The sequence below is a fragment of the Cricetulus griseus genome, chromosome 2 (genome assembly GCF_003668045.3).
Source record: "Cricetulus griseus strain 17A/GY chromosome 2, alternate assembly CriGri-PICRH-1.0, whole genome shotgun sequence".
In the NCBI taxonomy this organism is placed as follows: Eukaryota; Metazoa; Chordata; class Mammalia; order Rodentia; family Cricetidae; genus Cricetulus; species Cricetulus griseus.
The window spans coordinates 181,208,417-181,496,774 of NC_048595.1; the positions used below are offsets into that span (position 1 = coordinate 181,208,417).

At 40.2% G+C, this 288,358-nt stretch overlaps 2 protein-coding genes and 1 non-coding gene across 3 annotated transcripts; 1 reads left to right on the top strand and 2 right to left on the bottom strand.

The window, feature by feature from the left end:
- Positions 1–30,712: 30,712 nt before the first annotated feature.
- Ccdc192 (coiled-coil domain containing 192) lies at positions 30,713–208,345 on the bottom strand. Its single transcript, XM_035438725.1, has 6 exons — positions 208,322–208,345; positions 197,313–197,423; positions 167,617–167,748; positions 164,927–164,983; positions 96,910–97,042; positions 30,713–30,999 (listed from the first exon to the last, which is right to left on the bottom strand). Exons 1-6 carry the CDS (start codon positions 208,343–208,345, stop codon positions 30,713–30,715), a joined length of 744 nt encoding a protein of 247 aa, XP_035294616.1.
- LOC113831103 lies at positions 94,696–94,800 on the top strand. Its single transcript, XR_003482345.1, has one exon. It is a non-coding gene; the product is annotated as a U6 spliceosomal RNA (small nuclear RNA).
- Positions 208,346–273,862: 65,517 nt separating the features above from the next.
- On the bottom strand, positions 273,863–274,105 carry Ctxn3 (cortexin 3). The gene has a single exon (XM_035439035.1). The coding sequence runs from the start codon at positions 274,103–274,105 to the stop codon at positions 273,863–273,865; it is 243 nt and encodes an 80-aa protein (XP_035294926.1).
- Positions 274,106–288,358: the final 14,253 nt, after the last annotated feature.

Genomic DNA, 288,358 nt, shown 5'->3' on the forward strand with positions numbered 1-288,358 from the left:
TAACTCAATTATATGTAACTCATTCTTGGTACTGGAGGTTTCTCTAGATTCTCTAGATATCCTTGGTGTCTGTTGTGATGTTCCTGTTTTGTTTCTAATTTTATTAATTTGTATCTTTCTCATTTTTGAGTTAATTTGGCTAAGAATTTATAAATTGTATTGATTTTCTTAAAGAACAAACTATTTGTTTTATCATTTTTTGTATTTTTGTTTGTTTCTATTTTATTGATTTTTATCTCTGAGTTTAATTAGTTATGGCTATCTATTCCTTCTCGGTGTTAGTTTTTCTTTTTGTTTTAGATCTTTCAGGTATGCTGTTAATTTGTTAATATGAGATCTCTCCATTTTCTTAAAATGTAGGCACTTTGTTCTATGATCTTGCCTCTTAGAAGCACACTCATTATGTTCCATAGGTTTGGGTATGTTGTATTTTCGTTTTCACTCAATTCAAAAAAGTCTTTAATACTCTTCTTGACCCATTTTTCATTCAATAGCATGAGTTTTCCAGTTTCCTTGAGTTTGTAAACTTTCTGTTGTTGATATCCAGCTTTAATCCATGGGGGTCAGATAGATGCATGGTGTTATTTCGGTTTTCTTGTATCTGTTGAGACTTGGTTTGTAACCAAGTATGTTGTCAATTTTAGAGAAAGTTCCATGAGCTGCTAGGAAGAAGGTATATTCTGTTCTGTTTGAGTGAAATGTTCTGTAAATATCTGCTAGATACATTTGACTTATGGCATTATTTTTGAGGGGAAGTGGGTTAAAGCTAAGATTAGAGAAGCAAAGCGACTAGCCACTAGAGAGTTTTTACCTCTTTCGATGCTCAGACCAAAGGGGCGATCCTGTCCTCAGTCTGCATCTGTCTCCACCAAACCTCAGACTGCAGTGAGCTCCTGTCTCCTCCTGCCTTATATTCCTTTCTAGTGCTGGGATTACAGGCATGGGATCCCAAATGCTGAGATCACCTTTGTGTGAGCTTTGTTTCTCTTTTAGATTGGATCAATTTTGTATAGCTCAGGGTGTCCTTGAACTAACAGAAATTTATGACATTATTTAACTCCATTATCTCTGTGTTAAGTTTTTGTCTGGATTACCTGTATTGGTGAGAGTGGTACTGAAGTCACCCACTATCATGATGTAAGGGTCAATATGTGATTTTAGCTGTAGTAGTGTCTCTTTTATGAACTTGACTGCTCTTGTGTTTGGTGTATAAATAATTAGGATTGTGATATCCTCTTGGTGAATTTTTTCCTTTGATGTGTATGTAGTGTTCTTCCTTATCTCTTCTGATAAATCCATTCTAAAACTATGTATTTATACAAAGCAGCATTTTCAACATTAATGTAATGAAATCAAAATATCTATCTGTAGGAGACAGTAAGCCATGCTTGTTAGAGGCTGGCTACAGGTGTGCCTGACCACACCTGTTAGGGCGTGGTCAGGATGACACGTGATAGGTTCTTAAGCAGCAGCAAGCACATGGGAGGCCCCTTCTCTCTGCCCTCGCTGCTCGGCTGCCCTGGGCAGCCTTGGCTGCCTTGTGTTTGGCTGGTATTTATCTGAATAAAGATATCTTGACCTACAGATGGACTACAGACCATCTTTGTTCTCGTTATATGTATCAGTTATGAAAAATATTTAAGAATCCTTATAAGGTAAAGTATCAAATTAAATTCTTTATGTGGGAATAAATTCACATTCATTTCATCAATATGAAAATTTGCTTTTATTTTTATCAAATTATTAAATTATTATTTTAACATGAACTCTTCTCTACTTAAGCCTCTCTACTCCTTTTCACCTTGTTGGGGGTGGGCTGGAGCAACTGACACTAAGGATGTTTGAAAAAGCAATATAAAAACCTACTATTTTATGAGTTTCATATATACAGTCATATACAAGAGCTTAATTGGAATTAGCTTACACAGATTCCCCCCCAAATGCCATAGGTTGTTAAATAAAATGTTCAGTGCTAGGTAAAGATCATCTTTCCTTGAATTATAGGCCATGGGTGTTCTGGAGATCTCCCAGACAATATAGACTGTATTGCCATTGCTCTTGGCTTGTCATCATAACTTGTTGGTAAGACCCTATTGTGGCAAACACTACCCACTTAGTTACAGGATATGAAGAAATGTAGTTAATAGTGATCAGGAAGCCTACTTCCTGTGGACTATCTCTTATAGTGCTAGAAAGTGATACTAGACTCCTTGGGGGTAAATGTCACCAATAGTCTTGCCCATTTTTGAACCTGTAAACTACAATACAAGATATGACCATGTGTGCAATAGTGGCATGGAAGCCATTGGGGTAACTAGTCATTTTCTGATTAGATTTAAGGCCTGCTCCACAAAAGGAAATTCATGCCTAGTACTATAGATGGCCATAAATATATGAGGAGATGACAGACCCCAGAGGGTGAACCTACTATTATTATTCTGGTAAATGGACCTAATATCAAACTGCCCTCTAAATTCATATCTTTATAGCCATGGATCATTGCAGCTTTTAGTCCTTATCAGAAAAGCTTCTTTGTCCAGCAGACAGCATTTACCATAGCAGAAATTCAACTGATCAAAATGCAGAAAATAATTATCAATGGAATCCTGAGCCACAAATGGAACACCTACATCACCTCTGAGCAAATGCTCAGGGGCCAATTTTGGAAGAAGTTGCAGAAAGATTATAGGATCCAGAGGTTTGAGAGGACTGGAGAAAAACAATGTCCTTCATATATGACAGGAGCCCTGTGTACGTGAACTCACAGCAGTTGTGATTGCCTGCACAAGGCATGCATATGATAAAGCTAGTTAATATTCTAACATGTAGAGGGGAGGGACTTACTGTACCCACCCCTAATTGAGGACCTACTGACAGTTGATGGCCTCTAGAGGAGGGAGAGTCAATTTATTTATATATATGAAACTGGTAGATTAACCACAGTCCAGTGGATGGCCTCATACCTAGGAGTCTCTAGGGTCAGCACAAATTGGACTTTGAGAGTTATTAAAAGAAAGGGTAAGGTGGAGCTTGAGTTTTTGTGGTTTCTTTTGTTTGTCTTACCATCTAATTTTATAAATATTTTGGAAGTAAAATTTTGTATGTGTTCAGATGTACATAATCTATTGCTTAGGATTTATTCTACATCATTTTGGAAGAATTAAAATAAAAGTTTGAGTGGAAAAAATGTGAGTGGGACAATAAGTTGGGAAGGGGTGGGGAAATAGAGGTTGAATCTGGGAGGTGCCAGGAGAAGGAGTGCATATAATCATCGTATGTTGTATGAAATTCTCAAATAATTAAAAATAATTCATTATGGTATCTGTGTTACTTATTATGATATACAATAAATATGTTATTTATTATTTATTTGATTCATACACCGTTTTATAGATCTATATACCTTGTGTCATATACAATTGCTTGGACAAACATGAGTTGTGAGTGGTCACTTAAGGACCCCTATTCTAGACTGGAAAGGGACACTTCCCCAGTCTTACTACTTTCTTGAGTCTGGGTCACACAACTGCTGAGCCCCATTGACTCATTTCTGTAAAATGGAAGATTTTGACAATGAATGATGACCTTGAGTGGAATGTTTTCTCCTTGAAATAAAAGACAGTACAGACAGAATTAGGAATGAGAGTTAAAGATAAAACAAACATGAAGTCTCATTTTTCTACTCTTCCTGTCTCCCACAGGGCTGCATTAAGAAACAATCTGAAAAGGAATGAGGCTATGTTTGGATCTCATTTCTATGACAGCTTCTTTTTGCTTGTTTTCCTCTCATGTTCTTGTCTTTATCTTTTTTTCCTATTCCTGTTATTTTAATTCTTGTTCTGTTGAATTGTCTTCTCTCCTAAGTTTCTTTCCTAAACATTTCTGTAAGACTTTCTGAGACTAACAGGCTCGATGACAAGCATCTCTGGGTCTTCTTCAAGCATCAAATACAAGGCATTTTTGACACCTAATTGCTATTTCCAGGACAACTTTTCTTAAAAACTGGAATGCTGTGGCAAAAAAAATGATATGTATTATTTGGGTATAGCAAAATGAGAGTTGTGCATGTCAGCCCTGGAGATCTAGATCTCAGGAAAGATAAGATAAATTTATCTTTTGTAAGAGCCAGAATACTTCCACAGAAAAGAGTTGTGTAATGAGTAGGTGATTCAATGTGTTTTCTGTGATGACAGGTGAACCATATTATACCACCATTTTCAAGCTAAATAGAAATCCTAGGGCTTGGTGGTAGATCACATGTTAAGACCTTGGATTTACTCCACAGAGTGACCAAAAGTAAACAATTGAAAACAAACAAACAAACAACGAACAGACAAACATGTAAAGATCTCACTGAATCCCTGAACCAACTTCAAGTCACTCCTGTACTCCAGTTAAACAAAAGCATTAGCACACTCGTCCAGTGTTCTAGGTCTCTTCCTCGAATGGTTTCAGGGAGGAGCAGTGATGGAAAATACACAATTATTTATAATATTAATTAATTTAATAGCTAAGTATTTTGAATATTATAGCATTTTTACTTTTCTATAATTCACAGTTAGCTCTTTGCTGGGCATTAGAAACACAGTGGGCGGGACCACATAGACATCATTATTGAATTTAATTCTACTCCTTTTTTTGTTCCTTCTGTTCCCCTGTCTCCTACTCCCACCTGCTTTTTCATAGTCTTCTTATGGGTCCTAGACTGTGTGGGAACTTGTTATCCTTTTGTCTTTGCCTGTGCCTTCTGAGTGCTAGGATTCCAGTTGTGTGCTATTGCATGCTACTATCAAGCTCTACTTGTATTTTTCTTCCTTTTTTTTCTTTTTAAGTGCTTTGTTTTTACTAGTCTCTTAGTGAATGTAAAGGAGAAAGTCTCATTCCTAGACTTAAATATGATGATTTCAAACATAGAAATGCTAGGATCTTGAATATAATGAATCCTACTTGAATCATTTGGCCTAATAAAAGTATTCCTTGAAATCAGTAATTATCAGTCTTGTAAAGTACCTACAGGGTATTAAATCAACAGCTACAAGATATTCTGTAGTGGCTAGAGAGATGGCTCAGGGGCTCAGGGGTTTAGTGGTTTGCATGCTGGCTGATCTTGCAAAAGACTGGAGGTTGGTTCCCAATACTCATGTTGTGTGGCTCACAATTGTCTATAACTCCAGCCTCAGAAGGATCCATGCCTTCTTCTGGACTCTGAGCACACCTACACACACACACACACACACACACACACACACACACACACACACCACAAAACCAAAGTGACAATAACAACAACAATTCCCTCAAACATACCAGTATTCTACAAGTAACATCCAGATATAATCTTTGTGGAGTATTCATATGAAACACACATTTTTGCATTTTTAAGACTATTTTTGAGGTTGCCTTTAAGATTGTTTTTAAGTAAATATTGTAATTTTTATGTAACAAAATGGACAGATGAACTGTTTGGTTTCTGTCATTATGTATACCAATAATTTATTCCTTTTGAATTCTGAGTAGCATCCATTGTATCGTTGGCATATTATCATTGCCATAATACCATATGGCAAATATCATTGCCATAATGTTTTTCTTTGCAATTGAAAGCCATGCTTTACCGTATATCACAGGTTGGTTTTAAACTTGTGAGCCTCTGGCCTTGGCCTCCTGAGAGCTGTGATACCTTGTGCTGCTGTTCAATTGTTAATGAATATTCATGTTGTTTCTATTTGTAGCTATTTTAATAAAGTTCCTATGCCTTACTGTAGAATTCCTGCCTCTTCTCATTTCTTTTGCGTAAAGACCAAGAACAGCATTTCTGGATTATAAAATAGAGTCTTGGTTATTTTTCTGTCAATTAGATAAAACAACTGAACAACTTAAGGGAGAAGGGTTCATTTAGCTCCCAGTTCCTGGGAACAGTCTTTCTTGGAGGTCATGGCAACAGGAGGTTTCGGGAAGCAAAGGATGATGGATGCTTTTCTCAGCTCACTTTCTCATTTTTATATAGTCTAGGATCCAAGCTCAAGAAACAGTGCCACCCACAGCGGGTAGATCATCTCACCTCAGTTAACCCAATAAGGACAATCCCTCACAGGCATGCCCAGAGGCCTACTGTTGGGCGATTCCAGACCACATCAAATTGATAATTAGACTAGTCATCAAAGAAGATAAATTTCTGTTTAACTTTATAGGAAACTGTCAAATAATTTTCCAAAAGCAGTTTTATCATTTTATATTCCCACCAGCAACAGATGAGAATTCTAGTAGAGCCACATTCCTGCCTGAATTTCAAACCCAGTTTCAGTTTGCATCTCCTGATGATTGTTTTAAATACCTTTTATGTTATTATTAGTTATTTCTGTATTTTTCTTATGTGTAGTGTTCACCTTTGCACTTAAAATGTATTTTCCTAGCTTTCATTTTATGCACACTTTATAGCCCTTCTGAGAGTCTCTTGAGAGTGAGAAAAGGGGAATCTATTGAAGGGAGTTCCTGGGGACAAAGGAGCAGAAAAAAAAAAAAAAAAAGACAACACACTCCATTGGAGTTGCTCTCTTTCCAAGGGACTCAATCTGGGGAGACAGAGATAAGTGACCTCTTGGTATCAGCTGGAGAAAGCTTCCTTTTATTTTGACTAGTCCTATTCAAAGCAGGCCAGTGTATGCTGCATTCAAGCTTTCACAAAGCTCTGCTTCCATTCTCACTGTAGGCTGGTCTCTATTCATGATCTTTGTTGTTGATGACCACTGAATAAAAGGAGTGGGATCTCCTGTTGGCTGGGCCAGGATGGGCAGGGCTGTGAAGGGAAGTCTCTCATTTTCAAAACTGGCTGCTATACCAGACTGCACAGTTGCTGCCTCTTGCTTCCCTGGCCTCCAGTTTCTTCTTGCTTAAGGTCCATGGCAAACATTAGTCTCTGAGTTATTGAAAATGTGATCCATTTGTGTAATTTTGTGGGATCGAATCTTGAGGATTTAAAATACTGTCCTATATAGCAATCCAATACTCCTATGCCTAAGGTACTAAATTGTGTGTGTTCTTTTCTTTGTGAAAAACTAGTGCGTGCATGCGTGCGTGCGTGCGTGCGTGCGTGCGTGCGTGCGTGCGTGCGTGCGTGCGTGCGTGCGTGCGTGTGTGTGTGTGTGTGTGTGTGTATAAATGAGGCTGGAGAGGTGGCTTAGTGATTAAGAACCCCCACATGGGGGCTCAAGAGAACACCTAAAACTCCCATTATAGGGGATCCAACTCTTCTTTTGGCTTCCATGTGATGCACATTGATACAGGGAAAATACCCACCCACATAAAATAATAAAAAGTAAATAAATACACATCATATTATAAAAACAAAGCTAGTATATTATATCAAAGTATCATACACACAGTCATATTGTTTTCACATATATTGGATCTGTCTCTGAGATCTCTGAGTGTCTGGAATTTCACAGATAATCTAGTCTAGCTGTTTTACAGAAAAGGAAGTTAAATTAAGGTTCAGAGATAACAGCCAATATGTTGACCAACCAACTGGTCCAGAAGATATCCTAGGATGTAGTTTAGCACTGAAGATTGTAAAATGGAGGGATTTCTAAGCCCCATCCCCAGGAGTCTATGGGCAGCACAAACTGGAGTCAAAATGTTTTTAAAGAGGAGGTGATGGTGGGTGTGGGAGGAGTTAGGGAAAGAGTGGGAGTGAATATGATAAAAATATTGCATAAAATTCTCAAAGAATGAATATATATCCATTTAGTAATATATCTATATATTAGTTAAAATATATATATATATATATATATATATAATATATATTTACTAAAAGTAGGAATTTACCTACCAATGAGGATAAGTTGTCCACCCCAACAAGTAGTTAGTTAATTTAGGGTTTCACAGCAGTTGTTGACACACTGTATGCTGAAAACCCATGTGGTATCCTAGAACAATGCCTTTCTCATACTGTCATAACACAGCTTTCTAGATGTTTGCTTCCAGCTCTTATTCAGGCCATTTTCACTCTACAAACTCAGCATTAGCAGTACATTTTAAATGTAATTTAAATTTAATAAAGGTAGGCTATTTCTGTCTATTGGATGGGGGGAAATCAATAATGTACACTGAGGATAGTAAAGTGTTTGTTCTGGAAACTAGATCAGGGCCATAGTGGTTGGCTCAGATTAAAGGTACAGGGCAGTGGACAAGAATTTATATTAAATGAAAATCAGGGCTGGTGCTGTAGCACATTGGAAGTGTTTGCTCAGCATGCATCAGACATTGGGTTCCGTTTCTGGCACCAAAACAAGTTGAGACATTAATCCCAAGTACTTTATTAATACTTCTTCCACTTTGATTTCCTGTGGGGGTAGCTATAACAGCAAAGTGAACTGGTATTTGCAGCTTTCCAGCTACCTTTTACTTTACATTGGGTGACTGGTGATAACAGTAACATGCTTAAAACCCAAGTTAGTAAAACTTGGACCCACATTCAGACAGGCTGTCCTGGTTAGTCTGATTCCCAGCAAAGTCCAGAGCCATCTGAGACGAGAAGTCTCAGTTTAGGAACTGCCTTGCTCAGGATGGTCTGTGGGGATGTCTGAGGGTGGTCTTGATGATATAGGAAGATATATATATATATATATATATATATATATATATATATATATATATAATGCAACAGAGAGTGAGCAAGAGAGCAAATCAGCAAGCAATGTTACTCCATAAAACAAATATCTACAACACTCCCAAGTTGCTTTAGGTTGAAGTGTTTAATCACAGCATCAAAAAGCAAACAGGAATGTTGGTGTCCCCCCTTCTTAAATATTGATTTGATGGTTCCATTTAGTTGCTGTTTTTCTTCTTATACCACATGATGTTGGGAACAAACCTCATTTCATCCATGATTTAAATTTTGCCTGTAGCAGGGTCAACCAGTGTACTGCATGCCTGACACTCTGCTTTTACCCATGCCCATGATGGACACTGCTGGTTTGTCTCTGTCTTCTTGCCTGTTAGACCTTGACTTGTCCTCATAGACTTCAAGGTAATGCTGCTAAGGGATCTTCATCGGTACCAAGACAAAAGTCTACTTTGGAACCAATAATTATTTGGGTTACCCAAATTAATCCTAAATTCATGTATTCAACCTAGACTTCCTCCACGATGCCCATGTGAAGGTCCAAAATAGCTCGTGCGCTTGCAGATGATTTAGTGGTGTCTCTAACATCTCTGATCATGAATCCTCACCTAGAGCAGTTGGCCGGCTCCTCCCCAGCTGTTACCTTTACTGTCCAGGTGGCCACTAAAGCCTGTGCTTGGCTATTTCTAAAAATCTCTGGAATTCTCCCATCTTCTCTAAGTCTCTGCTGTCACTTCTTTATTTGGGCTCTTGCAAAGCCTGTTCGCTGGGATCTCCAGCAACGTTTCCCTGTTGGTCTCCTACATCATGCAAGGGTAGTTTTCAGAGCCGTATATGGAAACATGCCATTCTTCACACAGGTTTTGAAATGCATAGGTTTCAGCATAGAATTTAAGCCTTATAGTACAGTTCATCACAGTTTGTCGTTAACCTGTGTCTGTCTTTCTACAGATGACTTCTTCCCCATTTTTATATTCGATGAGTCTTCTGATTATTTGTCTTTCAAAAAGACCACATTCGTTTCTCAGATTGTTCAAATCTTTCCTTGCCATTCTGTATCTTAGCATTATCTTCTTTGGTTCCCAATTTCTTTGATTTCACTTTCATTTATTAAGCTTCCTAATCCCAGTACTTAGTTAACTCAATTTACACTTTGATTTTCTCTTACAAGTGTTCTTTATTCTGGATTTCCTTGCACCATATTATCTGACCACATTCTGCAGGTCTTATTCTAACTTTAAACACATTCATTTTTAATTGGATTGTATTTCAGACTTGCTTTTGATTTCATAAGGATATATTATAGAGATAATACTTAATATAAATAATATAGTTATTTATATAACTAGAGTATAAATACTTATTTATATTATTATTTGAGTTATTTTGCCAGTGACTGGAATAACACCTTGTTCTTTTTTGTGTCATCAATGTATTATGCATTAGTCAGAAAAATATAGTTGTAATAATTTCCACATTCTGAAATGTATTTAGAATGTATATTGCTATAACATATGGTCAGTTTTTATAACTATTCCATGGAACTTAAGAACTTATACTCAGTTACTACTAAGTTAAATGAAGCACATTAACTGGGGTTTCTATATTTTTAGTGAAAAATTTTAATGGTACATTTTCTGAGTAAGGATGTACATTTGATGTAATGCATACAATTTACCAAGGATGGATGCATGTTCTTATGTGGTAGTGAGGTCTTACTTGGGCTTGTAAGTCTAGATCCCAAGTGCCTGATCCTCAGAGCTGTGGTGATGCTGTGTCTTTGCTGTCTAGCAACAATTTTTGCAGCTAAGAAGTCAACATTAATCTGATGGGTTTCTAATGGAACACTCTTGGTCTCCCTCAAGTGTTTTTGGATAGTTCAATATTTGGGTCCTGACATTCATCAAGATGAAGCTAAGGGACTTCGTCTTTGTTGTTAATGTGAGATTTTTTATCTGAAAATCTGATAAGAGCATTTTAATCTCTTACTGTGTTTATTATTTCTTCTATAACTTCTCCTCTCTTCTGCTTTTTTTGGAACTCTCACTAAGTTAATATTTATCCTCCAGGCTCTTCCTCATACTCTTGAGGTTTTCCGTCACATCTTCCATCTGTGTTCTTCTGGGCTTTATGGTAGGGAAGCACCCTCTTCTCTTATTGACTCTTCAGCTCTTCATACTTTGCTGTTTTGTTCCAGGGCCATCAATAGACCAAACTTTTCACTGCAGAGATCTCTACTGGTGTGTTCATTACTGAGCTTGCATCACAGACTCCTTTCAAAGCAATCTGAAGAAGCCTTCTACTTTGGAGGTTTTATTTTAACTGCTTTTATTGTTCTGCACTTTTATTTGCTATGATTCTGTCTTTTCCCAATTCTATTAAGTTGAGAACTTAACTGTAGCTATTATTTGGTTACTTCTTTATAGTTGGTTTTCCTCAGTATTACAATTCTGTTTGTCTGTTCCTAGTTACAGATGCAGATCCTAGCCCAAACGAACATTGGTGTTCTCATAATGTCATAGCAGGTTCTCATTACAGAATTCACCACAGCATGTGTGGGGAATATGCAAGGGAACACAGTGCCAAGAATCCTGGTCCTCCTTAGCGTCCACAAGCTTCTCCCAGCATGCTCTGCTTTTTCCAGCCCTCAGCTATTCATTTTCCTGTACTCCAACTCTCAATTAGAAAGCTGTCCTCATGCCTTCAATCTGGATTCTGACCAGGAGTCTGTAGCTATAAGAACTAACCGCTCCCTTCATGACAACAGAGCCGTGGGTGGGCACTGATGTAAATGTTTTGATTGACATCCTCCAATTCATCACCTCACCACCGGCTTCATCCTGCTCCTTCCTCCTGGTTCCCACTGCTTCCGCTGTTTGGATTATTCTTGGGTCATTGACAAAGCAAGGCCTGTTTGACCTTCTATTGCTTGGGTATCAATTGTGACTTCCTCAGTTCTCATAGATTTTACTCCAAATTGTATCTGAACTCCTATGTAACCTCTGGAATCTGGACATTTGACTGGTGATATCAGTTTCAAATTGACCACTTTGCTATGATTTATCCACTTACATTATATAAGATTTTCTGATATTTCAAAGTTAGCTCTTCCTTCCCCAGAACATAGATTCAACTTGCCAGTGTGACCCAGAAATCCCTCCAATTGCTTAGGACTTAACAAGTTACCAGGTCTTTTTCTTCTTCTTATGTTTTTGGTTGAAGAATGTAGAACCAATATCAAGTTACACCTGAGATGTGCCACACCTGCTGTTTCTTGCCTCATGATTAGTTAGACTCTGAGTCTAATACCCAGGTTAGATGCCCATGTTAGTTCTCTTACTTTAGGAATAAGAACTCGGGAGCCACCTTTATCTTACCTCTTAGAAAACCTGATCACAGCCTTCAAATTTGAATATGTTTCTTAAAACCCATTCAGATTTAACTAGGAAAGCTGGGAACTTTAGACAAGGACTCCTGTTTCTCAGACTAGGTCCTGTAGAGTCACTCAAGTTTGTGTAACTTGTTTTGCTTCCTTTTCCCTTAACTCAGCCCTACCTTCTGACTTTCACTTAAGCTCCTTGGTAGTTTCCTTTGTGGCTTAAAATATAATCTTTGTTGGGCACATGAGGAACACGATTCAGGCAGGTTATTTGCCAAGTCATACAAATTAAAAGCTAGGGAAGAGCTGTTCTTAAACCCTAAATTTTTCCCTATTTTTGTGGGCTCTCTTTATTAGACAGCTTCATGATCTATTCCCTTTAACAAGCATTGTTCTATTCTAAGCTTAGTGCCTCTTGCTTCCAGCTCTACAAATCAGACAACCCAGGAGGCCATGGAAGCTCCTAAGGCCTCTTTAACTCTGAGATTGGAATTGTTATTTCCTGTGTATTTTGTTGGTCAAATAGTTCATAAAGCTGGTCAGACACAAAGGATGGAGAAAGAGTTTGTAAAGTCATTGAAAGAGTGACAGATACAAAGAAAGTCCTGGATATCACCATCACAGCAATCTACCACACTTGGCATCTGGCCTTGTGCCTCAGTGGCTGTGAGTTTTGGGGGGTTATTGCTGCAGCTCATGGGAGACTGTCTGACCCTAGAGGTTATGACTCTGTAGTTCATGCACAAGGAGGGGGTGCAGTCTGTAGCAAATTAGTATGGCTATGGGAGGACAAAAGGCTAAGTCAAAAGTCAACAACTACTTGCTACTATTTAAGCTCAAGTCTTCCTCTAGATCTAGACAAGGGAGTGGGATTTAGTAGATTTGTCTGAGATCAAAACCCCTGTTCTCTCCCAGTCTTCCTCCACTCTACCTTTTGCAGGCTTTTGCTGAAGGATACGACCTTGACAACTCACAGGCATCCTGTCTCTGAGTCATCCCTTGCTTCTAGCATCCCTACCAAGGTGGTCGTTACAGAATGACACTTGCCACGGGTACATATTTGTAAGCATAGATGCATATTTTCAGCTGACTTATAGAATTGTGTAATTCTAAAAATTTGGCTTTACACTCTGGTAAAAAATAGCAATGATGAATGTTTTTTTAAGTGCTGGCTAAATGCTATGCCAAGTGTGTAGCATATATACGATCTAATTTAATCCCCATTGTGACCATTTGAGATGGTTACTGTTACGTGGGATTTTAACTTGGAGTGTTTTCCAAATCGCTCCCTATCTGGGATTTTGATCTATGGTTCTTTGCTCTAGCAACAAAAGACTTCTGGGCCAGGATTAAAATAGCCTTCGACACATGGCATTCAGGAAACACCTGATAAGTGTCCCAGACAAGACAACATAACCTTGCTTCAACTTGGAAGGTCAGATCTCTGTGGGTTCATTACTGGACAATAATGATAGGGGAATGTAATGTTCAAGAAACCAGTCTACTTGAGACAGGCATCTCTCACTCTGTGTTACAATGTGCTTTGCTGAATAATAACATTTTTGGCCAAGCACACTTGTCATATTTTTTTTAAATCCATTTTCTCATGTTGTCATCCAGTAGGGCTCACTCATTTGTACAACAGGCATTCGTGCTTTCATCACCACTTGTTGAGTATTTCTATGTGTGCTGTGAGCAGTTCGTAGTGGCTCAACAACAGCTGTCCCACTCAGTGCATCCCTGGCTTCATCAGCTGGGGCAGGAAATAGGAAATCTTACAGAGGGAGGGAGGGTCCAGAAGCAGCATCATTTCTTTGTTAGTTGCTTGAAAAGGCTTTGTCTTTTTCAGTTTAGGTGGAAATGACCTCTGACTCCAAGGGGAAACCCAGGAAGACCAGTTAAAGCTGTGTTTGTTTGGCAGTGAGCCTGAAAGCAAGGCTTAGAAAGGTAAGAGCAGGGCCTGGAGGTCACACAGCTAGGAGGAGTACACACTACAGTTGAGTATGGGTTCTTCGAAGTCTGGTGAGACAGCAGGAAATGAGGGAGAATCACTGTGGTGTGCAGAGTACTTCCCAGACAGTGACTTATGTGCTGCAGTTTCTTCTGAAGGCAAATAAAACCCCAACAGGTGGCTTCCATGTACCTTGTACCTTGTACCTTGCAGGATCCCATTCCCAAGCTGACCTCCAACAAGTTTATAGTCAGGAGAGTCTAACTGGGTTTATTTCTTCTTCTTTTTTTAATTTAAATTAGAAACACGCTTTTTTACATGTCAATCCCAGTTCCCTCTTCCTCCCCTCCTCCCCTGCCTCACACCACCCCCCATCCTATGCCCTTTCTGCTCCCCAGGGAAGGTAAGTCCTTCTATAGGTGATCTTCAAAATCTGTCATATCATTTGGAGCATGGCCTAGGCCCTCCCCCTTGTGTCTAGGCTGAGAGAGTATCCTCTATGTAGAATGGGTTCCCAAAGTCCATTCATATACTAGGGATAAATACTGATCCACTATTAGAGGCCCTGTAGATTGCCCAGGCCTCCTAACTGACACCCACGATCAGGGGGTCTGGGTTGGTCCTATGCTGGTTTTCCAGCTACCAGTCTGGGGTCCATGAGCAACCCCTTGTTCAGGTCAACTGTTTATGTGGGTTTCTCCAGCCTGGTCTTGACCCCTTTGGTCATCACTCCTCCCTCTCTGTAACTGGATTCCAGGAGTCCGGCTCAGTGTTTAGCTGTGGGTGTCTGCTTCTGTTTCCATCAGCTACTGGATGGCATATAAGGTAGTCATCAATTTCATTATCAGGGAAGGATATTTAAGGTAGCCTCTCCACTATTACTTTGATTATTAGTTGAGGTTATCCTTGTAGATCTCTGGACATTTCCCTAGTGCCAGATTTTTCTTTAAACCTATAATGGCTCCCTCTATTGTGGTATCTCTTTTCTTGCTTGCCTCTCTTCTTCCTCTGACTCAATCTTCCTGCTCCCTCTAACTGGGCTTATAAAACCAATTTGTTAGGTACCCAGAATCAGGGGAAACTTATGAGGAGGATAGGGCAGGGGAGGTAGTTGTGAGAAACAGACAGAATAATGAATAAATGTGTTTCTGAGTTTGGCTGACTTGAAATCTGTGTTAAAATTGATGAGAAACTGCAGAGAGGTTTGAATAGTGGGGCTTTTAGAAACACAGTTTTTTTTTGTTTTGTTTTGTTTTTGGAAAGTTAATAACTAAGACATAATTATTTCATCGAAATAAACATAGCCCAATCCACTAGAGTGATTACCTTGTTTATTAGTGACTGGAAATTGGAGGATGCCCCTGGCACTCTATGAGCACCTATGGGGGCGGAAGCTCACTGGCAAGGAGCCCACAATTAGCCCAACTGTTTGCACATGAAGGATTCACAGATACAGAACAAGTTCCCAAAGACTTTTTTTTTTTTAAATCAAACAAAAGCACCAAACCAGATGTAGTGGCCTCAAATTTGCAATACTAACATCTGGGAGGCTGAGAAAGAATAATTATTTGTAGTTTAAAGGCAACTTGGGCTACACAGTACATCATGGAATAGCCTGGGAGAGAGGCAGAGGGACAGGGAGAGAGAGAGGGAGGGGGAGGGAGGGAAAGAAAGAAGGAGAGCAAGGAAGAAAGGGAGGGAGGGGAGGAAGGGAGAGAGAGAGAGAGAAAGGAAGATAGATAGATAGATAGATAGAGAGAGAGAGAGAGAGAGAGAGAGAGAGAGAGAGAGAGAGAGAATAGACTCTGGGGTCCCCAAATGCACAGTCTAGTCTGATTTTGTGCATTTCCATCAAATTCTATGCCTTAAAGTTAACACAAGACTTCTATCTTGGCCAGAGCTGATTTTCTGTTTTAAGCAGGAGGCCAAGGCACACAGGTTGCCTCTAGCTTACCATGCAGGGAGGTGTATTACAGAAAGAGATGAGAGAAGGACAGAAAGCCTAATAGAAGGGGATTGGACTAGATAAAAACCAAAGAACGGAGGCCTGGTGAACCAGCCTTGGCAGTATGCCCAGAGCAGCTTCAGGAGAGGGTCGGAACCCAGTCAGAGCATTTCCTGCTTTGGGTTAAAAAAATAAATCCAACCACCTTCCAAGAGGTGGTCTATTCTTCCTGTGCATCATTAGGTCATTAATTTGCAAATTGCAGGTAGTAATAAAAACAGCTGTCATTCTCTTAACATGGAGCTAAACAGGCATCTCCCAGCTACACCCACCACACACCTGGGTTATACTAATGTTACTTGTATGGGGCCATGTTCCAGATAATTTCAGTCTGGGCAAAGGCTGGAAGCCTGTTGTTGGCACTCCTGGATTTCCTATCTACTTCTGTCTATTTCATCTCAAAATCTTTGAAAGAATATAAAGGGTAATTAACCTCTAGGTTAGGGAGTGGTGGTGGTGGTGGTGGTGGTGGGGTGTGTGTGTGTGTGTGTGTGTGTGTGTGTGTGTGTGCATTTGTGTGTGCATTTGTGTGTATGTATTCATTATTGCTGAATTAGAAAAGTTCTGTCACTCTTCATGTTTTCTTTGCTTTTGGGAGATCATCTGTTCCCTTCCCCCACAGCACGTTAGCAGTTTCCAGAGCTTCTGCAGTCTAACTGGACTTCCTCTAGGCAGCAGACAAGCACAAATTTCCGTCTTATTTTGAGAACTCAAACCACCTTGGCCTGGGGGTGGGGGCTTTCTTTGCCTTCGAGTTCCAGGCTTGTGACCATGTAAAATTTTCTTGCTGCTTGCACAACCTGTAATAGAGCCACTCTGCTTTGAACTCCAGCAGGTGTATGGTTTTACAGCACAATATTTTCAGATAGAATTTGTCTTAATCTTCCAGTTAAGCCTCTTTATATGAACAGAGCTGCCAAGATGACAAATGCAATTCACTTACGAGTTGTTTGTCTAGTTAACAGTAAGTACGCAAATCAGTTTCCTGTTCACACAAAGGATTTTCTTGTGTTGGTAATCTTTGACCAAGGGTACCTTGGCTTGCATTTTTATAGGGAATTCACAGTGTTAATTATCTATAGTACCCTGTGCACCAGGATGTGAGGTGACTTAGTAGGCAGCTGGCTAGAGCCAAACACCTGTATGACCTGTGTTGCTGAAAAGGACCTTTGTGTTTATCCTAGGGGACATTACAAAGGAGCCACAAGGAATCAGATCCTGGGCTATGAGTGATATTAGGAAGTTGGATGACAGCACAGTTGAGGGGGAACGGAAAGATTTGCTGTGCAGATAAAAGTGAGATAAAGGGTTAGAGACGGTTCATGCCCTCGAGGTTTCTGTTTGAAATGTACTATTCTGCTACTTTCTTTCTTGAATGTGTTTCCTTCTTTTTTTTCTTAAGAAACATGAAAACACGAGTATTTCGTTTTACAGATTATCTTTTATTTCTACTTATATACGATGTATTTTGACCTTATCCAGCCTGCTCCCACCTTCATGTCCTATTATTTTTGTTGTTGTTGGTAGCACACAGAGTCCAGTTAGTACTGCTTGTTGGAATATTCCCGGGTCTTGTTGGCTTGATCTTGTGCAGGTAAACATAGCTGCAGTGAGATCCCCAGTGTGGTGGCCATGCCACGCTCAGCAGATAGCATTTCACAGTGTTCCTCTCCATCCCCCAGCTCTTACCTTCTTTCTCTTCTCTTTTCTATGTTGTTCTCTGAGCTCTTCTGGTGGGGGAGGGACTATGATACACAAGTCTCATTTAGGACTGTGTAGCAATCAGTCCTTTCATGAGTTATGAGTCTCTGCATTAATTGCTGTCCGAGGCAGAAATCAGGTTCTCTGCCTAAGACTGAGAATAGCACCAGTCTACCGGGCATAAACGTAAATGCTTAGAAAGTAGTTTGACAGCATGTCCATTTAGCAAAAAACAAAACAAAAACAGATAAGCAAAAAAACTCCAGTAGGTACCCCTTCCCCAACCCCGGCCTGTGACTTCTAGAACTGTGTGCTTTTGACTAGGTTCCCAATTAGAAGAGGGGTCAGTTACCAGCATTCTAGTCATTCCATTATGGCACCAGCAGGCACAAATAGGCATCTTGCCTGGCAAGCCGGTGTTGTAGCATTCAGAGTTCAGTACTAGCACATCACTGTAAAATACAAACCCTTAAAGATAATTGTTCTGTGGTGGTGGCCACTCTGGGTATCAAGACAGGAATCCCTATCTACAGCCCCTGCACATGCCAGGCAAGCAGTCTGTGGGTGGACTATACTCTCAGGCCTTGGTATTTTTAAGTGCACTGAACTGTGGGCTTGGGCTTGGGGAACAACTTGGTAGAGTGCTTGCCTGCAAAACTTGGGCACCTGGGTCAAAGGTTACTGCCATCGCACAACAAAACAAATCTAGAAACCATAGACAATGGTATCATACCTGGTGATTGTCCGTTTGCCCCATAAGTTACATTGTGACTATTATTTGAAAGAGTATTTTCTTTCTCCCTCTTTATTATTTGTTTGTTTGGATGTCTGGGTGATAGCAGGGTCTCCTGTCCTGTACCTTACTTTATGGTCAGACTGATTAACATCACTGGTAGTGGGTTACAGTATAGGCTGCCACATCAGGCTTCAAAGGATTCTCGAATCTTAGGGACAAGCAGGCTTGTGGAATTGAAGCTGTAGGCAGCATGGTCAGGGGAAGCCCTGCATCGTCACAACACTGTGTGTTGGGGGAGGAGGGAAGTCACTAAAGTATCTCCCTGTGCATCCTTCCTAAGACATAGGAAGCTTCATAGAAGGCTTAGCCCATCCCCTATGTACTAATGTCAGCAGTGGGTCCTTTAGCTCCTCACTTGCTCATCCCAAAAGATGCCCTGTTACCAGGATAATTTAGGTGTAAGAGCTGTGCATTGCCGAGTGGACAGTGGTTGCTAGGGAACCAGAATCACAAGATAGTGGAAACAGGGTCTGAAGTTGAAAACTTGCAGTTCAGCTGGGAATATCCCTGCAGAAGCCACTCTCAAGGGAGGGTTGGGGCACAGGACAGAAATCTTCAGGGGAGTGGATGACGTCTGTCCTGAACTATCCTGATGTGGAAGCCTGCACATACAGAGGAGAACCAGAGGCCCAGTGGAGCAAAACAGCAGAAGCCAGAGAGTGTCCTCAGCTTCACAAGCACTCTAGTTTGTATGCAAAGGCATGCAGGTTCTCTAAGCCTCTGGAACAAGCCGATGATGTGAGCTGAGGCAAGTCACTGAGATACACAGGGACAGACAAAGCAAGAGGGAGGGGTTATATCCTAGATAGAGTGTTAGGCCTACCTATTAACAAATGGATGCTGGAATGCTATGTGATAGTAGGACCAAGATTTGGATTCTCTACTAGAACCATGGAAAAAAGGAAAGCAGTGTATTTGGTCTCTGTTCAGTATCAGACTGGATAACACATACCTGGAGGAGTAGGCTGATGTAAACCTGACATGGGAATGGGTACCTGCTGTCCATTGCTATCTGCTTACATTTTGTCAGACTCATTAGCATCATCAACTTCAGGATAAGGATACAAAGAAACAGTTGCTTGTGGTTGGAAGGTGGTGGGGTGGGGACTAGGCAATGAGGAGGAGGAAATAAGGAGGAGGAGGAAAAATAGCAGAGAATGAGAAGAAAAGGAAGGGGAGGAGGAAGAGGGAGGAAGAGGATGATGATGAAAGAAGTTGAATTCTTTATTTGTTGAACTTAGTAATTTAGATAGTTGTAGATGCACATTCAGCTCCAAGAGACACCTTAGCATTTCAATATTGCAGTTGAGAGAGAGCCTATGTGCTCTTTACTAAGTTTTCTCCAGTGGTAACAGATTAGAAAAGTATAGTCTGATGCTTGCAACCATGATGCAGTCAGGGTGCAGAATGCTCCTATCACAAGGAATTTGATGCTGTTTATAGCCACACATTAGTGCTATATTATCTTCTGTAGGTCTTACATTCCACAGTCTCTAATGTGTCCTATTTCTGTAGTTCTACTTTTCTGGAAAAGAAGCATTTCTTTCTTTTTCTTGAGACGGGTTTTCATATAGCCAAGGCTGACTTTGGAGTCACTATGTAGCCAAGGTTGGCCTTGAACTCTTCACCATCCTGTCTGCGCCATACTGTTCTGGCATTACAGGCAATAGCTACCATGTGACACTGCTCAGCTTGTTAGTCCTCATTTGCTTGAAAACTGATTTTGCTGATAGAGAATTCTAGGTCGGCAGCTCCTTTTAATTCAACAATGTAAGAATTTCCATTACTCATTTCTTTGAGTTGTTTCTGATGAAAGTACAATGTAATTTGTGTGGTTGTTCCTCTATAGATAACAGTGTTTTATCTTTTGTCTTCACTCAAGAATTTCCTTTTGTATCTATTTCTTTTCAAATTGAATACAATATGAATAACTATGTGATTGTTATTTTGCATTCATTTTGGTCTTATTCTTTGCAAATCTGTAACTTGGTCCTCACCACTTATTCTGAAAATTTCTTGACTATTTTTAATTCAAATATTTCTCAGTTACAGTGTATTCTAGTTAATATTCCTTTACACATCAATTTGGGATGGTGATTTAAATGTATCATAATCATTTTGTTATAATTTGATCAGAATAATATTGAGTCTGTGCATTAGTTTGGGAGAATTAATAACTGCTTCACATTGAAGTTTCTTACCCACAAACACAGTATGTCCCTCCCTTTGTTAACTATTCCCTTTTTTATTTGTACTCTTGGGTTTTCAGGATTAAGACTGTACACATGTTTTGTTAGATTAACATCCAAAAATATTTCATTAAAAACATGAATTTAATGATACTATGCCTTTTCTTCATCACAGGTTCATTGCTACTATGTGCAATTCAGTTTTGTCTTGTTTTTATCTTAAATTCTGAGATCTTGCTGAATTCACTCAGAACTCCTAGGGAGCTTTTTGGCAAACGGTCAGATAGGGAGAGTTTTGTTTCTGCCTCTCTAATCTTTATGCTTTACTTCCTCTGGTTGCCTCATTGCACTAGCTTCGACTTCCAGCACTTCATTGAAGAAGATTGTTGAAACTGAACAGCCTCACTTTGTTCCCTGTTGCAGTGAGAAAACACCTGCCATCATGGAGGGTGTTACAAGTAAGTCCCATTAAATAAGTTCTTGTTTCTTCTTCGGAAGCTCCAGGTTTCAAGCAGAGTTTCTGTGAAGGACAGACAAGGGCTCCATTACAGAGCTACAACTCCAGCCTGAGAATAAGTTCTTAATAAGAAAGTAAGTTAGATTTGACTCAACCAGCTTTTAATTGTGGAAGGATTTGGAGTTTTGCCACATTTATTTTTCTCTGCATCACCTGATAAGGCTATTTGAATTTTCTTCTTTAGTTTGTTAGGATGATGTATTGAATTGATTGAATTTTTCCAGCTGGGAGGGTAGGGAAAGAGCTTACTCTGAAGCTCAGGTTGGCCTTCAACCTGCTATATAGTGCAGCCTGGCCTACAACTCCAGATCTTCTGTCACAGCCTCTAAAGTGCCTTGATTATATGTATGCACCACCATGCCCTGCTTAGTTATCTGTTTTAGATGCTGAGGCAACATTAGAACTATAAAATGAATTTAAATAATGCTATTTTGTGATAATTAAGTTTATGTTAAGTCATGTCAACATGACTAGACCATGATACCTAAATATTTGCCCAAATATTATTTTGAATGTTTCTTTGAAAGTATTTTCTACATGAGAATAAGAAAGCAAGAACTTAAGATTTTAGGGTAGTCCCATAAATAATTTGAATCAAATGTGAGTTTTTCACCCTCTCTCAGTTATGCCCAAGCATTTGATAAAATTTTGTTAATATAATCAACTCAGTTGGCTATTCTTAGGTAAGTTAAAAAGGAAGATTGTGGTATGGTGTGACTCCACAGAGATGGACAGGAAGGTGTGTAGTTCATAGCATGGCAAGAAGTGATGGCTGTTCTCTAAGCTGCAGGGTTCAAAATGAGAATGGTGGGTTAAGGTCTTGATTCCAATATGATGGATTTGTGAAATAAAACATACAGATGTCTCCCTGGGTTTCCAGAAACCTATGGTGAAGCAGAGCTCAATAGAAGGATGGAGTCTACAAAAAACATTTAGGTAAAGGCACAGTGTCCTTTTGAGTTGCATTTTGAATGGGTGGGTGTTAATAGTATGGCTCATGTGGATTTCAGTGAGAAAAAGTCAAATCTGTATGGATTCCTTTTGTTTTTACCTTTGGTCTTTAAAGTTTCTGAGTATTGATACTGAGCTTAGTCCTGCAACTAGCCATCCAGGGTCTTCTGCTGCCTGGCCTAATACTAGGGTTCTTGGTACTGAACACCTTCTCTGTCATGTGATGATTGATATTCAGTCCCCATCCTCCCAGGCATTGTGATCCTACAAGATCTGCTGCTGGACACATCCAAGCCATACTAGGGTATGGGATTTTAGCAGGGGCTATGTCCAGTCCAGGGCCTCAGAATCTACCCTGTATGGTATCCTATGGAGCTGGTCCCTCTCAGCTCCTTCCACATCCTATAGACATGACAAGATGCAAGAATGGCTAGAGGAAGCACACCTCTGTCTTCTTATGTTCCTCTCAGAGGCATGTTCTCAATCCTCCTTCTCCCCAGTTGACTTGGGCTTTGGAATAAGGACCTGGAGTGGGGTCTCTGGATTAGTTTCTCATTTCTCTCTGCCACGGAGAGCTGAGCATCAGAGGCCAAGGCAAGCCACCTCCTAATGGGGAGATAGGATGGACCACATATGGAGAGGAGGATGTGCCAATAATTTGGAAGGAGAGGTTTTTGATACAGAATAGTAAAAATGGCTAAGCTTATTTACTAATATTTACTTATTTTAACCAAAGTTCAGTGAGATTTGGGACTCCTAGTTAATGCGTATTTTTCTTTAATGTTTGTTGAGAATAAATATGCATAAAAGGTTTCTATTCTGAATATTAAGGTATACCCATCCTGTAATAAGACAGTAATCCTCAGGCCTGCTTCTGAACTACCCATCCTGTAATAAGACAGTAAACCTCAGGCCTGCTTTTGAACACACTGTCCACTTAACTGAGCAATTCATCTCATTGCTGTAGGCCAGGGGTCAGCAAGTTTCTTCTGCCAAATAGCAAGTAATTTAGATTTGCTTCTTATCTAATCAAATGAAAATGGCTGTATTCCAATAATATGATTCATAGACAGTAAGTGTTGGATTTCATGTAACTTTTGTCCCAAACATTGTTCTCTTTAGAGTAAGATCATTTAAAACATACAGAACGTTCAAAACCCTCAGGCCTTGTACAATCCAGTAGCACCCATATTTGGCCCATAGCTGGTTTGTCAGATTTCCTGTCTGTGTTGGGAAATACTTTAACTCACAGTCATCAGAACAAGTGGAGGCAAAACGTATTCTTTTGCTTTCTGATATACTGCATGCATACGCTGTATGCCTTGGTCCTTGAATTTTCTAGTAGTAAGTTTGGGATTTGTTTCTAACTGAAACGGTTTTTGAAAGAATAAAACAAGACAATTCATTTTGAAAATGTTTCCATTAATTATAAAGTACTATGAAATATCAACTACTTTTTTTTTAAATAGTCAGTTCATCCCTCTCAATGCAGGTCCCTAACAAGGTCATGAACTTCTGCTGTTACTTGTTTTTGTTGTTGTTTTTTCAGCAGGAACTGGGCATCCAGGTATCCCCTTTATAGAGCATACCATTACAAGGCTAAAGAAGCATCAGCATTTGGTTTGGAGCTGTAATTTGCTAGCCCAGCCCACACAAGGCAAATAACCAGTGGTGGACCATTCTTTTCCTCATTTGGCTGCCATTATTGTTGGGATAACTTCATTCTACAGAGAAAACGGGCACCAGATACAAATCTGTAATTCATCAGTGGGGAGGCTGAGACAAGAGAACCATAAACTGGAGTCCAGCCTGTGCTACATAGCAACTCTCTATAAAAAAATGCTATCAGAGCACATTATGTGGTTTTCCATTCAAGATCAGGACTCAGAATTGTTGGGCCTGGATGCTAAGGGTCTTTGCCAAACAAACAAACAAACTAACAGCAACCAAACAGCAACCACATGTAAACATTCTTTTTTTCTTTTTTAATTTAAATTAGAAACAAGCTTCATTTACATGTCAGTCTCAGTTCCCTCTCCCTCCCCACCTCCCTTGCCCCCCACTGACCACCATCCCCTCCCCATTCTGCTCCCCAGGGAGGGTGAAGCCTTCCATGGAGGATCTTCAAAGTCTGTCATATCATTTGGAGCAGGGCCTAGATCCTCCCCCATGTGTGTCTAGGCTGAGAGAGTATCCTTTTATGTAGAATGGGTTCTCAAAGTCCATTCTTGTACTAGGGATAAATACTGGTCCACTATTAGAGGACCCATAGATTAACCAGACCTCCAAACTGACATCCTCATTTGGAGGCCTATCAGTCCGGGGTTCATGAGAAGCCCCTTGTTCAGGTCAGCTGTTTCTGTGGGTGTCTCCAGCCTGGTCTTGACCCCTTTGCTCATCACTCCTCCCTCTCTGCAACTGGATTCCAGACTTCAGCTCAGTGTTCAGCTGTGGATGTCAGCTTCTGCTTCCATCAGCTACTGGATGAAAGCTCTAGGATAGTATATAAAGTAGTCATCAATCTCATTATCGGAGAAGGGCTTTTAAGGTAGCCTCTCAACTATTGCTTAGATTGTTAGTTGGGGGTCAACTTGTAGATCTTTGGACATTTCCCTAGTGCCAGATTTTTCTTTAAACCTAAAATGGCTCCCTCTATTATGGTATCTCTTTTCTTGCTCTCCTCTATTCTTCCCGACTCAATCTTCTTGCTTTCTCTTGTCCTTCTCTCCCCTCCTCTTCTCCCCTTCTCTTTTTTCTAACTCCCTCTCCCCTCCCCACATGTTCCCAATTAGTTCAGGAGATCTTGTCCCTTTCCTCTTCTCTGGGGGGACCGTGTACGTCTCTATTAGCATCCTCCTTGTTTCCTAGCATCTCTGGTGGTGTGGATTGTAGGCTGGTAATCCTTTGCTATATGTCTAAAATCCACATATGAGTGAGTACATACCGTGTTTGTCTTTTTGTGACTGGGTTACCTCACTCAGGATGGTTTCTTCTAGTTCTGTCCATTTGCCTGTGAATTTCAAGATTCCATTTTTTTTTCTGAGTAGTACCCCATTGTGTAAATGTACCACATTTTCTCCATCCATTCTTCAGTTGAGGGGGGCATCTAGGTTGCTTCCAGGTTCTGGCTATTACAAATAATGCTGCTATGAACATGGTTGAGCAGATGTCCTTATTGTATGAATGTGCATCTTTTGGGTATATGACTAAGAGAGGAATTGCTGGATCTTGTGGTAGACTGATTCCCATTTTCCTGAGGAACCACCATACGGATTTCCATAGTGGCTGTACGAGTTGGCACTCCTACCAGCAGTGGAGGAGTGTTTCCCTTTCTCCACATCCTCTCCAACATAAACTGTCATTGGTGTTTTTGATTTTAGCCATTCTGATAGGAGTAAGATGGTATCTCAGAGTTGTTTTGATTTGGGTTTCCCTGATGGCTAAGGATGTTGAATACGTTTTCATGTGTCTTTCAGCCATTTTAGATTCCTCTATTGAGAATTCTCTAATTAGTTCTGTACCTCACTTTTTAATTAGATTAGTTGGTGTTTTGGTGACTAACTTCCTGAGTTCTTTGTAAATTTTGGAGATCAGCCTTCTGTCAGATGTGGGGTTGGTGAATATCTTTTCCCATTCTGTGGGCTGCCGTTTTGTCTTATTGACCGTGTCCTTACATGTAAACATTCTAAATGGCGATGGTCAGAAAACTCAGGCCCTCTCACCAAAGGCTCAGGCCACTAAATGTGTATTGAGTGTCCAGCTATGCATTCCCTGGGAATCCGAAAACAAGCACAGTTTTTGTTTTGTTCTGTTTTGTTTGACCATAAAAACCATAATTTCATTAGGTGTGGGAAACTGTGACTAGGCCTGTTTTCTGTTGTGAACTTTGCCCCAGCACACACATCCTTTTATTTTAGAAAGATCATTTCCTACTTGAACTGGATTTTCCTCTATTAACGGGAATGCTCTCCCATGTCTGGGAAATCTTAACAAAAATTTTTGTTGTAAGAATTATTTACTCTTTATAGTTTTGACCAGCTTTCCCTACTTCCCTACATACCTGCCTCCCTCCCTCCCTGCTTCCCTCCCTGCCTGCTTGCCTCCCCCCACCCCCATCCCTTCTTCCTTGTCTCCCTCCCTCCTAAGAGTTTGAACTTGAGGACTCACACCTGCTAAGCATATGCTCTTATCACTGAGCTTTGCCCGAGTTCTTTTTTCAAATTCCAAGTCAGTATGATCTCAAACATTGGTTTTCCAAGTCTTCGAAAAAAACCATTTAAGGACCAGAGAGGTGGTTTAGTGTTTAAGAACACACACTGCTCTTCTAGAGGACCCCAGCTCTGTTCCTAGCTCCCACATCAGGCGTTTTACAGTCTTCTGTAACTCCAGTTCCAGGGGAGCCGATGCCCTCTTCTGGCCTTTGTGGGCAGTAGGCACACATGTGGTACAAAGACATATATGTAGACAAATCATTTGTATGCATGGAATAAAAATAAAATAAAATAAAATTGCTAGGACTTGCATGGCTTTGCAAATGACCTTTCTGGGATGACAGGGAATGAAGAAAACGACAGGTGCAGGGGTTGGGTGGGCCATGTACTGTGATGAATATGCACCAGCAGCCAGAGTTGAATCTCTCAGGACACAATTCAGAGTGGAGGTAGGAGGCAGGCTAGCTCATCTCAATACAGGGTTCTCTGTTGGGGAGCAGTCTCAGGCTACAGTCAAGCTGGAGGACAAGGTTTGGTTGATATTTCCCAGGAGGGCTTTGACCAGGGACCAGGGTAAGGCTTTGCTATTCTTCTAAGTCTGGCCTGGGGAAGGCCTTGCCATTCCCATGGATCCGAGGCGCTGCGGTCCTTAGTGTGGTTGTGATTGTATCAACAACATACATTTACTCGGGACTTCATCTGCTCCCTGCATAAACATAAACAAGGTGAAATATTTTGGAAACAGTTTCATCCTTGCAGTCCGTATAGTTGGTTGTTCTTTTTGTTTATTTGTTTCTTCAAGACAGGGTTTCACTCTCTTGATGCTCTGACTGTGATGGAACTTGCTTTATAAACCAGGCTGGCCTTGAACTCACATAGATCCCCCTTCCTCTGTCTCCTAAGTACTTGGATTAAAGGCGTGCTCCACCCACTGCCCAGTTGTCCTTACACTTGTTAATTGTCAAGTAAATATTATTTTGACTTAGGCTCACAGAGTTTGACAGCATTTCTTTATTCATTTTGCTAAAGGAAAAATTCTTTACATTATCATAATGTAGAAGAAAATAATTGGATTTGGGAAAATAGCACAGTGTAGCAAATAATTAAAATTTGGTTGAATTCATTCTTTCTCAGAAATGCATTTAGACAGACTGTTTTAAATAGTCATTTCTTTGCAGTTATAGAAATGAATTCCCATTTGTATTTTTGGGCCAATGACTTGATTTCTGTTCATTTTTAAAGTTTATTACTTTAAAGCAATTTCATCTTGCTATGGATGTATTTGGGAGCATTTGACTATAATAAGGAAATGAAATAATTGCTAATTCCAACATTTACTTAAATTGACTATCTCCTTATCCAAGTTAACTGTCTGGGAACAAAAAAGCTCATGATTAGTGGAAAGGTATAATTAATTGATACTGCATTTTCCTATAAATGTTTTTAGAGTATTAGAAAAAGGCTTCAATTATTCAGTAAATATTTTACTCCATGAATTGTGTTATTTTGATGGCTAATTTGTATGTGCATATGTATATATAAAGTATGTATGATGTGTTTATAATCCTCCGTGTGATTGTGGGCGTAAGTGTGCCATAGCATGAATGAGATGGGTCAGAGGACCCCTTGGGTATTGGTCTCAGGCATCTACATTTTTGTGGCAACATTTCCTTGTTGTTTTTGCTTATTTTTCCCACTGCTTTACAAACCAGGATAGCTAACCAGGGAAACTCTGAGGATTCAGCCGGGGATATGATTTTTTTTCTTAGAAACTGCTAGGGGCCAATGTCTTCCCTGTTCCATTAAGTCCTGGGTATTGAAAGAATTCTTGTTACCAAAGTGTCACCAGCACAGATTAGCCTATTTATGTTTAGATCAAATCCTCTCCCACCTTTCTATTTGAAGGTGACCCAGGCCTGAATCATGGTCAACTTCTTATAAAGATGGCTTTTCAGACTAACATGACCCTTGATGCTAAACTCCAAGGGCTGGCATTTGGATACGTAGAGGTGACAGGCTCAATTAATCATTAATTGCAGGTCTGCACCTCCTGTTACTTATCTCCACTGTGCGGCTGCTTTCATGTTGAGGGCTAGTCTAAGCATTAACCAGAAAGTTGATGTAGAAGTTAACATGGGCCCATGTGGGATATGGTGGGATTTCTTTCTGTTTCGTTCTCCCTTTCTTCTTTATCCTCTTCAGTATCCCAAGGGCTCAAGGCAATCTTTTGTAAAATAAAGAACAAGAACCTTGGTTAGCATATTAGTATATCAAAATGAGAAGATGATGGCTTGTTTTGAGGAATGTTCCACACTTTACAGAAGATAGAGATGTAAAGCTTTGTCTCATAAACACACAGTGAGGAGATGCCAAACCTCAGCACCACTGTTGTATCAGGGCTGATGGACAGAACCTTATGGTCACAGCTGGCATAGCTAGTTGGAGTTAAAGACCATGAACTCAAAACAAGGATATCATACTGCACAGGGTGATGAGAAGGTACCAGACAGAAGGGGTGTCTGAAGGTGATTCTGTAGGGCTGACATAGACACCTCAGAAAAGGTAAAGAAGGGCCTTGAGCTGCTTTTTGGGGTCTGTACTCCTGCACAGTAAGTTTTTAGTTGTTCTCATTTCTGAGGTTAAACAACACAGGTGCAGATACACAGACACAGACACACACAGACACACAGACTCTCTCTCTCTCTCTCTCACACACACACACACACACACACACACACACACACACACACACCCATTATATATGAAGCTGAGGTTGGGATCAAATACAGGAAGATCATAACTCAACATGATAACTAAAATAGTAGTGGGGCATTTAAAAAAATATTTTGTATTTTTCTTTTGATGAATATCTAGAATCTCCAAGCTGTCATACATCTATAAAAAGCTCCATTAGCTCCTTCAAAGACAAAGGAAAAGAGAAAGAAAGGGAAAGAGGAGAGAGGAGAGGAAAGGAAAGGGGTGAGGGAAAGGAAGAGGGAAAGGCAGGGAGGTACTGGTTTAGAAACTGTCTTGTAGGTAGTCAGGACATACAACCACTCTTTTAATTGCACTTGTCCCATCCCAGCATGCAAGGAGCAACTGTCCATGAATCAGGGAGTAAATATATAAACTCTGCGCATGAAGTCTGCCTAAAGTTGTCTTCTTGGATTATATTCACCAGGAAATCTGTGGCTTATTAAAATGTGTATTTCAGGTCCAACACCAGAAGCCAAGGGCTATGCATTCACACCAACCACTGTAACTGTGAGGCCCTCCTTTACAGCAAGCAGGCAGGCTCCCTGTCCCCAGACACACCCAGGTGCTTTCTGCCCTCTATCTTCTGTGTCTATGAACGCCTTGCCTATAAAAACTGATTCTTAGGCTTGCTCTGTTTCTGCCTTCTAATGCTGTGCTTGGAGGATAGAATACTGATGCTGTTGGTTAAACTGAACAAATTGTTTGATGTGTAGCAATGCAGCCACACTCAGAAGCCTGCCAATACTGCTTGTCATAAGGTTGACTATGAGAGTTAAGTTCTGCAATCTTCTCATTAGTCCCTTCCTGTAGGACATGGGTTATTTGAGTGGGGAGAGTGGGAGAGGGGCATGTCAGAATTCCTTGCAGTACATTGATTACATGTTGCTCCCCTTTGCCAATGCTGATGTTTTTTTCTCTGCCATTATTTTACAGAGCACACAGCCATGTGATCATCTTAACAGAAGTGTATATTTTTCATCTTAAGTCTTTCTCCTAAGGGAAAAAATATTGGTGTTGTGTCTTTTCCCAGAGATATGTTGTCCAGAACCTTTTCCCAAAGGACCACAGCTCTGATTCATTTTTAAAAAGTGCTTCAGCATTATTTTGTATCTACCCTTGCTAATGCTCTTAAAAATTCATGCCATAAAGAAATATACTTGAGATGACACGAAAGGACAGACCTTGTGGCTATTTACTCTCAGGGCAATGATTTTGCTCCTCTGGGCTCTAACTTTCCCCAACTTGAAGCTGACCCTCCAACATAGCTTTCATTTCCCAACAGTGCTAAGCTAAGGGCTACTTCGCACCCTTCCTTCAAAGTGTGGCAAACTTCTAGTCAGAGAATAGTACCAAGTCATTTCGCCAGCTGCATGGTTTTGTGTTCTTCCCTCACCCACTGTTAACCAGGAGTGTCGAAAGACACAGCATTTTACTGCTGTGTAACTACGTGGCCACTGTTGAGTGGCAGACACTTTCAGGGTCTGCTTCTGAATGTTCCCCTTCTTATGGTTTCTTTTAGCACAAACTCTGTAGGTGATACTCAAACTGTAAACCTGAACTTAACTGGTTATTTAGGCCTTCAACTCCACCTTGATGATACTAAACTTTAATTATTGCCATATGGGAAATCTACAACTCCTCATCAGAGGCCACAGAAATGATCCTATTATCACATTCAACCGGGACTTCTTGTAAGTCTGCTCCAACGTTTGATCCCTCTTGGGACAGCTGGTAACTGCGATTAGCAACCAGCTCCTCAATCTTGCGTTCCTTTTCTGCTAAAACTTCTTCGAGCTGAGTGATCTTCTCAGTTTGCAGGGAAAGCTGGGTGGACAGCTCCATAATCAGGCTAATCTTTCTGTCACATTCTTCCACAGGTGGGAGACCGCCATAGAGCACTTCCACTGAGTTGGACTCTAAAGCAAACAAAGAACAAACAAAAGAGGAAATAACTTGAGAGGACATGAAAGGACAGACCTCATCATTTTCACTGAGTTCCCAGAACTCGGAGCGGGAGGATGAAAGCGCTTCATTTTGCACGTTCTCCAGAGGCAGCCCAGATGTTACGTCATCCGGTTAGACACACTGAGAACAGAATCTAGATCCTGTGAGGGCAAAGACTCAGGGGCTCATGAAAGAAGAACTTAGAAGTCTCTGGAGAGGGACCAGAGTCAAACCTTGCCAACTCTTAATTTTATTTTTTATATGCATTTATCTTTCAATTAACTGTGGGAATGAGCTGACCTTGAAAAACAAATCCCAACAAAAGCCATGCCAGGCTTCATCTTTTCCTTTTCATGAAGAATCATTCATAAGAGGAATGATTGCAATAAAGGAAAATATGCTTGAAATTAGATGTTTATTTGTCTGAAAAACAACAAATCTTGCCATTGCTCCTTTGGGGGAGACAGTAATATAGGAAGACTAACTTCCCAGTCCAAGCTTCAGGGTTCCCAGGAGTATCAATTTGAGCCCAGGCATGGAATTGCTTCCATGGGATCCATCAGAGGTTTAGTTCTTTTATGTTGAAGACTGGTCAGCATTTTAAAATAAAATTGAGCATCCTCTAGGACATCAAAGTTTATACAGACCTTGGTGAATCACTGAACTAAGGATGAAGAACTGAAGGAGGAAAAGGAGGGTCCAACCATAAGATGAAGGATGAATCAGTAGGCCCAAGAGTCCTAAAAAATGAATCTCATTACCCATCCAAAACTGTGGCTTCTGTAAGTAAACTCTTACTAAACCTCAGAAGTGCCATCCTCTTTACTACTCTTTACTTGAAATTTTCATCATCAAATTTCTTTGAGCTATGGAAAAATGCAGACATAGATATTAATTAGTAAGATATTTCAAGGGCTTAGACATCAGTTTAGGGGTAAGGGAGCTAATAACATCTTGGTCCACAGCTTCAGTGGTTGATATAATATAGCTGAAAGCCTATAGATCTCTCCATCCCCAGTGAAGACAAATCCTGATATACTATTGCCACTTATGGATAAACAGACTTCCTATATAAGCCAGATGTGATGGCTCATGCCTATATTTCTAGCACTCAGGGTGATAAAGTAGGAGCATTGCCATGAGTTCTAGGCAAGTTGGGCATGTAGAGATGTAGAGTGAGATTCTTAACCACACACACATACACACACACACACACACACACACACACACACACACACACACACCTACTATTACTCTTTTCACCCCCTTTCTCTCTCTCTCTCTCTCTCTCTCTCTCTCTCTCTCTCTCTCTCTCTCTCTCTCTCTCTGTGTGTGTGTGTGTGTGTGTGTGTTCAGGCAAAGAATCACCCAAATTCATTAATGAGTGAAACATAGTGGCTATTAGCTCTTTTCTGAAGGATCTCTGGTGGAAGCTTGAACACCTAAGGCACAATGAACAGCACCCTTGGCAGGGGTGGGGAGGGGGGTGTCACAAAACTGACAAGGAGACACCAAGCCATGCTCTAATCTTATAAATAATAATAACTGGCAAATTACTAAATTTTTAGGAATGTCTGGGAAACTTTAGTTTTCATTATTTGAAACCCTAATACTAGTATCGAAGGGAGAGATGATTTGTTCATCTCTTTTAAGTTAAAGAGCAACAAAAGGAGCTGGAGAGACACTCAGTGGTCCCAAGCACATACTACTCATCTGCATCTGTGTCTAGAGGCCAAAAACCTCCTGCAACTCCAGGTCCTAGGGGATTTAATACCCTCTTCTGGCCTTCATGGGCACTGGCACACATATGACATAGATTCACACAGACAGACAGATACATACACACACAGATACATACAAAAATTAAAAAATTAAAAATAATGTATATTTTTTTAAAAACTAGTGAAAAGGCATTACAGTTTAAAGAATTATTTGGTTCATTGTCTTTGTAGAACTCATATACTCCCCAGCCCAGGAGAAGCTGGCCATACAGCAGAGGGCTTTTCTTAGTTGCTGACATACCAGGGCCTACCTTTTGTATCTGGCCAGATATGTGCTGGCAGCTACAGTAACTACACATCAACAATAAGCAACTGGATGTGGCTATTCTGAGTTGAGATATGTTATCAATGTGAAATGCGCATTAATTTGGGAACACTTGACTTAGAAAAATGTGAACTATCTCATTAGTTTTTGTTGATTAAAGTTAAAGTAGTAATATTTTAGCTATCTTGCATCAGAGAAAGCATAATTCAATCTGTGGCTTAGGATGTTGATAATTAGAAAAGAAGTAGACAGGGACTAGAAAGCTGAGAAAAGGAGATCTGGCTAGACACCTCAAGATCTGCAGTGTATTGTTTCTCTTAATGAACTATAGATGATGATGATAAGGAGACAAGCTAACGGGTACATATGCCAAAAGGGAAATTTCTTATACAAGTGATTTTATTGTTAAGCAATTTCTTTAGACATATAACACATTTCTTGGGTGGGGGTATGCATGTGCATGTGAAGGTCAGAGGACACCTCAGCTGTTGTTGATTGTTCTCTACTGTGTTCCAGACAGGGTGTCCTTGTTTGCTACTATGCTGTGTAGTCTACACTCTCTAGCCTGTGGGCTTCCAGAGACTCTCATGTCTTTGTCCCTGTCTCATTGAAGGAGTGCTGGGATTACAGATGTCTACTCTCCATGGATTCTAGGAATCATTCTATCCACTAAGCCATCCTCCCAGCCCCTTACTTGTCCAAAATGGCAAACAAACAAGCAAACAAACAAAAAACAAAGAAACTTTTAAAACATGTCATCAAAGCCAGGGAATGTATATCCTAGCTGTCTTGAAAACTGTCTCAGGCTACTCTGGGTTGTTTTTTGAACTCAACTAATAATCATTACTCCTCCTTTCTCTGAACAGTAATCTCTCCTTTGTAACAGGAAGGGACAATGTTCTTTAAGCTCCTGACAGCTTACATGTTCCAAATCTCAAATTCTTGTCACCTTCCCCAGACTTCTGCCAGCAGATAGGTAACCCCACCTACAAAGCCGTGGCTTCTTGGACATGGAGGGTCTGCCATCTGACCAGGTAACTAAAGTTTCATTCCATACCAAGAGTAAAGACAGAGACAGCCACAGGCCAGGAAGGGCACGTGTACCTGTGAGGAAGCACTGGTCTAACTAGCCTAAATAGCCGCAGCTGGAGTATGAGCTTGCCCCCCTTGCAGGAGTTTCTGTCAGCATACAACAGCTTTCATTATTCCCTCTGTTTCTGCCTGCATTTAAAATAGAGATGAATGGGCTGGGACTATAGCTCAGTGGCAGAGAGTATGCTTCCCTGCATGCACAAGGCCACAGGCTCAACTCTCAGTCCTGAAGGGACAAAAAGACATAAAAGAGGAATAAAGCTGAGAGCTAAAGATAGCAGCAAAGTTGAGACAGTTTATCACTTGAGTGTGAAGTATCTCCCACAGGTTCCAGTGTTGCATGCTTGACCTGGGGCTTTTCTTCTGGAAGGTTCGGGAAACATTAGGAAATAGGACATATTTGTAGAAAGTAGGTCTTTGAGGGCATGCTGTACAAGGCTATATTTGGTCTCCATTTCCTTCTTTGCTCCCCACTTCTTGAATGCTATGACACATATGGCCTCTTCCTCCATATGCTCTTATGCCACAGTACTCTGCCCAAGTGCACGTCCAAGTCTATGGCTTACGTAATGACCTGAAATCCCAAGTCAATACAAATCCTTTCTCCTTTAAGTTGTTCTCATCATGCATTTTTGTCACAACCATGAGAAAAGGGGGCAATGAGTAGCTGGAAGGCAGGCATGTTTAGCAAGGCTAAGAGTGAGAAGTACAAGAATGTTTTTGCATCTGGCCTGAGCTGCTCACTTTTCTATGTCAGCCTGGAAGGACCAAAGGCTAGCAGCACTGTGACACTGGCCTTTGGGCCTTTACAATTTCTCATGCATAACCTCATCGTCACCACACTCTTAGAATGTGGCCCATAAGAATTATACAGAAGTACACAATAATAACTCAGTAGATTGTAACAGTGAGGGAACTACATTTAGAGGAATGTCTTAAGCCTGAGAGTTGGAGAGGGTAATCTGATGATTTTTTTTTTTTTGGAGCCACTATAGGAATTGTGAAAAGCTCTACAATGATCCTCTGGTGTCCCTCAGTTTTCATGTGTTAGCCACTGAACCGTAACCAATGGATAAAGTCTGCATTGTGTCGTCACTGCAACCCACAAACTTATAGGGATAATGGACAGGTACAAAGCTGTCTCAGGCTGGAATGGGGACAGGGCAAACCCACTGCTGTACAGTGTGACATTAGATCAGAAGACCTAGAGTGTGGAAATATGAGTTTGTGAGTACAGGAGTTCATATATTGAATGGTGGCCCAGTGAACGGTGGGAAGAACTTGGTTGTTGTTTGTAACACCTCTGCTCAGCTCCTGCAAGTGGGGCAGGTTCATACCTCCCTTTAAGTCCTTTAACTGTTGTCACCATTAAGTACTTACTGAGCTGAGAATCACTGTCTGGTTTGTGAATCAAATACCTCCAACAATGTGGCACTTTGTTTTCTTCTGGGACATGAGTGTCTTCTACAGTCATATTTAGCTCATTCACTTTTTTCTAGCAATTGATGATGGGATCCCTGTACATGGAACATGAATGTGATGTGATGTTGGCTGCTGTAGCCATGCTATGGGGCAGCAAATAGGCAGCACTATGAAGCCCAAAAGGACAGTCAGGGTTAGCATGAACAAACACCCCCACTAGGTCCTCACTACTGCAGTTTACTTTTCTCTTTGTTTTTCAAACGGATGTTGAGGCTGCCAAGTATTTACTCAATAAGAAAGACTCAGCGTCGAGGTGATTAAATACCTCATCCTAGAGCCACCCAGGATTACTGTTTCAGCCTCCAAGACTGTGCCAGCATCCTCCTCTGAACAAATGCCCATCACTCTGAGTCACTTACGGCTGATTTTGAAAGCTGTGTATGCTTGTCAACAACCGCCGGGAAGTCCAGGTTCACCCCTTGTCATTCTTGGGCTTCACAATTGCCACACCCACAGGCATATACCTCTCCCACTTAAATAAAAACAAAATGAAGAAACAAAAACCTTCCTAGTTTTCTATCTTTCTTAATAATCATTTGTGAATGGAAATTCTCTGAAAGAAATGTTCCTCCACCCCTGCCACCTCCTTCTGTAACCTTGTATTTTACCAGCAAACACACAGATTGCTATTGTCTTGAAGTTCACTCCATCCTACCACTTCCGTGTTTTCATTTGCTCACAAAGACTAGTCTCTATGATGCCAGACATATGACTTCAGAGGCTTTTCAATTTCCTTCTTCCAAGCTGTGTACACTTAGAAAACTAAAGTCGGCACTTGTTAACTGACTTGTCAAAAATTAGAAACACTGTGCAAATAGACATGATAAATATAGTGCAATATTTGTTATCAGTTTTTGATATATTGTAATGATGATCAGCCATACACTAGGATTGCATTTTAGAATATAAATATTAGGCAAAGTTGCAGACTAAAGATGAAGGAACCAGCTTCCCTTTCGGCAGCCATAATGGTCGAACATGTGCTTCTATGACCTTGTTCTAGACACTAGAAAGTCAGATGCATGTCTTGTGACAAGGAACCAATCAGAAGTTAGCTGGTTGGCGCTATGCTTTACGACCCTGGGTGTGCTTTACGGACAAGCGCACAGTAATGACGTAGAGAGCATAGCAACCACCCTGGGAGGGCCTATGGGCCATAACAACCAGTTGACCAATCAACACAGGGCAAGCCCTCCAAGGCTGGAGTCACACCAATCGTAAGCCTGTGCATGCCCCTAGACACTCCCCTTACGCTGCCCTATAAGATCTTTTGGGAGCCCCTAGGAGCCATCTTTTTTGGCCATCCGCCATGGCGGGTGGGTGAAAGACCCGAGCTAACATGGGGTTAGCTCGTTAAATTACAATAAAGCCTCGTGCAGTTTGCAGCAAGCTCTCGAATCCGCCTGGTGATTGGGGTGACCGAGAACGTGGCCTGGGACCCCAGATACTTGAGTTTTCAGGGGTCTAACAAAGAGAATAGAGAGCTTAAAAATATCTTCCTGTTTTCCTAAGTTCCTTAATACAAGGAGTACTTAGCTGAAAGCACAACAGGACCATGTAGCCCTGAGGATGTGGTTATTTCACCTCCTGAAGCATTAGGAGAGTCTGAGAGTGCTGCAGGGATAGAAGGCAGGAAAACCAGGGTGAGAGACTGAGTTGGATGGAGGTCATTGTTTTAGTGTGCAAGAGTCCCAGGTGGATGAGAGGCCCATGTGACCCAGGTGTCCCCAACAAGACTGCAGGCTGTCTAATTTGAATACAACAGAAACTCACTTGGAATATGTCCCGAGCATGAGAACTCCAGGATTAAGACTGCAAGCCCAGATCAGTGTCTGGGAATGGCTCTCTCCTCAGAAACAGCACCTTCTTTCTAGCTGACCTCCCAGGGTGGGCAGGACAACACTGCAGGGATTAGTCTTCAGGAGTGATCTGCTTCCTTTTGCCTCGCTTTCTAAGAGCGCAATAGGATTGAGTTTTCGGCAGAAGCATTTTGGAAGGGTATAGACATCCTGATCACAGCACTGCAACATCACCAGAGGACTGTAGACCAAGAGGTCTACTTGGTATGGACACTTTGAGGACGTAGTTAGTAGTTAGGGATCACGGAGGCTGAAAAGCACTCTTGACTGCTAGCTATCTGCATACATGTGGTGCTTAGATGCTCTCTGCATGATACCAGCAGCTAAGGGGACCAAGGGAACAAAAGACTCCCATCTTCCTTCTCACACTCTATCCAAGGCGTGGAATGGCTACCCATCATGCTCATTATTTATGTAAATTCTAGCACACAGTGTATAGAGTTGAAGCATTCCATTACCTTCCCATCTATCCACACTGTTTCTGCTATCAGGTCTGTTTTCAACCTAGACAGCTTCCATTCAAACACAAGCATGAGCTATACCAATAGGCCTTGGTACTCTTACCTAAAATTCTTCAACGATTTTGCACCTCAGAAAAATTAAATAACCCAAATGCTTACAGAGACCCCATGTAATCTGGGTTCACTTTCCTCCTCAGACACATCTCTATTCTTCATAATCTCCTCTTTATAGTGTAAACACAACACTTACTCTCCTACAGTCCCACAATTCTTATTGCTACTCCTAAGAGATAGATAAGGCATATTCCTACCACAGGACCTTTGTATGTGCTATTACCTCTGGACTATTGTATCCCTGATATGTACATGGTTCGTCACCTTAATTCCTTTAAGTCTTTTTTGTTTTTTTTTTTTTGGGGGGGGGTGTTTCGAGACAGGGTTTCTCTGTGTAGCTTTGCAGCCTATCCTGGCACTTGCTCTGGAGACCAGGCTGGCCTCGAACTCACAGAGATCAGCCTGCCTCTGCCTCCCGAGTGCTGGGATTAAAGGTGTGTGCCACCAACGCCCGGCCCTTTAAGTCTTTATTCTACAAAGTTGCCTTCATTCAGCAAGGCCTTTCCTGGACATCTTTCTTATAATTACAATTCCCATTACTGAATATTTCAAATCTCTGTTTACTGTATTGATGTAAATGACACACAGCACGTGACCATTTTTATCGTGTTGTATTCTCTTGCCTCCCAGAGTAGAAGCTCCACAGGGACAAACTTTCTCCACTGTCTTGTTCCCTACTGTGTCTCCTGTGCATGGAATATGGTAATGGTAGGTCCTTATTACCAGGTAAAAAGTGCACATGTAATGCGAAATCACCATAGAAAGGACCAGCCCAAAGATTTCAATTGTTGTATCATTTAGATGGTATGGGCGAGGGGAATAGCTGAATACAAGTGATTTAAAGGAGGGAATGGAAAAAATGGGGCAGACATGGCTTTTATTATGGAGGAAGGGCAATACAGAAAGAGAAGGAGGAAGCTAAAATAATGTAAGGATGTCTGAAAAAGTCATAAGGAATATTTTTTATTTATTTACCTTAAATTACAATATATATATATGTATATATATATATATATATATAATATATATATTATATATATGAGAGAGAGAGAATCTATGTGCATGTATATACACATATAGTTTGAATGAAAATTTTCTAACTAGGTTGACAATGCTTCCCCCAAGAGATAATCTAGCAAAAATCCCCAATGTAGACATAGGAAGTCCCCTTTGAGTTGTTGGTCAGGGCTATCCAAAAGACTCCCCAAACATTATAGGCTATTGCTGTTACCTTGGTTGCCTCCTAGAGGTTGAAGATAATTCCCCATTGCTGAAACAAACATACACTTCAGACAGAGACTGAAGGATTTGAGCTAGATCTTACCTGAAAACCTCCTCCCTGAGGATTGGAATTCATGAAGCTATCAGAAGGCACCATGCAAACTCCAGTGGAGGAAAGCAACTAACAAGCCCTCCTCAGTTATATGGTGCCTATGAACTTCAACAATGGCCATCATGACACAATAACTCTTAGTGTGCAATAGTGGCACACATATCTTGATGGTAACTAACAGCTCTGGGAGACTTAAAGCCTGCTCAATAAGAGGGAAATCATTCCTGGTACTGGAAACCTAGCCAACTATCCAGAGCCAGTGGGGTTGTGGGTCTTTGTGGAGATCCTACAACTTCCAGTTTACTAAGCCAGCATAATTCTTACCTGTACCCTAAATGTGTATTCTTATACCCACCAAAAAGTGTAATTCTTACTCCTCATCAAAGAAAATTCTTTTTGAAAGAGATGGAGACTGTTTCAGAAAACTACAGCAATTCAAAATGCAGAGAACAAGTAATTGTGAGTACTAGCCCCCAATGGTAGTTCTACAACACAAATCCTGTAGGTGAGGCTCAGGAAACACATGGAAGAGGGGGCAGAAAGATTGTGAGAATCTGAGAAACAGGAAATCTGCTGTGAGATTGTGTCTCCTAGAATGTCAGGGAAATTACATTCATGAAATCTCAACAACATGGCTGCCCACATATGGCTTGAATAAGGACATCATCAATATACATGGTAACATGAAAGGGAGAAAATCTGTGGGGGCCCAGCCCTAGACAAAGAACTACAGGCAACTGAGGAATATTGAGAGTAGGGATGGGGAATAGTCTTCTTCAGGGAAGAGTACATTGATGGTTTTCCAGCACAGCATAGTTATCAAATGCCAGGTGGTTACCACAGAAACCATAATACATGTAACAGTGCATGGACAGATTAGCTTACACATAGGTATTTAGGAATACACACACACACACACACACACACACACACACACACACACACACACACCTTAACAATTAAAGAAAAAGTTGCCATGAATTTGAGAAAGAACAAGGGGTCACATCACGATGGAGGAATTGGAGGGAAGAAGAAAAGGAAAGGGGAGAACAATGTAATTGTAGTTTAATTTCAAAAAATAAAGTTAAAATTTAAAAGATTGTACTTAGATTTCTTCCTGGACACATTTTCCTTCTAGCAAATCTTTTAACTGCTGCATTAAAATAGTAATGATAATGTAGAAGAATCTTGGAGTAATAATTTTATGTTATAAAGGATCTACTAAATTTGCTTAGGAAACCAAGTTCCATAAAGTAGAATTCAGCAGAAGGGGCACTCAGGGATGTGTAGTATACTAACCAGACTTGGTAGAAACTATAGGAAAAAATATTGGACATCTAACATAATCAAGTTTAGTTTGCTGAGAATATGTTTCTGATATATTCGTTCACTAAGATGCCAGCAATGAAGTCCTATTCCCATAACAAAAGGAGACAGTCCTAGTCACAGTTTGCCCTTAGGTCCATCCTCCCCCAGTACTCCCTGCCCCAAGGAACAAATGCTTCTACAGGACAGCACTGGGACAGAGCCACCATTATGTCCTGGTCTGTCATTAAGTCTGGGTTCTCTTATCATGAAGAACACAATTCTATCTGAAGGCTGGATGATTCTGGTTAACAGTTGCTTGTCAAAACAGCCCCATCTGTCTACGGTTTGCCATGACAATGTTTTGCATTGTAAATCTAATTGGTTTCAAGAATCATCTTGGTATTTTTGTCTCTGGGAAATGGGTTTAATTGCTCAAAGTGTAACTTGGAGTTCTGACACTAAATAACTTGGTGGGGCTTTCTGGCCAGGGCTGGTTTGTTTCCCCTTAGGTGCATTAGCCAGAAGGAGTCACTCGACACTATTCAAGAGTTTTTTCTTTGTTAATCTCTAAGTGGTGGAGTGATTTCTCACTGAGAAATCATATTAATTGTTTTCATTTGTTTCATATTTTGAGTCAGGGTCTTTCTATGTAGGCCTGCATGATCTGGAACTGTCTATGTAGATCAGGATGGCCTTGAACTCAGAGAGATCCATGTACCTCTGACTCCTGAGTGCTCGGACTGTACATTAATTCTACAACAATGAAAATATATCGTCATGATCTTATAACATTGAATGTAACATCTCCGAGTTTATTCTCCTTAAAAATAAGCATGTAATGGCTAGTACTTGAGATCTGTGGGTTAGATTCTGGTTTAGATTGAGAAAATGATTCCCAAACCTGACACCTGGTTTCATCAAACCAGGCTTCATCACCTGAAGCATGGTAGGCTGGGCTTCTGGCTCAGTCCTTTAAAGGTGGCTGACAGGCATCCAGGCAAGCCTCTTATTGATAAGACTACAGATCTCCAAGCTGGAGAAGGGAGGGATATCACATCTGTTCTATTCTTTGTGCATCTCCCTGGCTATGCCACAGGGCTCTGCCTGAAAATGCTACTGGCTAACTAAATGTATTCATGTCCTCACAGCCTTGGCCCTCCTTTAATTATATTATAGCCCAGAAACACCTCAACAGTTTATACTTGGCAGAATCATCTCCAGGGCACCCAGAGAGAGTAGAGAGTGTTAGGGGGTTTGCTTTGTTTTGCTTTTGTTTCTGTTTTTGCTTCTGTGTTTGAAAGGTTCATTTCCAAGTCTCTTTCCATGAGGAATGGATATAAAAGAGAGGCTTCCCCAGGCAGAGGAAGGAAGGGTCATACCTGAGATAGAAACTTAAGACATCCTGGATTCTATCAGTGAGTCCCCTTCATCCCTAAGGCTTCCTGGAGTCAGGTGATATGCCTCAACATTTAAGGGCATTGTCCCGGAAAGATAGAATGATACCTTGGTGTCAGCTTGGGAAGGGTGGTTGTTGGGTGGAAAAGAATATATAACAGCTGTTGCTGCAAGACTAACATAGGTTGGTATGGAAGCCTAACTATGGTGCCCTTAAGTGTAAATCTTTGACACATTTCATGATGGCTACTCAAACTACTAACAGAAACAGTTCTTCATTTTGTAAATGAAATTCATGTCTAAAAGGAAATTTATATTGATGAAGTAAAAAGTCAATGTGCATAAATAAACTTTCCCATTTGGTATTTGCCTTTCTGCTTAGAAAGGATCATTTCTGAGGGAGACAAGATTGGGAGGGATAAGATTGGGGATCTGTGGTTTGAATAGTAATGGCCCTCATAGACTCATGTGTTTGATTGCTTGGCCCATAGGGAGTGGCACTATTAGGAGGTGTGGCCTTGTTGGAGTAGGTGTGGCTTTGTTGGAGGAAGTGTGCCATGGTGAGGGTGGGCTTTGAGGTCTCATATACTCAAGCTAGGCCTAGTGTGTCAGATCCTTCTACTGCCTCCCAATCAAGATGTACAACTCTCAGCTCCTTCTCCAGCACCATGTATGTTTGTATACAGCTATGCTTCTCATCATATTGATAATGGACTAAACCCCTGTAAGCCAGTGTCCATTAAATGTTTTCCTTTATAAGAGTTGCTGTGGTCATGGTGTCTCTCCACAGCAATATAGAACCTGTGGAGGGAGATCTGACATTGGGTCCAGTCAGAGATCAACAGAGGTAGGTTTCATTGGGACAATTCTTCTGTCCAACAATTGCGTTCTTCTCTGGAAACTTGCTCCCTCAGCATTGGAGAGCCTGCTCCAACTCCCATCTCTTCTAAAGCCTGAGCCCTACTGCCTTTGCTTAGCTCTGTATTTATCTAGGCCTCTCTAGAGTCTTGTGCTTCGTATGTGTCTCCATGTTCCTTTATGTGTCTCCATGTTCTCCTGTGTGTCTCCATGTTCTTCCATGTGTCTCCATGTTGACTTTTGTTTTCAATTACAATATGCCTCTTGTCAGTTGAGCACATAGACTAAAATTACCAAAACTTCAGGGGGAGGGAGTGTGTTTAAAACCTTTCTAAGCTGGCCAATGATAGGAAGCTGGGGGAAAAGTTCAAGTAGCTAGACATTGCCTGTTCAGCAGAGGTCAATACATATTCCATTCTGTAAGTTACTTTTTATCACTATGATCAAACTCATCACAGTGGGGAAGGCAGGACAGAGTAGATCAGTTCTGGAGTAGCAGAAGTTTGTGGCAGCTGCCCTTTACATGGTGACAGACCAAAACCCAGGGAGCTCTGGACTGGGATAAGGGCAGGTATAGCTTTCAGAGAGGCCAGGACTTGGAGGAGGGCAGGCACATCCTTTGAAGGCACAACTCTGGTGACTGACTTCTGCTAGTCAGGCTCCATTCGCTAAAGGCTCCATGGCCCATTAAAATAACTCCTCAGAAGAGCCCAGAACACCAGCCTGTAGGGACATTTCAGCTTCAGTCCACAGTGTCCATCTCTATTGGCTTTCCAATAATACAGGTGTTTTGCTGAGGAAAGGTAAGAGCCCCTGGGTGCATTTGCCCTTCACCCCCTTTCTGGGACTTTGGGTTCTCAAATCATTTTTGGATATTTATAGAAAGGGCTCTGGAACAAAGTTGAGAAGACATAAACACTGTCAGCATTTGAACTGCTCCAAGAAAGAGTCAATCTGAGCAAAACAAGAGGGACTTTAGCAATGTCTTATTTCTTCCACTGATCAGGTTCCGGGGCACCCTTCAGAAAGGCTGACTAGTTGTTTGAAGGAAATAATGAAATGTAATGACCAGCATGCTGGCCAGAAGCCAGAGGTGAAAATGAACCCTAGTGGGAGGGTCAGGAAATTCAAGGCTGGGAGAGACCCAGGGGATTGTCTGAAGGGACAAAAGAGTGGAGGTTTGTTTCTGTCCTTGTGGGAAAAGGACTCAAAGTCAATTAAGATGAGTTTTCATCCTCCAGATTCTGTGTTCCATAAGGACATCCCTTGCCCCACAAAGCCAGTGGTACACAAGGAAGGACTATTTAGTTTGTGTGTGCTTATTTTCAAATGATTTATAGTTTCTAGTGTAATGCAGTATTGAGAAATTAAAAAAATATTCTGGTAATGATGGCATTGACATAGTTATTCTTTGATAATAACAAAGAAAGTTAGTAGGGTTTTTTTTCCTCCCCCCCTCCTGAGAATGATAGGTTAAAGGACATCATTTTTGTTTATTCAGATTTTATTTACATAGTAAGAGGAAAAATCCATTTTTATTTAATGGCGGACTTGACATTACTAACATCCCTGGTCCGGGGATACAGTCATGTGTTGTGCACATGTTTGAGGGATATACACCATTTTACCCCACACCATAACGTTCTTCTCTTCCTCACCTATTAATCCTCATCTATTCCTCTCTGTCTCTGGATAAGCCCTGAGGTGACAGTGTTACTATGAACTTTACTAGCCCCCTATATGTGGTGTATGGTGTAGAATCAACACATCTTGCTGGAATTTTTGTTTTAATTAGGCATAAGACATGACAAACTGCAATAACTACTATAGCAGTTGAAGGGGCACAGAGAATTTACTTGGGTGGTTCAGGGGTTCTTTTTTTTTTTTTTTTTTGTCCTGAATGCTAAATCCACTGTAACTTGTACTAGTCAAATAACATTGTCACATAACTCTCAGAGAAAATTCTCCAGGTTGTGAGCACTCTGTCACTTTGGAGTGACATTAATGGAATTTTGTTACTGAGACTTTATTTATATAAAACACTGAGCAGAGGAAAATGTGAAGGCTCCATCCATAATTCCCAGAGTTGCAGAGTACTTTGGAAATAGAGGTTTGGGGGTTTGCAGAATAATACCTCTCTCAGAAATGTCCACAAAGATGTTGAAAATAATACTCCTACATGATATTCCCATTCCAGGAAGTCGGTGACTTTATGTGGCAAAAGCCCCTTTGCAAAAATAACTGGGGATCCTGAGATGGATAGTCCTGCATTACCGAGGGAGATTTAATGTGATCACTAGAGGGAGGGATATGGTTAGCCTGAAGGAATTTTGTGAAGATGCTGCATGCTGTGATTTGTCTGGAAAATGTCCCCACAGGGAGCTCCTGTGGAGGGCCCTACCCTCCATGGGGAGCGGAGGAGGGGAAAGGGGTGGGTGGGAGGATGGGAGGAGGGGGAGAGGGAGAAGGGATTGAGTGTGAAATTATAACTTTGTAAAAATTAAATAAAAAAGCAGAAAAAATGAAAAACAAAGAAATAAAAATAAAAAAAAAATGCCCCACAGGCTCAGGTGTCTGAACACTTGGTCCCCAGCTGATGGTGAAGCTGTGAACCTTTATGGAATCCTTAAAGGTGAGGCCTGGCGGGCAGACATGCTCACTCAGTGCAAGCTTGTGAGTTATGAGGTATAGCTTGGTTCTTGTTCTAGACTCAGTTTCGTCTCCCCTCCGGTCTCCTTCCCTCTCCTTCTCCCCTACCCCTCCTTCATACTTTCTTTGCCCCCACCTCATGATTTGTGAAAATATAACAAGCTTTGGTGCAGGCTCCTGTGACACCCGCTGAAACTTAAGTCGCCATGCCTCCCCCATCATGCAATTGAGGCAAACAAAGTCTGCTTTTCCTAAGTGGCACCTTGTCAGGTATTTGATCACAGTGCTGAGAAAATAACTGATACACTATGTTCCTGGCTCTGAAGATAAGAAAAGTACCTGGAGCCAAGACGTGTCATTGCCCGCACAGAAACTGGAAGGTGCTAAGAATCACGTTGCTCAGGACCGCTAGTAGGGACAAAGCCCCACCAGGCACCTTGACTGTAGGCCAGACACAGCTGTTTTGAGCTTTTGACCTCCAGAACTATTAACTAATACAATTAGGCTGTTTCGAGTTACTAAGTTTGCATCATTTGTCACGGCTGCAATAGGAAATCAATAGAGGACAACCTAGTGCACCTCTGAGTAGTAGGAACGGTGCCAGAGAGCTCACCCAGGCCGGCACACTGCTGCTCAGGCTCTTGCATTTTAACTGATGGGTGTGGAAGTTTTCCCTAAATCCAGAAAGTCCTGTCCCCAGTGGAATCTTAAGATATTGTTACCGCCTTGCTTTTGTAAATGTTAATGGTTCCACACAGTTAACATTTAGACTTCCTTCTGCTATCTTTAAAAGGACAGAGAACCCTTCATTATTTGGTCACTCCAGGGGTGCTTCCAGACTCCTTTCCTTCAATTGTCTATGTCCTGACTGGCTTTGCTAATATGTGTTAACCCAATGCAATCTAGATTTTTATTTTTGTTTGGGGTTTTTATTTATTTGAAACAGACTCCTTCCATGTGGCCAAGCTGGCTTCAAGCTCCCCAGTGCTGAGTCACAGGCATGCATCACCACCATGTGGAAACCCTAGATTTAACTGACATGCTAAACTTGGCCATGCGAATTACCAATGCCACTAAATGGCATTTGCTTGCTTCTCATTCGTTGTATTTGACCACTAAGCCCTTCACCTATTGACAGCTCATTCTGTCATTGACTTCCATAGCATGATAGTGTTTCTCTTCTGAACTTTCTGCTACTCCTTTGGTCATATTATATGGGCTTCTCAGAGCAATTACTGCACTGCCAATCTTACATTCCTATTTGTAACCACTTTCTGTGGGTAATTTCTTTCACTTCTGTGGACTTGGGTGGAAGCTATTTGGTACAAATGGTGTCCAATTACAAATACAGGTCAGACCTCTGCTATGGACCTTGAAGACTTATTTATATTGAGATGCCACCATGCATCCTGGAATTATTTTAGATTTCTCCCTTACTTCTACCCTCTTCCATTTATACACACACACACACACACACACACACACACACACACACACACACACACTTTGGAGATTGGATCCAGGGCTTTGCACATGCATTGAGCTACATCCCTCCAGTGCTCTTCCATCCATCTTATTATACAGTTCTATTGATTCAAATTTCTAAATGTTTCTTAGTTTGTCTATCCTTTTCCCAAATAGGTTGTAAAATGTACTTTTGCAACTCCCCCCCCCCCCGGCCCTATGAGTTACTAGAACTTTTAAGACAAAATCTTGGGTTCTAGCAGCCCCATCATACTAGTTTTGGCCATGTGTCCCAAGCACCAAGTAAAGAAGCAAATACTGGTGAAAAGCAGAGAAAGGAGAGTCACTGGTGGCTCCATTAAGAGAGGGCCAGTGACCACAAGTCCATCATTAGGGTAGTAAAGGAGCCTTGGGTTTAAATAGAGGGCAAGGGTTATAACTTAAGAAAGCAGCCCTGGTCAAGGTATGCTTCCACCCAACACCGTCTCAGTTCTGGTGTAACAAGGTGTTCTACAGGTCCACATTATTGTCATTCTCTCGTCTCTTATTGATCATTTATGCTCTTGGGAGCCTCTTGCCCTCATGAGTAATCCTCCTTATCTGGGGCCAATTCTGACTGGTGTCCCAAAATGAGAACCCAAGGGAACTGCACTTTGGGGATTCCTATCTCTAACCCTTTGTCCAGAGCAAAGGGGACAGAGAGAAGGAAGGCAGTGATGTCAATCTCCCATTCTCTTGTAATTTCCCTGTGGGACCAACTGAGAAGTCAATGTTTTTTTTTTTGTTGTTGTTTTTACAAAAAGTGCTTTTCAGCAAATACTAAGTATATGTTTCATATGTCTATATAATTCTCATTCAAACACTATGTGTCCAGGGATTGGGCTTCAATCTCTATAGGTACTGAGCTATAGTTTCTGAACTCTGTCTTTCCTCCTGTTTTCATAACTTTATGGAAATAAAATAGACACTTGTATGAAACTAGCAAACTGGTGGGGTTCACCTATCAAATGACACCAATGGGCTTTGAGTGGTATGCTTGAGCCCTTGGACATTTATTCTTGTAATATACAGGGACCAGTTCAGAAGGGACCATGAAAAAAAGTAGCAAAGAGGGAAGGAGCCAACAAAGTGCTCAAGTGGATGAGAAGCAGTAGCAGAGTTGAAGCTGAAAGTGGAGGACCTTTGCCTACTGGAAAGGAGATGCTCAAATAAACCAATCCTGTTTCTCAATCTTCCCTTCGTTGTAAGCAATTCTAACGTCTGCCTTCCTTCTTTCCTTCCTTCCTTCCTTCCTTCCTTCCTTCCTTCCTTCCTTCCTTTTCTTTCTTCCCTCCCTCCCTCCCTCCCTCCCTCCCTCCCTCCCTCCCTCCCTCCTCCTCCCTCCCTTCCTACCTTCTTCTTTTTCTTTCTTTATGATTTTTGAAACCAAGCAGCTCAGGCTAGTCTGAAATTCCCTACGTAGTCCATGCTGCCTTTGAATGTGTAATCCTCCTGTCTCTACTTCCTAAGTGCTAGGATTACAGATTTATACTACTACACCAGCTTAACTTTATTTTCGTTAGCACTTTCTTCCACTTTTGTTTTGTGTAACTTTATTGATAGTTGGACCCAGGGGTGAGGAGGGGCTCAGAGATGTCTATTGCCACATTCACTCGGCAGTATAAAAACACCTTGTTCTATCATTATTATTATTATTATTATTATTATTATTATTATTATTATTGCTATTGTTATTTCTTATATAGTCCAGGCTGGCCTTGGACTTACTGAGTGGTTAATGACCTTGACTCTACCTCTCCAGAGTTGGTGTTACAGGCATGCACCACCACAAACAAAAAAAGTTGGGTGAGAGACAGGGCAGGAAACACTGGGGAAGTTGGAGGGAAGCAGTGATGGATGGATATAACCATTATACATTGTATAAATATATGAAACTTTCATGGTAAAAATATATAAAACATACAGAAACAAATGCCCTGCTCTTGGAAGCATCTTATAGAACAGTTGTTTTAATTCCTACTCCCTGTGGAGTGCCATTCCAATTTCATCAGCTTGATTTAATTTTTTCAAGCTTCAAGATGTAATTACAAGAGGTAATTCAAAAGTGATTGAGAAACTCCCCCAGAGGAAGCCCAAACAAGCTTTTCTTTCTCTACAAAACCTCCTCATGTTCAATATAAATGGCAATTCTCATAGACATTTTCCCCATTAGTTTTCTACTTTATCAGATAAGTTATAAATTTTGAGAACATTATCAAAGCTAATTATTTTCAGTTTGGTATTAAATGTTGCAGGATATTTAATCTCACTGAGAACCCCAAGTTTGTGTTTGCATTGATTAAATAAAATCAACGTTGGGGGTCAGAAGGTGGAGCCAGCAACTAGTTGACAGAAAGTAATCATAGAGAGTTATAGGGAATCTGGAAGATGGATAGAGAGGCATGCAGGAAGTAGTAGGGAGGGACTTTGAGTGTGGTGGTCTTTTTTGTTTTGGTGGAGTGTCTTTCTGAGATGCCAGTGAAGAGGGACGGTCAGTTGAGTTGCTTCTCAACCTCTCTGAGCTAGCAGATTTTCACCCCAGCCTCTGACTCCTGAGTCTTATTGATAAATAGAATGATGGAGATTTAGTTCAAACCACATTTGGTGGCAGCAGCAGGAGGCAGATCAGGCAGGATGTAAAAGTCCCATGGGTTTGCTGCCTGAGGGGGCCAGTAACTGTGGAGCTACAATTAGTGGCAAAACAGCAATAGATTCATGTGCAACTGCTGTGTCTGAGAAAAATCAACACTTAAATCCAAAGCACATTACAAAAGTCCAAAAAAATATGCAGAGGATTGATAAAATACTTAGCAAAACACTTTTGTATTGGTATAGGAAATTTTATTGTATGTGTTACAAATATATTTTGTGTTAAAGTCAGGAAAATAATATAATGCTTAAATATATCAAACAATTTATTAAGTGAATTCATTTGTTTGTGTTCCTTATATATTTTATTTTACTTACATTTATTTATTTATTTATTTATTTATTTATTTATTTATTTTTGGTTTTTCGAGACAGGGTTTCTCTGTGTAGCTTTGGAGCCTATCCTGGCACTCGCTCTGGAGACCAGGATGGCCTCGAACTCACAGAGATCTGCCTGCTTCTGCCTCCTGAGTGCTGGAATGAAAGGCGTGTGCCACCAATGCCCGGCTGTTACTTACTAATATTTTTAATCTTTGTGTGTATGGTGTGTGTGTGTGTGTGTGTGTGTGTGTGTGTGTGTGTGTGTGTGTGTGTGTCTGTGTGTGTACAAATGAACGCATGCCACACTATGTATATTAAGATCAGGATTAGAGGACAACCTCTTGTGATTGTCATTGCCTTCTACCTTGAGACAGGGTCTCTTTGGATGCCACTACTTGGGCTAGTTGTGCTGAGAGACCCCAAGGGATTCCCTCTGTCTCTGCCTCCCACAAGACTGCCTGCACTACAACTGCATGTTACTATAGCTTTATGTGAGCTCTGAGGCTCCAAATTCTAAGTAAGGTAAAAGTAAGGTTATAAAAGAAACAGGACATGAAGTTGGGAGGGATGAAGAATGGAAGTAAATCTAAGCGGAGCTGGGGAATAAATATGATTATAATACATTATATCCATGTATTTGTTTCTTAATTCAAGGTGTTTTATTTTTAAAAAAACACAAAAGGAATAATACAGTAGGCCACATGTCTCATTCTTTTATGTTTCCATCTATTTCTGATTTATGATCCAGTAAATACTAAGAATCTCAGGAATTGGCAGCAGGGTTGCCATGAAGACTCGTGGGCATTTGTTCTGGCTACTTTCCAAGATGGCCCTCCCACTGTCTTTTGGTTCCAACCACCTGGATAAACAAAGAGTGAGAGCATACATTCATTTCAACAGCTCAGCCTTTTATTTCTCATCTAAGATATAGAAACTGCTCAAATTTAATCTACATTGTGTAGCCATCGGCCAATACAGTTCTTAGAGCCAAGTAAATAACACCTTTAAATGGCAAAGTTTGCCTAGAATTGAGAACATATGTTTCTTTTTCAGATTAAAGTCTTTAATCAATTGAGTAAGTTGATTTTATATTTAGGATTAGTCTTAGAAAATCAATACTGCTTGTGCTTTAACAGTCAGAGTGATTCAGCCACATATGAGATGGCTCATCTATCAGCAACTTGGACAAAGGGAGATTATTATTACACATAGGTGAATCTGGGCAATTCCAAGGTTAGTTCATTTTGTGGCTTCTCTTGTTCTGACTTAGTTGCAAGGTTACTGCATTTTTCAAAGATCTTTGCTTAAAGTTGGAAGAGAAAAGAAAATCCTATCTTATCTCTCATGTAAGGTGTAAGAAAACTTCCATGATGCTGGCATGCTTGCACAGTCTCTTCCCCTTTCCCCTCCCCCCATCACATTTCTATATGCTTTTAGAGAGATATTATAGATATACCTCTTTAATTCTAGCCCATGCCTAACACAGTCTTGAAAAGAACGATTCCCCATGATTGGTGTGGCTAATGAACACCTGTGTTCTGGCTTGCAAGGGGGAAAATTCCCAAGTGTATTTGTCTAACTTTATGAGTAAAATTGGGGTTCTGTTAATGAAGAAGAATAGCATATTTTGTGTATGTAGTGTCTGCCACTGGACAAAACTGTCTTATATTAAAAGCCAATAGTAGTGTGTCATTCAGGGCTATTTTTGTTTAAAAAATCCAAAGCCTATGCCTAACTTGTTGAAGTAATGAAGAGAATGTACTGGCTCCAGAGACAGGGCTAGCTCCAGGCAAGACTTGAAGTAGTGGTCTCAATAATGCAAGTGAAATTTGTCTTCTTTGGGTCTCCCTGCTCACTTTTTACAATGCCAGATTCTTCTGAAACCCTGTACTATTTTTGAGAACCCTATGGTTGCCACCACCTTCTAGAGATAGACCTCCTCCAGTCTAGTGTCACAGAGACTCTACTTCCACACGGGTCACAGTATATCAGGCAGCTTATCTTTCCTATAAGCCACAGACATGATGTCATATTTGGGGGTTTCATTTAGTTTATGAGATTATTTTGGCATCAGTGAAGGACAGTGTAGTTCTTGTTGCAGCTTACAGCTCCCTGTCGGGTGTTTAAACAATGTAATGTATACCAATAATGCCTGACAGGAATTAGGAAGGAATTAGGAAGCAGCAGCATGTGTAAAGGAATGAGCATGGTCCCAATGATGATAAATCTTATATTGTAGGCATTGCCCTGGTAACAGTTTCAACAAATTGAATAATTGTTCCTAGAAGGAGGCTTAAAATAAAGTAAGACTTGAGAATCAAAATTGTAGGAAATGTGTAATAAAATCCAAGCACCATAAAACTCTGGTGGAGTAAGCAGAGATTTCAGGTATAGTCAAATTATGTTGAAAAAGATTAAGAAGCTATTCAAGTTAGATGTTGGAGTAATTCAATTATTTTCAAGGCTAAAATTTTGTACAAAATCTAGTTAATTCAAGTTCAGATTTGGCTTTGATAGCTATCATTTGAAGATATTAAAAACATCAAAATAAACAAGAAATACTTAGTAATATATATACGTTTTATGTTAGAAATGTCTGTGGATAAAGTGCCTATCTATGCATAGAGGAAGTATGATAATGTGATACACAAGTAAACAGAATAAATGGTTCTTGTCCAAGGGGCAGTCTTCTTAGCTGGCCTTAGCTCTCCTGAGAGTTGTGTTCTGTGGAAGTCATCCATCCTGCCAGTGTAGTACAGAATGAATAGGGGCACAGAGAAGCAAAAACTAGAGTTGTGGGAAGGATATATGAAAGAGCATTTATCAGGTAATTTAGCAGAGGCTGCTTCAAGAAGGAGGGGCTCTCTCAAGTCCCAGCACTGTCCCAATGCAAGGCACAGTCTTCTGGAGAAGCTCTCCTGGAAACCCCATGCTCTGCTGTAGAACTTTGAATAACTACAGGCAGGGAAAGGAAGGGCCTGCCTTAGGTATAGAAATTATAGTCCAAGACTGGGAGGTACCATGTTTACCAGCACCTCAGATAGCTCTGGACCCAGGAGGAAGCCTTGGAGACTGCAGAGGTATAACAGGCATACAAAATAGGAGTGAGGCCAGAGAGAAGACTTTGCTTAGTCACAAACTGCTTAATGAATAAGTGTGGGAAACTGGCATTGCAACTACATTAAAGTTGTCACTGTAGTGAAAAGAGACCAGTTCTAGTAATGATCTCAACCAAATGCAAAGTTGTGAGTCCATCCTTGCCACTAGTGCCACACTTAGCCCTGAAGCAAGCCAACACAAACAAGCTGATTTCCTATCAACTTGTGAAACAATAGTATAAACTAAAAGAAAAGTGTAAGTCAACTAAATCCTGCAAATTGGCTTTCCAGGAGGAGACACTGATTTAGGTAGGGGAGGTGCAGGTGGGGTGGGAGTGATTAGAGATCTGAACCATTTGTTCATCTCAAACGGTGTGAATTCATGCACAAGGTACTAAGTTTGGTCTTTTGTATAAAACAGTGATTCAAAAGTAATCATCAGCCTTTTTCCCTTAAGGAAAATGTAAATAACCCGTCTTCTCTCACATTATTCAAAAGCTTACAATATATCAATAATCTGCTAACAAGCACATTGTGAAGATAATGAATTATAGATGTTTACAAATGCAAAAAAGACACTTGTAAATGAAAACTTCATAATCAACAATGCATCTCTTAATTTCTTGATATCAAGAAGAATGTGTCTAGACTTCTATTTACATTTGTATAATTTCATTTTAATATCAATATTAAGGGAATGGACCAACTTATGCATTAAACTTGGACCTTTCCAATTGCTTGCTGCCAGCTCAGTAGAGCTGTTCACACTTTCTGTTCCCTCGTTTCTTCATTTTGCAATAGGTCTACTAGTACTGTAGCATGGTGTCTCATGCTTTTCCTAAGAAACTTAGAAGGTGAATTCTACTTAAGAATTTTTAACTATGCAAAATGGATGTAACAATCAAGTTCCCTAAATTTCTCTTTATACCTGTAGATTAGCGCATTTCTCAACTTTTTGCAGTAAATAAAAATTAATATTGAGATCCATAACTGGTCAATATACAGACAATAAGAGACTAGGAAGTGTTCAGAAATCTATATCACACCTCCCAAAGTTCAGATCATTGCCAAAAGTAGGGAGGGACAGAAAAAAATGGTAAGAATTAAAGGGAATAGACACCTATAGAGAAATGGTATTTGCTAGACGTGATCGTGTCATTGCATACATGAACTCACATTGGTTGGGACTGCATGCATAAGATTAATCCAGCTAAAATTCCAGAATGAATGAATGGGGGAACTCAGGAAGTCCCACCCTCATCTGAGGAACTATTAGCAAACAAGGGCTGCTGGAAAAGGGAGATTTAGTTTGTTTTTTATTTTTTGTTTTTTGTTTTTTTGTTTTGTTTTGTTTTTTCATGTGGCCACTGATAGGACACTAGCAGCATTAACTGAACTTATTGGGTTTAAAGAAAAGAGACCACATGAAGTTTGGAAGTAGAAGCAGTGGTGGGAATAGTGGAAAAATTGAGGGGAGGGAATAGCTGTTGAATAAAAACAAAACATGTTATATGCAGGTGTAGTAGAATATTATCTTAAGGTGTGTTGAATTTGTTTATACTGTGGAACACTTTTTTTTTTAGTGATGCAAAGATGTGTTTCATTCTTTTATGTTGCAGTAGTTTAACTCTGTGAAGCTGTGTTACTTTGATTGTCTAAAACTCCTGATTGGTCTAATAAAGAGCTTAACAACCAAGGCACAAGGTGTGAAAAAGGATAGGTGGGGCTGGCAGGCAGAGAAAATAAATAGAAAGAGAGAGAGAAAAAAGATAAAGGATGGAGAAAAGAAGAGGACAGCTACCCAGTTACATAGTCAGACAGAATAAGAAGGAAAGGAAAGATATATAGAAATAGAGAAAGGTAAAATCCCAGAGGCAAAAGATAGATGGGATAATTTAAGTTAAGGAAAGGTGGCTAGAAATAAGACAAACTAAGGCTGGGCATTTGTAAGTAAGAATTAAATAACTGTATGTATTTATTTGGGAGCTGGGAAGTGGAACCCCCAAAGAAGCAAAGAACAAAGAGTAAAAGAGCAAAAACTAAAAAACAAAATGAAGAAAGTAACCAACTACATGCACATATGGATTTTTTTTGTTTGTTTGTTTGTTTTTTGGTTTTTCCAGACAGGGTTTCTCTGTGTAGCTTTGGAGCCTATCCTGGCACTCTCTCTGGAGACCAGACTGGCCTCAAACTCACAGAGATCTGCCTGCCTCTGCCTCCCGAGAGCTGGGATTAAAGGCATGTGCCACCAATGCCCGGCACACATATGGATATTAAATGCAATATATTCTTAAAAAGACCTAGAGCTTCCTAAGGAACTAATTGGGAAGAAGTGAGACACAGAAAGGAGAAGGGTGAGAGAGGTTGAAAAGGAGTGAAAATATGATCACAATACATTCTACATGTGTATGTAACTGTCAAAATTAATGAAATAATTAAAATGTAAAGAGCTACCATATGTGCCAGTCAGTTTTTTATTTGTTTGTTTTGTTTTTGTTTTTGTCAACTTGATACAAGCTAGGGTCATCTGGGAAGAAGAAACCTCAATTGAGAAAATGTTTCCTTAAAATTGGGCAATAGGCAAGTCTATTGGGCATTTTCTTGATTGATGATTAATGTGGGAGGGCCAAGACCACTGAGGAAGGTTTGCCCCTGAGCTGATGGTCCTGAGTTGTAGAAGAAAGCAGGTTGAACAAGTCAGGGGAGCAAACCAGTAAACAGTGTTTCTCCTTAGTGTCTGCTTCAGTTCCTGCATCTAAGTTCCTGCTCTGAGTTCTTGGTCTGATTTCCTTCCCTTCATGAACAACTGTAAGCTGTAAGGGGAAATGCACACCTTCCTTCCCAAGCTGTGTTTGGTCAGTGCTTCATCACAGCTATAGAAAAGCAAAGTAAAACACAATATGACTCAGTTATCCCATTCCTGGGTACTGGGGAGTGAGGAATATGGGGAGAGTATATGCAACTAAAACAATGTTTGTTTGAAAATACCATAATAATACCTAATACTTTGTAGGTTATTTGAAAAATAATTAAGGAGTAAAATCTTAAACTAGTGTCTGGTACATACAGATTTATCAAGAGATGTTAAATAATGCTGTTGCTGCCCATATAGGCTACTAAACCCATTCTCTAAATTTCCCCAAGTTTCAAAGTTTTCCCTAACTCATATGGTAGCAAAGCCCGACCTGACATGCTCTCCACTCATTTGGCAACAAAACCTGATCTGAACAGGGAGCCTATTTATAGTGCTTACACATCCCATCCAGTGTAAATATTGCTGTATTCCGTGATGGAATGTTGATCCAGGCCCTACCTGGTTGCCTTTCCAATTTGAGCAATTCTGCATTCTGAGAAACACAGAGCCTCTCAGATTCAGACAAAAGGTTGTAGCCCCATAGCGGTTGGGGAGGCAGCGTAGAAGTGATTTCCATCTGTGCCTCTGTGAGTCAAGATTTATTAAACAAGCATGCATATCGCTCCATTTATAAACACACTGATCCAATCAGTTTTCCGGATCTGAGAATGTGAACCTTGTTTCCTCCATGACATTCACTATCAAGGTCAATCTCCCCTCCTACTTGTTCTCTCTGCTATAACTGGGGAGTGAGGAATATGGGGAGAGTATATGCAACTAAAACAATGTTTGTTTGAAAATACCATAATAATACCTAATAAATACTTTGTAGGTTATTTGAAAAATAATTAAGGAGTAAAATCTTAAACTAGTGTCTGGTACATACAGATTTATCAAGAGATGTTAAATAATACTGTTGCTGCCCATATAGGCTACTAAACCCATTCTCTAAATTTCTAAATTAAGTGGTCTCCCAAGGACCACTTAATTTGGTTTTTGGAACATTTTTTAAGTTGGAGTAATTTCCCCTCACCCATTATTTTAATTCTGATCTCCATCTCTATGCATGTCTGTGCAATTATGTGGTTGAGTAGATGTCAAAGCACTTGGACCATCTGGCAGAGGTATTGTACTTCTGTCCCACCCTTGTGGCTTTCCCACCCAACTCCACCTGAGGTGGAGTGAGGAAATCAAGAAGCTCGGTGGTGACTGTGTTCTGTCCTCCACGTGTCCTGTTGCAGGAGAACTATACTGGCTGAAGACCCGGGTGTCTTCAGGCAGTTCATCTGGTTCTGTTTCAGGAAGGGACAACAGATGACAATCTCAACAGCCTGTTCTTGTTAACTACTCCAGATCTCCGGAGATCTCGGAGAAAATTCTTCTAACTGCTCACCTTCTACTGTGTCTCTAGAAAGTCTGAAGTCTTCGTATGCAATTTAAACATCTCAGATAAGACAACAACCACAGCAGGGTTAACTAAAGTAATGACAGCTGCCTTTGAAAATTTGATCTCACTTCTTTTTCTAACCCAGAGCACAAGAGTAGGTAGAAGTGGATTTGAAGATCTCTTTGTAGGGTTCTCTGGGTAGTTTCTATCTTTGATGTGGTAACAGAGGAGGCCTAAGGATGTAGAACTACTAGTCCCCAAGGGGACAATAGGGAAGAGTCGAATGTTTTTCGTGTTAATATGTTAATCCAAACAAGAGGGACAGTTAGATTACCCGAAGGTTGAGATGCCATTTTAAAGAAAACACAGCAAATGGCACCCACATTTGTGCTCTCCTTAGAGCCTTTCCTCATGTGCATTGTGAGTCCCAGAGTTTCTTGGGGATTCAAGTTCTTTAAAACAGGCATTAGAATCCCTGCTTTTACACAATTAGCCCAGGCCACCAGCTAACAATTGCTGAGATTGACTCATTTTTTGTTAGACTCCCAAGCTACTCATTTTTGTCCTCAAATCATGCTGTCTCTGGAAATTTCACACAGAAAATACAAAAGTCCCTTTTCTGTTGAAAATGTCAGTGAGCTATTACTATGGCAAGGGAAGGCTTTTTACATTGTTTGACTTCCTTAGGAAGCCCCATTGAAAGCACTGGGGCTCCATGAGAGCTGGGCAGAAAATGGGGGAATAGGCTGAAGAGATGGCTGGGCAGTAGAGAGAACTTGCTGCTTTTGCCCAGTGCCAGAGTTTGGTTCTCAGCCCACACATTGGGTGGCTCACAGCAGCCTGTAACTTCAGCACCAAGGGTACCTGCACACACACACACACACACACACACACACACACACACACACACACACACACACAAATACTAAAAAGTAAAAGTGGAAAAATTATAACAGAAATGTCTACTTGCTTTAAAGAGACAATGGAACAGTGAAGAAACATTTCTTCCAGGGAAGTCCTGGACACTGATATGAGGCTTCAGTGACTTTCCCTTGTTACCATCCTAGATAGAAGGCAGGAGGCCATGGGTCTGTATATACAGTCACTCAGGACACTGAGGCAAAAGGATGGAAGTTCAAGGTCTGCCTTCCCTGCAGAGGGAACAAGACCAACCAGGGCAATTTAGTGAGACAACTGTCTCAAGAAAAAGCTAGGAGTTTAACTTTGTAGAGGAGTGCTTACTTAGCATGTGTGAGGCCCTACGTTCAACCTCCTGTCTTCAAAATAAAAACTGCATAAGTGATAAGCCACTGAATGCATCCCTTGCTGGGAAGCCTGCTCACCAGAGTTGCCCAGTTTTCTGACAGTTTGGCTTCCTAGAAGACTTTAAGATCTCACTCCCACTGGCATACTCTCTGATACATCACACTTCTTTAGAAACACAAAGTACAACTTCACTTCCCCTACAAACTCAAGAATTTGTTTCATGGGGATTAGGAGAAAACATCTATTCAACTTAAGTTGCTTTTCCTGCCGTGGCTAAGTATCCTCATGAAAACAGCCTAAAGATTCGTACTTGGTTCACAGTTGTTGGGACGGCCCACCTTGGTGGGGCAGTCAAGACAGGAGGAGTTTGAAGCAGCTGGTCACATTGTGTCCACTGTCATAATTAGAGAGCGGTGAAGGCTTACACTCAACTCAAAAAAGTTCTCCTCTTTATATACTGGTCAGGATCCCAACACAGAAATGAATGGTGCCACCCTTAAGTAGGCAAGTTTTCCCCATGTCAAGTAATGTAATCAAGTCAATCTACCGGAAGTGTGCCCAAAGGCCCATCTCCTAAGTGATTGTAGAGCTCATCAAACCGATAATTGAGATTAACTATCACAGAACCATCGTTGCATCCTGTTAATGAGAACCCATGGTTAACACCTCCAAAGAAGGTCATTGGGGTGACAGTCAGAAGACCTGTCTCAGGCCAGTAGCATTTCCTTACTTGATGTTAACTTAACAACAAGAGTCACTAAGAGAGGAAAAGGAGGATCAAGGCAAATGAACAAGTGACTGCTTCAGAAAAATTATATACAACACTGGAAATAAGAGAAAATCAAATTGTAGCATTTATGCTTTTCTTCTTAATTTTGAATGCTGTCTTATCTGTGGACCTAAAAGCTAATACTTTTCTGCGGCGTCCACCCTTGACCAGCAAGAAAGACGCCACACCGAGGAATCTTCTTCAAACACAGTTTAATCGGGAACCTCTTTGCTTTGTACAATGTATAATGGAGGCGGCGGGCCCTGGGCCGAGGGAGACGGGGCCTGATATAGTCTACATCTACCAATCACCTAACCCTACGTGGCGTGCCAGGATAGGTTGTCTCCAAGCAGAATTAAGAGGATACATGACCTTTACCATATTTGGAGTTGTTTACCACAGAGAGCGCTCGCCGTCGGGCTGGCGGAGGGCGGAAACCGGCGCCATCTTTTGGGTGCGGTTTTCTGCAGCTCCCTACACTTTTCTATTTACATCTATCAATGAATACATCACAGAGGACACAAACTTGCAGTGCTAGGGAAAGTAAGATATTAAGATATGTCTCTTTTTTTTTTGGCTTCTGCTTGATTGTTTAGAGAAAAGGGCAGGGGACAAGTCCATTTGGATTCTGGGTAAATGGTTCCATCTCCAGAATCAGGAGGACATTCTAGAATCCACAACATCAACTATTTTCCCCATTTCTCTTTAGCCATCAGAAAACACTAGATTAGTTTTTCCTTTGTGTGTACATATGTGTTCAATGTATGAGTACTTTGGGGGGGGTTGTTTGTGTAGGTGAGTATGGATGCACCCATACCATGGTGTACATGTAGAAATCAGAGAACAACTTTTGGGTGTTGGTCCTTGCATTTTCACCTTGTTTGAGACATGCTCTCTTTAGTGCTGTGCAAGCCAGGTTAGCTGGCTGGCTTCTAGAGATTCCTTTGTCTCACTGTCCCTCTCCTTGATGGGGCAAGCAGGAAATCACTCACACCGTTCTACTGTATCATGGTTCCATGTTGGATTCTGGAGATCCAAACTCAGGTTGTTGGGCTTTCCTGACAAGTGCTTTTACTCACAGAGCCATCTCCCCAGACCCTGGATTACTGTTATTTAGTTTTTGTTTTACCTACATCTTTGTCCTGTCCACTGACATAAGAACTCCCTGACAATGTTACCTGCTTCACATTTTTAGGAGTTAAACTGTGACCTATACTGACTATTCCAATCCTTGTGCAGTGGTATAGTAGGACAATGTATGCCTCTGAAGTTGATCTTTGTTGTAGGATCTGATGATTGGACCGATTGTTATGGAACACTTGGGGAGCTATTTAAAAAATGTTCTTTTGGGTTATGTGCTATATATAGCTTGAAGGTCACATTTTACATAGAAGTAAATATGTCAGTTGATTAAATGACTCAGAGCAAGTTTGTTTATATCTAATGAAATTACACAATACATGAGACTACAGGAAACACATTCTGCCTATCTTCTTTTTCCAGCTAAATTAAGCTCTACGAAGGAAATATGTTGCTCTCTCACAGCCTACCACTTTTAAACAACCTCAAAGGCCTATTCCCCATGGGCTATAGTTTGGCAGAACACTGCCGTCAGTTTGTGCAAGGGGTCATGTGAAACCCTGTGATCTGGACAGTTAGTGGTCCACTCTTCACTAATAGATACCACCTTTCATATGACTCCTGCATGGGAAAAGAAAGTCCTGTTCCTGCAATGGGAATGTTTGGGAGAATCACTCTCCACACAATTATTCAAAGGCCAATAATCTTATCTAATTCTGAACAGTGCTTACTTCAACACAGGGATTTCATTGTTCTATGGATTTCCTTATTAAACACCCTTGACAAGCTCAGCTAGACATTTCCTTGATACTGTACCATACCAACCCCTTGCTAACAAAGACAGAAAGCAGTGAGCGAAGGGTAGAGCACTGATTTAATTGGAGTCTGCATTCTTGGTAATTTACTTAGGAAACCAGTATAAAGAATTGCCAATCATCCCGAGAATGAGTGAGGAGGCCAAAAGCTTCCACAGAATCTAACTAGTGATTTAACAACAGGGAATTTCAAAGTACCTCATCATAGATCTTCCATATGATCCAGCTATACCACTCTTGGGTGTTTATCCAAGGGAGTTCAAGACAAATAGTGGTATTTGCACATTAATGTTACTGTATTTTTATTCACAATAGCTAAATTATAAAAGTAATCTAGATGTCTAACTACAGAGGGATGGATAAGGAAAATGTGGTATATATAAACAATGGAACTTTTGCTCAGCTGTGAGGAACAAAGTTGGATCAGCAAGATGGCTTAGCAGGTGAAGGCACTTGCTTCCAAGGCATTTACTTACCAAAGACTTGAATTCAATCCCTAGGAATCACATGTTAGAAGAAGGAGAGAACTGACTGCCACAGCTTATCTTCTGACCACCACATGTGCACCATGGCATATGCCACCCTCACCCCATGCATGAACACAGAATAAAAATAAAATGTTTGAGAAGAACAAAGTTTTTCAAGTGCAGGAGAATGGATGAAACTGGAGATAATGTTATGCCAAGTATATCAGCCAAATATCACATTTTTTTCTCATTTGTGGCTGGTAGATTTTCTGTAGATACATAAAGTCAGTTATGTATATGCCATGAAAGTAGAAATGAAGCTGTCTAGGAAAACAAACACTAAGAGGAGTGGAGAGGTCAAGAGAAAGGAGGGCAAGGGTCATGTGAGAGTGGGAGAATGCTTAGCATACAATATGTACTTATACTAGATAATAAGATATTTACTTAATTTCCCAAAAGTATCCATAAAGTTATATGTCATCTTGCAGATGTGAAGACCAGGTATGTCTAGTGTCTAGCTTTTGGCCCAAAATACATCTTCAGCTGGTTCTAGAAACCCAGATAGACCAGCATTTCCTTCTCAGTATACTCTTATTCTTTCTGTTTAAGGGAACACCTTCTCTTGGGTCTAACTGTTTTTATTGGATCCTTATTGTGGTGGTTCAAATAAAAATGGCCCTCATAGGCCTGTAGGGCATTGCACTATTAGGAATTATAGCCTTGTTGGAGTAGGCGTGGCTTTGTTGGAGGAGGTGTGCCACTAGAGGGTGGGCTTTGAGGTCTCAGATGCTCGAGCCAGACTAGAGTGTCACTGTCACTTCCTGCTGCCTGTGGTTCCAGATGTAGAACTGTCAGCTCTTTCTCCAGTATTAGGTCTGTCTGTACTCTGCCATGCTCTCTGCTATGATGTCAGTGAACTAAACCTCTTAACTGTAAGCCAGCCCCAATTAAATATTTTCCTTTATAAGAATTGCCATGGTCATGGTGTCTCTTCACAGCAATGCAAACCCTAACTAGGACACTTATCTTGACAAACACAGGGGAAGTGAACAAAGAGCCCACTTAAAATGAAAAGATTTTCAAAGTCCTGAAATTGATATTTGTATTTGTTCTTTTCCATAAAAGAGGCAATAAAAATCTTAGAAAAGAACTTGATTTCTTTAACAATAATATAATAAAATATATAAACTCTCTTGTCAAATCTGAAAAAAAAAGCAAACTGACACACAGTCTGAAAAACTTCAGTAAGCCACTATCTTAGTGATACTTATGTGTCACCCAAACTAATTCTCCTTACTAGGAGTGCCCAGGATCTGATGTCAGAAAATATAAGTGTCCCTGTTGTCATCAATATGGCAGTGGACACACTGCTGAACATCACTGTTTTTATAGCTGCTGAGCTTGGGGCCAACATACAACCACCAAGGACTGCAAACCACATGGCAGATTTAATTATTGCAAGCATGTCAAAAACCCTATAAACAACCCCCATTTGAAGTGCATGATTATGGGTATTCAGTTTGTGGTATCTAAATATTTTTAATTGGTTTATTCTAACTGATCTCGGTTGGTAGCTGGGGAAGAAAGCAGGATAACTGTTCTGATAAGACATGACTAAGGCAATTCAGTGGCCTCTGCATCTACCTTCCCTACCCTTTCCCACAATAAAGATGTTCAAGTATCCTCTTGCTTTGGTGTAACAGAAAGATGTCCACTCCTTATATGGTCCCTGCTGTGGCATTTATTGCTTTGTACTCTCCAGTGTCCTTTGCTACTTGATTCTTGTTAGGCCATGGATGACTTCACCTGCATTTCCTGTGTTATGCTGGAACTGGACACTGGAGGCCCTAGTTTCTGACCCAGCTTATTTTATCCTGGTTTCAGTGTTGTCTTCTTGTCCCAACCTTAGGTCTCATGGGATCCCATCGATTTTGTCACTTACTCACTACCCTGTTTCAACTCAAGAGAATTTCTGTCTTTCCTTGATAGTGTGTGTGAAACCAGAGGAACCAGAAAAACACTTCCTTCTGGCCATTTAGCCTGGTGTCTTGTCTGTGCCATGTCCTCTTCTCAAACTGGTGGTAAAACCATCGATCCATACCTAAATGGCTGCTTAGCCACTTGCCCTGTGTCTTTGAGATGCCAGATACTGCACTCACCTTCACAAGCCTTTCGTCTCTGTCCTTGTAAATGTTCTTAGCAACACAAGGATAAGAATTTTTTGACATGACATCTCATGACCTTATTTATCTTGGGGGAAGATACAAGCCCCATTTGCTAATCTTGGGATTTTTGATGCACATTAACAGGACAAACAATAGCAAATTCCATTTTCATAGGTCAAAATGGTCAAATGTTAGAAATTTGAAAGCGATCTAATCTGTGAAAATAGGATTCTAAAGTCTAAAAATTTTTTTTTCCTCCAAGCAATTCCTCCTCTTCCAAATTGTGGAACTTAAGACACCTGACACCTCAATGTGGATGTCATGAACAGCTATTGTTTATGCTGAACAGTTTCTGCTCTCCTCTATCCTTAGAGTTTCTCAGCCTCAAGGTCTAACTTAAGGGCAACAAGAGAGATCTGGGGAAAGTGGGGAATGAATTGATTTTATTCCAGTATTTGGGAGGCTGGGACAGGTGTATTCTACAAGGTGAGTTCTGACCAACCAGGGCAGCATAGAGAGACTCTTATCTCAAAAGAAGGAAGGGAGGGAGGAAGGAAGGGAGGAAGGGGAAACTTTAGAATAGAAAAGATAAAAACAGGATGACTTGTAACATCTTTCTTCTTTTGTACACTTCATTTTTTGCTATTTTTATATTTTTTTTCTTTTATTGAAAATATATCTTTCTCATATAACATATTCTGATTATGGTTTCTCTTCTCCCAAGTCCTCTAAGATCTTCCCCACCTCTCCTCCTACCTAACTCCAAACCCTTTCTGTCTCTCCTTTAAAAAATGAACAGGAATCTAGAGACTAATAACATAATACAATACAATAAAACAAAAACAAAGAAAAAAGGAGAGGACAAAACAAACAGATGAAAAAGAGCCAATGAAAAAGCACAAGAAACATGTAGACACAGACACATACACTTGCACACACAAGAATTCCAGAAAACAGAAAACCAGAAGCCATAATATGTATGAAAAGGACCTGGAAGGTAAAAAAAAACAAAAAACAAAAAACCAAAAGCAACAACAACAAAATCTGTATGACATTTTGACATTTTGAGACAAAGAACCTCCAGAGCTGCCATTGAGTTTGTTTTGTGTTGGCCATCTACTGCTGGGCATGAGGCCTGCCCTTGAGTGGTTTGTCTCCCCAGTGAGACTCTGTTGGAGAAAACTAATTTCTCAACTGGAAGTGGTTGTCATTTGGAGATTTCTTAATTTCCCTTTATCCTTATAGTGGCTCAGAACATACCATCTATAAAATGTGACTGCAGGAGACTGGGCTGTTAGTCTAATACCTTGGCATATTTCTAGCTATTATTCTTGTTGTTACTGTTTTTAAGAAATTTCACAAATAATAACAGATCAAAAGCTGCCCTTTCGATAAGAGAAATTTATATTAAGGAAAACTGAATTAAGGAATTGATGAATGCACCTTCCCTTACCCTAGAGACTTTATCTGTGTAATAAGGTAGTTTTTACTCACTACACACGGCCTCCTGGACCTTCTGTCACTGTGTCTTCACTGCCCAAAATCTTCAAGCCCTCATTTCTTTTGGTGGCTCATAATGCTAATAAACTCCAATCATTTGACCCATCAGCTCTCAATATTTTATATAACTCCCATGAATTTTTATGTGATGGAAATGTTTTTTTGTTTAGCATCCCACTTCATGTCAATGTAATATTTAGTCAACCAAAGAGCCTAGAAGGCAGAAAAAAAAACTAACCTATTTTTTCTTCCCTTTCATATTTCTGCAGAAATTAAGAATTTTTTTCATTTGATGTTATTTGGTTACTTCCAAGCCTCAGATCTTTAAGTTCTTGAGGGATTTGCCCAACCAAAGATTTGGCTTCTAGGTATGCTCAATCCATGGTTCATGGGCTATAAATCAAGCTCATCACAAAATCACAAACTCGATTTTATAGTTCTCTAGTGTGAACTTTATAGGTGACATTGTTAGGTTTCAAACCCCCGTCTTTCCGACCCTATATAATCCAACCATTTTCGTTACCCACTCTCTTTATACCTTTGGCCCTTCTGGTTCCCCTCTCTCCCCCTCTTCTCCCACATGGTTCAGGGTCATGCCTACTCTGGACTCTCCCTACCTCTGACTATGCTCTCCCACATATCTACCATAAACTTTCTCCTCCACGAGACCTAGGAGCAGTCATGTTCTTTTCCTTTTTTATTTCATTGAGACATCAAGTCACAATGCCTTGAGGTTGGACAGACCTGGTAGAGTATCAGCATGTTTTCAAAAAAATCTTGCTCCAAAATAGACTTTTGCTCAGGGAAAGATGTATGAAATTGTCAGTTCCAGGGCTGAACAAGCTGTGGGAGGTACATTGTCAGTGAGCGTGCAGGACAAGGCAACAGGTGACAGGGTGGTCAGTGAAACAAAGGATGTTATGGAGCCATTATGAACTGCAGCTTCATCCTTAGACGTGAGGCCCAGTTCTGGAGGCAATGATCTATATTTCTTCACAAGTGTCCTGTTTATTCTATGTAACCTGTTTACACTGGCTGCAGAGTCATCAGCTCATTCTTACTGGGTCAAGGTACGCAGAATCTTCCGAACTACCGAATCACATGGTTGGGCTATCAATTTGTATTCATTTAAATGACTACAAAATGATTAATTTCTCATAGATTTCCTTGACTGGAAGATAGCCCAACACTGTTGGGATAATCTTTTTGTACACTGTGTGAAGATGTGTCTGTTTAACATCACCTGCCTGAGGGCACCTTCTGATTGGTTTAAAAAAGATCTATATGGAGAATAGCTAGGCAGGAGAGGATAGGCTGGACTTCCAGGAAGAGATAGGAACTCTGGGAAAGAATCTGAGGTGCACAAGATTTGCCAGCCAGACTCAGAGGAAGTTGGGCGAATGGTACTGAGGAGGGGTAATGAGACATGTGGCAAAATGTAGATTAATATAAATGGGTTAGTTTGAGTTTTAAGAACTAGTTGGGAACAAGGCTAAGCTAAGGCCAAGCTTTCATAATTAACAAGAAGTCTCCATGTCATTATTGGAGAGCTGGTGATCCCCCCCCCCCAAAAAAAAACACTGATTACACAACAAACAACATTTTTTGCCTACTTATTTGGTAAATATTAAATCTCATGTTAGTGCTGATTGGTACTTGTAGTTTTGTCTTCTTGTAATAAACTTCATGAAAATTTAAACCCATTTAAAGGAAAGTTGAACTGTCACCTTTTTTTTTTTTTTACTTGAAATAGTTGACTATGATGCCATTTCAAAGTAAATACTTGAAATAAATGTCAGATGTCAATACCAATATCTATTTATACTACTCTGTCTTTAAAGAAAAAAATAAGTTAAAAATATTGTCCTATCCTAAAAACTTCCAATATGTAAAGAAAGTTACTCAAGATAACTTGTAGTCCCAATCATAGATTTAATGTTAAAGGGGAAAGAAGTTTATTCTAAAGGAGAAGAATTTGAAAAAGTAACTTTGAAAAGGTATTTCCCCCTCTCTCAATGAATGATTTTACTTATTTGTATGGCTTTGCAGGAAGTGGATGAGAACTGTGTTTTGTGGGTGTTGTTCTTCGTCATGCAGTCACATAAGCAACAAATCAAACATTTCCAAGTTCAAAAGGATGGCTCATTAAAAACAAGGCAATGACACAACTTCTCTGTGATGAAAAAGTCACAGCGATTAATATTTCTCACCCATAACATCACACACACCTTATAACTTTTTTGTTGTTGTTGTTGTTTTTTAATTTGTTGGACACAGGGTCTTAGGTATAGCCCAGGCTGACTTGCTATCTCACTGCCTCATCCTTTTCAGTGGTGATATTACATCCCTACTGTGATTTCTTGTTGTGTAAACCTGGGATGCCCCATAGAATATCTGTTTTCTGTCTAAACTTGATTTACCCTTAGGAGTGAGCTCTCTATTGGCTACATGCCTACTTAATCCTTCTACCCCTGAGTTTTTTTCCATTAGATAAGTAGAATGAATTGAGTTATTAATACCACCCTGAACTATTGAGAAGAAAATACTAAGTTGTTATTGTTTAAATAGACTATTTTTCTATTCTTTTTTTCTTCTGTATTACATTTCTCAGGATTTATAAGGTGAATTTACTTTTCACTGTCAGTTGTACCTCTTGGTCATCATAGAAATACTCCTGTGGTAAAGTTCTTTGTGAAAGATGAGATAGAAAGAGTGTAGTATCCAGAGGAAGCAGAAAACTATAGCTCAGCAGTGTCTTCTGGACACAACAGGGCAACTGCACATAATGAACTCACAGTGGTTTTGATAGTGTGCACAAACTCTATGCAAGTATAAGTCAGACAAAATCCAGCATGGAGAAGAAAGATTGGTACAAAGTCCCAGGAAAGGGATGGTAGGTTTTCCTTCATGATGTGGCCACTTGTAGGACAACCATGCTCCAGTGGATGGGCACACACCTAAGAGCATGTTAGCCACACAAATTGAGCTAGATGGGAGGGAAAAAAAAGAAGACCCAAAGTTGGGTTAGCATGGAAGGGGTGTAGATCTGGGAGGAGTTGTGGGAGGGAAGTGAATATGATCAAAATACATTGTATGAAATTCTCCAAGAATTAAAGAAAAAAGGGGCAAGGCCTTGGCAAGTATTTCAAATGTAAAATATTTTGAGATAATGAAAGAAATTTTCTTAACAGAAATTATGAACTTACACAACTTTGCACATCTACATTGATGTTTTGAATGACAGAAAACAAAATTAATAATAAAATGGTCAAATTTACTTAATCTTTAAGGATTTCATATATGTATACAATTTTAAGCATATCTAACTCCTACAACCTCATTCCCCTCCTCCTGGACCTCTCCTCTAATAATATCCCCCTTATAAGTTCATGTTCTCTTCTTTAAAACAAAATTCCACAATCAAATTAGGAATACTCACATGTGTACAACTGTGATACCATCCACTTGAACATGAGTGAACCTGGCAGTGGCCATGCCCTTGATAAAATCTCTTTGCCTCTCTAGGCATGGAGTCTTGTGAGCCCCTCCTCCAACCATGCTGGAAGTTTGGATAATTTGACTTTGTGCAGGTCTTGTGTAGCCAACTACAGTTGTGAGTTTGTGGATGTCATGTCCAGAAGACTGCATATTTCCAGACATGCCCCTGGTCTTCTGGCTATTACATACTTTTTGTCCCCTAGTTTCCAGGGATGTTCACGAGCTTTGGTGAGAGGGATACAGATATCATCCCAGTCACTTACTTGCAATGTGATCACTTATAGGTTGAACTATCCCTTAAAATTTAGACCTATAGATAAGAAGACATTCCATAGGTTAATAATGACAAAATTAACCAGGTATGGTGGCATAGACCTTTAATCCCAGCACTCGGGAAGCAGAGGCAGGTGAATCACTGTGTGTTCAAGGAAAATCCGGTCTACCTAGCGAGTTCCAGGACAGTCAGAGCTGCATAGTGAGACCCTGTCTTTAGTGACAAAGGTATTTTGTTTATTTACTTTTTGGCATTGGGTGCTGAGCCTCATATCTTAGACATGCTAAGTATGTGCTTCACCACACCCTTGTAACCAGAAGTGATAGAATTAGAAATCAGTTTTTATGTCCTACTTAATAGATTGTATCCTTTCTAGGATACCCATATATCTTGAATATAGTTACTAATAAGTACTAAGTTGGTTTTCACAAACAAATACACCTAGAAGCTTTTGTAGCACAAAACATCAAAATGTATTTTTCCCTTATATAAATCCAGTGGCCTTCCTGGCAGCATCACCCCCCTTCCACCAGTCAGGAAACTAGGATGTGAAACCCTTTGCTACCAATTATCTCTCTAAGAGCCTTTCAGTTTGCATGTACAGGAAAGACAGAGAACCAGAAGTCTTCATGGAAGCCTTCATCCTCTCAGCCTGCCTCGTAACCCATTCTACTTAATGGCCAGAGAAGATCCCAAGACCCTTTTGTCACTATACAGAGGATGAGAAGGTGAGTGGTACAAAGTTGCAGTGAGGATTTTTTTTTTTGTGGGGGCAGGGGTTCAAGACACAGTTTCTCTCTGTATAGCCTTGGCTGTCCAGGAACTTTCTCTGAAGACCAGGCTGGCCTTGAACTCAGAGATGTACCTGCCTTTGCCTCTCAAGTGCTGGGATTAAACTCAGTTTGAGTATTCTATATGTCCTGAAATGACCATAGTCTGGGAGTCCAGGTCATATGAGGACATAGGAAGCCTTCCAAATAGCCTTCTTTTCTTATGAGTAGCAACATACTACAAACCACTGCTTAAAGAACACACATTCCTTATCTTACTACATAGTCCAGAGGTACACCATGAGTCTCAGGAGACTCCAATCCCAATGAGGCCAGGTGTCTGGGTTAATTTGTATCAATTTCACATAGCTAGAATTGTCTGGGAAGAGGAACCCCAACTGAGAAAATTACTCTCTCAGGTCGGCCTATAGGCCAGTCTGTAGGGCATTTTCCTGATTAATGATTGATATGGGAAGTACCAGCTCACTGTGGGTGTTGCCACTCCTCAGCAGGGGGCTCTGAGTGGTTTAAGACAGGAGAATGAGCCAGTCTTGGAGAGGAAGCCAGTAAGCAGTGTTCTTCCAGGTTCCATGTCTGCTGGAGCTCCTGCTCCGACTTCCTTTCATGACACACTATATATAAGCAGTAAACTTATTTCATCCTCTCCCACCCCCAAGTTTCTTGTGGTCATGGTGATTATCACAGCAACAGAAACCAAACAAAGACACCAGGGCTACACACTAGGAAGAGTTAGGATAGGGTCTACCGCCTTTTCCATTTTCCAGAGACTGTTCACCTTCCTTGGCATTCAGCTCCCTTTCCCTGTCTCCCAAGTCAGTGAGATTCCATCTCTCGGCACCCATTCACTCCCCTCCGACCACAGCCTGGCAATGTCCTCTGCTTTTAAAAGCTCATGTGTGCCCTCCTACCTAATAAAATCCAGTCCCACCTCCCATCTCAAGGTCTGAAACTTGAACTTTATCTCCAAAATCTCTTTTGTCATATAAGATTCACAGACTTCAGGGTTTAGGATGAGAATGATGTGTCTATCAGTCTGTCTGTCTGTCTATCTGTCTGTGTATGCTTGTGCATGTATATGTGTGATTATTCTGCCTATAATAGTCACTTTTTTGGCAAGATGAAATTTACCTCCTTTAATATTAATACTTGGCTGCAGCTTTAGAGACATGCAGAAGACAGCAAGCCAGAGGGTATTTTACTTCATTCACACTTGGCTAGAGGAGTTTTACATGGAACACCTTGTTTAGTTTTCACTGCCATCCTAAATGATGTGCTTGTCTTTAAACGCATACAGGTAGGAGTTATGTGAAAACTGTGATGAGGATCCAGTAAGGAATGGCTTTGAGAGTAAATTGAAGAGCACTGACTAAACTCCTTTCCTTCCTTTGTTCCTTCCTTCCTTCTTTCCTTTCTCCCTCCCTCCCTCCCTCCCTCTCACCCTCCCTCCCTTCCTCCCTCCTTCCCTCCCTCCCTCCTCCTCCTCTTTCTTTCTTTCTTTCTTTCTTTCTTTCTTTCTTTCTTTCTTTCTTTTTGTCTCTCTCTTTTTTTCCTTTCTTAAACAAGCAAGTTGCGAATGTCAGGGCCCAGATCCAAGAATGGAAAACATAATTTTGTAGCTTCTGGCTGTTATGTTTTCCTCAGATCACTTGGTTATTATTGTTTAAAGAGAAATTGACATTCCTCAACAATTATTCCCTTACACACGAAGTTTACCCATCCTATCCGGGATTGCCATGGATGGAAATTCATTGAAATTTAAAAGATTTTACTCAAGCAGACAAACATGGAACATGGTGCTGTGATTATGAACATGTATGTGTAAATGTATTTCTATGGAGTTCTAATACATAAAACCCAACATATTACTAGGACAATGTCATGGATAATCTCTATCTTATTTAGAAATACAGTGAATGCTTTGATTGATGAAATTCTTGTTCACTGCTCCATGTTTTGTAAAGGTTTTGTTTTGTTTTTTTGAGACAGGGTCTCAGGCTGGCATGTAGCTCCTCATTCTTATTCCCCGTGTCCCCTTATTGCCGAGACAATAGCCATGCACCATCACACTTGGCTTTTGAAAATGTTCCGAAAACTACGTTCTGATTACACACTTAGGCATCACTCACCTGTCTGTGTGTGCACTTAGGCGTTCACTCGCCTCCTGATCTTTGCTTCCTAAATTGGGACCAACATGATCATGGGAGACATCAGCCTAGTTTCCCTTCTTAATCTCCCTCATGGCTGAAGAGGAGGTAACATAAAGACGTTAGTGTTGATTTTCCCTGCTCCAGCCATATGTGACAGCATGAAGACTCATTCTTGTCCTCTGCTTTGCTGACAGCTCTGTAGTGTAATTAGGAGGGCAGTGGCTTTCCTCACCTTCTTCAAGGCTCCAGCCATCTCTCACATTAGAGTCCCTGCATCTCTACCTTACATTTTATTCTAAACTGAGGTAATTAAGCTGAAGATTAAAAAAAAAAAAACAAGCCTGATTTTTGCTCTCAGAGTATTCCTTATTATATTGTCCATAAGAATTGTGCTAAATTGCACAATTCTGCATGATCCAGGCATATAGGTACAAATGAAGACTGTAGTCAACTCTTCCACTTAGGCCCTGTCTCAAGGGGCCTGCTACACAGCTCTAGCCATACTCCACCATGCATAGAGACAGCCCTGTGTGACTAGTTCTTCTTAGTTTTCAAAGAAACCCACATGCCACAAGGAGCCTTATGAATAGAAGAGACCCTTAAGAACCTGTAGAGAGATTCCATTCTGAAATAGTCTTACTTATACCTCACTACCCCTGACCTATTTCTAGCTCAATAAAACAAGACTATCAATTCAAAGGCTATCAGTTCATTCTCCTTCTGGTAAGTAAACTGGCTACTTCTGGAACTTGGGGTTTGTTTGACAAAGTTTTAACCTCCAGCACTGCAAACAAACAAACACAAAAGAAAATACTAATTAAAAAATCAAACAAAATTGTTGGGAAATGATACAAAATAGGCCATAAGTATAGTTCTAAACAGGAAGTCCAGACAATTGAATCTATCGGTCAGAAAGGACTGAGGCAGACAGAACTGGTCTCAATAGCTTCGGGATGCAGAGGTTTGAGATAAACCATCAAAAATGTGAGGCATGAGGCCAGATGAATGGCTAGGAGCAGGCTGATGTGGAGCGTGGAGAGAGCTTCATGGCAGAAGCCACATGAAACTTCCTCTGGGCTTTCTCTGACACTGCTGTAAAAGGGATGTTCTTCATTTATTTCAGTCCTCTGGGAATTCATTCTTCTTCTTATTTTAAATTGTGTTTGCTCCGTATGGCTACATGGTTGACTCTATGAGTCTTCTTGGGCTTTCTTTGTATATATGTTTAAAATACTGAATCAATCAAATTCCATAGTTTTACAAAGTCTGTATCACCTCACGTTTTTGCCAAGAACAAAATCCTTACTAATCATTAATAGAAATGCAAATGAAAAATGAGAAATAGACTTATCAGTAACTGGCTAAGCATTCCTTCCTTGGCCCATCTTCTCAAAATAATCCAAGTGTTTGGTAATTCATTAAGGATGGTTTTCCATGATATTTCCTACACATCAGTGTAGCCATTTAATAAAATAGCTCATTATTTTCAAGAATATCACAGTAAAACAACATGGAATAAGTTTTATTATCCACGTGTCATGCACACAGGGAATTTACCTTTTTGGTTACAATTTGTTGATTCTCAATTTGTTATGTGGAATTTATGAAATGCTCTACTGTTTCATCAAATTTACATTTATGTCTAAAAACTGAGGGCTGGAGAGATGGCTCAGCATTTAAGGGCACTTGTTGTTCTTAAAGAAGACCTGGGTTCGGTTCCCAGCACCCACATGGTGGCGAAAGGCCATTCGTAGCCAGGTGCTGCACCTACACACATGTAAGCAAAACATTCAGACATATAAAAAGTATAAAAAATTACAAATTAACTGACAGATTTAAACATTTTAAACACAGTTATATGTGCTTCAGGAAACACCGCTTTCTTTTGAGCTCAGCTGCTTTTTCTTTTTTTTGTCCACCCACCATCTGTCCCTTTTCAAGGGATTGTTTAATAAGCTGTGAACCATAGAGGGGTATCACTTTGACAAAATATCTCTCTAATAAAAATATTTTAAAAACATTCCAACAAAAGAGACAAGTTGCTATGTCTCCTCTCTTTATTAGAAAGTTGCCTATTTCTATCTATGAAAATATGGCTGAGAAGATGACAATTTCTTTTAATTGCAGGTGCATTTGTAGATGTCATAACATTTAATATGCTTTCCTATATTGATGTTTTCTTCTAATCTATTCTAAGAATCTGTTGGCCTGAGAAGAAATGGAATTTATTACAAAGGAAACACCAACAGGCTATACTCGGCTCCTGACCTTCAAAAACTGGGTTATGAAGCAAACCACATGTGGCGGATGGTATTTTCCAAAGATGGCCACAGCAGTGTGTCCCACCCCACAAGTTCTTCTGCAATAAGCTTGCCACTCCCTATGAGGAGACAGAATCTATTCATCTTCCCTAAAATTTGCACTGATCTCAATGACATTCTTGTAGCTAATAGAATAAACAAATTTCCATGTCACATGTGCATCTGACTTTAGGGTGAATGGAAAATTGTGACTTCCATCCCTAGGAGAATCAGACACCTCCAGGAAAAGGTACACTTGTGGTAGAGTTTCCATACTTTTCTCAATAAAATTGTTTAATTCTCTTACAGTTTTAGAGCAGTAAGGAAACTAAGACATAGAAAAATACTAGGATCAATAGCGCTTCATTCAGCTTTTTCTGTTTCTCCCCATTCTAAATTTTCCCCCTGAGAACCAAATACAATAAATGTTAAAATCTCTTCGGCAAATAATGATTCAGTCTATGCACAATGCTCAGCCTATGCATGCAGTTACATTTTGAAACTAACTAGTCAGTTTTTTTTAGGGATCATAAACCACTGCTTAAGTGTCAATGAAAATATCAACATGGGGCATCCTTAGAGGCACCTGTTTCCTATGCAGAATTCAGAGACCAGGTCTCCTCGATATTCCAGTTGCCATATCAAAGAATGAGCTACACATTTAGGATATATGGACAAATATCTGAAGATGAATGCACAGGTTGTGATGAGAATGCAAAGTAATTTTGTGAGTATTGATACTGTGGTTTTGCTCTTGAAAGGTCAAGAACAGGACTGTGTCCTTCTATCAAACCTCAGGAAACCAGCAAGTGACCAGACTACAAGATTCATGAGCCTGAGTGCACAGCTTGTTCTCATTCACTTTTTTCCTCATTCTCATGTGAAACTTGTGATAATTTTGTTTTTCATTCGGGGCTGGTGGGTGAAAGGCAATATTTACCTTACATTCAGGAGTAAGCTGCCTGGCTTATTGACATTGGAGTCTTATGACTGAGCCAGTCCATTCACTATCCCAGAAACTCTTCCAGCATTTTCTCTCTTTTATGTTGGTGGCCTGCACTGCTGGGAGTCTCAGTCAGGAGCCTCATGGCCATAGTCTTGTTTCCCTTTTGAAAATAGTAATCTTTTCCGTTTTTCTTGAATATCTTCGTCTGTTTAGAGCAGATGGTTCTTAACCTGTAGGTCCTGCTTATCAGATATTTACATTACAATTCATAACAATAGCATATTTACAGTTATGAAGTAGCAACAAAATTTTTTTGGTTGGGGGCTCTCCACAACATGAAGAACTGTATTAAAGGGTGGAAGCATTAGGAAGGTTGAGAAACACTGGTCTAGAATGACTACTATTTGGTCTTCTTTTACCCCTCTGGATTCAACCTCTGCTTAGTGGTTGGGTGGGTGGTTTTGTTATTTTATTGGAAGTAAATTCACTGGCTCCCTCTCCCTCACCTAATAAAATGCAAAATAAAGACCTCATTCCCAAATTTTACCCCAGTTTAAAATTAGCTTCCTATAAAACTTAAAACTAAATTTCAAAGTGAGTCTGTATTTCATTTCTTCTTCCCAAAACAGCTAGTTGATTCTAAGAAACCCACATTCTAGCTACTACCACTGCCTTGGGACAGCCTCCACAGAACCCTTGATCACAGTGACATTGGTTAGACATGGCCTATGTGTCTCAGATATGCAGGGGTTATGAGGAGACCTGCAAGTCTGCTCTAAATTCAATGTCACTGCAGATTTATCCTAGAACTGTTTTGTCTGGAGTGACGTCCATTTTTCCCGACCTCCTTGGTGAGGTTGCTTTGGGACAACCTAGACTTTAGAGTGTAACACAAAGGGATCCTCCCCATTGGGTGTGCTCCTTCCATGTCTCTGCATTTAAACCTCTTGGTTCCTGCCAGCTCCTCCCTCCTTCCTCTACCTACAAAACTACACGATCATTACTGTTCAGCGAGGCATGCTTTCATGGTTATTTTGTTTCTTTTCTTTAGTTACTGTACCTGCAAACAAGATTCCTATTATTTGAGAACTGGATCAAGTAACTAAATCAGCCTTCTCCTCTTGTAACTAATAGGTGGATGATGTTAGAGTCTCTTCCAGGCCATTAATATCTACTCTAGTGTGTTTTTAAGCTATCTGATTGCTAAATCCTATGTTAATCATGAAGCTGAATATATCCCTTTCAAGCCATTACTGCTGGACTACCCACGATGTCTAGCTTCTCATCTGATACTAGGAACAAGCTTCCTGGATTAAATCTTGCCCAGTAATTACTCCTGAAGCACATTCATTTACATTCTAGTATTACTAGAGCCATTTTTGAAATAAAATACACCAGAAGTTGAAAACTTCTTAAATCCTTTTTACTCTTACTGATGATTTTTTCTTCAAAAACAATTCTTACAGTAGATCGTCCATTCTAATACAAAGTTAAATAAAACTTTTAATGGAAATACAGCAATTTTAATGAAATTTAGAAGTTTCTATGCCATAATAAGCCTCTCTGCCAATGCAGCACTCCAAATCAAAACAAATCAAACCCAATTAGAAAAAGCCCACATTTACTGGATACAACGCTCCTCGATGGACTTCCAGCCCGCCCCCGCCCCCCCCCAGAGTGGAGATGGGGAAGAGAGACTGGAAAATCACATGTCTGTTTTCTGGGGGGCAGTTTAGATACCCTGTGGGAGTGGTCTTGAGCATCATCATTGGACAGGCTTTCTGAGATGCAGCAGGGTTTGGAGAGAGATAGGGTAGGAGGCTTGGATGGAACTTCCACCATAACAGAAATTATATAATGCCTTTGGTGCCAAAATTCTTTTCCATTAAATAATATTTTAAAAAATCTTGCAAGGCCTTTCTTCTTATGAGATGCCTTGCTAGTTAATTGCACCCACACCCAGAAATCATAAGTGCTTAAAACCCAAGTCTCTTTTTATTTAATTTTTTTCATTTTGCATACCAACCCCAGATCTCCTTCGCTCCTCTTTTGCCATTCCCCCACCTCACCCTTCCTACCACCCATCCACTCCTCAGAACAGGTAAGGCCTTCCTTGGGGAGTCAACAAGGTCTGGCATACCAAGCTGAGGCAGGATCAAGCCCCTCCCCTCTGTATCAAGGCTGAGCAAGATATCCTACCATAAGGAATGGGCTCCAAAGTGCTAATTCATGCAACTGGGATAGGTCCTGGCCCCACTGCCAGGGGACTCTCCAGCAGATCAAGACACATAACTGTCACCCACATTTAGAAGACCGAGTTTGGTCCCATGTAGGTTCCCCAGCTGTTAGTCCATAGTCCGTGAGCTACCACTAACTCATGTCAGCTGTCTCTGTGGTTTTCCCCATCATGGTCTTGACCTTCCTTGTTCATATGGTCCCTCCTACCTCTCTTCAACTGAACTCTAGAAGCTCAGTCCAGTGCTTGGCTGTGGGTCATTGCATCTGCTTCCATCAGTTACTGGATGTAGGTTCTATGATAATAATTAGGGCAGGCACTATTCTGATTAAAGGGGAAGGCCCTTTCAGGCGTCCTCTCTACTATTGATAAGAGTCTTAGCTGGTGTCATCCTTGTAGATTCCTTAAAACCCAAGAGTCTTAACACAGATATTCAAAACTGTCTTCTTGGAAATCCAGCTCAGTGTCTTCCTGAAGGGCCTGTTATTTTATATTTATTTACTTTACTAATGTGTTATTTTTGCAGTTTCAATATGGATAATTATAGATTGATGTTAAATCCCTTTCTGGTAAATTCTTTTCTGTAGGAAATAAATACTTTGTTGTAGTTTCACTTTTGACCTGAATGTAGAGTTTTGTCCTTTAAAATGGCTTTATGTAAAATAATCCAGAATACATTTGGATATAACAAAGCATATGCAACCTCATTTTTTGGTTACAAGTGAGGAATCTCTAAATATCCATTTTGCCTTTTGGTTATAATAAAACCTTCAAAGGCATAGAAGAGGAAAGGCATAAAATGTTTCTAAAGATAAGTTTTAGGGAAGAAATACAGTATCTTTAACTGAAGATTCAAGCTACAATTGAGTAGCAGATTAGATTCATAAAGAAATCTTTTTCAAGTCTGAGAAAATATCCAAGAGTCTGGAGCTGGCATCCTTATTCAGCCATTTCACCATGGCTCAGACATTGTCATTTGGTGGTTACATTTGGTTTTCTCTCCTTTTGATTATGTTAGGCATATATTTCATTGTATATAATTTTTATTTAATAAAGTGGAAACAGAGAGCACAGAAATGCAAGGGAAGCATTGGGGAGCCCAGGAAGGTTGCATTCTCTGAATGAAGAGGGGCAGAGTGACAGGGTTAGGATCTAGAACTTACTAATACCAAAGAGACAGTGCAGTTGCTTCTCTGGTGGGTAAATGGGATGAAGTCATCTTTATTAAAAATTCAAATTCCCAATTTGAATTTTTAGGTTGTGTCTCTAACCTAAGATCAAACCAGGCAACTACTGATGGGTAATATTTCATCTTAGATGGTGCTACTGTTCACCTGATTATTCATTGCTTTTAACTCTTACTTTAGGTTGTATTTATCTGTTAACTCATTTTAGAACACAACTAAGAAATGATAAATATTAAAGGCTTTCTGAAATGGAAAAAGACATAGCTAGGTTCTGGAGCTAGCTTCAGTCAGGGTTTGCTGACTGCCTGTCCCCTATCTGTTTCTAGGACAGTGGCCACCCCGAGACCCTCATCAACCTCATTGTACTGTCACAGCACCTAGGCAAGCCCCCTGAGGTATGTTGTAGCATGACATAGGCCTAAGCCTCTTGAGGGTGGTGGTGGGGACAGCAATAGGACAGGCAGAGACCAGGAAGGCAGCATCCAGTGGCTTCATTTGAGGGGGAAGAAGGGTTTTCTTTTCTTTAAAATGTGGATTATGTCAGAGAGACACTGTGCAGGTGAGGACATGGGTGCCCTGGCCTCTGGGTCACTGTATGGGAGATGGGAGAAGGGGAACTGAACACAGCTTTTGCTGTGGGTGGCCAGTGTTCTGATCTAAACAAAGGTTGTCAGGCAAGAACTCAAATCCAAGGCTGCCAGGCCATCTGGCTTTCCAAGGGAAGCTGGAAATGCCACTTTTAACGTAAAATCTCTTAATTGTTAAGTCTTTGAAACCATTGAAAAACATTTAAATACACCACAGACCTGTTATAGCCACTACTGTTGAGGAATACTACAAAATACTGGCTGGCTTCATTTAAACCATGAACTAAATTTGGCCTATTGGAGATTCTTTTTTATTCTAAAACTGTGTATAATTTTTACCTTTCTCAGCCATCTGGAAACAACCCAAATTATAGCCAGAGGATGCTAATCAGAGGGCATCCTGGACTGTCTTAAGAAAGTATGCAGTAGAGTGATTGAGCAGGCACCTGGCTGGGAAACAATAAATAGCTTATCCATCCTTAAAAAATCTTGACCAGTGATTATTATGTCTATACACCTGAAGTATAATTAAATGCAGTTAAAATGTAAAGTTTCAGAATATTAGTTTAAGTGTGTTACATTCATTTATGCTGTGGAATATTTGCTTAATGAAGCAAAGGAGTGTTAGTTACATTCTTTTGTGTTACATTGGTTTAACTCTGTGAAGCTGTGTTACTTTGCCTGCCTTAAACACCTGATTGGTCTAATAAAGAGCTGAACAGACAATAGCTAAGCAGAAGAGGATAGACGGGGCTGGCAGGCAGAGAAAATAGGAGGAGAAATCTAGACTTGAGAAAAGAAGAGTGAAGAGTGAGAAGAGGAGGTAAGAAAGACACCAGGGGGCCAGCCATCCAGCCATATAACCAGACATGGAGTAAGAAGTGAAGAGAGACATAGAATTAAGAAAGGTAAAAAGCCCAGAGGCAGAATGTAGTTGAAGAGAAACAGGTTAATTTAAGTTAGAAAAGCTGGACATTCGTAAGTAAGAATAGTCCCTGTTTATTTATTTGGGAGTTGAGTGGCAGGTCCCCACAGAGCAAAAAACCAAAACAACAACAAAAACAAGCAAAAAATAAAACCAACTACAATATAAGAGTAATATGATTGATTGTTATTCATTAAAACCTATCCCTGGTGCTGGAGATCGAACCTAGAGCTTCCGACATGCTAGGCAGTATGTATTACTGCACTCACTAAGTACATATTGTAAGTCTTATGGTGTGTGTTTTCATACAAATACAATAGAGATAGCTAACTAGGATAAATAAATATATTTTTCTCATTCTTCCACATATTATAAAGCATAAGTAATCTTTCTTTACCTCTCTGCTGGAACTCATTTGATGTCTGAATGTTAGGATTTTTATCCTATCTTTTGGGTAGATAAATCTAACAGAATCTTGCTGAATTAAAAAAAAGGCCATTATGATTTATAAAATCTAATTTGGCATACACATATATAAAATTGGTAGCCACACATGTTTAAGTATAAAAGATTCTCTTCAGAAAGATCCTTCAGCTCTGTTCGTTAGTGTATTTCTCAATTACTAGATTTCTGTCCCTTTGGTTGAGCTATCTTTTGCTATGTTGCTATTCTGGAAAAATTAGAAAGTTCCACTTGGCATTTTATGCAATACTGACTCATTTGATATTTCTAGATTATTAAAGGCCTAAGTATTTATAGAATAGTACAATGCTCTCCCCCTTCCCCATTCCCTTTCTGGGAAGAGGCCTGCATGCAGAGGATTTCTTAAGATACAGGAGGGCTCCCTTGGACTGAATCGATTGTCTTTGTACTGCTCCTAATCCCAGGATTTTGGACAACCAGACCTGGCATTTGTTAATTCTCTGTGTGCCAGACGGTTATGTACATTGCTCTTAATCTACTAAGCATTCCCACAAAGTAGCTATTTTGAGCCTCACTCTACAGGTAAGGAAACAGGGGTGGAGATTTTGTTTAGTGATTGAGCTTCACTCATTGTGTAATCCATATTTTCTGCGTTGCCTCCTGGAGCTTCCCAGGCAGTAGAGCAGAACGGTGGTCTGCTAGTCCTCCATTGCCTCATCTGTAGATCTCAGGAGTTGGGCTAGAAGATCAAGGAGGTCTGTTTGACTTCTGATGGCCCTGGCTGATTGTTTTATGACTTTCTCATAAGTAATATGTGACTCATTCTTGGGCAAAACCCTCTTTGGATGTTTTTTAGATACTTCTGATCCTGGCTGGGATTTGGAAACAGGATGTTGACAGATATACTTAATATTAATCTTGTCTCCTGAGGTATTTGGATTCTTGCCAATTCCTTGTCACTTGAAACAATGGGTAGCATTATTTTCTTCATCCATTTATTTGCAAATCTACTCTGCAGCATTTCTCTTTCTAACCCTGAATTATGGCAGTATATTTAACCAAATTCTTGCCTATATTTTAAAATAGTCATTACTCTTACATCTCATCAACAGTAATACAGATTTCTGAATGTTTAATTTAAATCCACAATTACTTCAGCTATCCTTAACACAGTGTAAAACACTGACACATTAAAGAAAAAAATGCTGGTCCCACCAGAAAGTGGATGCCACTGGATCACCCTGGCACTCACCAAATGAATTATAAAACTATCTTGAGAATCAATTTCAATTTTAATAACATCTTTAGTGATAATGTAAAATAATGATTTTTCCCCCTTTGAAACAGGTTGGTTGAAACAGGCTGTCCTCGTAGTATGTAGTTTAGGATGACCTTGGACATTTGTAACTGACTCTTCTGCTTCCACCTCCTCAGTGCATAGATTATAAGTATGGACCTCCATTCTTTGTTTTTTTTCAGTGCTGGGGATTGGTCCCAGGCTACGTGCATGCTAAGTAGGCATTCTGTCAACCTAGCTGTGTATTAGCCCCTAAGCCTCATGCATACTAAACAGTCATTCTATCAATGGAGCTGCATACCAGCACCCAGTAAGTGGTTTGTTTATAACATTTTCCACTATAAATATTGCTCATAGTTGCCCCATCATCCTTCTCCTTCCAAATAAAATTTAAATTCTCTATATCCACCTCTTTCCTATACACATTTATCAACATAGTTTATTCTACTTCATCATTTAAGAATAATTTAGAGAATACATTCTTCAAGAATTTTCTTCCATCTCATGTGTAATGACAGTAGTCAGTCTTGATTGTGACTGAGAGGCATCTTTCTTTAGTCTTACCCCAAGGCTTTATGTCAATCTGTGGTCACATTTTTTTTTTTTAACAGCTAGAAAGGATAAAATGTAAGGCCTAGTGTTCAAAAATAAAATCTTTGACAAACTGATGATATTTTACTTACAGTGTGTTTATTTATTGGCTTATACTGATTATTAAGCCCAGGGTCTTGCACATGATAAGCCTGATGTTTTATTTTGCTTTCTCTTGCTGTGATAAACATAATGACCTGAAGCAACTTATTTTAAGTACGTTATTCACTGGCTCTTACTCCCTTCTTCCTATCCCCCCCCAGTGCTAGTCTCGCCCCCCCCCCGTCTCACTTTATACAGCTATAAAAAATTCCATGGCCCATAAATAAGAGGAAATGTAACTTTTTAAATATTTTTCTTAGTATGATCATTGCAAATGGCCTGATTTCGTTCTTCTTCATGGATGAATAAAATTCCATTATAAATAAATAGGAGGAGAAATCTAGGCCTGAGAGGGAGGAGAGAGAGAGAGAGAGAGAGAGAGAGAGAGAGAGGAGAGAGAGAGAGAGAGAGAGAGAAGTGAGAAAAGAGGAAGGCGAGGAGGACACCAGGGGACAGTCACCCAGCCACACAACAAGCCATGGAGTAAGAAGGAAAAAAGATATATAGAATAAAGAAAGGTAAAAAGCCCAGAGGCAAAAGGTAGTTAAAGAGAAATGGAATAATTTAAGGTTAGAAAAGCTGGCTAGAAACAAGCCAAGCTAAGGCCAGGCATTTGTAAGTAAAAATAAGTCTCTGTATAGTTATTTGGGAGCTGGGTAGAAGGCCACCCAAAAGGAAAAAAAAAAAAAAAAGGAACTACAACTGTGGTTTTTGTTTGTTTGTTTTTGTTATTTGAATTTCTTGTATATTTTGGATATTAACCTTTGTTATTTAGGTTTTAATATTTGTTTATTTAGAAGAGATTTTCTTCCATTCAGTATCCTGCCGCTTACTAGTTTCCCTTGCTTTGTAAGTCTTTTAATTTCATGTAAGTCCCACTTGTTAGTTCTTGGTATTATTTCTTGAGCTACTTGGTGTCCTTCTCAGAAATCCTTTATCTCAGCCTAGACCTTGAAGTACTTTGATTATATTGCCCCCTAAAAGTTTCACTTATGGCATTATATTAAGGACTTTTATCCATTTTGAATGAATTTTTCTCTTCAGGGTTAGAGATAGTGACGTGGCTTCATTCTTCTTTATGTAGATACACAGTATTCCCAGTGCCATTTAATGAAAAGGGTCAGCTTTCACCCAATAGATGTTTTTGAAATCTCTGTGGAAAATTGGGAATTCCTGCTTGTGCGGGGTTACTTCTGATTCTGTCTTCCTCTATTTCCTTTATCTAAACATCTGCTTTTGTTTCTCCCCAATTCCATGGAGTTTTTGTTGCTATGGCTTGGTTCACCTGATTTCAGGAGTGGTGATATCTCTAGCAACATTGTTCTTTTGCTTTGGGATTGTTCTATTCCTGTTTTATTTTTATTTATTTTTTTAATGAAGAATTTTGGAACATTGATTGGAATTGGGTTGGATCTGCAGATCATCTGGTAATGCAGCCAGTGTCTGCTACTCCACAAGAACAAGTGGCCTGCCCATCTTATGGCATCCACAATTTCTTTCTACAGTGTTTTAAAGTCTTCACTGTGGTCTTTCACTTCCATGACTACTTTTATTCTAAATATTATGTATTTAAAACTGTTGTCAGTTGATTATTTCATTGATTTCTTTCTCAGTATGATCATTATTAGTATATGGAAAAGCTATTTTTTGTGTGTTGATTTTGTGACCCTGATACTTTACTGAAAGTGTTTATAAGTCCTAAACATGTCCTGGTGAGGCTTTAGAATCTCTCTTGCATAAGATCATATATCTGCAAACAGGGATAATTTGTCTTTTTCTATAAATATTATATCATTTTCATTTCTTTCTTTTGTCTTATTTCTCTACCTAAAATTTAAAGGAGAATATTGAGTAAGAGTCGAAAAAGCACTCATTCCTGATTGAAATAAGGATGCTTTAATTTCTTCCAAGTTAGTGTCATCCTGACTATAAATTTGTCATAGGAAGCCTCTATTGGTTAAGGTTTATTCCTTCAATTCCTAGTGTCTTTAGGGCATTTGTCATGAAATGTTGTTGGACTTTACCAAAAGTCCTTTCAAAGTCTATTGAGATGATTATGCTATTTCTATTCAGTAGACAATTAGTGTGATAAACTATCTGATTTACATATGGTAAGCCAACCTTGTAACCCTGGAATAAGGTTACAAAAACTCATTTATCTGATGAATGATGTTTTTTATATTTTATATCTCAGTAGATTTGGTTGGCAGATATTTTATTGAGAATTTTTACACCCATGTTCATCAAGAAAATTGGCCTATAATTGTATTTTTCCACACTCTTGTCTGGCTTTGAAATTTGTGTAAAAGTTTCTTTTTAAAATTGATATTAGGAAGATATTTTTCCCTTTCCCCTTTATGGAATAGTTTGAGGAGCATTTGCTCTTAATTCTTTAAGTTTTTGATAGAATTCAGCTGCAAATTTGTCTGTGCAGACATTTTAAGTTGGGAAATTTTCATTATAGCTTCAGTCTTGTTGTTTATTACAGATATATTTAAGTTGCTTATATCCTCTTGATTTAATTTTAAGTTATATATGTGTAGAATTTTAACCATATTTTCTAGATTTTACAAGTTTTTGGAACATAAATTTTCAAAGCAGTCTCTAATAACACTCTCAATTGATTGGTGGCTATCAGAATTTATTCCTTTTCATCTCTAGTTTTACTAATTTGGGTCTTCTTTATTTTTGTTTTGGTTAGTTAGGCTAAGGGTTTGTTAATCTTGCTTATATTTTCAAAAGAGTCAACTTTGTTTCATGGCAGTGAGCATAGCTGCAGGCAGGCATGGCACCAGAGCAGTAGCTGAGAGTTTATATCTGATCCAAAAGCAGGAGGCAGAGGAAAGCAAGATTGGGCCTGATGTGCTTTTGAAACCTCAAAAACCCACCCCCAGTGACACAGCCCATGCCTCCCCCATCAGGCCCACAACTCTAACCGTTCCAAAATGGCTAACCAACTAGGGTCCAAGCATTCAAATATATGAACCTATAGGGGACATCGTCATTCAAACCACCATGGGGTGAGGGGACAAGTAAGTTACTTATTTTAAATTTCTCTAATTTTTAAAAATATAGACATTTATAGCTAAATTTCCTTCTTGTGACTGCTTCTATTGTATCCCACACATCCTGGTACACTGTGATCATCAAAGAAATTCAAAAATTCTTAGTCAAGTGAAACTTAAACACAGTGCCATTAGCCTGAAATTATTTTAATTATTTTACTTCTTTTACACCAGGATCCAGCTTGGGCCTTTAAAGGGGTCTCAGATTCTTCTATGTTCTGCTTGTACTTTCTTGTTAATTTATCTCTGTCATATACTGAATGTTCTAGTTTATAAACCTTATTGTCAAACCCTGATATTCTAGTTTCCATTTAATTTATTCTCATTTGATGTTTGTTTTTATCCCCATGGAGCTTACTTTCATTTTGAAAAATTGAGTCTCATCTATGGAAGGCTTCACTCCCTTCCACTCCAAATTTTCCTCTATGTCCCTCACCAGGTTTTCCATTCAACTTCACTTGCTCTGCTTTGTTAAAACATTTAGTTTAGTCCATTTAGTACTACTTGTTTGCATTTGAGTGTTGGGCCGTTTCTACTTTGTTTTTTTTTTTATTTTTTTTTAGCACTTTTATCTCTCTCTTCACTGAATTCCCTATATTGACTTCCTTATTTCATTTTGCCTTTCCATGCTCTTATTGAATCCATGAAAGAATGTACTCATTTCTTCTTTGATAATATTAATATTATACTCTTTAAAATGTTTAAAAGATTTATTACTATTTTATGTGAGCATTTTGTTTGCATGTATGTGTGTGCACCACATATGTGCCTGGTGAATGTGAAGGCAAGAAGTTGTTGGATCCTTGAGACTGGCGTTACAGATGGTTGTGAGATGCCATGTAGGTGCTGGGAGTCAAACCCGGGTTCCTAGCAAGAGCAGAAAGTGCTCTTCATCACTGAGTCAACTCTCCAGACCTTGAATACTCTTATAATCATTCTTTTGAATTCTTTGACTGCAATTTCATCTAGTTCATTCTTGTTGGAGGCCATTACTATGCAGCTAGTAGTTTTGTTTTTTGTTTGTTTTTGAATGGTCGTGCTGCCTTGGATCTTTGTGTTTTTGTATATGGACTTGTTTGCTGCTGGCTTAAAAACAATATTACCTCTATTCTTTTAGTGAAAATATTTACAGTGTTAAATTTGCATTAAGATAAAATAGTGCCAAGTTACTATTTTTCTTCACTGTACTAGGAATGTAGCTCAGTAGTTAGACATTCAGCCCACATGTTTGGGTCACCAGGATCAATCCCTATACTATTCCATGAGCAGACCACTATCTACAGAAGCAACCGCAGCTAATGGATAATCTACTATAAAAATATAGTAAATCCATAGGTGTGGTAGCATATATCATATAACTTTAATTCCAGCACTCTGAAGGCAAAGACAGGAGGATCTGTAAGATTGTAAGGCCAACCTGGTTTACACAGAGATTTCAAGGTCAGCTCAGGCTACACAGTGAGACACTATCTCAACAAACAAACAAACTAGTAAGTCAATTAAAAATAATTCCTCTTTTAACTCCATTGCTGTTAGGAAGCAAAGTAAGATGGATGATATTACTATGTACACTAAGATACTTCCTGCTGAGCAAATTAATATAAAGGAAATCTATAATGAAGACTACAGTTAGAAATAGAGTGATAAGGGGGGCATGGTGGCACACACCTTTAATACCAGCACTTGGGAGGCCTAGAAGGCTGCCTTGCTCTGTTGGCCAGTGGGTCTGGGAAGACAGAAAGCACTAGCAGGGCAGTGGAAAGGGCTTGTCTTCTAAGTCTTATTTATCCTGATAGCATGGGCTAACACACTTCCCTGGGCTCAGCAGCACCCTAAGCAACTATTCACAAGCCCCCTTCCTTGTCTGTCCTTTTACTTCTTCTCTTTCTTTCATGTTCCCTCCCCTCCCCTTCTTGCTCCTTCCCCTCAGCCAGCCCCTCTCTTTCTTGAATTATCCCTGTACTGGGTGTGTAGTCCAGAGCCTCACACATACTTAGCCAGCACTCAACTCCTGAATATAGCCCAGTCCTGTGTATGTATCTTCTTTATTTCTCGGTATGTGCTCCTTGTGACTATATTTGATTGGGAAAGCAATTCCTCTTTAAAAACCAACACATGTTCATAAGGCTATCTATACATTTAATAAATAGATCACTGCAAGTGTCTAACTCCATCCTAGAAATAGAGTTCTTCCACTGGTCACACTGAATCAGTTTTTTTTTTTCTTTTTGCTCTTCTGTATATTTGATTTGATGAGTCCATGCCCTCCCCCCAAACGCTCTTTAAGGCAAATTCACCCATATGACCAATGTTATTAATCTACCTCCAGTGTCTTATCAGGAAACATCAAGTCCCTGAATAAAATCCAGAGACATTCCTGGGGAACCAAAGAAGAGGATATCTTCATTAATGTTCTCCGCTTTGTCAACAAGAAGTTTAAAGGAGGGACAGCTGCATCAGTTTTGACAATTGTTTGCAGCCTTGAAGTGTCTGAAACACCCATCTGCTGATGTTTAACGAAGGAGTGCCGGACGGACAGACAGACAGACACTGCTGAATCAATTTCCTGGAAGAAAGCGCCTTCCTCCGCTGCTCTGAGCTGCAGTATTTAACAGTTGTCCCCAGCAGTGTGCAAAGCAGGGACCACAGTGGAGTAGGAAGCCTCTGCAAGGGAGCAGGGTCCCAGCCCCATTCCCACGTGCCTTGTCTGACATTTAGCTCATGCTTGCCCTTTCATCCAACCTCTCTGAATGTAGAACCCAAGAGACTTACAAAGAAAAAAAAAAAGGAAGAAAAAGGAAATAAAACATTCCTAAGGGATAGACAGAAGGAAGGGAGCCGTATTTCCTGATGATGGTGTTCTTCCAAAATTAGTCTCACAAACAAAGGAAGGAGGGGACCTTGACATCACTGAATTCCCACAGCTGGTGTAGCTACAAATACTGACTGGCCCCCAACCAAGACCTTCAGAATGGATCTTCTTACCTTTTGTTCATTAGAAAAGAAATGGATTCCCAGAATGTTCATAAAGGAAGAGCCTAAATAAACAGCAATGAAACTGATAAGGAGAAAGAGAAGACGAGGTGTTCCTTCCTGACAGGACAGTGAATGGCTCTCCTCCCTGCTTTTATGAGGTGTAACTAAAGCAGAACATAGGAGACCACAACAGGTGTACTTCTCTTCAGTCCCGAAAGCGCCCCCCTCCCCTTTTTTTTTGACTACATTCCCTGGCCCTTGCCCTCTGGCACCAGGCTTAGGTGTGGACCACAATAACAGCCTGTTACTTCAGCCACAGTAATTGATCCAAGGAACACCAGTTGTGTTGTCCAGGTCCTTCCCTGATATTTCTCTACAGACTGGCAAAAAGAAACCATGTTCCCTATAATTGGGCCTAAAGTACGACTTTTTGGTTGCAAGCACTATAATCCAGTGCTCACTACCTTTAGGAAAATTTAGGGTATTAATTTAGATCAGCAGATAAGATTGCCAAGACCGAAGAAAAGCCTAGCAAAAGGCAAAGAGCATGGAGGCTGCAGCTGAGACACAGGTACCAAAAAACAGTAGACAATTTCCTCAGTATCCAGGGGCCAACTTCCAGAGTGATTAGCTCTGGTGTTTTTCCATCTCCCCATGTCAACTGAGTTCAAGATTCAAGGTCCTAGGAAAAGCCCATGTGATTGGCTAACCTACATGCAATGACACCTGGCCTGACAGTTCCACAAAACTACAGAGAATAGGACAGGGGTCCCCAAAGGGAAATAGTACTCTATTACAGAATGGAGGGGAAGGCTGTTCTGCTCAGGCCAAAAGAACAGATGGTGAGTACAGACTGTGAGCCAAGACAGCCTGGGAACCGGTTCCTAGCCTATGTGTGCCATAGACAGGGCCAACACCCACAGAGGAACCAGCTGAGCAGTTTCCAGACCCATGGTTCAGCCTCCAAGCCAGCCAAAAAATTGCTTCACTTTCAAAGTGGTTTTATTTCCATTTCAGTCACTTGCAGCCAATAAAACCCTCATCTTTGTCTGGTTTATATGTTGGTGCTTCTTCAGGCTGGAGGTCTCTGAAGTGTCATTTTGAAAAGGAACACTGCCTTAATTTGTGCAGCCTTCAGCTGGTGGAGCAAGGCTTGTATCTTGGGATTGCTCAGCTTCTTAGGGACTCTAGGGGCCAGTGCCAAGTCTCCTAGTGACTTTGAAAATCAGTGAGAAGGCTATGGCATTAGGGTGCAGTGGGTCTCTTTGGGGATGAGTTTAGTGGACAGAGGAGGCAACTGATCAGTCACCTATTAATAGGTTAATGTCACCTATTAACCCCTTGGAAAGCCTGTACTGGGAAGCATTTCTTTGAGGTCATCACACCTATGTTTTCTCAGATTCTCTGCTGTCCAGTACTGGCTTTTGTTGCTCTAAGCACAAATGACCTCATTTCAGAGGGCTTCTGTTTGAGAAAAATTCTGTGGCATTGCTTGAATTTTCTGCAAACATGTGGGGGACTGATGCCTGCTGGGAGATGAGAAATCATCATCTTTTGCTTTCCCCAAAGTTATTTATTGATTTATTTATTTATTTGTCAAGATAAAGACAGCCTGTGCAGTCACTAGGGATATGCAAGCTGCCTGTTTGTCCTCAGTAGCCGTTAGAGTGACCCCCTTGCTGTCTAATGACACTTTAAAAAGTAGTACTTTTTGAAAGATTCACAAATGGTTTACACAGTGAGCTCTGGGGTTGGCCTGGTCACTTTTTGCACAACTCTAGGTTCACTTGTAAAATCCTGTGTTCAGAAAAAGGGGTTGTCTGTAGGACTTATAGCCAAGCCATTGTTTTCTGGTCTGTAGAACAACAGCTTCTAAAAAGCTGTGGATGAGGATAGAGTGGTATTGCTCAGCATCTCTACACACTGGACTGTTACTCAAGGTGGAACTCAGCCAGTACTGACCTCTCTTTCAATGCTCTTAGTTCAACCAAATTTAAGGTTTAATTTATGTCCAGTGTTCTTTCTTTGGCATGTACTTGTAGACTTGAAAGGGTTGGTAGTTATTATACCTTAGTGGTGATTTTTTAAACTAGCAGTCATTTGTTTGATTATAATTGAAGCTAAACCAACAGATTATATAAAATTCAGTATAATCATTTCAGAGGGGTTTAGTGCATAAACTCTACTGGAGAATTGCCATATGTAGCCTTGGGACATTTTCTTCAGCTCTTAGTCCATAGTTCTGGAAGTCCTAATTACAACAGGATATTTGATCTTGAAGATGCTTGAAAATGACAGAGGAACATTGGAGAGGAAGTTTAGTGTGAAGCACTTGGGAATAAAAGATTCACCACAAAATATTTTCACTTAGCTCTGGGGTGGTGGCAAAGTGACTTCTCTCCATGTTCAGAAGAATACAGAAAGAAAAGCAACAGTTTGACTTTCAAAAGTCATGGGGTAACTTGTCCAGTGTTGGAAACGGAAATGTTCCTTCTATTATAAGTTTTCCCCTCCCCTGAAATGTGGCTGGCTCTATGCAGACATTGAATCCTAGAAATGTCTGCATTGGGATAGACTAGCATTACCTAGAGAATGTCCTTTTGTTTGTTTGGTTGATGTTTGTTTTTTGAGATAGGGTTTCTCTGTATAACAGTCCTGGATGTCTTGAACTCTGTGACCAGGCTGGCCTCGAACACACAGAGATCCACCTGCCTCTGCCTCCTGAGTACTGGGATTAAAGGCATGCACCAACAATGCCCAGTGAGAATATCCTTTAAATGGGAGTAAAGTTAAAAGATGGCTTGAGAGTTGATTCAACTGTCACTTGAGGAGCAGAGCCAGGCAAGTTGTGCATCATAAGAAAAATTAATTAAAAAATTAAAAGAGAGCAAAATCTAAAGGAGTACATCTCTTTAAGGAATCAAGCTTGAAATACATATTATGGTTAAAGAGATTCTGGTTAGACCTTATATGCTAAAAAGTAACTGTATTCCATCAACAACAGGGCTGGGTGGGGAAGATGTTTTGTAAAGTAACTTGGGTGAAAATTGGTAAGGCACACACCTGTGGGCATTTTGAGGGAGGGTTAGATATCAGGATGCTAACTGAATGAATGACTTAAGCCATGGATGCAGTCCAGTTGGAACAAACTGTTGGAGGGGGTGGAAATGGTAAAAGGAGGGGCCTGGTTTGAAAACTGGGTCAAAGGGAGTGACTTTGAGGGCAGACTTGGCCTGGCCACTCCTTTCTTTACTTGGCTTTCTGTCTTCTATCCAATGAACAGACTTGAAACAACCATGATATTCTCACCACAGTCCAGAAACTGAAAAGCCAAATGAGCCGAGACTTCAGAAACCAAGAGCTAAAACGAAGCTTTCCCTACCTAAGTTTTCCTGCCAGTTATTTTCATTGCATTAACCCCCTTCCCCAATTGAATACGTCTATCTCACTAAATCAAAGAGGGGTAAGAGTGTTCAACTCTTATGTACTGTGATCTAAAGAGTAGCCTCCCTCAGACTGTGAAAACCCTAGTACACTAGAACTCTAGTACCTCTGGAAGTCAACAAAGCACTCCAGGGGCAGGCTCTGGAACTGGTAGAAGGAATAAGCTTTGGGTTGTGACTATGTGCACAGAATAAAGCCAACAAAGACTAGGGCTGTGAGACTCCTGCTGTGCTAGGTTCCTTTTTAACAAGGGTGTTTTTATTCTCAGCTAAACTCGTGTTAAAAGAAGGAAAACAGTTTGGCATCTCACTGTCCCTCAATTAGAACATAAATATGATTAAAGATATTCCTCACATTCTGGAACATTCTCTGATCAGAAGGTCTGAAAGGTGACCTGATTGCTTAGAAAATGAAGCAAACAAAGGGGGGGGGGGAATGGCATGTTTGGGTAGCAAAGATATCTGTTTTATTTGGAAATATTCCATTAATCTGTTAGGCTTGTAAGTATTGGTATGTCTCTAACAGCAAGTAGTGTCATGGTAATCCAGTGACATGAGCTGCTACTTACAATCAACACTTTCCCTTCCCTCAGTGGGAATTGTTATAATAAGCAGGCCATTGTTGTGGGTGGCCACCCCATCACTGACAGAGGCTGGAAGAGACACCTTTCCTCAAACTGTTCACTACATCTCTTATGGAGTCTAAAACCCATTTGGATAGTAGTTTCTGAGATCATAAAGGCCTCCTGTTCATTGATTTTTTAAAATCTACATTTAAAGTGTAAGCATCCCTGGGATCAATGACTCATTAAGTATTTCATTATATTTTAACTTGACCACTAGCTGACAGGGTATTGATATTGGGCCGTCTTTCTCCATTCCAGTAATGGGATACCCCTTCCTTTAGTCCAGCTCTATGCTTTCCAGTGGCAGCTGCCTGGCAAAGAGAGGACTCTTTCTTTTCTCATTTTATTTTCCCTCTATCCTGCCACCCAGTGGAGGGTGCATGATGTAAATCTATTCATCCATCATCTCCCAGCCCAGGCCACACAGGGTTATACAGGGATGGGTACCCATCTCAAGTCAGATAGCCTTCTCTTGGATGTTTTTCCAACTAGAACTGCTAGGGAAATGTTTGCTTTCTTCTTATCAGAGGTGATAAGTGCGGACTGGTGCTGCTCATAGTCAGCTTTTATCCTCTGCTGACATCTAACTTAAGACAGAGGAGTCTCAGTGCAGAAAGAAGCAGAGATGGATGACAAAGAGTGCCCTGAGGGTACCCTAGACTCCACTTCATTAGCTAATACTATCCTCTTTCTTGATTTGTTTCCAAGAATCACAAATCATCCTTTCTCCTTAAGCTCTTGTGCCTGGGGCAGCTGCCATTTGGTCTGAGAACCCCAAACAAACATTTTTCAAAAAGACACAAGAAAATGGGGAAGACATAGTAGTGTAAGTCTAAAAATGCATGTGCCTGTGTGTGTGTGTGTGTGTGTGTGTGTGTGTGAGAGAGAGAGAGAGAGAGAGAGAGAGAGAGAGAGAGAGAGAGAGAGAGAACATATAAGCCATTGTGTATTAAAAGTTCCTGGATATCTTTTCACACAATTTTGAAGAGATTAAGAGGCATGGCAAGGTGACCAGGTATCTTAGAATGCCAAGTAATATTAGTCTGGGACCACAATGAACTCGAAAATTCTTAGACTGTTGAGTTCAGGGTAAGGCTTCACAGTAGGGACTGACTGATGAGTTAGGATGTGCAAATATTGACTTAAGAAGGGATGGAGAGGTGTCTCAGAGGTTAAGAGCTCTTACTGGTATTGCAGCAGACATGGGTTTGGTCAGGTTTGGTTCCCGGTACCCACATGGCAGCTCACAATAGCCTAGAACTCCAGTACCAGGGGATCAGGCATCTGCCAGCTCCCACAGATGTGTAATGCATACATTCATACAGGCTCACACACATACACATAAATACAATAAATAAACCTAAAAAAATAATTAGTGATAGTCCAGTGATTCTGTTTCCTCACCAAATAAGACAAGCAACTTGTAGGACCACAACAGGCTTACAATGGCTGCTAAAATTTTATTTATATATTTTAATCAGTGTATCAGATAAGAGAGTTACATTTTTCTCCCTCCCCTTCCATATCATTTAAATTTTGATACCTATCACACACATACACATAAATACAATAAATAAACCTAAAAAAATAATTAGTGATAGTCCAGTGATTCTGTTTCCTCACCAAATAAGACAAGCAACTTGTAGGACCACAACAGGCTTACAATGGCTGCTAAAATTTTATTTATATATTTTAATCAGTGTATCAGATAAGAGAGTTACATTTTTCTCCCTCCCCTTCCATATCATTTAAATTTTGACCTATAAGAATATCTAAGAGTTATTCACTTCAGAAGTGTGCAGACTAAAACTGGAACCATAGAAGGAAGCTCAGCATGGCCCCTGCACAAGGATGAAACATCCTACACCCTTAAAAACTCAATTTGTTTGAAAATGTCATCATGATGTCTGAGGAGTTACATGTCAATTAAAAGCAAAGAATTAAAAATAAACTATCCAAGAACCCAATTTTTATTTAAAGGGCACAAAGTACCATTTGGGTCAAAATGGAAAGAACTAGAACTGCACAGCTTGCAGTAACACTTCTGTAGTAGGGTTTACCAAGCAGCTGAAAAGTGGGAAGTTTTCAGCACATGAACTGGAGCTGATCCTTCAGTGTTCTAGGATGGCTGTTGGATTCTTCTATATGTTCGTTGGAACTCCGGGCTGATGCCTGGAGTAAAGACTTAGGTTGACAACATTCTTTAATGGATTTATCGAGGATGTGCTGGTCAAAAGACAATTTAAAAGACTTCTTTCCATGCTATTTTGATGAAAAAGAAAACAGTTGCATTTCAACATGTTTTCTGAGGTGATGTTGTGAAATATCATTTGTGTTCTGGGAAATTGCTGTTAAGAATTGAAACTGAAAACCAGCTGGGTGGTAGTGGCACACACCTTTAATCGCAGCATTCAGGAGGTAGAGGCAGTAAGTAGGCTTTCTTGGTTTAAGGTCAGCCTGACCTACAGGGAAAGTTCCAGGACACAGAGAAATCCTGTCTCAAAACCCCTCCCCCCCCCGAGTGAAAACCAAATTCATATTAAAAGCTTTACCATGTAGTCAGGATGCTTCGAGTGTCCCCTTTCTGAAGCTACCATATCACCCGACTTCTTCCTCCTCCATTTGTTCCCAAGTTGCTCCTCTTTTTCCAACATTATTTATGAGTAAGAAAGGAAGCCAAGGTAAGAACAATGGTATGTTTCTGGCTTTGCAGGGAGGACACACAGTTAGATAATAACCTTTGCCCCTGGGACCAGAGCTTAGTCTGGGATCACAGGGCACAAATGAGCTACTGTATACCAGAGAGAAAATGTCCTGGGTCCATCAAAGCCAAGAGGTACACCTGCTTTAGAAAATGATGCTACCTGTCTAAGATTACTTGTTCCTTTCTAACCAGGGCTGAGCTAATCACCATCTCTGAGCTTCTTTTGCTCTAAGATAGTTATTCTTAGAAGAACCATACATGGGATTCTCTGTAAACTGTGTCTGGCACACACTATTGACTATTAAGTTGAATTATTGCTAATGAAGACAACTTGGGGGGTTTGGTTTTGTTCCCTGCTGTGTGTTTTTAGCTTCTTCGTAGCAAAAGTTGTTCTCTTTTTTGTTTTTGTTTCTAAATCAATGTAAAACCAGGCATGGTGGTCCATGCCTGCAATCATGGCACCTGAAGGCTGATGGGAGAAGATCAAGAGTTCAAAGCCAGCTTGGGATATGTAATGAGACTCTCCCTGTCTCAAATACCACCACCACAAATTCCTTTAAAAAATAATGTAGACAGCCCTGATTTTGAACCCTCTACTACCCTGATAAAAAGCTGGGACAAGTGGTACATGTCTTTAATCCCTTGAGCTTTCTGGCCAGCCTGTGGAGCTGAAACTGTGACTCCAGGTTCAGTGAGAGATGCTGTTTCAAACATCAAGGAGGGAAGCAATAGAGAGAACCAACCTTTGGCCATCACAGGCACCTGTACACACACACACATGCCCACACACCTATGTAGCTATTAAGGTTGGTCTGAATTACACAGATTTCATTCCTAAGTCCCATTCCCTGTTGCTTCCTGCTTCTATCATTCACTGGCAAGGAAGAATTTATTTTTTCTTTACTTGTACCTGTCTTGACCTGCTGACACTCCTAGCCCCACTCAAAAGCCTCAAACCTTAAAGTGCCTTGTCCTCCTTCCCTCTCTGCCACCCACCTTAGCCAGTGACATTCCTCGATGCATTTCAGCCCAGCTCACCACATACACAGACATACCCTCTGAAGCTGCTGATTCCTTATCCCTCTGTCAGAAAGTCAAAGCAAATCCAGCCTGGAGTTCACAGGTCGGTGCCACCTCAGTTCACATATTGTCTAACCGAGACCGGCCAGGCTAGCATCTAGGCCAGAATGCTGCCAGGCACAGGACCTGGCATTGTATTTTCACTGCCAATCAGTCTGTATGCATCACCCAGAATGAGGGCCCAATGTGCACCTGTCACGTAGTAATACTGACCTCTAGGGAAAGGCTTTCCATCACAGAGTGTCTTTATCTTCTCATTGAGTTCCAGGACAGTAATGGCCGCCTCTTGCTTAGCTATTGCCAAATCAGTTTGTAGCTTTTTCACTGTCTTTTTGTGCTTTAGTTTCTTAAAAAAATAAGAATTTCCTGTCACTGGAGACTGTAGATGCATCAAAGGAATCAAAGGAATTAGTAGTGTCTGGGCAAGCATTGCTTCTGAAGCCCTGTTTAGGGGAAACACTCGCTTCATCTAAGCTCACTCCATCATCAGCTCTTTTTATTTTCTTGGGTAGGGGGAGGTAGGGGGTTTGTCTAGATCTAAAACCTGTGGTTTGGATACTTGAATAGAGGCAATTAAAAAAACTCTATTTGTCATTTAGCATTTACGACCAGGATGCTAATGCTTCCAAGCATCAGGTTTCTACCTCAACCTGTAAGCAGATTCATGAGAGACAACCAGAGCCTTGATTACGAGTCCCGTCTCCCCTGACATTTGAAGTTTCTCTGCATTCAAATGAACTCTGGAGCACATGTTGCAACCAGGAAGTAAAGAAATGTAGGCACTTGCTGATACTTATTGTGGCCTCTGTAAAGGGAACATGGTCAGATCTAAACCTTCCTGGGAACTCTATTGGGGAGTATTTACATAACGGAAGGGTTCACACTGAGCCTTTCTGGATCTCAAAGTGGATTTGATTTATCAGAACTGGACTCATCTGCAGAATTGGAGCCAGTTTGTTAGAACAAGTGCTGCTTTCGCACATTCGTGTTGCTCTTGGGTAGCTGCCTTCCCACTGCAGAGCTCACCTTGCCAAGTCTTTGTGGCTGATAATTAAGAGGCCCAGAGAATGAACAAAAAACAGTACTTGTTGAACACAAATCTTGAGACAGGAGAAGGAATGGTCACTAGGAAAGAACCTACCCTTCTCTGGCCTCTGAAGGGCATGGGCTCAGGGTCCAGGAAGTCAGCCTCTTGGTGTAAAAAGCCAGTGAAATCAGCTAGTCAGACATAGGGTTAGAAGGACACAGATTTCAGGTTCCAGAGATGTGTGATAAGGCAAGGGGTGCAGCTAAGTGGGAAAGCAAAATCAAAAGCAGATTGTCAAGCCTTGCACAGTTGCCCATGCCTGTAACCACAGCAATGCTTGGGAAGTGAAGGGAGGAGCAGCAATGGGTCAAGGTTATTCTCAGCTATATATCAGAGATCAAAGCTGGGGTGGGCTACCGGAGACTATCACTTGTGAAATAAAAACAGAAAAGGACTGTCTTTCAGACAATACAGGATGATAAGAACATCAAAAAATCTTAATTAATGATATCAAGATGGCTAAAAGCAAAAGAACAATTTAAAGGAATGGTAGCAAAGGAGCCTTTCTCCAGGGAATTGGAGAGCTAGCATATGGCAGGGTTTACCCTTGGCAGTCCACAGCCCAGGTACCCTGACTTCTCAGCAGCCTTCCTCATTTCATTATGACACATGCCCTGATTATCAGGAATTGCCCTGGGTTGGCAGACTGCTGAAATCAAGACCATTAAAACCCTGTAGTTTCTCCCCTCCTGAGTGTCTAGTCACTAAAACCATTCATGATTCACCTTGGGAAATAGATTAGTTCCGGAAGAGACTGAGCTGAACAGGGAGTGTGTCAGGAAAAATGCTCACAGTCAGTTGTTAAATTGTCAGGCAGACCTGTATCTCCTCTCAAGAGCTAGCTTGAGCCAGTTTGTTCCTAAAGACCATGTCTACCCCAGGCCAGCAGCAACAGCATCTGGGAATCCCTGGGCGCTTGCTCCCTTTTCCTGTTGCTTTCTCAAGAGTATTTCACACTCGGATTTTCACCATGCCTGTTACAACTTAGAACTTTGGAGATAGAAGCATATGTACATTAATACTGAAGAAGTAAGGATGATGAAGAGATGTACAACAAGAGGGGAAAAGAGGAGAAATGAACTAAAAGTAGAAGAAAGAACTAATAATAAAGAGCACGGCAAAGCATCGAGTACTAGATGTACTGATGGGGCCAGTTACACCGACATGCACAGAACAGCTCAGTGAGTGATGAACTGGTAGAGAAACAGACAGGAGACACACTAAGGGGCAGAGTGAGAAATCTAAGGCTTTGTTACATATTTGTTCACTATGACACGGCTCCAGTATCTCCGTATGCTCGGGGTTTAAAAAAATATTGAGGATGAATTAACAATTAAGAATTTGCTTTCCTTATGATTCTTTTTTTTTTTTTTACTATACCTTTTGGGACAGGGTTTTACTGTATATCTCAGGATGGCTTCAAACTTGAGATCTTACTTCCTTATAGATGAGTGAACACTGGTCATTCTTAATAGTCTATATTAATTTTCTTAAACCATGTTAAAATTGTTTGAAGAGAAGTATTTTTCTAGAAGCGTTTCTTAAAGTAGGCATTGATCATTCGTAAACAAAGTAATAAGTAAAGGCAACCTGGTAAGAGTTGGTGAACTATAACCTTGAGTTGACATGACAGTTGTAATCTAAACCCAAGGTGTAGACATAGTGCATCTCAATACCCACTTTGAACCTTTCTTCCTTTCAGCTTGGTTTTTATTTCTTGGTGTTTGAATTCAGATCCTTGCATACACAAAGCAACTATCCACCTCTAAGCTGTGCCCCAACCCCTCAACTATTCATTTAAGATACTTTACTTTAAAAAACTATAACTTCAAGACTATATTGTTCTTCTCTTAAGGTAGTCATGTGTCAACCTTTTCTTATTATTATAACATTTATCTGCTTGCCTTATGACCTAATAGGGAAAGTGAGTCTGTTTTGTTTGGCGAAAACAGTATCCAAGGGCAGTCATGACAGTTGACTCCAACTATCTAAGGGACTATTCAAGGGGAGAGGAAGTTGAGTCAAACCATGCTGTTCTAGAGATACAATGAAGAACAATGGGGAGAAAACATGAGGAGGCAGGTTTTGGCAGGACATGAGAAAACACTCCCCAACAATCAAAGCTGCATCCATAATAAGATAGGATGGGTCCTGGCGAGGACCTGCCGCTCTGGGAATGATCAAGCAGAGACAGGAGGAACATCTCCAGGCAGGCCCTGGTAACTCTGGAAGCTGGGTCAAGAGGTAATTCAGAGTTTGGCTCAACCCCCAGTTGTTTCCATCTCTGGCCCCTCCTACTCACAGAAAGGGCACAGTGCAGGTACAAATAGCCCAGGCTCTGAAGCCTGGGGACTGTTAGAGTCACCTGGGACATTAAAGATGATTCTGGTTATTTGGAAGAAATTGGATAAGAAGGCCCATGCTTCTTTTATAATTTGAGGATGATGTGATTCAAAACATTCATTTTGTCATTTAGCTGCAGGAAAAAGGTTAGGGGAAGTTAAATTTATGTTGATAATTGAACAACAACAAAACCCCCTAGATTGGTTACATAAGGTTTCTATGGGAAAGTTTTGGTTATTTAAGTACTCCTTGGAATAGTTTAACATCCTTTTCCCCCCCTCTGTCTCCAGACAGAACTGCTCTATGCTACTAATTCATAGCTTTCATGGAGCCCTTTGGGCAGTTAGAAAAATTCAATATGCCAATGTGTCTGTATTAGTCAGGGACATCAAATGATTTCAACAATGATAATATTTTCCTTTGCTTTTCTTGGCATTCACTAGCAGGGCAACCCAAGTTTTGTACTTGAATTCAATGGAGTCTGTTATGGTCTCCCTGGTAACTAGGGACTCTCTTTAGTCATCACTGAAAGGATAGGATGGCTTCTATTGCTTGGAGCTAAATTCCTATTACTTTGCTGTTTTCCTATTTCTCCCAAAGGGTGGAAAGAGGGAGGAAATCATGTATTTGTGCAATGTTTTGAAAAGGAAATATTTATCTGTATCATATTGCTGAATGGCTTGCATTATAACAAGTCAAGAAATAGCCAGGGAACTATTTATAGAAGAGTTTCAACACAGAGCTGTTAGTGATATTGTAAATTTCTGGATATTTCCACATACTTTGAATCATGGCCTTGTATTATGCAGCTGTGTCTTGTCACTTAATGGTCATGAGAAACTGGGCCGGCCACATGTCATTGACAAGCTCCATCCCTACTGAGGTGATCAAATGACATAGCACGGAGTTGTGCATCCTACTCTATGTTTGCAGTAATGTTTGTTCTTATCGTCATTCCTTGAAACACACAGGACATATACTAGCCCTTCACTAACAAATGAACACATCTTTTTTAAAAAAATGTCCTTTTTTATTCTTTATACAAAGTGAATCTGCATTTATTTGAAAGTAAGACTTTTCTCTTTATAATTTTCTGCATGGTTGCCTTGGTTTCTTTCTTACTTCATAGGGACAGAGAAAATTTAACTTAAATGGCCTGAAAATATACTTGTGAAAGGCTTGGTCCTGAGTTCACTTGCCTGAGTGAACTCAGTGGATGCCTATGTGGAATGAGTCGAAGAGTGTTCTAAGGCTCTAGTTCACATTCCCAGGGCAACACACTTGTCTCTACAATAGCAAATGTTTCCCCCATGTGTGAAATCTACCTGGCTCATCCTACCTTCATTTCTTAGATCACAAAGATGAGAATGTTGTCTATGGATGGCCACTAACAACATGCTCACTACCCTGGATGTAGGACAGAATTGGATTTGAATGCAGAATGTAGAGTTAAATTTCCCCTTCCAATCCTTTTCTGGTTAACAAAGCAGTGAAAGTGTAGTAGCACTTGGCTTAAAAGTCAACTGCACATCTTTTCTTGTGTCTTTATTCATCATGGCCCCAGGAGACCATTTCAAAGTCTAGGGATAGCAACTATGTGCCCTGGGTATGTTCTTCCTAGTCCATGTTTAGAGATTCTTTCATGCTGCATTATAGACATGCCCTCCAGCCTGTAACATATGTTTCCACTGCTCACTGGTGAAACCTAATTGTCATTCAATTTGTGTCTCTCCAGGTAGATGAGATAGCTGAGCTATTAGAGTAGTAAAATGGACACCAAGCAAGGTCTTTTCTGGTTTGTTTCAACAGCAATGGAAGGCCTTGTAAAACAATAGCACCATTAATATTTTTATAAGTCAACCAAATGTAACTTAACAAACTTGGGCATAAAATGTTGCCTTTGAAGTAATCTGAGGAGGCATTTGTGAGATGGTTGCTGTGGTAACACTGAAAGAGCCTAGAAATTTAATGATGTATTTGATAAACCCAGCTAATAATAATGCAGGCAAGGTGTTGTTAACTTTTAACACACACATGTGCACACACACACACACACACACACACACACACACACACACACACACACACACGGGAAATCACATCAGGTTTCTGAGTCAAATAGCATGACAGAGAGGGTTAATCAAATGAAACACTACCACAAAGCATTTTGAAGGAAAAACACAAATGAAAACGGAAGGTTAGTACTGTTCCCTTTTATCAGGTATCAAGGAAGAGTTGACAGCCAAAGTCGTAGGACTCTCAACGGCCCTCACCATGCACCTATGCTTGTATGACTTCTGGCAGATGCCAAGAGAGCCAGATTCAAAAGTCAGAACCAACATTTTTTTTTCTAGTTCTTTATAGTTCCTCTCCCTCCCATCTCATTATTTTTACTCATCTCATTGGATGGGAGAAAATCTATACAACACATTTTAATTACTCCCAAACTTAGTAAGTTCGAGATTTCCAGTGACAAAGAAATCTTAACTCAGCAAATGACTGAACTGTGTAGGAGGGGATGTGCTACCCTCTAGTAAAAACCAAGTTTCAATTCTTCTTTGTGAGAAAAACAACTATTAGAGATATAAGAGAGGATTTCCAGTTGATATCTTAGCTTCCAGAATACCAATATAAATGTCCATTTAATAGAAATTACAGGTGAACACAAAGTGGTTTTATACACTTCAGAGAGAATTTCCATGGCAAAGGAGTATTTTCTAACAAAAGAATTGTATTAAATCTTTGCACTAGAGACAATAAGCTGCCGTTCCCTTCCTGTGGCATACAGCCCATTCCCGGGAATTTTCTAGAGAGAAATGAACACTTAATGACCCTCTGCAGTACACCAGACATAGATCTGGGAATTTCATACTCATTGGCTCATTTCATATTTATAGCCATTGGGTGAAATTAGACTATTGTTATTCTCATTTTAGATCCGAATACTGACTCACAGAAAGGTTAAAGTACTTTGCTCCAAGTGGGAAGATTCAGATGCTTGTGGACTGTTTATACCCTCCCATTTATCACTAAGGCAAACTAGATGTAGGCCTCTGAGTTGTGCCTAGCGTGGAATATTACATAGTCTAACCTTTCTAATAGAAATGGAAGTGGTGTGTAGCTCCTCACTGTGGAATTCTGACTCTATTAACTTGACCTGAGAGTGAGACCTGGGAAGTCATATGGGGCCATCAAATCCTAGAATAACATAGGCTTGGACTTCCCAGAGCCAGGGGTCCTGACTTTTCATCTCTGTCTCTCTGCCTAAGCCAATATTATGTTGCTTTCTGGCCAGAAGAGTTGAAGAGCAATAGGATACGTGCATGATTGGAACTGAGAGCTGTACCCAAGATCCCTGGAATCTAAGACTCTAGTATCAGAAATAGTAGGACTTCAGGCAATCAGCCTTCTCATAAAGCATTCTTTGTATACTTTGTATACTTTGTATACTTAGACAATGCACACATGCATGCATGCACTGCAAACATGCACACACACACAGGTGCTCATACACACACACACACACACACACACACACACACACACACACACACAAAAAGAATTTACTCATGATAGAAAGGAGAGTCTAGGCAACTTCTTGGTAAATTGAAAGAAATGAACTCTGGGATGGATATGTAATTGAGTGATAGACTATTTGCCTGTTATTCTGGAGGCCATGGGTTCAGAGCCTTGCCCTGCACACTCTCCACCACAAGAAACAGTCACTCTCCACCAGCAAAGTTGCTCTTACAGTGCTATGCTATATGCTATCTTATACTGTTAAAGATGTTCTGCCATCAAGAGCGTAGGTTTGCCTGCTCTTTCATCGGGTGATACAACCTCAGTTGTTGTTTTTTTTTTAACCCAGAAAAGATCAATCAAACTGACAGGATTTTTGAGAAGGAATATACTGAATGATAACTATGATTTTGGCTGAGTCCAGCAAGAAGAAAGCAAAGTGTTTTTAAGGGAATCTTGCAAAAAGAAAAGTGTGGGCAGTACCACAAATGCCAACTCTACTTGGTCTCAGAGTTTCAAACCACACCCTATAAACAGAGAGAAGTGTATTGTCACACCTAACAGAGCCTGGTAGCAAACTGTTTCCCAGTCCAATTCTCCCTGGGGACAGAGAGAGAGAGCCCAAAGAGCCCAAGTTGTTCATGAAGCAATTTCATTTTCTCAGCCCCACCTTCACAGGTGCCAGGATCATTAGCAAACAGCCCCAAGTGACGTGGGTGGAAAAGCACAGAAAGCAGAGAGGAGAGGTTATTCACATGGTGAAAATGAATTCCCTTATCTGCCCATGAGAGAGATGCTAAGTTCCTCTATTATGATTACAAAACAACAAAGCGCTTTGCTATGCAATCACTTTATAAATTGGGCAGATTTTACTTTATCTCTTTTCTAGACTCAGCACTCTGAACTTGAGGAAAGGCATCTTTCTAGTAGGGAATCAGTGTTGATGGCCACCTGTGACCAAAGGTGTCCATTCAAGGGCTAGGAAAATCAAGATACTAGCTTCAAGCGGCTTTAATGATTTTTAAGGCTTCCTCCTGTAATTCACACAGCTTAATTAAGTTAATATTCCCAGTTTACAGCTCTTTATTTTTCCAAGCCCTACTTTGCCCCCAAAGTGGTAAGCAACAGGGGACACCTGCACATTGAGTACCCTAAAACAATTCTACAGTGATCAAGAAATCCGAGTAGAAAATGGGAAAGCAATCTTAGGATGGGGATGGTGTCTGTGCAGCACTAAACACCTGCAGATACTTCACAAGAGAAATCAGAGACATCTGCTAACTGGGGCATGTTCTGTGCTATGTGTTGTTTCCTCCTGCAATGCAATGTTTCAAAACAATCACCATTTTTACAACAGAAATCCTTAGGTTTGAAATAAACCTATATGCTCTCATGTGAAAAAGTTTTAACATTAAAAGTGTGTAGGGGTGAGTGATTTAAAAATTGCTGAGAAGTGTGTGAATCGAGAGTATAACTGTATTATTATCTTGAATTTTGAGTCTTTGTAAAGTAGAATTTCTGATATTCTAACCAATTATTGGCAATGAATCACCCTGCTACATGATTTTAGAGTAAAAGCTGCAAGTCAACTATTTAATAGCTACAATTAAGTGAGTAATTTGTCTATTCTTTAATTTTTCAATTGTGTTAAACTGGTGTGTCTGGAACAAAAATAGTTTTATAGGGGACAAGAGTCTCAGTTAAGATTTCCCCTAATAAACTAAAGACTCATCAGATTCATTGCAACTGCTCTTTGAAAGTAGAGTGGCCTAACGATTGTGGGTAGTGTAATTCATGTCTGGGAAACCTAGGGAGGATGGAAACCCAGGCAGTGTGATGCACATCTGGAGTCCCATCTTCTCAGGAGACTCAGGAGGGGGATGAAATGAGTTCAGAATTCAGAGCCAGCCTGCAGAAAGATCCTAGATCTTAAAAAATAAAGGTTATAAAAACAAAAAGTAGAGATGATGGAGGAAATCACCCTCACTTGCCATTCATGATGTCTATGGAAACTCGTTGTTTCTTCTCTGAAAAAACAGGTTAAAGCTTGGGGGAAAGGTCTCAACATCCAGCAACAACTATAAACCTAAATAGTTTTATTCCTTTATTCCTTATCCTCAACATCCCAGCTATGACTTTAGTTACATATTAAAAAAAAAAAAAAACCTTTCCATACTGTTTAGAGAAGCTCTCTGGTTCACATCATGAGACCACATTTCTTGACATTGAGACTAAAATATTGGGATTTATGCAGAGCTGTTTTAAAACAGTGCCTGAAACGAGTTCCTTTCAGAACCCACTGTGTCTGTGAATTGGTTCACACACCACGACCTGATAAAAATCTGTGGATTGAGTGTGAGGAGTGGAGGGGAGGGAAGGTGTGGTGGTGATGTAAACATCGCTTTGGAGGTATTAGCAAGTTTCAGATTGCATATTTTAACAAGTCTAAACAAATGCTCTTGCTAGAAAACAACTCACCAGATAGAAATTATTCCTTGGCTTTGTGGGTCTCACTGCTCTGGCTCACTCGTTACTTCACTCTACAAGTGCCTTTGCTCATTCCATTATAAATCTAACAGGGTGACAATTTCACACAATTCTGACCTCCCTGGTAAAGATGCACAACTAACTACAGGGATCAGGATTAGTAGGTCTCTATACTTGTTCTCATCAACACAGCCTCCTCTCAGATAGGCCAGCTTCACAGTAGGGAGGGGAGTGTGTGCACTTGACTGACTACCACTTGCCACATCTTTTACTTGTTGTGTCACAATTTTCCAGAGTCTGAGATAGAAAGATTTAGGGATGACTGTGCCAGTTGTTTGTCAATAAAACGTTGAAGATTTCACAACAGACTCATGATAAATTGCCTGTTTTCTTCTTGGCCTAGAAAAGCCCATGGATGCTGGTCAATTTTGGTTAACTTGGCACAACTGCAGGCACCTAGGAGGAGGGAACCTCAACTGAAGAACTTGCTTCCAACAGATTGGCCTATGGGCAAGCCTATGAACATTTTCATGATTAATGATTGATGTGGCAGGGCTTTGCCCACTGTGGGCAGTGCCACCCCTAAGCAGGTGATCCTGGCTTGTATAAGAAAGCTGGTTGAGCAAGGCATGAGAATCAAACCAGTAAACAACGTTCTTTCGTGGCCTTTGCGTCAGTTTCTGCCCCAGGGTTCTTTCTGCCTTTTATTCCCTGGAAAATGGTAGACTGTAGGCTGTAAATTGAAACATATCCTTACTTCTCCAGGATCATGGTGTTGGTCATGGTGTTTAAAACAGAAACAGAAAGCAAACTAGAACACCATGGGAACCATAGTCACTGTGTTTTGATTTTAACTTTGACTTCTGAATGATCTTTGAAATAGCAAAAGCAACACTAGCCTGATGGGCTATCACCCAGAAATGGAAATATCTAATGCATCTCTGGGGTATCCAAGACTGAATCTAGAAGTCCAGGATGAGAGTAAGGCTGACACAGGGCTAGCCAATCAGGCATCTATGAAGCCAAAATTCAGGATGTGCCCAAGTAATACTTTTTTATTGTAAAAGACAAATAGGTGAGCCTCTTTATTTTGTTCAAATGCCACATGTTGAAGTTGATATTGACTTTTATTTTCTCTAACTCAAACCCATACTGTCTTATGTAAACTTAAGTCAATTTTCTGAGTCAGCAGTATACATCACTTTCCAATAGAAAGCACATGTTCATGATCTTAATCACTTTGAATCTCTATAGGGCAGTAGTGTCCAGTACAGATATGTTACCACCAGGCTACCAATATCCAGATCTCTTTCACCTTGCAAAAGCCTAGAACTCCCTATTTTCTCTTCCCCTCTCTTCTGGGTAGCCATAATTTCACTTTCTGTTTCTATGACTATTTTGGGAACTTCAGGTAACATTCAGTACATTATCTTAAAAGGCGTGTCCATACTGACACATGGGTTAGAATTCCCTTCATGTTTAAAGAAGAATAAAATTCTATGGCATGAATATGTCATATGTTTTCTTTTAATATTTTTATTGTGTGTTAAAGCGGGATGCAAATAATATGTACATCAAAGGAGTCAGACCAAGTTTGACGAACAGATGTTTTAATAAGAAAGTACTCACGTAACCAGTCAGTCCTCTAAAACAGGTGAACCATGGAACAGAGAGAGAGCCGCCTGCATGCGACCCTCATACTATAAGGTCTTGCTACGTCACTGACCACGCCCTAGTGTGCGTGGTCTGCGTCAACTGTGCCAGCCCCCTAGAGGGCGTGGCTAACATTTCCCCTACAGTGTGTGTATGCATTTGTGTGTATAGTGTGTGTGTGTGTGTGTGTGTGTGTGTGTGTGTGTGTGTGTGTGTGTCTGTGCGCGCGCGCACGCGTGTGTGCTGGGAGCTGTGCTTCCACATGCATGGAGGTAAAAGGACAATTTTGTGCAGTTGGTTCTTTTCTTCCACCTTTATGTGGGTCCTGGGGAATCAAACTCATGTCGTCAGGCTTGCATCAGAATCTTTGCATGCTGAGCCATCTGGCCCTAGGCCACATTTTGTTTATCCATTTATCATCTAAGCATATGTGAGACCCTGATCTCACTTCCTGTGTTATATAGAGGATATTTCTTTATATATATGTTTTTAAATTTTTTGAGATTTTTATATAACCACAATATTTCTTCCTTCCCTTTCCTCCCTCCACACTGTCCCATGTACCCCTCTTTGCTTTCTTTCAAATTAATGGCCTATTTTTCATTAATTGTTATTACATGCCTATGTGCATATGTATATGTACATATATATATATGTATATATATATATATATTCCTAAATATAACCTTGCAGTTTGTAGAATGTTACTTGTATATGTTTTCAGAGTTGACCATGTGGTATTGGTTTGTGTGTGCCCTTCCCTGGAGAAGACTATTTCCTTCATTGGATGATAACTAGGTTAAATGTTTTCTCCTGTTCTGTTGCTTGGCTATTCACTGGGTTGACTATTTTATTTGTTATGAAGAAATTTCTTAGTTTGACTTAATACTCTTTTCAGTAATTGTTTGAACTATGGTGTGATGACTAAGGCTAGGTACTTTATTAGGAAAAAAAGGTGTATTTAGTTCAGTTTTGACAGATTGAGGGTATGGCATCAATGGGCTCAGTTCTGGTGAGAATTTCATGGTGGATGGTGTCATTTAAAAACAGGGAAATTGTGTTAGAAGGAGCAATAGTGTCACTAGACAGGAAGCCAAAGAGGAGCATGCAAACTTGTTACTTTACCACAGCCTTCTCACAAGGATTAATTTACTGTCCTAAATAAACCAGGTCAATCCCTTTGAGGAATGTGCTGCCACTAAATTAAGGAATCCTAAAAGATTCCCCATCTCCTAACATTGCCACATGAAGGACCTTATCTCACCTGCTCAGACTCTGTGATTTGGGAAGAGACAAATCACATCCAAACTGTAGCAAACTGCTCTTTGTCTGGTTTTGCTTTTGAGGTGTCATCTCAATTATATCTTGTATCAGTGGCTTGAATTGTTTCTATTATGTTTTAATCTAATAGTTTAATGGTGATTGCTTTCAATCACAGATTCCCAAATTAGCTTTTCCTGGAAAGTCTGACCTAGACCCTCCCCCAGTCTTAAGAAAGAAGGCCTGTAGACTACCGTTGTTCAAGATCTTTCCCTAGTCTTAAGAAGGAATGACTTCAGGTTGACATTGCACCTAATACTTGTTTTATTTGGAAAGATAAAACCTAACTACAGGGGAATGCTGGGGTCATTGTGCAGCCATAATCCAATGCAGTAGGCTAGAAAATTAGTGAAATGGTCTAACCATCCAGAGGTTGTTAGACAGATATAGGAGTTTGCTATAAGGCAAACTATTCAGTAGTAATTGTTCTTTAACCTCAGTATTCAAAATAGAAATGCCAAGATTTTTCCCTCTTCTACCTGCAGTACAAATACTGGGGAGGTCTAAAAAAAAAAAAAAAAAAAAAAAAAAAAAAAAAAAAAAAAAAAAAACAACAACAAAAAAAAAAACATAGGCTCAAGTTTCTTTCCAAGTCAGCTTCAACTGAAGCTGGATGGGATATTAACCTGCATTGCAGGCTTCCTGGTTAGTGCTGTGGAGGCAGACTAGAGGAGAATCTGTGGGGCTGTGGGTAAGATCCAGATGCTGGCCACAAAGCTGCACAAGTTCCTCCATGGACAACAGTGTGCTTGCACACCCGGGGGCACTTAAGCAGCAGGAGTGTCTCTCATAAAGTAGGGCCAATCTACTAATTTGCATATGGGAACATTCCCAGGGGAACTGGGTCCAGGTAATGTGGGTGGCCAATTTCATCATTATACAGAAAAACCTGAAAGCAAAGAGATCTCTAGTTTTAGAAATCATAAATCTGGGAGTTAAACTTCTTAGTATAAAGGTGAAGACATAGCCATGAATAGCAACCTGCACCAAGTCACTTGGAACTCCTGCACCTCTACCCTCCCTTTGAGCAAAGTGCCTCTGTCTTCAAATTCTCTGTTCTCATCCCTGACTCCTTCCCAGGTCACACTAGATAATGAAAATCCATACTTCTCTTTTCACACACATTGTCTTGTTCAGAATCATGTTAATACTTCCACGAGCTTCAAAGAAACTGACGAGGAGAATTCTAAGTCCTTCTCTCAATTCTGACAGCCGCAGGGAGATCTGAGACAAGTGCCTCTCAGTTTTCAATGCCAAATGGACATTCTGAAATCATCTTGGGGTTTATAAATGGATGAGTAAACCCATTCGGATTAAACGCTTTGTGCCTCCAATTCAAAGTGAGGTTGAAAGCAGTTGTTAAAAAATCTGTTAAGAAACTCACCTTTTAAAAGTTTTAAGATGATGACTGATTTTCCTTACTTAAAAAGTAACCCAAGAGCTGGGTGGGTGGGAAGTCCCAGGCTTATAATCCCAATATTTGGGAGGCAGAGGCAGGAGGAATGGGAGTTCAAGGTTATCTCAGCTACATAGGAAGGGTTAGACTGTGCTACAAAAGGATTCTGTCTCAAAAGTACAGTACAGAGAAAGAGAGAGAGAGAATCCAAACAAAAACATAATTCCTACCAAGAAATTATTAGAAATAAAAATCTGAATGTACTTTGCATGTTCAAATATTTGTATGTTTGTTTGTATTTGTAGATGCATAATGCATGTGAGTGTGTATGTGTGTGTGCAGGTGCGAACACAAACACACACACACACACACACACACACACACACACACACACACGGGCACACACACACACACACACACACACACACACACGGGCACACATGTATGCATGCACACATGCATTCAAGTGCTTGTACATGTGTACTATGAACTGAACCTAAAGCCATAGGCCTGTTACGTGAGTCCTCCACCACTGGGCTACAATTATAGCTCACATGTAAATTCATTTTAAACATGTATACAGGGACACAGCCTAGTTGGTAGAGCACTTGCCGGCTTTCATGAGGCCCTGGCATCAATCCTTAGGACTGGATGGAAAAAAAGACATTTGGAAAAAATATAGAAGAGGTCTGAAATAGAATGAAGTAAAAAATTTTGAGAGTGAATCAAAACCATGAAATGGGAAAAATATATAGGTATTTTACTCATACACATATAAAACTGTAGGATTGATACAACAGACTTAATAAACTGGCATGTGACTGGGGAGTGCCTGTGGTGGGGATCATGCAAAGCTACAGAGACATGAGAAAATATATGTAAGATATGTAAGACCACTCTAAAATATTAGTGGTACAGGAATATCTAAATGCAGCTGCAAATCTTGGATTTGACTCTTTTTCCTTCCTTTCTAACTGTAGGATGATCATTATGGATGCACAGAGTGAATGGGCCCATGGTGTGCCTCTGCAGCCTTTGCAGGTTGAAACTAGGAGTGTGCAGACGCTTCGTGCAGAGACAGAGGAAGAGTGCATTTGTTTGTCAAAGATAGACTCAGCATATGGAATACAATTACAGTCCTTTGATAGTGTCTAGAACCTAGTTATGAAAACAGACTCCAAACAATACACTCACACATTCCGCCAGCAACTATGACAATTGTCATGAAGCAGTGACATGTATCCAAATAGATTTTCATGAAAGAAGTGACTTCACTAAGGATATTAGAAAAGTCCTTCACTATTTAAGGAGATATGAAAGAAAAGATGCTAATAGGTCTAAATAGTACAAAAATTGGTTAAATAGAATATATGAAGTCTTGTGATGGAAAGACAAAGGAAGAGCAGAAGGGTGTGGAAGAAGCTGAGGGGGCCTCCTGTCAAATGAGTGGGAGGCTGTAGAAAACTCTCTCCCATGAGGTCAAACAAGTCCCCCTCTCAGGAACTAACTCTACATTCTTGTTGGCCTATCATGATTAAAAAGAAAGGCATAGTTATACATACCCTTGTTGCTCAAGAAAATTGCAAAGATTAGAGTAAATGAACCAAATGCAAAAGCAAGTGCTAGCTAGCTGCAAAGGGATGATAGGTATTGGGTAAATCAGACTGTCACTAATAAGCAAAGGGGAAATTCAAGGCTGAAGCAGTTATACTTGCTGTCTGGGGCTGGTTGCTATACTAAACATTTTTCACACAAAATAATTATTCCTGACTTCAAGACATAGAGAAGGAAACACAAAACTAGTGTTCATATGTAATTTCAACTGTTAAATTTTGAATGAATGGTCATAAAACTGGTTTAATTTTTTATAACCATAAATATTTACAACCCTTGATATATCACAGCCCATCTAGAACCAATTCCTGGAACACAAAGTTCTCTGGCACACCATTTGGTAAACCTTGACATAGAGAAATAGCTACATGGATATGTTGGCTCCAGGTAAACCATTTCATTTAACCCAAGCTTTGCAATCTTTCTCAAATATTGACAAGAAGGATCAAGTTGAAAGGATGCAATTTAAATATACAAGAAAGAAATGAATAGTTGGTAATCCAAGATTCCTGAGATAGTGAGAGAGGGCTGGACTCAAAACTGGGTGAACATTGTCTCAGAAGACTTTGACACACCTGTCTGTGTGGTGACAGGAGGACAAATAGTACCATCTAATAACATTTCTTAGGAACATTTCCTATTCTCTGATAAAATAATTTATTGCTGAAAAACTCAGAGAATGAGATTGTAGCACAGGACCAAGTGAAAGGAATGGACAGCTGCTAGACAACCAACCAGATCCTCTAGCAGCCTCAGACACCCCAGAGTGTGAAGCAGTCACCTAGGCAACAGGTGATAGGTGTTTCCTAGGGCTCCCATGGCCTCTACTGCTTTTCAAGGTGCAATTTGCTGCTTCTCTAAAGAACTTCTCTGTGCTGCTCTGCATCTCCAACTTCCAACTCACAGCCTTGGGAATGTACATCAAGCTGGGTCATATTCTTTCCCCTTGGTTGTAAGGGAAACTGGAAAGTGATGAGTTGATTGGCTCATAGAGTGGGCTCTGTTTCCATTGAGGTTCTGCATAATGGAGACTTTCCTTTCACAGGTAAATTGTTTAGAATCTTGGGTAGTAAAAAATATCCAAAACTTCTTTAGTATCCCATGGCGCACCTGTGTGAGAGTTAGTCAAAGTGACCCATCAAGGCAGGTTCACCTTTGGGCATTAGTCATAGGAGTATGTTTGAAAGAATTACTGCTCTTATTTTGTTGTGCTGAGGATGGAGTATTGCTAGGTAAATGCTCCAACAATAGAAATGCATCCCCAGTGAGGTTCCCCCCGCCCATTCCCGCCAAGTATTCTTTCTCTAAGGGAAATGCTTTCCTGGGCCAAAGTGCTGAGTTAAGCACGAGTTTGGATGCAGCCACGTTTTAGCCCTCCCTTCTTCCCCTGCCAGGAGACTTTGTCCAATTCTGTGCAATGTCCCTGATGACCTCACTTGCAAGATAAGGGGATTAGATGCCATCATAAAACCACTTGTGAAGAAATGACAGGCGGCTGCACTGATCCCAAATTCTATAATCTATGAGTTTTTTTTTTTTTATTTTATAGCTAATCCTAAAGCCATAAACTATTGCTTTGTAGCCAATTGGCAGATGTTATTGGCTGAACTGTTTTAAAATTCATTTGCTGTTGTTCTTTAGATAGGGATCCAAGTAGGTAGCAGGAAGCATTAGTGAGCTAAACGTAGTCTAGTGGTCTAGTTTTCACTCAAGATATAGAGGTCTTATTTGGGACTTCTCAGGCCATGAGAGACTCTCCTTCAATGAAATGTTCTCTAGCTAGAAAATCCTGGCTTGAGTCCCTTTGGGAATCAGGAGGGGCCTTGGGACAAAACTCCAATACAAAGCTGACAATTTGTCTCCTCTCTGGTCGCATAGTCTTTCTCCCCACCTCTTCTTATGTCTAACCCTTCCCCAGACACACACAAATCATCCAGACAGCAACACTTTGGCTTTTACATATTGTAGAAGCATACACACGAGTTAACAAATCTCACAATGGTATTTATGTCCCTATGGGAGCAATGTCAACTCTCTCTACACCCTGCAATGTCAGAGGCCATCTTACAGGAATTCTTGAGCAGAAATGAGCCATGTTCACCAGTTCTCTTGAGGCATCCTCAAATCATAGTGTTTAAGAACAGTCAGCATTCAGCTCCCAGAAGTTGTGGTAATAACTGGGATGGTAGGACTGTGAACTTAAAGTGTAGAGGCCAGGGTCAGCCTCAGGTGTTATTCCTCAGATAATGTCCAATATTTGTGTTGGTCACCTTACCCAGCATTTTTACCTGGTTTCTGGGGCTTGAACTCAAGTCCTTGTGCTTTATCAACTGGACCATCTCCATAGCCCCAGGACTTTATTTTTATTATAGATTCCTTTTCTGACAGAACTAAAGTTACTCAAATTTACATAACTAATGGTTTCCTTTCTTTCCAGAACGAATTACATTTCTCTGGAGAGTTAGTAATAACTAAAGCTAATAAACTAAGTCATTTTTGTATATATTTGATACCTATTAACTCATGAGATCTTCATAACAAATAAATGAGATAGAGACTCTTATTAGCATCCTTCTTTTGTGGTTGAAGAAACTAGGCCTGAAAGACTGGCTATGAGACTTACAGAGGCAACACCCATCCAGTGGCAGAAAGATAGCTTCAGGGTTTTCAGACTAAAAAGCCAGCTCTGGGCCGAGCTCTTAAGTGCTGTGCCATCTTTGAGTCAGGAAGAAAGCAATCCAGACTTTACAGGAAGAAAGGACCATGGCTAGGAGAAATGAGGTCAGGAATTGGATAACCATGGATGGGAAGTAAATGTGCCTCAAAACATGGATAATACAGACATGGAAAAGTACCCAGGAAGTTGCAGGCTGTATTCTCAAGCTCAGCAATGGCTAAACTATTCTGTATTATATTCCTTGTGCAATAGTTAATAAGCTTCAGAATAAAAGAAGGGAATATGTGACCATGTTAAAGTTCATAACATAACCAATTCTAGGAGGACACAGAAATGCTTCCTAGAGTCCAACCATGCAAAGAACCAGATTCATGCTTAGGAACATCAAAGATAAAAGAACAGAAATCAAACTGCATCTTAGCCATTGGTGCATGGAAAGGGAAAGTCAGCCTTACCTGAAAGAGAGTAGCTAAAATTGTTCTTTGATAGTGAAATGATTAAACAAAAACCAATTTTAGAAGATACATATAATATCTAAGAAAATCAGGGGTTAAACGTCAAATAATCTAATGAGTTGGGCTACCCTGTCTCTTCTTGTTATTGTCTACAATTTGACCACTGGATAATACTTTTATTGACATCAAACTCAAGTCTTAATTAGCCTCAGCAGAGGGGTTACAGAATTTCTAGGGAAGAGACTTTTGGAGAACAATTGCTCTGGATAGACGACTGCACAGGGCACTGGTCCCAGGATCTGTTTGCAGAGGAAGTGCACTGTTTGAATTAAGTGCAAGCATGTTATTATTGGAGACAGTTTGGGGATGAGGAACATTTACTTCCCAAGCTACCCTTGTTGCTACCCTGATTAGCACACAGCAGAAGGGCATTTTTAGTTTCCTGACCATGACTTCCAAATTGTTTCTAAGATGGATAGCACAGTCTAAAAACAATGTACATTAGCCACATTTTTGGAGCAGCCATCTCAATTTTTTTGGTTGTACATAATTTGCTAATGTCAATCCCTGAATGCCCCACACAAACAGCATTGTGCAGAACTAAACAACCTATGGCCCATCATAACCAAAGTGGACATCTTTGAAGATCCTATCAATGCCTGTTAGAACCCTCAATGAATCTTGGTTTCTAATGAGAGTAATAGATGGGAGCTGGAGAGATGGCTCAGTGGATGAGAGCACTGGCTGCTCTTCCAGAGGACCCGGGTTCATGTGGTGGCTCACAATTCCAGTTCCAGGAGGCTTGGTGCCCTCTCAGTACTGTACTCACATAGTGCATAGACATATGCAAGAAAAAATAACTATACACTTAAAATAATTCAAAAAACTTTTAATGCTGGAACAGCTGAGACATTAGAAACAATAGGCTCATGAAAGTTAGACTTTCATAACCAATGATTTGCAGCTGAGTCTAAAAGTCTGGTGGATATTAGTTAAAATTCCTTTCATAATAAGGATAGTAGGATACATTCTCCGGAGTAGTTATTTAAGAGTGCCTACATCGTAGCCTATCCTATCTTACAATAAAACTTCTACACATCAGGAAGTTTCATAATTATATATTATAGTGTCTTATTTAGGGTTTCTATTGCTGTGAAGAGACACCTTGGCCACAACAACTCTTATAAAGAAAAAAATTAACTGGGGTGGCTTAAAGTTCAGAGGTTTAGTCCATTATCATCATAGTGGGACATGGAGGCATGTTGGCAGACATGGTGCTGGAGAAGGAGCTGAGAATTGTGTATCTTGATCGACAGGCAACAGGAGACTGTGTCTACATTGAGCATTGTCTAGCTTGAGCATAGGAGACCCCAAGCCCACCCCACAGTGATACACTTCCTCCAACAAAGCCATACCTACTCCAACAAAGCCATACCTCCTAATAGTGCCACTCTATATGAGTTTATGGGGGCCAATTACATTCAAACTACCACATTCCAACTCCCTTGCCCTCATAAGCTTGTAACAATATCATAATGCAAACTGAGTTTTGTCCAACTTCAGAAGTCTCCATAGTCTATCACAGTTTCAACAATGTTTAAAACACAAAGTTTTAAACATCTTTTTAAACATCAACATCTTTTCTGATATTCATGCAACATCTTAATTGTAATCCCCTATAAAGTCAAACTCCAAAAGCAGATCACATAACTCCAACATATAATGGCACTGGAAATATATCACCATTCCAAAACATATGGAAGGGAGCATAGTGAGGAAATATTGGACAACAACAAGACCAAAAACCAGCTGGGCAAACTCCAAACTCTGCATCTCCATGTCTGATGTCAAAAGCTCTTCACATCTCCAACTCTTCTCAGTTTTGTTGATGGAAATGTACATCTTTCTCTTGGGCTGATTCCACTCCCTGTTAGCAGTTTTCCTCAGCAGGTATCTGGCATCTCCAACATCTTGGGGTCTCCAATCCAGGCTTCACCTCCACAGCTTCATACAGTGGCCTCTCTGGCACTCCATTTAGAGAAACCCCTGACATGCCTGGACTCAGAGGCTTTCCTTAGTCACAGAGGAAGATTCCATAAACCCCTTTCTTATATCCTTAACAGTTAGCAGAACCACATGGCTGAAGATGCCAAGTTCTGTTGTTTGCTGGAGATGGAACATGGCATGGCCCCTTGTTCAATTACAACTTCACCAATTTTCTGTTTTCCATGGTTTCCTTCACAGCAGAAGCTTGGCTCTCCTGAAATTGAATCTGTAGACTAGTTTGGCCTCAAATTCAAGATCCACCTGCCTCTGCCTCTGGAGTACTGGGATTACAGATAAGCACCACCACACCAGGCTCTAAGATTTTCTTTCATTTGTTTTCACAAGTTAGAAACTTAGTTGGGTGGGATTTTGCTTCAAGCTCACCATTTCTTTATTCTATTTCTTAATCTGTTTATCTCCCTGATCACCAGACTTGGCTCCATTCAACTTCCTGGTGTTTCTTTTCTCCTCAAATTTTACATTTTGTATTTTTCCTAGCTCAACTTGCTACTTTTCATTATAAATCCTCATTAGAGTTAACACCACACAACAGTCAGTATGAGGCTGTTTTTAGATTTCCTCTGGCAATACAATTAACCCAAAACTTTTCACTTTAGCTTCAGGAAGACTTTTTGGACAAAGGCAAAAAGCAGCCACATTTGTCACCAAAATATCACAAGAACAATCTCTAGGCAACATACTAGAATTATTCTCCTCTGAAACCTCTTGAGCTAGCCGCTAGCCCCACAGTTCATCAAATCACACTTAGTGCCACTGTCTTCCATGCTCCTGATGGTATGACCCATAAAGCAGCACTTAAAGTGTTCAACTACCTTCTAATCCACAGTCCCAAGGTCCATATTCTTTCAAACAAAAATGTGATAGGGCATATCACAGCAATACCCCAGTCCCTGGTACCAACTTCTGTCTTAGTTAGGGTTCCTATTGCTTTGAAGAGACATCATGACCATACCAACTCTTATAGAGGAAAACATTTAATTAGCGTGTCTTACAGTTCAGAGGTTTGTCTGTTATCATCATAGTGGGACATAGAGGCATGCCAGCAGACATGGTGCTAGAGAAAGAGCTGAGGGTTCTACATCAATCCACAGGCAACAGGAAGGAGTCAGTGTCTACAATGAGAGTAGTTTGAACATAGCAGACCGCAAGCCTACCCCCCACAGTGACATACTTCCTCCAACAAGGCCATACCGTCTACAAAGCCACACCTCCTAATAGTGCCACTCCCTATGAGCTTATGGGGGCCAATTGCATTCAAACTGCCAATTACAGTTATTTTGACTTAATTTCATTATGAGGAGAGCCAAAATCTTACCTGTCTATAGTTTATGCACATTTTTGCAGTGGATTTACTATTCATATTAATAGGCTGTTTTCTCTAAACCATGTAACATAAATAGTTCTACATCTTTTGGGGGAGAGATTTTTTAAACCCTTTTCTTTCTCTCAGCAGAAAAGATAACTTAGTGTGTGAATTTCAAAAGAAGTAGTTATTTGGAAGGGAAAATGTAATACATAATTATGATTTCATGAGACAGGCTAGAAGCAAGTGTTGTCTGCATGGAAGAGGCATGACAAGAGGTGTGGAAGTCATATGGAAAGGAACAAGGTATGGTGGAGAGAAGACATGGGAAAAGATGGAATCCAATGCACAGCAAAGGATTCATTGCACCCTGTTATAGGCTGTGCAAAAACACAGGTCATGGGACCTTTGCAAATGATGACAGGCCTATGTGGAAAACAGCAGTCGAGGAAGTGAAATGTGACACTAGCACAATAATCAAGTTGAGATATCCTGACAGTCTTCAGAGTGGGGAAAATGGGTGGGCACTACTGCTTCAACCCTTCCTAAAATGGGGTTGACAGGATCTGGAAGCCAAGGTGTCTGAGAAATAGTTACAGAGAAGTCATTGACATTTCCTTGGAATTTGTTGTTTGTTGTTTCAGAAAGGTTTCTCTACATAGTTCTGGCTGTCCTGGAACTCACATTGTAGACCAGGCTGGCCTTTAACTAACAGAGATCCACCTGATTCTTCCTCCCAAGTGGGAGGCATACACAACCAAACCCAACTGACATTGCCCTGTTTGGGGTTGTATTCACTAAATGAATGGAAACATATTTAAGATAATTAATAAGATTATTATTAAGTATATGAATATAAAATAAATCCAATTTTAATTTTCAGCTTCTTGTAAAAGGTCAAAGCAAGATCCTGACTAACTCCAGGCATTCACTCACCTAACTGATACTATAGTAATCAAATGTTCACTTAGCTAGGAACTGTTATAGGTTTTGAGGTTACTATAGAAGGAAAAAATCAAAGTTCTGATCTTTATAGAGGTGACTTTAACATAGAAAAACTAAAAGTTTATTTCAGGACAAATTTGTGAAGTACATGGATGACAGTTCCCTCCCCAGATACAATAAGATACATGGAAACATTTCATATGGTCCATATATTTATCACATCTCTATCTCTCTTGATTCAGCATAATTTATACACTGAATAAAATGGTTAGGTTTATTTCCTCTTATTTTATTCCAATAGGTATTTTTTCTGTCTATGATTTAAGATTTTGATCAGCCATGGAATAAATTATTATTATTATTATTATTATTATTATTATTATTATTATTACAGGAGAAACTGGCATGTGTGATACAATGGTTTTACTTGAAGACATATTCATCAGAAACCTCAATTGCTAAATGTAAACTCTCTGAACTTTGGTTTCCTTATTACAGGTGGAAGACATACAATTGCACGCAAATACTTTCTCCTTCAAGTCCACCTGGTGCAGCTCACCTGTCCTGTTACCACTTTTCTCCATTGCCCTCACATTGCCCCTTACCCTAACCCACTTTGCTTGATGCTTGGCCATTACTCAGCTTTCACAGGCCCACATCAGAGCTGCTGAGCTCTGCAAAAGGATGGTCTTATGATGTCACACTTTAATGACCTTGGATAGTCTAGGTATCTAATCTCAGCTGAGTCTCCCAGGTGGCTCAGTGATCTTTCTGGGCTTCTCTTGCAGCATGCTTTCATTCTCCACAATGCCTACCCATAGAACCCTTGCTTCACTTCACAAATCTTCCTGCCTCCTTACATGAGAGACACACTCAACTGAACAATTTAAAAAGGAGCTCTCTCGAAGACACATTCTGTGGAGCAGCTTGCTTTGGTGTCTCTCTCCTCCCATGTTTTAGCAGCTGCTCCCCATAGACAAGGTCCAGCAAGTTGGATTGTCCTCCTTTGCTTCAGGTCCCATCTCCTCCCACACATGTCCAGGGGCTTTTTACTATTTCTTCTCACCCACACATGTCCAGGGGCTTTGTCTCTCTTATTTCTCCTCACCAATCTCTTTGACTGCCTTTTTAAGGTTCATCTTAATAGAAATGAAAACACCTAAGATTTTCCTTCCTTAAAAACAAACTATTAAACTCGCTCATCCTCAACTTCCTGGGCCACCGTCCTCTGCTTCCACTCTCCACCTCCCACTCACAGCTCAACCCTCTCTGGGGCAGTTCCCATCTCCACAGCTGACCTGAAAGTGTGGGGTAGATGGAAATATTCTTGAATGATAAAATGAAATTAAATATACAAGGGCATTTTCAGATTTTTTTTGTTATCTGTAAGACTCTAAATGAATAGGAGTTTTCCATATGGCATATGATGATGATATGACTTCTGGAGGACAACCTATAATGAATGATTTTGGATGATGTCAAAAAAAAGCAAAGAATTGAAAATTTTAATAGATAAGGTTTTGACTGAAAAATGACTCCATTCTACAGACCCAGTGATTGGAAACCACTTGGAGATAAGTGTTGATCACTGGTTGGGAGGAGCTGCAGAAAACATGCCTTCCCCAGGAAGGGCATTGATTACTCAATATACACCTGCAGTATTCTCTCTCTCTCTCTCTCTCTCTCTCTCTCTCTCTCTCTCTCTCTCTCTCTCTCTCTCTCCCCTCCCCTTCCCCAATCAATAAAATACAGCTAAAAGTTTTGGGTAAATAGGAAGTCTTTGCTGCGCCCATAAATGATAACTCAGTTCTACTTATTGTAGCTGTATCCAGAAAGCATCTTTCCTGTGATCCTGTGTTTGTGAACGTCAAGTTTCCTGAGGAAGAATATACTGGGTTTGTTAAGGAGTCCCACACACTTCCCATTTTGTTCTCAAAAGAAAACTTCACCTTTCTTGCTATGCTTGGACAGTGGCATTGACTTGCTCTATGCCAAGCGTGGGCTTTTCAAGTCAGTCCAATTCCTTCTTATTATCTTAGCTTATTTATTCTTTCACACATGATCCTTCTTAAGCTCGGAGGGTAGCGATGCACTGTTGCTGTCTTCAAAGAACCACAAAGAGAAGGGTGGCACTCTTTGGTTTAAAAAAAATAATAAACACGTAACAAATAACAAAAGCCAATGTCTTGTGAAAGGGTGGCACAAGGCCCTAGGTGGCCACAAACATAACTTCCTCCTCCTGTCTTACCAGAGTCACTTGGTATTTTAGGGGCACCTGCTGATGGTGTCAGCTGCCAGAATACTGCTGGCACCACATGGCACAAAACAACAAAAGAGCAAGCACAGGGCACTGCTGGCAGGGCCACCAGGCAGGCTGCCACCATGAATGCACAAAGAGCAGCCACACCATCTACAGACTGCTGTGTCTCCAATAGATCATGCCATCCACACACCCCTTCCTCCTCAAGCCATGTCTCTGCTAGAGGGAAATCCAGTCTAGCAACAGACATGATCTCCTGGGTAGTGCAGCATGACCTGGGAGAGTACAGACACTCTCAGAAGGTGGGCATGAACATTCTAAAGAAAGACATTTGAAATTAAACTGGACCCTTAGCCCAGGAACTAGGATTTGTTTCTAGTCAAGACATCAGTTGATTTCTTGTTTGTTTTTTGATATTTTCTTTTATAGTCTCTGTCATATTTGTACTCAGGAATGACTGTCTTCCCCATGACAATATAATCTCAAATTGATACAGGCAAAATAAAAAGTCTACCCTGTTTTGCAAATGAGACTTTGAGATACACAGGGTTCAAATGATTAAACTGGTAATTTTGAGTAATTTCATGGTTAGGAATATACCCACTGCCTCGTCCTGGAGCTGTCAAAGTACAAACACAGGTCACCAATAGCTCACCAGAGTTCTCCTTACTCAGGATGCCATGGACAAGGGTAAACAGAGGATGCAGAGATACAGCCATGAAGATAAATGTGTATACTAGGGCTCTACAAGGTATTGTTCACCTATAACCCCAGCCCTTGGAAGGCTAAGACTGCAAGATCTCAAGGTCAAGGCCAGTCTTATCTCAAAAAACAAAATACTATATTTCTGAAAAGATGTGCTAATTTTGTATTTTTCAGAAGTAGGACTAGTTCCAATAAAATTTAAGTTATTATAAACCCAGCGTCTGACAACTCATAAACATGTTTCTTTTTCTTTTTTTGATTCTTCTCTCATATAATAATCCTGACTACAGTTTCTTCTCCTTCACTCCTCTGAGTACCCATCCCTACCGCCTCTGCCCCTTAGATTCACTTCTCCTCAATTTCCCTTCAGAGAAGAGCAGCCTTCCAGGGATATCAACCAACACGGTATAACAAGTTACAATAAGACTAGCCACAAACCCTCATATCAGGGTTGGGTGAGGCAACCCAGTAGGAAGAACAGGGTCCCAAGGGCAGGTGAAAGAGTAAGAGTCACTCCACTGGTAGGAATGCCACAAAAACATCAAGCTAACAATGGTGACATATTTATAGAAGACTTAGTGTAGCCCCATGCAGGGTCCGTGATTGGGGCTTCAATCTCTGTGAGTCCCATTGAGCCCTACTTAGATGATTCTGTGAGCCATGTTCTCCTGGTATCCTTGACCTCTCTGGCTCCTACAATTCTTCCTCCTCCTCTTCCACAGAGTTCCCTGAATTCTGAAGGGAGGGATCCAATAGAGATCTCCAATTTGGACTGTCTCTTCTCCACCTAATGTATAATAAACATGTCTCTAATGGGCTAAAAGTGCATACGTTATGATAAGCATGAGTCATGTTTGTAAGCTGTATTTTTAACCTCTTCTAACACAGAGAGTGCTTGCAAAGCTGGTGGCATTAAAGGAGGGGGAAATGAGAAAGAAGGGCTGAAGAAGTGACTGAGTTGCAAAGAGTGCTTACTGCTTTCCCAGCTGACCCAAATTCAGTTCCCACACTAGCACTGGGTAGTTCCCCACAGCTCCAGCACCAGGGCATCCAATGCCCCCTCCAGGCACTGTGCACACGTGTGGCAAACACACAGACACATGTGAATAAAAAACAAAATTTAAAAACTTGAAAGGGAGGTGGGAAGGATCAGGTGACTTGCTTCCTGTGGGAGACTCAACCATAGCACCACACTAACCCTGGCTAAGTAGAAATGATAGTAAAGCCAACAGGGGTTTAAAGTCCCTGGGGGGAAAAACCATGTCAGTGAAAAGTGAAGGACAGTTTCTTGGCTAAAACATAGGCCAAGAAATTAAAGTAATGAAGCAGAGAATGCACACTCTCACAGATGCCACAAGACTCAAATCCTCATATTTTCGGGTAGGGATAGCACATCCAGGAAGAACTGAAGTGAACAGGCCTCAAACATTAAGAGTCATCAACGGCTGTCTCTGTTTCTCATCTAGAGAATAAGGGGATAGCCAGGTTGCCCTTAAGATCTAACCCAAGTTTTAAGACTCATCTAGACTGGGAGGTCTTGTCATTTTCAAATCTGTTGGCACATGCCTTGATCAGCTGTCTTGCAGTTGTCTAACATTGACTACATTTAAACTTATAAATGACTTTCCAATATCTAAAAGTATTTTAAAGAAAGCTATGAATTACTGCCCTTAAAATAGGATGAGTTACACCATGTATTTTGTGGAGGGAGAGACCTGGGGAAAAAAATGAAAAATTCATTTACCTACTCTTTAAAAAATTACTAGGAATTTCAAGTTGGTGACATTGAATATTACACCATGTGCCTCTACACAGGTCATGTGCTCAAGAAACCTCTTTGGAAAAGGAAGAAGTGACGCACACGCTCAGACAAAATTCAGTGGGAGCGGGTGGTTGCTGCTGTGTTACGGCAGCCTCCTTCACTGTCCTCACCAATCAATATTTGTCACTGTGTCTGCTCAGTTAATTTTTTCCACCACAGCTTCATTGAGTTCCTCTTCACAACCTTCCTGCCTCTGTAGAAATCAGAGCTGTTACCCCCCCCCCCCCCTGGCAAAAGCTAATAACACAGTGCAAAGGCGTGCTTTCTTGTCTTCCACTGGGACACAGACCAGGCTCCTACGCTTTGTAACTATTTCCTTATTTCAAAATGGTGTAGCTAAGAGTGGAAACAGGTTAAACAGGCAGCTTGGATGACCCACAGGGTCTTCTCCATCTCTCCTCCAACTGGAATGTAAGGAATGATGCAAGACTAGGACCTGGTAGAAGCCCTTCTTCCACTCTAGAATTCAAGTCTATTGTGTGAAAGTGTGAAATTTTTGGTTTTAAAATCCAAATCCAACCAATCTAACAAAAAACACCTCTCAGAAACAAGCACCAAATCAAACCAAAATGAAACAGAAACAACAATGATGACGATGACATCAAAACTCAGATAACCAGGAAGGAACAGGAGAGACTCTTGGTAAGGTACTGAGTATCCGTCATTCTCTTTGAACCATTCTGGTGTGCTTTAGTGAAGTTCTTTCTTCATGCTTTGGGGAAGTTTGGAAAATAAACCCAAAGAATCCAGATAGCCATTTCTGAGTGTGACATATTCCAAAGTGATATGTTCTTTTTAGTGTTTTATTTGTTGAGTTTCATCTGTAGAGACAGATGTTCCCTTTGTATCCTTGGCTGGCCTGGAACTCATGTGGCTGTTATTAAACTTAGGCCTTCTAGATTGCCAGATCCTAAGCAAACAGAATTATGCAAAGGTCAGGAAACACATCTAGGCCCCAACCTCCTGGGCTTCAAGACAGTGACTAAGCCCTCCTTTCCTATCCAGCATCTCTGTGACCCCAGTCAGGGAGCCTAAATCCTCCTCCCTACCTCTACCATGTAGTATAGAGCAACGTTAAGTTTGCTTCTTCATATGTAGGTTAATGCTCTTCCTTGAAACCTTTAAGAATAGACACCTTACTCTGTCTGATAGGAATGATGCATGTATGTTTAATCTGTTCTGTGGTTATGCAGAGACCTTCGGCATGCCATGTGGTCTGCAGTAGCATTAACAATTGGGTGATCAGGCTGAAAATCTTTCTATCTATAACCTCCTTTCTCCTCTCCCTTTCCAAAGCCTGACACTAGCTAATATTAGCCTTGAACTCACAGCAATATCTCTGCCTCAGCCTCCCAAATATTGGGATTCCAGGGGTGCACCACTACACCTGATGTTGCTACCTGTTGTTGAGCATCAAAACTCATGATAAGCTTGACATTTATTTCTGCCCCTGCCGTGACTAATGCTCCTCACTACAAAGCTGATTTTCGTGCTATGAGTGCATACAAATGGAAGGCTTAATTTTTGCCAACAGTTCCCTTTCCCCTTTGTTTGACCTGATGTGGTTCCTGGCACCAGAGAATATTTCATTTTCCTGGACAGTCTCCAGGCCAGGTCTTGTTTCTATACAAACCCTGAGAAGGTTCAACAATCAAGGTTCTGGTTGACTCACTCTGCCAAATGTCTCCCACTTGGTCAACATACTTTACTCGGTTCTTAGCTATAGCCCTCACCAGGGCTTTCAACTTAAGAACACACATGGTAAATATTTGGTAGGTTCTATACACCTCAGTAAATAAAAACATAAAGCACTTAGCCCTTAAAGTGGATAATATAACGACATGCACCGCTTTTTAGTGCCTTGAAGCCTTTGCCATTAATCTTTCACTACTGGTGAGCTGTCACTCAATCACAAAAGATCAAAAACAAAGTGCTTAAGGAAAGGCATCAACTCCTTGAAACCTCACAATAGTTTAGGGAATGTGAAATGGTTCAACAAAAAGAATTTTAGCATGTCTTTGTTTCAGCACGTATGTTTGATCTGTTCTGTGGTTAACTATGCAGAGACCTTCGGCATGCATCTTTATTTGTTGGTCGGTTGGAACATGTATAGAGTCTGCAGACCTGTTTCTTCTTTGTGTCTCTGTCTCTATTCTAGCCTTTGGGCTGCAGAGCTCTGTGTCTTGTATTTACTCAGTAGGCATTCAGGACAAACGAGCAAATAGAGTGACTGCAATACTCCAGCCACTCAGCTCCAAACTCTCTTCCTCTTCCACTTGTTCTCTCACAACCCTGAACACTTGACCCATTAAGCAAGCAATGAGGATGCTACATGTAAGAACCCTATGCATCACTGCTGCTCAAGACTTTTCTCCTGATGGTTTTCATATGCAGTTGGCAGGCTTGGCTTCCAGTTTTCGTGTGGAAAGTCACTCTCCCCTAGTGTTCAAACACCTTCCCTGGTATTTCTCTCAAATCACCCCCAGGCTTTATCATGGCATAAAGTCTGTAGTAATGGCTCAGATTTGCGAGGTATTTGCTGTTGTGTATACTTATAAGATGCAAATTTTAAAGTTTAATTATCAGAGATTCCTATGAACTAGACGCACAGTTCATTCATTTCCTGACACATTGTTTTTAATCTCTGAAATAAGAATGGAGCTTCAGAATGGAGCTTGGGAAGCATCAAGACAAACAAAACAAAACAAAGCAAAACAAAAAACCACTATCTGTATAGTCACTGAAATAATGGTGAATATGTCTTACAGCTAAATCATTGGATTTGATTAGATATGGTGACCTCATCCAACTGACAAGAACAAAAAAAAAGATGTTAACCTGAGATGAGGAAGCCACCACATTTCACAGCTCATTTCCTGACTCCCATCTGTTAAGTGATGCAATGGTCCTCAATAGTTCTTTCTTCCATAATTTCCTTTCCACGTTCAAGTATATTAGTATAAAACAAATGATCGTTTCTTTTGTGACTTGAAAGCTTACACATATTCACTATCAAGATCTAGAAAAATAGATTTGAGGAAGCACAAACATCTAAATCATTTTAAATCTTACTGAGCTATCACTGCCACAAAGGCCTTGTTATGTTTTCTTCCCAACATTTTACCTTATGATATTGAAGTACGTTAAAATATACTTTCCCTTTCTCAACTTCTTTCTCAGCAATACACACTGAACTTCTTACCCGAGTATCTGAGGACTCAATGGATAAGGACCCAGAAGAGCATTCCCTTTCTGGAGTCCCTTACACATGGAAATGGGATTTTATCTCCTCTCTTCATTTATTGCATAGGCTGCTGATTCCTTCCCTGTGATGTTACAGGTTCAGAGAGAACACAATTTCAATGCCCACCTAACTTCCTGTTGTGTAAGCCATACTATATTTTAACACTGAGACTGTTTCCAAGCTGTTACTCAGCACATGTGATGGGATTTCAAGAACCACTGACCTTCATTTTAAGCTATCAGGCCCAGCTCATTAGTAGAATCAAGACTGTCTAGAACATGGAAGGACCACTGATAACATCAGAAACAGTCGCCTGACAGAACTCCAGTGTCCTGTGGCACTGCTCCTGGGCACTGTTCAGCTTCTATGTTTGCCAGCAAAGGCCCCTGCTGTCATATGCTTAAAGTTGAGTCCCCTTTGCATTTTAGAGTTCTGCTCACACCTTTGAGGTGTGTGCAACTTTCTTAGTAATGAGTTGCAGAGTGGGGACACAGAGACCGAAGTAATGGAAGGCCAGGACTTTGATGGTTTTTAAAACATAAACCTTTTCCGGCTTTTGAGTTTTAGCTTTTCTGGCTTGGAGTTTCTTATTCTCCTTTTCCTTTCCCGTCTTTGCAGTAACCGTCATTGCATTGTTCAGTCATACAGTAGGGCACCGTGAACTGAAGAAAAGCAAGTTTTGGAGAGCCCATGAGAAGGCTGTTCACATTCCTGACAGCTCATCTACTAATCCCCAGAAAGTTATGTGTACATAGTTCACCTTCCCAAAATAACCGTTTTTGATGGTGGCTTTTATTTCCTGGGTACATTCATGTTTACTGTTGTGATTAAAATGTCTTGAGAATTAATGACTTGAAGATGAGAGGACATTTTCTCAGAGTCACCAATTAAAAGTTTTCAGTAGTGTCATTCAGTTTCAGATGAAATAAATATGGAACTCTCTAGCCATAGCTTAGCCTTCTCTAAGTCAAACAGGAACACTCCATTGTCTGCCCTGTCCTTGTCTCAACCTACTTGCTGCAGGTTGAGTGTATGTGTGACAGACACTATCCTGGGTGCCTTATGTGAGACAATGCCTTGGTTTCCCCAGAAGCCACTGAGGGAGAATGAGAGGACAGTTATCAAGGGGAATATAGCTGCTTACTTACACCAGATTTGAGAGTGAACACTGAATGGACAGCCTAGAGTTGTAGGACTAATACTAAAGATGGCACATTTCAGAAACTTATTATGGACCATGGCCCAATTCTTATTTTTCTTCTTTATGAAACCTTGAACACTTTATGTTTTAGTAATAGACACTGTTTTCCAGGAGATTGTCAGGCATCTTTGAAGTAGGTTAGGTAAGAGTAGGAGTTCCCTCCACCGTCACCATAACCTAAAACCTCCTATTGAGGGCCATGAGACACCAGCATTCAAAGGAAGGAAACAGAGTGTGAATGTGGGTTAAGAATTTACCTCTGGAAAATGGGTGAAGGGCAGACGCTGGGAGAGTTCTCAAAGGAGGAAATATTAGAGAGAATTTGGGCACCTTGGAAGATTCAGGGTTGATCGCAGAACCATCTGGGATATTTCCTAATGAGGAAGCCAAATCAATTTTCTACCTAACATTTCAATTTCATTAAATCCATCATCTACTTGAGAATCCCTCTGCATTTCTTGTGGAGAAAGACATGTTACTTACATGAATATACACTATAGGGCTGAAGAGAAAACCAAATAGCAAACATCATTTTTGGCATGCTTATTTTGGCATAATATTTTAGGCATGGGTGTTATTTTATTTCTTTTCTCAAGTTACAGATGCTTTCTGAGATAGTAAACTCTGACTGAAGAGACAGTCAAATATTTTAAATATATAATGGTAGCTTTCTCAAATCAAGATTCATAAAAAATCTGATTTTTTTCTGTTTAAAAAATGTCCCTTTAAGTTTCTGATTGCTTAGCAAAGCATTTGTTGTGTTTTACTGTTGTGTAGTTGTCTTCCCTTCCCTTCTCAGGTGACAAGGATCTCACAGGATCAAGAGCTCACAACTGTTTTGTCTGTACTGAAGAGCAAGCAATTAGCCATTGACCCTCAGGAATACCGTCTGAGTCTGCCTGGGAGGAGGCTTGTTTACACACAACTTACTCATCTAAAAAATTCTCCTGGCGAGGGTTTTGGATTGTTTGTAATTTCAGATGCTTGCCTGAAAAAATACTACGGTTGACTTGTGATGATGTAGAAACTGCATGCTTTACCAACTTTGTTTAGGCACCACAATAACTGAGATTAGAGTCTTGCTTTTTATCACAGGGGAGGGAAACTTTTCATTTTCTTCTACGTAGGAGCTGACTGGCATCTGCCTCATACATGTGTAGGAGAGTCCTCAGGGACCAGGTTCCCTCAGGGATGGTACAACCTGAGCTTCTATTATTTCTTAGCTAAAGAACAAAAGGAAAGGGTGTTTTCTAGAGAAGTTACAAGATGAGAGGAAATGAATTTGAGTTTTTTTGAGCATCGAACTGTGGAAAGGTAGGCATAGTCATCTCATCGAATCTCTGAGCTCTGCCCCAATGGATGAAGCCAACTCTGGAGCAAAACTATCTGGAAAAATCCCATACCTGTGCTAAACATGTGTGGACATTTGATCTCTTTGTCCCATCCCCCAAACAGTACAGACAATAACCATACAGCATTCACCTTGTGTTCAGTATAGCATAGTGAAGGTTTAAAGTACATGAAGCCTGTGTGCCAGCTACATGTAAAATACTACACCGTTTCATTTAAGGGACTTCAATCAGCCCTTGGGTTTTGCTGTTTTCAGGAAAGTCTGGGAGTCTGTTCTACAAAACACAGCTGTATGGGGCACTAATAGAAGATAAAGTGTAGTTGGCAAAGTTAGTTTTTGATTATCTCCTGCTGGCTCCTGCTGAACTCAGGGGATCTCCAGTGACTAACCTGTTTTCCTTCAAGACAGAGGAAGGGTACCTTTGCATATTTATGCCCTGCTTTTAGGAAAATGGGGAAGGGAACAGGATGTGTTTTCTTTTTTATCTGTTATTTCTAAATTCTCTTCAACAAAATAATCCTTCTGTTAAAGGACATGATGGAATATTCATTTTATTATTTAAGTAAAATTATTTGGAGGATGCATGTGTGTCTGGGGATAAGCACGTGTGTGTAGTGTCCATAAAAAGCAGAGGAAGGTATTGGATCCCCTGGCATTACAGGTGGTTGTGAGCCACCCACATGGGTGCTGGGAATTCACCTCAGGTCATCTGTAAGAGCAACAAGAGCTCTCTAGTGCTGAGCCATCTCTCCAATCCTCCATAATTCCATCCTCTTGAACTGGCTTCTGGTTAACTTTCTTTTAATCATGGATGCATTATCAACACTGAATAATTGTTGGCATGAGACAGAATAGAACTTTTCAAGTTTCCTCTCTGTGCTGGAAACCAAGACAATTCCTAAGAGACAGACTTCCAGTTCATTGTCTTCTGTTGCTGTTTGTTTGTCCTCTTGTTTCTAAACAGGGTCTTACTATGTACCCCAGGCTGGCCCAGGATTTGTGATCCTCTTGCTTTAGCCTCCAGAATTCTGGGAATACAAGAGTATGCCTATACCTGGCTGAAGCATCATCATTTGTACACAGCTCATTTTACACTACCCTTTTTCACTTCCATAGTCTGGTCTTGTGTAACTAAGAAATTAGGTTTTGACTCCAGAGGCTCAAACAATAGATCATCCACAGGAACATGGATTTGCAGCACTTGGAACTCTTTGAAGGACCAGAGATGTCATGTTTTACTTTAGTAAAGGGAAAAAATAGTTAAACCCTCTGTGTAAAGAATCATACAGTTTGAAACAGTTGGTATGTGCACAGTCGTATGATCTGGACAGACGTAATGCCTCTGCCTCCAGGAAGTCTATCATTGGGTGAAGAGAAGCAGGAACAAATGTCTGGAACGAGTTCAAGGCAGTGTGCATCTACTTAGCTCTTAATGTGTGCTCATTAGAGAGTGAACTAGAAGCCAAATTAATCTGGAAAGTGAACACATAAAAGTATTCTAGTAAGATAATATTTATTTTAATACAGTAATTTAAATCATTGAATAGAGGTATGAGTTACCTACTAGAGCAGAATTAATCAGCTGATAGCATGCTATTAGGTCATTGGTGAACCTTAACAAGAGACTTCTGTGGGAGGGAAAGAAAGGGCCATGATAGTGTTCCCATGTGAGATTGGAACAGGGGAAGGGAAAAAAATCAAATCATCTCTGAAAAAAATGCTGAAAAAGCATTTTAATATGCTTACTACCAGTATTTTCTGGCAGAAATTCCATAAGCCTACAGAAAACTCTATTCCTGGGCTTACTGGAGAACAGATGGTAAGTTTAATCTTCTGTTCAGTTTCGCCAATTAGGAGATTTGAACTCTCCCAACAGCCCATAGAACTTAGCTAATGTCTGACCAAAACCTACACGATTCAAAGATGCCCAGGCTCTGGTGGATTTTATTTCATTTAGCCTTGTTGGGTTTTGCTAGATATGAACAGGACATAAACAGTTAATTTTCGGTTTGGTGGTTTGGTTCAAAGGCCATATTGATTACATTCAAATACATAAATGGGATATGCATACATACTCACACACATAGCATGCACCTATAGCCTATACATTTAGTAACTAATTTGAAATCTGTGTTCCAGTCTTAGCATCCATTGTTTCTTTTTCAGTGTGTGCTAATTGCACAAAGTGGCAGTTTTCATTGTGATATATTTATACATGCATAGAATCTACTTTGAATTTGCTTGCCCATAATATTCTTCAAATTTCCTTTTTACTCAGAGGCAATCACCATTTTTAATCCTTTTGTGATCTTTTCAGTTGTTGTTGTTTTTTAAAAAAGATTCTGTCATTTTACACTTTTCTTATTGGTTCTTTGACATGTCCCTTCACTACAGCACATTTCATGACTTTCTTAATTCATATGGTTGTATAAAAAGTTCACATCAGTATCCCAGTACTGACCCTATCTTCAGGCACAGTTCTCCTGGAAAAGAAGTTTCCACAGTAGCCCCTCTGTTACCTGCAGTTCCATTTTTCTCTGTTCCAATTACCCACAGTAACAAGAGCTCATCTTGTGTCCAAAGAATCAAATGAAAAATAACCAAAAGGAATGTCCTTGGGTTTCAAATTGTATAACATTTTGGGTAGCAGGATGAACCCACACTCTATCCTTTTCCATCCTGTGTGGGGGGAACTACCCCCCATCTACTGTGTCCATGCTGAGTAGGTACATAGCCGCAATTACTTCGCAGCTGTCACAGTGGTCAGAGTTGCTGTCACAATGCCAGACATGCTCAAGTATCCTTTATTTTACTGAGGAATGGACCCAAAGCCTATGTGTAGTGGTGCTGGCAAATCTATTGGAGAATATTGTGATATTTGTTTATTTTATTATTGCCATCGCTTGATTCCATGAATTTCCATGTGAATTTTATAATAACCTTAACAATTTCTTCTAAGAAGCCAGCTGAGACTTTGCTAGCAAATGCACTGAATATGTTGTTAAATTTGGATTGTATCAGCGTCTTAACAGAATCAATATGTTTGATACAGGAGGGTAGGATAACTTTCGATTTGCTTAGTTCCTGGACCCTTTACAATATGGAGTTTTGTTTAAGCTGGTGTCAAAATTCTAAATCTGTCTCAGATATTCAAGCCACACTCTGAGCAACAGTAATCTGAAAGGTTGAGGCTATTCTTTACCAGGGTTTGGAGGCAGGAAGACCAGGAGGTCAAAGCCAGTCTGGGCAACATAGGAAGAGCCTACTTCAAAAACAGTTGCTACAAATTTTCAAAGAGTTATACATGTATAAGCAATAAGGAGAGCCGAATGTTCAAATGAATCAAGAACTAATTGCATTCCACCAGACAGCTCATTTGCATTTCTGTGGACCTGTATTTACATTACCATTCATTTTCTACAATGTACAATTATAAAGCAGCCCAAAGTCAACGAGATAGCCCACAAGGCTACACTCAAAAGGACACCCAGGAAACTTTTGAGAAAATCTTTCACAAGTTTTTGTGAAACATAAAAGACCTCTTCTTAATTCCCATGGGAAACCAAACCAGCATGAATAACACAAATGCCCTGTGAGGCAGAAATGGGCATTTCTCCTTGGGAAGATCAATATACATGCTTTCCTTCTCTCTCTCTCTCTCTCTCTCTCTCTCTCTCTCTCTCTCTCTCTCTGAATTCTATTTTTTCCTCTAATTATTGCTTGGGAAGTTATATACTTATTTCTTGTGTTTTTGGTAGCTTTTATATTTTAACAGGTTCATCTGAACAAAGTCTAAAACAAATCAGTATCTTTACATCCTAAATCACATATTTCTCGAACATTATAATTCTTGGCTTAAATCTGTCTTTGATTTCCATTCCTGTTCAGACTGTCTAAAAGGCTAAATTAATTAGGCTTTAATCTGGAACCAACATTTTACCTCAATAAACTTTAAACCTACAGGTAAGCTGAGGCAATGTCTTGATGAACATCCTGGGACCCTTTACTTCCATCCCTCCACTGGTGACATCTTGTCACCTGTGCTTTCCTTCTCCCAGGTTCATGCCAGACCTCATGACACATGAGTCTTAAGCACACTGGCATGCACCTATGAAGATAATGACCTTCTTTTAAAAGGTACAGTTCCATTATCACATCCAAGAAATTATGACTAGGACAAGAACATTGCTCACTCTCCAGGCCCTCATCTAATCTCTTCACTGGCACTTAAGACGATGTTTTTAAATCCATCAGCTTCTCAAGGACCACACACTGTATTTTAGCCTCACGTTTTTTTAGTTTTCTTTGGGGTATGTTTGTGTGCATGTGAGTGTATGTGTTTCCATGTGTTTTCATGTGTATGACCTGCATGTGGAAGCTAGAAAACAAACTGGGATGTTGCCCACCTTTTCAAACAAAGCCTCTCACTGGCCTGGAACTCACCACTTACGGAATAGACTATGCTGACTCGATAGCCCTAGGAATCCACCTGTCCACACCCCTCCAGCACAGGGATCAGAAGACCTTATTATCACACCCAGTTCTGGGGATCAAACTTAAGTCCTTGGACTTGCAAAGTAAGTGATTTACCTAGTGAGCTACCTCCCAGTTCCAGTTTATTCATCTGAACTTAGCCTTTTATTTTCTTCCATAACCTTTGCCCTTCTTTTCTATGGTCCATCACGGTAGCACTGGACTTAGGTGAATCTTATTAATTTCTTAGCTTGGGTATATAGGACATTATGCATTACATAGATTCAGACTTTGCATTCCTAAGCAGAGCACACCTAGGATTTCAATTTCTTGTAGGTGATTACAACTCAATACTCCAGTCTGGGTAGATGCATATGTCCTTCCAGTTGTCACAGGTATTTTTACCTTCTGTTCCATTGTGCAACAATCTCTCTGAGCCTCGTATTTACATGACACTACATTCCAAGTTCTCTATCCCCACATCCCACAGTCTAGTTTTGTTTTCCCATGTCCTCCAAGCTTCCACTACTGATCAATGATGTACTCTTGATTTCCCATGGGACTCTTGTCACCACCTCTACATCAGCATCCTCCTCTTGAGTTAGTCTTCTTGACTGCAATAGAAGAATTCCCCTTTCCTGGGTTTACCCTGTACTATCTATTTAAGGTTTTTTTGTTTTTTTTTTTTTCTGGGACAAGGGAATAACATATCACCTAATATCTCAATGTCTATTTCTAAAACTTCTGGATGTTCTGACTCAGACTCATTGTTGCATGCTACTTCTTTGCTTTGCAGTAGACTGAGGTAGATAGAACCCATGTCTGTGTAAGTGACAATGACCATTTTGACTACACTATTTCTTACAGTGAAGAGAAATTTCCAGAAAAGCAGGAAAGTTGCAATGTGACAAGTGCTAATGCCCGAGAAAGATTGCCAAAGACACTTTCAGCCAGTTTCTGTGATCCTGAAATTTTACCCTTAGGAATGACTTTTAAATGTTTATGTTTCTTTTTTTCTCCATTTTAAAATTTAAATTAGAAACAAGATTGTTTTACTTATGTTTCATTTTTTAAGATTTTTAAAGAGAAAGGTATCATAATCAATGGCTAGCACCTCAGTAGGTTTTCACTGCCACAATCCAATTATTTTCTAGTAAGTAGATGCTAGAAAAAAAGTATGATCTACACATTAAATTTTAAGAAGAAAGTGATATGAGAAGGCTCAGAATATAAAGATGTTTAAAATGCAGCACAATTTACTAACTCAGTGACTGCAGGAACAATACACATACACAGAATATTTTAATATTCCAAAGCATGATTTATTCTCACAGCAATTATAATTGGAGTTTAAGATTCATTTGCTATTACATTGTTCATAGTACTGGAAGGTACTCTGCCTGTTACCAGAGGAGAAAACTAATCAGTATCTCCCAGCTACAAACCCTATGACCTAGAACAATGATCTGTCTGCAAGACATACTTGTGCAACAGTGGCACAAATGTTATGAGAGTAAACAAACACTGTTTTCTCTTTTTAATTTAAGTCCTACTCTTGTGAGATGGAATCCATACTTGATACTGCTAAAGTGATCAAGAACCTGAGACTGAATAAGTTATGCTTCTAGGAGGAAACCTACTGTTAAAGAAACATAGTAATAAAATGACCCATAATGAAATATTGCTGTAATCATAGACCAGAGAATACTCAACCATCATCAGAAAAGCCTTTCCTTGCTGTAGATGCGAATTAAAGCAGAGACTGACAACTGGACAATATGCATAGAGTAAGAGACTTGGAGAACTTGGTCCTAAATGGGATGTCTTCATCAAATTTCTCCCTTCAAGGTTCAGGGATTTATAGAGAAGAGTGGAGGCAGAAAGACTGTAAAAGCCAGAGATGTGGATGGCTCTAAGAAAATAGTTTCTTCCAGATACAGAAAGACTGATGCACATATGAATTTATAGAGAATATGACAGCATTCACAAAATCCTCACAGTTCAAGCCAGACAAAAATCCCAGCACTGAGAAGGGAAAGCAGACAAAGCCCCCATTCTTAACCAAGAAGCTGTTTGCAACTGATACCTACTGGGAAAGGGGTAATCCATTTTTTTTAAGTGGAGTATCACTGTGTACGTTAACCACATTCTGGGTTAACTCCATGCACCATGCTCGGGAGCAGTTGGCCAACACAAAATGGACTCTGTATTTTTTGGGGGATTGTGGGCTATTGCTTTGTTTTAGAGATAAAGAGGGAAGGGGGGACATGGAGCTGGGTGAGTAGGGAGGTAGAGATGAAGAGAGAATCTTCGAAGAGTTAGGGTAGAGGAAAACATGGTCAAAATATATTGTATGAAAAACTTCTAAATTCGAAAGAAAGTGTTGAGTTCTTGATTTTTCTGTAAAACACAAGTGGCATCCAAGTACCTTTTGAGTATGAGCCTTATTTTGGTCCCCCTGTGTCCTGTCTATATAGAAGGTATTGTTTCCAGGCAATAGGGATTGTTTTAAATTCCAGAAATAAGTTTGAATTGAAGAGTAGATAAGAAATATAGCTTAGTATTTTATTTTCATTGCATTTCAAGATACAGAAAGTTTTGAGACTAGATATTTTCAAAGAAAGAATTATTTCAATTCTTATCATAAATCTAGTTAAGCTTGACTCTTGTATTGTGTTGTGTTGTCACTACTGGACAAGGTATGGAGCCACAGCTGGAGTAAGGACACAGCCCTTACCATTGATTCCACAAAAATCCACTAGGAAACCAAAACACCAATTCTGGAAATTCATATACTAAGAAGAAAAACAACCCTTGAAACCTGAAAAACCAGATCCTAGTAAAATACGGAAGTAAAATCATGGTAAATACAATATGAAGAAAACATATTTGACAGTTCATATGCAAAAAGACATTTCGTGGTGTGATCTTCACCCAGCTTCTCCTATAGCAACTTCTTTTCTCTGCTATGCTTTTACTTTGTTACCAGCAATGGGGGTGAAAATAGGTGAGTAAACTCATTGGAAATTACAGTGTACTGGAGAGACAAAGGTGGCAAAATGTGTTTTCTCTTTTGTAGCTCCTGAGAGAGGTTTATAATGTTAACTGCTAGAAAACAATGCTGGAAAAAAAAAACTGTCAAAGACTATCCCAATTCTCTCCTTGAGCACTTTTAACTTTCATTTGGTTTCTTACTTTTCATCTTCAAATCTGCATGTTCAACTTACTCCCAACTACAGTTATTTTAAATACACATGGGTCAAACTAAGTCAATGTTCTGGAAAGCATATCCATCTTGGTTCCAACCCACTGGCTGCTCTGAGTGCAAACACCTTCCATTCCCGTCCCAAGATCTTGCAGCATCCTAGGTTCTCTCTCCCTTTGCATACTTCCTACACTCCCACCTCATAGGTGATACTGTCCCCATCCCCAAGGCCACTGTAGAGAAAGCCACACTTAACCCACACAGGTTGGTCCTGTGGACATCCTTAGTTCCTCCTCCTTAGGCCACTCTCCCTGGTCCCCAATGCAAACTTTCTAAAATACAAATTGATCTCATCTAAAGCCATTTGCAGTATCAGCTGTTGCTGTGGTGGCTTCCACAAAGATGTCTAGATCTTATTTGTGTAGTCTTTCTGTCTCGGCTCCTTTCTGAGGAGCTCAATCTGGCGTCCCAGCTCTTGGTGTTCTCTCTAACCTGTACTCTAAGATCACTTCCTGTTTTACCAAAGCTATGATTTCTTCTGGGAAGCCTCCTTGCCCCCTCCTTTCCTCAGTTAGGAGATATTCCCAGGTGTTATCACAAATGTGTTAGTTCACACCATCATAGTCCTTGGCAATCAGCATTGTCAGTGAATGCTAATTTGACTGGCTTCTCTGCTGGTCTGAGATAGCAAAGTAGAGATAATATTCACACTGGCTTTCATTGTTAAGCTTACAGAGCCCATCATATAGTAGATGATTCTAGGAATTAGTGAATAAATGGGTAACAAATAGAAGACAAAGATCATACTATTTCTGATGTATTTCTTCTTTTGTCTTTTCATTTGAAAGGTTCGCCTGCATCATAGATAGATGTCTTAAATATATAGAAAAATATAGAAGTTCCCTTAGGCAGGGAAGAAAATAAAGTGGCACTGATTCCAAATGGATCAAGACATTGACTTAGTTTGCCATTTCTGTCACTTACTAAAAGATTAAATTAGTGACGTGACTCAGTGCCCCTTTTCAGTGTAAAACACCTTTCCCGGAGGCCTCTAATCCCTCCAGAGAAGTCAAGCTTTTTCTCAAATTAAATATATAGGGGATGGATGATTCTTTAACTTTCTTGAAAAATAAAATGTAGCTATAGAATGATGAGCCAAGGCTGAAAACCTTTAGGAAATAAAAAGTTGGGAAATTTCATCCTGGGCAAAGGACTTCTCATGGGAGGTTCCATGGTTACACTTCTCTTTCCTGATCAGGAACTGCTGGGATTGCTTCAAGGAGTGGGGAGTGACCACCTGACAGAAAGGTCACACTGTAGGCAAATGTCCCTTTATTGTTTTGACATTCATATGTCAGTTTGTTGTTTCAAGACAACCATCACACAGCTGTGTCCAGGGAGACAGTTAATGACAGGCCACAGCACACACAGTTCTGTAGACCACACCTAATTCTTTTATACTGATTAAATATTTAAGAACACCAAAGTTCCGTATTTAATGACACTGTACACCTTAAAACATGCCAACCTAAACCAAAAGGTCCTTAAAATGTCAGGGATCTCTAAGACTTTAGATCTAAGATCTAGACTCTAAGATCATCCACCTCTAGGATGACACAAAACACCAACTTCAAAACTAAATCAGCCCTTCCTCAATCAAAGCTGTGTTTCCCAAGAGCTCAGTGGATGCTCCTGTAGTGTCCAAGAAGAGCAGGTGTTGAGAGAAAGCCCTGGAATCTCCCCTTTGAACTTCACAGATCAAATAGGTATTTGGTGTTGGCAGAGCAATGTGTATTCCTTTCTCTCTTCCTGGAGGGTAGAAAGGGAGGGAGGAAGGGAGGAAGGGAGGAAGGGAGGAAGGGAGGATGGAAGGAAGGAAGGAAAGAAGGAAGGAAGGAAGGAAGGAAGGAAGGAAGGAAGGAAGGAAGGAAGGAAGGAAGGAAGGAAGGAGAGACAAGTGGGCTTCTTGAGGAATGTTTCTGTGTTTTGGGATTTCACTGCTTTATAGATTTCCTGCTTTGGAGAGCTTGGCAGCCCTTCATAAATCTCCTTCTACCACTGGCCCACATTCTGTAATGGAGATGCTAGAGAGACACAAGACTCAGATATTCATACCCTTAATTTTAACTCACATATTCCTTCCATATTTTCTCTCTGTCCCTGTCTTTAACCCCCTTTCTCTTGTGGCCCACTGTTGTGATACAAAACAGAGAAGAGGAAGTTTCTAATCCATCTGCCTGATTCATTTCTTCATTTCAACTGGAATATAACTTAAACACACTAAAACCTGTAGCTTGAGCTTACACACTTGCTATGCTATTAATCTATGTGAACAACACACGAGTCTTCATGCTTTCACTGCTGACCTAGCTCCTCAGACTCAGCTAGTACACCTCCTCACTGAAATTTCCTGGTACTGGCCATTTTGTAGACATCAGTGAGCTGACTGTGGTGTTTTGTATGGCTTCTTAGCAATAGTGACAATAATTCCTATGTAAGCCTTAATGTGCACATATTTAAAAACTAGCCATTTGAAAGATATAACAATGCAACAGTGCTAATATTCATCAACAAAATAGCTAAGTAAACTTTTGTTTTCTTTGATACACTATAGTTCAGTTTGGCCTTGAACTTGTCATCCCCATGACTGAGAACACCAAGTGTTGAGATTATAGAAATACCACCATGCCCAGGATGTCAAAGAAATCTTTAATAATGACCAACATATAACCAAATAATTCTCAACAAATAAAATTGAAAATGATAGCACTAACCCAGCATTCACTCATGATTTTTTTATTTAGCAAACCAGTGGCAATAGTTGCAAACCATACTCAACTCCTGCGGCTGATGGAGTTCTGAGAAAAAGCTAACTGTTGGTTCTCCTCATAGGAGGTTTCCAGTGCTGGCAAGCTTGCATTAGACTGGTCCCATGCAGAATGTCACCTTGCTTAAATTCTATCAAGATGCTGAATTGGTTTCGAACTGTACAACCAACTATTTATAGCAGTGCATTTGCAATGTAACTACTTAGAGATCTCTAGTCCTCCTTAAAAGTGGATGGCTATAGACACACCCTCCACTGGTTAGAAGTGGAAGTTACACTGTGTCCTGTTGCAGCAGCTGGAATCCAGCAGAAAGCTCTACAGAAGCCTGGGTTTGGGAATGTCCCCCAGGAAAGTCAAGTGTCAAAGTTGGAAGCTAGCTGCAGCCCTTTTAGGAACAACAGACACTCCTGACAGAATGGAGCTGCTTGTTTTTCAAGTTCCAGGATGCTGATGTGCTTCCTACCTTTGATAAAAAGGTTCCTTAGGCTCCTGATGACCCTGAGAGTCCCCATTTATATTGGAAGGGAGATTATAGTAGATTTTTCTGCCCAGAGTTTCAGCTATGTATTTTATTTCAGTGACTGTACTCTTGGTGTTTCTGAAGAAAATGGAAGCAGTGTGAATTATTAGCTTCTAGACTGTATTGTTGAACTATTTTTTACTCTGATGTTGTTCTGGCTGGCTTGTTTTTATATTAACTTCAAATTAGAAATGGGTTTTAGTAGATATAAGTATAAGTAACTTATTATCAATGGCTTTTCAGGTTACAATTCTTAATCTTATACAAGCGCCTTCAAATATTTGGTAAGGGTACCTTGAATTTTAGTTTTCTGAGGGTGTCAGAAGCTGGCCAAAGAGCTTGTCTGTCCTGTTGTATTTCCATCAAGGTATCCAGATGATCTTAAAGGTCAGGTCATGAGTTTGAACGACTCCTGGGCTTGTCCTCTGCTATATTAAAAACTTTTAATAAAAACTGTCATTGTTTCTCTGGAAACAAAGTTTTGACAGCAACATCACCTCATTAATCTGACACAGGTGGTGAAAGCAGGTTACTCTAAGGAGCCCCGTGACTTCCTCCTGAACATTCCCTTTCCCAGCTGGTGACCCTGACATAAGGACAGCACTCTCACGTGGGTCAGGAAAGTGGGTGGAGGTGCAAAATGGAGCCATTGCATTCTTGAGTACCCACAGGGCTCCCATCTGCCACAAACTGCAATGGACTGCTAACACAGACTGATCATCTCAAGGCAATGTTTACATTAAATGATATATCCGGAATCTGCATGCTTTCTTTTTGTTCTTGGGCCTGTGAAATCCCATGCTGGGGCAAAAATGTTCTCAGAAATAGCTCCATTCAGTAAAAGAACTGGAGCATTTTGGAAACAATCAAAACCTGTTTGATTTATATGAAACCCCAGTGAGGAGAGTTTTAAGAATGGGAGTTTCCAGTCAAAATTTTCCACATTATTTCAGAGCTTCTGCTTCCTTGCTGAACGTTGCTTGTTGCTTTTATAAATACTATTTCCTCCAGCTGGCACACTTCAACAGGATCCATTCAAACTGATTACATGGGACATTAAGCAATTCCGGTACCTTTCTCAATCAAAACCAAAGGTTATGTTATTCCCTCTATCATTTCCCTTGTGCTTCTATTGGACAAGGAAGGACTTGTCGGTACTGTGGAGACTGTTTCAAGGAAAAGCACAAGTGCTAGGCTTTTTTCTTAGATGATGTGCAACATTCAACCTTGCTCATGTCCTTGAAGACAGGTTCTTTTAGGTAGAACTATCATTTTCCAAAGGATGAGGAGAGAGCAGGGGTGTCTCTGGTGGTCTTCATCTACTCCCATTTCTTTTGTGGATGAGCTTTAGTGGATGAACCTTGCTGCAACCTGGTTGGTCAGTGATACAGGGTGGCATGCCAATCTGGCATTTTGGAGATAGCCATGATTTCTATCAGCAGAAAAATATTGGCCAATTGACAACTAAAGGTCAAATCAACAATGACTCTTTTGTGTCTGGACACAGTTGGGACAGTAAACCTTTCACCGGTTTTAACAGAACCTCTGAAACATGACTATGTGGAGGCACAGGGGAAAATCCCATGACCTCCTTTAGAACACATAAGGATTCTCAAGGTGACTACGGAGGTTACAGAAAGAGCGTTGGGAACCACTCATTTTAATGCAAGCAGTCCTATAGTATCTTTTTTAGAAGTAAGGCAGAGACCACAACAAGGCTTGAAAATAGAAATACATTGGCTAGCACAGGGGAATATTGGTCTCATACAGTTAACAACAACCATGCAGTCAAGGAAGGGTAGTTTGCTGATGAAATAGTCTTTGGGAATTGAGTTGGTACAATCAGTGCAGCAAGGAAAGGAACAGACAGAAACATATTAAAATGTGATTACTAATCTCATGTGGCTTACAGGAGACCTCTGGATTATTCTAAGGTCAAATGGACTAATATAGAATTTAGCAATCAAAAGCAAAGAGATTTATTCTCCCTAAAGACAGGGCAGATAGCAGAGGAGAGACATGGTTATAAAGCGGGGGGGGGGGCACTGTCAACATCAGCTGTACCCACAGATGTGAGATCATAGTACTTGACCCATACACAGTGTGGAGACAAACCTGTATAAATCAGATAGACTATTGTCCCCACACTGTTGTCAGTATGTACTCTGTGCTGGAAAGTCAACTATTCTCTTGAGGGATGCACTTAGGGAGAAGCCAGGTTGATCTGTATGTTTCTCTCATACGATGTAGAGTCTGGGCAGTGTTTTCTTCTCTGGTGGTGAATCTGTAACGTTGCTAGATTAGGGATAACTCTGGGGAATTCTGGATAAACTATTGGCTCCTGCTTCCCCCTGGAAATCTCGCCTCAAACCATGGCACCATGGGAAGGCACCCGACCTGAAGTGTGGATGTGGTATGCTCCTGAAGACAGGCATTATCACTTACTGTGCCTCAGAGGCCTGATGTGTTGGGCACAGCTTCAGGTGCCAGAATAATACCTTAGGCCCAAGGGACACTTGTGCTTCAGGACACTTACGATGCCTAGTTGTCCTCAGAAACTAGGCATGTCAGTTTCATCCTCCCTGGAGCTACTAGTGGGTTGTCCTTTCAGAGATATACCAGAGTTACCTGCACTTCTTGGATCAAACCAGCTCCCCATCACTCTCTAAGAGATCCTACAGTCCAATCTCAGAATAGCTAACCCTTTCCTATTTTGTTCATTGCAGCCTTTTCATTACAATACTTTATGTATTTGCTTTTGTCTTTCTTATTTTTCCACTCACACAGTAAGCTCCACAAGGGCAAAGGTTTTGTCTGTTTTGTTTACCATTATGTCCCAGCATATGTTTCCCATAGTATCAAAGAAATTTGATATCTGAGAAAGAAACGAATGAGGCAGTAAACACACACTCTGTCTTGGTCTTATGGTTGTGGATCAAGACATGAGCTCTCAGCTGTTCCTCTGCTCTTCCATCCTGGACTCTAACCCTCTGATGTCATAAGCCAAATTAAGTTATTTCTTTTATAAGTTGCTGTGGTCATGGTGTTTTACCTCAGCCAAGAAGAGTAACTAAGACAAAAAGTCATGCAAGGTGACTCAGTGGGTAGTGGTGTTCGCTGCGCAAGCCTGACAGTCTGAATTCAATCCCCAGAACCCACATAAAGGTTGAAGTAGAAAACTGATGCCACAAAGATGTTCTCTGACCTCCACACATATGCACTCACTGCGCATATCATGCACACACATGCATATGATAATAAATACTAAAGATAAATGAGCAAGGCATTGGTGGCACACGCCTTTAGTCCCAGCACTCGGGAGGCAGAGACAGGCCGATCTCTGTGAGTTTGAGGCCATCCTGGTCTACAGAGCTAGTTCCAGGACAGCCTCCAAAACAATAGGGAGAAACCCTGTCTTGAAAAACCAAAAAAAAAAAAAAAAAATGAAAAAGAAATATCATTGCGTGTTCTATAGATCTTCTGCTGACTTTGATAGTTCTCAGGAAAGGAAAGTTCTGGAAAAACTCTGATAACTAAACCACCCGGAAACAAAGCGATCTGGGTATGTGGCACAGCGAGCTGGGTATGTGGTACGCATCTGTACTGTGCTTGGAAGCTAGAACCAGGAGAACTCTCACAGGTAGAAGGCCATCCCCCAATATCTAGTGAGATATCACGTCTCAAAACAACAATAACAATTATGATTTCTGTTTCAGTCCATTCTTGAGTTCCTGCACTGGCTTCCCTATGATAGATTGTGACCTGGAAGTATAATCCAAATAAAACTCTTTCTCCCAGATTGATTTTGGTCGATGCATTTTATCACAGCCACAGATATGGAAGTAGAACACCATGGCTTTTCCTACATGATAAAGTTTAACTGATAAATTAGGTATGGTAAGATTAACAACAGCAACAGTGCCAGAAAAAAATCAGTTATGACAATGCATAGTAATAAAAAATATGTGAATGGTGTCCCTTTCTTTCTCAAATATACCTTTTGCTATTTTCATCTTTCTTGTGATGATGTGATAGAATATAGGACCTATCTGATCTAAGGAAGTAAAATGGGGTATGTGACATAGCATGGGGCTTCTGCATAGGTTTTCCAGACACCAGAAGTATGGTACTGTCACATTGTGATAAAGAAGATGACAACTAAAGTGGCTAATGCAGAAGGTGGCATAGATAGTCTGAATATCCAGGGTAAGTGTGAGTTTATCACACTGTTCAGACAGCATGAGGTTTAGAGCTTATGAATGTTTATTTCTGGAATTTTCCATTTAATAATTTCAGGCTACGATTGATATTGGGTATTTTCTGAAACATTGGAAGAGAACTGAAAATAAAGGGTGGGTCAATAAATTTAATATATTTTAATACAGACATTGAAAAAGCAGCTATCAAAAGGCTGGGCTCCCAAACTAACTTTTACTAGGACATTAAATGTTTGCCGGTATGTAAGTGTCTTTAATTTCAGATCTTTTAACTCATATGGTTGTAGTGCCCACCTGGATTCAACATAAAGAACATGTATTATTGCATGACTGAATCTACCATGTCAGATAAAGGCAATCTCCCCACAACTCAGAGTGCTGTTGAAATGACTCAGACTGTTTGCTCTGTATGGAAACCACCTGCATCACATGGCTATCTGATTGTAAAGATAGGAAGAGTACAGGGCAGGAGCTTAATGCAGGACCTGCTGACAATGAGGTGGCAGCTACTCAACTTCCAAAATTCTTCCAGAGCTAAGAGAGAGCTAGACGTCTGCTTCACCCTAAGGATCCTTGGTGTTCACTCACTTCCTAGAACTTGCCTAGTTTGAGTTGCCCCTGCTATCAGTGGCTACAAAGTTCAGGGCCTATAAAGGGTTTTTACCTGGAATCGGACACCTGTAGAAAAGTGGGTCAGAACTTGATATGAGAAGACACATTTAAAATACATTATAAAATTGTAACTCCAGGACTCATTTCAACATCTAAACCTTACAGAGAAAGCCACCATGGATAGAAATTCCTCTACTGAGAACCCATAATGCAGGAGATGGGGTTATTTCCTCAGTTCAAAACAAAACAACAACAAAAAATGACAACCCACAAACAAACTAACTAACTAGAAAACAAGATGTCATGGCCAGAAGCTCCAACATTGTCACTTTACCTGCCACTTCATGTGGTTTCCAAGGAAACTTCAAATATATGACCCTGTTGCTGGGTTTTACCTCACAGCCCCTTCCTCTAGCTAAGGTTGAAGTTTTGTCACCTCTCCTTGTCTCACAGGCCACCTTCTCTACCTGGACCACCTCCTTTCACATCCATCCTTCCCCTAATTTAATGCTCAGCTCATGTCCCCATGTTGATGGTGGCTTGTGTTCACCTCCAGCCTGAGTTCCCAATCTGCTTACTGCCATGGTTATGGTTCTTGGCCCTCGACTGTGGCTCATCTATTAATAACTTATAACCATAGTTCCAAACTTCACTTACATGGTGAAATAATCTAAGGAAGAATATAAAGTCCGGAGAACCTACTTGCACCCCAGACTGGTGAAATTGGGGTCTCTCGGGACAGAACCTAGGAGTCAGGATTTGCATTTGTCAGAGTTCTCAACACGTAGCTAATGTCAGAGAACACTTAGGGATCAATGCATTAGAGGCTAGTTTTAGACTGTCTGGTACTCAGTTTTTCTAAATAAAAGAATTCTGCAGGTAGAATGAAAGGGATTAAGAATTGTGTTGCATGGTATTAAATTTTTGAATGTTAATTATCACATTTTGAGTAGTTTTAGTAGAAAATAGACAAATATAAATATGATTAAAATCACTAATTCACTGATTTTTACAGCAATGCTTTGAGAGAAATGTAGCATAGTTGTCTTTCATTTATCATATTCTGAAAACTCTTCCAACAGTCTTGTACTGTGTTTGTGGGTGTTTTCCATAAACTTAGAGGAACTTTTTGTTTGGAAATATAATACAATGCTATAGATCAGGCGATGTATGGACATGAGGACCAGATGCAGTGATGCTCAGAGCATTATGGATCAATTGCAGGAAAACAAAACTTTTATTCCCAGTTCAGGAGCTGCTTGTGTTTTTCCTTTTATACAGAGGTACAGTATTCACCTCTACACTAAGTATACAGTCCAATAATCTTTAATATCTTCACAAAGTCACACAGCTATTACTATTACATGGTTCATGAACATTCCTACTCAGACTCATTGGCAGTTTTGTCTCTTCTCCCCACACAGACCAATGGGAATGGGAATGGACATTTTGTCTCCTGGCCTTTACTTTTATTCTAGACATTTTTATTGCTATAGTCATAGATATATAAACTTTGGTTTTTGGCTTATTTTGCTTAAAGTAGCCGCAGCAGGAGTAGTGGTAGTAGCAGTGTGAGTGTGTGTGTACATGTGTATGCATGCATATGTGTGAATTTGTACATGTACTTTCATGTGTATGTAGGTGCCCACACTCATGCCTGCATACACATCCTAATTTTTTGAGGCTGGGTCTCTCTCTGAACTTAAAGCTTACCATATGGTATAGGCTGGAAGGCCAACAAGCTCCAGGCATCTTCCTGTTCCCATGTTCCACAATACACCCTATCAACACTGGAGTTACTGGTGTGAGCCACCATGCTCAGCTTTTTCATGAATTCTGGCATCTGAAGTCTGATCCTTATGTTTGCACAGCAAGTATTTTACCCACCAAGCTAACTTCTGAGCCCCCAAGGTGGTGTTTTTTTTTTTTAATGTTCATCTGTGTCATCTATGTGATGGCAAGAACAGATTTATGTTTTCTTAAGAGACGGCCTCACCATGTTGCTCAGGCTCATCCTAACTAAACTCTTGTGCATTAGTGGTCCTGCTGATCAACCAGTTTAGCGTCATGAAAGTATTTGCCAGTCATTCAGCCTTGGCAACCCTACGCTTATGAGTTCCCCATCTCTTGAAACAGCAAATTCTAAAGACATGGCCTGCCACCCCCTTGTTCCTCAGTCAGGCCCCATGCCAAGACTGAGATCAGACAGCTGCTGTGAGCATTATGCTCACAGGGGAAACCCCTGGTTCAAAATCTCCGATCTAGTGAAGGCTCCCAGGGCCTGAGTCAGAGATGCCAATTGGAACTGGGTAGTGGTGGGGGCTCCGGTGGGAAACCTCTGTTGTGACTTGACACTTGTTCCCAGCTTGTTTCTAGCACTGGTCTAATGCTTCCTGGGGAGTGGGAGTCACCTATGACCTCCACTAACATCTATTCTGCTTACATAGACAGAATATATTTCTGTAAATGGGACCCTGACCAACCTCAGAAGCCGTTCGATGCTCATTGTTAAATCTAAGAGTGCTTTAAATGTGCATGTCACTTGGGTGCCCTATCACATGCTTTGGTGCTGTGTCTGGTCTCTGTCTCCTTTGTAGTAAATCCCACTTCTCATAGGTCTGGCACATTTCCTCCACAATTTTGATCATAAAATGTGAAAGCTTTCACTAACGAGACTTGGATCCTTTGTGATACTGAACACTATTTCCTTATATTGTGATGAAATCCCTTTCTTTGCTAGAATATATTAGTTTTATGTAGATGTGTGCACCTTTGTGAGTTCATACACAACATGTGTGTGTAGATGCCCACAGATCACCCTGGAACTGGAACTGGGATTACAGATTTCTGGGAGCCACCCAATGTGAGTGCTGGGAATTGAACCTGGGTCTTCTGCAAGAGTTGTAAGCTCTAACTGTTGAGCCAGTTGACCCTGAAGCACTGCTCCCTTTCTTTCTCTTTCTTTCTTTCTTTCTTTCTTTCTTTCTTTCTTTCTTTCTTTCTTTCTTTCTTTCTTTCTCTTTCTTTCTTTCTTTCTTTCTTTCCTTTCTTTCTTCCTTCCTTTCTTTATTTCTTTCTTGCAAACTGCATGAGGCTTTATTGTTGTTTAATGAGCTAACCCCATGTTAGCTCGGGTGGGTCTTTCACCCACCTGCCATGGCGGATGGCTAGCAAAAACAGCTCAAAGGGGTTGTAGAGTGTCTAGGAGTAAGCACAGACTCAGGATTGGTGTGCCTCCAGGCTTGGAGGGCTTGCTCTGTGTTGGGGGAATGAAGCACTGCTTTCTAATGTGCTCTGCCCAGAACACCAACTCTGAATGAAAATGTATTTTGTCAGTTCCAGCAGGTTGTATTTCTTGAGCTTCTAACCATTCCATGCTTTCCCCAAACACATCTGCAAACATCATAGCACCTTACACTACCCCTAATTGAGCCATCTATGCATTGGAGATGGACCAAACAGTTTTAGAGATTAAAACATGTCTGGCATTTCTATCCTTTATTTCTATCCTTTATAAAGAGAGGTAATGTTTGGTGTATGTGTATATTTGTTGTAGGTGTGTCATCTGCTTGTGAAAATGTGGGTGAACATGCCAATGTGTGTACATGTCAAGCCCAGAGCAAGACACAGGATACCTTCTCTCATTCTCTCCCTCATTTCCTTAAAATGGGGTGTCTCAGTAACAAAAAGTCAGCTTTTCCTCTAGGTAGGCTGGTCAGTGAGGGCTTGAGGTTTCTCTGTCTCTGTCCTCTTCACCACCACCCCCCACACACATCATGCTGGGATTACAGGCACATGTAGCCATGCTCAACTTTTCATGTAGGCCCTGGGGATTTGAACTCAGGTCCTCATACTTTCAGAACAAGCAGTCTTACTCATTAAGCTGCCTCCCCAGACCCAACACACTATGTGTTTAAAAGAAAACCTAAAATAGCGTATATTCAACCAGTGACTTACACAAATCCTTTTCTTTTCATAGTCCTTATTTAAAAAAATATTCTTGGATTCAGGTGATCAGTCTGGGTGTTCCTATAAGGACACAGGCTCTGTGATACGAGGGGTAAATTCATGCAGAAAACCCCATGAGTTTATAGGTTTTATATTAAACCTCATTATCGTCTACCTACTCCACTCTATCATCAAGTAGCCACTGTACAGACCCAGCATCAAGATACCAGGCTGTCAATTTCCAAAATCATGTTACCTTAAACAGAGTCTATAGGACAGAGGCAGGTGTTCACCTGATGCTCTGCTATTTCACCTCTTCTGCCTTAAATTTAATACATGCTGGTCCATAGAAAACAGCATTGGTGTCATTTTATTTCTATTAAATACTAAAAACTGACTTGCATAGTTGTTCCAGTGCACACATTAGGTACGCATACCACATACATGGCTGGGTGCACATGGTAGGTATGTAGACTACATACATGGCTGGGTGCACACAACAGGTATGCATACCACATACATGGCTGGGCCCATGGCTTGACATTGAGAAATGGAGCCTGGAGTCTCATTCTGTGCACTCTGTAAGGCTAACCCTGATTACTGCTTACAAGGAGAGCTCCTGCTGTTACATGGATCCCAAGGGAAGCAGAGAATCACATTTTTTAAGGTCAGACATTTCCCACAGAACACATGGTCTTGAAAAGGAAACCAAGAAATCTTAAGAAGAAAATAATTGCTTTTCTTAAAGAAAATTCTGCAAGTGATTATTAGTCATCAACAATGTATGAGACAACACAGGTGCATGAGACAGAAATTGGAGCTGAGTGGGAGCTGAGAAGGTCACAGTTTCAGTGACACAAATTCCCAAAGGTGTCAGATTGAGGCTGGCGGGTAAGGGACCAACTTGTGGGGAGGCTGTTCTGAAGTCTAAATTTTTGTCCCAACGCCTATGTCCGAAAGGTAAACTCTACTCCCCAGGCAACACAGTTCTGTAGAAATGTTAGGACTCTCCTCCAAAATGTCACCGAGTCTCCATGCAATAAACTTTGAGCAATAGCAGGGCATAAAGATTACTCATTCATAATATTCATCCTGCCCATTCAGGGTGAAATCCCCCTCAATCTGAGAATTTCAACCAACCAACATAATGTGAATTCACAACAAGAACTCTAAAGGAACACTTCGGACCTTCAAGGGTTACTGCAGCAGAGCTCTTAATTACTCTGGCTACCTCCTGAGCCCTGTCTCAGGGGATAAGTGTGTTCCACACCTGGAAGAGTGTTGAGGGGGAAACTTCCCCTTGGGCTTCAACTGGACATAACTTGTTTTCAATGCCTACTGTAAACATCGAGCTGTGTTCTCATTAGCAAATTCACAAAGCTGAAAAATACTCCTATTCTCATCGCAGCCCTGTTCCCTCTGCTGAACTTCTGGCCTGACTGTTCACATTGTTCCTGCACCCACTCCCATCTTCATGTGCTCTGCATTCTTCCCTACGCCTGCAGTCCACCCAGCCCAGCCGCTTTTGATCAGTCTGGCCTCCTCCCTGCTCCACCTCCAATCCTTCCTCTGAAATGGTTCTTCTAAAGGACAGACAATAACAGTTGATAGCCAAAGCTCCCAGTGCCCACTAAGCCTGAAGCAGGAGACGCTGTCTTCTTAGGATCAGCAGAAATGGCTGAAGCATGAACAATTAATAACAGTTTCTTTTGGGTTCACATTCCTTTTGCCTTTTCCTGGAATTCTGTGACTTGCTTGTGTCCTTTCTAGGAGTTCAAGTCCCCCTTAGTTTCTCCTGCACTTTTGCCATACTTAGTGCAGAGTGGAAAAGCATGGAGATGCTATGGGAGTTCTTCTTTAATCTGAAGATGACTCATATCTAAACCACTTGTCAATTCTTTGACCTGGTTATCCTCACTTGAGAAATCACATTGGTTCAGACATGTCAGTCTAACATAATTTACTTACATGGCTGCTAATTTTTGTTATAGATTCCAAGCTTACAGCAAATCCTTTATTTAGAAAGGTTCCAGAGAACCCTCCCAGCCCTCTCCCCTTCCCTCCAGTCCTGCAGTGAGCTTTACATGAGGCTTAATGGCACATAAAACCCAGGGAAGAGATTGGACAAAAGATAGACCTATTTATATTAGAAAGGCTAAAAGCAATAAACATCTGCACGTAAGCAGTTGCTTAAATTAACATTTAAAATTAGAAGCAGGTTCCTGTTGCACCGGGAAGAATGAGGATTTGACATCCTATATGGTTTCTAGTTATTAAAATTGACTTTTAAAAGCAAATTAACTCCCTGCCATTCTGAGGTCCCTTGGCTGTAGATCGTAAGTGCTTCCACTCTGGAACTGCCAGCTGAGAATTTGAGAATGGAGACTAAAACAGTGACAATTTGAGTCCTTTAGGTACTGAAATTAGGAGAGTGAAGAGTAAGATCAAAAACATCACCTGGAAAACATCACCAGTGCCATCTGGCCTCCCCAACCCCGTACTGGCATCTGCATTTACCATGCTCAGATATCTCCAGACAGGAATACCTCACTGTGGAGGCTAAAGAAACTTTGGCAAAGTCGTCTGCAATCATTTAGCACAAAGCTCAGGGAATATACGTCATAAACATTCCCAGTTGGGACAGCTGTTTATTGGGGTCAAGTAAGAATTGGAGAGAAACAGGTTGGATGACATTCTCCAGGGGGCTGAGAGAGCAGAAAGCAATGGCTGCTAAGGCAAAGCAGGAAGGACTTAGAGTGTTCAGAACTTCCCTGAGCCTCAAAGATGATCTTTCCCAGTCACAGCCACCTCAGCAGTAGTTTTCCATTCCCTGTGGCGCTGGCAACTGCCTAACACAATCAGTGCATTCTCACTCAAGTGAAGGTGAGCAGCAGCTCCCAGCTAATTCCTCTGTGCCCGCTCTGGCAGGCAGGGAGCTGCCTCCTACACCATCCCCTCATGCGCACAAAGAATGAGTAATTGCTTGAGCTCAACACAGGGACATGATTTATTTTGAAAACAGTGGAGTAATTAAGAGCTAAACTCCATGTAATAGGATCTGATACTGAAAAATAAATGTTCATAAAGCTAGGTAATGTCAAGGCACATATTGTGAGTGACGAAGAGGGCTGGGCATTGCAGCAGAAGCAATGCTGATAACGACAAGTGTTGGCTGTGTACCAAGCAGGTGCTACTGTAATCCCTTCACTGCTCTCGTCTCATTGAATCCCACTAAAGTTGGTTCCAGTATGCAGATGTTCACAATGCTGAAGGGTCACAAAGACCCTCACTGGTTGTTTTCATGGTTGTTGTCTTCAGTTGGTTGGTGGCTGTTTCTGTTGTATTTGCTTTTAGTAATCTTTATGTAATACTGATACCTGTTTTGCACACACTGATCCAGGCTTCTGTAAGGTATAACTTATTTAACCACATCTATAAGTGATATATGCTCAATACCCCCACTTTGCAATACCTCTAAAAGTAGGTGCCTACTCAAAGACACACCACTGGTAAACAGGAGAGCTGGGCTTTAGACTCTAACAGTTTGTTTTGAATGCTCAGAGGGGAAATGTTATATAATGTGCGATTGATGGTGTAACATTTTTTTTAAAAAAAAAAAAAAAACAAGGTGGGGTGAGATAGCTCAGAAGGAAAGCACTTGCTGTGCCAGCTTGATGCTCTGAGTTTGAGCCCAGAACCCACATAAAAGTAGAAGAAAGAAACAATGTCAAAATGTTGTTCTCTGGCCCCTGCATGCACACTATAGACTGTTGTAGTATGTGCACACCCAGGCAAACAGCATGCACATGTGCACACAGTGATAATAAATAATTTCAGAAAGTACTTCATTAACTTGGGTGGACTAAGACTGTATGAAGTATGTGGGCAGCATGAGGGAAAGTTTCAGAAGAGACAGGAGCATATTATACTCTACTCTCTTGTCTGCAGACATTGCCAATAACTGTTGTGCATTATGGCTATTGGTGATAAGCACTAATTGGTAATGAGCACTTATTGGTAACAAGCACTTCTCCTATGGAAGTTGCTTCCTCCTAGATCAAGGGATGATAGACCCATCATGGAGATGAGTGATGGCTAAAGACACTGTGTCTATTCACTACCTAAGCTTGTTAGACTTATTACTAAGTATGATATTTTTGAGAAATCTCTGAAGCTTCAAGTAAGTACAACTTGAAAACATCAATTTGCATGTGAAGAATCAAAGAAAGCAATTTCATGTTTGCTGATGGACTTTTGACTGTCTGCAAGCCTTTGGTTGAAATGTCTGAGTTTCATTACTACAAAAACCCCAAAGTACCCCAAGTGCAGAAGTGATAGAAACTGGGCTTTGAGAAGGAAAAGGGTATAAACAACCTGAAGGGTTCAAGCACAACAGAGAATTAGGTGCCAGAAGCTCTTAAAATATACTTGTTCACTGTACACAGGACCTTTAGGTATAAGGCCTAATTGGAACATGTGTCTAGAAAGATTGCAGGGTAAAGACCAGAGGCACTCCCAAACCTGATACAATTTAGCACCCAACAACAACAGAAGCAACAAGTCTTTAGATAGCTTTACAGGAAGGGTCATGGAACACAGGACAAGGCAGACACAACTGACTCAAAGCCCATGGCTTCAACTCTGGGATAGGAATATCCGTTTGGAAAAGAGGGATGCAAAAGAGCTGAATGCAATAGAGTACACTGGTCATTCCATCACTAAGAAGGTAGAGGCAAGAGGATCCATGGAGCTCGCTGGCCAGCCAACACTAGCTGCCTCAGTGAGCCTCAGATTCAGTAGGAAACCCTGAGTCAGAAAGCAGGTTAGAGAATAATCAGCCTGACATTAACTTTGACTTTCACACTCATATGCACTCCTGTACACACACACACACACACACACACACACACACACACACACACATACACACACCAAATGTAGAAAAGGCATTCGTCATTCTTGTCCATTGGGTATAAAACCCTAAGGTATTTAGAGGTATTATGTATATTTTCATGTAGCATTCTTGATTATATGGCATTTATTGTGTAAATTTCAATCTTAATTCTTACTTGTTTTACTACTAATAATACGATTTTAATACACTTTATTCTGGAGCCAAAGATGTGAAGAACTACAAATCCTAGTTCAGAGAATGATTTAAATGTTGATGGGACAGTTGCTCATTGACATATACAACATCACCTTTTCCCCAGTCCACTGCCAGATTATCTTTCCCAGAATTCCTTGTAGTCACTGTGCCTTATGACTGAATTCTAACCACTGGGCTGCAAGCAGAGGTGAGCAGTGCCACTTCCAAAAGTGTCTAAGCGGACAGTAGACCTGACTGTGTGGAATAGAGAAGACCCCAAAGTGACCGTGGAGCCTGCAAGTTGAAGGAGGATCCTTCCATCTACCACTGAGTAGTGACATCTGACCATGGACACAAACGTGTACGACAGAATAATCTGAATGTGAAGAAAAATAAGCTTCAGTTGTGTTCAGGTGCTGAAATTGTGGGGTCTGTTGGTTATGACAACCACCATTATCCCAGCTAACACGTTAGTGCCTGAAACAACCATGCTAAGATACAGTGACTGACTCCTGTTAGATGCTATTGCTCTTCGCAAAGAGCACCTTTCAAACAATAGAGCAGATGTACTAAAGTACCTGCTGGATATAAAATCCAAGATATGGCTGCTATCTAGTTCACCTATATGCAGGCTTTGCTTACCACACACACAGTTCTGTTTTCTTTGAATTAGTTTCCAACATTTATAACTGAGGAGACAGCTGGATTTTCATCTTCTGAAAAATTGGATGACCTGACTGCCTGGATTTATTCTCTTTTTTGTGTAAGTCAGGCGCCTTCTCCAGGAACATGACTTTTTCTGGCTGTCTTCCATCTTGTACATTATTTGCTTGGGTTTTGACTGAAGGAAAGCTTGCCTGCTGGATTATCACAAATGGATGTGGATTAAAATCATACACAAAGTAGCTACACTATAATTACAACGAAGAAAGACCTTTATTCACATGTTGTGAGCTGGCCTTCAGCTGTTTGAAATTGCAGAAGTAGCCATCAAAAATGCATTACTATTAATATGTATGCTGGTCTGATATTGTCAATGGGTTCTTTTTGTTTTTCTAATATGCCTCTCACTACTTTCTGTAGGATAGTTCATATAAATCTCATTTCAGACCTACCTTACTATAAAATAAATGATATCTTCTCATACCCAATATAGTAAGAATTGCTTATGGAACCATTTCTTTGTCTTGACTTTGGCTATGAGAAATATTTGATCAGTATTTTGTTACAACTATACTATGTGATAAGTTACGACTTACCCACACATATTTTACTTTTCTATGATGTGGCCATTTAATTTGATATATGGCTTCAATTATTATTATGGATAGACTTATAATGAACAGCTATTTCACACATTGCTTTTGTGAGTCATCTCAAATATTTTGTGAAATTAGAGTATAAATGAGTAAATATAGCCAAGCATTATAGTTAATATTTAATAACTATGAAGTTATTAAATATCAAGACAGCAGTTGATACTGAATACTCATAAAGTGCCAGGCTATGTCAGATTTAAATACAAATATTTGTTTCTTTCATCTTGAAAATGGGACAGAACAATACATATTTTGACTTTTTCCTGGATAATTTACTGTAAAGCAGAAAGACTTGTTTGTTTACTTATTACTGTTGTTTGGAAGTTCACATTAAATATAACACATGATTAGAGCTATGCTCTAGACCTCAGAGAACTCAGCTAGTGGCATAGAGTAAAGGCTAAAGGAGAGACTCAGACAGAAACAGCTCCTTCCTGGAAAGTTAGGATGGGCAGAAAGATGATGAGAGGAGGGTAGAGGAAAGACTCATTGTGAACCCAGGGGTAATCCTTAGAGAATTCCAAATCTTCCAACCACTGGGTGGCACCCAGCATGGAGAGAGTGTCAGGGATGATGGTGTGTGCAGTGACAGTTCAGGGGCCCTTCCTTTCCAAGCTCTCCTAGGTGTTCGGCAACACCACTCACCAGCTGGAAAAGCTCTACTAGGATTCAGTTTCCAAATTCTCCAAATCAAAAATAATGAAGACAAGTCATGGACTAACCATCCAATGGTTAAAATGGTTTGCTAAATTATAATGCAGTACAGACAATCCAGCCAAGGAAAGCCAAGTGAGAAGTGATTATAATACAGCCAACACATTCAGCACTATTCCCTAGATTTATCCTAGGTGCAAACTGTCAGTATTATGTGGGTCTGCCCATAAATAGCTGCTGAGGAATTTTCCATTAGGTTAAATATATATAGATCTTTAAAATGGCCTAAAAATGCTCTATTAGAAAGGAATTTTAGCATCCCTCATTGGCTCCAAGTAAAACACTCTAAAGACATCTGCCCAACTTTCTCAGACTGATTAATTCCAACATAAGCTCTAAAGAATATGTAAAGTGTAGACATCATAAACAGTAATTTATTGTCACAGGCAGCATGCATGCTTTGGTCTAAGAGCAGCAGAAGTTCTGAACTGGAATGAGAACAATCTCAGAAATCAGTACCCTAGACTCAGAACAGCTATAGGGGCGTCTTTGCAAGCAGGGATCCTAGCATCTTTGGTTCCTACTTTCCTTATCCGATGGAGAATTACCTCCCAGGATTGTTGTGAAAAAGACATGATATAATGTGGGTAGCAGCACTAGGAAACCATATTGTTAGTGACTCCAAAGTATTCATTACTGTCACATGGTGGTGAATTAGTCATGACAAGCTTCAGGAATGTAGTGATAATTCAGGAGCAGGCAGAAGTGTGGGATGCAGGGGAGGGGGAGGAAGATCAGGCCTTTTTTGGTTTATCATCTGAACAAATGTATGCCTTATGCTGAGCTGAGTTTGCAATCGTGGTGCCTGCTGTGTTAGGACTCAGCCTGGAGATGATTCCCAGTGGTCGGAGAGTCAGCACTGTGTAGCTCATGGACAGTGCTGGTCAGATAGAGAAATCTGGCTGACTATAGCAGAGATCATGGTTAGCAGCATCAGAACTACCTGTGGGACTTTTAAAACCTTACACTGCTGGATTTCCACCCCTGAAGCTTCTGAATCAGGTTATGGAATAGGGACCTCAAAATATGCTTTTCAAACAACTCCCAGAGTGACACTAATACTTCTGACTCAAGGGCCACAGTTGGAAAATCACTGAGCTAATGTCAGCAATAGAGTTCTCTGCTTCAGCTGATTTAATCTGACTCTGACCAAATCAAACACAATGAGACTGTGCTTGAGGGAATTTGGAGATGTCCTGAAAGCAACAGGACCCGGTACAGAAAAAAAGGGTCTAAGAACAGTTCTAGTCCAGGAGGATCAACTTGTTTGTCATGGTTCCTGGTTACCACCGTGGTCATCAGAATACATCTACTGTCATCCCTCTAAAGGGGATCTGGGTGTTACTGGGGAAAGCATGTTCATGGGTGTTTAAGAGCGAAGAAAAGCTAAACAAACCCCAAGAAAGTGCTCTACATTGGGGAAAGATCAGTCAGCAGATGGGCTAGAGTTTTAGGGCAGGGAGAAATGACACACGAACTCAACTGGAGCTTTCGTGGGGCTTTAACTTAGAAAGTTTAAAAAAATCAAAAACTTTCTTTAGAGAAAGAAGTTAAACCAAACTCCTAGGGGAAAACTTCCAGGAGTATCAAGGATGAATCTGCCCATGTGCCAGGTCCCCTAACTAACCTCAGCTACTGACTCAGTGAGCATCCTATGAAACCAGCTTATGAGATTCCAGTTTCAACATATAATCAATCGCCTACCTTACAGACTGAAGAAGGCTACATGGGTCATTTGAAGGATTTCTTCATTGGGATACTTTTGACTGTTAGTCTTATTTCAGAGTTTAAAGAATACATGATGCTACAAAAGAATAGGAGCACTTGAATGCCTACCACCTGATTATCCAGATTTCCATGTTGAAATAACTCCATTGAAGATTAATAGAATTTCGAGTCCTGGGTAGGTCTAATGGATAATTAGACACCAAGGGACAAGATGGGCACTGATATGAGGGCATAGTGGGGTTGAAAACACAGGGCTACTGTACAGTTTAAGGTCATTAATGTTGAATTAGGCAGACAGACAAAGCACTATACCTCCAAATACTAAAGCTCAACAAGAAATGGATTCGACCACTTGGAGGGCATTTGTTTTTTAAAGGTTTCCCCTCTTAAGATATCTAGTCTTAATTCAAGTCATTATAACTTAAACAATTATCTTCAAGTGACTATAAACATTCACTTCAAGTATTTGTTTTAGCTTGTGCAGGTTTCTAAGCAGTTAAGTAACCATGGGATAGAGAGTGAAAAAAATTGGCCAGGGCAGCTTAGTTCTGTGGGTGGCCCAGTCTGGGTTCTCACATCTGCACTGGGAGAAAATAATCTTTAAAAAACTTTTAAAATATAAGCTGCTTCTAGGAACAGTAAAGTTAGTGGTATGAGATTTTAATCTTCAAAATATTAGTAAGTGGCAATGCAGAAATATTAAAGCTTGCATCGTTCTCTATTTCATAGGTGTCAGTTTAATTATATAAAAATATAATTCATCTATTGAGTTCTTTATGACTGACCTGAATAAGTCCAGACAATAAGTTGTTATTGTTCATATTAAGATCACTCATTAAATATATTTTTCACCTGTAATAGGAATCTATCACAATTGTTTGTTTGTGTTTTTAATTTGCATTTCCATTACAGGAAATTATTATCTTTTCTCCTTTGTATTTTGAATGATGAATGTGCCCCATAGTCCTGGGCATTTGAAAACTTGGCCTCTAGATGGTGGCATTGTTTGGGTAGCTTAATGAAATATGGCCTTGTTGGAGGAAAATGTCACTGGGGGTGGGTTTTGAGAGTTTAAAGAACCTTCCACTTTTAGTTTGCTTTCCCTGTTTTGTGCTTGCAGTTGACAATGTGAACCCTCAACTTCTGATCCTACCACCATGCCTGCCCTGGTTGCCATGCCTCCCTCTGCCATCATGGACTCTTATCCCTCTGGAATGATAAGCTCAAACAAACTCTTCTGCTTGTGGCATTTTATCACAATAGAAAAGTGACTAATACATGTTATATCCTGACAGTACTAGCCTCAGATTGAACTGATGATTTGCATAACTGGTATCTTTAAGGAATATAATTCTCTCCCACAATTTGTTTGTCCAGAAGCATGAAGTATGGGTCTGTAAATGTCAAAGTAAATTACCCTTTAGTTTGGCTATATCATTTCTTGCTTTATTGATTTTCAAATTAGAATACAAAATAATGGATTTTATTGTGACATTTTTACACATATGTCATTGTGATTGCTCACCCCTCACCCCCATAGTACCTTCCTTTCCCTCTGTCTCTTGTGTTCTTCCTCCTCCTTGAAGTAGTTTCCCTTGATTTCACTTCACACATAAGTATACACATGTAGCTAAATCTACTCTCTATGCATGGGAGAAAGCATATGATAGTTTGTCTTCCTGCCATCATTGTTCCTCTTCTCTTCCTCTCTCCTGCTCAATCTATTTCATTAAAATCTGCACAAAGCGCTGAAGAGACACTGAGGGAGATATAAAGATAGGCCCGTGTTCTGTTTTCCAAGAACCCAGGTTTGGAGAAAAGGCTGACCACAAGAGTCTATTCCATCATGGGGTTACAGTGCCATGACGGAGTGAAGAGAAAAACACAGAAATATGAAAATACCAATACTTCTGGGTCAAAGAAAACTTCCAAAAATAGCTATCTTGATCAAGAATGAGAAAAATATGGCAAGCTGAATAGAGAAGATGGATATTCTATTTGCAAATGAATGAGAAGCATAGTTCCTAGAGACAAAACAGTATGGCACACTTAGAGGAAGGATCACATGCACATAATGGAGATGATGTAGGAACAGTGTTCCCACAAGAATACACACAGTCTGAGTAGTGCCTTCCCTGTGCTACAAATATGCCAATGTCTGACAGTTTGTTGCCCAAGCTTCCATCACTAACATTCTTCAACATCACATGGTACTGTAAATATGAGGAAAACTGAAAGTCATTTTATTAATGGGATCAGTCAGAAACTGAGAAGAGTAAAGGAAAGAGGGCCAGGGGTTGTGTTTGCAAGTACTATCCAGTATGGTCTTCGGGAAATTGGAAAACCAGTAGGTGGTTTTCTTAGGGTTATTATTGCTCTAATGAAACACCATGACCAAAAGCAACTTGGGGAAGAAAGGGTTTATTTTACTCCATTCGCTGTTCATCATCCAAAGAACTCAGGCCGGGTTCTCAAACAGGGCAGGAACCTGGAGGCAGGAGCTGATGCTGAGGCCATGATGGAGTGCTGCTTACTGGCTGCTCAAACTGTTTTCTTACAGAACTTAGGACCATCAGCCCAGGGGTGGCCTACCGGATAGGGTAGACTGGGCCCTACCCTATCAACCACTGATTAAGAAAAATACCCTACAGGCTTGCCAATAGATGGCCAGCTATTATGGAGGTATTTTCTCAAATAAGATGCCCTCCTCTAATGCTGGGTGTTGGTGGCACACACCTCTAATCCCAGCACTTGGTAGGCAGATGCAGGCAGATCTCTGTGAGTTTGAGGCTAGCCTGATCTACAGAGTGAGTTCCAGGACAGGCTCCAAAGAAATACAGAGAAACTCTGTCTTGAAAAACAAAATCAATCAATCAATCAATCAATCAAACAAACAAAAGACTCCCTCCTCTCAGATGACTTTAGCTTGTGTCAAGTTGATATAAAATTGCACAGCACAGTGGTTAATTTATACAAGTGAGCATTTAAGGAAGTTACAGTGCAATAGGAAATCCAGTCTTTGATTGGAGCCTCAAATTCCTAAAGAGGCTGAAATCAACAACACCTAGAAACTTTTTGTCTCTCTCCCTATTATTTCTTAATTTTCAGAGTCCTCAGGGATCTCAAGATCTTTCCATTTTTCACCCAGAAAAACCTTCACTCTATCTACAAAGTTCTGTGGCCACAATCTTAGTTCCTTAAGCCCCACCTCTTCTTTCATAGATTACATTCTCTTGCCAGAGACTCTCGTCCACTTCGTTTTGTTTTCTAAGCCCAGTTTAAATCAGTCACTCTTCCCTTCCTTTTCTTCTTTATTCCCCTTTCCTATGCCTCTCTACCCCCTCTTGTACTAGGCCTTAAACCTCATGCTTCAAGCATGCCAAGCAAGCACTTTGAGCTATGGGCAAAGTCCTCACTTAAAATATTTATACATAGATTTTATCCTTTTTCTTCTCAGCCAACTAAACCCCATGCCACTAAAACAAATGGGCTCCATTGTGATGGGAGAGGGATAGCAGAAGGCTCTAAATTCTTGTATGTTAATTCTTTGGAACCATTTACAGTAACTAAATTATACAATGGTCAGAAAAGGGTAGAGAAGTAGTAGCATAATGAAGTAGGAGGTGCAGAAGTCAGGTTAACAGATCTAGGCAGAACCCCACAGCCAGCTATATAAGGATGGAGGAGGAGATGATTAGAGTTTTAAGACTGCCTTTTAATTGGTATCTAGAATAATCTCACAGTGTATATGAGCCACCATGGCTGGGGAATGTAACCAAAGGATGTATTCAAGACACAGACAAAGAAGATAACAAATCTGACTTGCTGATTCTGAGATAGTGGCGTGATGTTAAGTCATATTTAGGAAACACTGCTTTAATTTGATATGAGATGTCAGCAGTCTCCCAGTCTGTGTGCTTTAAAATGGTACTTATGGTTGAACATTTTGGAAGACTGGCTATACCAGGATGATTTCTAAAGGAAATAATCCACTTTGCTTTGTTTCCAACCCCTATCCCCCCCACACACATTTTTTTCTTTCTTTTCTGAGTAGGTAGTATCATCATCCTACTGAAGATTCTCTCCAGGGATAATGTTTTAAGAAATGTACCTTAAAAACACTTAGGGATTATAATCACAGGATGATTAAGGCAGAAAGAACATGAAGGAGGTGGAGGTGGCTGTTGATCTGCATAGAAGTATGAGTTGAAGGGCTGCAAAGGGATGATTCACATCCAGGGCACGGAAAGAGAAAGGGATGTTGGAAGTGGCATTCAAGATGACCTTTGACACCTCAGAGAGCATGCAGAGAAAGTCATTTGTAAAGACACTCAGTCATGATGGCAAAACCATGAATTTCTAAGTATTAAAAGTAATCTAACCTTTCTAAGATTCAGTCTTTTAACCCAAGAAATAATGCCCAACTTAATGGGTTATATTAGAATTTGAAATTGCTACAATAGGAAGATAGAAAGACCAACTCAATAAATACTACTATTAATTTCCATTTAAACTTTCTCGATGAATTAAAGAACACCCTGATGAATGTAAACTGGTATGTTGAAACCTGGGTGTTGTATAGTTACTTTAGAAAAATCTAGAAACCCTGTACAAAAAATCAGTGCCAGTTCAGATGAGCCTGGGACAATAGAAGCTTTGTGGGAGCAGACACTCTTCTGGAGTTAGGAGACAGAAGTAGATATCACAGGGATTTCCCCAAGGCAGCAGTGACTTGGAGCTTTGAAGATCAGCCTGTCTTGAGGAGATACTGTAAGATAGTACCAGAAGCTGAGAAGTGTATCTGCTTTTCCTCCTTGCACACAGATGTAGGGAACAGAGTAAGTACAGAGCTTTCCTTCCACTACAGCAATTATCTGGCACCCTTGGGGTACCTGCAACAGACTGATGAGCTAGTGTGCCTACTTCTGCTACTATAGGTCTCACAGCCACAATTGCAGGCACAAGTCTTTTTCAGTATTGGTCAAATGAGTATACAAGGTCAGAAGAAGACTAGGCCTAAGGATTAAAAGCTGTGTCCTGACACATAAGGTGGTTTTTTTCTTCAGCACAAAAGATGGGGCAATTAAAAAGATTTTCCAAAGTCAGCTCACTTCACATAGTCAGTGGGTGGTCATGAAAATTCATTATTTTACAGTCTTTTCTGCTTGTATTCTGAGCTGGTCTGAGGAACTTGGTACTATTGAGAGTCGTCACTTGATACAACTTGCCAGTATCCTTAATCAAGTTTAGCCTGTGCAGCCCAGATGGAGATGGTGATGGAGATGACTAGAAGGATGACAACCAGCTTTGGAGACATGTTTAAGGTGCCAGGGTCATTTTCAGAAGTAGTTGGTGACTGATTTATGGACATGAATATACAAGGATATCCTGTCAGTGCTCATTAGTTCTCTACACAGACATAGGCTAACATGCAAATGAATTTGCCTCAAGAATTTATGAGGTCTTCATCAAAGATGTTCTGGGAGCAAATGGGCATTCATGTACTCTGATTTAGGGTCACTTTCCCAAATACCACAAGACTTGGTGTCAAATGAGCTCACATAAAATATGCTGCTAAAGACTGACTCAAAGTTTGGAAGCATTGGTATTAGTGGCTTCTACAATCACCCAAGGTCTAATGCCCCAGCAAACAGCATCTCTGGACAGCTTGCCTTTTGACACTTTCCAGGGACCTTTTGCATGAACTTAAGTTTCAGCATCTCTGCCTCAGATCTGTATTACATATGTCAATAACCACTGATCACCATTCAATCTCCCCACTGGCTTTCCTGGCATCCTTTTCTACATTTAGGGTTCTTCAGATGTGCCATCAACATAGACTGGTTACACCATTTGACCACATTTCTCTTTGTGTGTCTCATATATATATAATATATATATATATATATATATATATTATATGAGAGAGAGCATCTTTTTTCATCTTTAGCATCTGCAAGAACATGAAGTTTACTTATGGAGAAGTTGTTAAAATATCGTATTTTAACTTTATGATTTGTTTTGTAGTAGTTAAACCTCATTTATGACTTCTGACAAATTTCTGTTCTTTTTCAGGATTACAGTGACATGAATCATGAGATCAAAAGAATAAGAAGGAAAACACTTACATGGGCTGTAAGTTTCTCTTGGGAGGCTTTTACCTCCGCCTGCAGCTTCTCGATGTACTGGAAAGGAGAAGGGGATAGAGAGCAATGCCTAACTCATCATAGTCAAAGTGTCCCACAGGTAAATGTCTGCCTGTTCTCAATCTACTGACTGGCAGCATTAGGATGATAGATAGGTATTGAAATCTGTACCAGAAAGGCCATTTCTCTGTCTGTGAGAAAGCCTGAGGGCAAAGTACAAAACTGCTAGGGAAAAAAGGTTGCTTGAGGTGATGAGGTTAATGCTTGTGTGTGTGTGTGTGTGTGTGTGTGTGCGCGCGCGCGCGCGCACGTGCACGCATGCACGTGTGTGCACATGTGTGTTGCTGTGTATTCATGCATATACACGTTTGCAAAAATAGGCATACACAAAATCTTTGGACTGAACAAAAGTCAAATTTACATAATGATGCATACATAATTTTTCAGAGATCTATCACTTTAAAAATTAAAAATATGTGTGCTGTATAGTTTTGTGTCAACTTGACACAAGCTAGAGTTATTTGAAAGGAGGCACCCTCAATTGTGAAAATGTCTCCATAACAACTGTCAAGCATTTTCTTAATTAATGATTGATGGAGGAAGGCCCAGCCCCATTGTGGGGTAGTTCCACCCTTGGACTGGTGATTATGGGTTCTATAAGCAGGCTGAGCAAGCCATGGAGCAAGCCAGTAAGCAGCACCCCTCCATGGCCTCTGTGTTGACTTCTGCCTTCAGGATCCTTCCCTGTTTGAATACCTGTCCTGACTTCTTTTAGTGGTTAACAGCAATGCTGAAGTGTAAACCAAACAAACACTTTCCTCCCCAACTTGCTTTTGGGGAGGATATATGTGTACAGTTGATGCCATGTACAAAATAATTAGACTATTAAGCTAATATTTCCCAAAAGGACACATTATCAAAAGAAAAAATGCCTAAATGTAATGAAAAATTTTAATCTGTGAATGTTCATCAGTAAAAAAATTACTTTTACCAAATGTAAATGTTGTATTCACTTCCATTATCTCAAATATTTATTTAAATTATCATTATTTTATGGAATGCTAAGGATCGGCCCTTGCACATCCTAAATATAAATCACTACATTTACCAGAGATTTTAGGTTAAAGACTTGGGCTCCAGAACTCCCCATAAACTAGTCCCAGGCCCCTATCCCAGTAAACCAATTTAGAGAAATGTAAAGCAAGAGAAAGGAGATATTTATGTAGTATGACCACATTGGGAAGAGGAAAAAATATACAAGTCCAGTGACCTTGAAGTCCGATTTTTGGAGCTCAGACGTGAAATTTGAAGGCAAGAACTTTGCATAGTAAAGCACTGTGGGTCCCAAACAGCACTGTCCCAAACAGCACTGGTCCATCAATTCCTCAGCTGCATCTGCCCTGTATGGTGGTCGTCTAACACATTAAGTAGTTCATTTCAGAATGCAGCCTCATTTTTGTGGGCAATTGCCCTCATCCAGGGGTGGGGTGCCTTTTCCTCCCAGGGTTTGGTCTTCTAGAATCCTAGGTGACTATAGGTTTAGACAATGAGTTTTCTCTATGCCTTCAGCCAGAAACACAGAATGAGGATGTCCAATTTCACCCATGCTTTTAGTTGCCAATGGGCTATGAAGATGAGTCAACACTTTTAGTAAAAACAGCTTCTAAGTGCCTGTTTCATTACCACTGAGTGACAGGCCCATCCCATTAAATGGGTACTTTCAACCCAGCAATGGCTTACAAGCTTGCCATAACTGGTTAAAGTAATGACATGACCTTTTTGGGGGAGTTAATATAATATTCTTGTGGTACCCTTTTTTCTTAAGTTTTTGAGCTGGCTTGTATCTCAATGTGATTCCCAAAGTTCCTTCAGTATCTTCATGAAAGGTTTTCCCTCATTGAAAGAATTCTGGTTTGATGGTTTTCCATGGTACAATCTGACTGTAGCCTCAGGACATATCTTGTGTGAACCCTCTGATGGATGCTGAGTTGGGTCTTTCTGCTGAAGGCTTTCCCATATTCAGTACACTTGTAGGTTTTTCTCCTGTATGGATTCTCAGATGTAATCTAAGTGTTGATCTCTGGCTGAAAGTGAGAAAAAAGAAGGAGGAGGAGAAGGAGGAAGAGAAAGAGGAGAAGGAGAAGGAAAAGGAGAAGGAGAAGGGGAAGAAAGAAGAAGAAGGAGGAGGAGGGGAGGAGGAGGAGGAGGAGGAGGAAGACGAAAGCTTGTGACCATTTTGTATGTCTAAACATTTGGTTAAAAAAAGAATATTATATTAAAGTTAGTATCCATGTGTATGTATTTCAGTACATATATCTCCAGATCCAATTATAAATAGACATACCCAATTCTTGAGCTTTTATGACTTTTTGTGTGGTTGGGATTCAAACCTAGGGTGTTGCCTGTGCTAGGCAAGTTTTTGTTTTTTTTTTTTTTAACCACTGATCTATATCACCAGTCCACAGTGACCTTTTTAAAGTCTTGAATGAATTGAATATTTTAGGAGGAGAAATAAAGTTTAGACAGACAGTAAAAAAAAAAAAAAGAACAAACATCTGTGGTTGACCACTGTCCTCAACCTTCACAAACCCGCATGTATATTTGTGCTAGTGCACAGTCACACCCCCACACACATACACAGAAAAAAAAGACATGACCTTTCTTCCACGTACCTTGTCTTTTTCAAGAACCATATTTTCATAGGACTGTCCCCTAATCCTCTTCTGGCCCGCAACCTCTAGCCTTTCTTCCAGCAAGGAAACTTTCTTAAGCAGTTGTGATTTTGCTTCTTCAGAGGCTAAAAGCTAAAGATACGTTTTTATAAGGACATGGAATTCAGTGATACTTTAAGAGCTTTATTTTTAAAAAGGTCAATCTAGGAATGATTTGTCTTCTACTAATGTCTGTTAAATCTTTTGGTAAAGAGGTTTTGCAACCTTCTCTCCACAAAACAAATGATGAGAGGAAGAAGGAAATATTGTTGAGTTCATTATTTCAAACATGGGTAAGAGAGCTAGGAACACAGTCACAACACAGGAGACATCTCTGCTTATCAGGGTCTCATCACTCACCTCCGCTGTGTTCTGAGGGCCCACAGTGGCAGGCACAGCTGCCTCTGAATCCCATCTTGTGGTCACATAAGGTTCTTGAAACTTAACTCTTGGGAGTCTATAGCTTGCCACAAAGTGTGTGAGTTCTCACTCACTTGAACACTTAGTGTAAGAGCAGTAGTGTTGGAGGCAGAGGGGAGTGTTGGATGTTAAATGTTGCAAGTTAAATTCTGTTTAAAGCAAGATCTATGTGAAATCACAACCAAAACACCCTTTTGTTCTTGTTCTACTCTTCTGAACCCTCCGGAAGGAGTGGGTATGGTGGCCCTAGTCACTTGGAGAGCTCTCTAACTGACTTCCTTTCTCTGAGACAGCTCACTGTGCTCTATCTCAGAAACTCAGAGGCACTCTTGAGAAGCACTGGAAAACTGGGAGAATTTTGTGTTCACTGCAACTCCCTGGTGAGCTCTGAAGCATAGATTACCTCTGAGTATCTCTTTCACATCATCCTGGATGTTACTGCAAAGTCCCCTCATCACATAATAATTAAAACACCAAACGTACAGAATAAAGAAAGAATATTAAGAGCAGAAAAGGAAAAATGCCAAGTAACATATAAAGGCAAACGTATCAGAATTACACCGGATTTCTTCTTGGAAACTCTGAAAGCCAGAAGGCCCTGGATAGATATTCTACCAACTCTAAGAGAACACAGATGCCAGCCCAGACTATTATACCCAGCAAAGCTTTCAATGACTATAAATGGAGAAAACAAGGTATTCCAGACAAAACCAGATTTAAACAATATGTAACCACTAATCTAGCCCTACAGAAAGTACTGGAAGGAAAACTCCAACCTAAGGAAATTAACTACATTCACAAAACATGGGCAATAGATAAACCCACTTTACCAAAACCCAAAAGGAAAAACAGGGTAAATCCACATACAATACCACTACCAACAACAAATCAAAAACAAACAAGAATAAGCACTCAGTGGTCCTTAATTTCCTTCAATATTAATGGGTTTAACTCGCCTATAAAAAGACACAGGCTTACAGAGTGGATACAAAGACAGAATTCATCCTTCTGCTGCATACAAGAAACACACCTCAAATTCAGAGACAGACATTACCCCAGAGTAAAGGGTTGGGATCAGATATTCCAATCAAATGGACCCAAAAAACAAGCTGGAGTAGATATCCTAGTATCTAACAAATTATATTTCAAACTAAAATCAATCAAAAGAGATGAAGAAGGCCATTTCATATTCATCACAGGAAAAATCCATCAGAAAGAAGTCTCAATTCTAAACATTTATGCCCCAAATACAAAGGTACCAACATTCGTAAAAGAAACATTATTAAAACTCAAATCACAAATAAGGCCTCACACATTTATAGTGGGAGACTTCAACACCCCACTCTCACCACTGGACAGGACCACCAGACAGAAACTCAACAAAAAGACTAAGGAACTAACAGAAGTTATGGCCCAATTGGGACTAACAGACATCTATAGAACATTCCGTCCAAACATAAAAGAATATACCTTCTTTTCAGCATCACATGGAACCTTCTCTAAAATCGACCACATACTTGGCAACATAGCAAACCTCAACAGGTACAAAAAAATGTAAAATCCCCCTGTGTCTTATCAGACCACCATGCTTTAATGTTAGAATTCAAAAACAACACAAATTGCAGAAAACCTACCAACTCATGGAAATTGAACAACGCTAAATTGCACCATTCCTGGATCAAGGAAGAAATAAAGAAAAAAATTAAAGAATTTCTAGAATTCATTGAAAATGAAGACACACTATACCCAAACATACACTTTGAAAGCAGTAATAAGAGGAAAGTTCATTGCTCTAAGTGTTCACATGACAAAACTAGAGAATAGTCACACCAGAGAGTTGACATCACAACTGAAAGCTCTAGAACAAATGGAAGCAAATTCACCCCAGAGGAGTAGATGCCAGGAAATAATCAAACTGAGAGCAGAAATCAATAAAGTCAAAACAAAGAAAACAATTCAAAGAACCAAGGTAACAAAGAGTTGGTTCTTTGAGAAAATCAATTAGATAGACAAATCTTTATCCAAACTAACCAACAGGCAGAGAGAGAACATGCAAATTAACAGAATCAGAAATGAAAAGGGGGACATAACAACTGACACTGAGGAAATCCAGAGAATGTTCAGGTTATACTTTGAAAACCTATACTCCACAAAATTCAAAAAGTTAAAGGAAATGGACAATTTTCTTGACAGATATCACTTACTAAAATTGAGTTAAGAACAGACAAGCAACTTAAAGAGACCTATAGACCCTAAGGAAATAGAAGCAGTCATCAAAAGTCTCCCAACCAAAAAAAGCCCAGGGCCAGATGGCTTCAGTGCAGAATGCTACCAGAAATTCAAAGAAGAGCTAATACCAATACTTCTCAAATTGTTCCACACAATAGAAGAAGAAGGTTCATTGCCAAACTCTTTTTACAAGGGTACAATTACCTTGGTACCCAAGCCACACAAAGACACAACTAAGAAAGAGAAATACAGACCAATATCCCTCATGAACATTGATGAAAAATACTGGCAAATAAGACACTGGCAAACGAAATCCAAGAACATACCAGAAAAAATCATCCAACATGATCAAGTAGGCTTCATCCCTGCAATCCAGGGTTGGTTCAACATTCAAAAATCTATCAATGTAATCCACCATATAAACCAACTGAGGAAGAAAAACCACATGATCATCTCACTAGATGCTGAAAAAGCCTTTGTCAAAATCCAACACCCCTTCATGATAAAGGTCCTGGAGAGATCAAGGATAACAGGAACATACCTGAGCATAAGAAAAAAAAAACAATATACAGCAAACCAACAGCCAACATCAAACTAAATGGAAGAACTCAAAACTATTCCTCTAAAATCAGGAACAAGACAAGACTATCCACTCTCTCCATATCTCTTCAATATTGTCCTTGAAGATATAGCTAGAGCAGTAAGACAGATGAGATCAAGGGGATACAAACTGGAAAGGAAGAAGTCAAGCTTTCACTGTTTGCAGATGATATGATAGTCTACATAAGTGTCCTGAAAAACTCTACCAGAGAACTTCTAAAGCTGATAAATACATTCAGCAAAGTGGCAGGATACAAGATTACTTAAAAAAAAAACCAACTAGCCCTACTATATATGGATGATAAATGGGCTGAGAAAAAAATCAGAGAAGCATCACCCTTTACAATTGCCACAAACAACATAAAATAGTTTAGGGTAAAGCTAACAAAAAAAGCAAAAGACCTGCATCATAAGAATTTTAAGTCTTTAAAGAAAGAAATTAAGGAAGATACCAGAAAATAGAAGGAGCTCCCATGTTCTTGGATAGGTAGGATCAACATAGTAAAAATGGCAATCTTGCCAAAAGCAATGTACAGATTCAATGCAATCCCCATCAAAATCTCAGCACAATTCTTCACAGACCTTGAAAAAACATTCTCAACTTTATATGGAAAACCATAAGACCCAGGATAGCCAAAAAAAAAAAAAAACCCTGTACAATAAAAGAACTTCCAGAGGCATCACCATCCCTGATTTCAAGCTCTATTATAGAGCAATAGTCCTGAAAACAGTTTGGTATTGGCACAAAAATAGACAGGTAGACCAATGGAACCCTGATATTAAACACCTGATTTTTGACAAAGAAGCTAAAGATATACAATGGAATAAAGAAAGAATCTTCAACAAATGGTGCTGGAATAACTGGATGAGGACTGAATATAGATCCATGTCTATCGACATGCACAAAACTTAAGTCCAAATGTATGAAAGACCTCAACATAAATCCAGCCACACTGAATCTCTTAGAATAGAAAGTTGGAAGTACCTTTGAACGAATTGGTATAGGAGACCGCTTCCTGAGCATTACACCAGTAGCACATAAACTGAGATCCACAATTAATAAATGGACCTCCTGAAACTGAGAAGCTTCTGTATGGCAAAGGACACAGTCAACAAGACAAAAAAAACGACAGCCCACATATTGGGAAAAGGTATTCACCAACCCCACATCTGATGGAGGTCTGATCTCCAAAATATACAAAGGACTTAAGAAGTTAGTCTCCAAAATACCAAATAATCCAATTAAAAATTGGGTTACAGAAGTAAATAGACAATTCTCAATAGAGGAATCTAAAATGGCTAAATGACACATAAGAAAGTGTTCAACATCCTTAGCCATCAAGGAAATGCAAATCAAAACAAGATACCATCTTACACCTGTCAGAATGGTTAAAATCAAAAACACCAATGACAGTTTATGCTGGAGAGGATGTGGAGAAAGGGGAACACTCCTCCACTGCTGGTGGGAGTGCCATACTCCTGCAGCCACTTTGGAAATCAGTATGGCAATCCCTCAGGAAAATGGGAATCAGTTTACCACAAGATCCAGCAATTCCACTCTTAGGCATATACCCAAAAGAAGCACATTCATACAACAATGACATCTGTTCAACGATGTTCATCGCAGCATTATTTGTAATAGCCAGAACCTGGAAGCAACCTAGATGCCCCTCAACTAAAGAATGGATAGAGAAAATGTGGTACATTCACACAATGGAGTATTACTCAGTGGGGAAAAATGGAATCTTGAAATTTGCAGGCAAATTTCAAAATCACAAAAAGACAATCATGGTATGTACTCACTCATATGTATATTTTAGACATAGAGTAAAGGATTACCAGTCTACAATGCACACTGCCAGAGAAGTTAGGAAACAAGGAGGACCCTAAGAGAGACATATATGGTCCCCTGGAGAAGGGGAAAGGGACAAGATCTCCTGAGCAAATTGGGAGCATAGAGGGAGGTGACAGGGAACTTGGAGAATGAGAAGGGGAGAAGAGGAGGGGTGAGGAGGACATGATGGGGCAGGGAGGTTGAGTTAGGGAAGAAAAGAAGAGAGCAAGATAAGAGATATCATAATAGAGGGAGCCATTATAGTTTTAAGGAGAAATAAGGCACTAGGGAAATATCTGGAGAGCTACAAAGATGACACCAACCAACAATCTAAGCAACAGAGGAGAGGCTACCTTAAATGCCCTCCCCTGATAATGAGATTGATGACTAACATATCTGCCATCCTAAAGCCTTCAACCAGCAGCTGGTTGAAGTAGAAGCAGACACCCACAGCTAAACCTTGAACTTAACTGGAATTGAGTTGCAAAGGAGGAGGACTGATGAGCAATGGGGCCCAAACTAGGCTGGTGAAACGCACAGAAACAGCTGACCTGAACAAAGGAGAGCTCTTAGTCCCCAGACTGATAGCTGGGAAACCAGCATGGGACTGGTTCAGATCCCCTGAATGTGGGTGTCAGCGTAGAGATCTCGGAAATCTATGGGGCCCCTGGTAGTGGATCTGTACTTATCCCTAGAATAGGAATGGACTTTGGCAGCCCATCCCACATGGAGGGATACTCCCAAACCCTAGACACAGGGGGTGGGCCTAGGCCCTATCCCAAAGGATATGACAGACTCTGAAGACCCCCTCTGGAAGCCCTCGCAATCCCTTGGGAGCAGAAAGTGTATGGAATAGGTAGGATGTTAGTTGGGGGGGGGCAGAGGAGGAGAGGGATAGGGAACTGGGATTGACATGTAAAATAATCTTTCTAATTCAAATAATAAATAAGTAAATAATAAGATAAAACATAAAAAAAGAAAATCAGCGCTTTTAAATAGTTTACCATATAAAGAGGGCAATTGTAAAACAAATGCTAACATACCTTGCACCACATATGGGTTCCCCCAGTCTATCTACATAACCATTAATTTAATGAATCTGTTACATGGCACTCAACGGTCACTGTGTTATGTGCTGGGAGTCCTCAAGGTGCATACTTAGGGCCAGAGGAAATACACATTCCAAGAACTTTTGGTGATATCTTCCAATGTGAAGAGTTTTAGGACGCCCAATGTGATTTCATGACCACTCACACGGTCAAGTCTTGAGCATATGGTGGAGTGGGAATGTGGTCTGGTTTCTCTGAATCTACTTCTATCTTTCTAGAGTAGAACAGTTCATATGAACTTGAGTTAAAGCCTTTAGAGCAAAACCTCAACTTTGCTAAGTGAATTGGGCAACTTGCTCAGCCTCTCTGGGCTTCATTTCCTTTTATACTGGCATATAGGAAAAAAGAATATTACTTAATATGCAGGGTTTGAAAATCATGTGTGTCCATAAAAGAGCAACACTCAGAAGGATGTTTGAACATATTAAATACTGAACTGCGCATTATTTTCTCATTGTTCTTATGCCTCCTCTAATCACAGTATGCATTCATTTGAGTTTTAAGAATATTTTTTATTATCCTTGAGATTTCTAACACCTGATTTTGATCATATTTATTCCCTCCCCATCTCCTCCTAGATCTGTCCCTGATTCTATACTCATCCAGTTTTGTGTCCTCATTCATTATTTTTTTTAAAAAATACCCATGAAGTCCAATTAGTGTTGTGTAGATAATCTTGGTGATGTGGTTTTCCAATGGAGCTTGTTGGACACACAATGGTCCACACGCTTAAGGACAACTAACTCTCCCTCTGCAGAAGCTAGGCCCTTAGCTAGGGGTTGGATTTCATGCCCCACCCCCACCATGCTGTCATTTCATCTAGCTCGATCTTGGCCATGCTTTGTTCACACTATTTCAACTGTTGTGAGTTCATATGTGTAACTGCCTTATTGTATCTGGAAAACACATCTTCCTTGTAGTCCTCACTGCCACTGGCCCTTGCATTCTTTCTGTCCCTTCTTCTACAGTGATCTCTGAGACATGGGAGGAAGGGGATGTGTCTTATCTCTCTAACCACTTCACTCACCAGACTGTATTTGGTTTGCTTATTGCTTGCCATTATTAGAGAAAACTTTTATTTATGAAATTTGTTTCTCTCAGTTTGGTGTATTTTGTTTCCATATACTTTCTAATTTGTAAAATACCTTATCATTACTTTATTGCTTTTCTTATAAACTTATTTTCTGTTTTTTAGACAGTGTTTATTCCTTCACTCAATAATTTACTCATTTGTTGCAGAAATAGGTCTGTTATTTGTTATATTAAGATTAAAAATGAAAACATTATTCCTACCTTCAAAACACCTTGACATTTTAACTAGAAAGTTAGACAATTTAAAAATAACTATCACTCACCCTGGTGGTAGTGGTAAACTCCTTTAATCTCAGCACTTGGGAGGCAGATAAACTATACCCAATGTACCATATTGATAGTCAAAAAAAGGAACTGATACGTTTTAGAGTCATATTTAACTCACATTAAAATTAGAGGATGGCATATGGGAGGCTCCAGGAATTAATCTTTATCCAAAAAATGAGTTGGCATAAATGGTCAGAATTAATCACTGAAGTATTTTAGAGTCCAGAAGAATACTTTGTAGTTCTAGAAAATTCCTTGATGAAGAAAAATATTAATATCCAAAGAAATCTCTATCATCAGTGGCTAACTACAGGGACTTTAGTGACCACATATGAGAAGAAATATAGGTTCTGAAAACTGCTGCAAAGAAAAATAACTAAATGGATGGACAACTTCTTCAATGAGTGATATCACCAGTTCTTAGGGTTGAAAGACAGGATCTGACATCTAAACTCTCTACATTGCAATAGGTAGCATGTCAAGTTCTCAATAAAAACTACTTACCTTTGAAATACAATATGACTTTGGGGTGGGAGACTCATTTCTCAAAAGAAATTGTCAGAAATCACTGCATGAAAGTCTAGAGAATTAATTCTAGACTTTCTGAACAACCACAAAAATTTAAGATGTTAAATGTGTTCAGAGGTAAGAACAAAACCAACCAACCAACCAACCAACCAAAACTATGGAGAGAACATCAGTAAAGGAAATTGGGAGAATGATGTATAAATAACAAAAAGATTATAAAAAGGGCCCAAACAGAAATTCAAGAGTTGCTTTAGGGAAAATCCACTAGGAAGGCATGGTATGAGCTAGAAGATGGAAGAGTCAGAAAGCCAGAAGAGAGTTCTCTTTATCAACTCAGATGGGCACAACAACATCTACCACAGTCTACATGTTTCAAACAATTAGTACTATAAATGGGACTATACATGAATCTCAAATGGGTCACTCCAGTCTCTTCTGTTTCCTATAAGAAAATCATGTCACTCTAGATACTTTAGCTTCATGATTATCTTCAGACCTAATTATTCCCCAAAGGATTAGAACCTCAATATTAGGAGACGTTCAGCATTCCACAATGAGCCCTCCTGAAATTCATGTTGTGCTTATATGCAAACATATCTGATCTCTAAAGTCTTAGCTTGCACAACCTTCAACATTAAAGTCTAAAGACAAAGTATTATCTAAATCACTTATTTGCAAGACAGTTCATCTGGAGGAAATGTTCTTTTCCAGCTGGGAAACCAAACAACTCATGCTTCCAAACTATAGTGGTCAAGTAGGCATATGATAAACATTCCCATTCCACAAAGAAGACATAAGGAAGGAATAATGAATTCTCTAAGCCTGGAAGGCTTAAGAAGCATCCTTGGATGTGTTGTGAGTCTGTTGGGAAGTGCTTGATCTTTTGCAGCCCTGCACAGTGTGGGTCATACATGTAGGATTCTGCTGAGTGGAAGTTTCCTCTCTAGAGCTCTGTTACATAGGGGCCAGATTTCCAGAATTCTGCCATATGAGTCTTATTCCTAGCATTCTGCCATGATGGCTTGCAACTCTGTAGTTTGAGGTGATCCCACCTCTGTGGCTTGTTTGGCTCACTAGGACTAAGCAATACCTGTGCATAGCTGAATTGCCTTCTATGGAATCTAAGAAAGCAGAGACCCTCCCTTCATTCCATCTCATCTCCATCTCTTGTAGCTAAAATTCTTGGTGTTCCTAATGAGGGTACCGAGTAGGTCTGTGTCTCACACTTATAATTATCTCCTGAAAAGACAGTTCCACAGTAATACCTTTGACAATGTAAATAAGCTGAGAAATTTCTGCCTTTGTTTAACAATTATTTTTTCCAACTTGCTTATCTTGTTATCTGCTCCTTCAACACATAGAACTCTTCAGCCAAATACCCAGTTTCATCACTGACATTTTTTACATTTCTCACAACAGGCTGTGAACACAATTCAGCCAGGATCATCTTTCCTTCCTTGTAAATACCATGTTCATCTTTTCCTCCTGTGACCTTGTTATAATTCTTGTTAATATTCATATGATTTGTCTTCTCTGAGAAGATAGAGGCTTTCTCTCAAGTGCTCTGCTTTTCTTTCCCAGTTCTCATTGGATTACCTTTGGTAGTCATTTCACGGTAATAACTATGCCCCCTGAGTACTCCCCAGTACTAATTGAGCATAGTATACTATAGGCAAGTACTCAGTCCTTGATCTATGCCCTCCCAATATCTATGCATTAAGCATTCCCCTAATGATTTCCAAGCTTCTACCCATCACCAAGTTCCAAATCTTTTCTATGTTTTAGGTATCTGTTACAACAGCATCCATTTTTTTCTTTAAACATTTTTAAGAGCTAGAGAGAGACGGCTCAGGGATTAAAAGCAATGGCTGCACTTCCAGATGACACAGGTTCAATTCTAAGTACTCGAATGACAATTTACAACTGTCCATAACTCCAGAGGATTTCACACATTCTTTTGGACTCCATGGACACATCTATGTAGTGCACAGATACATAAAGTAAAAATAAATAAAAAACTTTAGATTTTCCATTTATTTATTTTATGACTGGATGTGAGTGTGGGTGTGTGTTTTAGCTAGGGTTTTTTGTTGATGTGAAGAGACACCACTTACATGACAACACTTACAAAGAAAAACATTTAATGAGGTGGGGTGGCTTGCTTACAGTTCAGAGGTTCAACCCATTATCATCATAGTGGGACATGGCAGAGTGCAAGCAAACATGGTGCCAAAGAAGTAGTTGAGAGTCTTTCATCTTACAGGCAACTGGAAGAGATCTGAGACACTGGTGTGGATTGAGCATGTATGAGACCTCAAAGCCTGCCTCCATAGTGAAACACTCACCCCAACAAGGCCATGGCTATTACAACAAAGCCACAGTTCCTAATAGTTCCACTCCCTTTGAGGGACATTTTTTTCAAACCTCCACAGGATACATGTGGATCTTAGAAGGTGACTAGTAGAACTCACTTCTCTCCCTCTGGCATGTGAGTTCTGGGGAATGAACTTAGAGTCATCAGGCTTGATGGCACTTTTACCTATCAAGCTGTTGACCTGTCCCACTCTCTATTTCAAGATGCCAATTTGTGTTAGTCATTCTTTTAGACTGCGGTAGCACATACTGGGGACTGAATGGCTTAAGCATTTATATTTCACTGCTGTGGAGTTTAAGGTTCCAGTTTATCCAGTGATGAAGGAATGCTTCCTTTTGCCATCCCTTTGCTCTAGACCCACATGGTGAAAGGGAGAGATTTCTTGTCTCTTCCTCCTCTCAAAGGAGTAGTGAAACCACCATGGGGGCATCCCTCTGACAGCCTCATCTATACTTAATTGCATCACAAAGGCTGTACCTCCAAATACCATGAAATTAGAGATTTTGGATTTTACATGTGGATTCTGTGGATGGAGGACCTATAATCCATGAAAGTTCTATTTAGTAGGGCATTGGGATCATATGGCAGGAGGAACCTAAAGAAAGAAAATCCTAGAGGCCTTTAGAATGCTATCAAGTGCACTAACATACATATTTTAGGGAAAATCTATATATAATAAAATAAACTATAAGAGAATCAAATGGTTCAATAGAAAGACAAAACACAGAAATAAACCATGAAAGTCATAAAATACATAAAAACAAGGTAACTGAAATGCATATTTCATTCCTCATAATACTGTAAGTATAAATAGATTCACTTTCCCAATTAAAAGAAAAAGACTAAAAAGAACAATACGCTGCCTTCAATGGACTCACTTGATACTCAAACAGGTTAACAGTGAAAGAAAAGGTACTGTCTGCAAATAATAGCCAAGAGAGCTTGGTGGTTACATTAATATGAGATAACATAGATCATAAGGCTGAACTTCTAATATGAGCCTGTGAGATATCTCTCTGTATACAAGTACTTGTTACAAAGCCTTAGAACATGAGTTCTAACCCCAGAACCCACATATTGGAAGGAAAGAACTAACTTAAGTAAGTTTTTTCTGACCTCATGCAAACTGTCACACACACACATGCACACACACACACACACACACACACACACACACACACACAAACTAAATGTCATAAAATATTTTAAATAGTATTGTTTTAATGTGTTTTTATTAAAAACAAAGAAAGCCATTGTATGTTAATTAATAAAAGTGTCATTTCATCAAAAAGATTAGAATATAAATGAACCAACTAGGAGTACAAAAACATGTGAAACAACCATAACAACATTTAAGAGAGAAAATGTGGTTTGGCCAGGTTAGTTAGAGGGTAAATTATACAATTTAAAAAATAAGCAATATGCCACAGAAATGAGGAAATCTTAAAAAAATCAATCTATAATAGTATACTAAAAAATACTACCTAGTAATAAATTTAACCAAGTTGGTGAAAGACTGATACAGTTAAACTACAAAATGTTACTGAAAGAAATTAAAGAAGACTTAAATACATGGAAAGGCATTCAATGTTCATAGATTAAAAGATTTAATACTGGTAATATGCCAGCTCCCCCCATAAATTAAATGTAACCATTATTAAAATTAGAAAGTTTATTTCAAAATGAACAAGTCAATTGTTTAATTCTTATGAAGTACGAAGGAACTCAGATATTCAAAATTATCTTATAGAAGAACAACATTGTAGGACTCACATCTCCCACTTTCAGAGCTTATAGAAGTCTGCAATAATCAACATAGTGTCAGACTGGAACAAGGACAGACAGACATATGAACAGATTAAATAGAGTTAAGCACAAAGATCTAAGAGATTTTTGTCCGGTATGTCAAGATGATTTACTAGGAAGATTCCCTTAAACAAATGGTTAGGACAACTAGGTAATCTCATGCAAAAACCTGGTGTTGGACCCCCTACCACAATCTACACAGATATCAACTCAAAATGAACAAACTACTAAATAAGTCAAGCTATATAATTATTCCATGATAATGTACCAATAAGTACTCAAGATCTCAGACTTGACAATGGACTTTGACACTAAATGCATGCCTTAGGGTTTCTGTTACTATGGTAACACACTATGACCAAAAGCAACTTGGAAAAGTCCCAGTTAGCATGAGGCAGAACACATTTGTATTCAACTGCACAGCAAAATATTACGCATCCAAGGATTCCATATCTCTTTAAACCCTCTCCTCTTCCTTCCTCCAGGGTCTTTTCTGGATTCTCCTATAGCTTTGGCTCTACTATTTCTGGTCTTCTGATCTCCAATTGTAGAAATCTAGGGCCTTGGTCTTGGACCTGCTCTATGCTTTGTGCACAGGCATAAAGTGGCCTCTAATTGATCCTGTTGACAGTTATGGTTTAAATACTAGTCACATGTTAATGATTCTCGATATTTTTATATACAGTCTCTCATTTTTCACTCATACATATACACACCTATTGAGAAATTTGCTTAATATGTTTGTTGCTTATATACTACATGTGAGAATTACTGAGCATAAAATTAATCTACTTGTAATCAGTGCCTTTTTCTCTCTGAGTAAATAGAGCTGAAACCACAGAGCAACTTACAGCTGGACATTTATCCAGTCATCAAATGCAATTGTTAAAACCAACTCTTAAGCAATGTAGAATTACAGGTTCACTTATTTCTTCTTGTCTGTATCCCTAGATCTTCTGCTCCACAACCTACACACAGGTTTGTAGCAAGTAAATGTATAAGCTAGATTTTCACTAATTTGCTCAAAACTGAACTCTAACCAAGCCTTGCAGAACTCAGTATAGAGGAAAATGTTTTGAAAACAAAGTCCTCCCAAGTGCTAAGTGCTTTACACCCTGGTATGGGGAGAGGCTGATGCCTGAATATCCATTTCGACTGATTTAATCTAATTTAAATCTTACATTTAAAGAAATAACAAATTACCCCAGTCTTAGACAATTGCAAACAGTGCATGGTTAGATTTATTATTTTTGCCTTAAACAGGCTATTTCCAGGCACTTCTGTGTTTGTGTCCATTTAAAATAGTATCTCAAGGTGCAGTTCAGAGCTAGAGTTACTTCTGTGCTAGCCTGCCAGGACTTCTGTAAGAGGGCCACACTCTGGGTGGCATGAACATCAAGGGATCTATTGTCTCCTGTTTGTATAGGGTGAGAGTTGTTCCCAGATAGCAGCTGATTGATTCCTCCTAAGAAAGAATTGATTCTGTGCCTCATCCCTCCATGCTGGTGTTTTGTTGACAATTTCTGTGGTTCTTTAGATGATAGAATCATTCATTCAGTGTCTGCCTTCATCTATGCATAGCTTTCTCCCAGCATGGATGTCTACATAGGCCATGTCCACTTTGAATTAGGATACCATCATCTTGGATGAAGAGATTGCTTACCCCACTAAAGGGCAAATTTATCTCAGCTGATTAAAAGAACAATGAGTCCATTTCCAAGTACAGTCATGTTCTCAACTGCACAGAGTTAGAATTCCAGCAAATGAATTTTAGGGAGACACAATTCAACCCACAGCACACCCTAAATATTTAAGATGGAAAAACCCTGCACAACACAGGAAAACTTGAGTCTTGAGTGAAAATGTAGAGCAATCTTCACCTAAAGGCCAATTAATAATTGAAAGATAGAAGTCCAGGGACAGAGATTTCAAATTTTCATTTAATATATGTGTATGTGTGTGTGTATACATGTGTGTGTGCATGTACACACATGCTTATGTGCACATGAGTGCAGATAACACTAGAGAGAAATGAAGAGGCATGGAAAAGGTTAGGTGATTAGTCATCAGCTTGGCTATGAAGGTCAGTACTTGGGTGTAGCATGAGTTCTAATGGTCTTAATAATAAAAGCCATGAGCTGTATATAGGAGTAAGTGCTGAAGGATTCAAGAGACAAAAGAGCACTCCATAGCCACCATACCTCTTCAATTTCCCAGAGGAAAAGAGACTGAGCTCCTTTCTCCTCCCACCTTATATGCCTCTCTCTGCTCGGCCATATCACTACCTGTCTGTCTGCACAGACCTCCAGACCTCTATGGTTAGCTAGTGGCTAGCTCTACCCTCTGATCTTCAGGCAAGCTTTATTTGGTAGAGCACAAACAAAGTATCATCACACTTGGGTGTAAAAGTTAAAAAGCACAATATAAGACATAGCATAATTTGACAAAAAACAAACAAACAACAACAACAGAGCTCCACTTGCCAGGGAGAAAGTGCCCAATACACAAACTTGAATGTACTAGAAATAACATTTTCCCCCCATAAGTTTTATTTATTTTAACTCACAGATCCTCACTCTTGGGCAAGTAAAGATCCTCTGTTAAGAACAGGGTGTGCCCTAGCTGTAACTCCACATTGTAAAACAATGATTCTTCTGTAGGCTATGCCTTGCCCTCAGAGACTCCATTTTAGAGACAACATTTTGAGGATAGAGGATGGCTCTGTACCTTGGTGGACATACAAGCAGCACTATTTATTTGACATCACCCATGAGGTACAGACTGATACATAACTTAGTCTGAAAAGGAGAAGGCCCTGCCCTATAAATTTGTCAAAGAAAATTGAGGCACATATGGACATATTAAAATCACGTCAGGAAAATCAGGCCAGTTAAATTGTCAGACACACCGGATTAAGGAAAGAGTATGATACCATCACTTGAACCCCATAAAGAAGAGGACCCTATTACTAAGATTGTGACATCTCCACTGACCAGCCTCTGACTGATCACCCCATGAAAATTGCTAAGCTCTGTCAGGGTCACTCTGCCATTGACATGGCTTATTCAAATCATCACCCATCCATCTATCATTTATCTGTCTGAACCTGCCAATCACTTGTCTGCCTAATCAGTCATCTGGACCTCGATCTGCCCATTGTCACTACAGTTTCCTCCATACTGTGTCTGCAGCTCAGCTCTGATCCTGTGGTTTAACTCTTAAGCAGCACAGCAAACCCCAGATTGGGTTTGTTAATCCTGTTCCTAAAGAGACTGCCTTTACATCTCTACAAGCTTCTGCCCCTTGGGCTTCTTTGAAACTCCTTGAACTCTGCTGTAGCCTCTTTAATCTTCCTTATAACTATCCTGTAATATAGATAGATAGATAGATAGATTATATAGAGAGATAGATAAAATCAGTGTGCCCTATGTAATGTGTGATCTGAGAGTTAATACTAGCAACTAAGATTGGAATAAATAACCTGTGTTTGTTGTGACCAGGAATATCTAGGAAAGTGAGAGTACCCATTCATATGGCAGCTTTACAAAACTTCAAGTCATTGGAGAAGACAGTTGGGTGATGGAGGAAGTACTTCTGTGTATGTTTATCTTATTGATTGTTAAATAAAGTTCTGTTTGGCCAATGAAACAGCAAGTTAGACAGGACTAGGAGTCAAAGAGGATTCTGGGAAATGTAGTAGACAAGTGGTGATCCAGGCAGGAAGTGACATAGCAAGGAGACTCATATTTAAGCAAAGGGAACAGGAAGTGTCCCCCTTTCCCCTTCGCCTCCTCCAGTGGCGGGATGTGAGCCACTGGCAAGAGAGGGTGCCTGCAGAAGGCATCCTCTATAAGATAAGTCTTATAAAATATATAGATTTATGATAATTAAGACTTAGCTAACAGATGAGAAATCCTAGTCATTGGCCAAGCAACTTTGTACCTAATATGTCTCTGTATTATTTTGCCCATCCACGTGGCGGGCAGAACTTGGGCGGCTGGTGGAGACCACCCACGTGGCGGTGGGGCTCAGGTGGCTTTTGGAGGAAAGATTTATTGTAACACTCGGGTCCTACCCTGGTCATGACTCAGAAACCTCTTGTCCCCAAGTGCCATACCAAATCCAGTAGATTCTGTGTGATAAGTTACACAGACTGAGGCAATAACTTCAAAAGAAGGAGGTCTCCTGTAAACAGTCGTGGAAGTCTCAGCCAGAGGAAAAATACTGAGCCATAGTTCTCATGGCAATCTCTGCTCTTCTAGTCTTTTCTCATATTAATGAAATGTTCCTGAAAGCCTTTGCTGACATCTCAAACAAAAGATACAAATGAGAAACCATCCCCTGAGACATGGTCACTGACCATGACCTTGTCTCCAGGAAAACCAGCGCTTTTCGAATCATTCACATAAGTAAATAATAGTATTGGCAAAAACTTTCCCAACAATAAAATTTCATATGCCTGTACATGTGTAATGGGGAGTGGTTTTAATGTTTGGTATAGAAAGCTTTTTGATAAGAAAAAGTCAAAATAGCTCAATATTTCAAAGACTCAACAACTAGGCAACAGATATCAATTGTGAATTAAATAACAGATTTCAAACAATAACTAACCATAAAAAATTTATTAACCTGATCTTAGAAATAGGTGGTTAGCTGCAGTTAGCCTTGAATGAATTTTTTTGATTTTTTTTATTAGCCTCAGATATGTTGTGTGTTACTATGCCTAGTAACAATGATGTCATTTGTCTGCTTCACTGAACACAAACTCTGAGAAGATATGCTTTATCCTGGATAAAAAGCTTTGCTAAAAAGCTGCAAAGTACACTCAGATTCTAACTGCCTCTGTGTTTGCTTCTGTTTGTCATTGCCGAATCCTTACCCATCTTGTCTTTGAGTACCCTCATCCAAGGGACCCCCATACCTGGCTGAGGTGGTCCATGGCACCCAAGCCTAGACACCACAAACAAACTGATTGCAGAGTCACTGCAGGACCAAGAGCCCATTGCTAGGACAAAGAGGTCTCCCTAAGTTGGACAAAGCAATTTCATGGAGTGCAAAGCAGCAGGCATTCTCTGCTGACAGGGCTTGTGAACTTGGCTCCCTGCTGCCAGATTGGGAAAAATGTACTGGGCTCTTTGATGCCTCCACCAATCTTTGCTCTAAACTCCCTGTTAGTCAACTTGATGAATTTAAATAAAAGTTATATAATTTCAGAAAAATCCCCTGAGGGAAAGAAATGCAGAGAGCCCCTCTTTGAATGAAGAAGGCAACTGTCCCAGGTGAGCTCTAAAGCTGGGAGCAGCTGTTTCCACTGGGAGTGACTTAAAATTCAACTCACTGTTTCCTCAGAGTCTGTGAGACCCCTAAAGAAAAGAGAACAATTAGGACTGACTAATAAAAGATGGGGAATGAGGTGAGGAAGACTGTATATTTGGTCTTAGGATGACACAGTCGTTTTTTTTGTTGTTGTTGTTTGTTTTTTGTTTTTTTTTTTTTTGTTACCATGAGAAGCCAGGTGTGGCACATGCTTATCAGGAGACAACTGTAATGAAAGGACAGTCAGTGGGGGCTGATTGTTTGTTATTGGATACCAGACATAAACACAGACACAAATAGCAAAGGCACTGAACAATGGAAAGACATCCTAAATTGGATGGCACAGGACACAGACAATACCAATATGGAGCAGACAGACGTCTCAGGACCTGAAGTAAAAGTCCAGTTCTGATCAATATTTCTGCCTTAGCATGACCAGGCAAGGGTTTTCTGTTGTTTACTGGTCTCATGGTCTGTACGTACTCTGGAGAGTTTTCATCATTGGCACCGTGCACTACACTCTGCAGTCAGTTACTGTCACCAAGCTCCCCTGACTCTTCAGGTGTGCACCAAATTAAATGAACACTCCACAGAGGTGCTTATCCTCGAACAGCCTCCCCCACAGATATTGAAGCAAGACTCTGGCTGCCATCTCAAGCTAGATCAGCATGGCCCTGACCTCCTCTTCCCTCACACAATTCTGAAGGGGGCACAATTCATGTCTGAATTGAACATGTTTCCACCAGTTTCAACAGTGCAGTATTAAAGAAGGGCATATCTTAATGGGCCAGGGTTGTGAAAATATGCTTAAGAAGCTAAAGGCAGGCAGTGGGAGCAGAGAATTCTCTGGATGGGAAGGACAAAACAGCCTCTGGGAAACTTAGATGCATAAACACTAGTGGGAAGGAGAGCAGCTTGGGGAAGTGTGGGCAGTTCTTTTAGGATGTGTGGTCTATGCCCAATGAATAGGAACATTTTCATCTCACTGATTCTCCTCCTAACAGAGGGGATGTTTCTTGTTCTGTGATAGGGTAATCTGGAACCCATGTTTATCAGCAATGGAGGGGATTCAATCCCTTCTCCAAGGGTCTGGATTATCATTATTTGGTGTAGCAATAAAACATACTTGAATTTACTTTGCATTTTATATAAAGTGATTTCAATCATCAGTCATGTTCTCAAACAAGACATGTTCTTAAATCATATGCTATGGAGTCACTTTTTTTGTGAGGATCTTTCTTGCTTTCTTGTTTTATAAACCAAGACAACTACTTGGGGCTAGTAAGACCATGGGTCTCAGAAAAGAACCTATTACTGTCCCTTTGCTAGACGAGCATATTTCCTAACCACATTCTAAAACTTATCCTTATACCCAAAGATTATTGCAGTTCTCATCTCTCACCAAAGAAGCTGCTCTTTGCAACGGACAGAAAACCACAACTGGTCAAAATGCAGAGACAACTGAACAGAGGTTGCCCAGTCCCAGTGGCTACATCTTCAACACGACTTTTGCATTTAAGGCTCAAAGAACACCACAGAAGATGGCAAGAAAGATTTTAAGAGCCAGAGGACAAGGAAGTCTGTTATGAGATTGATTCTCCTAGAAGTAACAGAGAAGCAAAACCAATGATACCTAAATGATATGGCAGCCTAGACAAGACCTTAAAAATGGCACCATCAATAGGTACTTAACCTGAAGAGGTAAATCTCATGGGACCTCACCTCTAGACAAAGAACTACAGCCAAGTAAGGACAGATTAAAAAAGAATTAGTCTTCTCCAAGGATGAAGTCATGACTGGTTACCTAACACTTAGTGGTCAGTCCTGAAGTCATATTCATACAACAAGTAACAAAAATGGACTCACCCGGATACACACTGTGTGTGTGTGTGTGTGTGTGTGTGTGTGTGTGTGTGTGTGTGTGTGTGTGTGTAGCAATAATAAAAAAGAGGTCATGAATTTGAGAGTGAGTGAGAAGTGTACATGGAAGAGATTAGGGGAGGAGTCATGGAAAGGGCTAGAGGAACAAAAGGGAAGTTTAATATTTTTAACTTAAAGTAAATTTAAATTTCTTTTAAAAATCTGGGTACTTTTAATATTCTAATTAAATATTGAGGACCATCAGGACCTTTTGTTATATTGGTTTTATCTATTGGTGTTTACTATATTAAGAGTGAAACATTTTTTAAAAAAGCGTTTCCATGAGTTCATTTAAAAATAATAAATTTCATATATGATAACATAATAACATTTTAATTAAAAACAGCTAAGCATGGTGGCTTGTGCCTCTAATCTCATTTTTCAGAGATAGGAGGCTCCCTACAAGTTCAAGACCAACCTAGTCCACATACTTAAGTTCCCAGCCAGCCAAGGCTAGTTCTCACTCAAAAACAAACAAAACAAAACAAAAAATCAGCATCACCACTAACAAAAGACAATGGTGAATGAATGGTATTGTTTTCTATTTTCCAAATCATAATATCTTTTTTTGTAGAAGACAGCCTGGTTTTCAGATACACTTCTATAGTCAAAGTGTTGTGTAGACACAGGACACTTGTTTACTCATAAGATGATGGCAGTATTAAAAGTCAATAACATATTGATAATTCTAGGCAAATAGCTCTAAATTTGAAGATAGTCACATCTAGGCTCCTTGGAAGCTCATTTTGAAAAGCCTACCCGAGACTACTGTTTATCACTGTGCATCCTCTTAAATATCCTCAAATGGCTAGCATTTGTATAATCCCAGATAAAAACACTGATCTGTCCCATGGTTAATAAATGGGATCTTTACACAGAAAAGACATAGTCTGGGGATTGAATATGAGTATAAGGGAAAAATAACCCATTTCCAAGAATGGGTTTATAGCTACCATGTAACTTCAAAGTCTGAAGTTCCTAAGATCTAAGGAAGCCCTGTTGGACAGATGGCTCATAGCATGAGTGGTAATAAGCCTCCATGGAGCCTTCCTTGGAAAACCAAAAATCTTCAGCATGTAAAAATTTACATACGAGATAGACAACTTCCGATCACAGCCATCTGCAACTAGGAGACCAGTCTTGAATACTATTTCTACTTCATCAATCACAAATCATAACTGCTAAGTATTTCTTGTCTCTGCTTTCTTCTCATTATCACCATCTTAGAGTCTTAGCCATTTTAAAACTAGGCTTTTACAAGTATCCATACATTGATCGGTCCTTCTCAGGAGCCTCAGATTTGTCTCTTGAATACAAATCTGAATTTGTGCCTCACAACAGCCCCACACCTTTCCATAGGACCCCATTGCCTGCATGTCAACACCAACTATTATGGTTGAAAGAAAACGTCAGGGTTGCCTGATGCCAAAGCTCATGCTCTTATTTTGGAGGCATGGTATCCATCTGGAAAGATCTGGAAAAGAGGGCTTTCTTGAGGCTTTATGGATCGGAAGGAAGGGTGAGAAAAGATCATAGGAGCAGAGCATAGAACATCTACACAGGGCCAAAGGGAAAGAGTATATTAAAATTTGATTCTGAGGATCATGCTCCCCTTTTCCCTTAGATAGAATAGTTCGTACAGTGAAGAAATTGTAAATGGTATAATTCTTCAGGTCAGAGCACATGTTGCTCTTGCAGAGGACCCAGGTTTGGTTACCAAAAACCACGTGGTGGTTCAGAAACACCTGTAACTCTAGTTTTAGGAGACCTGATGCCCTCTTCTGATTTCTGTGGGGACCAGGCACATATACTACACTTACATAATGCAGGCAAAACACAACACATGAAAAACTAAGAACACACGAAAAGAAGAGAAAATGCTAACAATAGTTTGCAGGGAGTGGTGTAAGACAAACTTTGAGAAACAAATGTGAGGTACGTTAAGGAACAGAGTTGACTTTGACAACAGAGAGGCAGGCACTAAGCTTGGCTTTTGAGCTGAAGAGAAATATGGCGTAAGCTTTGGAAGATTTTATTCCAGCTATAATACTGGTGAGTTAGTAAACAAGGACCATAATGGATAAGTCAGAAGTTCCTTCCTGTTACAGAGGGTGGTTTGAAAAGGGTAATCATGGTGGAAACAGAAGAAAGATGGATCCAAAAAACTATATGGAAGGCATGACTTACAATAATGTAAACCAGTTGTCTTCCAGGTTCAATGTGGCCAACTGATCCCTTCAACTGTCAGGGGAATGCCACTGGAGACCTGAACAAGGTTGGGATCATTAACTTTCTTTCATGCTGGAGAAGGGACTCCATCCCTTCCCAAAGGTTGGTGGACAGTTAACAGTCATTTGCTGGGGGAGGGCTTACAAGGCCTCTTTTAGTTCTAAAACCTGACAACTTTCCTTCTACCAGACGCTAATCTTCTTTCTGGTACGGGGTTGTTGGGTATAAATTGGACAACCTAAGGACAAAAATTCAGATCCTGAGGAGATAGGAGACGTTTTTATTCAGTGACACAGCCACCTATTAGTAACCCTCACTCATTGGATCATCAAGGTTCACTGGATGGAGCTGTTCCTTTGAATCTTTTGTTGGTGTCTTATTTGAGATGAGAAGGTACTTGCTTATGTCTCCTGAGGAAAAGGCCATTCGTAGCACTTGACTGAATGTTAGGGTAGGGAACAGAATTGAGAGAGGAGCCAGCTTTCTCATTTTAGCCATGAGGTATCCAGTGGCACTTGTCACTATGGAACAAGGAACAGGTTTGTTGCAGGAAGCTGATGTATTGGAGAGTTAGCACTTGAGTTGAGTCTGGTAGCCTTGGTGGAGCTGTTTAGCAGGTGTCATGTTTAGGGACAGGAAGAAAATCTGGGACATTCTTAGCAGTGTGTATCCTGGAGCCAGGTCACCAAGGGAAAGTGGAGCAGAGCAGACAAGAGGCCTGCAAGTCCACTGAGGGACTTCCATCAGCAAAATGGCATATAGCTATATAAGACTGTTTGGACAACTGCATGAGGTATTACATGGGACTCCTTGGAAGACTGTAAGTTCACAGGTTCAATAAATATTCCCCCCCAAAAATAAATAAGTGAATAAAATCATGGACCTAAATGTTATGGCTTAGGTATGGTTTGACCCTGACAGATATGTGTGCTGTAAGCTCAGACCCCAGAGTGGGTGCCGAGGAAGGAGACTGTTAAGGAGTGGGGTCTGGTGGTATGGGGCTGAGGTATGGGAGCTACATCTCCTGATGGGATAGGAATAAAACTTCCTCACACTAGTGCTTGGGTTCTGCAGGAGCGGGGAATTCCTGTCAGAATGTTGTCAAAAGCAACCCAGGCATTTGTTTTGAATCTCTCCTGTGTATGCACCACTCACTATCTCTCATAAATTCTTCCCATTGTGATAGGATCCACCACGAGTCTCTTGCCAGGGCTAAAAGATGTTATACCATGCTTCTTATCCTAGGAATCTAGGAACCAAATAAACCTTTTTCCTTGTATAAAGTGACCACCCCTAGGTATTTTATTACAGCAGAAAAAAAAATTAACTTCCTATTTTATTTGCAAACACTTAGAAAAGAGAGTTTGCTTTCATAGAGGAAACATTTTAAAGAAAATACAGGTGAAGCCCATACCAAATGATGCCATGACTCTATGGGGACGAGGCCTTTTGCTTTCCCTTGTATAGGAAAAACACATTAATTAGCACCCAGTCAGCTATTTAAAACTGACCTCAGTTTGATCTTGACATTTACAAGCCAAAGGAAGTCGTCAGTTATGTAACTGGCTAGCAGCTCACTCAGCCAGCCTGCAACAACAACAGAAGCCAGTCTGTCTTGTGCCTGATTCCATTCAAAACAAAAAATCTCTTCAGGGACTTGAATTTTTGCCCATGCATTGTCCAATTTATACCCAACAATCCTGTCAGAGTGAAGGTTAACATCCAACTAGAAAGCAGGGGGGCTAGGATCTCTAATTAAAGAGGAACTCTGCCTCTAAAATCAATCAGGACTTTGATTAGCCCAGACTAACCCAATGAGGCTCCATATAACAAGACTACCTAGTGACAAAGAAACCCATTCCAAACCAAACTAACTGCATGTGCTTCTGTGACATTAAAAGTAGACTTCAAACTAGATCAGAAAACAGAAACTCATTCATAAAACCTGCTGCTTTCATACTGCATGTGGAGCAAGATTTCTGAGCATTTCCAGAATGAATACTTCTACCACGCTGGCCAGCTTATTACAAATAAGCTTGCATCAGGGGATCCACTGTTGTGTCTGAACAGTAAAGATGAACTTGGGCTATTTTATTTGGGAGCAATCCAGCACACATAAAAATATTTTTAGCCACCCAATACACATCTCACTGTCTAAAACTTCACTAAAGATCAATCTTCTTTCTATCCCCCAAAGAAAATATAAATCCAACACTGAGGTGTAAGGCAAGAAAAATAATGGGAAGATACTTAGAGCCTTTGACGTGAAATGCTCAACTATTTTTTCCTTGTTAGAGTCAAACATGACATACTAATCCTTTGGGTTTCTGTTTCTTTCTTGTCCAAGCTAAATAACAACACACATACAAATGCCTGCAGAACCGAGGCTCAATATGAGCCAAGTTGATAAAACCCCCAAGAGAAAGTAAACTGCAGAATCCTCTCTATTTTGCTCCTGTGGTCCATTTCCTTCCACTCACCAGCTGACACTTGAGCTCTGTTTCCCTGTTTATTACACACTCCTGCCAAAGGAGTCCTGAAAGAAATGTCCCATCTGCTTTGCTTTGCTTTGGAGACCTCACATTGAAGACAAAACCTGAGGCTCACCAATAACCTAAGACAGCAAAATGGCTTAAGCTCTCATTGTTCACTTTCTAACACAACAATCATACACACACACACACACACACACACACACAGAGAGAGAGAGAGAGAGAGAGAGAGAGAGAGAGACAGAGACAGAGAGACAGAGAGAGACAGAGACAGAGAGACAGAGAGAGACAAAGAGACAGAGAGAGACAAAGAGACAGAGAGAGACACATAGACCACAGAGATAGAACACAAAGAGTGCAGAGACATACACAGAGTGTGAAGGGAATGCCATCTCCATTTCTCAAGGGCACGAGCCCACTGGCTAATCTCAGTATGTAGGCTTCCCAGGCAGAATTAAGACCCAGCACTGCCCCTGCAGGCTTTCTGTAGTGTGGCTCAGTAAATTACCAGGACCACCGGAAGCTCTGTGTTTTCAGTGCCTATGTGTCAGTGCCTGTGTCCTCCTCCCACATACATGTCTTCTCTGAGTGAGACAATTTGCCACTCTGTTCACAGCTCTGTCTCCACTTTTACCACAGTCATCAGTAAATGTCTATGAAGTGGAGTGTTATGCAGAACAACAACAAACAGAAAGCCTAAAGCAAGTAAACACGCAAAGCTAGCTAACTAAATTAGTCATGATTTAACTTTCACAACATTCAAAGCCATTAGAGCCCACATTGGGATCTTGAAAAAAAAAGTCAAAGGGATTTCACAGAGAGGGGGAATATAGAGGCAGCAGAGGAGACACTGGAGTTTTTGTTTTGTTTTTCTTTACCATCTTGCCTTTTCTTATTTTCAACTTTGTTATTCACTCTAAGAAAACACACACTGTATTTTCTTTCTTTGAAATAAAGATTGAGAGAATCTGTCCCTACCTCTTTGTACCTCTCCGTTGTCACACAAACCCAACAAGCTGGGTATTCTAGAGTTCAGTTCATGTCACTCTCTGCTAGCTTGAGACACAGCTCTCTGTTTTGCTGACATTTCCTCTGAAAACTGGTGTACAGAGTTCACAGGACAATATTTTTTCTGCTTATATTCCCATTGTTTTTTCTATGCTTAAAAGATATCCAGTGGCTAATGTATCTTTGCAGGATAGGTATTATGTCAGGTATATGCACCAAAATAGCAAACAGAAAACTTCACTTGTCTTATTATGTAGCATATCCCAAATGAGTCTCTACTGTGAGCTATCATAGCATGCCCCAAATGCTTCTCCACTGTGAGCTAACATGGCATATCCCAAATGGGTCTCTTCTAGTGCCTCAAGAGCATAAATACCTTCCCAGCACAATTTGATAAATAGGACTCCCAGAGAATAGTCGCTGCTGAATATCACACAGGTAGAACCCAAGGGACAGCATTTAGAGTTCAGGGATTAACCAAGACATCTAGGACAGCTAAAGTTTCTGTCAAGGGGATCAAGATGAGTCAGGGGTAAAAGAGTTCGATCATTAACAAGAGGTGCTGGGAACACTCCATCTCTATATGGAAGAGCATGGAGTTTACCGGGATAAAGTGCTGTGTGCTCCAGTGTGGTCAATGGTTTGGATACAGAGCCTGATCCTACTAAATATCCATTTTCCCTTTCTTAATGAAGGAATCCCAATGCTTGTTGTGGGGACAATGGTTACTTGTATTTCTCATCTCTAGTTCAAACTCAAATGTCAATGATATGTGAGGATTAACAGAAGTCTCCAGAGAAACCATCCCTGCCTTGCATTTGCCTCTTTTCTATTGCTGCCTGACATGTGGACAGACAGTGCAGCTGCAGGGCATCTTGGTTTCTCCGTGTAGCTTTGGAGCCTATCCTGGCACTCGCTCTGGAGACCAGGCTGGCCTCAAACTCACAGCGATCAGCCTGCCTCTGCCTCCCGAGTGTTGGGATTATAGGCTCGAGCCATCAACGCCCGGCGAGAGGAATTCTTCTTATTCAGTGTTGCAGGGTAGAGAAAAACTTCTCTGCCATTGACTTGTGCCTCCATACTCTCAAGAAATGTGAGGCTTATTTTCAGCAAGAGGACCTTAAGTTCTGGAGGACAGCCAGTAGTGTTGGTAATAGCCTGTGATGGCAATATTTTTTGGGGGAAGGACTTCTGATACCCCTTTGGCCAACAATTCAACAGAACTGATGCACATAAGAATTCACAGAAACTGTGGCAACACACATAAGACCTGCACAGGTTTAAGCCAGATGGGGTCCCAGCATTGAGAAGGGAAATGGGATCCCACCACTAACCAAGAAGCTATTTGCAATCAATACCATTTGGGAAAGGGAAAACAGTTTCCTCCAATGGGAAAATAAGTTTTCTTCAATTGAACATCACTGAGTATATCAGCCACACTCCAGGGCAGACCTCTCGCTCAGGAGTAGTTGGCTAACAGAACACTAACTCCGTGGTGCTGTGTGTGTGTGGGGGGGTTGGATAGAGGTTGTTTTGTTTTGACTTTTTTGTCTTATTGATTTTTATTTACTTTGCTTTGATTTTTGTTTTGTTTTTGAGAGAAAGTGAGAAAGAAAAAGAACATAAATTGGGTGGGCGGGGAGGCAAAGAGAATCTGAGAGGAGTTGGGGAGGAAGGGTACATGATCAAATATATTATATGAAAAAGCTTAATAAAAACAATTTTTAAAAGATGCTCAATTAAACATATTTGAGTTTCAATGCCAGATTCATCATTTTCTGACTATATGACATTGGGGAAACAAGGATATTTGCAAGATTTGTTGCCCTCACTGGTAAGTGGGGATTATAATAACAGTGTCTCTATAAATCCATGTCATCAGTTAAAGGAAAAATGATGTCTACCTGGAGCAGAAAGTCTTAAAGCTCATACTGCTTTCTCTCAAATGAAAAATAAAAGCATTTCTCTCTTTTTTTCCAGTTTCTGTCATTCTGCATTTCTTCTACCAAAAAGCCTTGCTTTGTGGAAGCCATAGGAGGCCCCTTGCTGTGTCTTGTCTATGGTTCATCTCTACCAGACGAAACAATAGTTGGAAAAAGTTGAGCTATCAGCTTTGTTTCTTCTGGCCTAACCCTTGTGTGGGATCATGACATTTCTTCCACAGCCAGTATATATGGCACGCTTAACTACTCTACTAACTCTAACTCCCCTTTTACAAGTTACAGTACCCAAAAGTCATCCAAAACTAATTCTGCCATCAACTGCTTATTACTGGATTCAGCTAACTACAGATCATTATCTTCTCAAAGATAAGGTTAGAACAGGAAGCCAAAAAATCTCAGGGTTAACCCCTTTGAGAGACATGTTTATATTTGATTGATCTGTTTCAACAGCAATGGTAGAGGCAGCCAACTGTAATAAAATGCTCAACTTAATTAAAATCGCAATATTGCAAATCCCTGCAATGTGTTTCACACATAGTTCTTTCCTTTCCTCACACTCTTGCCAGCTTCTAGCTAAATTCACTTTGTCATACAAGTCTAGAATGTCAAGAACTATGTCAGGACAGTAAAACTTAATGTTGCCATGCCTCTCACTCGGAGTCATGACAGGACCCATTTCCCCTGTCTACTTGTTCACTGATTCTGTTTTCTGTGAACTATGGAGAACCAGGCTTGTACACCTTTCTTCCCCAAGCAGCTCACTAGCCTCTTACTGTGTCAGAACAAAGAATTTAGATGAAATCGTGCCCCTTTTAATTTCCAGGTAAATACTGAAAGACTACAGCTAATTATTTGGTGTTATGTCAAGGGAATCTTCCAGTTAAGAACTCAAGAGGTTTGTGTCAGATAAAAATACTTCATAAAAAACAATATAAAAACATAAAAACCAAATTTTATGACTAAATCAAATCTCACTTATTTTAATAAAAATATCAGAGCGGAGAGTATTGGGACACACTTTTAATCCTAGGATTCAGGAGACTGAGACAGGAAGATTGCCACGAACTTGAGGTCAGCCTTGGCTATAGAATTTGAGGCCACTTGAACTATATAACAACTTAGAGAGTAGAGGGAGGGAATCGGTCATAAAAGCATTTGACCGTAAAATAAACACACACCATAGTGCAGGGAATTCTCATTTAGGTACTCATTCAAAACTTCTCTGAAATTCTGGTCTTCCTTGGGAAGGAGTTAGAAATAATCTTTCATGTCCACTATTATTTTCTATGGCATTCATGATTTTGCTATTGTTTCAGGACATAGATCTGTAATGGACACATTCCCAAAAGAGCATCACAGTTTTGCTGATTGACAAAAGTCCTGTAAAAACCACAGCATTGATCACATTTAGTCACTACATTATAAGCAGCCACCAAACAATAAGGCTGCTGTTTGCTTCCATTGCATGCCAATTATAGTTCTTCTCAACACACACACACACACACACACACACACACACACACACACACACACACACACACACGCTCCTTTTCCTACAAGTCCCTAAAGACATTCCTGTATGATTCAGATGTATAAGTACCCGTGTTAATCTAAAAGTCTCATGAAATAAAGTTCCTCCAGGTATCCAAGCCTCCAAGACATGAGAAATTAATACAGATTTCTAGCATTCAGGGTCTCCTGTCCTTTTCTTTCCACACATTGTCATTAAAAGTGTGCATTGGTGGCTTTGTGTCATGTGGGGAGACTCAGTTCTGGGAAGATTTGCACTCTAAGTTCATGACAACAAACATTGTACTATATTGCCCCCCCCCAAATGTGGTATTAGTAAGAAATGGTATTGACCCTGGACTGAGAATTTCTGATAGCCACATCCACTACACCTAAAACTCAAGGCCTAGACATACACAGGAAACATCTGCCATGCAATGTTCAATCAGTGTAAGCCAATCATGAATGACCTCCTTTGCTTAATTCTAGAAAACCCAAGAGGGAAGCCATTATCCAAAGACTACTTTTCAGACTTTCCTGAAACGATTCCAGAAAAATCTGTGTGGCTCTGCTAGGTTTTCATTTACCTCTGTGTTTATCTATTTATAATGCAGATACACATTGCTTATTAAGGAAAATCACTTACTTAAGAAAGGCCTGCCAAACTCCCAGAGGGGCTTGAAGTGAATGAACACCAAGTAAAATACAAATTTGAAAAAAAAAAAAAAAAAAAGACTAAAGAGGGCAAAAAAGCTCTCTGCAGATTAAAGGAAGTACTAGAAGTACTATTAGGCTAAAAACAAAGAAGATTGTGTGTGTGTGTGTGTGTGTGTGTGTGTGTGTGTGTGTGTGTGTGTACATGTTTGTGGGTGTTCCTGTGTATGTACTTGTGTTGGGTCAATGGGACAAAGGCTAAAGCATTTAACTTGCTCTCCTGCAGCCCAAGCAGTAGATATTTCCAGTCCCCGTGACAGGTCTTACCTGTTCCAATAGATCGTTAGCCTTTTCTTCTGCTTCCTTCAGGCAAATCTCCAAGTGCTCCAGTTGTTCCAAAGTAAACGCAGCCGTCTGTCCTCTGATTGGTGAGTCTTCCTTCAAAACAAGAATCAAAGTTTTTGTTTTGTTGTTTTTGATGAGAACTTTTTGAACAACATTCTGAACTAAGAACAAGTTTCCTTCATAGACTGTACCAACCTTTTGTTACTACTAACAAAATAGCAGATTATTATAAAAAAAAAAGAAACAACTCGGTATAAACAGAAGGCAAAAAATAAGGAACAGGGAACAACCACAGAAAGTGAGAGCAAAACTGCCCATGTTAGAATTTGGTTCATTTGCAATTTTTGTTCTTCAAGAGGTTAGGATACAAGTTTCCCATCCTGATAGGAAGTGTCACCTACATGCTTTGTGTTAAGCACTCATCTTTCAGGAAGGTCATTTGAACTCAGAGATATGTGTTTGATTTTCACCTGTCTGTTCCAAGAGACTCAAGCATGGACAACAGCAGTTTAGAATGAGCCTAGCAAACAAGACCCAAACCAGCAGACACAAACCTCTCGAAATTGCTATAAAGTTAACTTTCTACAAGCTATCGGATGAGTAGAGAGTTGGTATAGAATTTGTTATAGATTGGACACTGAACCGTGAGAATGTCCTAACCATTCTTTGACTAATGACACTGTTCACAGGTCAATTTGAAAACTTAAACAGAAAGGCTCTGATGGGAGCAAGCAGTCTCACCTTCCTGGGGATGTATCTTTTTCTTGCTTGTGCTCCAGCTGGACAGCTATTTCTGATCAACCTTACCAAGAATAAATTCTGGTCCTATATACTCTAAAGATAGTGGCTTGTTTTTCCCTCTGGTTTATGAGGCAATCAGTTTAACATGTGTGCATTTCCTGGTAGTACTATAGTGCCATCTGGTGGTAAATGAAACCAGTCATTTAAAATAAAACCTTCATTTTGTTTTCTGTATGTAGAATCTTGGGGCTGGGGCATTGGCCTAGTAAAATCAATGAACCACTATAGAATAAAAGGAAAAATGTTTCTAAGATACAACAAATTTGGTTTCTAGATCAAACTCTGTCATTCACAGCTCCCTCCAACATTTGCCTGTAGGGAGTGAGCATCTTAGGCTAGAACAGTGATGGCACAGGCCTTGTGAGCCAGTAGTTCATCCTAAACCAGAGTGATTCAGTCATTTCAAGAGTGGGTTCATGACTGGTCAAAATACAGAGAACGGACTGTGTGGTGTCCAGCCCCAGTGGATACATTATACAAGAAAATCCCCAAACCTAAGTCTCAGTAAACAACATGGAAGAGAGGTAGAAAGAGTGTAAAAGCCAGAGGACTGAGAAAGTGTTTTCTATAAATGACAGGGAAGCGGTTTGGAAATCACAACAACCTGGTTACCTAAACAAAACCTAAGAAAATGATAATACCAATTGACATGCCAGAGTGGATGAGGGATTCTTAAAAGGTTCCGTTCATACAAGAGCTACATGCAATTAATGGCTGCTGTGAGAGGAAGATCAGTCTTCTTCAGGGACAGGACCCCTGAAAGGTTTGCCAATCTCAAGCGATCAGCCCTAAACACATATGAGCAACACCAAGTCATCCCTGAGTGCTGGGATTAAAGGCATGTGCCACCAACGCCCGGCAACATGATATTTTAATGGATTCAAATATCTTCAAGAAAGCAAGCTCAAAACCATGTTCTTAGATATTTATACTTAGAGATAAACACACACTGTAGAGCATTTTAGGTAGAAAGGGAAAATGATCAAGAGGTCTGACGATTAAAGACAACTGTGTGAACCCCTGTTCTAGACTTCTGTGTCCAGGAAGAACTCTTGTCTGAAGTTTGATCTCGTGAGAAAAGTTTTAAAATTTGTGTCAAGATCAGCTAATCCATTTCTCAGTTCCTTTTCTCCAAGCATCCCAAATTTCTCCAACCAAGAAATTCACCCACATGAGTAAGAAAGAAGGTCCACAAAGACAAAACCAAGCAGAACTGACTGCTATTGAAGACTTGATAACAAAGGGCTTTTGTAAAGACAATTTAAGAAACTTGTCATGCATTCCAGAATGTGCCACAGCATCAGCAAACCTTCAAACTCAGTTGATTTCCTGCACCCGCACCCTGGCCTGAGCTGCCCTTCTATATTTCCTAAACATCCCAAGTGCTCCCCTCACTGTCTGACAAGAAAATGCTTATACAAGGCAAGCTCTTCTCAATAAGAAACAACTCCATTAACGAAAGGAAAAAATAAAACTTAAAGTTAGGAATAAGCAAAACATGAAGTTATGAGATTTGACTGGAGGGCCACCCTAGGTTTCAGAAGCCCTGAAAAGGTAAAATTCAGTCAGTCATTGTCCATTTTGTAGGACAGCAAGGCAGAAAAGCAGAGTTGAGACCTAAGACATGTGTTTAAGCCCTTGTAGACACAACAAACCTGTACTACTCATAAAATGGAGCAGTCGCAAAGGCTAATTATCAATTTGTTTCATGACAACAAAAATCTTTGACAAGAATGCAGTAAAAGGGAACACTTACACAGAACTGTTAGGAAGGTGAATCAGCCCAGATACTGCGAGAGTCAGCATAGAGGGTCCTCAAGAACACAAAACTAGAACTATCATATCATCGACTCTTGGGTATATACCCGAAAAGTCCAAGTCAGCAGACCAAGGTGATACCTACACATCCATGTTTATTGCAAAGATGTTCACAACAACCAGCTTTGATGCTCATCAATGAATGAACAAATAAAGAAAATGTGGAATATATACACAGTGGAGCTTTAGTTAGACATAAAGGAGAATGAAATTTTCCTATCAATAGGAAAATGGATGGAATAGAAGATCATTGTGTTATGTCTCTGTTGGGAGCCATGCAGCCTAGTCCAGGATGTCCAACAGGTTTCCATGGGGAAAAGCACACATGTGGAAACAAATTCTCACTTAGCAAGGACCAGTAGTTCATGGGACAGCATAGAAATTTGCAAAATTAGTACAGCTTGAAGGCTCTTTTCTCTCTCATTATATTGATGATTCTTTGGGTGGTTTGTACTTTTACAGTCATACATGCAACAGCTGTAATTTTCCCTGGAAATTCTGTTCCCTTTCAAATATTTTCCTCTATGATTCAACAGGGGGCTACTGTTTCTCAAATCCCTTATCTGAAATCTAACTAAAACTCCCAATCCTGGGAGCTTTTCTGACTTAATAGAAATAGTTAGGTACATATGAGAAAACAACACTTGGAACATTAACCATGTCTCACAGCTCTGGAAAGGAGAGCATGGCATGTATACACAGAATACGGTAAAGGCCTCAGGAATACACATAATGCCAACTGTTGAGAGTAAGTTTCCTGGGCACCAATCACATAGAATCAATGATAAGATACAGTATATTTTGATAATGCAGTGTAAAATACGGGATGGGTAGATCCATCTTTATCATACATACATAGGAGCTTACATTGATGGAAGAAGTATGGTATAGTAAGATAGGAAAAGAGTGCTTTGTCAAAGTCTGCCTTTTGCAGAAAGACTGAGACATGGGACGCTCTTGTAGAAAAGGAGACTATATAAAAATATATCTTGCAGGCATGGAATAACTGTCTGGGTTTGAATATTGTTGTCCTTAAAGCATTGTGCCCATGTCTATTACTTTTTAAATTTGTAAAAGTAGCTGCCAGCTGACATAAGTGCTGTGAGGGCAGGATGAGTCTGGCTTGATACTTAGTTAACCTTGCAAAAATTCTGAACTCTATGCCTAGAATAAGGCTATGCAGGGGGTGGGAAGGGTATTGGGGAAGCATAAAGGGGAATAATGAGGGCTTTCATAATGATCAGATGCATTCTTTAAACTGTGATGTATTACTTCTTTTAATCCATTTTTCCTCTCTTTTTAAATTTAAATTAGAAACAAGTTTGTTTTACATGCCAGTTCCCTCTCCTCCCCTGCCCCCAACTAATACCCTCTCCCATCCCTTTTCTGCTCCCCAGGGAGGGTGAGACCTTCCATGGGAGATATTCAAAGTCTGTCATTTCATTTGGAGCAGGACCTAGGCCCTCCCCTGTGTGTCTAGGCTGAGAGAGTATCCCTCTTTGTGGAATGGGCTCCCAAAGTCCATTCTTGTACTATGGATGAATACTAATCCACTACCAGAGGTCTCATAGACTTCCCAGGCATCCTAACTGACACCCATGATCAGGGGGTCTGGGTCAGTCCTATGCTGGTTTCCCAGCTATCAGTCTGAGATCCATGAGCTCCCCCTTGTTCAGGTCAGCTGTTTCTGTGGGTTTCTCCAGCCTGGGCTCATTATTCCTCCCTCTCTACAACTGGATTCCAGGAGTGGCTGTGATGTATTTCTTAAAGTTAAAAATAGAAGCCAATAATAAAGCTGTTCATGTAACTCTGGTAAGAAAAGACTTTAAGTATAAATAAAGAAGGTCTGAGCTATTAGGGGCCACTTGAGTGTAATCCACTTGGTGGTCAGAAGTTTTCCTCATGCCAATGCCCCTTCCCTTGTTCAGGACCTGCACCTGAGCCCAGGCTGGACCCTGGGGAGTCACACAAGTCATTCTCAAAGTATGGCACATTTTCTCTTGTGTGGAGGAGGGAAGGTAGACTTGAAAGTAAAGGGGACATTAGGGGCCTGAAGCAGAAAGGAAGGGCCAGATGGAGAATAAGAAAGAGTACTAGAGAGGACCAATGTGATCAAAGTACATTATAAACAAGCATGGAAATGACAATAAAAAAAAGGAGATGGCTGCATGGCATCACAATGCAAAAATGTAAGTGATAATATTATGTTTAAATAAGACTGTGATTTCTCATTGGATAAATTCCAATAACTCAATAATTCCTACTTTTAATTTTTAATTTTAGATCTTAATATTTCTATATAAATTTAAAATCAATCTAAACACTTGAAGTTAAGATGATCAAAGTAAAATACTAGTAAAGAATTTTAATCATCAAACATATCCTTTGATTACAGTGAAGTGCCAAACTATTATACGGGTGAGCATGTGTTTATATTGATAGTTTACTAATGGAACAAGCATCCAAAGCATAAGCATAGACTTATTTTTGGTTGTAGAAGTTTCTCACCTGAGTTTACGGCTCTCTCTCTCCCTTTTCTTGATTTCTCTACTACATCCCAGTAGTTTCTCTCTATCCTCTCAATAATTCTTACTGGCTTTATTTCTGTGTCCTCAGATGACTTAACTCATCTGTGTCAGCCATTAAACTTCTTCAAACCTTGAGAGCTGGTTCAAGGTCGCTGAGGGATACAACTTGATGTTGTACTCCTAGTGTGGCTTGTGTGTGCAGAGGTCACATAGGACTTTGCTGAGCCCTTAACTGAAGCCAAATAAATAACTGTTGATTGATCAGAGGCTTGGCAACTCAAAGAAGATGGCTGTACCAGAGCAAGCTGTCCTTCATGCTGAGTGTTGACAATGGCTTCTTTTAACAATACTTTCCATGTGTCCCACTTGTGACACTAACCCCCAGGAAGTTCTGCCTTCCTGGACCAGGGGTGAGATAGGGTAGCAGAGGACAACGTTAGAGGTGAAAGTAGGGCTGTTATAAAGACAAAACTTGAATCAAATAAAGTAGATAAGCACACTTCAACAGTTGACACATTCAATAAATGTTAATAATTTCATTAAGCCAACTTAAAAAGAATAGTTTGGTACTAAAGCCTTCTAGTTGATTAAAAAAATCCATTAAAAGAAAATTCTCTGTGACACAATTTGGTGATCAAACAACAGTGTTGGAAAATTCTGTCAGGTATGGAATTAAGCTAGCTAGTGCAGCTAATACAAGCATGTACATTAATTTACAACAAAGACTGCTGAAAAGAAAGTGGTCATAGATTCTATGTTTATAGGAGAGAATTTTGACAAAGGTCAGTTTTAGAGATAGTATCCCTAATATCTGAGACTTCTACCATGCCAGGTGTCCAGCAAGGCTCCTGCTCAGAGGTACAGCCACATCCTTCCACATTAGAAATTCTTCCAGTGATGTATGTAGTTGCTGTGCTTCCTGTCTGTTAACTCATCTCTTCTTTGATGTTGTCTGTTCTTTTTCTCTCTGCCTGGTAGACACCTATGGGCTTCTATGTCTTCACCTATCTGCCGTCTGCTCAGAGTTCCTACAGATTTGGGTCTGTCCCTGGTGACATCATCTTCCTAACATGCCGCCACGCCATTCCTGAGCCCTGTATGACAGACACTTTTATATCGTTCTTTCAATTCTCATTGGTCATGATCGGAATTCACTCACAGTGGAAACTCCGTCACTGTCTTCAGTGAAACAGTGTTCATCTATGTTGGGGTTGCTTTGTAGCTACCCAATAAGATATTGGAGCAAAACATAACTGAGGCTGCATGAATCATCTATCAACATGAGTTCTAGGGAAGCATCTAGGAGGGCACTGTCCAGGGAGCTTCCTTCTCCTCATCAGGGAGGTCGTGTCCTTTCTCTGACTTGATTGTGTCAATTGGCTTGCCTGTGTCTTAATTTTCATCTTTCAATTAAGAATGTATGTCCTAGCAGTTGTCCATTCGGAAGGAGTCATTGGGGAAAATGAAGCAAAAGAACTGTTTAAAGGTATGGCCACTGCGGAAGTCATCCATGGAGGGTTGGGAGGCACATTCTAGATGTGCAGGCAGCTTTAGCCTATGATCTGTAAAAGGGTAGCTGGGAAGGAAGTGGTGAGCACAGCAGATGAATCCAGACAGAAAGCTGGAGGCAAGGGATGCAGCCTCTGCCCCTATGTGGAGACAGTGGCACAGATAGCCTGACCTCACATTCTTTTCTCTGCTTTCCCGACTGTCTCCCCACCTGGTAAGGAGTCAAATGACTAGAGAAACTGAAGGGTGGGTGCAGAGAAAATGGCTTTCCTGGAAAAGGGTAGGAGAAGGAACCCAAAAGGCGGGCAGGGGTGGAAAAGCCAGATAAAAGGGGAAGTCTCAGCTCAGAAGGACTGAATTCCACTCCTGCTTCTCTGAAGCCAGCCTGGGGGCTGGCCTTTGATAGCAGCCTCAGCTGTCAACAACAAAAGGACAGGAGCAAAGCAAAGACTTTGCCCAGGAAGCCTTAGCTCTTCCCTGTAGAGGAGCCTCTTTTACTCAGAGATTACAATCTTTCTCTCTCCTCTCTCTTCCCACCCCATTCTGGGAACAGCATCTTTCATCTTTAACAAAATTACAGTATGATATACGGGAACTGCTGCATGTTGGTATGCGTTCTTGCAGGGGTGGGGTGAAAATTTGCAACCCTAGGAGAACTCACCCTAATGATTTTGAGCTAAACACTCTCACTGCTTTATGAAACATACATGTGGCACCCCTGCCCCCATTTATCTGATGGGTGTAACTTTGGTAGGTAGCTTTCCCAGAATTATGGCTCCTCAGGCTTCTGGACTAGTTCTGAGTGGATCTGTCCCATCCAGCAAGCAGTCTATCTGATAGAGAATGCAGATTACTTGGTTTCTCATAAACCAAACCAAACCAATTTCTAAAGTTAGTCTTTCATTCTGTGTCAAATTTGACTGTGTTTCTGGTCTACAGCATCACCAACAGATGAGAGTGGTGTAACAAGGAAACTGTGGGCTCAGGTTTTAAAATAAGATTGTTGTCATGGAAGTAGATGGATGCCATTTGAGAGTTTGATAAGTAACTTTTAAACAATGACAGTCTTAGAGTTTCTAATACTGTGATAAAACACCATGACTGAACAAGCAAGTTGGGGAGGAAGGGGTTTATTTGGCTTACACTTCAGCATTGCTATTTATCACTGAAGGAAGTCAGGACAGGATCTCAAGCAGGGCAGGATCTCAGGCAGGAGCTGATGCAGAGGCCATGGAGGGGTGTTGCTTCTTGGCTTGCTTCTCATAGCTTGCTCAGCCTGCTTTCTTATAGAAGCCAGGATCATCAGCCCAAGGATGGCACCCATCCATCATGGGCTGGGCCCTCCTCCATTGACCACTAATTGAGAAAATGCCTTACAGCTGGATCTCATGGACACATTTCCTCTGCTGAGGCTCCTTCCTCTCTGATGACTCTAGCTTGTACCAAGTTGACACACAAAATCAACCAGTACAGTAGTGGCCTACATCAAATTCTTGACATGCTCATTCTTATTTCAATTCTGTTAAAAACCAAATTCAGTTTAAAGATAGCGATTGAGTGATTGGAATTTGTCAGGAGTTAGGCTAAGCATGGGAAATTACCAAGTCAGGCATGGTTGATGCTCACACCAGAGCTGTTATTTTACAAGTTCTGTCAATAATAACTTAATAATAACTTTTATATTGATTTATAATATATCATTCTGTACTTTGGGGTATTTTTTTCCTCTTTGATAAAGAGTTGGCTTCCCCAGGGAAGAGCACACCAATTATATAATACCAAATTGCCCACTTGAAAACATACATACAAGTAACATATTATGGACTGAGCAGGGGTTATGTTTAGGAATATACATGTATACACACACACACACAATATATATATATATATATATATATATATATATATATATATATTATATAATAATGAAAGAAGAGACCGTGAATTTCAGGTGATCAGAAAGGGTAATATGGGAGATTTTGGAGGGAAGAAAGAGAAGGAAGAAATACAATTATAATCTCAAAAGTTCAAAAAAACTTTTAAAGAGTTATAAAAAAATTAAATAAGTAAGAGGCCACTCCAGCCTGCCCTAGGATGTCCCAGTTTGAACTCAAATAACATTGACCTCGAACAAAAGCTGGAGAGATCATGAAAAGTACACACCTTCCATGCTTTCTATTACTATGCACAGGGCTTGGCTGCAAGGACACCTGGGCTCACACTGTGTTATGTCAAGGTCTTTTCTGTGGTCTAACACTGCACTCTGATGTTTTGATTTATGAACCTCACAAACTTGTCTAAGTGTTTGATGAATCTCAAGATGCCCACACTTGAATCACATGTTTGTACAGTTTTACAAATAACTTTAGGATTAGTTTCATCCATGATGTTAGAACTAATTATATACATCCTTTGTTTAGAAGGAATATTATATATCATATACTTTTAATTTTATATAAAATAAAACACAATTCTGGACAAACATCAATATTTTCTTGGTAATATAATTATAAATTACGCAGGTGAGTAGACAAACAATCTTTTCTTCTGCAGGAAATGGCCCAAACTCAAAAGAAGAAAATAATTTTCCCCTTCTGTTCAGTAAACAGCACACATTCCAAACCAAGCTTGGTCTTAAAACTACAACTTCCCAGTCATCTATGTCAACCCGTCTTGTTGACTGAAGACTTTTCTAGTGAGACTATGTTTTCTTCACAATGAGAAGGGGAAATAAAACAAAACAAGGCATTCTTGCTACCAAAAACTACTTTTATTTCTTTAACACATAAAGGACACAGACAATCAGGGCCGTTAAATGAGTGTTGAGTTTCACCTTTAGAGACAGGGTTTCTCTGTGTACCCTGGCTATTCTGGAACACACTTTGTAGAGGCTGGCCTCGAGCTCATAAAGATCCTCCTGCCTCTGCCTCCTGAGTGCTGGGAATAAAAGTGTGTGCAACCACACCCTGCTCTAGAGTTTCAGCTTCATATAATGAGAAATTTCAGGAACTTTCCATCCTGATGAACAAGTCAATTAAAAAAAATCTCAATGTTAAATCTGTATGTATTTTAGTATAATTCAAGATGAAAATGAAAACAGTCCTACAGCATCAGCCCATAAAACATACATCATGGGAAGTCTATTTTAAAATAAATTAAACTCTCCTACACCTACTTCAAAAGACTGTTGTGAGAATCAAGTAGAAAAAGAAGAAGATACAACACCAAAAAACTATAAAGGAGTAAAAGAAAAAATGAATACTCATCTTTCTGGGGGGGAGGGGGATTTTAATTTCTCTAATTAAAATTATACAAACCACATCATTTGCTTTGAATGGTTAAGATATTTGGGGACAGAATCTTTTTTCACACATCACACAAAAGTTTATATTTTGAGTATTTGGGAATATTGACCAGCTATTTGAGGAAATAGACATGCCTATATGTCAGTCATCAGGTCACTGTGTTGGTGAGGTGATACCACTGTTTGCCCAAGATGGCTGTAATTTTCCAGTTAGTTTTGCTGTATAAATTATCACTATATTCTGTACACTGACAGTGTTCAGAGTGGTGACAAATGTTTTTTTTTTCTGCCAATGATGCTCAGATTATAAATATATAAACATTTAAAAATGTTCAGAAAAGTGGACTGCACTGATAAGAACATCCATATTCCAACAATGCTGTTTCTCAAACCTAGCAAGGAAATCCTTAGTTGAACTTGGTGAATAATGAGAAAGTTTTCCCTCTGAGTCTGACATCTCTGCACAGACTCTCTTTCTCTCTCTCTTTTTAAAAACCAAGATCAGAAGGAGAAATGGGTTATGCACCCTTTTGTATCAGATAAAAGCTCAGCAACAATTTCCATAGTGCATTCCAGGCTGATAAGGCAGGCAGAGGACAGGCACAAAAGCTCCTCTTTTTTTTCTGTAAATTTCCACTTCTTTTAAAGTCTCCCAGTCAACTACTTCTAAGAAGCAGGCAGAACACTAACAGGCAGTACAGCTCACACAACTGTAGCTTCTCAATGAGGCTCAGTTTCGTCACTTGAGAGACAAGGCTATAGCACCCATTCCCCTTTGCTCAGTGCAGCCATCTGCCATGCTGCTGGGCTACTTTTCATATCTCCATGTACTTGGAAATTTCTCATCTCACTAGTTCCAGGTCTCTAAAGGAGAGGTTAAGAACTCTCAAGTCTCCTTTGCAGCAAGGAGTAGAGGGGTAATTTTGGACTCCACATTGTCAGACACATCATCTTTAGACTCCAGTGAGGATGGGAATGGTGAGAAAAGATACCAAGTAGACTAGAATCTGGCCAGGTAGGCACAGCCATACTGTACCCAGAGGCTGCAGGGGCATCGGTATTGGGGGTTTATTCTATACTCAGGCAAAGTGACAAGCAATGCCAGGTCTCTGCCTAGTGGCAGCAGTCACTGGATTGTCAGCAGACTGCAGAGTAATGGACACAATATCTGTCTAGATTCCCTGACTCTCCCAACGAACCTTCAATAACCCATCTCCTCTTGGTTATACAAGAAAGATATTGATATCCTGTTGATATGAAAGTTAAATGTGACTAATGGGAGGGTCCCTTATTTGTGTGAATTTAAGTGAGTAATTGATTGTTTTGAACTCCCTTTTCCTCATCTATGAAAACAGAGGAAATAACTCCAGGCAGGGACCTCCATGATGGCCCACATTGGAAAGCAAGATGGAAAGCATTAAGAATGAAAGCTCAAAAGCTTGTGTTTCTATGGTGTAGCTTCTGTGAGCTCACAGCTCCAGGAGAGGCTGGGGGATGCTTATAAGGGCAACAAGATGAGCAGAAAGTGGTGATCTTGGCACTATGGACCTATGTGATCTAACTCTCTCTGATCAGTAAAGGCAAATCACGATGTAAGGGCAAATATCCAGAACTGTAGCAGGGGAAGACACAGTCTGTCTCTTTTCCCGTCAACTGACAGAGCCTCACCCCATCTTCCTCCCCCCATTTTTTGCCTGACATGTTCTCCAGGCCTTCTAAGGTGAGGATGGGGTAGTAGAGAAAACTTAGTGAACAGTGGACCAGGGCCAATGAAACCAGTTTCTCAGAAAATTGTGCAAAGACAACTTGGGGAAAGCGATCATGTGAGATGGAGATGTATATACAGGAAGAGGAAGAAATATTATATTTAAAGAAGCTTTGACACCTCCCATTGCTGCCTAATTAATGTGATCCCAACTTTCATGGATCAGAGAGTTCAATGGACCCAATTAGAATTTTGTTTCTATTTTGGAACAGATCCATTTGTAAAACTTGATATGCCATGACTTGGCAGTATCACAGAGAACAAAGCTTCAATATATTTGTTTAGGAAAATAAAACAAACATAATTCTTGCAGGGTTTTTTATTTTGCATTACCTCTTTTGTACCTTTTATAAATATAAGGCAATGATGGAATATTGGTGACCTTACTTTTTCTGTGTTGGAAACACTTTTCTGTTTGGTGATCCTGGTAATTATTTTATATCATTGCTAATTATTTCCAGCCATATCTGAAAAAATACCAAAAGGAATTTCTGTCCAGAGCTCTGGAACGCCCAAGAGTAGGCAGATGCAGAGAGGACCAGGGTGGCCAAGCCTATGGTGGCTGTGGAACTGGCTAGAAACTGCTAAAGATGCAGTGGAGTCAAATCGATTCTTAGAAGCACTTAATGAAGGGAAAGGAGGAAACCTAGGGTGACTGGGAGGGTACTGATGTCATGTCTGTCAGATTGACATCTTGTGTGGTCATGAATTTATTATAAAAAAATAAAAACAATAAAAGCCACACTGAGCAGGCTGTCACATTTTGCTGAGAACAAAACCAAGGTCAATTTAGATCCCTCTTTAGGTGCTAACACAAATATGTGTGTATTTTACCAGGACACTGAAGAGCTCTACCAGATTCCTGCTGTCCCAACTGCAGCTGAAATTGCACCCCAACTGCTGCTGATGGCTCCGAATTGCCTAGATTGTTATATAAAATAAATTGTAACAACCTGCTCCTTTCTCGGCACTTCATACTCATAGCTTCTTTAATCATTTTTCACATATGGCAAGTTGCCCGTATGAGGTTGAACTATGATGTGAATTGCAGAGCAGATTATCTTCTACATGCCATCAACAAATGGCAGGCATTTCATGATTATGCCAAATTGTCTGGGTTTTGCTTTATCCTTTAGATGTGACTTTTAAAATTCTAAGTGGTAACAGAAAATGCTGAAATGTAAGCATAAATGAACATAGACTTCAAGGAAAGACAAGGGTAAATATTTTTATGTTTTTAGTGTTTTTTAGAGAATTATCTTGGGGCTGGAGACATACTTGCTGTTTTTGCAGAGAACTGGTGTTCAGTTCCCAGCACCCACATGGTGGCTCACAACCATCTGTAACTCCAGCTCAGGGGATCTGACAACCTTTTCTGATCTCTGCAGGCACCAGGCACATATGTGGTACACATACATACATACATGCAAACCACTCACTCATACACATAAAGTAAAATAAGATTAAAAGTTTTTTTTTAAAGAATCAGTCCTGATTGTGCAGCCATTGAGTTGCATGACTAGGGTTATATAAATAATTACATGAAAAACATTTGTAATGTAGCAAAACATGGGTTTTTTAATAAGGCAAGGAATAAAAGTTGAAATTTCTTATGTGTTTTTGATGAACTGTGGTATTATTTCAGCATTTAAGTACATCTTCTGTATTGTTTATTGCTACAATTTAAGAATTTTATTTAAAAGCAATTTTGGAAGATTACCAGGTATAATTTTGGAGAAAGTAACTGTTTGAACTGTAGCCAGATGCTCAACAAGTAAATGATATGACTTTTAAAATATACAAAGAAGAAAACCAAACATAAATGATAGAGAAGTCTAGACAGGCAATTCATAGAAATGAATTTAAAACCATCTTCAGTTCCTCTCTGCTACCAACAATGTGTGCCATCTCCAGAAAGACTTTATAGAGGCAGCACCATTCTTTTAGTCTGTTTCAGATTTTGTTGAACACAGTTCAGTGAAAAAAATCCAGAACTTTCCTATAAGTTGTGCACAAAGAAGAAAACTGACCAGGGAAACATCTCCCAAGTTTTGGACAAACCAGAAGATGTCTGTGGAAGTGATGCCACCTGATACCAGCCACCACTTCCCAAAAGATGCCCCTAACCACACACAATGCTTCAGTTCTTAAAACTGCTCAGTCTGACCAGAGATGTTCTGTAAATGTAAAATATGCCTAAGGTTCTGTTAACTTAGTCCATCACATAAGAATATAATGTATCTTGTTAATATTGCTTATATTGATTATGTGTTGAAATGACATGGCTTTCTCTTTATTAGGTTAAATAAAATGAATCATGTACTTAAATTAAACTTTTAAGACTTGAAGACTTGAAGTTATTAGGAAATGCAAACTAGAAGAGTTTGAATTTCGTGAGCAACTTACAGTCTGTTTCTGCTGACTGATGGTGTGCTTAGAAACTAAAGCTGAGATGCTTAGAAACTAATGTTGAGAATGGAATTAGCCATAAATGTGAAATAGGTATCTTGTATCTCCTGATGAGAGTTTTCTGTGGATGTCCTCAGTTCATGAATCCAAACAAAAGCAACAAAGAACGACACTCTCTCACAGAGCAAATGATGTCACATGCTGTTTGGGGACAAGACTTTTCTGTTTTGCCAAGAGGGTGTGGAACAGAGTTCCCCCATCTGTTTGATAACGTGTGTATGCCAAAATTTTCACTTGGCAGAGATATTCAAAGTTTAAATTTTATTTTCGTAAAGTATCTTTTTCATAGACAGATTCTTTTGGGAATGACTGAAGAACGATTTAAAGCTAAAGAACAAAGGCTGATGCAGTTCAGGAAGACAGTGGCCGTGGTGTCGCAGCACGCTGGACAAGAACTTCAGTGGTCTGAGAGTCACGTAGATGTGCTACATAGTTTACTTTCTTCATTTGCTTTGAATCACAAACCAGTTCTGCCACTTGGACCTTTTAAATCTCAGAAGAACATGTGACACTTTAACAAGGAAGATTACTGTGGATAGCTTTCTCCAGTCCTTGTGACTGGAAAGGACAGTTAGAACACATACATGGAAACCAACCCACTCTCCACAGAAGAGGAGACCCAATGGGGTTCACATTATGGTCCACAGGGACTTACTACAAGACTATTATAAGTAGGTCTGGCCCCTACAGGAAGAAGGCTGATAGAGTCATAGCATTTAAGGTAAGTAAAACCAACCAAGCAACAAACAAAAAAACAGGACTAATTTCATCAATGTTCTAATCCCAAGATTGTTTTCAGATCATGTTTAATTTAACAATATCTTACAGTTTAATTTCCCTTTATATGAAGTTATGACTCAATCAAAAGAAGGGTTTTTTCCTAACTGAAGAGTACAAGGGATCCAGGTATTCAATAACATATATGGGAGAATAAAACATGTATTTATCAAGAGTATTTAGTTTATAAGGCCTAGAACAAAATCCCAGAGGATAAAAATGAACTAACTAACCATAGTCTGGTGAAAGTTGAGAATGGGACCATAAACACTTAGAAAGTGGACTTTGGTGCCATGAGGATGGAAGATGGGAAAAGAAAGCACATTCTTGGTATCATTTCTCTGTGGAATCCCTGGAGCTGGAAGTACAGGGAGCCACCTGATGAGGCTGCTGGGAACCCAACCAGGTCCTCTGCAAGGGCAGCAATTACCTTTCACCATTAGTTAAGCCATCTCTCTAGCCCTGCATATAAAAACTTCATATTTAAGGATATTTTATTGCAATAAATAGCACAAGTAATTTTTCTATCAATTATTTCTAGCATCTCCTTATATGGATTGGAAGAGTGAAAAATGATGAGGTTCTTCTTTAATGAGATATGGAATTTTCAGAACTAATTTATCTTGTCATCCTTATGTATTTGTTCATGAACATCTTTGAGAAGTCAGCTCTTTGAAGCCACCAACTAGATAACCTTAGAGAAACCTTTCTTTTCTTTAACCCTCACCAAGTAGAGATAACATAGCACATTAATCAGAATTATTAAACGTACTTTAAATTAACCAATTTTCTCTGGTGGCTGATCTAACATAAACATCTCAGCTATCATGGAGAGGACCTGACTGTTACCACAAGCAGCTAGTTTCAATTTAACTAAATTATTTAGATAAAATTTTGCGGATGTGCTCCTGTCTGCCTGCAGAGGCTAAGGTCAACCTTCTCCTCACCTTCCCTTCAAATCTGGTATCCTTAAACTGTCTGTCTCAGGGATCCCCAGCTCTCTCACAACCTCTCATCAAGTACCCAAAGCTCCTCAGCAATGGTCACTCACCCCTTTCGAGAGACCAGGGTCGGATAACATTCTAATGCTTTGGGAGGACAACCTCTCTTGAGAAAATCTTTGGAAACTTTCAATTTTCTTCAACATCTGAGTGTGTTCTCAAAGTCAGGTTGACTGACACTGTGGTCCCCAAAAGACACTTCCTCCTTTGTGGTGATATTTTGCTTGTACAAATAAAGCCTGTCTCTAGATCACAGAATGGAACTTGCCACTAGCTAACCATAGAGGTCTGGAGGTCTGTACAGACAAACAGGAAGTAAGATGGCTGGGCAGAGAGAGAATTTCTGCCCAGCCATCTCACTTCCTGTCTGTATCCAGCCATCTTACTTCCTGTTTCTCCCAGTCATCTCACTTCCTGTCTGTCTGTAAAGACCTCCAGGCCTCTGTGATTAACTAGTGGCAAGTTCCATTCTCTGATATTCAGACAAGCTTTATTTGTACAATCAAGATATCACCACACCCCTTACTCAGCCTGCTTCAGAAGATGAGCAATTTACACAGGGAGTTGAATCTTATTTAGAATGTTAACATAAAGGAATCCTGAGTCTCTAATAAGTAAACAGTTAACTTCTCTCCTACTTCTATCCATGTATCTGTCTCAACATTGCCATGCTCACAGAAAATAACATGTCAGCATTTCACAACACTAGTGTCCGTTCCCCCAAATAATACCAGTTATTTGGAACTTTTTGCCATTTGAAGGAGCCAAATGATGAAAATAAAGGTCCTAGGCACCTTTGCAGACAATCTACTGCTTCCATTTATAAAGGTCCTTTGCTCCACTGAACCTCCTGGGGGAATTCTGAAAAACATTCTATGTGTAAACAATCTGTTCCAGAGACACATGTTTTCTAAATTTCTTTGCTTGTTGACATTTAAAAAAAATGAAAGAACGTATTTGTGTGAAGACAGGACCTTCTGTTCCTTATACATTTCCTCTATCATAGAAATTAAAAATAAAATAGGTCAACTCCAAAGGACGATTTTCTTTTCAGTTCTCCATCCACCTTCATTTTAACTAAGTCTTTTTCACAACCCTGATCCCTAAGTTAAGCAGAACTTATTTTTAAAATGATATGCTAATAAGAAAGCCAATGCTTTCCTTTTCTTTTCTCCTTCCTCCTTCCATCTCTTCTTTACTTCCTCCTTCCCTCCCTCCCTCCCTCCATCCCTCCCTCCCTTTCTTTCTTTTGTGACTTTGTTAAGTTAGGGTCAAAACAAACTGAGCTGGAAAGAAATATTGGGCCACAGAGGTCTGATAGGAGAGGGTAGTGATAGAAGGAAGATATGAAGAAAGGCAACAGAGTCCCAGATCATCTCAAAGGGCAGCTTGGCAAGTTGGCCATCTCTCCTGAATGGTCCAATCCAAAGCCCAGAGGCCCTGAATCAAGTCATCATGGGAAACCTGTCTCTGAACTTGAGGCAACTGCTTGCAACTTAAGGGAATTCCTGAAGAGAAACTCATCTATCAGTCAAATGAACTCAAAATGGATCTTAGACCTAATTACAAAACTCAAAACTATGAAACTCTTAGACAAAATCTTGGGAACAAATATCTGTGTCCTTGGGCAAAGATCTCTTAGATGAGATACCAGAAGCATGAGCCATGAAAGTAGCTGTTATTAAATTAGATTTCACCAAATTGAAAACTTCTGTTCTTCTGAAAACACTGCTAAATGAGCAAAGAAAACAAACCAAGACAGAGAAAGAACTGTCAGAATGACAAAATACAAAAAATTACTCATACTCCAAATATATTTTCAAAAGAACTCTCAATACCAAATAACAAGAAACAAGCAATACAACATATAAGTGAACAAATATTTAAGTACCAGACAGAAGGATAACATGTAAAATGATTGACACCACTTCTTACTTAAGTAAATGCAAATTAAAAACCACAATGAGTATAATTTGCAGTATCAGAAAAACAAAAATCAAAAGCTTTATCAGGTTTAGGGAACAATGTACAGGGACTAAATTTTCTCATGACTCCAGTAAAGGTGCAAAAATGCCAACGACTGCTTTGTAAAACAATTGAACAGTTAAACAAAAAAGTCAGAGCTACATCATATGACTCAACTATTCCACTCCTAGGTAATTTACCCAAGGTGGGGGGAATCATTTCCATATAAAGATTGGAACACTTGCCATATGATTCAACCATTCCAGTCCTAGGAGTTTACCCAAAAGAAATGAAACCATATGTGCATACAAACACCCAACCATGAACATCCCTAGTGTAATATGTAAGAAACCAAACCTAGGAATAACCAGAGCATCAGTCAACAGGCAAAAAGATAAACACAGATGTACCCCCCACACACAAAGGAATCCAAGTCTACAGTGAGGATGAACAGCTAACATACTGAAACATGAGTGGACCACAAAATAACTTTTTTTCTGAGTCAAATAGTCCAATGGAAAAGCTACCTACCGAAAGGCTCCATATCTATGAAACTCAGGGAAATACTGTAGGGGAAGGTGGTTTCCACTAGACACAGAGTTTTAGGGTTGATGGATAGCTCTATTTTACTAATTGAGAAGGTGACCTCACATGGCTAACCGTGCACCAAAACTTGTGTACGCTGAATTTGTCCATTATGACTCTGGAAGAGAAACTGGAAGGGAGAAATGGAGGAGGCAGGCAGAGCAAATGTTCTGAGTTATTACTTTTTCCTTATTAAAGTGGTAAACTTTGAAATCTATCCCATTTTCTAGAATCCTCCCAATTCCTTCTATTTAAATATACATCGAAATCCAGGTCTATGTTGCTCCCATTTGAAGAATGAAAGGGCCTTGAAATCCCTTGAAATGTTCCTTTAAAGTGCAGTGTCCTGTTGACACCTTGATTTGTTAATGATTTGAACTTCTGCTCATCAAAGGGAGGGATCTTCTAAAAAGTCATTGTAGAATGTTAAAATTTTGAGGAAGTGGAAATCTAGCTGCTGCCACTCTCAGACCTGATGCTACAGGAAGAGTGGAGCCAATGACTTGACATGACTTTCAGCATCTCTTTCTGACTTCACTGAATGTGGATTCCTTTAGCTAACATTGGGTTATCTTGTAAACTCAACTGTAGAAATTAAAAACTCCAAAGAACTTCTGTATGTTTGGCACCAAACTAATGATTATTTAATGAAGCTGTCACTAAATTACAACTGGGAAGTGAATGGTTTAGTGATAATCTTAGTGTGCCTAAGCCCCTAGCCATATGCTGGCTTTTGGGTGTGCCTCTCCTTGAAACCAGGGGCATTAGTATTCTCCACTTCCAGGATTCCCAATACTAACTTGGGGAGAACAAACCGGACTGTTTTTAGGCCAACCTTCTGCACAATAGAATTTTTATTTCTTAAACAGCTACAAATGAGATGATCTATAGACACTGGTGTTTTCTGTGGGTGATAAAATGTAACAAAGACATTTTGCTTCTCTTGCTTCTCCATACATCTTGATTCTCCAACTGGCTCAAAGGAATAGTTTGAGATAAATGGAGACCTCCTGGTATCCTAAAAGTGAATCATGCTTTCAACAGATTGTGCTATAATGTCCCTATCAAATGTGAGACCATTCTACTTTATCACTCACACCTGAAAGCTCCTTGAGCCTCCCTGAATCACCATTTCTCAACAGTTAATGGCATAGAGAAGAAAACCATCAACATAGTGGTGACGATTTTGGACCCCACTCATGTGCTGCTATAACCATATAAGGGGTCACACCCACTCTATGTCTGTATCTCAGCCCATAATTTTTATTACAAATGATACTGATAGAGAGCCAATTGGGTGTCTCAAATTTGGTTACATATTCATGGAGACTAATAAATAAAGTCCATGTATTTAAGAATTCACAGCTTATCAAAAGATGTGGAACTTAAAACATTTAAGAGGACAGTCCACCAAAGATGTGACAAAGAAGAGCCACATCTCCATGTCAGTGTGACCTACAGGTAGAGTATGTGCCAATATGCCTGCATGGCCAAGAGGATCTCACACAAGACATCCTACATACCCCAATGTCCTGCCTGAACTAAATAAAACCAATGATTTAAAAGATGCATCTGAATGTTACCCACATTTTTGTGCCTCATGCTACATTAGTGTTCTGAGGTATTTTGTCCTAAAATTTCCACGGCTTAATATGAAAGATGGGGCAGCAGTAACAATGGGCATGTCATGGCGTCTGTGGTCTCTGAGCCTGACTTCCTCCAGCTAAATGTGTTGTCTTCTAGAGATATAAAAAGACAGGAAGGAGAGAAGTGCTGGCTCCTCCAAGCCCCAGACATCCCAATCATGTCAACTGTAAACTGGAAAGAAATGGATTCTGAACTCTGGGATGCTAATTGGGAGCCCCAGGCATAATTCTAATGCGGTCATTGTCCTCATCAGTGTGGAAACCACCAAGGAGATACTGATGGATGTACACATTTAAAGGAAAGGGCAGTGTTCACAGACTTTGGGGCCACCAAGTGTCCCATTTCTCAGACTCAGGGGTTGCCATCAAACAGAAATGTAATGGGGAGACATTTTTAGACCATATATTATAAAGAGCTTCATTAAATAAAATCTAAGTTCATATTAGGTTTCTTCTACCGAAATGAAAAGAAGTAATGTAGGTAGGCTGAATTTTTAATTAAAACCATTTAATGAGTTTAGTTGGATTTCTACTTAATATTTTTTCTAACAACATCCTCCCTTCTGAAAATGGTTTACAGATTTTGAGAACCATTTTAAGTTTGTCTAAAACTAGAACTATAATAGAGAACAGAGGTGTGTTGATTTTGTTTTTTAAAAGATATATTTATTTTTATTTCATGTATGAGTGTATAGTCCACATGTATGTGTGTGCATCATGTACATTCCTGGTGACCATGGAGACCAGAAGAGGGCATCGGATCCTTTGCAACTGAAGTTACAGATGGTTGCAAGCCACCATATGGGTGCTAGGAACTGAATCAGGGTCCTCTACAAGAGTAGCAAGCACTTTTAACCACGGAACTATCTCTCCAGGCCCAGAGGTAGCATTTTGTGAACTAAATCACTTGTATAAATTTGATGTCCTGGATACGTGTCTCTCAAGGGAATTGTCTATTCTAAGTCATGATGCTGGGGAGAAAGCAGACCACAGAGCAAATCCCAGGAAAGCACAGGGTAGGAAGAAAGCTCCACAGTCTGCTGAGTGCTGTCAGGTCAGTAACATCCTTGTGGTTTCTCAGTCCTTTGCAAGATGTTTTCATGTTCTGACCATCTCACCTGAGTTGACTACTCAAGCCGCATTATCATCAATGCGGTAGGTGAAAAGTAAGACTCACAAAGATGAAAGGAATTAGCTACAATCCACAGCTTAGAGGCAAAAACTGAGCCTGGATCTGTGGTTTGAGTCCTAGTTTTAGCTTTTACAATACACCACCCTCTGCAATTAACTCCGAGCTCAGATATTTTGAGTAGAGTCTAGAAAGTTGTAAAACTGAACCAAGAGAGGCCGAGGGAAGCTTTAGGAAAACGTTTGTTTACACTTGGATAAAAATAGTCACTATGGCCTCCACCCCAAGCCTCACCCTGCTTCCACTTCTCATTGACCACCTAGGTTTATTCAAAGGCCAGACAGTGACACAATGGAGTTGGGGAAGAAAGAGCCAGTGTTCCCAGTATATGACAGAACTATGGAAGACCTCTGAAGCTGAAGTCAGTTATTTCAATAGCCTTGAAAGAGACTCAAACTGTATATATCTGGAATAGACTGGGTTTTAAACCCAAGATTAAGTAAACCAAATAATACCCTCTACTGGATTTATGTCATATCTCAACTCAGGACTTCATTATGTATAAACAAATGTTTGAAATAACCCAGGACATCTGAGCTATCATAGGGCCACAAAGACAATGTGACATCAATGACATGTTAAAATTGGAAAGACCGTATCACATCACCTTTATCTGCCATCTCTTCTCCCATCTTCCTCCCCTAAAGTGCCCCATTCCCTTTCTTTCAGTATCCTACTTGGGAAAGAACATTCCACTATTTAAGAATACTTACTAATAGGATGTAAAAACTACACTTTATCAAGGAAACCTCAATATTAAATTAAATTACATTTTAAAACAGAAAATAAACCAGGCAAAATTTACTTCTTACCAGTGTTCTGTTTTGTGGTCGTATATCTGGGTGATAACTTCCAAACATCGAACTACATGCTGACCTGGATGACATGCCAAAAGGAAATAAGAGATCAGAATTCCAAAATTTTATTTTAGAAAGCTGCACATCTCTCTCTCTCTCTCTCTCTCTCTCTAGAGAGAGAGAGAGAGAGAGAGATCACATTGACTAGGTCTTTATACTCTAACAAGTAAAATAAAAAATTTAGAATATTTTCCCCAAATGTTCTGGACATTTCAGAAAGAAGTAAAAGTAACAGAATGTAAACTTTACTTGGAAGATAAAACAGCCTTTAAAGGCTCTCTTGAGAATAAGCAGACTGAACAGTGGTACGATCTGTTCTGAGAACCTGCAAAATCTCCTATTTCAACTAAAAAAGGAAAAGGGCAGAAGGCACATCCTCTCTGTGAAAAAGCAGGAAGGGTGGTTGCCCCTCCCTTCCCCTCCACTTTTCCTTTCTCTCATCCCTCTCTTCCCCATCTGACTCCAGGCTTAAAGATATGTTATTTACTTCAGCTTGAGCCTCCTTGGCTTTTTAGTTTCTGCTGTATTCCTCTAATCCCCTTCCTGGCAAAAAACTACTTTTCCATTGCCCCTAATACCTCTTATTCTTCTGTTAAAGCCACTCCTATCAGGCTTTCCATAGCACCAGTCCATGGTAACGTGGCATGTTACCATGAATCCACTGGTTGCTATTTGCACTGGTCCTGTGTCGATTCATCTTAACAGCTCTTGCCATGATTCATCATCTCTTCTTAGAAACATTTTCTTCACCTGGCTCCCAAGTCATCCCTCATCCTTAGGAACACATGATCCATGTGGCTTATTATTCTTTCCTTCCCACCTCTGCCCAAATGCCATCTTCTCCCTGAACCTACCATGTGCATCGGATTTACAGTCAAAGCTCCCACCTCACTGAGCTTGATTTTTCCCTGCTGTTGTCACTATTTCCTGGTTTACTTATTTATTTATTGTATGTGTGTTACATAACAACTGGCCAGGTACATTCCTTAAATGTATAGGGTACTTTTCCCTCCTGTCTTTGTTACTCTACTCTGTCATTGGCAACTTCTCCATGTGTTCAAGTGTTGGGAATTGAATTTAAGGTCTTGCACATATTAGTCAATTGATGAGCTACTGAGTTGCCTTCCAGCCCCAACACCCAGCATCTTGAAAGACGGAAAGGCTACTTAACATTGGTGGAAAGAACCAGTGGGTAGACAGATGCTTTAATAAGCTTTGCCAAGTTAGCACACTCAATCACACAGTTACCATCTGATGAGCCTTCCTTTAAAATCCCAACATTCTCAATTTTTACCCCAAGAAGTAAATACACTTTTTTCACTTAGCATTTATGTGAATGTTTACTGCTTTCTTTTCTAACTTTTCAAAGATATTAGCACTACTGAAAAAGGTTCACAAAGCAATCAGTGACTAAAGGGTAAAATTAATCCAATTTTCACTTAATGGAAGAAGACATGAGTTTTTAAGAAATTTAATTGCTTTTCTTGAATCCTATGTGTACTAGTGAAACATGGTATTTTGCTGCTTCCTACCTGAGGGTTCCTCTTTATCACAGAGGGAAGAGTAGCCTCTTTTTTATGGTGGTTGGGAAAATCAACAGGTAGCATTGAATGAACTTAATGACCTAGGCATCCCACTTTTCTTCATTTTTGATCGGTGTGTCTCACACAGCTGATGTACTCATGAACTATATTATAGAAGATTCCAGAGTCTTTGCTTCAACCATTTCTTCTTAATAAAATTTGAGTTCCCTTATCTTGCTGAAGGTTCACACCACACTCAACACTATCTTTTCCAGCAGCCTCTTGGACCTGTTGTATTTCACAAGCAGTTTTCAGATATCTCTTATAGCCTTCACTGTTTCTAAGGGTGTATATAGTTGTGCACCTGTGTTTTTAATTTCTCAGTGGCATTATAGGGAACAAGTACTATGCTCTATTTACTCAATAACATGTTCAGCTTTTGGAACAAGAGCATACTCAATGGGTTTACTCAGATGAGCCACGAATGCACAACAAAACCCACCTGATTTTAATAAAGCATGAAACAAAACTACTGACTTCAAAACAAGAGAAGCTTGGCCACCTGACAATAACATTTAAAGGTCATGAGTCATGGCCTCAGCATAACCATAGTAACTCGGCATACACACCAGAGACATGTATAACAATTAAACAAAGCTCCAGAAAGTCTACTATGCCTTAATATAAAACAAAGTGGAATTAACAAACATATTTCTGAGCCTGTTTTCATCACAGTGTTTTCTTGCCTCGGGATTCATCATGGGAAAACTGCAAAGCTTCATTAAACATCTGAGGCAGGGAGTATAGTGATAGCACTCGAAGCCGGAAGTAGTTTATTTTCTCTCAATGCCTTGCCAGAGCATAAAAATTTCTTTCCATTTAATAAAATGTGTCTGATTGCTAGTCTTTTCCTTCACACTTTTTGCTTTGGAGTTGTAATTAGTGGCAGTGGAATACATGGTTTCAGCACAATTGGTTTGGCTGGACAGCAGGTGAGCGAGCACCCTGTTCTCACAGGAGAAGAGGTCCTGGAAAAATGCTTTTCTGGTCCTTGGGTCTGAAGCATCCAGGGTCTCATCCTCCTTTATTTAGAAAAGTTAGAATCAAATTCCCATTTGGTTTGTAAAAATTGAGGGTCTCTCTCAAGGGAATGGGAAGCGGGAAAAGGAGAATGGCAGGCAACATCAGGAGACCAGTTTGTACCAGCTCAGAAGAGAAACTATTAAACTGAACCCACCTGAGGATCAAGAACGACAATAGAGCACTTCCCTGTCTTAACCTCAGAAACCCTGACCGGTACCTGCACCCCACAGTTGGCTCTATGTATTAGAACAAAAACACACAGGACACTTGACAATGAGAGCACTCTTCTGCTTTGCCCTGGGCATCACTATTGCTTCACACTGGGTTATTCATGTCACAGCTGATAATCACAGGACATTTTGCCTCCATTTGGAACACTTTGTTCACCTTTTTAATTGTCTTCATATGGAAATATCAATCTATCAGGTGATTTCATAAGGGAAATTAAGAGAAAATGAATGCTTGCTAGCTTTCATTGTTTCAAAGTTGAAAACAAAATGAGGTTATGCATTTTTTGAGGTTCGTAGATTACACATGGAAACAAGAATTTTTTTTTAATAAAAACGTAAGATCTTAACGAGTTCTCCCTATTATTCATGGACCTCGAGTCCAATATGAAAAGAAAAGCTCACAGGGCCACTAAGAAGAAGATACAGTTTAAAGCCAAGTGAGGGAGAAACCAGGGCTATGTAGGTGCACATCCCCATACAGGAAACTGCCTTTCAGGAGACAGCTTCCTCGACAAAAAGGGCATGATTATCTCACTCCAGATTTGAAAGACAATCCTAAACAAAGGCTATTTCCATATTTGAAGGGGAAGCGTGTAACAAGTCCACATGCAAATCTTCCAGTGATCGACTGCAGATCGATGATAGAGGCCATCTCTATATCCATTCCTGTGGTCAAGGTTGGTTTGTAATTTCTACTTGGAAAAGGGGTGAACAAGGAGTGGCCCCCACTATCTGCCAGCATCCTGACTGGAGAGTGGTGATAGTGCTGCTGTTTCTCTGTGGTTCTGAAAAGAAGGCAGGATGCTTCGGTGCCCTCACTCCCCCCACCCCCACTATTAAGGTACTTGGGGTGGGTGGGTGAGGGTGTAATTCTGAGAAATGTACATGAAGAACATTTTTACGTATTTGACAAGAGCACTTGTAGAAACTTGTGCTATGCCAGGCTTTGTCCTGTGATTCGGGAAGATAGAATCATCCCTAGAAAAAGGCCATTCATCAGAAAAAGAGAAAAAGTCTCTTTGATGTTTTCTCACAGACTTTAAAGAAAGGTTATCTTTGAAGTCTGGAATGAAGGTTACTTTATCCAGAAATTTCCATGGATTATTTTTGGACAGAAGGAACTGGGGACTCACCTGCATCTCCCTGTTTCAAAGTCTGGGATTACAACTTTCTTGCTGTGGCACCCTCCCATTTCAAGCCAGGACCATTGAGATCCTCTGTCCATGGACAGATACCAACTAATCTCATTCCTTAGAGTTTTGGAATCCCAGGCACTGCTCTGCTGCCCATTGTTGCTAAGCAACCACAATGACTGCGGTTAGGACCGTTAACTGCCCAAAGCTAAAGAAGAATCAGTTACAGAGCCACAGGCTTTCCTCAAAACATCTCACAAACCAGATTCAGGTATGACAGATGGAGGACAGTCACAGAGCCATCATTTCTGGAAACTTACTCAAAGCGTAAGAGGAGCACCAGGTTAATGCTCAAAGTAGAGGATGTTTAAAATCCAGTTCCAATGCCAAGGACACAGTTGTCACTCTGTTCTCGGACAGAGGCACACACTCAGAAACATATTGGTTTAAGCTATGCTGGTCTGCTGTCCCTGTGCCTTCACACAGGGAAGTCCCATCTGACTGAGGAACACATTCAAGTTCCTTCCCCAACACAGGCTGGGGCAGGTAACACATTTCAGTATGTCTGGTTCCTGTTATAACACATCTGCAGTCCCTGCTTCTCAGAAATCACTTCCTGCCAGCCAGTTGCTGCACCTTTCCACAGAGGTGTTTACAGCCCCCATTTCCTGCTTTGATAGATTACACACAAGGGCCCTGAGTTCTTGAGCCATGCATTTTGCATGCAAACTACTCCCAGAGCTCATACCAAAATATACTAGGTTAGTCTGAAAACTATTTTCAAATCCTATGAATAAAGATAAAATGAATTGAGCACCTTATGGGCCAGGTAAAGAAGTTAACATTGGCTGGGTTTTTGTCAAAGACACACACTGGTTCACAGCCTTTGGAAGATCACAAATACATCACCTTCCTCCATACTTTGACTTTCTTATTTTCAAAAGTACCACTTGAACTGTTTAGGTGTCCTCCAGCTCTAATTTCCAGCTGTTCTCTTATCCCATCTCATCAAAGCCCTCAGAGTGGTTTGTACTTCCATGCAGTTTAGAGACATGGGCAGGGGCTTACATGTAAGATCGTTCATATCATTTTATGAAAGGAAGGTCAACTCACAGATGATTAGTGAGAGGCACTGTAAGCACTAATCACTTATAGTGCTTATTAATTTCATTGTATATCTCACTGGTCAAAAGGAAATTCACAAAGATATGGCTAGTATAAAATAGATTTTTAAAATTCCTTGACAAGCAACCTGAGTTTTGCATTCTCGCCCCTCAAAAGAACACTGTATAGGAAGGCCTTGGCAAGATGGCTAAGACATGTTCACAATCACTGAAGATGTTTATTCTCAGAGTTCTAGGCTAACCAGGCTAGTAAAATCAATCATAAAACCCTATCATAATTAAGTTGAAATCATTCTATTTTTAAGTCTGAACTCCATTTTAAGGAATTCCACATTTTCTCTAAGTCTAAAGGAAAAATATTTCATAACTAACATCTATTGCCATCATTAATACTGTTTGAAGCTAAAAACAATATAAGCTCAGGACAGCTGCTATAGACTGCTATCTATAGTTAATATTTTGCCTTGCAGCTTGTCTAATATGTATCCTTTTTCATATTTTTAAAACTATTTATTTTATGTTGGGGGAGAAAAATGAGCACATGCCATGGTGGGGAGGTCAGAGGGAAACTTGCAAGAATCATCTTTCTCCTTCAACCATCATGGGCCCAGGGGATCAAAGTCAGGATGTCAGAGTTGGCATCAAGCACCTTTACCCCTTTACTGTACCACTGAACCATCTTGCTGGCCCTCAAGTATGTATCTTTTTCCGACAATCAGAAATCACAGATGGACACATATGTGATTGTGGAGTACATATACTTCATATATTCTGCTGTTTAATTAGAGTTAAATGACTAGGTTTTAATAGGGCCAGAAGATACAGGTATAAAGAAACATAGCAATGAGAAAATAGCAAGGCAGAACAAGAATAAATTACAGTGATGGTACTGTATTTTATAATATGAATATTATAGCAGCAGTCTTTGGAGTCTGCTACATTCATGTGTGCATTTGTCTTTCATTTGTTTACTTGTTATTTACCAAATATTTACTGAAAGCACTGTGCACTATATATGATCATAGTGTGAACAAAATCAACCCTGCCCCAGATCTCACAGAGCTGAGGACTCAGCCAAATAACAACAAATGGCTTACTATAAAATGAATAAGTAAAGTGGGTTTGGGATTCCAAAAGTGTTCTTCTAACTCAGCAGAGGTATGAGTAACTAGGAAAGCAAACTGAAGTCATTTGAGCAGTACCTCCTGTGGAGTTACAACACTGAAGAGTATTCCCATCTCCAGAAAAAGTTCTCTGTGTTCTCAGTGTGACGTATATGGCACAACTAGACTGGAGGCTGCATTCAGGTCAGTGGATTTGTGTTTGGGGAGGATAATGGAAGAGGGAAAGATGATAGAGAAGCCAGAGTGACAGCCTCTAAATAGGCCCCGATCAGTGCCAGCACAATGGAGACATCGCCCACTGACTAAAAGGCTTGCTGTCTGTCCCTGTGAGAGCTGGCTCCCTTGTCATCATCGTCTGGCCCTCTGCCCCATGAAGCTGATTGCTTGACACAGTGGGTCTAATTACCTCCAGGCTCCCATCTGTTTTCATAGAGAGGAATGTTTATCTGTGTGAGCAGAGACTTTTCTCTACCCATTTTGGTCCTAAACTATTTGCCTGGGGAAAGCAGCAATAAACATGAAAGCTTTTATTATGGAGCAAAGATGTAAACTTGCTCTTTCTGGTTTGTGTGTGGCAGGAAAGGCATACTCATTCTCCCATCACTGAAGCCAGTGAGCATTGGCTGTTAGGAGCCCCTAGCATTAATGTCTTCCTCATGCTTTATGATTTAGCTTTGCAGGGACAATAAGTTCAGGTACCTGGTCCCCATCACCTAAGCTAAGGGGAAACAGGTGAAGACTCTCTCTCACACACACACACACACACACACACACACACACACCTGAGCATCACAGAATCTAAGCAGAGAATCTGAAGCCTCAAAACACTTAAGGTTCTAGATTTACAGTGGTTTGTTCTCTTTTGCCTTGAAAACCCAGAGGTCCTGGGTGGGACTTGTATAGATCCGTGGATCAGTGCTAGTATTTTAATGGTTCATGCAAGACAAAGTTTCTGTCCTCTTGAAGACTTTACATGATACAGGCAAGTGCATACATAGAGTCATTCTAGAGAGGGACAAGTACTAGAAAGAACATAAAAGAATGTGATGAGAAAAGGGCCAGGAGGTGACATTATCTGGAGCATGGAAGATGAGAGGTGAAGATCACAGGACACTTGCAGAGAAGAAATGACCAGTGAGTTTCAGCATTAGGGTAGCAGGCACACAAGGTCCTCTTGTGCTCCTTTAACAGAAAAAGAAATTAAAAAAGCTCTATATGAGAAGAATTCATCTTGAACATTTCTCTTGTTCTACGGAGTTCACTAACATGTCCTTTGGCAGGTCAGCACCATGCCTCATCTTGCTCCCTAAACAGCCTTCTGACCCAGGATGCTGAACTGGTCTTGGTTCTGTGCATTTTCAACCCTTATTAGTCTACTGTTGGGTGTAGGTTTGAGGGAGGCACGGAGTACCTTGTTTCCCCACTGACACTTGCTTGTTGGTTTTTAATAAAACCAAAAGTTTATCTCAGAATAGAAGACTAGAAGACACTTGTTATGTGACTAAATGTACAATCTAAAGTGGGGGGACAAGGCAATATATAGGAAAGATTGTACCTCCCTGAAGATTGAGCTAATGACAAAGAGGGGGAAAGGATTTATGATTCTGATGCCAATTTGACCCTAATAGGCCATCTGTCTGGGCTGGTGCCTGACCTTGCGAGACTTAAGTAAGTTACCTTGTCTTTGACATTCTGAGCCTGTAGAACTTATTATTAGGAAGTGGGGGACCCTATTCTCCCATAATATTAGTCTCTGCCCCCCCCACACACACAGAGAGAGAGAGAGAGAGAGAGAGAGAGAGAGAGAGAGAGAGACAGACAGACAGACAGACAGACAGACAAAGAAAAAGATCGCCCCAAACAAAACCTTCATAGGTCTGAAATGTACTTGGATATAGTGTGAATTTTAACTAGTCCTAATAATAAAAACCCAGAGTCAGATATAGGGGTAAATGCTGAAAGATCAGAGAGGCAGAGCAGCCAGCTACTAGTTCTTACCTACTAGTTCTTACATCTATGTTATCCTCAGACCAAAGGCGATTCTGTCCTTATGAGTCCTCAGACTGAATGCAATGAGCCCTGTTTCCTCCTGCCTTATATTCCTCTGTCTTCCTGGCCATAACACTCCTGTCTTCACCTTCCTAGTGCTGGGATTAAAGGTGTGTCATTCCCAAGTGCTGGGATCAAAGGTGTGTGCCACCACTGCCCACTCTCTATGACTAACTAGTGGTTTAGGTATGTGTGTGTGGGGGGCTAACTAGTGTCTTATCTCTTAACTAGGTGTGGCTATCTAATGGCTTAGCCCTGTATTCTGATCTTCAGGCAAGCTTTATTTGTTAGATTATAAAATATCACTACACACAACCAGATGGACAAAAATTCTGTAATGGAACTTTGTACCACAAACGAAAGACTCTGCTATTCACAAGTAAACAAAAAGACAACTCGTGGTAATTAACTCATGGGGAAATTGTGTTACTTTCGTAGATAAAAGTTAAAAAATGCTTAAGTTTTCTCAGCCATGATGATGTTATTATCAAGCAACATTGTTCCATATTGCTGTTCTGAGAAGAATGTTGTCTTATTCTGTAGGCTTGTGTTCCTCTTCTCAGGGACTAACAGCTAGCTGTTAGCTGTAGCTAGGACTACAAGTGGTTTTGTTCATAGCCCAAGACAGAGAGAGGATTGTGACAACTTATACTGTGTTCTAATTTGGGAATCCGAAATAGCTATAACCTCGCCACTGGGGCAATGTCCATTGTCTTTAACCTGAAATATATGCCCACCCCAAAACAAAAATTGTATAGGTTTAGAATTTCCAGTAGGATCAGTTTCACTCAAGTTCTGTGGCTAACATGCAGTGGGGAAGTTCTAACTACCATCCAGCAACGGATACTATTTTCACAGAATTATATAGTTTTCTTGGCTGCTTATGTAATCATAGAAGTAATCATGATTATATAACACAATAGAGTATTGCCACAAATATATTCTTTATGTTACACTAGTACTTTCAAAAATAAATACCCAACAAAACACATCCAAATGCTTGCTAAGTGAGATTGGCTGTGTTCAGGGTGGTATGGACAGAAACTTTCCAAAGTTACTGGTTTTAAAGGCCTTTCTATTTGGGCTAATGATAAACACAACTAGATATGCTAGTTTATCTTAACTGGCACTTGAATCTTTTAGTTTACAGAACTAGGGAATATGTTTCTAAGGAGAGATTTTACAACCTCTCTTTTATACCCACTCCAACAGTCAGTGACTTTCTTAAAGGGCTCAGTACTGAAGGCACTTCCCTATCAGAACCTGCTGTTATTGTCTGTTATGAGCATTGACACAAGATTCTAATATCCTCCGGTGGCGTGCAAGGCAGATTTTGATTGCCTGTGTAGCAACAGTGAGTAGTGAATTAACTGTCTCTGTTGGCTTGCTGGCTTGTGGGATCTAAATGAAGCAAGTGTCTTTGGTTATGAACTAGGATGCTCCTGCCAACTATAAGAACTACATTACAGCAATGGGTTGCAGCAGCTGACAAAGTGGTGGTGCTCAGAAATAATGTAATTTAGTACCTAGCATCATAAGCCAAACAGTACACTGTGTTAATAAAGAGCAAAACTGTCAGAAGAGGTCAATTTGGGAAGAAAGGTATGAAGGTAGGGTTTAAATGAGTCCACCAGGCCCAAGATAAACGATAAATAGGTATTTACTAGGGAAGCAATTGCACAGATGAGAGTAAATAACCACCTCGGTCTTCCTGCTCGAGAAGAGGCAGTCTCTGTCCTTCCAATGCTCTCACCTCTCATGGCAACCCAAGAGAGCCAGCTGGCCCCTCCTCTTCCTTATAAGGGGTCGCATCTGCACACCTGAAGCCTCTAGGATGTGGCCACCACCACAAGTTCACTGGCAAAGTAAGATGCCATTACAAGATACTACTGGAATGACTTTGTTTTAAACAATTGCAAAATATTAAGAAATATTGTCTCGGTAGTTTTAACGTGGGGTAGGAAATGACTTAGTACCCACAATCTAACGAAAAGGAAGGAACTTTGATCTCGGAGAGGTTTAATGTGTGGCAGACTAGGAAGAAGAAAAATATTTAAAAATAGATTGATTCAAAGAAATTGTTTTTGTTGGAGTTCTTAGTGTTCATGAGGCATCTTCAACCTACACCACACAGGTAAAAGCTGGCCACAGCCTACCCAACAGATTTCAACCAATGAGTCATTACCCTTGCAAGCTGATGGTCATTATTTTATTACTTTATAGTTCTATAATTACTATTGATCTTTATTTTATTATTCTGTGTGGTTTTCGAGATGCTTACTGAATCCAAAAGCAACATCGCCATGAAGCTCTAGAAGGTGGGAAGGTTGAGGCAGCCATCAACTTTCCATATATTACAAGTGTCATTTATCATCTACAGATGAGTGCTTTAACCATCCCAACTCTCACTGGCAAAGCAAGTTACATGAATGGAAAATCCTAGTCCTGAACAAAAATTACACTTAAAGGAAAGAACACGAATCAAGCAAAGGACAAACAAAAGTCATGATAATGTGTCCTAACGAATGCCACACATAATTGATAACCACAATTAATAAGCTGGTATTGGCTGCCACATAAGTATCCTGGTTAACAATACACAATAACATTGGAACTTAGTTTTTAAATTTTCATTATTGAAAACTTTTGGCAAACTATGTTACAAGTGCCAAAAGTTCAGATCTTAAAATATAAAGAATATTAGTTACAATACCAAGGCTACTTCCGAAGCATATTGTTTAATGGAAGTGCCATGTGCAGCACTGCTGTGTGCAGTTTTCCCTTGAAAACTCTATAGCCTTTGCTTGGCAGTAGAGGAGCATGCTTTTAATTCTGACACTTGGTGGCAGAGGCAGGCATATCACTGTGAGTTCAAGACCAGCCTGGTCTACAGAGTGAGTTTCAGGACAGCCAGGGCTACATAGTGATACCCTGTCTGGAAAAAAAAAAGAAAGAAAAGGAAGGAAGGAAGGAAGGACAAAAGAAAGAAAGGAAGGAAGGAAGGAAGGAAAGGAAGGAAGGGAAAAGGAAGGAAGGAAGGAGGAAGGAAGGAAGGAAGGAAGGAAGGAAGGAAGGAAGGAAGGAAGGACTGTATCCAGCCTTAGAGGAACCATCTTTCAGTGTGTGCTTCTCAAAACAGATAATAAGCAAATGCTTAGCAGTAAAAATACCTCCCTAGCAATAAGAAAAATATTGACAATAATAAAGACAGCTTTTCATTCTCTATGTATCAGTATCAGCTGTCCCTTTAATCAAGAGAAAGTTCCATAAAAGGCTTTCTGAGGCTATTCCAGGAACAAACACATTCTCATGTCAGAATGCTCCCAAAATAAGCCATCTCATTTGGCTTCTCGCTGTGAGTATATTGAATTTCCTCAATGATCCTGCTGTCATTTTGCACATGGCAGATGCATCAGCCTGGCAACCAGACAGCCAGTGCAGTCTTTCTCGCTTCCACTATAAGAACTGTCTCTTTTGACTCCAGATTGGCCTAATGACACTAAAACCAACAGCAAATATCAATTTCACATACAGCGATCATGGACAATAGATTCCTACAATCCTAATGTTTAGAAGGGGTGGGGGGATCAAACAAGCAGTCTCAATCAGTAAAATGTTGGTGACACACAGATCAAAATCACAAATGAAATGGTGACGTATGTTTCCCCAGGTCACTGGCTTTCCCTTGAAGCAGTTACTTCCCTGAACAATTTCTCTCTTTAGAAACTAAATGGCAAAGTTTTTTAATAGCTAAACTTCATTGCCTTCAGAATTTTCATGTCTTTTGAAACTGATCTTTAAACATATATGTAAAAGGAGGTGTGATTCATTATTAGCACAAATACCAAATTTTGCCAGCAGGGAAACCTTTAAAGTCTATTACCCATTTGCTATTCTAAAATGCACACTATTACCTCCATTTACTTGAATACCCAGTACCACATACAGGGATGAAACTAAACATCCAATGGTAAACTTACTATCCTACTGGCTTATTTAATATGCAAATGTATATTTACTTCCAGTGCATCTTGATGGGAAATTAAGTACTTTGTAGAAATGTCCAAAAGATGATCAATGAGAAGTTGGAATTTGAAAGAGGTGTGTTCTAAGGGAAAAATATGTTTGCTGGTTCTTTGGTACAGAAAAGGCATAAATTGATTAATCAGATGATCTAATTAGATGTTATGGTCTAGTACCAGTGCTCCTGGAACACCAGTGACAGTTTATTCACTGGATATACAACTGCTAGAGATGTCAGAGTTTATAAGTTTAGGCTAAAAACAATTGTAATGGAAAACATTGTGGCATCTGAATGTATTTCTGGTTGCATTAAATATCAAATCATATATAGGATCTGTCATTAAAATTTACTACATACAAATTCAAATATGTATTGAAGGTAAAGTAAGGATGTTAAAAATTTACTCATTTCATGAATTAAAATATTTTAAGATTGATTTACTCTTTTAGAAATAAAGTTTGAAACATGTGAAGGTTTGTGTATTTGGACAAAAGATAGATTAAAAATAAATTTCATAAGATTGTTAAAAAAAATACATGCTTCAAAGCATTGAAACTTCATTCCACTAGAAGAATTCTCATTTCTCTGGAGTGATGCCCACCACTCACCATCTAGTAAGATTTGAGTTCCAAAGACTGCTTAATTTGTCAGGAAATGTTTGACTTCCAAAGGAAAGCATCATAAAAGAGACACCATGGAAGTAGAAACACACAGATATGATGAGCCTGAGGATTACACAGATGTGATGGGCCTGAGGAAGAGTGGACTAGGAGCCTGAGGGACACCATGAGGGATCCAGCTGCATCCATTTCATCTGGAACTTACGAGCTCATGGAAAACGGTGACACAGACAGAGCTGTGATCTTCTGAGCTACAGGCAGTGCCATCCTCGGTGTACTGTTGATATTGTTTTGTTTAACTTATAACTCTGGTGACAACTGTTTTTGATCACTACCTCCTCTGAATGGACCAGTTAAATAAATCCTTTCACTTGAGTTTACAACTAGGAAGTAGTTGTAATCTGATCTTCAGATGCATGTCTTTTAGAAAATAAAATCTGCACTTTTTACTACTGTGCTACATCTGTTTCCTATATCTCATCATCACTCAGAGTAGTATTTGACTATTTCAAGTCATAGTACTCAGGTTCATTCACTAAATCAATGGCCAGAATCTGTCCTTCTAGAAAGTGTGCCTTCCATTCCATGTCACCTCCTCATGTCTTTCCAGAACAGGGACTGGCAGTAGCCACTCCAGCCTCACCGTTCCTCTTGTGGTTCATTTTGCATTGTCTGTCAGAGATTTGTGAAAGTGGTAGCCATTTAATCTGAATGTAAGGTTTCTTGTTATATTAAACTGTCATTTAAGACATTTAAGACTAGCACTTAATGCCAGTCATTTTGTTGTCCATATATGTATTCCATATATATATATATTATATATATATATATATATTATATATGAATGTATATATAATTTTAGTTGAATACTTTCAATTTTATAGTTAATCTCAAGAACAAAAAGAAAACAGAAAACTTTATACCAATTAAAAGTCATTTTCCAAGGCCTCTATTGACATCTAGACCTACCTTGAATGTGCCCTAAAGGTATGGGATGAAGAGACATCTCCTAGTGGTACTTAGCAGTCACAGAGCTACATTTCTGTCAGAGCATCTGTGTTTAGACAACTATGTCATGCATCCTCTCTCAAAATGTTCTGAAATTTACACACATATATGGCAATAAAAATCACAAGTGCAATGTGTAGCAAGGCATATTTTATACTTTTGATCTCAGTGAGATCAGCCTCATGAGAATGTTACAAGGAAAGAGAGGTTGAAACAGATGTAACTGCTGCTCACACAGGTGGCAGCTCTGGGTGAAGTCCAAGGGCTCTGATTTCAAATTGTGTGTATCCTCTCTCCATGGTGCAGCGCAATACGCCGGGGCACACTGAAAGCCCCAAAAGAGAAGGTTGAGATGAAACTTCTAAGCTGTCCCTTCTTAAGCTTTACCTGCCATTCGGGGAACATCGTAGAAGGTGGTCTGATGTTGAATTATCTTCTATCGCCACTCTGAGCATACGGTGTGCAGCTTCTCTAAGGACAGCTGGCATCTTCCTGGGATGCTGGAGACTGCGTTCCTCTTTGTAGTCACAGAAGGAGATTAGTCTGAGTAGACTGAAGATATCTTATGCTTGCTTTTGTTTGAATTGTCTGAGCTGGGAATTGCTTGACCTTTAGTACTGACTTTGAGACTTCTCTTAATGAAAATGTGACAGTGAAAGTTTGTAATGGTAATGTAATAATGTTTTGAATTTCTTAAAGTTTCTCATTAACATGTATTAAATGCTCATATTGATGGTGTTCAATGTGATACTGCAATGCATGCACACAGGATGGACTGATCAAATGAAGCCTGATTTTATCTACACACACCCCTTCTCAGGCTCTGTTAGTCACTATTTAAATCTAGGTTTGCTTCAATCTGTATGACTTGGTCCTGGAAATCTGACTGGGAGACCAGAGAATGAAGAAAGGACAGACATAAGGATAGAAAGGCTGGGATTGGCCGTGTTGTGCTTATTTGATGAAGGGCACCAACTCCAACTATGTCATCCAGAAACCAGGTGCATTTACTTTATGCATCTCAATCAAGGAGGCTGGTTTCTGGTGTAGGAACCAGGATGCAGATTTAGCTACTCTCAGTGGGTCATTAAAAGGGAGTTGTGTCAGGCTGCAGTCATCCTGGAGAAAGAAGCTGTGGTTGTTAGCTTGTGCATGCCCTGATCAATGGTTTGTAAATGCCAATACTTGGACTAGAGAAAGGCTTTGCCATCTCCCTGAACCCCATAGTTCAGGAGGGTTTACCCTAACATGGGTCTGAAATATTGGGATATTTGACATGGCCATGTCCATGTCAACAATATACATTCCCTCAGTTCTTCATCCACGCCACACACAGGTGGATTTACTTTTTTTGAGTTTCTATACATGAGAAGAAAACATAAATTACTTGCCTTTCCATGTTTGGTTTATTTCATTGGATATAATGTTTAGCATTTCCATCACTCTTGCTACAACTGACAGGATTCTATTCTTCATTATGGCTAAATAATATTCCATTATACATAAGTTCTATATTTTCTCCTGAGGTGATACATAACCCAGGAGGATCAGAAGTAAAAGAACTAAGGATTGTGGGAGGGGGAGAAAGAGTTCTTTTTTATTCCCAAATTATAATTTTATTTATTTATTTATTTATTTATTTATTTATTGGTTTTCCAAGACAGGGTATCTCTGTGTGGCCCTGGATGTACTGGAACTCACTTTTGTAGACCAGGCTGGCCCCGAACTCACAGCGATCTATCTGCCTCTGCCTTCCAAGTACTAGGATTAAAGGCATGTACCACCATTGCTTGGCACAAATTAGAATTTTTAGATCCTTGACCATGTCAAAGCAGAGAGTCAAACCAGATATGCAGTGGTTTCCTTATATTAGTAAGACAACTTAAATCTTTATTTACACAGAATGTTAGAGACAAATGTTTTTATTCTAGAATGGAAAACACCTTTCTAAGCAGGAGAAAGAAAATAATGCTTATAAGCCATTTTAATAAATTCATCTTCAAAGAGATTTTAAAATCCAGAGACATAACGATGCATAATACTATATAAAAATGAATGTAAATAAAACAACATACATTTCATTTATTTGGAAAATACAAAATATTCAACTGATTATGCCTTGTTGATAGGTAAATGCATGCTTTTTAATCGTGGGGTTAGACATTTCTGAATGCAACCTGGCAATACCAAAATTTGCTACCCTTTGACATCCGTAATACTACTCGATATTTATTTTAAGAAACACTTAGGGCAGAATTCAAAGGCTGATATAGCAGGATGATGACCAACATGATCTGTGTCCCTCTAGAGTAACTGGGAATTTTTTAGTAGTGGTCCCCCAGGAAAGACTGCCTATAAATTGAAAGTGATCATACTTTGAAAGATGTCTGTGCAATCTCAGACAGTGACACACCAGCACATGCATATACAGCTCTATATACATGGTTCTGTAGTTTGCCTGCTTTATTTAAAAATATATCACAGGTATTTTTATTTGGAATTTTTTGTTTTCTTATGAGGACTTCATAAAAAAACCCTCAGTCATTGTCATAGTTTTCTGCCCACTTGATATAAATCCAGATGTAACAAGGAAGAGGGAATCTCAATTTAGTACCTGTCTCTGTCAGATTGACTTGTGGGCATGATTGTGAAGTGTTTTCTTTGTTGCTGATTGATGAGACGACTCAGTCCACTGTAGGTGGTGCCATTCCTTACACAGTGGACTTGTGTTATATAAGGGAGTTAGCTTGACAAACCAGAGGAAACAAACCAGTAAGCAGTGCTCCTCCAGGGTTTCTGCTTCAGATGCCTACCTTGACTTCCTACCTTGGCTTCTGTGGATGATGTACTGTAACCTGTAAGCAAAATAAACTCTTTCCTTCAAGTTGCTTTTGCTCTGGGTGCTTATCACAGCAACATAAACAAACTAGGAGAAGTAGATTCAAATTTTATACTGATAGAATCATTTTCTAAACAGTCCCCTCCTCTTTCAGACATTGTTTTAAGCTCATCATAATCTGATAATTGCAGCAGCATACCACTGTGAGATCTCTTTGCTAAATGTATTAACTGCCTCTACTGATAAATGGCTATATTCCAAGCCATCTTGGCAAATTATTCCCTAAAATTGTGCTTCTGGGTTCTATAAATACAGAGATATCATTAATCAAGAGGGAACTGAAAATTAACTGTCGGTTTTCTACCCTAACCTGCTTTAGTCTAGGGAAAATGATCCAGAGAGACCAGCCCTAGGATTCTGATTACTTGAATAAAAAATAAATCTTTGGCTGTTGTGTGTAATTAATCGTTCACTATTTATTGCCCATGACTTCTTTTTTGAGCATGTGACAGGTGTTGGGCTCTGCAGTAGAGATGCAGCATAAGCCTGTAGCTCTCTGACCACTCCTTTAGCACAGTAGAGGTAAGTCAGGGCCAGTCACTCTTGACAGAGTCTCACATCATAAACCCAAATGCCTCAACTTCCAGATAAGGGATAGAAGAGCCAGACTGTCATACATTGTCACCTGCATTAGTTAACAGTGAACTCAAAAGCACTTCTCCTGTCTGTCTACAGTTCTGAGATGGCCTCAGTCTTTGCCAGGTGTTACTTCCATGACCATGTTGTACAACGAAGAAGGGGTGAAAATGTAGTTAAGATTGTTAATCAGTCCATCCTCACAACAAGGGGATTTGGGCAGGGAATATCACTCATTGGTAGAATGTTTGCCTATCAAGAGGCCTGGGGTCAATCTCCAGTAATGACAAGATACAGGTATTTTGGGAATGGACTTGCCTAATCACATGAGTTTTAAAAGCAGAGATTTCTATGGATATTAATAGATGAGAGAGAGATTCAAAACATGAAGATTCAATGTGAAGGAAGTTATCTGTGCTGTGATGGTGGCACCATGGGTAAGCATCTTTCTGGCCAAGAGCTGTCCCAATGACAGCCAGAAAGGGTAGAATGGCTTCAGTATGCATGACTTGGAACTGAACTCCACTTACAACAGGAGTGAGCTTGAGGAGGACTCTGGGCTACAGAGGAGAACACAGTGAGCTGGCATCCAGCCTTTTTCAGAGAACTCACTCACATTGCCTCCAGCCTCCAGTCTAGATATTGCAAGATGATAATTTGTGGTATTTCACCTACCAATTTTTTAGTCATCTGTTATACAGCAACAAAAATTAATGTGCATTCTTTGTCATTTGTATAAAACCCCCAAGGTCTATCATCACACTACGTTCTAACTGGGGCAAAGCTGCTTGGTCCCTCTTATTCAAATGAGGAAATCCAAGTCCAAGTTTTAGTCATATTAGCTCTTTTATTATTTTTTAAACATCATTTATTTTATGTGTGTAGGCATATGTGGTGTGTGTGTGTGTGTGTGTGTGTGTGTGTGTGTGTGTGTGTATGGGTGGAGAAACCTGCACACACATGGAAGTCAAAAGACAGCCTCAGATCCCTCCAAATTAGAGTCAGAGGCATTTGCTGGACTTCAGGCTTGTTAAGTGGGTGCTGGAATGGGGTCCCCAGCCCGCAAGATTGTGCTGCAACCACTCTTAACTGCTGAGTCATCTCTCCAGCCCCACTTCTTGTTTAGAAAAATTTTGGAAATATAGTACAAGAAACATTTTTTTGCTCGAATCACTTGCATGCACATATTATGGATACAACCACCATTATCCTCAAATACTTGAGAGGGATTGTTTTAAATCAGAGCATTCTCTAACATGAGTATACTATAGCCATCATATGAAGAAACTTCACATCAATGCATGTTTCAGTCTCCTCTCAAGTTTTATGAAACATACCCAAATAATGTTCTTTGCCGCCAAGAACCCAGGCAGAGCCCTGTCTTCAGTTACCACATCTACTTAGTCTCTTTGGCCTGGAATAAAGTTTTCATTTTTTCCATTGACTTTTTTTTATTCAACTTTTTTTTATTTGAATTAGAAACGGGATTGATTTACATGACAATCCCAGTTCCCTTCTCCCTTCCATTCTCCCTTACACCCCCACCCCGCCCAAATAAAACCTTATCTATCATATCCTTTCCGCTCCCCCTGGATGATGAGGTCTTCCATAGGGTGTTATCAGTGTCTATTGTATCCTTTGGGATAGGGCCTAGGCCCACCCCCATGTGTACTGGCTCAGGGAGTATTCCTCTATATGGAATGGGCTCCCAAAGTCCACACCTATGCTAGGGATAAGTACTGAACTTCTACAGGATGTCCCATAGATTTCTGAGGTTTCCTCACAGAAACCCATGTTCCTAGGGTCTGGATCAGTCCTATGCTGGTATCCCAGCTATCAGTCTGGGGAGCAAGTTCCCTGATGTTCAGTTCAGCTGTTTCTGTGGGTTTCACCAGCCTGGTCTGGTCCCCTGTGCTCTTCACTAGTCCTCTGCATCTGGGTTTCAGTTCAGTTAGGTGATTAGTTGTGGGTGTCTGCTTCTAGTTCCACCAGCTGCTGGATGAAGGCTATAGGATGGCATATAAGTCAGTCTCATTATCATCAATCTCATTATCAGGGTAGGGCATTTAAGGTAGCCTCTCCTCTGTTGCTTAGATTGTTAGCTGGTGTCATCTTTGTAGATATCCAGACATTTTCCTAGTGCCTGATTTCTAGGTAAACAAAAAATGTCTCCCTCTGTTATGATATCTCCATTCTTGTTATCATCTATTCATCCCCTGACTCAACTTTTCTGCTCCCTTATGTCCTCTGCATCCCTCCTCTTCTCCCCTTCTCATTCTCCTAGCTCCCTTCCCCCTCTTTCCGTGCTCCCACTTTGCTTAGCATATCTTGACCCTTTCCCCTTCTCCAGAGGACCATGTATGTCTCTCTTAGGGACCTCCTTGTTTATTAGCTTCTTTGGCAGTGTGGATTGTAGGCTGGTAATCCTTTACTCTATGTCTTAAATCTACATATGAGTCAGTACATACCATCTTTGTCATTTTGTGATTGGGTTACCTTGCTCAGAATGGTTTCTTCTAGTTCCATCCATTTTCCTGCAAATTGTGGTCTACATTTTTATGATCACAGGCCAGTTACTATGAACATGTGCTTCAATTATGGACCTGAGTTCTTATTACACAGGTACACTTTGGTAGGCTAAGTAAGGAAGTGATGTTCTGTTCTCATTGACTTTCTAATACAGTACATGATTTCAGTGTGTACTGACTACAGTAACCATCTTATGCAGATTACTTAATGTAGTGTCTGCCAGGGATCTATGAACAACTATGCCCTTTGTATTTTTAATTAACAGCTATTTTGTAGAAAGGTAATTTAAAACTACATGAATATCTCATCTGCCACCAAACTCTAAATGAATTAAATCATTATACAATAATGGTTTCTTATTTTATTGATGTTTTATGAGCTGCCATTATCACCTCTTTTCATACTCAAATAGTCAGAAATCTGGCTAAAAGTAACTCCTTTGAGCTGGACTGTCTTCAATCTTGACACATCTCTCGTCTCTTCCAGAGAATTCAGCCTTTTCTGCAATTAGTTCTGTTATATTTAAAGCCAAGATCTGGACACTGGTTTATTTCCTCAGAGCTCTTACAGGGGTGTTGCTCTTAACCCACACTGACCTTGTCTTCTAATGTCTCCAAATATTGTCTGCAGCCTTGTGACTTTTGGGTATACTTTTCCTTCCACCCAGAATGCTTTTCCCTCCTCCTCACATAGTAAAGTTTTTCTACTCATCATTTATACTTCAGCTTTCACCAAGGAAACCTAGACTAGGCTTACCCTGATCCTACAGCATTGAATATCTTGGGAGTGTGTCTTCCTCCTCACTGGTCATGTAAACATATCTGCTTGGGGTCAACCCTTGCTCTGTAGTGCCTCACACAGTCCTAGAACACAGTTTGCAATACATTTGTGGAAAGACTGAGAAAGGGAATAAGTGAAGGGATGAATAACTAACACCAGAACTAGAAACCAGGGCTTTCTGAGTTCTTGCAAAATAGATTTAAAAAAAAAATGTAATGGGCTCACTGAGATCCAATTTGCTCTATTAGTGAATATCAGTAAGATTTGATCCTTCCTGACAAACTGAATTTCTACTTCAAAAAAAAAGGAAGGAAGGAAGGAAGGAAGGAAGGAAGGAAGGAAGGAAGGAAGGAAGGAAGGAAGGAAGGAAGAAGCCTCAAACTGCCCTCAAATTCAGAATGTAGCTCAGGTTGAACTGAACTTGAAATCCTCCTGCCTCCACCTCCCAAGGGTGGGGATTAGATGTATGCACCACCAACTCTGGGCTCTTCTTCCTCCCCAAACCCCTTGATTTGAAACAGGGTGTTACTATATAGCCCCAGCTAGCCTGGGGTTTGCTATGTAGACCATGCTTACCTAGAACTCCGAAAGATCCACCTGCCTCTGTCTCCTGAGTGCCACCACAAGCAGCCCCCTTGGTGTTATTTTTTAATTAGTTGCACTTGAAATGGATTCAGAAAAAAACAAAAAACAAAAACAAAAAACAAAGCCAAAAAAAAAAAAAACACAGAAAAGCAGGTGCCCTCTGCAAAGGTCACAGACATTGCCACCCTTAATTTAATCACTTGGGTGTATTCTCCATTACATTTGTTCCCGAGAAACTTTGGTAATTTGTTAAGAAAACAAAACACTGCAGTAGAATATTTCATTTGATTGCATAACGCTAAATCTTCACCACCTCCTGGGTCCTTAATTAAATCTTGTTGTTACACAGTGCCTTGTCCTTGAATGTGGGGTTCTCTAAAAGTTTCAGGAAGGGAATTTATGACAGAGGAAGGAGGAAGGAGATTGAAAAGCTGTGGATGTCTACAAGTCCCACCAGAGTCTCTACAAGCTAGACATAGTAACTGTCTTCTTAGATTGATGCTTTCCCAGATTTCCTCTGGTGTTAAGCTAGACTTACACTCAACAAAGACCCACTTATGGTGTTGGCCTCTCCTTATTTGTAACTATGGCAACTGTGCCTGAGAGTGTTGTAGGTCTCATCTGGATAAATAGCTACAGGGATCAATAGCCCCCAAGAGAGGGAGAATTAATTTCTTTTATTAATGAGTTCCTCCTGAATAGGATGTCCAGTTCCAATTGGTCAGCCTGGACATATGCACATGTGTGCATTGGTAAACAGACATTGGAGAATGTATAAAGGTGTGTGTGTGTGTGTGTGTGTGTGTGTGTGTGTGTGTGTGTGTGTGTAGCAATAATAATGAAGAGGCCATGAGTTGAGAGGGTGACCAGGAAAAGCTGAAGGGGAAAAGGAGGTAATAGTAATTCCTGGAGGAGTTTGAATGAGGGAGGAAGGGGTAGAAGTGATGTAGATACATTGCTCATGTACTAAGGTTTCAAAATTTTTTTAAACAGAAAGAATCTCCTTTGGAAACCAAACACATGGCTGTTGTACAAGCATGGGAACCAGAGTTTGGATACCCAGCACATGTATGGAAATAAAAGCATTGACTATGCTGTCATTATCCCAGTGTTACAGACAAGCAGATCCCCAAGGCTCATTGGACAGGCCCAGCCTAGTCAACAAGCTTCAGGTTCAGTAAGACACCCTGTTCCCCAAAATAGGAAGCAGGCACGGGTAGGTGTACCCTGTTGAGTTTCAGTCTTCTCTCAATTGGGACATCTGTATCTTTTTATTTTCTAATAACTCAGTGAAACTACTCAGGAGATGAAGGTTTGTAAGATTCCAGAATCTTATGTCTGGGAAAGTGGACACATGCACGACTCTGTACCCCCCCCCCCGCCAGATTTATAGATGTACTAAACAACTACTGGGGGAAGAGACTCACCAGCCAAGCTTCTGAGAGGAGATTTGAAGGTCTGTTGAACTGCCTTCAAGTTGTGCAGATAGCTCCAGTTGTCACCCAGCTGTGGGTGGATTTTTTGGTGACAAGGCTACTTTTGAGCCACCCTTATTCCTGTAAGTAGCCCCTCACCCATATTGGAGTTCTCTTGTAATAACTCCAATAAAACCCATTGCTTCATCCAGTTGAACTTCAGTGTGACCATTACTTTAATATGGATGTGTTCCTTTCTGGGGTGGGTAGACTTGTGCAAGTGTTGTTTCTCCCCAGGAAAAGCCCCTAACCTAACAGGAGCATGTGTACACACACATGAACAAGTACTCAGTATACACATGCATTCTACTTGCTTTGTTCTTGAGACTTCAGTGAATGATTCTTGAAATTCTTAGCCACACTGAAACACTCATAGTTTGATATTTTAACGTTCCCCAAGAAATAGCCTAATAAGTGATTATCAGTTCAAGAAAATCCTCTATTCTCCAGCCTCCTTCCAGCAGCATAATTTCACTGAAGTGAGTTATGTTGAAAGTGGCTTAGCATTCAGGTCTGACTCCTTTAATGTGATTTTTAAATGAGGATTTGTTATTTTATCACATCTCAAAAATAATTGAAATGGATGCATTTTTCTGGCTGCAATTAATTAACTAGGACATTTTATCTACAGTAGGAAAATGATAATGTGGGCTTTACTAAACAAACTACGCTATCAAAGGCCCAACAGAGAAGTCAAAGGACCAAAGACAATGAATCAAAGCAAGCTCTAAAAAATCCCCTTTAATGAAAAAAATATTTGAACATACAGTGTTCTGCTTTGAAATGAAAAAATTGCTGAAACACAAGGGTTCCTTGATTTCTGCAAAAAATATGTATTTTAATTTTTAGGTCACTTTTGGATTTTGGAATTATGGCTGTGCATTTACACTCTGTCCCCAGCAAGGGAAGAGAGAGGTGACTGTGCACACCATGTCTTCAAGAAAATCTTGGAAGGTGAAACTGCACAAGGCCTACTCTTTCCTTCAGGACTGTAAATTCATTTGTCAAAATGAACATCGGCTATCAAGTCACTCCTAATATGGACTAACAGTATCCCAGCTCAACAGAGCAGTGCTCTGTAGCAACCATTTACAGAGTAGAGCATGCTGGCAAGCTCAAGGTTGCTGACCAGAGTTCAGCCTGGTCAAATGACAGCAGAGAACATTGGGTGTGGCTTTCTCAGGTTAGCAAAGGAAGGATTACTATCTGGTATATTTGTCTGTGCAGAGATTCTCTTTAATACCTTACTGAAAGATGCTGAAAACAGAATATACTCGAGGATATTCCAGGGAGGACTCTTCTACTTGCCTAGCAGAGCAGCCTGATAGGGCAGTGCTGCTGTGAGAACTGCGCATGTTTCTGGAATAAATATTTATTCTCCTCCCCTTGTCAACAGCTCAGTGGTTTCTCTGGCCTTCCACTTGTGGTCAGATGATAGCCAGAGAGGATCACTTCCCTTGGAGGCTGCTGTGTTTATCTGTTTTTTTAAGTACCGAAATTAAGATCAACTCTATTCATGCTCCATGAGTCATACGTTGTTCAGCATTGACCCCCCTCTTGCAGAGCTGGCATGGAGCAGTCAGCTCTCAAGGTGCCAGTCATTCAGCTCCCTCTTTCCATATAAACCACAAGTACTTTCTCAGCCCCAAAAGAAAAAGCAAAGAGAAATTTAAAGTGCAAATAAATTTTTCAGATGTTCAGAAAACCCAATTCCCTTTAAATTTTCCAAACATATTTATGAAAAAAAAAAAAGCGTTTAGAAAAGTAGAGTCATGCTAGACAGCGGTGGTGCCTTTAATTCCAGTACTCAGGAGGCAGAGGCAGGCAGATCTCTGTTGAGTTTGAGGCCAGACTGGTCTACGGAATAAATTCCAGGACAGTCAAGCTTTTCAGAGAAACCCTGTCTCAAAAAATGAACAAAACAAAACAACAACAATAACAGAGTCACTTTAGGGGGCTTCTTAGTTGCCCAAAACTATTCTTACTTGATTTGAGGTATCTGTTTACAAGGCATTCAAATCCAAAATAGAAATGGAAACTTAAATGCCGTAACTTTTGGGGGGAGGCAGGAGTTTTGAGACAGGGTTTCTCTGTGTAGCTTTGGAGCCTATCCTGGCACTCGCTCTGTAGACCAGGCTGGCCTCGAACTCACAGAGATCCACCTGCCTCTGCATCCCGAGTGCTGGGATTAAAGGCGTATGCCATCGATGCCCAGAAATGTCTTAACTTTTTAGACTGTTTTTTATTTGTTTGTTTTGTGAGCATGTATGTGCAACTTGTGAAAGTCAGTTCTCTGCTTCTACATTGTGGGATTCAGGGACTGAATTCATGCTGTCGGGCTTGGTGGCAAACACATTTCCTCACTGAGTCATCCAGACAGCCCTAAATGCATGGGATTTTGATGATGGAGGGCACTGGAATCTCAATTCTAGTACACAATAAATGGCTAATAATCATTTGTTGAACAAATGAATGATGGGTAGAATAGAGAAAATCAAGGTCCTGCCGGTTGATTAAAAAAAAAAAAAAAAAAAAAAAAAACAGAGAAGCCAATAGAATAATAAGAAAATCAGAGGATCAGAGGATTCCACATCAGAAGATGAGGGTAATTTTGTTTTTTCCAGTGGAAAGCTTAGAGGATTTATCTTCATCTACTAACACTATTCTGGTAAATAATTGTTTTTATGGTTGGTAGTTACAGTAAATGACCCTGTTCCTCTAATCTCTGTATTCATGTTGTACTCTTGACTTCCTTGTTGTTGTTGTTGTTAGTGGTCATGGTGGTGTTGTTGGTGGTGGTGGTGATGGTGTGTGTGTGTGTGTGTGTGTGTGTGTGTGTGTGTGTGTGTGTGTGTGAACATGTAGAAGATGAAGCATTGGGTGCTTTCTCTTATCACTCTCTGTCTTATTCACTAATACAGGATCACTCACTGTATCCACATTTCACCATTTCAGCTAGCTCCTGGGACCCACATGTCTCCACCTACAGGCATGATCATCTATGCCTAGATCTTTCTATAAGACTGCTTGAAATTCAATCTTATGTCTTCATGTGTGCTTAGCAGCACTCTTACTCACTGATCTGTCTCTCCAACCTTGTGAACTCTTATTCCTTTGTTTTTAAATTGAAGCTTTACACTTGTGTCATTCACAGGCAACCTTGAAGAGGAAGAACAACTGACACTGAAATAGAGCAGCCCAGTGGGAAGCAGCAATGAAAAACACACAGAAGCCCCACAGTCTACTTGGCACTCCTATTAATTCCTCATACTCATGATGAATATTTCACTATAAATGATACTATAAAAATTTAGAAAAATCATCTTCACTTGTTCTTTGTTTCTCAGAACCCTTTCATGCCTCAAAACTGTTGTGAATCTTAGAAAATCATTTACAACTGTGTTAGAATTTTTATATTTTCATACTGATGTAGAACACTAATGAACCAGCATTCAATATTGATAGGGAATGTTCTTCTGTGTATATATTTCTCTTATTGATAGGTAGGACTAGGAGACAAGGAGGATTCTGGGAAGTGTAGGCAGAGAGAAGTTTTCATGTGATCACAGGAAGTGATGTAGCTGGGCAGAAACTGCCACTAGCTAGCCATAGAGGTTGGAGGTCTGTACAGACAGACAGAAAGTGGCATAGCTGGGCAGAATCAGAACATAAGCAGGGACTAACAGAAAATCACTCTCTTCTCTATGGAGATATTGAACAGTCGCGATGTAGCAGATGAAGGAGTTGCAGGTCTGGTAAGCCAAAACCACATGGAAATATGCAGATTCGTAGTTATGGATTAAGAATAAGAAGCCCAAGTCAACAGCTTTATATTAATATAGTGTCTTGTGTTTCTTTGAGGCAGAGAAGGGTGGCAGGACCTGCCAGGCCAAAAACCTTCATGTTACACAATATCTTCTATATATTAAACACCATGCAGATGCTCTACAGAATATAAAATGATTCTGTTATGGCTACTACATTTTTACATTGTTACATTATAGTAACATTTTTTCTTATAGGGAAAATATAACCAGCAATTGTGAGAAATTAATAAGTCAGAACAGAAAGAATTGGGTCCTGTTTGTTTAGAAACAGAAAGACACTTGGGAAGGATGTCATGAAGATTCTAACTTACATTCTGTGGGAAGGATCCAGATGAAAAAAGGGAAAGAGGGCGTGCATGTAGCCCAGTTAGAGAGTAGAGAGCAGGCAGCATGAGTCACTGGTCCTTCAAGGATGCATGGTGTTTGATCAGAGTGTATCTGACCCCAGAATCCTTTATAAAAGGGCACTGCCAGGCTGCCTTTCATAGGAACTTGAGTGGACAGATGGTCGTTAGCAGTACATTAGACACAAAAGATGTTCACTTGTCAGGGGACTGATCTGAGGTATCAGTTTGCCCTTTCTACTTCCCATACTCACTCTACAGTGCATCTTAAGATGAAGGACTCAACCTCCATCCCAGTGCATCTTAGAAGAAGGATTGTTGTTCAACTGCGGGACCTCTTTCTTCAATGGGGATGGAGATGAATGACCCAACATTCTCAGCATCTAATTTCAAGACCATTGATGCTTGAGTAATGTATGAGCAAAGATATTTGAAAGAAGCAGTCTGGTGATGTACACCTTGTCTATTCTTGTCCCTTGCACCTCCCCCAAAGTGGTCCCACACAGGAAGGTGGGGAAGGCTGCATTAGAATTCTCATTTCAGTTGTCTTCTGATGTATTTCTTAGTGTGAGGTGAAAGTTAATAACTGAGTGGCTTACATAGAGAAGTCCATGATGCTATCATGACCAAAGAAGCAAGGTGTTCTGAGGGAACACTACTGTAGTCCAGTGTGAACTATGCCTATTAGCCAGTGTCACTCAAGAGAAGAGTTCAGAGGCAAAATAGTCAGCAGTAGTGGAGAAGATGGAGAGGCGGTAGCATTGTTAACATCACTGAATCTGAATACCAAAGGGGAAAGACAGAGGACATGAGGAAGGTCAAAACAAGACTAGAGATTGGACAATGGATGATTTAGAGTGACAGCAAGAGGCTGTGGTGACATGAAAAGTTTGTAAGTGGATAAGCCCAGGATGGAGACTGATGCTGATGGAGGCAGACTCTGTGGAATGTACATTTGTCTTGGTTAAACAACAACACGAATAACATGTGTTTAAAAATTAAATGAAATTACCTAAAGTTCAAAGAATGTCAGAGTAGGATGAAATGGCATCAAAACCTGAAAGCAAATGGTTCCACTCCCAGCAGGACTGTATCTTTACCCTTTCCCCAATTCCTCCAACAGACTTATACCCACCCCCAGGAGAAGGAAAGAAGGACAAGTCAGTGAGGAAACTTTCTGCGCATATGCCTGGATTAGAAACAAGCACTGTCTGAGAAATCATTCTACTTTAACTATTTACACCTAATAAAATACGGTGTGCATGAACAAAAGACTCAAAGTCATACATGTACTTTTATTACAGATAATAGTCCTACATGTCATATATCCTTGACATGAAATCCTGATACATTTGTCTTCTGGGAGCCATGATTCAGAATTTCCGTCCCTTCTATGCGCAACTATCTTCCTTTCATTTTCTATATGACTGAGCCAAAAGAATGAGTCTTTACTAGAGGCCAAAAGAGCAGGGCTCCCACATCTTGGCCCCTCCCTCTTTAAAACTCTGAGCTAAATTAACTTTCCTGTAAAGCAGTAAGCTGGGTATTTTGTTACAAGAGGAAATAAACTAATGGAGTATGCTGTACTCTGCTATCCTGGGTTTTTCTTTTCATTTTTCACCTGTTTGTCTCCAGGGATGAATCTATTCCATACACCATGCCCTCCTGACTAGCCAAGCTCATTGCCAAACTGGATGGGACGCAATGCTCTAAATCCTCTGCTATATTTCCAATTTTCAATCTGCACTGTTCAGAAATTCTTGGATGTTTGCAGATTTAACAAGATAGAAGACAAATATATTCTTAGATATCAATCAAAACCCCAATTACACTCCTGTTTACACATTCCTTTGACAATTTAAATTGACAATTTAAATTCTTTTCTCCAAACCACACTTTGCAAGAGTCTTTGCTCTCTGTACCCTAGCTTAAACCTAAATTTATAACCTCTGTTACCAGATGTATACATACTTTAAAGTTTTATCTCATTTCATGGAATACCATTTGTGTTGATACTCTGCTGACATATCAACATTCCAGTGTTCAAGGTCACAGGGATAGCCTTCATCCATGTAATTACAGAATTTGGGGTTATGCAATACTGCATAGTTACCAGCTTCTTACTTAAAAATAATAAAAAACAAGTGTTCTATATGGGTCTAAAGAGGTACCTTTTACAATTTTTATTTTTACATAGATGAGAATTTTGCCTGCATACATGGTTGTGTGCCATGTGTGTGCAGTGCCTGTGGAGGTCAGAAGAGAGTGTTGGATCCCCTGGGACCAGAGTTATAGAGGGTTGTGAGCTACCATGTGGTGTTGGGTCCTTAGGAGCAGGCAATGCTCTTAAATGCTGACTCATCATTTTAGCCTCCAGGTACCTGTTTTTCTCTTTATATTTCTACCTACAAAAATAAAGAAAATGAGAAAGCCAACGATGATTTTCATTGTTCAACACGAACTATGTTTTAGTGAGCACAATAATTATAACATGCAGACCCCGAAGTTGAGACAGACGGGATTGGCTGTCACCATGTTCTATCTGTTATTTGCAGCTTTTCATGGCTCCTCTGCTACAGTCTACCCTAGATTTCAACTTCACACATACTACTGTCTGGCAAATTGTTTAAGCCTTTTAAAAATTTTAAATATTCTCACAGTTATAAAATGTTGTAAAAACAGTCTTGCTATATCTTCATATCTTTCCCCAAACTTGTCCCAAATTACTCCAATTGCAATACTATTAAGCAATCTATATATTTTATTCCGGGTTTTTTTTCCCAGCATTTCCCCAATGTAGACTTTCTGGGCTAGACTCAAAGCCATGGCCCCACAGTGCCTGCAGCCATAATTCTCCCTTCATCTGGATGTTTCCTAAGATTCTTAAGACTTTGTTATCCACAACCATGACTCTGGAAAGTACTGACTTTTTTAAGGAATGTCTCTCACTTGGGGTTTTCTCATGTTCTCACATGATTGAATTCAATTGTGGGTTTTTTGTTGTGTTTTTTACAAAAATGCCAAAGAGGTGCTACTGCTATGGTTTGGATATAAAATAGTTGCTACAAACTCATATGTTTGAGTACCTGGTCCCCAGCTCCCGGTAATGTTTTAGGAAGCTGTGAAAGCTTGAAAAATGGAACCTACCTTTAAAATGTGGGTTACCAGGGGTTGTCCTTTAGATTTATGGCCTGGTCCATCTACTTACCCCTTTCTGTTTTCTGATGTCCTGAGATATGAGCAAATAGGCTCACACTCTGATCCTCACTAACACTAGCAGCTTTTTCTCTTCCACACCCTCCACACCATAATGGACAGGTCCACTGTCAAGTCATAAACCCAAATACATTATTCCCTTACGTTGCTTTCTATCTGATATTGAGTTACATTGATGGGAAAAGTAACTGATCCCAATACTATGACCTTGTCATTGGGTACACTAATACATCTTGTCGCAATTGATGCCCAACCTGATCATTTTGCTAGGATGATATATGTTTCAGTCTAGAATTTCAGTTTTCCATGTTTTAATGAGAAGCATGTTGAAAAGAGATTCTTTGGTTCTATATGAAACATCTTATTTTGTTTTAATCATAGTTTTCAGCTAGCAATATTGACACCCATTATGAGTCTTATCAGAATTCAATTGTTATGATATTTAACAAATCTTTTAAGTACAGAGGATTCATTATACATGTATTAATTAGAACTATACTCTAAATATGCTCTTTCCCTTGATTATTTATTTATAGATGGACTTGCTGATATTTATTTTATTCTGTAGGTTATAGCTCATTACTATTATATTTTTAAATTTTCCTTTACAAACCATTCACTTCATCTGCTAGAAAACTTCTGACATGTCTTCATCAGCTTTTGAACATGGCCTTATGGGAGAGGCTCCCTTGAGGAGGTGCCTCTTCTCGTATGCTTTCCCTAGCCAGGGTTCCTTTTACTGGAGAACTGTATCAAAAAATACAGCCCCGTCACTACATGGGCTCATGTCATTTAAGTATCATTGTTTCCGTGTCATCTCAGGAAACAGCTAAAACATGAGCACAAAGCATGCAAATACCTATACCCAGATATACCTGTCTGCATGTACTTGCCTGCACACATCACACACTATCACTGATTCTAAGTTAATAACACAGTGTCATCCATATATCTCACCTACTGTCCTCACTTGTAATTCTTTTCCCCATCAGAGAAGACACCAACTCACACTATTCAAAGCATGTTGCTCATTTGCTTAAACCTACGGTTTACGCGGGGGTAGCTTCAGAATTTTGAGTGCACATTCCATTGGAAAGGAGTTCACCTAGCTAAAATATGAACATGCACAGTGCTTTCTGCTTTCAGGCTGCAGCATACAGTAACAGGCACTGTACTTCAAAGTTACTTAGGTTGGATTTTATTTCTAACCCATTCACTTATACTACATTTATATTACTTTGTTATTAGCATTCCCTCTTGAGTCCCACCCTAACCCACAGACATATCTGGTTGATAGTAAATATTCAATATGGAGTTATACAAAATATTGCCATGGTTCTGATTTTGCCCTCTCATTCTAACTTTGAAGTATTTATTTGGATATTTCTCTCTTTATTCAGTTATCCCAAACAAGCTCTTCTACTATCTCTTATTCCATAGGAAGATGGAATCATCACTGCTCACGCCATTCATTCCCGAGACGAAGTCAGAATTCCTTCTAGAGAAAGTGAGCCTGGATTCAGCATCAGTTTATAGTCTGGTCCAGACAAATCTATATTTACGTCTTCTTCCCCTTCGGTTAAAGTCAGATGCTTCCTCTTTTTCTCTAACAGAAATTATCTTCTCCTAAGTTCTTAATTATCTCAGTATGTCTTAAGACAAATATACAAACAAATGCTTTTCTTACGGAAGCTTTATAATGTGTCGGCTTGTCTAGATTGAATAACATGCCTCAGAGTTATCTTTCCTGAACAGCCCTGCAGTCTAGTTGGGCAGGCTCTAAGAAGGACCCTTGTGTGAGATCCTGCAGGTGAAAGTAAAACAGCTGATTTGTAGCTCACACACTGTTACACCTGTGCATTCAAACACAGGGCATGCTCAGTCTTCAGTTCTGATCATCCTGGCTTGCATGTATGTCCTGGCTTGCATTATGTGTTTTGCTCTATGACAAGGAGTCCTGGCTTTTGTAAACCATTCATGCTATCAAGGTGAGTATTAACAAGACCTGGAATGAGTTCTTTCTCTATGCTGATGTCCAATCCCACCCCCAGTCCCTTCAGTCCTTGTCTCCATCCTGACCCCCAACAAATTCTGGTATTTGGTAGGTAGGCAACAAACCTCACAGACTAGTGAGTGCTCACAGTTGCTCAAGGACACACTGCATGTGCACATGTGCATGCTGATCAATGTCTCTACACATACAACATACATTCTGCTGCCACTCCACCCATTCAGAATTTTTGTGCTTTAAAGTGGAGGCTTCTATATTAAGTACCTGAAAAGTGGGAGAGTCCTGGGAAATGAGGACTCGGCAGAAGGTGGATGGATTTTGAGTAAATGTGTATGTGGCTTACCGGTCCTAGCTCCAAGTGCAGCCCAGTGGAAGGCTGGGGCCCCTTCCAAGAAAGAACACATCCACACAAGACCCCTGGCCCTTCCTCTGAGACTCTCCTTCCTTTCTCACATTTGAGATGGGGAACTTCTGACATTTGGGGAGTCCAGCACCAGTCTCTTCTTTCCTTCCTGTCCTTGTGAACACCTTTGATCTCAAGGGCCTTTGCTATGACTGAATGTCTATCTCTCTGTTGCACCCCTTTGATCTTTCTGAGGATTAAGGACTGTTTTTGCAATCCCCACCCCAGCTCTGGCTCTTGTTCTGGTGTTGCTGTCAGTTTGGCCTTTTGCTTTGAAGTCATTTCCTACCATTTGCCATTTTGAATCCCAGCAAGTTCTAGCTCTGCATGGCTTGCCAGGCCTCACCTTCACTGTTCACCTTATGTTTTAATTTTACTCTTTATAACAGGAAGAAACCAGGAGGCAGTTTAATATTTTTGCCTGAAAATTTAGTAGATCACTCAGTTCAATAATTACATTTCCTGCTTTTCAGGCTATCACTAGGACACTAGGTTTCAACCTTTATCCCCCCACACAAGTATCCCTGACTCTCCTTTTACATCATATATGTTCTACTAACACTTTCTCCTCTCATGGGCTCTTTCTAGCTTCCTCAGTTCCATATGCACTCCAAATTAAACACCGAAGTCTAAAACTTCAAAGTAGGACCCACACATACCAACCATAGGGCACGAAGTTTATGTGGGTTACCCACAACTTTGGGTTGGATTTGAGGCCTGATCCATGGGAAGGAATTCATGCCTGGTACTGTTATCCTGGATGAAAGTCCATGCCTTAGGCAATCATTGGCCCCAAGGGGAATCCTACTACTGCTGCTGTCTTCTAAATGGACATGTTGCCAAACTACCTTTAAATATCTACTTTATACCTATAGATTAGTGCTGACCTTAGCTTGACTAGAGAAGCTGCTCTCTGCAGTGATCAGCAGTTAATGCACAAGACTCATAACTGGTCAAGTTGCTGAGAATAAGTGACTATTGACTTTTCAGCCCTAAATGGGACATTTATATCAGCTGTCCTGACCCGAGCTTGGGGGACACTGGAGAAGAGATTGTATGAAGAATGGAAAAGACAGAGGATTGGGAGGAAGGCTGTGGAACACTGATTTCTGGACCAGCTCATGAACTCACTGCAGCTATGTTTTCAGCATAAAGACATGCATAGAATCAAGCCAACAAATCAGTCAACATTCCAACAAAAACAATGAGTGGGTTATAAGAAACAAACCAAAAATAGAGGATCTGATTTTGGGGCATGTTGAGGGGTCTGAGGTGAGTAGAAAGGGAGATGGGATCTCTTGTAATAATTGCTGAGGAGGTTGGAGAGGTGGCTCAGCAATTAAGAGTTCTTGCTGCTCTTCCAGAGGACCTGCATTCAATTCCAGCACCCATCCAAGTTCCAGGGAACCCAGCACCCTCTTCTGGCCTCTGTGGGCATCTGCACACATGTGGCATGTACTCACACAAACACATGTAAATAAAAATAAAATAAAATAAAAACAAATCTTTATAATTACACTGTTTACATATGTGAAACTGTCAAAAATACACAAAAGATACTCTACTAAGAAAAAAAAAAAGAAGGTAGCTCTCTGCAAGCCAGAAAGAAAGGCCTCACCAATGATGCCTTTATTTTGGACCTCCAGCCTCCAGAATTTTAAGAGGATAAATTTCTGTCCGTTTTGTGAACTGCTTAGCCTATGTTATTTCCTTATAGAAGCCAGATCTAACCAACTAAAGTCAAAGGACAGAGCCAATAGTCCTGGAAAAATATCAATAAGCCTTCAAAATAATGAAGAAACATTCAACATTTACAAACAGATTTCAGAAGTATTATGGATTAAATGCTTTTTAACCACACTTACCTTTCACATCTTCACTCCCTGACAAGAAATATGTACAATGATTCTCCTGTGTCCATTTCACCACTGTAAGTTGACATACAAGAAGACATGAGCCTGGTTCCTGAGTTACCTGGGTACAAATCTTGAGACACACTACGTATACAGACCTGGGCTTCAGATCTACCCACACCTGACTCAGATGCTGGGATTCTGATCTTGGAGCTAATACAAGGATGCATTGAGATCTGGGGGAACTTTAGCAGGCAATGGATCCATTTGGGGTGTTGGAGAGAGGTAGATTACCAGAAATCAGAGGGCAAATTGCAGTAGGCAGCCAATGATTCCCTGAGTTTGAGAGTCTTAAATTTCTATAACCTTCTCCTTGGATTGCTGAGTTTATTGCCACACTGTTGATAAATTGCACGTGGACAAATCTGACATTTGCCTGAAATTAAGTGACAAGAAGAGTATGGCTTCTATCTTGAGCTTTTACCCTCAGTGACTCTAAGGTAACCTCTTCCATTTTGTGGAGTCACATATTGGAATAAAGCATGTGGCAGTAACTGATGTCTCTGATTAATAGCCATTGAGGATCAGAGTCCTGCCAACCACTACATAAATGCACTTGGAGGCAGGCATTCAGCTGTCCAAGCCTTGAAATCATCTGAACCCCAGCCAACAACTTCATTGCAGCCTTATGAAAAATCTTGATCCAGAAAGATCCAGCTAACATCACCTGGATTTTTGACTCATGACTTTGGGATAATGGATGTTTGGTGTGGGTGGCCACCAAGATTTGGTATAATTTCTCGTGTTCCAGAAAATAACTCAGGCATTTGTCATCACTGTGTCTTTTCTTTAAAATATCTCTACTGTGCTCCAAGTACATCTTTAAACTAATATTTACTTCTGCATATTTAGTCAACTCATATCTATATATGACATATCTATTTATGACATATAAATATATGTATGACTTATACAATGATTAATTGTATAATATAATCTATATTATCTATTTGTATATCATATACATCAAAGAGAAAAATTAGCTTATTATAGTGCTTTGGGTATACACAAAAGTAGAGTGGAAAATACAACTGCCCCCCGTACCCATCCCTCAGCTTTAATACTCATGGTGAATACTGACATAACATCCTTTCCCAAGTGCGTGTGTGTTACTCACCACTGGTGCATTGACACCAAGTAACTTTTAATAGCAAGCTGCCCAACAGTGAAGGTTAGATGACATCAAATGTGCTGTGCACTTTATGTAACTCTCCTTCAGGTCCCCAAGTCCTTCAGAAAACTCTGCTAGGGAGAAAAGAGATTGAACAGCATAAAACATGGTGAAATAGTGCAGAAAAAAATGGCCTGACAGATAGGAAGTGAAAGCTGAGAAGAACCTGAGAATTCAATAGAGCAAGAAAGAGAAGCCAGAATTCATCAAAATGGACGTGACATCCTCCCCACCAACCCCCATCCCCAGCAGAAATCAATGTAGCCATTGGTAGAAATGCCAGGCTTTCAACAATATGTGAGAAGAGGGGTCAAAAAACTTTTTTTCTTAAATATACAAGAAAAGGTGACTTTAGGAATCAAAAGTATGTATGATGATACTTGGAAAGGACACTCCAAGAGGCTGTTTGTTCATACGCCCAGATCCATAAACATATATATGATGTAAGTGTGACCTCCCCCTGTAAAGTTCCTGTGTCATATTGTGGGTCCAAATGTGCCAATGTGAAGAAATGCTGGGACTTCTAAGAGTTAAAGTCTAGTGAAGAATTTTCTGGCAATATACCCTCAAAAGAGATTAACAGAATGGTCTTGTGCTCTCACCCTCCAGCACGCTTTTACTACTGAAGGCATCTGCCTTGGACCTCACCCAAGCAGAGCTGGTGCTGGTACCATCCTATGGAACTGTGACCTTTATTTGTGTAGCATGCAGACTCAAGTATTTCATTATAGTATCAGAAAGCAGATTAATCCACACTTGCTGTGCTAGAATCAAGGACAATACAACTACTAACGCCTGTTAGAAATAGCTATAAGATTGGGATGATGTTTGTAGAGGAAATGAGGGGATTATAAACCTTAGACCTGGCTTTATTATATTAGTGAACCCTTAGATATGATGGTGCCTATTTTATATATCAGCAAAATATAGTTATGGTTATTTATCCACAAACTGCTTATGGAAGACTATTAACAATACAATAATAGACCAGGAATATTGTATTCAATTGGCATAGGAAGAAGAGTGTTGGTCCCAGCTTGTAGATTACAGAAGTTTCCAGATAAGTGAGAGTTGTCATGAAGTAATACAACTTCTGTAAGTTACAAAGCCTCACAATAAATACATCCAACTTATATTGACTCAAATTATTTTTAAAGCCCAGGAACTTTGGTTCTTTTACTTATACAACCAAAGCTGCAGAAAACAATGCTGTTTTATGAACAAATTCTGTATCGTGGTTTAAGAAACCTGGCTTTTCTCATAACAGCACTCATGATTCAGAACTACACCATCTGCTTATAAAACTGGGAAGTTTTGTTTCAATCACTAGCTTACTACACGGAAGGAATACTCTATTTTTTTTTCTTAGATTTTACTGCCAAACGCAGAGAGACAATATTACAGAGTAATTTCCTCTCTGCTTCTCACAACAATGATAAACCAAAAGAATGGACAAGCAAGAGTAAGGCAGTATCGGTCCAAACCCAGCCAACTATACAATCTATAGAATTCCCTTTTCTAATAAAAGTGACATGTCTCCCTGGAATAAGTAGTAACCTATTCTTGGTTTTCAGAATCAGGGTTTTTCAATGGGTCTTGTCCTAAGTCAGCCAATAACTTGTTCCTTCATGAATTAGTAATTGCCAGTTTCAAAGTTATGAAACGTTATCTCCCAGCTTCCAATCATTTGTTATTCTAACAGAAAAAACTTAATATTGGTGCATGATGAACACTATTTGGAAGTGAATCTATGACTCTATATCTATACATATACAGTCACAAACCTGTGTATGCATGTATAAGTGTAGGATACAGAACTATGTGTGTATGTATACAGGGAAGAGAAGGACAGAGCCAAGATAAGGAAGAGCTGAAGAGAAAGAATGAAGGACACAATGGTCACACAGTAGGTGTTCATCTCCTCTCTGAGCTTTGGGCCATCGTGACCATGTTAACTAGAAAATGTTCCTTTTCCCACTTCTTATGTATTTTCTTCTTAACATTTAAGATTGATTCTAACTCTTTTCAACTCTACTAGCCCTCTAGCCTCTGCATCCTCCTTTTTCTCCAGTGTCCTTCTGGAGTGTAATTTAACACACCACATGGCTTAGAATTTAACTACACATTTTTGTTGCTCTGATTCTAACTCTTTTCAACTCTACTAGCCCTCTAGCCTCTGCATCCTCCTTTTTCTCCAGTGTCCTTCTGGAGTGTAATTTAACACACCACATGGCTTAGCATTTAACTACACATTTTTGTTGCTCTCTGAGTGTTCCACCTGTCAGTTTTGTCTCTCCAAACTAAACGATACAAGGACAAGGACTCTCAATTATCTTTATACATTACCATGTCTTCCCTTACTGTGTCTCTCATGGATGCTAAATTAAAGGGCAATGGGAAACTGAAATTACTCAGTGTGGTGGTCTAAAGGAGAATGATCCCCCCCATACACACACAAGCTAATACATTTGCGTACTTGGTTCCCAGTTGTTGGAACTGTTTGGGAGGGAAAGATTAAGTAATGTGGCCTTGTTGGAGGAAGTCAGTCACCAGAAGTTATTGTTGCACCAAAATAGGCGTTCTCAGCTGCTCTAGCCAACATGCCTGCTGCTGCTTCCATGATGCCCTGCCAGGATGGATACTTACCCCTCTGAAACTGTAAGCCCAGTTAAGCACTTTCTTTTCTAAGTTGCCTTGGTCATGGTGTTTTATCACAATAGAAAAGTAATTAAGATAGCATCTTCACTGACATTGTCACTTTGAGTAAGAAATTCTAACTTAGTCCTAAAATTGTAGCCTAAAATTCTTAGAATGTTTCTGTGCCTTCCAGACACTCATGCTGTCTATGTGAAATATACCACAGCTTAGTGGTCGATGCCACACTGTTTCTGAATTCTAAATTCCCAGTTGTCTAGTCTGTGATCTTGAACAGGTATCTTCTGCCTAGATTTATGATGGGGAGTAACAGGTCCAGGCATTCTCCAGTAATATAAGGTCATGTAGAAATACATAGATTAATAATTATGGGTTAATAATTAAAAGAGAGTTAGCCAATAAGAAAACTGAGCCATTGTCCAAAGAGTTGATAATTAATATAAGTCTCTGTGTATTTATTTGGGACTAAGGATGGTGGGACCAGGCAGAACAGAAACTCCATCTACAGATTTATTATCTACCAAATAAGGACAATTGTGACATTTCATTCATAGATTCCTGTGATAATCAAATGGATTAGATTAGTGAGCATTATGTCCAATATCTGGTATGTAGAAGTCAGGCTACAGATGATGACTATTTTGATATGGATAGAAATCATAGCTTAGATGACCAAGGTAGCATTTCAACAGAAAGTTGGCTAGCATTGGTTTAAAGAGACCAAAGTCCTTTTAAGATCAGCTTCTAGAAATTGTATAATCTGTCTGAGATAACTGGGAATTAAAGGGACAAGGTTTATTCTGAACAAAGAGCAAAGATGATTATGGTTAGATTACTCCAAAAGCCTTTCCAAAGGATGTAATATTCTTTCCAAATGCTAGATATTTTTTTCAGATACTAACTGTGAAATTTTTATATCAGATTAAAAAGGTCAAGTTGATTATAGGAGCATTCACCTTGAAATCTAAACCAGTGTTCTGGAGTTAATCTGTCTAATAGCCTAAGATAGTATGTTATTAAGATGACTGAAATGTAGCTTATACTGGGAAAACATATATAGTAAGCCTATATGTGTACATTTATACACAGTGTATAATTTTGTATATTAGTAAAGCCATAAATGTATTGATCTATAAAGGGTGAAATATCTGTTTGTATATTTGAAATTTGGGATAGAAGAACAAAAACGAAAATTAGGCCAAGATGTGGAAGTAATAATATTCTTTCTGAAGACAGTGCAGCATTACCCTGTGATTGCTCTCCAATTTTGGCATTGGGGTGATCTGACCAAACTAGTTTGCTTTGCTGAAATGGTATGACCATGAAGAGTGGAGGGTAACCAACACAATATGGATTTTTAAATTCTAAATACTTTAGTAGAAATTCTACTTTCTAATAAAATACTTTCAGGAACAAGTTCTTTGTGAAGAAATGAGTTCTGTTGGTCTATTAAGACTTAAGAATCACACAGGCCTATTTTGAAGTTGAATTCTGCCACTATGTGAAATCCTTTAGCTCCCACTCAAACAGTCTTCTCCAGAGAAAGAACAGAAAAGTTCATAATTTCCAGGCTTTCAGTTAGAACCCTGAAATGGGGCTCGGTGCCTCCTGAGACCTGTCCTAGTCTTGTCTCCACCCACAGGAAGAGGCAAGTGTGGGCCTGTTTCTGGCCCACCTTCCAGTGCCCTGCTTGGAGCGTCCTGAGACTTGGGGGAACCCATCCCGCAGAACAGCCCATCCAGAGTCGGTCAACGGAGGACCTCTCACACTTATAGTGGGAGACTTCAACAATCTACTCTCACCACTAGACAGGACCACCAGACAGAAACTTAACAAAGAAACAAAGGAACTAACAGAAGTTATGACCCAGTTGAGTTTATCAGACATCTATAGAATACTCCATCCAAATACAAAAGAAAATACCTTCTTCTCAGTGCCACATGGAACCCTCTCTAAAATCGACCACATACTGGGCAATATAGCAAACCTCAATAGGTTAAAAAATTGGAATAACCCCCTGTATCTTATCAGACCACCATGCTTTAAAGTTAAAATTCAACAACAACACAAATTGCAAAAACCCTACAAACTCATGGAAATTGAACAATGCATAATTGCACCATTCCTTGGTCAAGGAAGAAACAAAAAATGCAATTAAAGACTTCCTAGAATTCAATGAGAATGAAGACACAACATACCCAAACTTACGGGACACTTTGAAAGCAGTGCTAAGAGGAAAGTTCATAGCACTAAGTGCCCACATGAAGAAACTGGAGAATAGTCACACTAGAGAATTCACAACTGAAAGCTCTAAAACAAAAAGAAACAAACTTACCCTGGAGGTGTAGATGCCAGGAAATGATCAAATTGAGGGCTGAAATCACTAAAGTAGAAACTAGGAAAACAATACAAAGAATCAATGTAATGAAGAGTTGGTTCTTCCATAAAATAAACAAGATAGACAAGCCTTTATCTAAACTAACCAAAAGGCAGAGAGAGAACAGCAAATTAAGAAAATCAGAAATGAAAAGGGGGTCATAACAACAGACACTGAGGAAACCCAGAGAATCATCAGATCATATAAGTCACCAAAGGTTCCTGGTGAAACTTACTTGAGCAACTAGAAATGCAGAAGGAAGAGAAACAATTCCTTGCACACACTCAGCTATTCAGAAACATTTCCTGAACCTTGGACAATGTATAGCCCCTCCAACACAATTTGAACAGTGTGTTTTTATTAGACCTTTTTATGCTTGCTATTGTATCTCATAGAGTAATTTATTAAGCTTGGGATGCAACAGAAAATCCTGCTATTTCTTTCCATGTGCACTCTACACCCTTCCCCCTTGGTTCCTGCTCACTCTGACACCATTACTCCTCCTTCCATGTCTTAGCTCAGGCCAGTGCCATTGCATGGAATTACTAGTCACAGGGGTGAACAGCCAGGAGGAAACTTGGTCACCATTTACCCTGACACCTTCTTACTTAAGTGAGACTCTGAGATCAGGAGCTTATAAAGCAAATTTCTGAAAATGAACAGAATGAAGATCCTCCACTCTCCACCAAATTGTTGGTTTTTCTTTGGCCCCCGATATTACATATTGAGATTCCTTCTCGGTTATCAATATCTAATACAAATAGTATCCGCTCTATGATGCCCCAAAACAACAACATATCAGGCTGGCAGCTTGCCAGTGCTAAGCAGGTAACTGTTGAGCAGGCTAAGGGTAACAAAGCTCTAGCAGCATGGTCCAGGAAATGTCCTTCCAAATAGGAAGCCCTGTGTATATCAGTGTAAGGTACCAGACCACACTAAAGAAAAGATGCAGCAATTTGTAGAGAGCAGATGAAGTCCTGAGTGAATGTGTTTTTATTAACATGAGCATGACCATGTCAAGTACCCCAATTCCTCAAATCCATGGCAATGGTAAGACCTGCCCTGCTCAGGCTCAGAGGAATGGTAAAGGTTTCCCTGGGATCAATACAGATGTTAATATTGGCCTTCAGGTAAAACGAGTATGTACAGAAAGTATCAACCTTAGCTTTCTTTCTCTCCAAGATGACTGCACTGTGAGCCAGCTCCTTACGGAGACCTCCTACGGGCATTAACCAGCCATCTGCTGCTGAGTTTCCTGGCTGCCCCCTGTGTCTCCATCAGAGCTCTCTACCCACCCAAGGCCAGCTTTCCTGTGGGAGTTTCTTCATTTCCTGTTGCCCCGGTGAGGAATGTGGCAGCAGCAACCTGAACACTTATGCGAAGGCAGCTGCCTAAAAGCACCAAAGATCACCATCTACAAAGCAACCTATTCTGATATTGAACAAAAGGCCTCTGTGTAGATTTCAAGATTCGCCTAACCTTTTAAATCTATTTCACCACTCCTTTTAAATTCTTTCCTTCAAGATCATGGACTTGCTGAATCACTATAGAGACCAGTGAACCGGGGCCTTAAATGATTGAGTTTGGGACCTGATGTATCTCTTTAAAGTATAAGCACCCATACAGTAGAGTTCAGAAAGGCAGAAAGTTAAACTGAAAAAGAGTTGGCCAGTCTTTGCTAGTGAATGTTTAAATATAAAACAATTCATCAGTCCAATTCTTCTGTTTCAGTATGCTTATTAAGTAAATGTTTATTATACTACATTCCATTTCAAATTGGAAGGGAAAGAAAAAAGAAGGGTGTGTCTCTAGAAAAGCAAAATTTTCACCTGTCACTCATATATGGGACTAGGTCAAAAGGGACAAAAAACCTTTCATTTTAAATATGTTTATACATGTATTAAAGGAGGATGAAGAAGTAAAATTTAGCCAGAAGGAAAGAAAAAATAATCCAAAGAGAATTCCTCTACAGAGCACCACTAGTAATTTTTAAATTGAGAAAGGGTAGGTAAAAAGAAAGAACAGGACAGTTAAAGGAATCTTCAGATAGGACTCCAGGATAGGAGTTTCTGCTCATCACATGTGAGTGTGAGGCCCTCAGTTCAGATCCCAGGACCACATAAAATGTGTGTGTGAGTAAACACACTGGTAACTCTAGCACTGTGGTTGATAGCACCAGGAGGATGTCTGGAGCTTGCTGACTGCCGTTGTAGCTGTATGTACAGTGACAGAGAGATTTGACAATGTGACCTCCTCTGTTTTTCACACACACACACACACACACACACACACACACACACACACACACACACACGTGCATACTACACACACACACACACACACACACACACACACACACTTCACCACCACACACTCATACATCTCTCTAACTCCCAAATGTTTTAATTTAAAAAAAAAAGATGAAAAAGACAGCAATGAGCCTCCCATTTTTTAGCATAAAGACTCACACCTGAATGTATACCATTGCCAGCATTTTGTGGCCTTTGTGATGAATAGATATTTAGACATCTTACTAAAGTCAGCTCATTTACACTGTGCGAAATGTAACTACTACATCTTTGACATGTTATTTCAGCTTGGAAATAGAAGGCAATTAAAGTTAGTTACAAATCGTTCCTCTCCTCTACATGAGTATGGGTTCAGGCAGTGTCCATGGTCCCTGATCAATGACTTTGAATCGCTAGATTTCTTAGGCCTGGCTCCTCAGTGGGGAGGACAAGGTCTGAATCACCAGGGCCACTTTCCTGTTGCCATATCACTTCTTTAATTTAATTTTCTAAAAGTTATGATTTTTAATTTGACCTAAACACATGGATTTTCCTTAAATTCATCTTCCAAACATTACATGAAGTGATGCCCCATTCAAAATGTTGACAATTACATTTATTTGACATTATACTTACTATAAAACTATCCAGACAAAAAACCAGTGTTCCTAGAAGGTCAATTGAAGTCCAGGAGAAACTTGAAGGCATCTCAGGAAAAATTTTATCAGGATGTTCATTTCTTCAAAAGTTACTAGTAGCCAGTAGCTGGCATTTGAGGTTCTTTTGCCTCCAACTTAAATGCAAACTCCAGGAGAGGAAGAAGTGTGTTTATAATCTTGGTAAAGTTTACAAGGCCCATTATGGTGCCTGGCACTCACTAGGTGTTCATTATACATGCTGATGGATGAATGAATGAATGAATGAATGAATGAATGAAGAAGTGAAAGAAAAAAATGTGTCCTCAATATATGGAAATTTCTGTCTGTTACATGGTCTACAAAGCTGGGGAATGACCCAGTAATGTAGAATCCAAGAAAAAAAAAAAAAAAAAAAGGATGTGATGGCCAGAGCTGAAGTTGGAAAGCTTTGCTGGGAAGGTGTTGTCTTTTGGATCTTAAATGTCCTGTGAAGCTGTTGAGAGGAGTTGGGGCCTTTAAGAGGCGGGCCTAAATGGAAGAAGTTAGATATCAGAATGCACACTCTCACCTCTTTCCTCTCTGTGTCTTTGTTTCCCGGCTACAAGTCTGTTTTGTCACCTGTAACCACCTCACTGTACTGTACTGCCCCAGCTCCAGAGAAACACAGCCAAACCACCATTAACTAAAAGCTCCAGAATCATGAGCCAAAATATATCTTTTCTCTTTATAAATTCATTTTCTCAGGTATTTTATCACAGCAGTGGAAAGCTAACACTGAAGAGCAGCTGCCCATAATGCTACTGCATTAAAACCCAACTCAAATAATGTCTTCAGGGATGCTGCCATTGTAGGCATCTCCTCAGAGGTGCTCCCTGCACAGAAACCTAACCCCTAAAAGCTGTTGGCCAATAACTTGGCACTGGGGAAATCTGTCTAGTGTTCCAAGCATGGCTATCTGATTCCAAAGAGTCAACGGGATTTATTGCCAAAGATTCCTTTGCAAAAGTTAGAGGACATGTCATTCTCATAGCCTGCCCTCCCCGGTGAGAGGTTTAAATAAACACATAGTTCCAGTCCTGAACTCACTGGCTCGGAATTCTTTGAGACTCCAGTTATGAATCAGTCAAAAGAGTGGTGTGACATCCAGGAAAGCTCCGGCTTGCAAATCTTTGAGGGGGGTAATCTCAAGATGAATATTTTCCCTATTTAAAACAGATTTTGTTTAAAAATAGAAGCAACTGCCTCTACTTATCCTAGAGCTAGAGGCTATAAAGGGCAGGGATTAGACTACTAAAGCACAGTTACCATATGGCCTGTGGAGTTGCCATGGAAGATGTGGACTACAGAGGCATTTGTTCCTTGGACAGTGTGTCTCATTTTAGCAATAAAAGGTGTGATTAGTTTGACTCTCTTGGAGCAACAAACAGAAGTTTTCTACTTTCAAGTATTCATATTCTGGCATTTAATACGTTCGAAGGGCTTAAAGCACTCCAAAGGTCACTGATTCATGAGCTGAAAAGTCCGTTTATTATTAACATTTTGTGGGGGAAACACTGGGATTTAATTGACATTGCCAAGGTCGTCAGCAAAGCAGCAAGGAGCCTCAGATTGAATCCTTTCTGCTTCCAAGTGTTTCAAAAGTTGGCTCACGTAAAGAAAAAAAAAGTATGATGAAAGATAGCTTTGGGCATGAAAAAGAGAAGCCTTGTCTTTCAATGCCCAGAGGTTTGTTCGAGCTCCAAAGATGAAAATTTTATTTTAGGTGGAGAGCGTAAAGTATAATCTTCACTTTTTCTTAGTTACATTCTGAACTTGGAGAATTACAACGGCGCAATCACAAATGCACAATTTTGTCACATTTACCTATATGAGTCTAATTTGTCAAAGGGAGTGTCATGTTTGAGAGCATATCTAAGTAGCAGTGTTTCTGTGAGGTATATATGTTAAAAGGCACCTTCTGCATCATAGCACTTACTGAGCCAACATTTACTGAAGACTTGTTAGGTGCTAGATTCATCACAGTTAATGCTTTATAAATCACTGTAGCAGAAGATACTATTGATATTAGGTCCAGTTTATTTATTCTGTGTATGCGTGTATGTATGTGGTGTGTATATGTGTTATACACATGGGAGTCTGTGCAGTACACAATCTTATGCACATATGAAAAGGTCTAGAGACGATACTGGGTGTCCTACTCTGTCATCCTTTGTCTTACTGCTATGAGGCAGGCTCTTACTGAACCTGACACTTGTCTGGCAGCCAGCAAGCCCCAGCTATCTACCTGCCCCAACACCACAGACTGGGGTTGTTGTGGGTTACCCTGCTACAGACACCCCTTGGGGGAGGGGTGAGAAGATGCACACCAATGACTCAGGCACTGGGAGTCAGTGAGTAACAGAGCATACTGCAGACTCATTTATTAAGGAAGTTACACCTGCCTTTATATGCCCTCCGCAAGGTACTATTGGCTCAGATTGCTTGCTCTGCTGCGTTGTCCTTTCCTCATTGGTGTCTCTAGGTCAGGTGTCTCTTTGTCAACAGTCTCTGGGGTAGAGGCAGGCTTGGCTCAGGGAGGAAGTGCCTGCCTACTTTCTCATGCAGGCTAGCCTGGGCAACTACAGCTTGGCTAGGCTGGCCAGCAGTTTCTCCTACATATACACCTTTCCCCCTCCCCCCTCTTTATTTTTTTTTAATGCAACTTAGTGGGAGTCAAAGTTCTAGCTTCAGCCTTCTTGTCCCCATCTCAGAAAAATCCAGCATGATGGACCGTGCCTGTCTTAGGTTGGCTGCCTCGAAGTCCTTACCCATCATTGACCACCTGCCCTCGAAGAATCATACCTCTGGGAAGCATGCCCTTGTAGGAGGAGTGCCTGTTAAACTGATGCTTCAGGACTTTCTGTGAGCCAGGCCCAAGAGACCTCCAAGAACAGCCATGTTCTAAGTGTTAAAGTGCCAGAGGAACCTGGAGTATGGAAACACACTGTAGGAAACACTTAAAGAGAATGGTAAGTAATAAGACAATACCCCAACCAAAGCATAGGAAAAAAGGAGGTCACTCCTGAGCCACGTTTTCGGGCAAGAAAGAACATACCATGCTTCCAGAAGTCAGGCTCCCACATGTTTTTGGGAGAAATTCAGAAGTCAACACCATGGCCTTATCTCAAAAATACTCCAGATAGGCAGTCTTAACCTTAAGGCACCTGGTGACCAATACTGATTTTAATGCCCCCACATGAGGCTCCTTACAGTGGGAGGGTAAGTTCCCTATTCTGTTAATGGCAAGAAACAAAGAACAAAGTCTATGACACACAAAAACAGACTTGAACAAAAACAGAAGTGTGTCGGACCTAAGTATAGTAGATGTTACTACCTAATGCATCAGGGGTACCAGACCGACACAAAGGAAAAGACAGAAAGAAAGTAAGGTCCCTGGCTCACCTTCATGAGGACTAAAGACTTGAAACACCCAGGGGCCAACTCACCGAACAATTCACCCAAGAGGGGGTGCCGAAATGCATTGCAAGTATGAAGAGGAGTCCGAAAGGTTGCTGATAGAGAAAGCCAAAGTGCGTTAATATAGGATCCATCCTCCGATGTGCCGCCAGCAAATAAAGGCCTGAAAGATCGGGGCGCAAAAAAAAAAAAACAGCCTCGGTGATGGAAAACTGAATACACCCTGATTCAAGTGGGGCGAGACCCATGCCAGCACGTGATCCATGAGCCCCACTTCTAGACACCAGATGTTGCTGGTGACCCTGCTCAGACACCGCTTACCGGAGGGGGCGTTGAGAAACCGCAGCACCAAGGCCTCAGGTACTATGAGTCAGTGCTGCAGACTTGTTTATTAAGGAATTTAGACCTCCCTTTATACACTCTCCCAAGGTCCCATTGGGGAGAGGCTAATGTGGTCAGAGTCCCTAGTTGTTATCCATGCTGCTTCCCACTGTTCAGTTTGAATCCGTAACATTTTATTTGAGCTCTGAAAGCTGCATGTGTTAGTTTGAATGTAATTGGTCCCATAATCTCATAGTGGCGCTATTAGGAGGTGTGCCTTTGTTGGCATGGGTATGACCTTGTTGGAGGAAGTGTGTCACTATGGGGGAATGTTTTGAGGTTTCCTATGCTCAGGATACCACCCAGTATCCCAGTCAACTTCCCGTTGCCTGAAAGATGTAGGACCCTCAGCTCCAGCACAATGTCTGCGTGCACACTGACATGCTCCCCTTCATGATAGTGGACTGAACTGCTGAAAATGTAAGCCAGACTCTCCAATTAAATGTCTTCTTTATAAGAGTTGTTGTAGTTATGGTGTCTCTTCACAGCAATAAAAACCCCATGACAGTACATAAATGTCAGTTAGATGTTTCCCTTGTCTTCTTATGCTGGCTCCAAGCTTTAGCTAAGTCTTCATGCTCCTTGGGGTTTCCTCTATAAGCATCTTCTTAGAATTTTCCACAGGGGGATTTTCTCTCTCTCTCTCTCTCTCTCTCTCTCTCTCTCTCTCTCTCTCTCTCTCTCTCTCTCTGTCCCTCTCCTTTCAGGATTTAATCATTAATGTGAATAATTATATACATGGCTTGCTGAGCCAAACCTAGAGAGAAGAAGCATAGACAAGGGCACAATGAATGAATATGCCAGCGCAAATCATGTTATGATATGGTTCAGACAATGGAGCAAGAGGGATATAATTAAATTTAGGGAGGGGGGATTTTCATTTCTTGGACTGGGATGCACAACTCTGCACAGGAATAGTGTGGAACTATTGCATAGGGTTAGGTATTGAGCATGGTGAGGGTGCAACCTTGTTTGTTGGGGGCATAAATGCCAACTTCAGAGAAGAAGAAAATGCTTGCGGGCTTGTGGGATTCTATCTAAGTCAGTCAAAATGTGACTGCCCCAAGGATCTTTTTATCTTGGGCAACTGTGCAAGTAGTTTTTAGAAAAAAAAATGAAGTAGCTTGCGGGGGGGGGGGAGCATAACGATGGATGAGCATAATCTGAGTGCTTTATACTACTCATGTGTATGAACTTGTCAAGTAACAAATTATTTTTTAAGAAGATACTCATTTTGTTGAGAAAGAGATCCAGTTCAGCTTACCAGTAAAAATAACCAAAGACTTTGAATTCAAAAGGCCCAAACAGGAGTTCAATAGGAATGCACACCAGTTTAATAGCCACTTTTGGAGATGTCTTTTCCTGTACTATCTTGACCATGTGGTAATTTTTTTTTAGAAGCTTGTTAGAATAGATGCCAGATGACATCATCCTCATGAACTATCACTTTTCCAATTAGAAAAAACATAAAATAAAAAGTTGTCTGTTTTGGTTCAACTACTTCTAACTAATTATGTATGAACTTTTCCTTTCTAGACACCATGAGTCTGACAAGTGTCCAAACTTTGATAAGAACAAGAGATAGCTTCAAAATACCCCACAAAATGAAGCATTATTGAAGAAACTGGATGTATTTGTTCTGGGGAACCAGAACTTTCAGCCTGACATAGTTGCATAGATGTGGACATGCAGTGACTCCTGGGTCAGACACAAAGAACATGCAATAGCAGCATCTTCCTGCCTCTTGCCCCAGCCCCACAGGACAACTCCATGGCGTTTGGAGCTATGCATGCACAGACAGTGGGTTGCTGGATCAGAGAGGAATCTTGAATTTGGGAAATACCAGTGTTTTGTAATGGGCCATAGGCATCCCTGCTCAATCATTTTTCTTAGAAGAACAGATACCATCTCAAAGCAAACCTCTTCACACAGAAAAGCATCCTGCCTGAAAACACTCAGAAATGCAGGTCTGCAGAGAGTGGGCTGTCAGCAGTAACTACATCCTGAAAGCAATTGTGTGAAAGCACCATAGAAATCTCCACCATCCCAGATACAACAAGATCCACTGATGAAAAACTACAGGAAGAGATTTGGCAGCTGACAACAGTGTACTTTATACAAGAGGAAGGAAGAAATGCAATGAATGCCTTAAGATGTTAGGTGAGGTCAGGAAGAAAATAGGCTTTCCTTTGTCACTGGTTATTAAGGAAAAAAATGCATGTAATAGAGAAATTTAATAGTTTTGTAGGCTTCTTCCTGCACTCAAATTAGCAGAGGAGAGAAGGGAGCAAGTCCAGTAGCACCCTCATATTGTAAAAGACCCCCCAATAGAAGCTTAAAGCCCCAGCCTGCATCCCACATGTAATGAAGGTTTTTCCTGTACCTGCATACCTGTGATATTTTTGATAAATTCTAATTTATAAATTAAGGTCATTAAAGGGTCAACAATGATAGAATAATTAAAACGACATACAGCTTTTTTAAAAAATTATGTGAATGTTATCTCTGTTTACTTGTGGAATTTTCCATGTAATGCTTTCAGACTGCAGTTGATCACTTGCCACTCAAGTGCTGAAAGCAAACTTCAGCTGCGGCAAAGAAAAAAGGCAGAACAGAGAAGGATAAAGTCTGCTTTCAAACTCTAGCTACTTCTTGGATGGTAAGTGTTCTGAAGCTCTGGCCGGGTCCCCAGAGCACCCAGGGTTCCCTTTGATGACCCAAGGACAGGACAGTAGCCACAGTCTCTGTGAGCACTGTTGGAGTCTTCCTTATCTGTCATGCCCCTTTCCACTAAGAAAAACAGCTCAGAAGTCTGGATCAAAGAAACCTTGAAGTCTTATTCTAGATTGATTAGTCTGTGTTTTAAGAAAGAATCTTTGCTAAAGGATCTCTTGAAATCTAACCGGAAAGGATGCTGACACCTAAGCTTAGGATATTTAAAAATAATACATCAGCTAAGGAACTTCTTTTTCCAAAATAAGTATTTCTGTGCTGTGGAAAGAAAATAAAATTGTTATGTTCAGGTCAACCAGTAAATGGATATTCTTATGCATGGACTTATTAGCTGGTCCTTTTGTCTGGGTGGCTCTGGATAACACAAACACTACATGATGTGATGCTAGGCATTGGAGAATGACAAAACCAGATCCATAAGCAAAAGTGAATGAAGCAAAACTGGAGACAAGGACATATCTTATATACTATGCCTGTGGTCCTACCATAGGACCTGTTCCTCTGCCAGATACCCAGCATAGGTAACAGCCATCTTTCTTCGTGGTTCTTGAAGCTCCCACAAACCCATGAAAATTTTCTTCCTTCAAAACAGGAATAAGCTGGGTTTCTTTCTGGGCTTGGTGATAGGGTTTGGGAATGAAGGGAAAATTTCTGTCGAAATAGGCTTTTAATGAAAGTCCTTTTCCTGTAAACATCAGTGTGGGTGTTGTGGAAATCTATGGGATAGAGGATCTTAGAGGATTTTGTGACTCTTTGGAATGTGGCATGAGTACTCATGTGCAGCAGGTAACTGGAATTTCTTCTCTATAATAAATCCATCAGGGCACTCTAATACTAAAAACCAAACAAGCAAACACACACACACACACACACACACACACACACACACACACACACACACACACACACACACACAAATAAAGAGCAGCTTGGAAAGGGCCCCAGACTGGCTGGATCCTGGTTCTTCTAGCCAAAGCAACTATAGGATAGGAAGGGCTCGTATCTGCAGAGTGGACATTTGCCTAGAGATTTCATTTCTCCTTTTTCAGAAGAAACACAATGTACGGACAAAGCTTAGAGGATTACTTTTCAGGCAAATAATCCCTTCAGGCACAGGCCAGTTTGACCCTGAATTGTGTGTGCCCAGTACTTTGGATACCATTTCTGGAAACTTCATTGTAAATCAATAAATGAGACACCCACCTCAGATGTTACACGGTGCTTTGGGACTTAACAATACTTTTCTAAAATAATCAGGTTTCCATATGTTTTACACCACAATTCTGAAAATTGACATCCGGAGACTGCAAGGTTCATGTTTTAATTATTTATGGAGAATTTTTCAGCATAGCAAATGTATCAATGTACTTAAAATCTGAAATCTTTAGAGTGTGACACTTGCATTGAGGACAATAAAAAGGAAACTTGAATAGATTTGTTTTTTCTACATATATAAATATCTGCAGAATCTAGCTTCTGTCTCCTAAAATTGTGTATCTTCCCTCCATGTTAACCCTTGAAAATAGAATTTCCCATACTGGTATGCTTATGAACCCAACAGCAGGAGTTGAGTTCATTTCCTTCATACCCTAAGTTAAACATGTTTTATGCCTGTTTATATTTTAAGAGGGTTTTTGGAGGAAGAGATGTTGATCTAAAACTTGGGGTGTCTTGAAAGACATAAACCATGGACTTGTGATTTAGAGCTTGGGCTACAAATGCTGTTGCTATGTTTCTTTCTGAATCAAAAAGCAAATCTAGAGTGACCTCGAGAAACATTTTTTCACCATCGTGAGATGCAGATCCACACGATAAAGGTCAGCTCATTATAAATATCTTGTTGGATAGGCAATGGTGCCCTGTAACTCCTGGAACCAGGAAGGTGGGAGGGGCTGAGGTTTGGCTGACATTTCTAGAATGTACTTCTTACCCCAAGGAGCTAAGAGTAACGGTGAGTGAGCCTGTCTCGGGACAACAATTTACTCTGAAGAGCCCAAAGCGTTTTTTTTATCACTTGTGGTACTTTTGCTTTGGACAGGGGAGAAAAGCTAAGCAAGCTCAGTGAGCTTACAGGCAATGCCTGGACTCAGAGGCATCAAATAGGGTGGGTGGATATTTCTGTCTGTTTCTCTTATAGAAATAGAAGTTGGGGTTACCCCAAGGAAAGGGGTAGAAACTGGAATTATCACAAGTTTCTTTGTGTTGCTTTCCTTATCATGAATCTACAGTGACTGTCACCAGTGGGTTCTCAGCCCTACCTTAATCTTTCAGAGGATAGCTACCTCTCTACAGTCTACTACAGCCAGGCCCTCCTAGCCAATACTTCCTCATTCATACCATCATCTTATTCTACAGTCTGCTCTCCTACCCTTCTTTGAATACATCCACAACCCCTCTGTCCTCATAGGTCAAGTTCTAGATTCTGTCAAAACACTAACTTACACTGCATCAACGTCTGTACCAACAGCACAGATGTTAACTACCACACCAGAGCAACTGTCTCTTGGAATGCTGTCTTCACTGACTGTTTCAGCTCACACCTCAATACCCATGCTTTATCTTCTGGGTGATTGTTCAAATCATTAACTCAAATCTACAGAAGCAAGCCCTAGGAGGGAAAGACTGCAGTTTATCCAGAGGAGAAACTGAGGAAGTAGGAGAATCTCAGGTAGGATTTTGAGAGTTACTCTTTATTTGTTTGTTGATTTCATTTAGGGTATCATGTAGACCAGGCTGGCTTCAAATTTCCTATGTACCTAAAACTGCTATTAGTCTTATACTCTTCCATACTGTGTGACAGATTCTTACCATGGTCATGTGGAACATTTATAATACAAATAGGAATATATATTAAGCTCTCTAAGTGATTATGAGGTGTCATAGGCTTTTTCCACTTACTACTCTCCAGGCAGGCTTATGACATTTTTATGCACTACAGTGATAATATTCCTCTTCCTTGTAGTAAGTCCTTGGTGGCTTCTCTCTCTTTCTTCTTCCCAGCCTTCTGGTAGCCCCGCCTATACATTCTGCATGGCTACTGGCCAATCAGTGTTTTATTCATCAACCAATAAGAGAAACATATATACAGAAGGACATCTCTCCCTGCCCCTTCCAAGACCCCCGGCCTTTCTCCTAGATCCCTCTTTAGCTGCATCATGTCAGATAATCTGTAGGTACCCTTCATGAAATTGGGGGTGAATGGGATAACTTTTTCTGCTCCCTCTTCTCTTTTGGGAAGATGTTACCCATTCACAAGCACACACCACCACCAGAATATTTAGATCAGCAAAATAAGAGGCCATATTGCTACATTTTGAAATTTTTTATTAGATAACCATATAGAGATATAAACACATACTCCTCTTATAACCATTGTCTTCTCACTAAGCAGCCAACTTCCTTTAAAAACAAAACCTTGAAGCAGTGGTTGTAGCCCATTTGTTCCATCAGAAATGTAAAGATAATAAATTCAAATTATACATCAGTGCATCTACATGTGTTAGCCATAGGAATACAGAGATTAGATGAGGCCTGGTCATTTCAAAACTCTGAAAACTTTTGAGTTTAATGTTACTTAAAAATGAAAATGATAACTCATCCAGAGTTACCAAGTAAATAACTATCTTTCCTAAGCCCACCACTGCTTTTTAGTGCTCCCTGCTTTAGGAGAAAATAAGTGCTCACTTGTGGTTGTCTCTGCATTGGGCTTTATCACTCTGCCCAGGACCTAAATGTTCACAGAATAAAGCAGTGGCATAATTTGAGCAAGGTGGTGTCTTCTCAGCTTGGTCCTCTGACTCACATCAGCTTTTCTAATTGTCTCTTCTCTGTTATGATCAGAAATTACTTCAGTTGAAGTCTAGTGTTGGTGTTCCTGTTTTCCCAATCACATCTTCATCAATATTCATTCATTGAGTAAACACAAATGTCTTTACCTTCCTACTTGGGCTTTGGTAATATAAACTTTCCACTATCATCAAATAAGACACATTTAACACAATAGTATGTTTGTGAAATAATAGACCATTGTCCTAGGGCCAGATATGGTTAAAACTCGACTTGTTGAGAACATTAACAAAAAGGAAGTTCTGCTCAGACATAAAGCACTTTGGCCCCTCAGGTGGGCAGCCTATTCTGTCCCTGCTAAGCCAGGGCATGATCAAACTGCCCTTTCTCTAGGCCTTCAAGACCATCAGCCCAGGTTGAGGTTGGCATGCTTCGGTATGGGTCTAGGAGAATCCGGAAGCACCTGACGATGAGGATGCCCAGAAAGATAAATAACAAAATCACAAAGACAAATGTTGTTTTCTGTTCCAGAGACATGCTAGAATCTGACAAGTTCCCAGGGGGCACCAGGGGTGAAGGGATGGGCTGTCCTCCCTCCATCATCCAGGAAATCCAGAGCACAGGGTTTCCTTGGTCCCCTCTCTTCCATCCTCAGTTTGCAGAGACCATGGTGGCTGCTTCCTGGAGAGGCTGCATTATCTTCAGGGAGAAAGAAAGAAAACAGCAAGTAACTATCAAAATGGAACCTCCTTTTCTTGAGTCACAGCCATACTTCTTAGATGCAATCTATAAGCCAACTACCCTTTATACCAGAGAGACTTAATTTTGTATAATTACAGAAAAGAATATATCCCCTTTGCACAATATTACCAGATTGTCCTTGGATTGGCCACCTGGGACCATAAGGGCTGGACAGGGAATGCAGATACAAAAAAGAATATAAATATGCTAAAAACGTTGGCTTCAACTTGTGCGGCTAACTTGACGTGCAGCTTCTCTGCCCAGGACTCCTTCAGTTTCATCCAGTGAGTTACTCTCACACCATTATGATCCTGCTGCCAACCAATGGTTGAGCAACACCTGTGTGCCAGCTCCATGATACACTTGACATCCATGAGCCATAAAAGCAGGGACCCCTACAACTCCAATGTGAGGAAATTGAGACCAGAAAAGGTGTTTAATACAGAGAGTCTCAAGGGAAGCATGGACTTGGGGCTTTATATTCTGGTTTCCTCTTTGCTTTTAAATGAATATGGGACCTCAGAGAGATCAGTGAGTTGTGAAAATGCATTCAGAATTGCCTGCATATCTCGGTACTGTGATAAAGAAGAGCATCTGTGAAAACCATCTGAAAAGTATACAAAGAAGAAAAAAAAAACTAAGTGTTGCTTCTATTCAGACAGGACTAAGGGAGAGACTCTGCTTTCTGCTGCCTTTGCTGAGGGAAAGGGGGTACTGTAGACTCCTAAATCATCAAGGAAGGTGTTTTATCTTTGTTCTTCAAAAGGCAAAGACCAGGTTCAATACTCGACCCTGGGGAGGACCTAGAGAACTGAGCAAGGGGAAATGAATTTGATCAACCACAGCTGAAAAGGCAGCTTTCTCAGTGGTGGCTTCCTGTCACTTAATGCCTTTCCATCGAGAGAGAGATATGGAGAGACAGAAAGAGAAAGCTATTACATTTCACTGTTTAAAACTAAGGCATTTAGATATTGCTATTTGCTTTTAAATGCAAATAACAGACTACAGAAAGGTCATTAAAATCTTCAGGTGCTATGCTAAATCAGCTTACATTTTGTAAAGAAAAGCATACATACTAGACAAGGCCATATTGAAAGTGATATGACATACTGCTTATGATTTTTTTCTGTAAGATAAAATATATAACAACGTGGCTGGCCATAGAAATTAACATGACTCCATAGAAATTATCCTCAATGAAAGCAAGCAACCAAAATAAAAGGAGAAATTAGGATCTAAAACATCAATGTAATATTTCTTCAGTTCACTTTCAATCATAACCATTAGTCATCTGAATAACAGAATGCATGTGATTTGACACATCCACAAATATAGAACCAAATCCTTGCTTAAAAACAGGCTTACAAAGGGAATAACTACCAGTGTCTGGGAGGATTAAGTTACCAGTTTGGGGGTAATGGACACTTTTGTACCTCTATCACTTTAATTTTCTTTGTCTTGAATTCTGGAATATTTGGGAGTCTCATTCATGATTCATGCTTCTTCTGAAGAAAGTTGAGATAAAATGTAACTGTATTTTAAAAGGAAATGAGCCCTTTGGAAGCACAAGGGATATTGATGGAGTGGGTTTATCTTGAATTCTCTTGTTTTTAGAGCATCCTCCAGGCCTCGGGTGTTAATTCTCATTTGGTCTGGGGAAGAAGACAGGACAGTATCGAGAGCCTCGGATGCAGTTTCCTAATCACAACAGACTATGGCTATCTCTAGCCACCAAAAAATATCCACATTGGACTTAATCACGCTAGCTAAATATAAAGTTATCCAAGGTCAGACTTAAGGGAGAGAGCCATCTGACACTGGTGAGCACATGTCTCAACTCTCCCTGGCATGTTCTCTCTCACCTTTCCCTGTCCTATGGGCTCCCCTCCCTGTGGTCCCTGCTGTCCTCACTATTTGCTACAATCCCAGCCTGTGTCTGGTGTTCCTCTGGCCCAAATGAAGTCATCGTCTTTTCCTTTGTTCTCAACAGGGCAAAGTATGTGTTTCTTTAATTTCTCTTATGAAAACAATGCACAATCCAAAAACTAAATGCAGAAAAAGAGAAGATAACTTATTTTATAAGTTTACAAATAATGATATCTGGGATCTGTGACATCAAATCAAATCAGGGAGAACCAGAGAGAGAACCCATAGTCCCAGGAGATAAACCCCAAGCTATGGCTGACCAGAGCTGCAAAGCCTCCTTCAGGCCCCATTTCTTTTCCCACTGCTGGAGTCTGAGCAATGGAGAGCCATCTTGACACCCAGGATCCATTTTCTTTGACCTTCTTCAAATGGGGCAAATGGCAATCATTTCCTTCCAGTCAGTGTTTCATACTTCTTAGGCTCTACCCCTAACTCAATACCATGAACAGGCACACTGTTTATTCAGTGTCTGCAGTGAGGAGCAGCCCATGGGAACTCCTAAGATCTAGCCTCATTCTTCCTCAGATTGCCTGTCCCTCATCCCTCTCAGTCTCCCCGTAAAAGACTCTGATGCTTCACTTCTTCACAGCTAACTATTACAGTGACTTAATAGTCTTTTACTTTGTGGTTTTACTACCCTTTGGCAGGTGACCAGGCAAAATGCAGTTGAGGATGAAATTCAGCAACAGATCACCTAGTCAGGCACCATTCTATCCCTAGAACCTCACCCCTCTCCAAGGGGTGGAGAAAGAGGGTAAAAAGGAAGGGAGAGAGGGAGGAAAGAAAGGAAGAAAGGAAAGAAGGAAGGAAGGAAGGAAGGAAGGAAGGAAGGAAGGAAGGAAAGAAGGAAGGAAAGAAGGAAAGAAGGAAGAGTCAAGAGGCAAAATCCTGATTAATCCTCGATTAGAGCCCAACACTGAAGAGATCAATCCACAGTCCGTATGGCTAAGGTTTTCTTTATTCAGATAACACCAGCCAGGCGCAAGCCAAAGTGTGCCAGGGGCAGCAAGGCAGCCAGGCCAGAGAGAAGGGAGAAGGGAGAAGAGGGTCTCCATTTGTCCCTTAAGAACCATTCCCGAGTCACCTTAGACTTCCCCTCACCACGCCCTCACGGGTGTGTCCCAGCACACCTGTCCGGGCTACTAGGAGGCGGGGCTACAGTGTCCACCTACAATTCCCCTTTTAGTCTAAAAGAGGATTAAAACTTAATAGTGTAAAAAATCCAAAATTAACAATCATAAAGGTGAAGTATAAGAAGATACAGTAATCTGCTATTGCACATCCTAACTATCCCATCTAAGCCCTAAAGTCATGTGGAAAGGGTGTCTAACTTGAACACGTCCTTCCCATCCCAACTCTAAACAATAAGAAAGTTATTCCTAACTAGCCTTACACTACCCTAATAAACAATAATGGGGAACAGGGGCGTAGCATCTTCTATGTTACTTCCTGCAGAAATGGGACGATGGTAGCCTTGTGGGGTCCTGTGGAAAAAACTAGGAGGCAGGGCTACAGTGTCTCCCTACATGACACCTTCTTTGAGAAGACTGCATGTATATAGACAATGATGATGATAATAGACAGATCAATATCAATTCAATAAGGAAATGCAAGTGAAAGAATTTTGAAAACCTTATAGCACATTGTGAATTGTAAACCTCTCCTTTTCCAGCATTCAACACTGAGCAAATTCTTTCTAAAATAACATAATTTGGTCAAGTAACCAAATCTTACTAGGTTAATATTTCAGCAAGAAAGATGACACATTAACCCCTGAACAATAATTTTCCTATGAGAACTGTCCCCACTAGGAAAAGGAAGAGATGCAAAGGACAGGATGAAGGAGCTAAGAAATACAGAGGATGGGGCAAAGATCCCTAAGGGGACAATGTACACATACAAGGGAAAGGACAGCAGCCATGGGTGCTGTAGCAGAGGGATAAACGGTGGTGGAAAGGAGATGGTTACAAATGGATCAGGGGACAGAGAGATCCAGAAACAAATGCCAACTTCTTCACAAATTCACTTAGGATCGATTGAAAACTCTCTTAGAGGATGCTTAATCTGAAGCCTGCAATCAGCTAATTAGTAATTTACAGATTTAAAATCTGTTCAGCAGCATGTTTAAATGGAAGGAAATATGAGATAAAAGATAGAGGATGGAGAAGTAAACTTCATCACTTAATTACCGCAACTCCACAAATATTCACACACCTAAATTTTCAAAAGCCTGTCTTAAAGTAAAATGTCCTTGTTTGGGTAAAAAGTATGCTTACAAAATGCCCAGTATTATTTTTAGCTAAATAATGAAATCTTTCTTTTATTAACAGAAATGTGAAATCTTTTTTTTTCTGTAAATGAACAGAGACATCTGAGGCAGCAAACCATTCCAGAAGATTTTGGCATAACCATCGTAAGTCTTACTAATGGCACATGGTAGTTATTTTCAGTATAAAGAAGGACCATAGTTACTCACAGCGGTGTCTGGCCCTGGTGGGCTCTCCCCATCATTTGGAGCATCTGTGTCGTCTCTCTGCCAGGTCCAATTGTGTGTGCTCAAGAAATAAAGTCTAATTTTAATACTGAAGCAACACTACCTCAGCTCAAAGATGTCACAGAAAATTATATAACACACCCCCTTTTCTCAAGTCAATCTCCATGGAACCTCTGAAACTGATAAAGTAGGAAGTACCCTGACTTACTCTGGCAGACTATAAGCAGCCCAGTAGAATCAGGCCCGTTGGTCACTCGCTCTCATCTTAGTAATCATAAAACATCCTTCTCTTTGTTTATCTGCCCTTCTTATACACGGCATCCTGTTCATCCTGTATATAACCACTTCTCCTCCCAGAGATCTGGGTACCCTAGTGTCCGTGGGTCATTGTCTCTGAGGGGATGTGATGATCTGATGTTTCCTGGACCACAGAGCAGTAAATGTTATAGCAATGGAATCTTCAATAATATCAACTTATTTTCCTGTTTAAAATGGAACAAACATCAAATCACATATGAGATCTAGTAAAATGGCCAACACGCAGGTCAAAATAAGGTCCAGGTTCCGGAGTCCAGAGGCACCTGGGGACAATGTTCGAATTTTTGCCTGATCACCTAAAATGCCCCAACACCTCATGGTTCTGTTCACTGTGCACACTCCTCATCCTCTGTTCATCAGGGTATTTTCTTCTGTTCTCGGGGTCTTCATCAGCTAAGCCATCACAGCTATACTTTACCAAAGATGGCACTCCCTGCTCCGTCTCCATACACTTCCCAGGGCAAGTGGGCAAGTCCCCACAGTGTGTGCCTCCTTCCCTAGTAGGCAACAAGCACCCGAGGAATTCCTTGCCCCCCGATCTGGGGTCATTGCCTGTTTGGGTATAGACTGGATCAAATTTCTGGCCCCTTTATAGTCCAGGAAACTGAATTCAAAATGCAAGGTTCCGGCTAACTGAGTCAATGAAGGGATAAAAAACAAATGTCATTCAGCTGAGCTGAGATATGAAATCATTGTGTTAAAAACAGATCTTGTTTTAAAGAATCACAGACAGTTCAAGTCACCATGACACGTTAATAGTTGCAGATCTCCTGCTTTGAAAAGCTGGTAGTTACTTGGCTTTTTGGTTTTTCTTGGCAAAGGGTGCTGATAGGTGGGGTCCAAAATACAATGAAATAATCAGCCAGGCATAGGCAACTACCCTTCTACTGAAGAGGTCATTCTTACATAATCTGCCTCTTGAAGGAGAATTTCAACTCATCACAATATACTGAATCCTAATGTCTTACATGGAGACTATTAATGTCAACAGGCACCCTTCTAAGGCTGGAAGCCCTTGGACATTTTATCTAATTTGCATCTCATTATGCAATTTCACAAAAAAGAAACATACTTTTTTATGAGCAAAGTATATCTCAGAGCCACGACACATTTCTTATTTTTAAAGTGGCAGAGACACACTTTAGCCAAGTGCATTTGTTACCTTGCTCTGCAGGAATGCATCCAGACCCTTGACTCTAGAGCCTTGCACCTAGGGTTCAAATGCCTTCCCTCCTGGAAGGCACTGTGGTGGTGGGTGCAACAGCTGTAGGCCGTTGGCAGCTCTACCTGGAACATTCTGGGTATTCAATAAATAAGCGGTAGGGAAACAGTGTTTTCTCTCTTTACCATATTTTTCGTGCAAAGCAAGATTTCTTTCTTGTTTCTGTTGTGCAAATATAGTACACAAAGGCATGGAGAATTATGGATCAACTGTCCAGTTAAAGCATCTCACCTTCCCCCAGACGATGTTTTAGGGTGGGTTGAAAGCTTCATCCCTCTGCTGTTAATGGTCTCATAGTTAAGCAACGCTGTCTGTGTTTTACATACTCTTAAACCACATAATTGCTGTGCTTAGTTTTTAAAATTTCTAGGCCAGAAATCTAATTTCATGAGTTGACCTGTTTTTAAAACGAGGTATAAGCACAGCCCATCCATTGAACAAGAGCAATCATGGGCTTGTCCAGTTTGCGCAGACAGGACACTCTGTGCCATGAAAAGCTCCTCTGTCTTTCATTTGTATTTACCTGGCAGAGTTGGGAGACAGCTGTTTAGACAAACAGGAAGGGAGCTGGCTAGATAGGCAGGGCTGGATTTGTTTGCAGTCTCTGGCAGAGACAAACTTACCTAAAGTATTGCAGTATTCTGCAATAGGCCTAGCACTAACTTCTGAAACAGGGTGGTGACTTGCAAGGATTGAGGCTCAGTAAAGTCAATCTCTACTTTTTGTGCTATAAGTCTCAGGCACATTCTCACTCTCAGAGCTGACATTTCTCCCCTACCCCTCTCTCTGACATGCTCACCTGCTCCAGGTATATGAACCTCCCGGATGAGTCTACAGTCCATCACCTCCTACAACTGGGAGCAAGCCTGTTACATGGGCCTCCTCATTAACCCAGTAAGACTGAACAACTAACGGCTTTTCAAGCGATGAGATCTGTAACTATGAGAGTGCCCTGCGATCCAGTCACTGTCATGTGAATCTTTCAGAAACCCTGTATATTATCCCAGGAGATAGTATACACACACTTGTGCATACACACACTGATGCAAAATGTTTCATATAAATGCAAGTAATTCATGGTCCAGGTGATCATCCCAGAGCTCCAGGTAAACATGTCCTGGGACTTCTGAGTGCTTCATACGTTTTAAATCCTCCCATTCCACCTTTACTTTTGGTTGACATAAATACATGGCAACATTTTTTTTTCTAAATATAGTCCTCCTGCTCCAATACAATCCCCACCAGCTCGAAAATTCACAGGACAGCTGAGGGTGAATATTATTTTATACTCTTGAAAAATATGCTCAAGGATACTAGAAAGCTCACAAACAATATTTTTTTAAAGAAAAACATGCAAAACCGCTCAGCTCTAAATGTCAACAGGCAGTTTCTGCAGAGTGCTTTTCTACACTGCTATACTGGAAGGCTTCTCTGCTCCTCCCTGCAGAGTCAATCTGCAGACACGACTGTTTGGATTTGGGAGTGGACCCTGTCACTGCTGCTGTCACCTCTGGGTTATTAGAGGACATGGTACTTAAGCCAGAGCCCCAGACTCTTCCGTAGCTCTTTCTCAACATCATCTTCCTCCTAACACCTGCTGCGACAGTTTTAAAGAGACTGCAAGGCAAGGCTGCAGCCCAGCCGAGAACATCAGAGAGCGACCATGCTGTACCCAGACCATAACTGGGCAGTCCAAAGGCACCATTAGCAAAGCGGGACTGTAAACTTCAAGTAATGAGCCCTCTCGTTCTTCTTGGTTTTCTGTCTTTCCTTGTGTTTTGTAGTATAAAAAAAGTATTTAGAGACACCTCAAAAGGCTGCCTAGGGACAGTCAGCACTGAGATTATTCCTGAGTTGTGAGCTCTTATAAACAAATCAAAATATTCTTGCTACCTTTCAGAAGGTTGGGCTTTTCAAATGGAAGGGGAAAGTGTAATGACCAAACTGTTTTCCAGAATAATTTACTGCAGCTAAGAAAGGGGGAAGCCTATTTTCCTACTTTTTTATGCTGTCTCAGAACCATGATAAACTTAAGCATGCTTTTATAAGACAGTCACTGTAGCATTTAACCTCCTGGGCTAACTTTCCCTAGCTACTGATTAATTAGACTTTAACAGTTCCATTTAAATTCAGAACTTAGACCCAAAAGATAGCTGTGATTATTGCTCATGCGTAAATTGCAAAGTTACAGAAAAAAATCATCTAATTAATTAGCTCAAAGACACTGTTCTGATCAAATACCTGGATCTGGCTGGGCAAATGCTTGGTCCATCTCCTGGTGAAATAGTTACAGGTAGTTAGAAGCCTGTCTCTTTTCCATTCTTCCCAGCCGGCCGGGCTGAGTTCAAGCAGTAGACAGAGGCAGCTGCAAGCAGCTGAGGGCACACCCCAGCTCCAAAGCTGTTGTCTCAGGCTTAGAAACTTCCCATTCTAACCCCCAAGTTAAAGGGGCATCTTCCTCCTGGCTGAGGCAACATTAGCAGCCACTACGGCTGCTTCTATGAGGCAAGCCATGGTTTCAGTTCTGCTTCAGCAACTCTTCAGAGGCTTCTGCTTCGCTGAGTAGAGGCAGTATCCTCCTGGCAGTGAGTCTGAAAATCATCCTCAAGAAAAACATTAACATTCAAAAGGAGTGAGAGCAGAGAGAGCATCACTGGGCATCCCCGCACCCTTTCAAAATCAAAGCCATAAATCTACCTATGCCTGTCTCTTCTATTGATTGTTGACACTGCTCCTCTTAGGGGATGCCAATTAGCACCTTGCAGCAACCAGCCCTCATATTGATTATGGTTTATGACCTTCAGGCCAACTCAGTTAATGGAAAGACTTTTAGGCAAGGGCATCACATAGCATTTGAGAGACTAAGACCCCTTTCCCTGAATAAAATAAAGTGACTCACAGAAAACAGGCTTTGTGGGAGAGAGAGAAAAGAAAGGCTTAAAAAGAAGCAAATCATATTTTCACCATCTCTGTAAATTTGCTAGTCTGGAGGTGGCCAACTGTCAGATCTCTTTGGCCAACCAGGACAACTGTGACTTTGTCAGCCCCACCTCTACCCCAAACAGGCCACCCGAGGACACTTGGTGAATAAAACAGAGTTCCATGGAGAAAGCTATTGTCAAATTAGACTCTAACTGAATGGCACAATCCTCAAGTTATTTCCCTTCATATTATAGGGTGAAATTCTTGTTTTTAAGGTGAGAAACAAAATAAAACAAAGAACCCTAAATCACTTCTCTGCAAATACTTCAGCATAACCCTCAAGGAGGAACATCCCTTGGTTTTGTTTGGTTTGGTGGGCTTTCTTTTTCTTTTTCTTTTTGGTAACTCACCAATTTGTGCATTGGAGTGGAGGCATAGTAAGCAACACCATGCCTGACCACCAAGCAAAGGCTGCAGGATAGCAAAGCCACCTCTGTGCCTGTCTATTCTGCCACCTCATCCCTGGGGAGACAACGTTACTAAGCAGCCCAGGGTGGCTGAGATGGAGCCACTGCCTAGGAAGACAGCCTTATCTGTGAACAACAGGTAATGACCTGAAGATGCCCCTGGACTCCAGGGTCTCAGAATCTTGGGCTACATTTTAGGGCCCAACACCAGAATCAATGTGTGTGGGCTGAGTGTCACCTCAAGAAAACATAAAATCTTTCCCCTGATTTTAAACTCTTTTCCTTTACAATTAGTTTTACTTACCTCTTTTCACCCTCTCTCTCTCTCTCTCTCTCTCTCTCTCTCTCTCTCTCTCTCTCTCTCTCCCTCCCTCCCTCCTTCCATCCCTTCTCCCCTCAGTATAAAATCTACCAGAGAGCTACAATTCCATACTGGTGGTTTCTCCTGTGCTTCTGCCCGCTGACACTGGGTGATGAGGGTATGGCCTGTCTTGGCAGTGTCAAAAGTATGGTGCAGGGAACATTCTGACCCACCCTCATGCATGCCCTTATCATTCCCCATGGTCAAGAGTAATGAGTCAGAAATAGCCTGATCTGCTGTGGAATACACTGCCAAAGAGGCCAGGCCTGTGCTTTAGCAGCTCCACAGGCTGAAACCACCTCTGTTTGTTAGAGATGAGCCTTGGCCTATGTTTACAAGTCTCCAGGGAAGTTCCAACCCTCTGGGACAACCTCTGTGTAAGCTAACTCCTTCACCCCTTACTTAGTCTAAGTGGGTTGATATATTTCTTTTCCCTCTGTTAATGCTACAAAAAGTCAGGTACTAGCCAAAGAACACTTGTCCAAGCTCAGGGCTTCTACTTAGAGCTGAGTTTTGCTTTTTATTTGGGAAGACAAGCACAAATTGAACGATTATAATTAGCTCTTCTTTTCTCCATGTAGCTATGCTATATGAATCATCAGGGATGCTGAAATAGTAAGAACTTACCCAATGCTACTGAAATAGTTCACAGGATGTCCTGTGCCTTTCGTCTTCAATAATCCTTAAGCTCTTCTCTGAATTCATTCCAAACTCTACGTTCCCTAGTATAGTTTTCATGTAGGGTCCTCAGAGTGCTGTACAGCCACGTGGGATTGGATTGTGATAATCTGACTTCCTCATACACAAGCTATTGTATTTGTTATACTTCCATTTAACCACCTGCCTGAGATTTGAATTCAATCCCTCAATAACCACAAAGATCATGGACTACTGTTAGTTAGAAATCTGCTTTAAGGATGTGGTCCAGATCCTTATTTCAAGCATCATCCTGGAGGGTCTTCGATCTCAGTCCTCTTCTCTCTGTCCTATGCAGCATTTTTCCATAAAGATCTAGACAATTGATGTGAGAAAGGAGGCTTCAGAAGCCATCATGTGCAAACTCATATACACTGGTTATTATTGTGCTACCTCCTGACTCTGATTACAGTTTTAAAACAAAATTGAGTAGACTGTTGGTTTTCTTCAAAACCTTCAAAACATAATCATTGTTCTCACTAATTCTGTATTGGAAAAAAATGTTTGCACAGCCAAGTGTGATGGTCCATGTGAGTAATCACTGATCTCAGGATGCTGAGGCGATATGGGTTCTGGGTTCCTGCTGAAGCTTACTAAAGTGTACACTAGACAATCACAACCCGAGGAAGCCAATGTCTAGCTTTGGTCCCCAAGCTTCCCGACTGACAAGCCCACTTCCACTTAATTCCATTTCTAACCTCGCCCTTCAGTGCTGATCCCACAGGCACTGGCATTCTGTACTCACATCTCTGTCAATCCTGATTTCACAGGATCAAATGTCCCTCATTGCCTCAAACAAATGAACTCTGTTAGTGTTCGTTTTCTTTGCTCATGGCAGCTTTGGACATGGCTGACCACTCATTTCAAATACATGGGCTAAAGCGACTGACAGGATCCGATGCCTGGGCCCCTGGGGGTTTCTCGTTTGATGACCCCTCTATTATAGCCTCTCTTTTGCCTTCTGGTACTCAAGCCAAGTGTGCCTCATGCAACTACCAGTAAATGAGGCATGAAGATGAAAAAGCAAGCAGTCTGGGACACAGACGCATCACTCCACTACTTTTAACCCACACAAGAGAAACAGGCCAGTTTTTTAATTCTATTATTCATTTCTCCATCTCCTTGGTTAAAAATAGCAAAATAAATAAGTATACTGTGTGGTATAATTTTATTTTTTTTAAAGCTAGTTTAGTGTAGTTTCTAATACTTGTTTGATTTGCTCAAGTTGAAGTGTGAGCTTATGCAGCCGTCTATCTATCTTCACAACTCTGTAAGCATTCAAAGCCCAGGACTCCATTCTTATGAATTAGGGTCCATTTGTGAGCATTAATAAAAGCAAGCAGCACACACTGGCAGCCTCATGGTCTGATGGTTTCTTGAATGTGGTTCTGGGCACACCACATCTGTACTGGGCATACCACATCTGTATTACACTGCGTGCTCACTTGGCAACCGATGCATCCACTGCTGAGTGGGATTCTAGATGAAGATGAGGATCAAATAGCACTGTAACTCAGCAGCAATGGACCTAATAGAAATAAAACACTGAGTGCTCAGAGATGTTACATTTGCTCTTCCTTTCCCTGTATAAATCAAACTAAGAACACATACGGAAAGGTGTTGCAACATGTTAATGGAAAAGCAGCTCTACTACCCCAAAGAACAACTTCACAAAATATGCAGCAGCAGTTTTATTTGCAGACAATATTTGAAACATTTTAGGTATTAGGGCTACCACTACGGACTATTCAATGTCTTATAGTAAACATCATTGTGGGTAATTTTATTCTTTTAAAATGGCTTTCAAAATAATAAACTTGTTAATGGTTTTCAAGTACTTAATGAGTTTGAAATGTCATGTAAAGTGCCAGGTAAAGTTTTCTCCTAACTCCCCATCTGTATTTCCATGCCATCATTTTGGACCCGTGCTTCTCTCCTGTCTGACAGTTGTATTTCGGAACAGAAGTGCTACTGCTAGAACAGTGAGCACACTGAAGAGCCTAGGGCATTAAGATGACTGAGAAAGTGAAATACCATGACCCCAGGAGTAACTGACTGAGTAGTTTGCCTCTAATGCCTGACAACAATCTAGAAGTGAAAGTCATTTCACTGAACAAATCAATTTGAAAATACCTGGAGGGGAAAATATCAGCTGGAGAACTTAAAAAGAAACGCTTGTTAAAAAGAAATTGTGAAAAACCAATCTCTGCTTCTGATACCCCAAATTGTGGAAATGGTGGGAGAGGAGGCAGAGGAAGAGGGATAAAGAGAAGCATGATGGGTGGTCCCTGGATGTAAATTTTACCTGCCTGAGTGCTGGAGTCTACCATGGATGTGCTTAAGGACTCCCTAAAAAATGCTGAATTTACAAGTGTCTCACTATTATAGCAAGAACAATAATGAATTTCAGTTACAGAACACACCTTCAAACAGTGCCTTTCCCTTTCAGGCTATTTTTGAAGATTTGGGCAGGAGGCCCACATTTTGTCAGTAAATAATATCAATTATGTATTTATGGATAGGATACATAAATATTATAAGTAATATTCACATGGTATAAGTACAAGTATTATTACTTAATATATATATATATATATATATATATATATATATATGTATAGGACATCATATTAAAGTACCTTAAAAAGGTTTTAGACATGAATATTTAGTAAATTTAGGTCCAGGTAACTTAATTCAACAAGGCCAAGAATTTGTGGTTTGAGTAAGTCTCCTGCATGATTGTTGATGGAGGACATATCAAGGAAATACTTTGAATAATGAAGTCCCTGAATTTTTCCCATTCTTGAATATCTGGTCATAGTAGAGGTTTTGACTCTCTGGGAAACAGTTTGAAACACTGATTAAAACCACGAAGCTGTAATTAGGAAGAATCTATGTCCCACGCTATGGCCTTCCTCCTGGAATGCCATTCAAAACACAAACCATCTTCCTCCCTTCCTCTCCTTACCATTTGTTACACAGGTACTGTCAAACACAATAGCCCAAACTCGGAAAGACAAGCGTTGCATATTTCCTGTCACATGCAAAATATCTGCACACATACATGTGAGCAGATAGGTAGAGGGCTAGCTGAGGAAAGTTGAAGAAGAGGGGGTAATGGGAAGGCTGCCAGTTCCAATTTTTGTCACTTGTGTGAAGAGTCTGGATTGAACTATCTCTGTGTATATCTGGGTAAGACACAGCAGGAGAATAGTTGAGTGGTGAATAATGACAGGGGCATGGGGCATGAAAAGGAGAAAATAAGTATAAGCAAACACAGTGATTTATACATATAAAATTCAAATTTTCAAATAAAAAGGGGCATCAGCGAGTCTCTGATGTATCTGCCTATGTGAATAAAATCCCTTGCATCTTGAAAAACCAAAATGAAAGCAAAAACTTCCATTATTTCATCAACCCAGAACTACAATGTTCCCCAAGCCATCTGTTGGATCAAAATAATGAATTACCTTTCTCTCTTCAAGGATTATCTATTCAAAACCTACCTGACTGAGGAAACAAAACAGGAACAAGAAAAATGAAACAGTTTTGTAGCTCCGATAAACAACTATTCATTTTATAGCTTTGTGATATGTAAACAACAGTCTAATAGTTATGATAATAACAGAGCACACAGACCTCTGTTCTCAGACTTTGAGCTCTCACAACAGCAAAAATTAGGCTCTTAGATGATTTATTCAGCAAA

Coding starts and splice junctions, on each gene's coding strand:
- Ccdc192 (XM_035438725.1), bottom strand. CDS start 208,345: ATGCCCCTGCAGCCTCTGGGTACA. Junction 197,424..208,321: donor CCCTGCAGCCTCTGGGTACA/GTATGGCTGTGC, acceptor CTTGTTTTGAAG/GAAGACTCACCAATCAGAGG. Junction 167,749..197,312: donor CTAACGATCTATTGGAACAG/GTAAGACCTGTC, acceptor ACGTATCTTTAG/CTTTTAGCCTCTGAAGAAGC.
- Ctxn3 (XM_035439035.1), bottom strand. CDS start 274,105: ATGGAGGGAGGACAGCCCATCCCTTCACCCCTGGTGCCCCCTGGGAAC.